This window comes from Myotis daubentonii, chromosome 17 (assembly GCF_963259705.1).
Source record: "Myotis daubentonii chromosome 17, mMyoDau2.1, whole genome shotgun sequence".
Classification (NCBI taxonomy): domain Eukaryota; kingdom Metazoa; phylum Chordata; class Mammalia; order Chiroptera; family Vespertilionidae; genus Myotis; species Myotis daubentonii.
The window spans coordinates 18,779,854-19,068,211 of NC_081856.1; the positions used below are offsets into that span (position 1 = coordinate 18,779,854).

Here is a 288,358-nt window from a genome sequence, read left to right on the forward strand (position 1 = left end):
TGATATTTGGCTCTGTTGACTAATGAGTTTGCCGACCACTGACCTAGGCCGTCTTCCACAAACAGCATTTCTACTCATTCATTCACTGGTTCTGATTGGAAAAGGGGCATTTGTTTGAGACCTCTTCCTTTCTCCTAGTTTCACTCCAATTCATTATGAAATCTGTTCCTTCTGCTACCATAATATACCTCAAATCTATCCACTTTGCTCCACCTCCACTGCCATCACTTAGATACCACTGGGCAATCTAACATTTATGCAAATCGGAAAAAGGACTCCTTCCCCTGGGCACATGCTGGGGCTTGACTTCAGCCTCATCTGCCATCTTTGTGCAGAGCATGATCTCCAGGATCTTGCATGGTGGTCTTGGACCCCCACCCAAGCCATGGCGCACTCACTGTTGTAATCACCTCCTGCCTGTTCTGTCCACATCCACTCTTGTCCCCTTCCAATCCATTCTCCACACAATGGTGGGACTACTCTTACATAACCAGTTTGATCACGTCACTCCCTACTTGGTCCTTCAATAGATTTCTATTGCTATTGGGATAAAATCCCAACCCCCTGAACATGACCCTACAAGATTCTATATGATCTGCTTCCTAGTTCCCTCTTTGCCCTCACTGGCACCATTTCCTCCTGATACCTTTGAGCTACACTGCCTTGTTTTGGGTTCTGAAACTTGCCGAGCTTCCCCCCTAACCCAAGAGACTGCCTGCAGAGTTGTTCCTTGACTTAGTTTGGCTATTTTCTCCTCTTCCTTCAGGGCTCAGTTCAAATGTTCCTTTTTTTAGGGAAGCCATTCCTGAATCCAAAAGTGGATTTCCTCATAGCACTCTTTTCTCTTCTTAAATCATACTTAACACATTTATAATTATATATTCACTCACTAGTGATTTACTTATTTAATGTCATTTCCCCTACTATATAAACTCAACAAGGACGAGAATCATGCCCGACTTAGCCCAATGTCTTTCATTCATCCAAGTTTCTTTTTTTAAAAAAAATATAGTTTTATTGATTTCAGAGAGGAAGGAAGAAGGAGAGAGAGAGAAAAACATCAATGATGAGAGAGAATCATTGATCGGGTGCCTCCTGCACACCCCACACTGGGGATCAAGCCTGCAACCCGGGTATGTGCCCTGACAGGGAATGGAACCATGACCTCCCGGTTCATAGGTCAATGCCTAACCACTGAGCCATGCCAGCTGGGTGATCCAAGTTCCCATTCAAATTTATATCAAAGACCTTCTCTATGCCAGTGACTATACTAGATGCTAGAAGTGAATAGACAAATGATGTCCTTGGTGTTAGGAGGGAAACACATAACCAACCAATAAACAAGTACTCAGACAAGATGATTAGATTGTGATGTGTGCTGTGCAGTAGACTCTGAGCTTTTTCAGTTCAGAAATCTCTGTATTCGTTAACAAATAGCGTGCACTGTTTAGGATAAAGCCAGCTGCTAAATATAACACGAGTTTACTTCATTGTCCAAAAGAAATCTCGTTGGGTAGATGGCTCTCCCCTAAGTGGTAGGACCCAGGCTCCTTCTAACTTGGAGCTTTGCCGTCTTCAGTATGTGGCCACAGAAGGGGAAAGAGCATGGGAAATTGCTTGTGGATTTCTTTTTCCCATGGGCTCAGTAGGGATGGCCATGCTATATACCTGACTGCAAGGGAGACAAAGGAACACAGTGTATCTCTGCACTGAAGAGGAGCAAATAGATTTGATGATCAGCTAGCACCTTCAATAGTACCTGGTACAACACTCACATGAAGAAACAAAGGTAAATTAGAAATGGAGCTTGCCCTCAATAATTTTATTATCTGAGTGTGTCCATAGAAATCATTATGGTTGCTTTAGTAAACTCTAACTTCTGGTAACCTAAAAATAGTCTCTCAAATGAACTTAATGCATTTGTCTCTCAGGACAACGAAATTTAAAAAAAATCTAATTGTTTACTTTAATTGCAGGGTCAGCTGGAAAGTTTCCATTTTTTATTTCCCACGGTTTTTTGGGGTGTTTTTTTTTTTTTTCCTTGTTTCAAATCTTGTCGCTTCACAGCCTCCCCATTCGTGGGTTGGAATGGTTACTTTGGGACAAGTCCACAGTCAGGGCTATGGAATGGATGGGAACAGTGAGAGGCATTCCCTAACAATCTGGAAACGAGTATGGATAGAGCCACACAGCGACTTGGAACTTAAAGGCGTGCACCTAGATGACCAATTCCTTGCATCTATTTTATGGTAGTCTTTATCATTTTTTTCTGCTCTGGATGAAACAGAAATTCAAATTACTCCTTGGTGCCAAGAGCAGACACACGGTCCTCTGTGTGCCTGGGGCAGGCTGTCTGCACGGAAAGCTTTTCCATCCTGAAACTGGTTTTCAGAGCCTGGACGGATTGGTGGTGTGGAGGGCACCCCGACACCGAGCGTCCGCCTGTTCGCTTGAGACGCGGTTCGGAAGGGATCTGAAACCTGGAGTGCACCGACGCATTCCCCAGAGACGAAAAGTGCAGCACCCCCGAATCTCTGCCAAACTGGGCTCAGTTTGCTCTTTCCCAGAGAGAGCCCTTCCTGACAGAGCCGGGGGCGCAGGTCTGGATTCGCAGCTAGTTAGTGCCCTGCGCCGGGGACGCAAAGCAGGGAGCGAGCTGCAGCTGCAGGTGCAGACGGCGCGGAGGAGCCTGGGCCGCGCGGGTGTGTCCCGGACCCGACCCGACCCGACCGGGAGCGGAAGGGCTGCGCTCCCGCCTAGGGGGTCCCCGGCCAGACGGAGAAGGGGGCGCAGCCGAGTCGGGAGTCTAGTTCCCGGGCGACAGAAGGGACCCAGGGCGGCCGCCGCCCCCCTGCCGGCGGCCCAGCGCGCCCCGCTCGCCGCCGCAGGACGCCCGCCACGCGGCACACGCCACGCCCCGCGCCGCCTGCGGAGAACGCGGGAGGCCCCGCCGGGCCGCCGTAGCGCTGCGGCTCCGCGCCGCCTCCGCCCCCTGCCTCCCGGCGCCGGGCGCTCTGGGCGGCAGCGCCAGCGCCAGCCACGGCCGCGCTTCCTCCTCTGCAGCCGTTCGGACGCTGCGTGACGCGTCGTTTCCTCCCAACATGGCGGCCGGGGCAGGCCGGCGGTGATGGAGGCCGGTGCACGGCCGGGGCGGGTGCGCGTCCTCTCGGGAGCCAGGGCAGCCCTGCTCGCGCCGGGCCTCTGAGCCGGCTCGCTCCTCGGCCCCCCGCCGTCGCCGCCCGGGCTGGGCTCCCTCGCCGCCGCCTCCCAGGCCCGAGGGGCGAGTGACGGGGGGTGGTGGTGGCCGGGAAGCGACCCCGGGACCCGGAGGAGCGGAGGTCCCGCCGGGGCGGCCTCGCAGGGTCGGCGGCGAAGCCCTGCGCGCCCCGGGCCCGCACCGCGGCCGGGCCGCCCGCCCCTTCCTGCCCCCGCCGCTGCCCTCCACGCCTCCGCGCCCCCACCTCCACCCCTTTCTCTCGTCTCTTCCTCCCCCTGCTCCTGCGTCCAGCCGCCGGGAGGGAGCCCCGGGCCGCGCCGCCGCCGTCCCCGCGCCCATGTATGAGGGCAAGAAGACCAAGAACATGTTCCTGACGCGGGCGCTGGAGAAGATCCTGGCCGACAAGGAAGTGAAGAAGGCGCATCACTCCCAGCTGCGCAAGGCGTGCGAGGTGGCGCTCGGTGAGCGGGGAGGAGGCCGGGGCGGCGCGAGGGGGTCCGGGCGCCCGGGGGAGCTGCCGCCCGCCCGCCCGCCCGCCCGCAGCTGGGAGTTGACAGTAACTCGGCTGCCTGTGCGGCCGGGGCCGGGGCGGGGGTGGGGGGTGCAGGGGGTGGAGGGCCGCCGCGGGGCTCGGGGAGCGGCGGGGCTCCGCACGCCCGGCGGCCGAGGGGGAGCTTTTGCGGGGGGTCGTGCGGGGCGGCCGGGGCGCCCCCTTTGTGGTGCAGCGGAGGAGGAGCTGCTGCTCCTGAGCTGGGGCGTTCGTCCGGGTGGAGCTGGGTCGGGACTGGGCGTGGGAAGGGCTCGGGCTCCGTCTCCCTCGTGCGTGTCAATAACTTTGTGGTGTGACCGGGCGCTGGGGGGAGACGGGCCGGAGTGGTTCCCTCGGTGACAGTCCCGAGCCGGGGCTTGCAACAGCCTCCGCCACGGGGAAAAGAGGGGAATGCTGGAGCCGCCTGGGCTGACCTGGAAGAATACAACCAGAGGTGAGGGAGGGGGGAGGCCATGAACAAGAGGGGGTGCGGGGAGGACCTTTAGGTCAGCGGGCTTTCCCGACAAGGAAGGGGAGGTTTGAAATGGGGAAGATGAGAAAGACAATGACAGCCCCCCCGCCGCAGGTCCGGACCCCGCAGCTGCTCCCAGGCTTGATGTGTAGGGTGATGGGTATATAGTTCAGGCGGACATCCTCACAGTCCCGACAGCCAGGGCAGGCCGAGGAGGAGTGGTTCCAGGGGAGACGCTGCGATGGGTCTGTTGCACCCATCAAAGACGAAATCGTTGGAGGGCAGGCGGGGACACTTAACACAAAGATGAATTCCTAATGCTTAGGCTTTATTTTATAGCCCTGGAAATAGACTGGATCAAAATGACGAGAAGATTAAGCTTGTTACAGGGGCTTATTTATTTATTTTTTTTAAAAAAGCCTTCTTGAAGGGGAAAAAGCACAGAATAACTTAAATGCATGCTAAGTTAAAGGGTGAAGACAGCCTTTTATTTATTGAATAAATAGAAGATGACTTTTTAACTTCCCTAGTAAGCCACACTGGGTCTTTTGCCCCCTTCCTCTTTGGATCTTTTAAAGTGGTGCGATGGGAAACATCAAAGAAAGGCCGTTTGAAAATTTTGAATCTGCAGTATAGTGGACTTACCTGTAGTTTTTCAGAACTTCCTTGGATTAGAAGTTCACCTTCTGTTGTTCTTGCAGCTAAGGAAAAGCTGAGGTGTATGAGATGACATTGTGCAGTGGTAAAAGTTGAATTTATATCTGGGTCTTGAATAATTACTATATTGGGATGTGGTGAGGGGAGGAGAGGTCTTTAGAATTTTTAAAAGGATTGTTATGTTCAGGTTTGTGAAAAACTTGCAGGATAAAGCATTTGAGATTCAAATTAAAGTGTGTGTGTTTTGAGACCAGATTTTCCGTATTAGAATATATATTTTAATAACATTAAATTGTAAGTATTAGACTGAAGAAACAGAATTCGGTGTGTATATGTATATGTACATATTCATTTATCTATTTCTTTATTTTTTGTCCCATCCTCCAAAATGCTAATATAAGTAAGGGTGTTTTAATGGAGAGCTCACTAGCAGTAGAATCTGGGACCCTGGGTTTCTCCCAGTGATGTTGCGTTTAGAATAGTCAAATCTCTGGGCCTTAACTTGCTTTTCTGTAAAATTAGAGTAGATGTTGAACTTATTGATTATAATATTACATTCCCTCTAATGCACCATGAATGTGGGTGCACTATTCTTTTAACTTGTGCAGTGAGTATTCCTGCTGCTCTTGATTGACATCTCTAGGAGGCTTGTAGTTTGGTCCCTTCCATTTCTAGACATAGGAACTAGTTGGTAGTAAGTGTGCTAGCTTTACCAGGATTATCCAGATTTTGCCAGTTTTTACTTTTTTACCCTTCCATACAGTTGGCAGAAGCTTATTATGAGAACTCTGAGTACCCAGGCAGGGGCTAGGCACCAGAGTACTTTCTTTACTTGAGATGTGTAAGGCTTTTTCTCACATTTCATAACAGTTACATTTAGCCTCCTACAAAACTCATTGAGCAACCTCACAATACTTAATCCCTGGTGAACTTGGTTTCTTCCCTTCTAGTCATCCTTATCACTGAAACATTAATTGATAGGGATAACCCATTTCATCTTTGCAAAAAGTAGACTTTTGCAATAAGGTAACCCGAAATATACTTTGCCCCTGGAACTTATTATAGACCTCCCCTTTTCAGTATTGAGAACTGTACCAGGCTCACTTTGGTCTCTTGATAATCTGTGTGGCCATCAAGCAGAATGGCAAAGTGAACTGGAATGGCCTGGTTTGGTCATCTCTGATCTCTAGGTTGTAAGTAGGTAGGAGTTGGATGGTCGAAGCACAGAGGTGGGTGTTGTTATATCCCTTTTAAATACACCTGCCTGCATTCATCTCTCCTCCTCTCCCAAATGCTATTGAGCACTAGCATGGAGCTGAAGGAAGATGGCCAGTAAACAAGGAAATACATAGTCTGTCGAACTTTTAATCCTCTTGTATTTAAAAAACATTTTATTGGCGTGCGATTAGATTTCAGAGCACTGGTATTCAAAATTAACTTTTTAATATAAAGACCAGTTATAAAAGGTTTTCTCTGAATAATACTCATGAAATTATAGTTCATTGCATATTAAGAAAACTTTTTTTTTGTTAAAGTATAGCTTTTAGGAAATTTTATCTAGATTATGGGAGGTTTTACTCATTAAAACAAAATCCATTCTCAGATACACTAAGTAAAGGAACTTTTATTTTCACAAAAAGAAAAATGATGAAAGTTTCAAAGGCTATGCAAATTATTTAAAAGTTTTATCAAATTTTCTTAAGTTCAGATTTTATTTTAAGGAATAGTTTTTTTAAAAAAAGGAAAGAATGAAACCTTCACACCTACATTGTTGCAATCTGCAGGCCCAAGAACAGCTCCAGGTTGCCCTCTCTTGGTACCTGCCCACTACATCTCTGTAGTGCTCACTGAATGAACTCTGCAGAGTGAGGTCTCCTAGACTGCCCTAGCGTAGCCCGCTCCATTCCTGCTCTCTAGAATCCTGAATTAAAAATAGTCTGGCCATCTGCTGGCAAATGAGACAACAGCTGAGCTATTTTTAGTTTCAAAGAATTTAGGATGTTGGGGGATCTGGCTTGCAGGTAGTATTGTTTGTCTCACGGGGAGGAGGGTACATATGGGTCATATTCCAATTAGGTCTCTAAGTTTTAGGAGTTTCTTTGATGTTAGGGATATGACTAGTTCAACTTTTGCTTCTAACATCATATCTATGAAAATACTCTTCAAATGTTAGGATGAACAAGTTCATGTTTGGAAACTAGCATTGATACAGAATAGGAGTGAAAGGGGTGACCAGAAGAAGGGTTTAGAGACAAGGGAGGCACACCAGGGCAGCAAAAAGGGGCAGATTCCTTGCAGAGATAATGGGAGAATGATAGAGAAAAAGAGGAATTGTTAGGGAAGTAACTTTTTCATCAGAGTGTAAAGTTGTTCTTCATATTATACAGTGACCCTACTGATTTAGTTTTTCTTATATATGAGGATTTACTTCTAATTATAAGTCACCCCCAGAAATGTAAATATAATATTTAGACTAAAAAGTTACAGAAGTTGCTTCCATTTAATCCCACCCTTATTTTAGTTTAGTGGGGATATAAAAGGTATATGGAGGAGAAGAAATTACTTAAGTGCTTGTGGTACCAGTTTTATGCTACTTTTGGTAATTTCATTAATTTTTATCACTCTTCACCATTTAAAATGACTTACTCCCAAATAATACCCTGCAGACTGTGTACAATTTAATTACAACATATCCATTAGCAGGTCTCCTTTTAAACCTTCCTTGGTATCTAAAGTAAAAGGTGTTTTCAGTAAGTCAGGCTGCCAGAATTTTGAGATAGCTAGGAAAGAAGAGTGTTATGAATGAAAGGAAAATTCTACTAAGTTTGAGTTGAGAAAAATTAGTTTTGATTACAGTGTACACCAGGTGTACCGGTTAATAATGCGGATTTTGTAATCAAGGAAAACAGGATAATTTCAAGAGAAACATCACAAGTGCCTTATTCAAAGTAATGTCCATCGCTAGCTACACATTTTCCCCATCTTTCAGGTAATTTGTGGATACCATCCCAATAGAACTTTTCTTGTTTTGAGGCAAACCATTCAGAGACCCAATTTTCCACTTCTTCGTGCGTTTTGAAGTCCTGCTCAGAAAGTGCGTATGCCATTGATTGGGACAAGTGGTAATCTGAAGGAGCGAGGTCTGATGAATACAGCGGGTGGGTTAATACTTCCCAGGCAGGATCTTTTAACATTTCTTTAACTGGTTTTGAAGTGTGTGATGGTGTGTTATCATGAAGCATACTTACTTTGCCGTGTCTTCTGGCTCATTCTGATTTACTTACGATCAAAGCATGGTTCGTATACCATGCTTTCCTGATCCCCCCAAACGCAGAGCATTGTCTTCTTTCTGAAGCGATTTGGCCTTGCAGTCGATGTTGATGGTTGACCTAGATCGGTGGTCATCAAACTGCGGCTCGCGAGCCACATGTGGCTCTTTGGCCCCTTGAGTGTGGCTCTTCCACAAAATACCGGCTTCTGCGCATGGGCCACGAAGTTTCAATTGCACTGTACATGCGAGCCCACACGTGGTATTTTGTGAAAGAGCCACACTCAAGGGGCCAAAGAGCCGCATGTGGCTTGCGAGCCACAGTTTGCCAACCACTGACCTAGATCAACCCATGATTTTGTGCATTCGGGATTTTCAGAATAAATCCACTTTCCATCGCCAGTCACAGTTCGATGCAAAAAAGACTCTCTCTCGTGCCGTTGAAGCAACATTTTACTGATGACTTTTTGGTTTTCCATTTGTCTTTCGTTCAGTTGATGTGGCACCCGTTTTCCTTCCTTTTAAATCTTTCCCACGGCTTTATAAACGATTGGAAATTGTTTGCTGAGCAACGTTTAATCTTTCTGCAAGTTGTTTTTGAGTTTGACACGCATCTTCTACCAATAATGCTTGTAATTGTTGGTCTTCAAACTTTTTCAGTTGACCTGGACGTTCTTTCTTTCACATTGAAATCATCACTTTTAAAGCGTTTAAACCAGCATTCACAAGTCTCTTGAGATGGAGCATGTTCACCATAAGCTTCCTGAAGTATACAATAACTTTCAGCAGCACTTTTCTTCAAAATAAATGAATTAAAACTTCCTGCAAATGCTCTTTTTTGGCATGAAATTTGACATTTTTAAGCGTAAAAATATCTATGATGTTAACACCTTCAGAAAATTTAACATAGGAAGTTTTAAAGCTTGTTGTCAATACAACAAAACAGCATACATATCAAATCGCATATATATATCAACATATGTGTAACTCCATCTATTGAAAAAAATCTGCATTATTAACCGGTACACCTGGTATACTCTCCTTTGTGGAGATTTACAGTGCCCATTAACAATGTTCGGATTCTAAATAGTGTTTTAAGAAAGACGCCTGCTCAATTTTGCTGAATGAAATCTTTCCTAAATTTATTTGACCCTCGCCCTAGCCAGTTTAGGTCAGTGGACAGAGTGTCAGCCTGTGGACTGAAGGGTCTTAGGTTCAATTCTGGTCAAGGACACATGCCCAGGTAGTGGGCTGGGTCCCCAGTAGGGGGCGTGCAGGAGGCAGCCGATCAATGATTCTCTCTCATCATTGATGTTTCTATCTCTCCCTCTCCCTTCCTCTCTGAAATAAAAATATATATTAAAAAAATTTGTTTGACCCTCTTCAGCATCTGTCAGCACCCTCGGAAATACTGTTCCTTGGCATTCACTACAGGACACTGTTCAAGGGAAAGAAAGGCAAAGTAGATACAACAACCCTGACTCCTGATAAGAGGATTCTCTAGAAGAGTTACTGTGTTTGGGGAAAGCAGTGTTGACAGTGTGGGAAAGAGAAGAAAGTCAGAGATAAGGAGCAGTTGGAAAGAGCAGTATCAAGACCAGAGAAGTGTGTAACTTGCTAACTCTTCCTTCCCCATCCCATCTATGGTAGGCAACTGGTTGTCTCTCCTGCTAATGTTTAACTTGTAGAGAAACTTCTGTTGGTAATTGTTTTTTTCAAAGCAGAATAAAAGCATATAATAATTGGGGAAAATATTTATCATTTTCTTTACAAAATGGAGGAGGGGTTATTTGAAAAGGGAAAATACATGAATAAATTACTATAGCCATTCAAAGTTAAGTATATTCTTCATTCAGATATTTGCTGAACTGAATAGTATATGACAGATAACTGCTTCAGTGCTGGGCATATAACAGTGAACCAAATGTGCTTTAATGGAACTTACTTTCTAGTGGGTTGAGGCTGACAATAAAAAACAAACTAATATATATTGTCATTGTTATCATCTGAAGAAATAAACAGTTCAGAAGGGTAAAAGGAGAAGACCTGGAATGCAACTTTAGATAAGGTGGTCAGGAAAGGCTATTCTGTGAGGTGACATTTCAGCAGAGAAGTGACAGAAGAGATTCAGCTTTTCAGATACTTGGATGAAACAGTAGTAGAGGGAGCAGGAAGATGAGGGAGTGCTTGGTCCATTCCAGGATGAAAGGTGGCCTGTGTGGCTGGGGGGGAGAGAGAAGAGCAGTGGTAGGAGAGGAGGCGACTTTGGATTTTACTGTATCTGATGGAAGCCGCACAAGGGAGTGACATAGCAGATTTACATTTTTAAAGGCTTACAGAGGTGGTAGTGATTTAGACTAGGCTGGTGATGGGGATGAGAATTGGTTGCATTTGGAATATATTTTAAAGGAGCCTACAGGTTTGCTGATGGGTTGGTTGTGTGACAACAATCTTGTAAGCTATACAGGGTTGTTGGAGTGGGCATTCACCATGATGATGAACACCAGGAGAGAAACGGTTTTCGGGAAGTAAGTTTATATAGTAAAATATTTTCATCCAACTCTTTACATGTAGTTTTAGAATTATTTAATAGGATGTCCTGATTATGATATGATAGGATATTTTCTATTGATAATACACAAAATAATTTCAAATTTGAGTTGGCAGAGTTTTTTATTGAGTTTTTTCCGCAGAAAACAAACCTTTCACAAAGTTTTAGTTACAATCCACAACTGGCCTGGTCCCTTGTTGGGATAGAATCTTTGCAGATGTAATTACTAAGAATCTCAAGGTGAAATCATTTTGGACTTAGGGTGGGTCCTAATTCCAAAGACTGGTGTCTTTATAAATAGAGGAAGGAACGCAGACACACAAGTGAAGAAGGCCGTGTAAACGTGCAGGCAGAGCTAGAGTTATGCTGCCGTAGCCAAGGAACTCCAAGAGGCCCCCAAGTTAGGAAGAGGCAAGGAAGGATTCTTCTCTGGAGCTCTGGAAGTAGCATGACCCTGCTGACACCTAGAGTTCAGACCCTGGCCCCAGAACTGAGAGAGCGAATTTCTGTTGTTTTAAGCCACCAAGTTTGTAGTTAATTTGTTAAGGCAGCCCTAGAAAACTAGGAGAAGTTCCTTTTATCCTAACTTTTCAGAACCAGTATGGTCTGTTTGAGCTTACATTTAAAGAATACACAATTTTACTGGGCTTTGCTTTATTGTGGTTCGCAAATACTGTGTTGTTTTGTGTGTGTGTGTGTGTGTTATTGTTGTTGTTTTTAACAAATTGAAGGTTTGTGGCAACCCTGCATCAAGTAAGTTAATGTTGCCAAAAAGATTGAGTTGCTGAAGGACCAGGTGAAGGTTAGCGGGTTTTTTTTTAGCAATACAGTATTTTTTAACTAAGGTGTATGCATTGGTTTTTGTTTTGTTTTGTTTTGTTTTAGACATACTGATGTTGATCACTTAATAGATTACAGTACATAAACATAGATTTCATATGCATTGGGAAACCAAAATATTTGTGTGACTCGCTCTATTGAAATAATTCACTTTATGTTGTGGTGGTCTGGAACCAAACCTGTAATAGCTACAAAGTGTGCCTGTATACGTTTAAACAAACAAATGATATCTTTGTCTAGTCTCTGTTTCATAATTCTCAAAGGCTGTTATTCTGAGACTTTAGGGTACATGAGTCTCTTGAAAAACTTCTTTAAAAAAGTGTCCCTGGGTCCAAATATTTGAAAGTTTTGTGTTCTACTTTCGGTATTTTTGTTTTGCTTAGATTTAGACTTGATATAACTACATTAATCTATATAGCCTATGTTATCTTCTCATTCAGAAAAGATTGTAAAAACAGTCTTTAAAATACTGTGATATGAATTAGCTGTAGAAAACTCCATGTGGGACAATTAATTTTTTTCTTTCGACTTTGAAAGTGAAAAGGTATACAGTGAGACCTTACGTAATCAACTGTCAATAACCCTCATCTGTCCTGAACCTTGCTAAGAAATGAAATAATCAATACAAGTATAAGCTGACAAAGAAGATATAATGAAGGCCAAGCACTTTATTCAGAGGAGAGTCCCTATGCCATTGCTCAGTCTATTTGCTTTTTTAAAAAATTGACTTGAGAGAGGGAGAGGGAGACAGACATCAATTTGTTGTTCCACTTTTTTTCAGAACATTTCAAAAGAAAAACTGGGAGAAAGAGATCACCTGTGACACTATACACTTTATTTAAAAAAACACACACACAAAAAAAACTTAATTGAAGTATAATTTACATATTATAAAATCTGCCCATTTAAAATGTAATAATTTTTTAATCCTCTCCTGAGGATATGTTTTTATTGATTTTAGAGAGAGAGAGAAAGAAAGAAACATCATTGTGAGAAACATCGATCGGTTGCCTCCCAAACCTACAACCTAGGTATGTGCCCTGACCAAGAATTGAACCCATAACCTTTTTGTTGTATGGGACAATGCTCCAATCAACTGAACCGTCTGGCTGGGGCTTAAATACAACAATTTTTACTAAATTCATTGAGTTATGCAACTGTCATCATAATCTAGTTTTAGAACATTTCCATCACCCCAGTAACATCCCTAGTGTCTGTTTATAGTTAATCCCTTTGCCACCCCTATTTCTACACATCTAATAATCTCTGTGTCTAGACTGCCTTTTTGTGCACATTTCATATAAGTGCAGTCATATATATGTTGCCTTTTGTGTCTGGCTTCTTTTACTCAGCATAATGTTTTTAAGGTTCATGCGTCAGTATTCCATTTTTTATTGCTAAACTACTGGCTTGGTGCATGAATTCATGCACATTGTAAGGACATTAATTAGAAGAAATATTTGAATATCGCTATTCACCCTGTCTCTATAATAGAAGTGTCAACCAAATTCACGATCGACAATAACAGATTGAAACACGCATGCAATTGGTGCCAGCGAGAGCTTTATATGTATCGCGCATGTGCAAGTCAACTTAGCCTTTTATATATATACTAGAGGCCTGATGCACAAAAATTTGTGCACTGGGGGTGCGGGGGGGGGGGGAAGGACCCCTTGGGGGATGTCCACCTGTCGACTTAGGCCCACTCCCCAGGGGATCAGGCCTAAGCTTACAGTCAGACATCCTTCTGGCAGCCAGGGAGCCCTCGGGGGATGTCTGACTAAAGGCTTAGGCCCCCAAGGGATCGGATTTAAACCATTAGTTGGACATTCTTAGTGCTGCCATGGAGGTGGGAGAGGCTCCTGCCACCACCTGTGCACTGGCCAGCCATGAGCCAGCTATGAGCCAGCTTCTGGCTAAGTGGCACTCCCCATATGGAAGTGCACTGACCACTAGGGGGCAGCTTCTACATTGAGCGTCTGCCCCCTAGTGGCCAGTGCACATCATAGCAACTGGTCATTCTGCCATTCAGTCATTTTGCATATTAGCCTTTTATTATTATATAGGATGTCCCTATTTCCCCCCTTTTGCCCCCTCTACCCAGTTCTTGCCCCCCACTTCTCTCTGGCCATCACCATACTGTTCGTTGTCTGTGTCCATGGGTTGTGCATATATTTTCTTTGGCTAATCCCTTCTTTAAATTCATTTCTTTAAATTTTTATTTTCAGATAATTGCTTATAACTGCACTATTATATACTTTCTATTATATCATTTAGAATTAAGATATCTTTTAATTGAACCCTTATAAATTTTAGCACAATTTAATAAATTATGCTAGAAGCAATTAGATTTTTCATGTAATGCAGATACATTTCCATTAATTTATTAATTTTAATTTTTTAATATTTTAATTTGAAATCTCATACATGTAAAAAAAACTATAAAATACTACAGCATATTATATGTACCCTTCACCCAGTTTCTTAGGTGTTAATAATTTAAACATAACCATTTTACAACTAACAAAATTTGCAATATATTTTTCTTATAATCTCTTTAATGTTACTTAATCCATTTACTTTGTTTTTGTTAATCTTCACCCAACGATATTTTTCCATTGAATTTTAGAGAGAGTGAAGGGAAAGGGAGAGACACATTGATTGGTTGCCTCCTGCACATGCTCTGATAGGGACTGGGGATCAAGCCAGCAACTGAAGTACATGCCCTTGACTGGAATCTAACCTGGGACCCTTCAGTCCACGGGCTAATGCTCTATCCAATGAGCAAAACAGGCTGCAGCTTAATTCACCTACTTTTAATCTATATGTGTCTTTATATTTAAAGTGGGTTTTGTTTTTGATTCACCCTCATAATCTGTCCTTTAATTGGTGCATTTATGCCACTGACTTTCAGAGTGCTTACTGCCATATCAGGTGGCTTCTGGGGCCGGCCTGCGACCGGGATCGGATCCATCACGGGTGGCAGGGAGGCGGCATCTGGGGCTTCTGGGGCTGGCCTGCGACCCGGGATTGGATCCATCACAGGCGGCAGGCAGGCATCTTCTGGGGCCTGCCTTTGGCCTGGGATCGGATCCATCACGGGTGGCAGGGAGGCGGCATCTGGGGCTTCTGGGGCCAGCCTGCGACCCGGGATCAGATCCATCACAGGCGGCAGGCAGGCAGGCGGCATCTGGGGCTTCTGGGGCCGGCCTGCGACCTAGGATCGGATCTATCATGGGTGGAAGCCAGGCATCTTCTGGGGCCCGCCTGCGGCCTGGGATGGATCCGATCACAGGCGGCAGGCAGGCGGCTTCTGGGGTCGCACATGGGGGCCTGGATGGCGGCTCACATTCATGCTGTCCTGCCCTGTCGGCAGTATGCAAATTAGCTGCCATCTTTGTTGGTGGTTAATTTGCATATTGCACTGATTAGCCAATGGGAGGTGTAGTGAAGGTATGGTCAATTACCATGTTTGTCTATTATTAGATAGGATAGAATAAATTTGCTTAATTAGACCTGCTTTCTGATGTAGCTAAAGTTTTTCCAGCACCAACTTCTCTTTCAGATAATTGTCAGCAACACAGCAGTAATATCAACACGAAGCAGATTATTATTGTAGATCACGCAGGGAGAACAAAGGGTAAAATATTTAACTGCAGTAGTGTTTGACTATATTCTGCGCAGTGAGAAAACCTGAAGTCATTTTCAAGGTCCACCATTTCTTCTTTTCAGTCAGGTCAAATTTCTAAGCTTTCTAAATCTCCGTTTTCCGGCTAATGAAAAGAAAAGAGGATTCTACCAAGTCTCTTATCTACATACTCCAGGACTTCTGTGAGGATCAAATGAGATGAGGCACAGGAAAACGCTTCACAGACATTTTGTTAAAGTGTAAAATCTTTGCACATGGCTATAAAGCAAGTCATGTTCTTGGGCTGAAGAAACTGCAAGGAGGCTAGTCGTCGCTAGGGAGAGGAAGCCGGGCGTTGCTATGTGATGTCATCACCTGGTGCCCACAGCGACTGTTTTTGGCCTGGGCTGGGCTGTGGACTGCATTTGGCATCATGGGGTCTCGGCAATGTCAGCCGCAATTTGGTGGGCCATCACTCCAGGGTGGTGGATGGGCCTATGTCCCACTTGGGGGAAGCTGAGTGTCACTTTGTGGGCACCAGTCCATGGCGCCATTTCTCTGTGCACATCACGGCAGCTCCTGCATGTGTAAGTCTTTATGTGGACCTAAATTTTTATCTGTTTTGTATAGACATCTAGGAGTGGAATTTTAAAAAAACTAAGTTGTTTTCCAAAGTGTCTGCACAATTTTACATTCCCACCAGCAATATATTAAGATTTCCCATACCTCCTTCCAGGCAACATTGTTACTGTCTGTCTTTTTTATTCTAGCCATCTTGGTTGATATGCAGTGTTATTTCATCTACCCCCTGGTGATCAGTGCACGTCATAGCAACTGGTGGGACATTTAGCATATTCGCTTTTTATATATATATATATACTAGAGGCCTGTTGGAGGAAGATTCCTGCAAGAGTAGGGCTTCCTGCGGCCGGAGCGAAGCAGAGAAGGGAGCGAAACTCGCCAAGGCAGGCTTCGCTCCCGCCTCCGCCACCCCGCTTGCTTCCCTCCCGTCTCTGCTGCGCGCCCCCCCCCCCCCGCCCTTGCTTCTCTGCAGCTTCGCTCCCTTCTGCAGCACTTGGCTTCCTTCTATGTTGTCTTCAGTCTTTGCTCCGTGCCTGCGAATGCAAATTAACTGCCATCTTTGTGGGTTAATTTGCATACTCATTGGTTGGTGGGCATAGCAGAGTGACACCAATTTGCATGTTTCTCTTTTATTAGTGTAGATACATAGTATTTGGTAAAATGGAGATCCCACATTTTGCTTGTTTATTCACCAGTTGATGGATGTTTGGGCTGAATGAATAATGCTACTATAAATGTTTGTGTGTAAGTCTTTATGTGGACCTAAATTTTTATCTGTTTTGTATAGACACCTAGGAGTGGAATTTTAAAAAAACTAAGTTGTTTTCCAAAGTGGCTGCACAATTTTACATTCCCACCAGCAATATATTAAGATTTCCCATACCTCCTTGCCAGGCAACATTGTTACTGTCTGTCTTTTTTATTTTAGCCATCTTGGTTGATATGAAGTGTTATTTCATTGAGACATTGTTATATTTCTCAGGTATTTTTTTCCAGACTTTATTCTACACACATACACATACACAAACAGATGTATTCTTCAAAAAAAATTGATCTATTTAATTACTAAGCACAATAGTAGAAGGAAGACTATTTCTAGCATTGATTTAGTTTTTACTATATGCCAAGTTCTCCATGCCAGTGAAATACTTTCTTGGCTTTATTTCAATTAGTCCTTAAAACAACCCTGTATACTCAGGTGCTATTATCTGCATTTTGCAAATGAGGAAACTAAGGTTTACAGCTTGTGTTTGGCAGAGTTGGAATATGAACACCTTTTGGCTAACTGCAACCATTCTAACCTGCACCCTTAGTCACAGCACTGTTTACAAGTAACAAATTACAAAATGGGAAAGAAGGGTCTCCATAGACAGAAAAGAGAAAGAGCAGATGATCCAAGATGGTAGTGGAGTAGATACCCGTTTCACTCAGCTCCTCTCAGGACCAAACTGGAATTACAGCTAAAATACAGAGCAGGCTACTTGAATAACCAACTGAAGACTAGCTGAAAAGTCTTATGACCAAGGATTTACAGAAGAGACCACATCGAGACTGGTGGGAAGGGCAGAGACGCATAAAGGGCTGGTCCCACTCTCAAGGAGGTTGACATTGTGGAGAGAGATCTCAGCTGCCTTAAAGGTTCCCCCTGAGAAGCGTGGGGTCTCAAGGCCAAGCCAGGAAGACACACCCACATAACACTGAAAATCAGCAGGGATTCTGTCCTCAGGAAGAGACTGGAGTCTGTTGGAGACACATGCTCCCTCTTAAAGGTCCAAAGCATAAAATCTTGTTTGCAGCCACTCACCCTGGGCTCTGAAGAAAGAGGGTGGATCAGAGTAGAGTCCCCTGAAGAGAGGCTGGGATTATGGCCTGGGGAGCAAGCTGAGGGACAGCTGCCAGGATACCTGTGCTGAGTCACTCTCCCACACCAGATGCCGTCTTTCTTGGGTGGAGCACTCCCTTCCTTGCAGCATCAGCCAGGGGAATGCAATAAATAGCCTCACACTCCGGATTCCCTGTAGCACAGCCCTGCAGAGCTTGTGTTCTGCTGAGGAGTCGGTTGCCTGGGCCAAGCTGTAGAGACCTGGGCAGCCTTAGGGGTGTCTCTGAAGAGTTGTGTGGCTTTGGGGCAGGGTCCATTCACCCACTTACCCATGAACCTGACTGGTGCTCCCCCGGCCCCCATAGGAGATCCACTTGCCCCATTCAACATTGTACTGGAAGTCTTAGCCACAGCAGTCAGACATGAAGAAGAAATAAAAGGCATTTAAATTGGAAAGGAAGGAGTAAAACTCATAATTTGCAGATAATATGATACTGTATATAGAGAACCCTAAGATTCCACCAAAAAACTACAAGAACTGATAATTGAATTCAGCAAAATACAGTAAACCCTCGATTTTTCAGAACTCGATTTAACAACTTCAGATTTAACAGACAAAATTTCCGGTCCGTATGTCATGTGTTAATTAACACCCTGTTAATTTTAAAATACTTCTAACCAAGATTTGCTTATAATTAAGTTATCAGGTTATTTTTTTGTTATTAATTCGCTTATTTTTAACAAATTTTAGTATATGTTTGAAAAAACACTACAGTAAGGCCATGTGTTGGGGGAAAACACTATAGTAATTTTGCCAACATAAATATTACATATTACAATTATAGTCTACAGATTTAAATTCAAGAGTAACCTTTCCTAAACAATGTTCCATGAATGATTAGCATGTGATCACAGGACATCTCGAGGTAATTGGTTCTGTTGTCATGTGGCATGACTTTCTGCAGCAGTTTTAACGCATGTGCTAAGACACGCCCCAGGGATATGCATTTGTTTGCTTGAGGTGACTGGTAAATGCATGCATTTATTAGACCTATTCAGTATAAATTTTAAATTACTATAATACATATAGAAAACTTTTCTGTGAAATTAAACTTTTCATACATACTTAATCTTAATTACACAAATAAAACAGGTAAACTCATTTGTCAGTTTTTTAACATGCATTTGGGAAACCTTTATTATATAATAGATGTTCAGCTTTAATGGACAGCCCCTCACCCGAATTAGTCCATTATATCAAAGTTTTACTGTAGCAGGATATAAAATAAATGTCCAGGAATCAGTTGCGTTTTTTACACCAATAATGAACTATCAGAAAGGGAAACTAAGAAAATAATCCCATTTACAGTTGCATCAAACAAAAAGAAAATACTTAAGAGTAAATTTAACTAAGGATGTAAAAGACCCTGTACTCGGAAAATTATAAGACATTGAAGAAAGAAATCGATGCTGCAAATAAGTGGAAGCATATACCGTGCTTAGGGATAGGAAGAATTAAAATCATTAAAATGTCCATACTATCCAAAGCAATCTATAGATTCAACGCAATTCCTATCAAGATACCAATGGTGTATGTCACAGAACTAGAGCAAACATTCCAAAAATTTATATGGAATCATAAAAGACCCAGAATAGCCACAGAAATCTTGAGAAAAAAGAATGAAGTTGGAGGAATCATGCTAACTGATATCAAACTATACTACAAAGCTATGGTAATCAAAAAGCATGGTATTGACATAAAAACAGACACACAGATTAATGGAACAGAATAGAGAGCCCAGAAATAAACCTACACCTTTATGGTCAATTACTATGTGACAAAGGAGGCAAAAACATACAGTTGGGGTAAAGATAGTCAATTGAATAAATGGTGTTGGGAAAATTGGATAGATGCCACACACACACAAAAAATGAAGCTAGACCACCTTCTTACACCATATGCAAGAATAAACACAAACTAGATTAAAGACTTAAATGTCGGACTTGAAACCATAAAATGCTTAGAAGAAAACATAGGCAGTAAATTCTCAGATGTTTCTTATAGCAATGCTTTTTCTGATATATCTTCTTTGGCAAGGGAAATAAAAGAAAAAATAAGCAAATGTGGCTACATCAAACTAAAAAATTGTTGCACAGCAAAGGAAACCATCAACAAAATGAAAAGACAACCCACTGAATGGGAGAACATATTCGCCAATGACACATCTGATGGGTTAATATCCAAAATTTATAAGAATTTATACAATTCAACACCAAAAACAGCAATCCATTTGAAAAATGGGCAAAGCATTTGAATAGACACTTCTCCAAAGAGGCCAATAGACATATGAAAAGACCCTCAAGGTCACTAATTATCAGAGAAATGCAAATTAAGATCACAATGAGATATCACCTCACACCTATCAGAGTGGCTATCATTAATCTTTTTGCTTACTGCTCCAGGTCAGGGCACTTGCAGGAGGCAACTAATCCACGTGTCTCTCCTTTATCCATGTTTCTCTCCCTCCCTCCCCCTTTCCCTCTCTCTCCCCTCTTTCCCGTCCCCTCTCTTCCTCTCTTCTTCTTCCCCCTTCCACTCTCTGAAAAGCAATGGAAAAAAATACTCTCAGTGAGGATTAACAAAAACAATTTTTTAAAAATAAAGTAAAATTTTAATAATTTAAGCCGTTTGTAAATTCAGCTGCCCTGTAACTTTCCCAAGGAATCTGGATAGGCTGACTTTTATTGTACTTGAATTCCTAACATTTCAAAAATAGCTCCATTACTTGAACATCCCATCCTATGCACAGAAAGGTCGCCTGTACCATTCCAGGTCAGGGCACACACCCCTGTTGTGGGTTTGGTAGTGATCAATGTTTCTCAAATCAGTGTACCTCTCTCTCTCTCTCTCTCTCCCTCATCAATAAAAACATTTAAAAACTCTTGCTTTTTATCTTAATATTTTGTAGCATTTTCAAATCATTTTAAAAATTGAAATAAAAATATCTTATTAAAATGTCATGGGAAATTACAAATAAGACTTATCTGAAAATAGTGGTTGTATATCTCAGTGGCTTTTTAAGTATATACATGTTGTTACTGTGTAATTGTCATAATTTCCAGTTGTATATATAACCTTATCATTATTTCATGTGCATTTTCTATATACCTGTTGTCTTCCTAGCATGTTAATAATTTTTAAATGTGTAATTTGTTTAAATGTTTTTGATTTGTGGAGCATTTATATTTGCTACACAGATTTTCTTGTATTTTTTATCAATCCCTGAAAAATTCATTGAGTGTTTATGTATGCAGAATTATTTTTAAAAAATTTTTAAGATTGAGCTTACTGGATAAGAATATGGTCAGTTATGGCTTTTGTTCCTTAGACAGATTTGCCATAAATATACTCTACCTATGCTGGGTGCAGTGTACAGTAGAGTACTGAGGAAAACATGACAGGGTATTTGCCATCTTTAAATGTATTGGTTTTGATTTGTTTTTAGGTAACCATTCCTTTTCATCTTTCCTTTGCAATTTTTTTTTCTGTTTTAAAAGTAGAAAATAAAAACATAAAACCTCTTCTTTATAGTTAAGACAGGTATACTTTTGTTTTCCATAAATTTTGAGATTTTCATGTTTTTTTCCGTGAGACATTAGGGTATAATATGAGGTATGTATTTAACACTAGAAAGACTGAAACTTAGTATATACCTATATTGCCCAAAAGCAGTCAAAATGACTGCATTGTGAAAGAATAATATTGGAGCACTCTTCACTTATGTTCCTTAGCTTTTCCAATAACTCACTTCTATTCGACATTTCTTTCATGAATTTAGGGCGCAAAAGAAATAAACAACTTATTAGAACAAGTATCACTGCATAAAGATTCGAATAACAAGTACTAGTTTAGCTTATTGAGCAACTGCAACTTATCAAGTATTGACAATTTATCATGTACTTGTATGTTACCATGTGATGGTAATCGAAAAAAAAATGAAAACTGTTATTTCAATACAGAGCCGAACTGGTCACATAAGAAATTTACTCAATTCAATAATAAGAGTCTAAAATTTCCCAAGCAGTCAAAATGACTGCTTTTGGGCAGTATAGGTATAACACATATATATATACCGGAAATGAAGGAGGGGGAAGTAACTACAATTATTAATAAACGCATTTATATGTTGTACAAAAAGTCACAAAATTCTAAGACATTGTGTCCTTATATACATAATTGTTTTTCTAATTGAAATTAAAAAGCAGTCAAAATGACTTCCTTGGGCAATCTAGTGTTAATAAGTTCATTTTCTTCCTTTGAATTGATAGGTGTTGAAAAGCAGTTACTAAGTAAGTTAAAAAGCATTTTGTCACATCTTATTCTGTCATTCTTAATCATAATAGCATAGTGCCAGTATGGTATCTGATAGGATTGATTAGTCCTCATTGCCCCTTATTTGTTTTTTTATAATGTTGCTTGATTTTTTTATCCAAATAATTTTAGTATTTTCTTTTATGTTTTTTAATGCTTACTCTTAGCCTCTTATTAACATAATACTTAATCAGCATTTCTTACCTTTTATTTTTATGTATCAAATAAAAGTGTTATGGTTAGGAAGAAGTTGATTATTTTGTTGGGTCCTCATACTTCTATCCCCTAACTGTTAATTCTTATGTGATAATTGAGAGTGTGTTTAATGCATTGTAATTTCTAATGTGCTTTTATCTTTAGAAGTGAAAATGGAATTACATGTATCTTCTAATAATAGCGAAGAATGGAAATAAGGTGTAGCATGTTTGATAAAAGTTACCTATTAACTTTTAATAGTTAATAGTAATCTCCTAGTTAATAGGTAATAAATAAGCTTTTAAAATATATACACGTGTCCAAAATAGTATTTTATAATGATTAGACATGGGACGCTTAAAGTGAATACTAACTCTGTGTCTACAGCTATTTTGCTGGAAGATACATGTACAGACATTAGACCTACATTATGAGAATGTATTTTTTTCTAAATGCAATGATGAATGATGTGGGTTTACATATATGAAATGAAAGTATTTTTATTCTCTCTGTTCCATTTTTATGGCTATTGGAGAAAACTATTGAAGGCAAATAAGAAGAAAAATTACTTTTGATAGTAATATGTGGTATATGCTGCCCTTAAAAGTTAATGAATCCATCAAAGTATGCTGTCTTAAACTCTGTTCCTCCCTTTCTCCTTTTCAAACTCTCAGAATCTCTATAGCATTGATACATATATGAAGACATTATTGACTCATAAGGACATATTTTAAAGCAATTGAGAGTTTAGTTTAAGATTGCAAGGAAGAGTTTCAGCTTAAGTAAACTTAAGTAATAGGAGTTTGTTTAAAATGATAATGGCAACTCTGCTAATAAACTCAGACATAGTTTTTACATCTTTTTAAAAAAATTTTTGTCATATCCCACCTCTTTCTATTTTCTTTTTCTCTTATTTATTTCTCTGTCTCCTTTGTTTATTCACTCTTTTCTCTCCTTCCCTTTAAATTTCACTCCTAAATAATTGTTAGAAAATAGACATGTTGTGAAGATAAATATGTACACATTTATTCGTTTTCTTTATAATTGTTAAAAGTTGAAAATAACTCAAATCATCAACAATATGAGATTGGTAAAATAAATAGTATGTCAATGCAGTGGAATACTACAAAGTGCTGAGTGGAAAAGCAGATTATATATAGAGCGAGATGATGGGAGAGGAAGGGAGGGAGGGGGGGGGGGATGTACATCAGTGTGAGAGAAACATTGATTGGTTGCCTCCAGCACTCACCTGGATGGAATCCGAGACCTGGATATGTGCCCTGACCCGGAATCGAATCAGCAACCTTTTGGTGCATGGTATGATGCTCAACGAATTGAGCCAAGCCAGTCAGGGCTACAGTAGTATTTTTTTTTTTTTTTAGAACAAATAAGTATAGGTATACATAGAAAAAGTGTTGCAAATACAAGAACATTTTGAAAAATATATTGAGAGAATATTTCATTGTTTAATTATCAGAACTTGATTGTACTATGGGCTTCATTACTTCATTAGCTTGTGACAGTAGGAAAGAAATTGTTTTGTTTTTCAGATATACTCTCATGCTCTTTCTCATTTTGATTCCTCACAATGGGGAGAATAATTAACTGGTCTCAACAAGGCGTTTGAGTAGGAAATATTTATAATTTATGTCTCTGGTAATCTATTTAAGTATTATCTAAAACTTTGAGAGAACCTTAGTGATTGCTATATCTTCCAAAACACAAAGGAAGCCTTAGTTTTCACTTCAAAGGAACCCTAAGCAAATAAATGTATTTAGGTCCAGAAGATTTCATCACCATGTATGTATTCATGTGGTGTGAAAAATTGATTGAAGAATACAGGTTTTCTAGATGTCTATAGAAAGTCCAGTAATGTTAATTGGTATAGACTTAGTCTTACAAATTCTTGGGTCTGCATCCTTTCTAGATTTTGATACCAAGTCTTTTCAATTACATAGAACCTGACATTTAGCAACTTTTTTTTTGTATAATTCATTTGAATCACAAAATAAAATACTGTGAGTTATAGATGTTATTCTCAAAGTGAGCCAAAATTTGTGCCCATTCCATTATAACTTGATTACAGCTTGGTTAATTTTGAATTAGATGAACTGCTTTCCTTACCTTCTTCGATCATTGGGAAATTTCTCCTCAAAAGTCGTCCTTATATTATACCAATTCAATATTTATTTGCATATGTAAATAGGTATTTTAAAATGCAAATAATCTTTGGGAATATTAAACACATTAGTTATTCATATGTTGGTGATTTTTAGAGTGCTTTCTTGCCTTCAACATCTTACCTGAGCTGGGAGCCCTAGGTGTACCACTTTGTGGGCTGTGAGTATAGTCTTGTTGTTGAGACTTGATTGCTGTCATTGGGAGGAATTGGCCTCCAGGCCAACTGGTTGTGAGGACCAGCTGCGACTACAGTGGGAGAGCTGCTGTGCAGGAGACACCCCTATGGAGCACAGGACTTGGTTCAGTGGGGCTTTGGTGCTCACAGAGTCTGCCTCTTGAGTGTGTCGCTTAATGATGTGTAGAGTTGTAATCTGGTATGGTCTCACACTGACCACTGGGTACACTGGCTCTTGGGTCTCCAGGGAGGTGCAAAGTCAGCCACTGCCTGGGGCCACTCAGCAGGAGCCACAGAGAGATCTGCAGATTCCTCCTCTTTGTATTGGGTTTGGAAGTGCCCAGATGAGGCCCAGCTTCTGAAGCAAGGCAGACTGGTGCTGGTGCTGGGTCTTGGGCCTTTTATTGATAGGTTTGGGGGCTCCTTGACCCAGCTGCAGCTTGTTGGAGAGATTTTATCCTGAGCAAGGACAGGCCATTCATATTCAAAAGCCACTGCACACAGCTTGGGTGGAGTTGTAGATTGGATGAGGTGGGATCTTAGGGAATCACCAGGGCGGAGCAAACAGATGGCTACCAGTCATCCCTGGGACTGGGGAGGTCTCAGCATAGGAACAATGATCCCTGCGAGCACCTCCATTTGGGTGAAAGCCACCCCGAGTTCCTGGCCAAGGGTATTTAGACAATCCAGTTCCTTCTCATATGTGTCTGTGTTGCCCGGAGCCTCACCCTGGTGCTGGAGCTCAGAGGAAGCGTGACCTTGTAAGTTGTTTGTGGCGCTGGCCTTTTAAGAGGAATGGCTGGGTCTCCAGCAGCCTCTGTGTCACTGAGCCCCAATCTGAACTTGTTTTTACAGACCGTAGTTCTTACTGCCTGTAGGGACGGACGTCTTTCCCCAGCTCTGGAACCCTGGGCTGGGGGTCTGTTGTGGGGCTGGGACCCCTTGCTCCTCCGGGCGACCTCCACAGAGACAGTCTCTCTCTCAGTTAAGAAAGCAGCACACGTGAGTGCAGGACCAGCCTGTTCCATGCCTCTGCACCTCCTACCAGTCTCAGTGTGGTTTCTTCTTTACTTCTCTAGTTGTAGGACTTCCATTCAGCCAGCTTTCCAACGGTTCTGGATGATGGTTGTTCTTTAGAGTAGTTGTAATTTTGATGTGGTTGTGCGAGGTGGCCAGTACAAGCATTTACCTCTGCCACCATCTTCAAATCTCCTCTAGACTTTTTCTTACAGACAGTAGGGCACTAAGTTAAGGAGTGGAATGATGATGTTGCATTTCAGAAAGATGAAAAAGAACACTGTAGGCAGTAAGATGCTGGATTAATAAACTGTTGCCGTAACCCAGCTTTGAAGAAGCAAGGGCTTGAGAACAAGACCCAAGACAGATTAGATCTCGGTAAATTAAGAGGACTTCATAACTGTTTTGATGTGAGAAATGAGGGAAAGGACGGTATTTTAGGATGATTCTGAGGTTTCTCTAATGGGGTGATTTTAAGCTGTTCATCCATTCACCAAAAATGGTGGTACAAGAAAATGAGCATATTTGAGAGGAATAGAGGAAGGAAATTGAATCAGTTATGTTTAAATTGATTTTGAGGTACATGTGGGACATCTAAGTAAAGATGTTTAGTTCGCAGTTGTTTATAACATGACAAAAGCTTGGGGGGGGGGTGGAGTAGAGAGAACTGAGCTATAAATAAAGGTCTAGGTGTCATCAGCAAAGAGTTACATAGGCCCTTTTGGAGAGAAGGACATGTACATTAAGTGCCCAGTAAATTTACTCTCATTAGTTGCTGTCTTCAAGGAAACCTTTTTAAGTACCTATTTGTTCTGGATTTTATGATAAGCCTGAGGAATATAAAGCTAGAAAGGGTGTCCTTTGCTGTTAAAGAGCAATTGAAAGAAATGATATCATATAATAAGGTGTTATGGTAGTGATAACCAGAAGAGGTTATGGGAATAGAAAAGTGTAATTATCGTAGCCTGGAAGTGTAGGGGAAGACTTCTTGGAAATGACAGCTGTTTATCCCAGAAGGGTATGCGCCAGGAAAAGATGGGTAGGAAGAGTATTCTGGGGAGGGAGGAGCATCATTAGCCAAGGCTAAAAAAACATGAAGTGTGGTAGTTACCCAGAAGATTGACATTTTGAATCTTAAGTGTGAGGCAGGAATGGTAGGAGATGGGCTTTTGGACAGTATTATAGGTGATGGTGAGCCTGGACAAAACCACTAAAAGATTTTTAGTTAAAAGTGACGGAAAATGTTACTGAAGCAGTCTTGAAAAGTACCTGCAAGGCCAGTTGGTGTCAGGGGTGGAATTCCAGCCAGAGGATATACTTTGAACAAAAGCCCACAGGTGTGAAATAGCACATCAGTTTTCTGGATTTAGAGTGCTTTATTATTGGGTATTTTTTGTGTGTGTGTGTGTGTTTGTTTGTTTTCTTAATCAATGGAGTGTGGGGAATGCAAGGAACCAGCATGAAGAGAGATGAAAAAGTGGTAGGGGCCATATCTTGGAGGGTCTCGTACACCTTGCTGAAGAGCTTGAACATTATCCTGTCAAGGCCAGTCTGGGACTAATATAATAGAGCTGAAGAATGGAGATGAGGAGTCAGTAGGCCTGGTGAGATTTGAGATCCTGACCTAAAGAAGTAGCAGAAGAAATGGAGAAATCAAATTGAAGGAGAACAACAGTTCCCATTCTTGGCTGTATACCGAGAGCATCTGTTGAGCATTCTAAAAATGTAGCTAGATGCATCACATTACTGGAGTTTCTGATTCGCTGAGTCTAGGCATGGGCCTGAGCATCTTATTTTGCTTTTTAATTTTATATTTTACATATAATACAATAAAATGGACTTGCCTTTTTTTTTCTTTTTTGGGTGGGCAGTTCCATTAATTTTACCATGTGAAGATTTGTGTGACCTCTACCATAATTGGGAAACAGAACAGTTCTAACACCTTATAAAATTCTCTCTTGATAACTCTTTATAATCTGTTCCTTTTTATTGCTGAGTAGCATTATGTTAGACGGATGTACTGCAGTTTGTTGTTCTCTCACCCTGAAGGACATTTGAGTTTCAGTTTTTGGCAGTATGACTAGAGCTACTGTAAACATTCATGTATAGATTTTTATTTGATTGTCAGTTTTTATTTCTCTAGGGTAAGTGGGATTACTGGGCATATGGTAACTACATATTTAACTTTATAAGAAACATTCAAAGTGGATGTACCCAATAGATGTATGGAAAATGCTTAAGGTCCCTAATCATCAGGGAGATGCAAATTAAAACTACAATGAGGCATCACCTCACACCTGTCAGAATGGCTACTATCAATCAATAAACAAGTGCTGATGAGGATGTGGAGAAAAGGGAGCCCTTGAGCACTGTTGGTGGGAATGCAGACTGGTGCAGCCACTGTGAAAAATCGTGTGGAGTTTACCCCAGAAATTAAAAATGGAGCTGCCTTTTGACCCAGCCACGCCTCTTCTGGGTCTATATCCTAAGAGTCCCGAAACACCTATCAGAAATAATATATGCACCCTCTGTTCATAGCAGCGGTATTTATAATAGCCAAGATCTGGAAACAGCCCAAGTGCCCATCAGTAAATGAGTGGATAAAAAAGCTGTGGCACATTTACACAATGGAATACTAAGTGGCTATAAAAAAAGCAAACAAAAAAAATCCTTACCCTTTGCCAACGGCATGGATGGACCTGGAGATTATTATGCTAAGAGAAATAAGCCAGTCAGAGAAAAACAAATATGATTTCACTAATATGTGGAATCTAATGAACAAAGTAAACTGACAAATAAAATAGAACCAAAGGTATGATACATAGAACAGAGTGACAGATACCAGAGGGGAGGGGAGTGTGGGGGACTGGATAAAGGAATGTGAAGGGATTAGCTAAAAATCATATATGCATAGCCCATGGACACAGACAGTAATGTGGAGTGGACTGGGAGAGGGGGAGAGGGGGCTAGGTGGAGGTGGGCAAAGGGAGTGAGTGGGAGAATGGGGGACATTTGAAGTAGTGTCAACCATAAAAAATTTAGATGAAAAAAATAGTGGCCGTACCATTTTACATTATCACCACCAGTGTCTGAGAGTTCCAGTTGCTCTACATCCTTACCAACTCCTGCTGGTGTTTGTATTTTAACTATTTTTAAACTATTTTAATAGGTGTATAGTGGTATCTCATCATTGTTTCCATTGGCATTTCCTTAGTGGCTAATGGTGTTGAGTACATTTTCAGGTAATTATTTGCCATGCACATATCCTTTTGGTGAAGTGTCTTAAAAGTCTTTTGCTTATTTTTAAATTTGGTTATTTGTTTTCATACTGTTGAGTTTTAAGAATTTTAAAATATACACATTGTACATATTTAAAATATATGTACATAAATTCCTTTGTGAGACATGTGATTTGCAATATCTTCTGTAGCTTATCTCTTCATTTTCTTAACAGTGCCTTTTCCAGAAAAAAAGTGTTTATCTTGATAAAGTCAAATTTAGTAACTTTTTTAAATGTCTCACTGTTCCAACCCCATTTGTTGAAAATATTATCCTTTTTTCCCCCATTGAATTGCCCTTGCACCTTTTGTAAAATATCAGTTGGCTATATTTCTGTGGGTCTGTATGTGAACTCTATTTTGTTTAGTGGTTTCTGTGTCTAGTCTTTCTGTAGTACCACATTGTTTTAATTATTATAACTTTAAAGTCTTAAAATGGGATATTGTGTATCCCACTTTATTCTTTATCATAATTATTTTATCTATTCTAGTTAGGTTGTTTTTCCTTGTAAGTTTTAGAATTCTCTTATCTATATGCAGAAAATTATGCTGGAATTGTGGTTGGCAGTGGGTTAAATTTGAAGATCAATTTAGGGAGAATTGTCATCTTTATTGTATTGAGTCTTCCAATTTATGAACATGACATGTCTCTCCTATTCTTTAATTTTTTTATTTCTTCCAGTATATATCCTGTACATGTTTTATTAGGTTTATACTTAAAAATTTCATTTTGGGAGGAATGAGTATAAAAGTGTTGTTTTTTTAAAGTTTTGTTTCCAGTTATTCATTGATACTGTATAGAAATTTCATTTATTTTTGTGTGTTAAAACCTCATTAAATGCACTTATAAGTTTTAAGAGTTTTTCTTCTAGATTTCATTGGAATTTTTACGTAGACAATCATGTCATCTGTGAATAAGAAAAGTTTTATTTTTTCCTTTCTAGTCTATATGCCTTTTCTATTTCTTGTCTATTGCACTGACTGGGACATTCAGTGCAAAGTTGAATAGAAATGGTGTGAGTAGACATTTGTGCCTTTTTCCAGATCTTGGGGGGAAGCATTGTTTTTCACCATTAAGTTTGGGGTTAACTTAGGTATTTTGTAGCTACTCTTAAATGTTGAAAAAGTTCCTTTCTATTGCTAGATTGCTGAGGATTTTTATCGTGAATGGAAGTTGAATTTTTGTCAGATGCATTTTTTTTCTGCATCAGTTGATACTATCATGTGCCTTTTCTTTTTTAGCCTGTTTACATGGTGAATTACATTGGCTGATTTTTTTAAAATATTGAATTAGCCTTGGATCCTTGAAATAAATCCCAGTTGGTCATGGTGTATGATTCTTTTTATAGATTGCTGGATTCTATTAGCTAATATTCTGTTGAGGATTTTTACATTTATATTCATGAGTGATATTCATCTGTATTTTCTTTTTCTATACTGTCCTTGTTTGTGCAATGCAATTCTGACACTTAAGTACCCAGAGTTAAGTCAGATTTGACTGGTTTAGGGCACAGTCCTCTACAAAATTGTCCTCACTTCAGACACCCCCAAGCTCCAGAGTCCCAGACCACCCACAGTTCTATATAACCAACTTGCTACAAATTCAGGGTTCTCACCCGCTCTTGTTTGCTAGAATAATTCACAGAACTCAGGAAAGTGCTTTACTTAGGATTTCAGTTTTATTATAAAGGATACAAATCAGGACCACCGAAGAGACCCATAGGGCAAGGCCTTGGAGAGTCCAAATGCAAAGCTTTCTTGTCCTAAGGATGCATCACCTTTCCGCCAGATCAATGTATATCACCAACCTAGTAAGCTCACCCCACCTTCGGGTGTCCAGAGTTTTTGTTGTGGTTTCATTACATAGGCATGATTGAATAAATCATTTGCCACACAATTGAATTAAATCAGCAGCCCTCCTCACCTCTCTGGAGGTCAGGCTGAGATCATATGGCTCTAAGCAACATACTTAGTCTTTCTAGCAAGGCTGGCCCCTATCCTGAAATTACCCTGGAGTTCCACCATCAATAACAAAGACAGTCCGATAATTGGGGAAATTCCAAGGGAGTGGCTTCTTCCCAGGACCAGGGACACGACAACAGTCCAATTTTTAATTCATAAAATGAGTTAAAAAGTGCTATGTTCTCTTCCTTTTTTTAGTAGTTTGGAGGTCTTTTATTTTTTTAACACTTATACCATGAATTTATAGGAAATGGGTTCCAGCAGCTTGGGCTCCTTTCCATTGGTTCTCACAAAGTGTGCTTCTCTGGGTGGAGTAGGTGGGTGTTCCAGTTGGACCCAGGTACCTTTCTCTTTGGCTTTATTCTTTTTCTGATCATTTTCCCTTACACGGTTCAGGAAGCTATCTTGGCTGTTAGAGTGCTTAATATGCTCAGTACGTACATTAATTCTCTTGGAAGGAATCTTGCCCTTAACTTGTTTGTTTACCTTGCCCACTGCATGCTGGGTGACACTGTAGACTCCTGTTTTGACATGGTAACATTTGTGAGGCATTTCTCTTTGAACAGTGCCCATTCCCTTGATGTCTACAATATCACCTTTCTTGCAGATTCGCATGTATGTGGCCAAAGGAACAACTCCCTGTTTTCTAAAGACCTAGAGAACATACTGTGTAGTGGGTGCCTCTCCTCTTTTTCTTTGTGCTAGTCATTTTGGAGAATTACTGAAAGATGGTTGGTTCTGTTCTATTGCATTTTTTGAAGGATGTTGTATATAAATGCTGTTAATTTTTCTACAGACATTTGGTAAAATTATCCAGTGAAACCATCTGGTCCTGGAGATTTTCATTGTTTTAAAATTAGGAATTCAGTGTATTTAGTAGTTGGAGAACTATTCAAAATTATTTCTTATTGGGTGAATTGTGGTAGTTTTAAAGGAATAGTTCCATTTCATCTTACTTGTCAAATTTATATGTATATTATTGTTTATATTAGTCCCTTTTAATGTCTGGTGTTTTTAGCAATACCCTATTTTATTTTAGACTAGGGGCCCGGTGCACAAAATTCGTGCACTGGGTGTGTGTGTGTGGGGGGGGGAGTGTCCCTCAGCCCAGCCTGCCCCCTCTCACATACTGGGAGCCCTCAGGCGTTGACCCCCATCACCCTCCAATCGCAGGATCGGCCCCTTGCCCAGGCCTGACGCCTCTGGCCTAGGCGTTCGGCCCGGGCAGCGGGGACCCACAGCTGCAGCGGCCCCGCAATCGTGGGCTTCGCTTTAGGCCCAGGCAAGGGACCCCTAGCTCCCAGGACTGCCAGCTTTGACCGTGCCCAGCTCCCATCGCTGGCTCCACCCCTACTTCCTGCTATCACTGGCCAGGGCGGCAAAGGCGCCTGATTCTCCGATCATGGCTGGGGGGCAGGGCCAAGGCGGCCCCAGGGACGCCTTGGCCCTGCCCCCCAGCTCTTAGCTCCCCCCTGGGTTTCCGATCACTGTCAGTGGCAGGGGGCTTCTTCCTGCTTTCCCTTTCGCCTCCCTGCATTGTGCCTACATATGCAAATTAACCGCCATCTTGTTGGCAGTTAACTGCGAATCTTAGTTGGCAGTTAACTGCCAATCTTAGTTGGCAGTTAATTTGCATATAGCCCTGATTAGCCAATGAAAAGGGTATCGTCGTACACCAATTACCATTTTTCTCTTTTATTAGTGTTGATGAACATGGAAGTACAAATCTCTCTCCAAGATAATGATTTTGTTTCCTTTGAATATATACCCAGAAGTGGAATTGCTAGATCATATATGGTAGTTCAATTTTTAATTTCTTGAGGATGCCTTTCTCTCTCGCTTTCTCTCGCTCTGTCTCGTTCTGTCTCACTTTCCATCTCTCTCCATCTTTCTCCATCTCTCTCAAATCAATAAGCATTCCATTGTGTATGTGTACCACCGTTTTTTAATCCACTCATCTGATAGGCACTTAGGCTGTTTACAGATCTTAGCTATTATAAATTGTGCTGCTGTGAACATAGGGGTGCATATATCCTTTCTGATTGGTGTTTCTGATTTCTTGGGATATATTCCAAGAAGTGGGATTACTGGGTCAAATGGGAGTTCCATTTTTAATTTTTTGAGGAAACTCCATAGTGGCTGCACCAGTCTGCATTCCCACCAGCAGTACATAAGGATTCCTTTTTCTACGCATCCTTATCAGCACTTGTTGTTTGTTGATTTGTTCATAGCCATTCTGACAGGTGTGAGATGGTACCTCATTGTTGTTTTGATTTTTATCTCTCAGATGATTAGTGACTTTGAGCATCCTATCTAATAAAGACATAATATGCAAATTGACCATCACTTTGCAACAAAGATGGTGGCACCCATAAGCACAAGATGGCGGCGCCCAGTCCCCTTGCACCACCGGAGTCCCTCAGTCTTTTAAGCCCCCCCCCCCCCACAGGGGCAAGGGGCAAGCAGCGCCCCAGTCCCCTGCAGTGAGCAGACAGCAGGGCACTGCTTTCCCCTCACCGTGGTGCCAAGGGGCAAGCAGTGTCCCAGTCCCCTGTGGCGAGCACACAACAGTGCCCCAGTCCCCCGGGGCGAGCACACAGCAGGGCGCTGCTTGCCCCTCACCACGGCGCCAAGGGGCAAGCAGGCCCCCGCAGAGAGCAGACTGCAAGGCCTGCGGTGGCGTCGAGCAGGCAGGTCCGCAGAGAGCAGAGAACCACGGGGAGCGGGCCTAAGCTGTCAGTAGGACATCCCCTGAGGGCTCCCAGATTGAAGAGGGTGCAGGTCAGGCTAAGGGACCTCCTAACCCCGTGTACAAATTTCGTGCACCGGGCCTCTAGTGTTTTCATATGTCTCTTGGCCTTCTGTATACGTCCACTTTCAAAAAGTGTCTATTTAGGTCCTTTGCCCATTTTTTAATTGTATTGTTTATCTTCCTTTTGTTAAATTGTATAAGTGCCCTATGAATTTTGGAGATTAAACCCCTGTCGGATATAACATTGTCAAATATGTTCTCCTATTCAGTGGGCTCTCTTGTTTTGTTGATCGTTTCTTTTGCTCTGTAGAAGCTTTTTATTTTGTTGTAGTCCCATTTGTTTATTTTCTCTTTAGTTTCCATTGTCCTAGGAGATGCATCGGTAAAGGTAATGCTACAAGATATGTCTCATATTTTGCTGCCTATGGATTCTTCTAAGATTTTTATGGTTTCCTGTTTTATGCTTAAGTCCTTTTATCCATTTTGAGTTTATTTTTGTGTATGGTGTAAGTTGATGGTTTAGTTTCATTTTTTTGCATGTATCTATCCAATATTCCCAACACCATTTATTGAAGAGACTGTCTTGACTCTATTGTATGCTCTTGTCTCCTTTGTCAAATATTAATTGAGCATAATGACGTGGGTCTATTTCTGGGCTCTCTGTTCTGTTCCATTGGTCTATATGTCTTTCTTGTGCCAGTACCAGGCTGTTTTGAGAACAATGGCTTTGTAATATAGCTAGATATCTGGTATTGTGATCCCTCCAACTTTGTTGTTCTTTCTCAGGATTGCTGTGGCTATTCAGGGTCTTTTTTTATTCCATATAAATTTTTGGAGAGTTTGTTCTAGGTCTGTGAAATATGCTGTTAGTATTTTAATAGGGATTGCATTGAATCTATAGATTGCTTTGAGTAGTATGGACATTTTAATGATGTTGATTCTATCAATCCATGAACACGGTGTATCCTTCCACTTGTTTAGATCTTTATCTCTTTTTTCAACATCCTGTAGTTTTCTGAGTACAGGTCTTTTACCTCCTTAGTTAAGCTTATTCCTAGGTATCTTTTTTTTGTTGTTGCAGTGAAGCACAATACTTCTTAACCATCTTGTTTCTGAAAGGTTAAATTAGGTGCTGCACAGGCAGGCTAAATAGCCATCTCAGACGGTGACTGAAAAAAAAAAGAATTTATTTAAAGAAAAGGAGATGGAAGATGGGGATATCCAAAGGCAAGGGCTACACAGGTTCGGGGGGGTTAGCCCAGGAGTAGCTGCCTGCTGCCCTTTGCTCCCCTGGTTGCAAGTCTCTTGGAGCTCTTTAGAGATTGGGTGATCCATACCTGTGGGGGAATGACACAGGTGTGCTCCTTGGAAGGAGAATGCATACTGGGTTTTTTGTCCTGAGCCTATTTATCTCTCTTACAGGTGGAAATCTTAGGGGAAGTCTCAGGGGAGTCTTAATAGAATAGTCATCAGCTTTCCAGGTGTGCTCTTTAACCTGGAAGGTCCTGGTCTCCAGTGATTCGTCAGTGCCAAGGGGTCATTACTCAGTGTAGCTGGTCCTGAGGCAGCCATGGTGCCATTTCTCTGTTTTTGCTGCTTTTCTGGGCCTGGAGCTGAAATACAGCTGAGGCCTAGATGTTATCTTTAGGGAGGAAAAGGTCAGGGGGCCTAAACCACCTGACCAGCAATATGAAAGATCACAGGTCCAAACCACACGACCAGTGATACGCTAGGGGAGGATAGGTTACCCTGCGGGGAGGTTCTTGTTTTGCCCCTTTCTTTCTGCCCTGGTGACTTTCTGTACCGGGTCCATCGTCCTTGCTCCGGGGCTAACAGTTTCCTTATCCAAGCTCGTAGGGCATGAGACTGACTTTTCATGTTCCTGGCAGTGCTTTTGTGCTTCTCATCTCTCTCCCATTTTCCAGTGCATTATTTCAAACCTCCTCATGCCTCCTTAGCTCTTTCTGTTCCAAGTATTTACTGCTGTGTAATAAGCCACCTAGGAGTTAGTGCTGTAACACAGTGATCATTTATTATGCTCACAGATTCTGTGTCAGGAATTCATATGGGGCATGTTGCTGTTCCAGTGTCTGGGGCCGCAGCTGGAAGACTCAGGTGACTGGAGGAGATGTTAATGTCTAGGAACTGGAATCCTCTGGAGGTTTCTTCATTCACTCACGTATCTGCCTCCTGGCCTGTGATGACTTGAAAGCTGGGTTCAGCTGGGATTGTTGACTGAACCACTTACATGTGGTGTCCATGTGGCTTGGGGCTTCTCACATCAGGGCCATTGGGTTCCAAGAGTGGGTGTCTGGAGACCCAGCATTCTAAGAAATTGAAGCAGGAGCTGCATGGCCTTTTCTGACCCCTTATAAACACTGAAGGGAAATTTTCCCATTAAATTAGATACATGTATTTTGCAGTGTCTTGTATAGTCATAAGTAGAAAAAATGGTTAAATACCATTTGTACATGGCAGGAAGTTGTAGATTTTGCCTGATAATCTCCTTGAAGTCATCACAAGAGCGGTGTATTGAGGTTCTTTTCCCTCACCCAACCTGTGCCTTATATTCTGTGACTTCAATACAGCATACATAATAATCTGTTCTTAATATTAATGCCTCTGGTTCATATAAATAGTTCCTTGACCAAAAAACACTCACAAACACACAAAAAAACTTTGAGAAAAGGAAATGCTTTGGGAATTAAATCTGCAGTTATACCATTCTTATTGTTATTAATGTATATTTTTGCATCGTTTTATAAAATTAATTTGTGTAAACTAATGCATTTAGCTGCAATAGAATTTTATTTGTTTTTTGAATTTGTATGCTTCCCAGTTTGTTACATAAATTAAAAATTGGTTTATATAACCTGTAATGAGATTACTTAATGATTGTTGTTCTGTTGTCAAGTTTTCTAATGTATGCTTTCCCTCTGCCCCCCCCCCCTTTACAGAGGAAATAAAAGTGGAGACTGAAAAACAGAGGTTAGTGGAGTTTCTTTTTTTTTTAGTAAAAATAATTGCAAACTTGTCAGTCTTGGCCAAAATAATAATAAAGTTATCTATATTTTAGTGTGGCAAATTTTTTTCATGTGATCTTTAAAATAAAATCAATTTTTAAAATGGTTTTTAAGAAAAAAATTATAATCATACTTATAAATATATAAGGGAATTTCTGAAATACCATAAGACATGTTTTAAAGTCTTTGCTTAGGCTTTTAGAAAGATTACTAAATATTTAGTAACCTAACTAATTTCTTTATTTAAAGTAAATGATTACTTTCTTGCATTTAGTCACAGCTCTGGCTATTAGTTTTTGATCTGTAGCAAATCATTTAATTTCTGGGTGTGGTGTCCTCGTGAAATAATAAGGGAAGATGAAAACTGCTTTAGCAAGCTTCCTTTTAGAACTGAAATTCTGTGTTTTTATATGAGTTTATCATCCATATGATAAATGTAGCATTCTATTTAGACCCCTCTTTTTCCTGTAGTCCTCCTCATGGAGAAGCAAAAGCTGGATCAAGCACCCTTCCACCAGTGAAATCAAAGGCAAATTTTATTGAAGCAGACAAGTACTTTTTACCCTTTGAATTGGCCTGCCAGTCCAGATGTCCCCGCATAGTTAATACATCTCTAGATTGTTTACAGGTATGTATAAAATGGCTTTAGGTGAAAACCGTCCAACGGGAATGTGTTTCTGAACATTACTCACAATTGATAATTCATACATTTTCCATGATAGCTTTTACTATGCTTCTTGGTAAGAAACCAAATGGTTGCTTATATTCAAGAGAGACAATAATAGTTGCAAAAATGTTTTTAGTTTAAGGTTAACAAAAATCATTAGTTTAGTGAATCACAGAGTCTTTACTAAAGTTATCAATAATGAAAGTGTTGATTTGGTCTGTTTTTCCATCAGTGAAATACAAGAACCATAGTTTGAACCTGCCACTGATGTTACATGCATCATTATTTGCAAATGATTTTACTAAATGCCTGCTAATTTATATAAGACAGTAGGTTAATATTGACAGCTTAGTATTTATATTTTCTGTTGGACTTTAGCTCTGACCTTTATTTATGTCAGGAAAATTTCTTAAATCTTTTATTCTGTTTTACTTATGTGGATTCCCTTACATATTTGTAAGACAAACCTCCAGAGTTAGAGGTCCTACTCTTTTCAGGTGTTTTCACTGTTGGTTCATTTTACCTATTTATACCTATTTAACAATTCAGTCATGTGGAAAAGACAATATTCTTTTGATTTGTTTTTAATGTTAGGTTAAAGATAAGTTTATTTGATTTGTCACCTTGTTGTTCTTGAAAAATTAAAACTAATATCTGAGGCCTTTCTTCAAGGGCTATACTGATAATGTTGAATTAACAAATCAGTGATTTATTGTAGCGAATGTATGGAAATTCGGTTTTCTTCTTCATCACAGATCTAATTTGGAAAGAGATTTTGGGTTATTAAATGAGTGAAGATAGCTTTCACAAAAGCAGTATTAATACTGTTTAGATAGAAAGCATTACGCTATTCTAATTCATCAGAGACAACTACTTCTAAGGCCTGGCTTTCTCAAAATTTCACCTGATGGTTTTGTTATGGTTATTGTTCTGTTTCCATGGTAATTGCAGTGTAAATAATTTCACATGTTTATAGCTAATAAAGCTTTCTTTTTCTTTTTTTAATATATTTTTTATTGATTTCAGAGAGGAAGGGAGAGGAAGGGAGAGGAAGAGATAGATAGAAACATCAGTAATGAGAGAGAATCATTGATTGGCTGCCTCCTGCATGCCCCCTACTGGGAATCGAGATTGCAACCCAGGCATATGCCCTTGACCGGTATCAAACCTGGGACCCTTTAGCCCGCAGGCCTATGCTCTATCCACAGAGCCAAACTGGCTAGGGCCTAATAAAGCTTCTTCATGAAAAGTTGGTATAGCCTTGGCTTTGACTATGCTTTAATAATTTATGTAATAATTTTAATATATATTCAATTATATATTGTAATTTTAATGTATATTTAATTAGTAGACATATTAGCTTAATTAGATTCTTTATTTTCTTTCTCCATTTCAGAAGCTTATTGCTTATGGGCACTTGACTGGCAATGCTCCAGATAGTACAACACCAGGCAAAAAGTTAATTGATAGAATTATAGAAACGATCTGTGGCTGTTTCCAAGGTCCTCAAACAGACGAAGGAGTTCAGTTGCAAATAATAAAGGTAAATAATTATATAAAGTGAATTTATTATTTTTAATCTGTATGTTTAAAAAGCCTTTTACCTTGGAAAATATTTAGAAAGGTCATTTTATGTGCTTTCTCGGTATAATAGAGGTTATTTGGGTGCTTTTTAGATCCTATATCGGGATTTTGTTGTTGAATGCCAAGAGTTCATTAGAAGACTATATTTTCAAATATTTTATTTTTGAGGATCTCAATTTAGGCTTGGGATCCTAGCATCTTTCAGAGAGTTTCCGTTTCTGTCATGTTTACCATACATATTGCATCTTTTGAGCTTTAGGGTTCCATGTGAGGGCCCCATGACCCCTGTAGTTTCTTCTGTACTGCCCGACCCCTTGTAGTCTTCCTTCTAGACCAGGGGTGGGCAAACTTTTTGACTCGAGGGCCAAAATGGGTTCTTAAACTGGACCAGAGGGCCGGAACAAAAGCATGGATGGAGTGTTTGTGTGAACTAATATAAATTCAAAGTAAACATCATGACATAAAAGGGTACGGTCTTTTTTTTCAATAGTTTTATTCATTTCAAACAGGCCGGATCCGGCCCGTGGGCCGTAGTTTGCCCACGGCTGTTCTAGACCCTGCTTCACCAGGTGGACTCCTTACGTACTAGTTTTCCTGATTCCCTTGCACCTATCCATCTGCTGAACCTGCTCAGCTAAACCCTGTCCTGGGTTTATGCTATATTCCTGGCTGATGAAGCTCCTTTAAAGAAAATCACTCAGTTGTGTTTTAGTCTCTTATAAATATTGAATTCTTCTTTTTTTTTTTTTCTTTTTGCTTATCCTCACCTGCGGATATTTTTTCCCATTGCTTTTTTCAGAGAGAGTTGGGGGGAAAAAGAGGAATGGGTGGAGAGAGAAGGGGAGAGAGAGAGACCTTGATGTGAGAGAGACGCATTGATTGGTTGCTTCCCGCACACGCCCCGGAGGGGGAACCCACAACCCAGGTACATGCCCTTGACCGGGAATCGAACCTGAGACCCTTTGCTCTGTTGGCCGACATTCTACCACTGAGTCACACCGGCCAGGGCTAAATATTCAATTCTTAATGTTACCACTAATGGTAGTATGTTTATATATCAATAAAATTGTCCTGTACTAATAGTACTTTTGAAATTGCTTACATGTGTAAAGTGTTCTTTCATGTGTGAATATAGTCCCTTCTGAGTCTTTCAGTTTCATAGCTGTATTTACTTCATGAGTCATATCTTTATTGTAAAAAGCTGTCCAGTCTGTTTGGTCTGTCATTTCAATTTCATGTCAGTCAGTCATGGCTTATCTAGCATATACTCACTGCTGTTGTACAACATAAAAGGACAAAAGAACAAGTTTTGCTTTTGAGAAATTGCAAGTAAACTGATGTAAGACAATTCACATAAAGTTACTTTATTGGATGAATAACTTTAGTATTATTTTAAATTCTTTATCGTAAAACATTTTGTAAACATTGTCAGCAATAACAACAGCACGTTTGAGTCCAGTCTATAAGAAAGATCTCAGAAAAATTTGTAAGTGAACAAGACACATTGTGTATCCTCCAAACCTGATACTCTAAATCAGCAGCTATAATACATGAAGCACGTCTGTGCTTCACGGTGACCGAGTTCTAATGTACATTTTAATCAGCTAAATTATATTGAAGTGAAACTTGGGTTGAAACAAAAAAATTGAATGGCTTTCTAGTGTTTTGGGTTTGGGAAGATTATGTAAGAACTATTTATTGCCAGTATGAGAAAAACATAAAATATTTTAACAGTTGATGATACATTCAAAGTAGGTAGAAATTTTGTTAGTGCATACGAAAAATTCTATCAGTGTATATCTGAAAGTGATAATGGTGCCTGAAAGTTTTAATTTTAACATAAAGATACTCACATTTTTGTGCTGAAACTCAAGATGAAGAAAATTGCTTTAACTTTGTCTTTTTTAAGGCATTACTTACTGCAGTAACATCTCAACACATAGAAATTCATGAAGGAACTGTACTGCAAGCTGTGAGAACATGTTACAATATCTATCTAGCAAGCAAAAATCTCATCAATCAGACAACAGCCAAAGCTACTCTTACTCAGATGCTAAATGTGATCTTTGCACGCATGGAAAACCAAGCAGTAAGTATTTAAAAAAGAGAGAGATTGTATAGAACACCACGAGCATCAAATGCAGAAAAGAGTTTACAGAAATGTATAATGAAATCTTTTGTGTTTGTAGAGAAGAATGACTTTCATTTATAGTCCTACTTACTGGAGATATGTGGTATTGTTTTGTTTTGAGGTTTACTGCCTTGACTTTGGATAAAATATGTTTTTAATTGTTTACAAATAGAATTTGAGTGATAGTGTTTGCCATCATCCGCATGGCAGTGTTTATGAATTGATATTTTTATTGCACTCAAGCTTAGTAAATAGTGAAAGATTTCCATCTCTATTGTTGTGTACCCCCTAAGAAGTGACCACTGTTACTTGTTTTTGTTTTACTATTTTTAATGTTCTTTGTTTCTGATGGACTATAATTTGTAATCAGTGTAACATTATTCCTTCAAAATTGAAACAACATATTTTACAAATATTAGAAATTATTCTATTTCTTCCCAGTTGCAGGAAGCCAAACAAATGGAAAAAGAGAGGCACCGGCATCATCATCATCTGTTGCAGTCTCCAGTAAGCCATCATGAGCCTGAATCACCTCACCTTAGATATCTGCCACCTCAGACTGTTGATCATATATCCCAAGAACATGAAAGAGACCTTGATCCCCATACAAATGATGTGGATAAAAGCCTTCAGGATGACATAGAACCTGAAAATGGATCTGATATTTCCAGTGCAGAAAATGAACAGACTGAAGCTGATCAGGCAACTGCAGCTGAAAGTAATCTTTTAAGAAGGGGTTGTGGTGGGTGGTGCGTGTGTGAAGGGAAGAGTGTAGGAATGCGTTATGCTAAAGAAATGTGGAAAGAGTGTATGTGTTCATAGGTATCAGACACGTGGTGGTAATTGTGGACTTTCTTTATCCTAGGTGGTAAAAGTTAGTTTCACTTCACCCACAAGCTATCTGTTAATGATATTATGCATTTATTAGCATCTCATGAGCAGTATAATTTATAGACTTGTTTTGGAGGAGATAGGTGTTACTAAAGAAGGTTATAAATATCTCTTAGCACGTTATATAGGAACTTCAGTTTTCTTATTAAAATTAGCTTTACAGCAAACAAGAGACCCATTTAGTAAGATTTTCTAGAATGTGACTGAAAGTTTTGGAAATGATTATATTATTTAGAAAATATGGTCAAAAAAGTACTGAAATTAAATATAAAAAGAAAATTTTTGAGTAATCATCTGACATGAAGATTTTTTTTTTGAGATGTTCTCTGACAGTTTTTCTGAGTAAATGTATAAGGTAAAGGTTACAAGATTACAAAATTTATTTATTTTACAAGTTTGTTTCTCTAAAAATAGTCACATGAAGTCATTTCTCTCTCTAAACATTGTCCTCAACTCTAGCTATTCTATAAAACTGCCAGGGAGTGTGCTTGTTCCTTTTGTGCCTCCTTAGGTTGGTATCAGAAAATGATGGAGATTCTGTTCCTCTCCAGTGTGGTGTGTGCAACTAAGAAGGTTAGGGCTCCGTTACAGCTTGTCTGAATCTGTGTTTTTACTTCACCTTGAGGAAAGACTTCCGTAATGTAGTTTAAGCTTTTAATTTTTTTTAACCACATCTTTTCCATAACCTAATAGTGACATGAACATCAGCACTGGCATGAATAGATGTTTTACTATTTTTAATAGTACTTTATTATTTATTTTCAGAGGGATAATTTTGATAAACCAAGCATGCATTCACAGTACCCAAGCTAACAGTGAATCTGTATTGCTTATACAATACACATTTTCCTGCCCTTGTCAAAATTTCCTGAACTTTCACCATGAGCTTATAAAGGGGCTGATTCAAAGGGTTAATCGCTAATAAAGCTGGGGTGTTATATTTTCCTTTATTTTTTATTTATTTATTTATTTATTTTTTATTTTTTTTACTTTTTTTTTTTTTTTATTGCTTAAAGTATTACAAAGGGTATTACATATGTATCCATTTTATCCCCCCGCCCTAGACAGTCCTTTATTTTTTTATCCATGCATTCAGCATGTATTTAGCATACCCTATCATAGGCACTGTGCTAGGACTTGGGGTGAAAAAGCTAATGAAGACACAGCCATTGCTCTTAGGGTGTTCATGGTCTGCCTGGATGATCATGCATATTTAAATGAGACATAATGTGATAAATATCCTGAAAGTAGCATGTATAATGTAATTCTGGTGAGGAGAGTTAGGACATACTTTTATAGAGAAAGTGATGTTTTATTTTTTATTTTAATTTTTTTAAAATATATTTTATTGATTTTTTTTACAGAGAGGAAGGGAGAGAGATAGATAGTTAGAAACATCGATGAGAGAGAAACATCGATCAGCTGCCTCCTGCACATCTCCTACTGGGGATGTGCCCGCAACCCAGGTACATGCCCTTGACCGGAATCGAACCCGGGACCTTCCGGTCCACAGGCCGACACTCTATCCATTGAGCCAAACCGGTTTTGGCGAGAAAGTGATGTTTTAGATGAACCTTGTTATATAGGGATACGTATTGGCTAACTAGAAAATTTAAGAAATTTTCGTCAGAAGAAACAACATGGGCTGAGACCCAAGGAATGAAAGAATCTACTGTACTTACTGTGTGTAAGGTACCTCTGTGGGTACCTTATTGGATATAGAATTATAAATAAGACATAATTCCCCATGGCATAGTCATGATTATTTTGGCTTCCAACCACTGATAAAAATGAAATTTTTTTCTGGGAGCCATTGGTTAAAAATGCATGCTATGGGGTTAGATTACCTGCTTTGACTCACTAGCTGGACGTTATAATCAACTTCTCTCATCATTTCCTACATGTAATAAATGTTACCCACCCTAATATATTTCTGTTAGATGATTTATGTAAGAATTGACTCTTGACTCACTAGTCATTTTGTGCACATTTTAATGACTGTATATTCAATTATGTTGAAACTCGAATTTTCAGACTAGCTAAGTTTAGCCAACTAGTGCTCAGAAATACAAAGCTTAAGGGTGGTAGAACAATTATCTGTCAAGACATTTATATGTTTTTAATCCACACAAGACACTAAATGCTATTGTTATTGGATTTTTTAAAAAATAAAACAAGGTAACTGATTTGACATGCTTATTTACCAACTAGAGGCCCGGTGCACGAAATTTGTGCATGGGTGGGGGTTCCCCTCAGCCCAGCCTGTACCCTCTCCAACCCAGGACCCCTCGGGTGATGTCCCAGGGATCGGGCCTAAACCGGCAGTCGGATATCCCTCTCACAATCCTAGACCACTGGCTCCTAATCACTCACCTGCCTGCCTGCCTGGTCGCCCCTAACTGCCCCTCCAGCCAGCCTGACGCCCTTCACTGCCTCTGCATGCCAGCCTGATTGCCCCTAACTGCCCCCCCTGCCTGCCCAGTCACCCCTAACTGCCCCCCACTGCTGGCCAGGTAGCCCCCAACTGTCCCCTCCCTGCTGGCCTGGTCACTCCGAAATTCCCCCCCCCCCTCCAGCCTGATCACATCTTACTGCCACCCCCCTGCCGGCCTGGTCGGCCCCAGCTGCCCTCCGTTGGCCTGGTTGCCCCTCACGGCCCCCTTGCTGGCCTGGTCGCCCACGCAGCCTGCTGTTCAGTCGTTTGGTCATCCCTTACTAACTCCCCTGCCAGCCTGGTCACCCCACACAGCCTGTTTGTTCAGTCATTTGGTTGTCCCTCACTAACCCCCTTGCCGGCCTGGTCGTAGGCAGCCATCTTGTGAGGGTGTGAGGGTTAATTTGCACATTACCTCTTTATTATATAGGCTTTTCACATTATGGCAGTCAGTATTTTGTAGAATGCAGCAAACAATAATTTCAGATCAGTGAACAATAGGGAGGTGGGCAGGTTTCCGGAAGCCAGAATTATAGATAGTGGTTCTTTATGGAGGTGTGAGGGCGGATGGGGTATATACAGCAGCACTAACAGCTAATATGCAGTCTGAAGCCATTGGTGAATAGCAGTGGCTCCCAGAACCACTGCTCCCCAACCATCCTCAAGTACTAATTGAGCCTTCCTGATATATTTTGAACATTTCAAAAACACCAGTAGAAATTCTGTTTTTATCTACAGTAGTCCATACAAGCGAACCATAATGTTAAGGTTTTCATCAGTTTCTTTTATACTGCTCAGAAGTTCTGGTTGGCAGTTACATGTTTTTAATTAATGTTAAGTTGGAGAATGAGTTCCTTTTTACTTACTAAATTAAATGATACATTGGGCGTGTAAATTTTGTTGGGGAACAAGTAGTAAAGAAGGGCTGGAAATCAGTGGTGGAGGGCAAGATGGCCCTGTCTTTGCTGCTTCAGGAGCTCACTATGATAGAGCACAGTGATGAGCTTGTTATTGGGGAGCCTAATTAATCAAAACAAGCTTTAATGACATTGAATTATGTTATTTGGAAGTGTGGCACATGTTTAAAATGTTTCATTTAAAATACTTTTAAAAGTTTTGGTTCTTAAGGAATAATCTAGAAAATTCACATAGTTGTGCAGTCAATGAATAGTTTGTCAAATGAATCATTGTTGAAACTGACTTGAATTTATATTTTAAATTTTGATTTGGTTACAAATTTTGGTTTAACATGTATTGCTTCTAGTTTCATTTATCTATTTGATTTTTCCTTTTATTAATTTTTAAAAGAAAGCTTTTCATTATGTTTTGTAATAGTTTCTAAAATGAAATAATGTTTTCTTTTTAAAGCATTATCTAAAAATGACATATTATATGATGGAGAAAACCATGACTGTGAGGAAAAGCCACAAGACATTGTACAGAGCATTGTAGAAGAAATGGTGAACATTGTTGTTGGAGGTAGTGTATTCCACTAGGAATTAGTGTATTCTGTCTTATAGTATTTCCTCTGACTGTGAAAATTATTTTTATAATGTGTGGATTAAAAAGGGCAAAAATATAACATCTTCCTCAAATCTGTGTGTGTGTATGTGTGTGTGTGTGTGTGTGTGTGTGTGTGTGTGTAGAAAATGTATTTAAATATCTTTGATTATAGAAGTTCACTAAAACACGTAATTCATGGTATCTTGCACAGGACTAGCATAGTACTTTGCTACATATACTTCTAGAAATAGGATTAAATTATCAGAACCTGTCCTGTTTTCTAGAATTTCCTCATAAGATTTTGGCCCATTGATCATACCCTTCTTAGTTTTCCTGTGCTATTAAAGTTTTTGTCTCTTGTTTATATTTTTCTTAGTAATTTCAGTGGTATTTGTTAAAGGAGAAAGTAAATTAGTGGGATTCATTCAGCACCTTTAAAACAGAAGTTTGCACTTATGTATAGGGGACAGTTAAAGGAGAAAACAGTGGAGAATAATAATATCTAACTCTATTAAGTGATTTTATATGCTTTACTTGCATTTACTCATTTGATCCTTCCAAACACTGGGATGTTTTGATACAATTACTTTTCCCTTTTTTAAATTTTAATTTTTTGAGATTTTATATCTCATTTATATTTTTCTTTATTTTTTTTACCCCAGCACCATTTATCCTCCATATACCCTCTTATACCTCTACCCTCCGTCCCCAGGCACTGTCGTCCCCCCCCCCACACACACACACACAATCAGTATGTTTCCATCATGCTAGCTTATAGTTTTCTTTTAATGGGTAGCATGAAAGAAGCAGTGTCTTGAGATAGCTACTGAGTTATGGCCATAGACACGTATGTGTTCCTTTTAAAAGAAATACACTTCACACCTTAGAGTGGTACTGAAACTTGGTATTATTTGCATTATCTATGTTTGTTTTATCAGAAGTCATTTATTTATGTTTATAGTAATTACAAGTATGATGATTTAGAGTGACATACTGAAAAAAGTTCAGGGGTATAGGCCATTATTTTCACAGTAATGTTCTAAAAAATATGTTATTAGAGGTATTAATAGATATTCTTAAAGGGGGAGAGGGCTCATGGTAAAACAAATTTGAAAATACTGCATATTTTATATCTCTTTTGGAGAGCCCAGTGCATATTAGCAAATTAATATTATAATAAAGAAACCTATTTCCCAGTATTTCCCTCTTACTTGATAATGGGATATTTTTTTGAGAAATTTCTAGTACCATGTTAAGGCATTAGCATTCATTAGAACCCAGTTTAAGAAATGCTGATATGGACTAAAAGTAAGCTGCTTTTTTGACACATTTAAGCCTTTCATCAGCTGTGTTTCATTGCTAGCGCTACTTAAGAATCATATTTGGATGTATTTCAAATGCACATTCACTTACTAGTAAGTATGCTAACCTTTAAATGGTGCCAGTATGTGTTACTTCACATCGTTTTTCTGCCACTATTTAATTTTAAATACTCTATGCTTTTATATCCTTAACTTAAGTCAGGTATGTTTGTATGTTGTTTGTTCTTACCATTGTAGATATGGGAGAAAGGACCATAAATGCAAATGCAGATGGCAACATTGGAACTATAGAGGATGGTAGCGACAGTGAAAATATTCAAGCAAATGGAATTCCAGGAACACCAATTTCTGTTGCATATACACCGTCCTTACCTGATGACAGACTCTCTGTCTCTTCCAATGATACTCAGGTATAAATGGGAGTGGGAAATTCCTGTTAATCTTACACATTTATAGGTCACAGCACCTGCTGGTAAATATATCTAGGTGATAATGCTGACTGATTTCAGTTTGAAGAAATAAAAACTTGGGTGTTTTTTTCCCATTGATATAAATCAAAGCAGTTTATTTCCTTAATAAATTGATAGCTAAATTTTTAATTTTACAGTGTTTGTCATTGGTGTTCACAACTTCCCTAACCCTGCCCCATGGAAATTACTTTTAAAAAGAGGAATTCTTATCACATATTCATAGGATAATTCTAGTATCATAGGAAGGGGAAAAACTTTTAGAAATCTAGGAAACTTCATCTTACCTTTGTTCAGGGCTACAATGAAATCCATACCATGGTAGTTGCAATTCCTCTGTTTTTTATACCCTATATTTTGTGTTTTTATTCTTATCCTCAAGGATAAGGGTATCTTAAATCATTGCTCCATGCATAGGGGGAAGCTTTCTTGGCCTTTTTGACCTTCATTAGCTAACAATTTTTAAACATTGCTAATTAAACAATGTTTAATTTTTTTTTTCTGTATTCCTCCATTCAATCTTGTCTGCCACAATCAGACAGACAGAAAGGGCAAGGATACTTTTCTCTTGCATCTGTACTAGAAACCTTTGCAGCAGACAGTAACTGCTCCAGGTTTGTCAATAGATGCTAATTTTTAAACATTGATAATCTCCATCATCTTATTTTTATCGCACAAAGTGCAAAAACACAAAACACCCAATGGCAGGTAGTGGAAACCATAGTTTAGGCTGTGTATGAAGTATCTTGTCTCAGGGCATAATGTGCTAGTTTTAGTTAGTAATAACATGAACTGGGAAATTGTTGAGGATAGGGTGCAGTGTCAGGGAAACAATGTGACAGATTCCTCATATGGTTTCCCTTCCAATAGAACCTCACCTATTACTGAATTGAACAAAATGTATAAAAGGCTGAAATGACTTTACACTGGCAAATACACTTATTTGCATACTATGTTAACTTGTTTAGGAATCTGGAAATTCTTCAGGACCTTCACCTGGTGCTAAGTTTTCCCACATTTTACAAAAGGATGCCTTTCTAGTATTCAGGTCATTGTGTAAACTGTCAATGAAACCCCTGTCAGATGGACCGCCAGATCCAAAGTAAGTCATTAGCTGTTCTGCCTAACAAATACAATTTTAAAGCTCAAAATGTATTCCAAGATAGTCTTTGGCTTTTCTTTTTTCCACTTGTCCTGTAGGATCCTCAAAGTATATTTATATATATTTAAAAACTGAGTGTTCCAAAACTGTTAGATAACTTAGAGCATACCAAAAGCATAGAATTGTATCTGGTACAGTAAATACTGATTGGTTGAGTGAATTCCTATTTCAATTTGTAAGTAACTTGGGAGCTAATGTAGCTCTGTTACAGGTAGCCTCATGCTAGGCTCTGAAAACTACCAGTTGATTTATTAAGAGAAATAAATCTTAAAAGTCATAATGTAAAAGAAGACATCTGTAATACTTTCAACAACAGAGATTTTTTTAAAGTCATAATATATACTCATTAAGGTCTGAAAAATGTGATGATACCTTTCTTCATGGGGAACAGGAGGTACTTTGCAATAGGAGTCTCATCAGTCATTTAAACTGTAGGAAACTGCCATTTTTTTAAAGTAGTATCTTTCATTTCATCTGATTCAAGTGTAACTAATTTCTGCTTGAGATTGAGTTTGGGAGTTATTAGAGAGGCAGAACTTTTCTGGGGAAAGAACCTTGGAGAAGGCCTGAGTGACTTGGAGAAAGGGATATTGAAATGAGGGAAATGTAAGCAACACTACTTCATTAAAAAACCCCACAGCATTTTGCTTACTTTGTCAACTAAGAAGAAAGACTAAAGACAGTTATTATAAAAACTGAATCTTCTATAATTTTATTTTGTAACATTGTACTGAGTCAGTGGGAAACATCTTTTAGGCCCAGAAGGCTAAAATTCTAAAATCTTTTTTAGGTCCAGCTCCTGAGAGTCAGAAATATAATTTATAGATTCTCCTGTATTTTGAAAATACGAACTCTACAGAGAAAGAATTAAGGTTGCTTAGATTGCAGTATAAACTCAATTATAACCTACATATTTTATAAGAATACTAGAGGTCCAGTGCACGAAATTCATGCACTGGTGGTGGTGGTGGGGGGGGGAGGTGTCCTTCAGCAGGGTCTGTACCCTCTCGCAGTCCAGGAGCCCGCAGGGATGTCCGACTGACAGCTTAGGCCCACTCTCCGGAGTGGATCTAAGCCGTCAGTTGGACATCCTGAGCGCTGCCGCGGAGGCAGGAGAGGCTCCTGCCACTGCTGCAGCACTCCCCCTGTGGGAGCACACTGACCACCAGGAGGCAGCTCCTGCATTGAGCATCTGCCCTCTGGTGGTCAGTGCGAGTCATAGTGACCGGTTGTTCCGCCTTTCAGTCAATTTGCATATTACCTTTTTATTGTATAGGATTTTTAAATTTTTTAAAAAATTTCTTATTCTCATTGAGGAGAGATAACTTTCTTACTCAAAAATTGACAATTTTGAGATCTCGTTCTGAATTGATGAAGACTTACTTTAAGGATGATATAACGTATTAATTTGGTGTTATTGCTGAAGGCCATTTTTACCATGATTTAAAAATGTATTGGCTATAAAAGCTTTAGATGTTTAGTTTTCTCAAATCAAATATAAAAAAATGTTTATTAGAAACAGAAAAGAGGGAATTGTTTAAAATGCTAAGAATTAAAAGAACAAAAGAAAATATATGAATTTTAAGGAATACTATGTGGGGGAGAGTATTTAGTTAGCCCTGAAAAAAAAAGAGTAATCTAGTTTTTGGAGAGCTGCTCTTATGAGGAATATTGTAAATTAATTATCCTTCTACTTAGTGGGCTTAAACCAAATATTAGGAAATATTGTTTGTACATTTAAAAAGACCTTTTTGACCATCAGGATCCAATCATTGGAATTGAATACTGAAAGAGATCACATTTTCACCTCCTAGAAACTGTTGTCTTTCCAAAAGAGAATTTATGGTTTCCTAGCTTGAGTGGTTTTTTTGCCAAAATTAATGAGCTTTTGTATTTATATAATTTTCTTTTTTGTCTTTGCTTCTCTCTATACTTTGTGATCCAGGAAGTGTTCTTTTAAGTTGAATTATAATTTGAAACCATCCCATGAAAAACTGCAGAGCTGAAATTTCCAGGCTCTCTTGCATATCAAAAGTATATGCTACCCAGCCAGTGTTGCTCAGTGGTTGAGCATTGGCCCATGAACCAGGAGGTCACAGTTCGATTCCCAGTCAGGACACATTCTTGGGTTTCAGGCTCAATCCCCAATAGTGGGCGTGCAGAAGGCAGATGATTGATGTTTCCATGTCTCTGTCCCTCTCTCTTCCTCTCTCTAAAATTAATAAAAATAATATAATAAAGTTTATTATTTTAACAAAATAATAGTAATAAAAGTAAATGCTGTTGTGTCATAGGACAATCATTTGGTCACTGCTTCATTCATTAATGCCTAATACATTGTAGATATTTAATATTTGAGTACATAAATAAATCCATGAATTATTTTGAGCACATACTATGTACAAGGCATTTTGTTAGATGCTGGGGGCTACAAAGAGAAAGCATTCTCTCAAAAAAAATTATGTATTGATTGATTTTAGAGAGAGAGGAAAAGAGGGTGAAAAAGAAACATTGATTTATATGTGCCCTGACCAGGGATCGAACCTGCAGCCTTGGTATGTCAGGAGGATGCTCTAACCAACTGAGCTACCTGGCCAGGGCAAGAGAAAACATTCTTATAACAAAAAATCATGTGTTATAACTAGATTGTATTTACTAGTAGAACTGAGCAAAAAGTATGATAAATGTGAGCCAGACTAGGAAATAGTAGTTTATAAACCTTGGAAAGCTTCAATACGAATGGGAGATAACTTGGCCCACTCCATATTTTCCTATAGCTATTCAAAGTTTTAGCTCTAGTTGTTCCTAACTTCATGCATCTGAGCTTTTTTTTTTTTTTTTGTAATACTGAATTTGCTGCATATGTTATTATTACATTCAGAAGCATAGACATCTTGGAAACATGATTGTCATAATGAGCCATGATATTACTGGTTCTGGTTTTATTTCAAAGATGGTAATATTTTTGTGATTCCTATTTATATTAAATTAAATATTCCTTGTTAGAGTTTCTTACTTTTTTTAATCACTTGACACTCCTAACCATGACATTTTTAAGGTAGAAATGAAGATCAGTTAAATTTACTCTATGGTGTAAATGTGACTGAATATAGCATTTGTAATGAAAAAATAAAAGAACCAGCTGCTAGAGCATTTAAGTGTATCCTGCACTTGAGAAGTTGCCCGGGTTAGATCCTCCCTAGTTTGATGAGCTTCAGGGGTCTGTTTCAATGAGAGATAAATTGTATTTGTGAAATCTGATTACTAAAATTCTGGATCGTGATCAGAATTAAAGCATAGTGTACTGATCAGAAAAAAATGTTGTTAAAAATGTGGTTTTTAGTTTTTTACTATAAAAATATTTAGGGTAGCCGAACCGGTTTGGCTCAGTGGATAGAGCGTCGACCTGCGGACTCAAGGGTCCCAGGTTTGATTCCGGTCAAGGGCATATACCTTGGTTGCAGGCACATCCCCACTGGGGGGCGTGCAGGAGGCAGCTGGTCGATGTTTCTCTCTCATCGATGTTTCTGGCTCTATCCCTCTCCCTTCTTCTCTGTAGAAAATCAATAAAATCTATTTAAAAAAATATTAAAAAAAAATATTTAGGGTAAGTTAGTAAGCTATTAAGGGATATAAATGTTCTAAAAGCTTCTTTGTATAGATGTCAAAAAAGAAAATAAAATGGTTCCTTAAAAAATAACCTTGAAGTTGTGCAACCAAAACTTAGTGTTTAAGATTTTTGAATAGTATAACCAGGAAGAAAGTACATTGGATCTATTATATATTAAGGATGGCACATAATCTGAGAAGTTAATTATTATTCCTAAAAAGTGAAGCATGCTTTTGAAAGAAAGGAACAAGTCATAAATCTTGAAATTATTTTTTTGTTCAAGGGAACAATAGGTTGGTGTTAAAAATTAGGAATGATTGTTTTCCCATTTTGGAAGTTTGTGAAATTTTGTGGTACAGGAAAACATCAATGAAACTACCCATTATTAGTGTTTGAGCTTATTCATGTACTGTAGTGTTGTTGTTTTATTATGTTGTAGAATTTTCTGTTCCTCTTTATTTAAAAGTTTGTGAAATTATATGGTACCAGGAAATACCTTAGGAACAACCTATTATTACCATAATGTTAACTTGTCCATACACTATGCCTTCTTTTTTTACATTTTAGGTCTCATGAGTTACGATCCAAGATTCTTTCATTGCAGTTACTTCTATCCATTCTGCAGAATGCAGGACCTGTTTTCAGGACAAATGAGATGTTTATTAATGCTATTAAGCAGTATCTGTGTGTTGCACTCTCAAAAAATGGAGTCTCTTCTGTGCCAGAGGTTTTTGAGCTTTCCCTTTCCATATTTCTTACTTTGTTATCAAACTTCAAGACACACCTAAAGATGCAAATTGAGGTATGTTCTGCATTAAGGCGTTATTGCACTTTCATTTGTTTCATGTTAAGTCAAATGATTAATACACTGGAAAGTTTTTCAGAATGTGAAATATCTGTATATTATGTGTATTTATCTTTTTATTCACTCATTCAACTAACATGTACTTACAAAGTGCTAAGCACTTGGTGAGCACTAAGAATGCAAAATCAAATTAAGACACAGCCCTACTTTCAAGGAATTTGCACTAGTTGTATGAATAATTCTAGTTGTCTGAAATTAACTTGGTCCTCACAATAACTTTGCCATTGTGTATATAGTATGTAATAGTGTTTTTGGTTATCTTAAAAGAAAGCTCAAAATATATACTTTGTGTACATGGTTTTAAGTCATTTAAGTTTTAACAATTTAAAAAGGTGATTGAGAAGGGTTATATTTTTTATTTTAGGACATTTGAAATTTTAACTTTTGCTTTATATATTTTTTCTAATGTGCTTACTGTATTCATACACATTTTTGAAAATAAAATAACTGTTGTGTGGTTCTAAAGTATTTTCAGATGTCCTTGACCTGGGTAGAGTGGCACCTGGTTTGGTGATACTTGTCTTGAATCAGCCAGGAACAGAAAAACTCCTTGTTTATCCCAGCTTGGCTTTAGGTCTGTGCCCATGCCTGGCTCATGCCTTGGACCATGTGGATTACTGAGGAAAATAAGTCAATCATAAAATGAAATATTTCCAGAGATTTACCAAAACTGAATTAGGGAATCTTCCAACAATGTCTGCATGTATCATGCAGGTGTAGAAGTTACTGATCTTTTGTTTTCACCTTCACATAATTCAGTATTTTAAAATAGTACTTTATATTTTGGTGATTTCATGGATACCTTTTCCAGCTTGTCATTTGTTATAATATTGTTTGGGTTGGGACATTGTATATTTTACAAAAACTCACTTTCATGCTGGTCAACTTTCACATTCACTTTATATTTGGTATGACATACAGTTTACATCATAATTTTTAATAATTTTATATTTAATCCTAACTCAAGACTAATAATTCATTTCCTCATAAGAAAGGATAAATTGTTATTTTCCCAGAGTTTGTAGATGGTAAAGATAATCATATCTTTATTAATGTTCTGTAGTATCTATTTAAATTCATTTAGAACATTATGGGAGTGATGCAGAATAAGACCTTGGTAAATTAAGTGAAACGTTGTTCAATTTGGACCATATTTTTGGACAGGGAACAATCTCTGGCCCATACATGGTGTCAAATTTAAGAAATTTGTCATATGTCTACTAAAATAATACAGGCCATTTAACCAAAACAGTTGTTATTTTTACACAGTTTTTTTCTCGTTATCTTTAGGAACTAAAAATAAGAGACTATAAAAAACTTTTGGAACTTTTGCTATATAACCAGCTAAAAGTCTCTCATTTTGATAGAGACATTTAATTGTCATTTCGAAGACTGTGCATTCAGTTACTTAACAGAATTTTGGACAGAGACTCTATTTCATTAAGTACTATTAGTAGACTGTGAAATATAACTTCTTACAGAATCAATATCACAAACACAATTTAAGTTGGGATTACTATTTTTATATAGTAAATTTTATATACAAAGTTTTTGCTAAGGACAAATTTAAAGAGAAATACTTCAAGAAAGTCCCTGTCTGTTCATGGATGGCAGGCTCTTATTACAAAATTATTGTAATGTTTTTTAAAAGAGATCAAGTTTATTTCACTCTGCATTGTCTCTTAAGGGGAGATTATGAGGATAAAAGAAGGTAAGTGTAGCTATGCTTTTGAAAATTCGAAACATTCAAATGCAAGGGAAGCTGTGTTGCTGTTGGAGAAAGCCCAACATCTGAAAACATAAATTGCAAAACAGAATTGAGATGTTAAGTGAAGATTCATTTAATGAGAATATTCACTTCAGAGTTTCTATGATGTGGTTTTTCCATGGGCATTAACTTATGTATCTGTTTCTGAAAATACAGTTTTAAATTATCACAATTACAGACTACTAGAATATATGTGCATATTGGATACTGTACAGCTGCTCAGACCTTGGAATTAAATTGGATGCTGCCACCCTCATAACCATTTCTTTATTGATTTTGATTCAGTACCTGCTTTTTTAAAATATATTTTTATTGATTTCAGAGAGGAAGGGAGAGGGAGAGATAGAAACTTCAAAGATGACAGAGAATCATCGATCGGCTGCCTCCTGCACGCCCCCCACTGGGGATCAAGCCCGCAACCCAGGCATGTGCCCTTGACCAGAATCAAACCAGGAACCCTTCAGTCCGCAGGCCGACGCTCTATCTACTGAGCCATACCGGCCAGGGCTCAGTACCTGCTTTTTATCATAGCAACCACTAAAACCAGGTTTGCAAAAATAATGATGGCTTTGAAAGGAATGTAGTGAGATCTAACTGATCTAATGACACTGAACAATTTTGCAGGTGTCCAACAGATGTATTTCTCTGAATTTTATCTTAAAAATTCTCATGATAACCCTCTGAGTTTGTTGTAGCATTCTGGGGCACATTGGTGCAGTTTGGGAACTGTGGCCATGAATATTTATTGAATGCCTACTATATGCCATGCAGTGTGGACACTGTTGTTGGCAGGAAAGACCTGGCTCCTACCTGCTTAGAGGTTACAGTCTTATAGGAAATATGACATTAGGCAGGTACTAGAAATGTGTTGAGTTTTATGAAAGAAAAGCACATTACAAGGCTACCTTATCCAAATTGGGGAGGCATGTTAATCATTGTTCATTGTAAATGTGAATTTCTAGGTTCATAATACATATCCTATATAATAAAAGCCTAATATGCTAAGTGTCCGGTTGTCCAGTTGTCTGGTTGTCCCTTCAACCAATCAAAGCGTAATATGCTAATGATATGCTAAGGCTGCTCAACTGCTCACTATGATGTGCACTGACTACCAGGGGTAATAAGTCGACTGTTTGACCAGTTGCTATGATGTGCACTGACCACCAGGGGTCAGGCACTCCTACCTGTAGGTTAGCTTGCTGCTGGGTCCAGCCGATCGGGACTGAGTAAGATGGGGCGGACATGCCCTGGAACCCTCCCGCGGTCCCTCCCCGGCTGGCCAACCTCTGGTGTCTCTCCCCAGCCCTGATTGTGCACTGGTGGGGTCCCTCAGCCTGGCCTGCACCCTCTCGCAATCTGGGACCCCTCGGGGGATGTCAGGGAACCGGTTTCGGCCCAATCCCGCAGGCCAGGCTGAGGGACCCCTCTGGTGCATGGGCCTCTATGATCCATAAGTGTTAATATAGTATGTTGTTTTCTGATTTACTTTTTCAGCCATCCCCTCTAAGTCACAGTCACTTTTCCAAAATAAATTTGAATCTGAACATTCTTAGCTCTTAAATTGAAATTTATTTAATTAGGTTAGCTCTTTTGTGCTTGACATTATTTGGCCTAAAAGAATAGTGAAAAATAGTTTGTAGTTTTCAGACAACAGAGATTTCCACTTGTGTGAGTAATGATAAAAATAGTCCATGAGAATTGGATAATTAGATACTTTTTATTTTTAAAAAAATATATTTTATTGATTTTTTACAGGGGAAGGGAAAGGGATATAGAATTAGAAACATCAATGAGAGAAACATCGATCAGCTGCCTCCTGCACACTCCCTATGGGGATGTGCCTGCAATCAAGGTACATGCCCTTGACTGGAATTGAACCTGCGACCCTTGAGTCTGCAGGCCAATGCTCTATCCACTGAGCCAAACCGGTTAGGGCATTAGATAATTTTTATTATGTGGACTACACATTACTTACTTTTAAAACTAGGAACAATTAGGTTTGCCCCGTATTATAATGTTTGAAAAATACAGGGTGGGGCAAAAGTAGGCTTACACTTGTTTGTATGGAAAATAGTACAATAATTAATAAATAATAATACAAGAATAAACTTTGTGTTTCCCATACTCACAACTGTAAACTTGCTTTGGCCCACCCCATCTGACTGATGAACAGAATATGATTTATGCTTTCTGGGGTGTTAAAATGAATTATGAGTTATATTAGTTTTGTAATTATGTTCAGGAAATTATTCAGAGGAACTCCAAATCTTTGTAGACTTCTTTTGTAGTGGCTGTGTGATAGCAAACAAATTAATGTGAAGTACAGTGCTCCTACTGCAAGGGTTTGTTTCACTCACCCACCTAGTGATTTTAGTCCTGATGTTTCAGAGATGGACTCAAAAGAGTTGACTCCAGAGGAACCTGGATCCTAGTCTCTGTTCTGCAACTTTGGAATATTTAAAAAGTGATCACATTTATGAATTATAAGCAATATTTAAAAACAAATGTTTTCCCCTAATCACAGGTGTTCTTTAAAGAAATTTTCCTATATATTTTGGAAACTTCTACCAGCTCGTTTGACCACAAATGGATGGTTATTCAGACATTGACAAGGATTTGTGCAGGTATTTGAAATTATCCATATTATCTCTTTCTTATAATGAGATATTTAAAAGGTTGAATATACTCATATACTAGATGCCCTTTGTTAATTAATATATTGTATTGTTACAGATGCTCAGAGTGTAGTGGATATTTATGTAAACTATGACTGTGATTTAAATGCAGCAAATATATTTGAAAGATTAGTAAATGATCTGTCAAAAATTGCTCAAGGCCGGGGCAGTCAGGAACTTGGTATGAGTAATGTTCAGGTAAGAACTTTAAAAACATTTTCAAATTTAAACTTTGCCAAGGAAGTGCTATGTGTTTTGCTTAAAAGATCTTGTTTGTATTCTTATTCTGAATTATTCTGTAGGAATTAAGCCTGAGGAAAAAAGGTTTAGAGTGCTTAGTGTCGATTTTGAAGTGCATGGTTGAATGGAGTAAGGATCAGTACGTGAACCCCAACTCTCAGACAACTCTTGGTAAGGTGACCTTTTGAGTATAATTCTTCATCATTTTAAGCAAATGATACTTTGGAGGCTAGTTGCAGATGCCATTAAACCAGTTTCATGATGTCTCTATTCATTTAGCTGATGAAGAAGCATTGTCTGTAACTTAAATAATGAGCTTTAAAATAATGAATTTCTTAACTTAGTTATCCAAACTTTACTCTTTCTAGAAGTATTTTGAATCCTATATAATAAAATCCTAATATGCAAGTCATCTGAATGGCACCGGTTGCTATGACGCGCACTGACCACTAGGGGGCAGATGCTCAACACAGGAGCTGCCATCTGGTGGTCAGTGTGCTCCCATGGGGGAGCGCTGCTCAGCCAGAAGCCCGGCTTATGGCTGGTGAGTGCACCGGCAGTGGCAGGAGCCTCTCCTACCTCCACAGCAGCACCAAGGACCTCTCGGGGTTCCAGACTGCTGGATGGTGCAGGCCGGGTTGAGGGATCCTCCCTCCCGCCCAGTGCATGAATATTGTGCACTGGGCCTCTAGTATTATATAAAAGTGAAGCATATTTATGCACTTTGTTAAAGTATAGTTATAAAAGAAATATATAAAAGTAAGTATGTTATAAGAAGATGGAATTGTTTGTGCATGTTTGAGATTTATCCTTACTCAGAGAAAATCTCATAGTTGAAGGGCTACCTGATGTTATCTTAGTCAAGTTTCTATAGGAAAACTGGTGGTCATGAGCTGAGAGCTGAAACCCAGCAGGCACTCAGCACTGTGACTGCAAAAGGAACTCTTTTTAACGGTGTAAATTGTACATGTATACATGGCACCTAATATTTTATTTGTATTAAACAGCTATCTAAGCAGCAGTGAAATATCTTGCCAATATCTTGAATTTTTTTTTACCTTTTTTTTTCTTTGAGTAATTTACTGTAACAGTTTTTCTACTTACAGGTCAGGAAAAACCCTCAGAACAAGAGACAAGTGATATCAAACACCCTGAGACAATAAACAGATACGGAAGTTTAAATTCCCTGGAGTCAACATCATCATCAGGAATAGGCAGCTACAGCACACAGATGTCTGGCACTGATAATCCAGAACAGTTTGAAGTCTTGAAACAACAAAAAGAAATAATAGAACAAGGGATAGATTTGTGAGTGTCTGATTTTAAAGAGAAATTTTCTTGGATATCCCTCTACCTGTACTGTGCCACCATTGCCCTGGGTTTCTCTGAATCTTTGGAATATTTTTATTTTCTTCTTATCACCACCTTCTAATGAGTAAAACAGGGCAAAATCTTGCTGACTTCTGGCTCCTTAACCAGCTCCCCTTTTTCATTGCAGTCTAGCCCAAACAGACTCTGTAATGCAATTTAATTAATTTTGCACCACATTTTATATGCTGTTTTATGCATCTGCAGTTTTGTGTTATTTATTTAGTTCAGTTTTAAAATCCCCCAGTATATTTCCTAAGCAGGTGACAGCTAAAAAAACTTGAAGTATGAAACTAGTTAGTGTTGTTATAGGTTTTATATTTTCTTCACCTGGGTTACAAATGTACTACTTTTGTTATTGATCCATTGTTGTTAATTTCTTTTTTATATGTTCATATGGTGATAATGACCCTTTCCAATCTGGCTACTAAACTGATAGCAACCTGCTTCTGGACTATTTCCCGTCTAAGTACTACCATTCTGCTGTCTCTCCTATTGCCCATCTCTTTTTTCAAAGAGATGCTATAAGGAAAAATGAACTTGTTGGCCTTTTTCCATGAATCTAGCTACTGTAAACTATTAAAAATTCCCAGTTTGTTTAGTCAGCTTGCTCCTTCTGTTTTAAAGCATTTCTTCCTGAACCTTAAGCAATGCCTTTTGATGAATGCCTTTTTTACAGTTATTTGTACCTTTTTTAAAATTGACAAAATGTACACATATTCTTTGTCATAAAATTATAAATCTCACAAAATTGCCTCAAGAAGTTGCCATTAATACTTCATTCTAATTTTTCTGTCATTATTTACAAACTGTCGTGTGTTCCAGACATTATGCAGGGTCCTGGAATAAATGATAAATGAAACATCCCTTACTTATCGGGGCTCAAGATCTAGCAGTGTCAGCAGATACTCGTGCTGAAGTGCGGCTGGTCACTCAGCAAACACGTTGGGTACTTGGGACTATGTGCCAAGAACCATGGAGACTCTGGTCCTTGTGTTCAAGATTACAGTCTAAATCTTGGCAAAACATTCTTTTTAACTGGTACTGTGTAAAGTCCATAAGAGAGTGTTGTACAAAGTACTGCCGAGGTATGATAACTCTCATAAAGTACTTAGCTGTGAGAGGGAGTTGTCATAGGACTTTAAAGTGGAGGTTCCCTGCTGTCAGCCACTAGCCTCTAGCCCTCCTTTCAGCCGTGAGACTCGGTTTCTGCCTCAGACTTCCATGGAGTGCTTTCCTGTGGCTGTGCTCAGTGCACTCTTTCACAGCTGTTCCTTCCATGACACCACTCTGTCCCACCCCTTCTTCCAGTTTGATCATGCCATCTCAGTCTTGGTCTCGGCTGTTTATCTCCTGCATATCTCTTAGCATTTTAAGGGTTCTGTCCCTTAGCCTTTATCTTACTTTGTATCTTCTCCTAGATCAGTGGTTCTCAACCTTCTGGCCCTTTAAATACAGTTCCTCATGTTGTGACCCAACCATAAAATTATTTTCATTGCTACTTCATAACTGTATTATTGCTACTGTTATGAATCGTAATGTAAATATCTGATATGCAGGAAGGTCTTAGGCGACCCCTGTGAAAGGGTCGTTTGACCGCCAAAGGGGTCACGACCCACAGGTTGAGAACCGCTGTCCTAGATGATTGTGTTCTTTTTCATGATTTCAGCAACTATTTACTAACATCTCACTACCAAGTGTTAACGTAAATACCTCCACTGACATGCAGACTCATCTGTAATTGCCTGTTGGGAGTATTGCATAGCTTCTTCCACTCAGCCTGTCCATAATCAAATTTATCAGTCTACATTCTCTCCATAGTCAACTCCCCAATACTCCTACCCAAAACAAAAGACAAACAGAAAACTCACTTTTTCTGTATTTTTTTTATTGAGGATAGTAACCCCAGAACGTTACTAAATTTATAAGCTAAAATTTTGGGAGTTACCTTAGATTTCCCCCTTGGATTTGTCACTAAATAAATAGTATAATCTAATTAGCTCACCTTTGTTTGGTCTTATTTATTCTCTAGTCTTTTCTCACAACTATTCTTTTTGAATGAAAGTCTTAGTTCTGTTTTTCCCCTCTCTTGCTCTTAAAGAATAAGGCCACAACCTGGATCTGCCGAACTCTAAACTTTATCACCTGCCACTCTTTCTCACTTCATTGCCCCATCCATGCTGAACTATTTATTTTGCTGTTTTATGCTTTCATGCATTAGTCTGACCTATTTCACTCTAGGATGTTTTTTCTTACTCTTTATGAAAGATGTGATTATTCCTCAAAGCTCAGTTCCACAGTCACCTTCCCCTGAAAATAAATCATGACCGTCTTTGTAAATTAGTCACTTCTTCTGTGCTATCTTCTTACGAATAATGGACACATTATTTGTTGCACTTTTACTATTGTAATTTTTGAAAATCATGTTTCTTACTTTAGAATAAGAGCTTCTGTAGAGCAAAGACTATGTTTATCTCAGTGAAAATGTTTGATTTTAATTTGTGTACCTGGTGATGGTTGAATTAGGACTTACTAGGAAATCATTAGGAGGACAGAACAGGGAAGGACATTTCAGAGAGAGAATGAGGTATCCAACAGCTCAGAGAAAAAAAGGGAGAACATTTGGGGACTATTGTTAAGCAAAGTGTGTGGGGGGAGGGAAGGTTGTGAGGGGGAAGCATGTAGCAGGAGGTGAGATGAAAGCATTGAGTTGGATCCAGATTACCGAAGGCCTTATTTGCCATGTAAAGGAGTTTTGTCTTGTACCTCCTGGCATTGGCGTACTATTGAAGGATTTTAAGCAGAGAGCAACAGCAGCTGATTTCCTCTTTTGGAAAGATGACTTGCCAGCAGCCTGAAGGATGGATTAGAATGTGAACAAAACAAGAGATAGGGATACCATCTAAGAATGCTTGCAATACCCAGGTGACAGGTGATGAAGTACCAAAGTAATTATTGGTACAATAAAAGTAGAAAGTAAATGATTTGGAAAGAAAGAGGTGACATTTAAATTGGATCTTTAAGCATGAAGGAGAGTTCCCCAGTGAGGGGAGCAGGTGAAGGGCATGCAGAGGAAATGGGCCGCAAATGCATGGTGTTTAGGGAATGAGACAGGGTATGTGGGAGTAGATGAGATGAGGGGATGAAAAATGAATGAGCTATATTAAGAAAGGTTTTATGTGGCAGTCCAATCATCAATTTGGACTTTATTTTGAAAACATTGGGTATCTACAGGTCTTTTTTTAATAAAGGAAATAATGCTGTCAGATTATAGCTTAAAACAGTCACTGAATTCAAGTTCTGTACTTTAAAAGCAGGAAACTTAGAATTAATAGGTGGAAAACTTTTCATAGTATAATATTTTTATATTTTCATGCATAGATTATATTAAATAAGTTTCTATTTTCTCAATGCTATTAGAAAATCAATTTACTAAGGTCTTTTCCAGGAATACAAATGGTTTTCTATTTATGATGTCATTATTAACTTTAATATCATCTAGGTTTAATAAGAAACCAAAGAGAGGAATACAGTACCTCCAAGAACAAGGGATGCTTGGCACTACACCTGAAGATATTGCTCAATTCTTACATCAAGAGGAAAGATTAGACTCTGTAAGAGTACCATTTTAGTTCATTCTAACCTTTTCTATAAAATTTCTTTTTAAGTTAATAATGATATGTATTGTTGCCCTCCCAAGTATGCAAGTAAAACTTAAAGAATAACCATAGGTATTCTTAATTTTGCTTTTCAATTTTTTAAACTCAAAAGTATATCTTGATTTTTTTTATATATAAACACATTCAGTATGTTTAACTTATAGCTTCATGTTTGAAGTAGTTAAACCTATAGTCAAAAACTGTGGGTCTTATGGATTTTTTTGCTTTTTAAATGGCTGTCTGGCAAATGTTCATTAGGAAATCAATTTGTCTTTTGTTCTTTAGACTCAAGTGGGTGAATTCCTGGGAGATAACGACAAGTTTAACAAAGAAGTCATGTATGCATATGTGGACCAACATGACTTTTCAGGAAAGGACTTTGTTTCAGCCCTTCGAATGTTTCTGGAAGGATTCCGTCTTCCAGGGGAAGCTCAGAAAATTGATCGGTTGATGGAAAAATTTGCTGCAAGATATCTAGAATGCAACCAAGGGTAAGCAAGATTCAGATTCTTACTGGTTGCCAACTATCAGGAGATTCATAATCCTCTACCTCCAGGAAACTTAGATTGTCTTTGATCGGGAGGTAATCAGATAGTTCCATTTAAAAATTGTACTGTGAGATAGAACATAAATCCTGAAGAAGTAAATTAAAAGTGCTTTGGGGCCGTAACCGGTTTGGCTCAGTGGATAGAGCGTTGTCCAGCGGACTGAAGGGTCTCAGGTTCGATTCCGGTCAAGGGCATGTACCTTGGTTGCGGGCACATCCCCAGTGGGGGGTGTGCAGGAGGCAGCTGATCGGTGTTACTCTCTCATCGATGTTTCTGGCTCTCTGTCCCTCTCCCTTCCTCTCTGTAAAAAAGCAATAAAATATATTTTTTTAAAAAAGTGCTTTGGGGTTTGAAGTGACTAATTTAATGAAACTGTAAAACAATAAAAGTTTATAACATGATACATTTATTTTTTCAGACAAACCCTGTTTGCTAGCGCAGATACAGCTTATGTTCTGGCTTACTCAATTATTATGCTGACCACAGATCTTCACAGTCCACAGGTATGTTTTCTTCCAAGCCAGTTCTATAATAAATAATACAAATTAAGTACTCTGAGTTCTTTTGATTTTTATAAGTGGTAGTTGAAATTTTAATGTTGTTTAGTCAAATACCCCAGTTTAGTGATTGGTTTAATTTAATGTAGTATACATTTACAAATGCAGTTTCTGGTAGTTATTCTAATTAGACTTTTAGATATCTGTAAGATATATCTATATTTGTCTGTCTCAAGATTAACAGCTGTATAAAGCTTAAGGTAAATTTTAATCTAAGAATGTGATATGGTTCTTCTGCCTATACTTAATTGCAACATGAAAAAACACTACATATAAACTATCTTCTTTTTTTTTTTACATTTTAAACTTAAACATCAGAGTGATTAGTATAGTGATTCTTCCTGTGCCTGTCACCCAGCTTCCACAGTTATCAACTTATGGTCAATTTTGTTCTATTTATATCCCCCTCTCTTTCACAGATCATTTGGAAGCAAATCCCAGGTATCATATCATCTCATCTATATTTATTTCATTATATATCTTTGAAAGAGAAATATTCTATCTAAACATAATCCCAATACCAGTACACAGAAAAATTAGCAATACTTTTAAAATATCAGGTATCCATGCCCTAGTCCAGTGATGGCGAACCTTTTGAGCTCGGTGTGTCAGCACTTTGAAAAACCCTAACTTAACTCTGGTGCCGTGTCACATATAGAAATGTTTTGATATTTGCAACCATAGTAAAACAAAGACTTATATTTTTGATATTTATTTTATATATTTAAATGCCATTTAACAAAGAAAAACCAACCAAAAGAAATGCGTTCGCGTGTCACGTCTGACACACGTGTCATAGGTTCGCCATCACTGCCCTAGTCAGTTTGGCTCAGTGGATAGAGCATCAGCCTGCGGACCAAAGGGTCCCAGGTTCGATTCCAGTCAAAGGCATGTACCTTGGTTGCAGGCTCCTCCCCGGCCCAGGCCATGGTCTGGTCACCTGAAGGAGGCAACCAATCAATGTGTTTCTCTCACATTGATGTTTCTCTCTGCTTCCCCTCTCTCTCTTCCACTCTCTTTAAAAATCAGTGGAAAACAAAAACAAACAAGCAATAAATAAATAAATAAATAATAAAATAACAGGTATTCAGGGAGTATTCAAATTTTATTTTCCTCATAACATTTATAATTCCTTTTTAAATGTTAAGGAATATAACTTGATTTCTGATGTTCATTTGCAAACACTTATTTTAAACATTTTAGGTATTTTATGCTTAGTTTTCAAAAACATGCTTGGGTATCCTTGGGGAAAATTACCTTTATAAATTAATCTATTTCCAGAAATTTATTTGTACTTTTTAGGAATAATGCAGCATATGATATTTACTATTTTTAGGACGTGAAATAAACTATATGCTTTTTCCTAATCTGAGGTGTATTGAAAAATTAAAATCTATTTAGTTTGAGATTAAGCTTGGCAATACAGGGATTGTGTGTGTGTGTGTGTGTGTGTGTGTGTGTGTGTGTGTATTTTGAGATATTTAAAGCAGGGTTGATATGGAAAGTATATACCAAATGTATAATGGGAGAATTACAGAGTTGTGGATACCATACAGAGTTCCTAGTTTTAAACACCAGAATTCAACAACTGTGCATTTACCAGAATTACTTGATTTTATATAGACCTTTATATAAAATTTAAGAGTTTACACGTTTAAATATTCCTTTCTCATATTACTGACAGTGTAGTAAAAGCAGCCCACTTTTAGGGTTTTCATTGTCTAGCACAACACTTTTCCCATGGGTTTATAAGGCAGTCTACATTTAAAGACTTACTTGGATATCTTTTTATTTTTTCTATCATCATTTATGCCCTCCCTCCTCCACCCCTAGACCCCACTATCACTGCATTGTTGTCCATGTTCATAAGTTCTCTCTCTTTTTTTTCTTTTTTGCTAAATCCCTCCACACACCCCCAACATCCTCCACCCACCCCCTTCCACTGTCCCCCAGCTGTCTGCCCGCTCTCTATCTATGACTCTGTCTCTATATATCAGAGTTTCTTACCTGGTTTTTCTGTCTAAACCAAAAGTAGAATTATGTTTTACACTACCTCCCTTTGTTTTTAGAATGTTGTATTTTTAAAGAATTTGGTTCTATAAATGAATTATCAATGTTATGTGCATCTGCGTCATGTCTTCCTATACATATGTACCTTCTCATGAAAGTTATTTTAAAGAAATATTAAAACTGCCTTACATAGTATCAGATTGTTAAAAGTTTCTGGACACATGTCAGTTAGGGAGTGTTAAATCTTGGGAACAGTGTCCTGTCTTGATTGCACTAGTTTCTGTCTGTAGGACATGTGCTGGTCTGGCAGTGGTAGCTTATTGTCATGTGGCTCCTGTCAGACTGCTGGCATCATGTGCTGATATGCAGCATGCCACTGTGCTTATGGGTTCCTACAAAGCTAAGGTGCTGGTTAGAAAATTGAACCCATAATTATGACCCCATATAATATACACTTTAAGACTATATGAACTGTAACAAATGACATCATTTTTAAAGAACACTTTAGCCCTAAGAAGTTTGACTCAGTGGATCCAGCGTCGGCCTGCGTACTGAAGGGTCCCAGGTTCAAGGGCACATGCCTGGGTTGCAGGCTCGATCCCTAATAGGGGGTGTGCAGGAGGCACCCAATGAATGATTGTCTCTCATCATTGATGTTTCTATCTCTTTCCCTCTTCCTTCCTCTCTGAAATCAATAAAAATAAAAAATAAAAAAAGAGAATACTTTAAAAGAATCCCTAAAATGAATTCTTCTCATTCTTAATTGTTTTCAAAGTTAAAATATAGGTGAATTTTAACAAGTCATTTATGTTTCTTTTTCACCTAGAATATTTACAGTTAAATTACCTTTTATATATAGTGTGTCAGCAAATTTTTTTAAAATTTGAGGTATATTTAGAACACATATTTTTGTCTTAATCTTTATCATTAGTAACAACTGGCTTTGATTCATGTGTATATTAGAGCAAGTTGAATTAGCATATGCCAGGATGGGTTTTTTTTCTACATTGCTGTCATTTTCTATGAATTTTTTATTTTAATGTGTGTTTTGTTGAATATTTTTCACTTCTTGCCCTCCAAGTATTTATAAATTCTCTCATAAGAGTATTTAAATTCTTAAAATATGGGTGAAATTTTCATGTTAATTTTTAGGAATTATAATGGCTTTTCATTTCTAGGTTAAAAATAAAATGACAAAGGAACAGTACATTAAGATGAATAGAGGTATCAATGACAGTAAAGACCTTCCTGAAGAGTATCTATCAGCCATCTACAACGAAATAGCTGGCAAAAAGATATCATTGAAAGAAACGAAAGAATTAGCAATCCCTACAAAATCAAGTAAGCAAAGTAGGTATCCAAATCATTTGAATCCTGATTGCTCAGGTGGAAAAATATGGGTACTTGAAAGAGTTCTTCACTTAGGTTTGAGTATTTATTCTAGTGATAGTATTTATATACTAGATAGCATTTGCTGATATGATTGTATTTTTTCTCATTTGCTGAAGAAAGGTAGCTCTGGTCAATGACTAATGGAAAATGCTACATAATATGCATGGATTAGTGTATGTTTAATATACACGTGTCCATTTAGCAGTTAATCTCAGCACAGATTTGGAGGTCAGAGAGATTGGTCAGGAAACCCCAGTAGTCAGACTTCAATTCTTAATCTTTGCTTCTGCCTCCTTATCAGCTACAAGCAGCATATTTATATCTCTTCATATATCATCATAGATAAACAAGCTGAAAGTAGGGGTGATTCAAGGATATGGGGTAGGTTAGGATTGTGAGATAGCTGTGGAGTTGGAAATCACTACTTCAGATGTGCCACAAATTGTATCACTGTAGAGTTCCTAGATCTAACCAGCATTAGGGGCCAGCTGTGGGCCTGGCTGCATTCTAGACTTTCTGTACATGTAGATAATGGTGATGAAATAAGAGCTAAAATTTGATTACAGGAATGAGACCTGTGATGTGGCTTAAGAATATAACAGTAATATGAAAAGAGGACACCTTCCTTTCTGAGCTTTTCCACTTAGAAATGAACTCTCAGGTTTTATTTAACAGAGAGCAAGTTACACTAGCAAAATTCTGTTGACAGAAGAGAGAAGCAAAAAGGCCTATGTGATGTATGTATTTGTAGAAGCTGATGAAGAATTACAAGATAAGAGTTGGGGGCTAGGGAGATGATTTTAAAAGGAAGAGTGGAGCATACTGGCCTAATCTTTTGGAGTAGTATGAGGAATGATCCTAAAGAATTTTAGTAAGTTCATCCTCATTTTATAAATGAGGAAACTAAAGTGCAGAGGTTAAGAAACTTAGAGTTTTAGAATTCATGAGCTGAGTTTGCCTAATGTAAAAAGTTTTATTAAATCGCTACATCTAAAACCCAAATAGTGGCAGAGCCAGAGGTTGTACTAGGCATCCTTGACTCTTATTGCAGCTCAGTACCAAGCAGCAGTTTACTGGGTGTGCTGACTTCAGTTCTGCTTGTAACATTAAGTATATTGATCAAGAGTTCATTTTACACCTGAGTTGATGCCAGTGCTCTGATTGTTTTCTTCCTCAAACCTATTTTAACATCTTCACATCCCTCTTTCTATGGCCTGTTTCGTATGTGGTGGTAGCAAATTAGAGAGCTAGATATGGGAGGGAGATGGTGGTGTTCTGAAATACTAAATTATCCTGGAGTGTCAGGGCCATTGTTTTCTTGTTAACTCAGGAGATACTATTCAAAGATGCCATTTCTTCTTACATCTCTTTTCCTATCCCAGGTTTGTATGTATTCTCTTCCCTCTTCATAGGTTTTCTACTTATCCCTGACTCCTAGTGCAGGATTTTTGTACTTTTCATTATTGGGGTGAAATTCATTTAATATAAAATGAACCATTTTCTCCTGGCTGGTGTGGCTCTGTTGGTTGGAGCATCATCTCGTATACCAAAAGCTGGTGGTGGGTTTGATTCCTAGTCAGGGCACATACCAGGTTGTGGGTTCAGTCATCCAGTTGGGTGACTTGTGTAGGAGGCAGCTGATTCAAGTGTCTCTCTCGCATTGATGTTTCTCTCTTTCCCTCTCTCTCTCTAAAATCAATGTTTTAGAAAAAATGTTTTAAAAAATTAACCATTTTGAAGTGAACACTTCAGTGGCGTTTGGTCCATTCACCTATTGTGCAACCACCACCACTATCTAGCTCTGAAACATTTTCATCACCCCAAAATAAAACCCTGTTCGAATAAGCAGTTACTTCAGGTTCCCTCCCGTTCCTTAGGCCCTGGTTATCCCAGTCTGTTTTCTGTTCCTATGGATTTACCTATTCTGGATATTTCATATGCGTCTAATCATACATTATGTGACCGTTTGTGTCTGACTTCTTAGGACTATTTTTAATTAGTATATTGGTGGTAATTATTGTTTTGTAATAAAACATCAAAATAACATTTTAAATGCTTCCTATTTTAAATGCTAATGGTGGTTGTTTCAGATGTAGCCAATGAAAAACAAAGAAGACTTCTGTATAACTTAGAAATGGAACAGATGGCTAAGACAGCTAAAGCACTCATGGAAGCCGTGAGCCATGTTCAAGCACCTTTTACAAGTGCAACACATTTGGAGCATGTGAGACCCATGTTTAAGGTAAGAGTTACTAGTAACTTTTGGTGGCAGTAGACATTTACATATAATGACATATCCCATTGGTGTAGACATCGAACCAAAAAGCCATGTTATTTAGGACATGGCAAATACAAAATGTATTCTTAAAGAGAATGACAAATGTATGCACTATTAGGAATTAATAGCTGTGTGATTTTAAGAATAGAAAAAGTTCAAAGAATGATCATTAATCCTTTGCCTGGTTTTCTCTAAATAAGTTTTATTTCAAACTTTAGGTAACTTTGGAGTTACCTAAAATTCCAAAGGATCTTCATTGAGCTGCTTGCTCTCTTTCAGTGCTTCTGGCCTAGGAACTAATATAATAGGAGGGTTCTGATATGCCTGGAGCCCAGAAAAAAAGAGTAAGGAATAGAAAGAAGCATTGTTTATTTTTATAGGTTGACCTACTAAGAATGGTACTGGTTCTTTAAAATGTGATTCTCATTCCTTTTTCATTTCCTATTCTTTTTTTTCTACCCTTTCTCCAAATTCTAGAATGAGTAAGCAGTGCATCATAAGGATCGTAGGGAAGTGGAGGGGAGTCTAGTTAAGTTTGGAAAGGGAAAATGGGTAAAGTACATTGCAGTTTGTGTGGTTAAGATGGTCTGTGGAAGCTAAAGATCATAATTTATTTATTTATTTTTTTAATTAAATCTTTATTGTTCAGATTATTACATTTGTTCCTCTTTTTTCCCCCCCATAACTCCCCTCCTCCCAGTTCCTACCCCACCCTCCGCCCTCACTCCCCACCCACTGTCCTCATCCATAGGTGCACGATTTTTGTCCAGTCTCTTCCCGCATCTCCACATCCCTTTCCCCCCCAAGAATAGTCAGTCCATTCCCTTTCTATGTCCCTGATTCTATTATAATCACCAGTTCATTCTGTTCATCAGATTATTTATTCACTTGATTCTTAGATTCACTTGTTGATAGATGCATATTTGTTGTTCATAATTTGTATCTTTACCTTTTTCTTCCTCTTCCTCTTCTTAAAGGATACCTTTCAGCATTTCATATAATCCTGGTTTGGTGGTGATGAACTCCTTTAGCTTTTCCTTTTCTGTGAAGCTCTTTATCTGACCTTCAATTCTGAATGATAGGTTTGCTGGATAAAGTAATCTTGGTTGTAGGTTCTTGGTATTCATCACTTTGAATATTTCTTGCCACTCCCTTCTGGCCTGCAAAGTTTCTGTTGAGAAATCAGCTGACAGTCGTATGGGTATTCCCTTGTAGGTAACTGAGTTTCTTTCTCTTGCTGTTTTTAAGATTCTCTCTTTATCTTTTGCTCTTGGCATTTTAATTATGATGTGTCTTGGTGTGGTCCTCTTTGGATTCCTTTTGTTTGGGGTTCTCCGCGCTTCTTGGACCTGTAAGTCCATTTCTTTCACCAGGTGGGGGAAGTTTTCTGTCATTATTTCTTCAAATAGGTTTCCAATATCTTGCTCTCTCTCATCTTCTGGCACCCCTATAATTCTGATGTTGGTACGCTTGAAGCTGTCCCAGAGGCTCCTTACACTATCCTCGCATTTTTGGATTCTTTTTTCATTTTGCTTTTCCGGTTGGGTGTTTTTTGCTTCCTCGCATTTCAAATCATTGACTTGATTCTTGCGCTCCTCTGGTCTGCTGTCGGGAGTCTGTATAATATTCGTTATTTCAGTCAGTGTATGCTTAATTTCTAGTTGGTTCCCCAATATAACATCGAGGGTCTCATTAGTTTTCTTGTAGATCTCATTAAGTTTATCGGCAGCTTCTAAACAGTTCTTGAGAGACCTTAAAAGTGTGGTTCTGAACTCTATATCTTCCATTGACAATTTTGTCCTGTTTCTTTGTCTCCGCATTTTGTTATGCTTCCTTGGTGCACCCCCTAGTGGTCTTTGTTCGCAGTCTTATAGTTAAACCTTGATTGTTGTAGCTAATACCAGGGAGGGTTTGACCTCCAGGCCAAGTGGCTGTGAGAATCAGCTGTGTCAGCAGTGAGAGAACTTCTGTCCTCTAGGGAGGTGCTAATCTAGCCTTTGCCTGAGGCTATCCAGCAAATGCCTCTGTGCAGGGCTTGGGCAGGGCGGTTGAACAGGATCAACAGGGTGGGCCGGAGAGAGCAGTTATGGCGGCTCTCAGTCCTGTCCCCAGGGGCTCTGCCTCTCTGAGTCCCAGCACCCGCTGCAAAGCTCGGAGAGAAAGCTGCACTCGCTCTGACCGAAGCCAGACAGTCCCGCTTCTCCCGTTTGAGTCTGGGTCCCTAAAGACTCGCCTGTATCTGGAGCTCAGAGTCTGCGACTCCCTCCTGATTGAAAACAACAACCGCGCCCTCCGCCGCCAGCCCGCTCCGCGCACTCCGCACCTCAGAATTTGACTTCAGCACTGCACCTCCTCTGAGTGTCCGTATGTGTTTCTCTTTCCTCCTAGTTGTAGGACTTCCACTCAGCCAGCGTTCCTGTGGTTCTGGGTGATGTCCGTTCCGTCTTTTAGTTTCACTTTTGAAGTAGTTGTTCAAAGCAGCAAACTCCGGCGTTAACCTATGCCGCCATCTTGGTTCTCCTCTAAAGATCATAATTTAAATTCTAATGCAGACTTCACTATACATATGTATGGGTGGTGAAAATGACTACAAGATTTCTGTGCTTCCTTTTAGGTGTAAAATTTTATAATTACTTTTACCCCTATTTCAAGGTCTAAGTGAGAGTGATATTTCTAAAAGTTGATGGAGAATTATAGAATAGGAGGGGGGCTAAGGAGGTAATGTTAAAAGGAATAGTGGTGTATAACTGGCTTTATCTTTTGGAATAATAATAGAAAATCATGTTGAAATGTTATAAACACTTTTTATTTATTATAAAATATATTTTATAAGTCAGCTTTTCTGTTTTGAATAATATTATACCCTTCTTTTGTTTTGTTTTTCAAATGTTTTTGTAAAGGGGGAGGCAGAAAAAAGCAAAATAAGGATATAGCCATAATTCAGCCATTCAGAAAAAACCTTTTGTTAATATACTACTTTTTTATCTTAAACTGTTGTGATCGTATTATGTATAGAATATTTTATCTTGCAGTTTCTCACATAACTATTTCCCTGTATCATTAAGAATTTGTCAATACGTTTTATGATATGGATTAGTTATAGTTTAAACATCCTCTCAGCACTGCCACTGTTCTCTTCAGACACCCTCATTTCTCACTCTCAATACTGTAGTGTCCTTATGTGCACTTCTTACCCATTTACAGAAGCCAGAGTGATCTTTATAAAAGAAAAAATGCAGTTTCACCTTCTTCCTTACGGCTCTTCACTGACTTTGCATGACACTTGATGAAGTTAGCACACTGAGAGGGTCTAGAGACCACCTGCCTTTCCAAACTCATTGCTAGAACTCTTCTGTTTCTTCTGTCTCTTACTGTGCTGCAGTCACACTGGCATTCTTTAGGCTTCTAGAATGTCCTAAATTATTTTCTCTCCAGAGCATTCTTATAAGCTGTGTCCTGTGTCTAGAATGCTCTTTTCTTTGCCTGTGTAGTTTCCACTTATAATGTTACCTTTTCAGAAAGTTTTGCTCTGACCCCTCTAATTCAAATTAGGTCCCTTTTCATAACATGCTGTCCTTTTCCTTCATTGTATTTATAACCATTTGTGTTTGTACATTTATGTTAATATGTGTATTAAAACGTAAGGCTGGTACGCCTCTTGGCTGTACTTTAAGCTCCACAAGGCAAGGACTACATCTGTTCTGTTCACTTTTCCCAGTATCTGGCACAGTTGCTCACTTGTAGCCAGTGCTCAATAATAAGCACTGACTGGGTCAAGGAATAAATGAGAGATTCCTAGAGTGCATTATACTATGAAGGGATACACACATTACTAGGAATCTTTCTACAATTGGCAAGTTGTATTCTGTAAAGGTTTATACAGTTATGAGTGGGCAATTTAATTTCACTGTCCCTGGATATTATTCAATGTGATTTGACTGGAGAAATCATTGTCTTTAATTTCTAATAGAGTTAAACATTTTTTACTGGCTTATGGACCATATACTTCCATAAAATGTTATACAGGGTTTCTAGTGGAATGTGTCATTTGTTACTTCCATGTAGTACTTTGTATTTTAAAAGTTCTGCACTTCATATGCTGCCCAAAGCTTCTCTTCACAGTGATAGACCAGTTATTAAACAGGAGGAAACTGAGTTTCAGAAAGATTAAATAAGTGGCAAAGCTAAGACTTGAAGTTAGGTACTGTGGTTTATGCTATTTGTTAGGGATTATACACTTTATTTCTAAACTTTCTGCTGTTACAAGCAAAGTGTTGTGTTTTCCTTCATAATGCTAAAAACTTTTTAGATCTTTTAAACATTTTAGTTGTCATTTCTATAGCACACTCATATAAACATTTTTTCATCTGTATGGCTATATGGTTTATAGTTTTGCTTCATGACGACTTATTAAAAGCAAATACTCTCACATCAGACATGTCAAAGTCATACACGCACACACTAATCTCTATGTTTTGACATTAGCATGTTCAGCAGTCAAAGGGTAGCTCTTTTTTGTTTCTTTTCCATTAAAAGTAGGTATTCAGTTTTTATAGTAAAATTTAGTGTTTGTTGGCTTTCACTGTCTATAATGAAGAAATATTTTATTGAACTATATTTTTAAAGTATTGTCCAGGGTTATTGCTGACATGTCAATGTAAAGTATTTGACTGGGGAAAAAAAAAGGCTAAATGATGTTCAGAGAGCGTGCTTAAAGTAAAGAAAGTAATAGAATTGCTGCAAGTAGAAAATGCTAAAGGATTTTCTTGGAAATAAAAAGCCCATGATATTGCAAGGGAAAAAGCTTGCAGAGAGAGATGAGTTCTCAAGTCAGGGGTATAAGTGATACCATTTTTGAATATTGATTATCCCATTTTATTGATGTGAATAATTTATAAGTGCTGCACTTAAAATATTCGTAAGGCCTTCTACTGAATTTATGATCTTATTCTTTTATTTATTTAAGACCAGGCCGCATTAAATCAGTTTTTTTCCTTTTGTCTAAGAAAGCTTTCCAAATAGCTATGCTAAGAAATTTATTGCTTTTTTTTTTTCAGAACTTCAAGTTATTTATTGTCTGAAAGCCTTGAGAACTATGAATGTAGTATTATCATAATTTTTAATTAACACTTGATATACATGATATATTTTAAATTTTAATTTTCCTAGTTGGCTTGGACACCTTTTCTGGCTGCATTCAGTGTGGGTCTACAAGACTGTGATGATACTGAAGTAGCTTCTCTTTGCCTGGAAGGTATAAGATGTGCAATCAGAATTGCATGCATTTTCAGCATTCAGGTAATAAAGAAATTTGCCTTTGTGGTCAGTGTACTTATGCCATTTCTATAGTTTAAATTATTTTTTTATGTTTGACTTAGGAGAAACTAATTTCAAGTTTATGATGTAATTTAAATCTTAATATTTAAGAATCTGAGAATCTATGACAGAGTAGTTCTATACTGATGTGCCTAAAATTCATAACAACTTTGGTTTGCAATTCTTCCCCAAGACTTTGAATTCCTATATGTTAATTTCGATATCTTATTTAAATAAATATGTTGCAAGTTCTTATTGAATCACATATATTTTCATATTTTATATACAGATAGTAGGTTTATAATTGTTCATATAGAGAATAATACAATAATTAATAAATAATAATACAAGAATAAACTGTTTCTCATATATATGTGTGTATGTGTGTGTATATGTCTTAACCCTCAGAACAAGTTTAAGAAAACCAGGTATATAGCACATAATTTTCATGAAGATAGCCCCTCCTAGTAATTTATATGCTTTGTCTGATAATAAAGGTAGTTAAATCTTGCTTTCTTTTTTTAAAACTTTTATATTTTATTATGAATGATAGGACTTAAAAAGCACAGTCTACTTGTAATGAAAAAGTGAGCAAGTTTATAAATAAGGTTTCTGCTAGTTCACACAGTACTTGAAACAAATATTCAGTGAATGTTTTTCTACTATGTGAATTTATTAATAAAATCTCATCTTGATTTGACACCTTCACCTTTGTATTTTAGAAATTTTCTGTCTCATTTATCTTAAATAAACACTCTCGTTTGAGGTATTGTATATAAGTTATGATTTGTCAGTTAAAAACTTAGTAAACAAGTAAACAGTTTGTCATTAGGGAATTTAGGATCACTCTGTTGTGTTTACAACCATGTCAAGTGTACTTTTCTCTTTTTTATAGCTGGAAAGAGATGCGTATGTTCAGGCACTAGCAAGATTTACCTTACTCACAGTGAGTTCTGGTATTACTGAAATGAAACAGAAGAACATTGACACAATAAAAACGCTTATCACAGTGGCTCATACAGATGGAAATTATTTAGGAAATTCATGGCATGAGGTATAAGCACTTTCTCTGTTTTTAGTTTTGTAATTTGATTTATAAAATGAGCTAAATATTTTATCACTGACATGCCTAAGTGTTTGGGGAGAAAATTAAGTACATTCGGGGTAGATACAGATAGCTTTTTATAATCTATATGTATAAAAGCCTAAGCAACCAGAAGACCAGGTGACTGGCCAGTAGCTATGACGTGCACTGACCACAGGGGGCAGATGCTTAACACAGGAGATGCCCCCTGAAGGTCAGTGTGCTCTCACAGTGGGAGTGCCGCTCCGCTTGCAGATGGGCACCAGACGCTGGGCTGACAGCTGGGGAGTGCAGCTGTATGATCCTTTCCCATGGACACTACCTCTACACGCACTAGTGGCGGCAGGGTGCCCAGCCCGGGCTCAGGCTCCTCTCTGGCCGCCTACGGCTTTGAGCACTGCTTCATACTGTGCGTGATCAACGAGAACAGCGGCGGGAGCCTGATGACCTGGAGGGTAAGGCCAGGCTGCAGCCGTGCAGGGGTCCACTGGTTCCCGCAGGCGGTGCACCGGCCTCTCGTGATTTATAATGTAGCCTAAGTTTAAATCCATTTAAATATATTTGCAAACATTTTTAACATGGAATTAAGTTTTTTCTTCTTTTTTAAAATTAAGATTCTGAAGTGCATCAGTCAGTTGGAGCTTGCACAACTTATAGGAACTGGAGTGAAACCTCGATACATTTCTGGAACAGTGCGAGGCAGAGAAGGATCTCTTACTGGAACGAAGGATCAGGCTCCTGATGAATTTGTGGGGCTAGGCCTGGGTGAGCATTTTACAAATTATTTCTATGAAGTATCAAAAATTGTTTAACTTGTTCAATCTAAGTAACTTTATTGTAGGAATGAAATACAATTGGAGGGATATGATAAAATGCCCATTGGCTATCGTTCTCAGGAAAAACAAGATGAATGTATAGAGAACTAAGTCTTTTTTGCCTGAAATAGTTTGCAACATTAAATGAGGTTTAGTCTTAATCTCGTAGTTGGGGGTAGAAGAAAGGTAGTTTAAAGTTACTGCTTTTAAGACTAAGTAGGTAACTTAAATGAGTGAAGGCTTGTATAAGATTGTAAATAGTAAGGGCAATTGGAGAAAGCACTCACATTCAGGCTTTTTAAAGGTACTGTGCAGACCTACCTAAATGCTTCTGCTACTATGGAAACTTGCCCATGGTTTCCCATGTGCTTAGTCTGGCCAGGAACTTCCAGATTTAACCAAATAGAAAAAAAGGAAAATATTAATGGATACAGGAGAGCCAGAGGCCATGCATTTTTAGTCATAAATGGAAAAAAGTTTCATCAGGGAAGAGGCAAAGTTTAGACTGTCTTTCACTTTGAATACTATACTTTTGGGTTTGAATTCTGCAAATTTCTTCCTGACTGCGTGCAAGTAACTAATTCTCTGAGCTTTGGTTTCATCTTTTTCAAACTAATGGTAATATCTACTAATAGAGTTGTTAGGATTAAATAAGAATATATATAAATGGATTTGGTATGTAGGCAAATCTATTAATGGTTTCTGGATTATTCTCTGTCCTTATTTCCCACCCCACTTTAACCAAGAAATCTAGAGACATGACTTAGCAAGAAGGAATACACCTGAGATCTAGGAGTATTTACCTTTTAAAGCTTTGTACTGCAACATTATATTTCTGGAAAATTTCTACTTTTATCTTTTAGTGATTTCTCTGTTGTTGCTTGCAGTAGAAATTCTTAGGAAATCCAAAAGAATTTCAAGCTTGAAAAACGATCCATAGGGAAAGAAGTAAAGACCAGGACCATATGTGGCTTCAAGTTGGACTGGGGCAGTTAGTTCCCAGTGGTTATCCAACTGTGTCAGCCAGCAGTGCAGTCTGTACCTCAGTTGTATCTTAGATGCTGTGGTTCTGGGTGATGCAGTTGTAGACCTAATAACTTGGTGACCCAGCAGCAGGATTTAGAACTGCCTGAGCACCTGCATGGTGACTTATATAATCTGGAAGTCTGACTTGGAACATCAGAACTATAATTACTCCAGAAATAGCACAAGATACAGGTGAAAAATGTTTACAGGCAAGTGAAATGAATGTGCAATGATTGATTCAATAGCTTTTGAAAGGCCTTTTTTTTTTTTTTTTTTTTTAAGAACTAAGAAGTGTGGGAAGGCCAAAATAATGACAGGTACAAATTGCCAGGGCTCAGTTTTGCCAAGCAACAGAAGTAGGTTACACTAAAAATAAAATAGCAGTAAAGTTTTTTATCTCCTAAAAGTTTAATCAAACAATAAATAATGCATGCTGATAGCATTTACTATTAGTATATTTGGAAGTGAATTAAAATTAATTTGATCACTGTGCCGTTGTGCCATTTAGGTTGCAAGGATATGAGATGGCCTGCCTTATTCTTTCAGGAGAAGTGCATTTACAGAAAAATACACACTTTTTGGGATCTGGAAGTGAAATAAAAATGTCAGACTTCCAAGCCATTCAAGTAACCAACCATACTCTTCTACCTCTTTCATGCTTTATCTAGGCTTTCTCTTATATTATCTACCTCTTTTAGCCTGCCCCATTTTCCACTCACTCCTGATAGATCAGGTCTCTCATTTTTGCGTCTACATCCAAGAGAGAGCCAGTCTTTTGACTTGGCCTGTTAGGCAGAGCTCGCCTTTCAGGCCATCTCATTGGTTAATCCCCTGTACATCTGTGCCCTGTCACCTATCCAGACAGCAGATGTTTTCTTCAGCAGGGTGCTGTAGTCAGAATTAAGGCTAGATGATGTAGAACAGACAATCAAGTTGGTTTAGTCTGTGTGTGTGTGTGTGTGTGTGTGTGTTTGTTTAAATAAATTAATATCCTTTATTAACAGCATTTAATAATGCATCAAGTATTAGTTTATATACCAAGTATTAATTTTTGCACCAAGTAAGTTATGCACCAATATAAATTATGCACAATTTATTAATGTACTAAGTATTTCATTTTAGCCAAGGTGATAGGGCTGGGTATATATTTATCTGATTGATCCACTTGCACACTTCCAGTACATTATATATGCTGCTCCTTCTACCTGAATTGCTTTTCCTCTTGTCTCCTTTCCCACATGATCATCCTTCTGGGTCCAACTTAAATTAATATTTCATATTTGAAACCTTCCCATGAGTTAACATCCCCATTCTCCTTTATCCCATCAAAATTAAATATATTTAGCAAAACTTGTATTATATATAATTAGTTTGTTTCAGTCATGAAGTAATCATTACATTGTATTAAAGTTGGTTGTAAGTGGTGTCTCTCCTGGTAAATTGTTAACTCTGAGGACAGGACATCTTTTTTACTTTGTTCGGTTGCTAGAATAGAATTGAGTCCAGCTAGTTTAAATAATGTCATCTATTATGTTTCCGTTCTTAAAGGCATTTATTGAGTATCTGGTCAGTCAAGTCAACAGTATTTATTGAGCATCTGCTTTGCACTTAATATTGAGTGAAGTGTAGGGGGGATATAAAAAGAAAATGTTTATGTCTTGGTTCCTAACCTTAGGGATCTTTTTATCTGGCTGAGAAGGCAATATTAACACAACCAAAGTAATTTATATGAAACTATATGGAAGAAATTCTAATTTGAGTAGTACTTCTGTAAGTAAATGCTTAGTTCAGAGGAAGATGAGAGCAGTGGAGAGGAATCCTTCATTGGGAACTCAAACTAGTTAGGGTTTTAGATAGTTGAGGGAATGCCCTGAATAGAGACGCTATATTGTCTAGACTCTAGAGTGTTGAAGGGAACTGCCTTAAGTGCTGTGTTGAAAAGTTTATACTTTATCCTGAAAGTAATAGTAAGCAAAATGAAGCTGGCGATTTAGGAAAGTTAATCTGGCAAGAGAATGAAGGAGAGATTTTAAGAGGGGAGAAATTAGCAGCAAGGAAAGCATTCAGGAAACTTTCAATTATCTGGGCCTGAAATTATAAGCATCTTAACTGAGTAGGAATGAAAATTAATGAATGATATGAAAACAGGTCAAAAGAAAGATTTAGTGACTAGTGGAAAGATCTTGAAGATGATTGTAAGGTTAAGAGTTTGAAAACTTGGGGAAGTTGTTGTTCTGCTGTCTGACATATGGAACCAGTTTTTTGGGAAAAATAAATTCTTTTGAATAAGAGGATGTTAGAACATATAGTTAGAATTTTCAATAAGCATTTATAAATAGGGACTGGAGGTTAAATGACAGGGAAGATCTGATTATGTGGAGTTGGGAGTCATCCTTAGAGGGATCATTGGAACCTGAACTAGTACTGTCTTTCTTAAACACTAAGAGTAATTATGCCTAATGTCATTAATTTGTGCTCTAAATTCTCAGTGGCCCTAATTTGTGTAATTTTTGCAAACACAATTTACATCTTTATAACCATGTCTGTGTACTAATTAGTATAGCTCATTAATCACATTTTGCCTTGATAAAGGTCACTGATGCCAAACGAATTGTTCACCCAAAGCATTCTTTCTTTCATTAGGAAAGTAACTGATTTCAGAAATGTATTTTAGAAATCTAAGTGTGTTCTTCCAGCATTCAGACTTACTTTCAAACTGAAATAACTCTCTTTTATGTGTGGTAGTTGGAGGAAATGTGGACTGGAAGCAGATAGCAAGTATTCAGGAATCCATTGGAGAAACCAGTTCTCAAAGTGTTGTTGTTGCTGTAGATAGGTAAGGTATTCACTTTATTCCCTTTTTAAATGAAAATGGTTTAATTCTGTAGCATTTAGATTTTTTGTGCACAGTAGTAAACAGAAAATTTTATTGCCAAAAAAATTTCGTTAAGTAATGTAAGACTGTATTGTAATATGATGTGATTTAAATGATGAAGCACATACTTTTGCATTTTAGGTTATAGAACAGGGGTGGGCAAACTTTTTGACTTGAGGGCCACCATGGGTTCTTAAACTGGACGGGAGGGCCGGAACAAAAGCATGGATGGAGTGTTTGTGTGAACTAATATAAATTTGAAGTAAACATCATTACATAAAAGGGTACGGTCTTTTTTTTCAATAGTTTTATTCATTTCAAACGGGCCGGATCCGGCCCGTGGGCCATAGTTTGCCCACGGCTGTTATAGAATATAGGAAAGAAACAGTATGATAATGTAAGTTTTAGTAGATATTAGTGGGCATTAGGCAAATAGTAACCTTGATGAAAAAGAACACAAATGTTTGATTTCCTGTATAGAAAATATTCCCCTTATTATCCCTATTGGGAAACAGAGTGTACTTTCTCTTTCTGATAGAGGACTGCATTAGGGGTAAAATGAAGGGATTTGCTGGCAGTTCTCATTATAAGCTTCTTTGGAAAGAACTTGGAAATTGGTATATTATAGACATTACCAGGTGTTCCTCATTTTTAGTTTGTTTTCTAAAAGAAAAACCATACTCTGGTTTATTTTACTATGGGAATATTTAGTTTCAGATTTTTAAAATTTCTAGTATATAGAACATTTAGTGGTGTGGTGTGTTTTTTTTTAATATTAGTTTTTACCAGATGAATGCCCCCCAAATTGAAACTTAACATTTTACAAATCTGACATTTAAATTTTTTTTTCTTTGCCCCTTTTTATGGAAACTTTCAAAAACATAAATGTAATATGTACTGTTTGTTTGTTTTGGTGCTTTGAGACTCATGCTGATCCATTATGTTATTTTGCATCAGATAAAACTTTTTGCTCTAAGTACAGACAGAACTAGAGTGTTCCAGGCTACTGACCCTGGAAGTACTCCCTGGAACTTTTATCCTTGAAAATAGTTCTTAATGTCCACTTGCAATCTTTTTTGTTAGGGGAAGGAGGTTATTTGCATTTTTCTTGGGAAGGATGAAGAAAGATTGTGTATCATCTATACCGGCGGTTCTCAACCTATGGGTCACGACCCCTTTGGGGGTCGAACGACCCTTTCACAGGGGTTGCCTAAGACCATCCGAAAACACATATATAATTACATATTGTTTTTGTGATTAATCACTATACTTTAATTATGTTCAATTTGTAACAATGAAATTGGGGGTCACCACAACATGAGGAACTGTATTAAAGGGTCGCAGCATTAGGAAGGTTGAGAACCACTGATATACCCACTATATAATTAGAAGGTTTACCACATGGTTGGTATATTTCAAAGTGCTTTACCTGTATTATTAGTTTAATCCTTTAAGTAGCCTCATTAGATGAGTATTATTGTCCTCAATTTACAGATAAGGAAACTGAGACGTGGGGAAATTAAATAACTTGCTCATTCCACAACCAGGCTAACTGGGTCTTCATTATTTTGATGACTGTTTCATTCATAGAGAGTTTTGGGGAATGGAGCCAAGACGTACAGTCAAGCAGCATATCTTGAGTGTGCACTCTAAACCTCTCTACCTGCATGTGCAACTTCAGAGCAGTGTAATGTCTGCCTTTCTGCTATCAGGGTAGCTTTTTTTCCAAGTGGTTTTCTTGCTTTCCAGAAAATCACCTTCACTGTCATTATGGGAATCTCTTCAGGCAAGAGTCAACATTTTACCTACTATTTCTGTTTCCATAATATACTTTATATGAGCATTCCTCATTATGATTTATTCAACTATCCATTGTTTGTTATAGGTAGACATGTCACTCATTTGAACAGATAATATGCTTGTCTGTTTTAATAATTTATACTGTTTCACAGGTATCCTAGCAAAAGTACTATTAGTCCTTTGTCCTCTCAAACTCATCATCACCAAAGTCTTCTGCAAACATAAAATTAATGTCCAATTTTATATAAAAACTCAGTATTTAAATTTTAGCTTATAATGAAAACAAAAGCTACATCTTTGATATATTATAAGATTATATTATTCTTGTGTGGTGCATTTCATTTTTTCATTACATTTCTTCTGAATTTCTTCTCAGATATCTGAGGTTATATTCATATGTAATATTTGGACTCTAGTCTATAAGCTAACTGAGATTGCCCTGGAATTCAAGACAGTGGTGAAATATTATCAGGTATCATCCTTGAAAACTACTTATCCAGCAAAAACAGTCATTTTCCTACTCTTAGGCCTATTGTTCTGAAAAATCTCTTCTGACAAGTATAGGAACTAAAAATGAAAATAAAAATAATAATTCTTTGCTTAATTATTTATAGCTTCTGTTTCTTAACAGAAAAATTGCTGATTCTATTAAAAACCTTCAAGTTTTTAATGGTAATATATCCTAATTATCTCTACTTTTCTAGTCTGAGGAATCCGTTAGAATTTAGGAGAATATTGTGCACTTTAATCTGGAGTACCTGATCCTCTAGGATTTGCTAGGGTAGAATTTGCTAGCCATTGCTAAACTAGACCAATTTTATAGGTATCCTAAACTATGCAGGAATGGATTTTTGTCCCAGAATGGTTTATCTCTAAAAGTTAAAAAAAACAAAAAACACAGTTAACTAATACCATGGTTTTTGAAGCACATCAGATCTAGCTTTGTAAAACTGGCTCATCTCATACTTTGAAACATTGTCACTATTCAGAAAATACATACAGCTCATCCCCCACTTCATTTGCTCAAAAATATCTTTCAGGTAGATAAAAGAAAGAAATGTTACCTCAGATATTTCACTGTGAAAACTTTTTACATATATAGTAATTTACTTAGCCTGTGTGTTACATACAGCTTAATGTTTTTTAAATCTTGAATCTGCAAGTTTGGTCAATCTTTTTTTTTTTTTTTGGCATTGCTGTATTACTATCATGATATGGATGAATCAGTAATATATCAAATTTATTTTTCTACTCACACCTCCGGACATGTCTTTTAATATTAGAACACAAGATCCTCATACTACTGCCCTTTGCTTTTCCTACAGGGACTTTAGAATCTATTTCATAGGCTGATTTTGTGAGACAACTTTTTTTCTCCTGCCTTAGTATATTAAGGTTTAATTTTAAATGCCTCCACAGACCACTGTGCTTCTATCTATCACTTATGTTTAGCGAAGCATTACTAGAAATAGGGCACCTCTCAGAGGCTACCAAAGTGAGTAGGCATCTGAATGCGCTTTCCCAGAATGCATGCTTCCACTGCCTTCCATCATCACCTGGGTCTACAGGACCCATCTAATTGCTGCTGCAACCCCTCTGTGGCCTTTGTTCTCCATTATTTCACTGCATTCAGAGTTGCGTATATCCCCTCTAGTTATATATAATCTCCATTTCTGTTTCTATTCTTTACCCCTTCAACTTTTGCCACTTGCCTCTTTCTCGGTTAAACATTTTTTGTTGTTGTTTCATTTGTTTCTCCTATACTATTTAGTTTTGACTCTGATTTTGGTGTGGGTTATTTTGTTTTGTTTTTTTACATTGCTCCTTGGGGATACCTGTAGTTTGATAAATTGGCTAATTGACACATACAATGCATAGTCCAGCAATTTTCATTGTTTGTTCATGTGAAAGCTTTGTAGATGTTAATATCTGGATCCAGTCAAATCACTGAATTCAGTGGGGCCCTATTACTCTTATATTTTCTCCCAGATTGTGTTTTTAGCCAGATCTTTGAATTATTGTTTTGTTCTCTTGAGAAGAGCAGTATGGGAAATCTCAAGGTATTCCTTTAGCAGGAGGTCAGATTCTGAGTTATCGTGTTGTTAGTTTCTAAGTAGTTTTTCCAGTCTTGTTTTTGTTACTCATTGACAAAACACATAGGTAGGCATTCAAGGGCACTAAAATTAAAGCAATATGATATTGTTTTAATCTTAAAAATAATATACTCAGAACATTTATATTATGGATGCAGGAAAAAACTAGAATATATTTAAAATGTTTAAATTACGTTTTGCTCAAGTAAGTGTGGGGCAATGTAGCTCCGTGGTTAAGAAGGTGGCCTCTGGCCCTGACCGGTTTGGCTCAGTGGACAGAGCGTCGGCCTGAGGACTAAAGGGTCCCCAGGTTCGATTCCAGTTAAGGGCATATACTTTGGTTGCGGGTACATCCCCAGCAGGAGGTATGCAGGAGGCGGCTGATCGATGTTTCTCTCTCATCGATGTTTCTAACTCTCTATCCCTCTCTCTTCCTCTCTGTAAAAAAATCAATAAAATATATTTTTTTAAAAAAAGAAGGTGGCCTCTGGAGTCAGGCTGTCCTGTTTTGAATCTTGGCTCTAGCACTTACTAGTTTTGATACTTTTAGGAAATTTCCATAAAATTGAGAGTATAATGGTACCTATTTCCCAGGATATTGGTTATTATTTTGAATGGATATATTAAGCAGTCAGGATAATACCCACCTTGTGATTATTGGTAGCTGTTACTGTTATGATTACTTTTATTTCTAAGTTTAATATTTGACCTGCTCCTGCCTTTAAGTTCTCTTCTTTACCATGCAGATCTTATGGTGTTTATTTTAAATTGAGGAATATCATTTCATTCTGGAAGTCATATTCAAACCCTTGGTTATAAACCCACTGAGTGCATAGATAAAAATGCAGACATTAAAAAAGAAGACTAATATGTTTATGCTGAAGTCTTTTATGAAACTTTGAAACACAGAAACAGAACTCAGTGAAGAAGTCTGGGCAAAGCTGGACAGCACAGCTTAACACTAAGTATTTGAATGCCCTAAGAAAAGTCAGTCAGCTACTTCTTGGTTAAACTGATGGAGACTATATGTAAGGTTCTGTTAAATCGCTTGTAACGTAACATAAATGAATTTTCTAATCAAACATACATTGTAGAAATTAAGTAGAATTTTTCATTTTAAAACTTTGTTAACGTTAATAGATAATCAGGAAAAGATTGAAAAATTTTCTGTTTTATAGTGTACCAATTATTTGTTTTACAAATTAATATTTTTCTTATTCTGAGTCTCATAAGATAACTAGTTTTTGTAAATTTACTAATAAAATTAGAACCATATATTCTTTAATATATTACTGAATGAAAAGGTTAGAGGGAGGAACATCAAATTATAGTTTCTAAAGTTTAGGATAATAAAAATTTTCATTGGACTACCTGATTTCTTTAGTTCCTTTAATACAGATAAAAGTAGCCACGTTTGAATTGATGTAATAATAGATGTGAGACTATACATGTTTTTTTCAGGCTATACATTTTTTAATCATGGGGTTGTTCTGTTCCTTTAGAATATTTACAGGCTCTACAAGGCTAGATGGAAATGCTATTGGTAAGTATGTACATTTATTTCACTTATAAACTCGTTGTTTGGCTAAAAGACTTGAACATTAAGCTAAAAAATTGTAAATCTATTTATATTATAGTGGATTTTGTCCGTTGGCTCTGTGCTGTGTCTATGGATGAATTACTTTCCACTACACATCCAAGAATGTTTAGTCTACAAAAAATAGTAGAAATATCATATTACAACATGGGAAGAATAAGATTGCAATGGTCTCGAATTTGGGAAGTTATTGGAGATCATTTTAATAAGGTATTTAAATAATTATAGGATTTGCTTACATTTATGTTATTTTTCATTGTGTAAAATTTCCTTATGATAATCTAATTGAGAATTTTTCTTTCCAAGCAATTTTTTTAAGATTAAATTTAGAAAACCCTTTGAGTTCTGTTTTCTCTTTAGCTCTAGGTTTTAAGGAGGTTTTAAGGATTTAGTTAAAATAATGTTTTTCTTATTGAGAAATATTATTAGCAATTAGTGCTTTTATAAAGAATCTTAGGATTTACTTACATACACTATTAATGATACACTATTTTTAAAACAAAAATAAAAAATTATATTTTCACCGCTGACATTAGCACCCTGTATTTCTGTTGCCATTGCAGGTTGGCTGTAATCCTAATGAAGACGTAGCTATTTTTGCAGTAGACTCCTTGAGACAATTGTCAATGAAGTTCTTAGAGAAAGGGGAGCTTGCTAATTTCAGATTCCAGAAGGATTTCTTAAGACCTTTTGAACATATAATGAAACGGAACAGGTATTATATTTGTTGAATTGCTTAATATCAAAAAATACTTTATTATTTTTCAGTGCAGGGAGAGAAACAGAAAAAGGGAAAGAAAACTGATGTTTTATCTATATGCTTATTCAAGAAGTTAAATTAATATTTTAGGTCTCCAACCATTCGAGATATGGTTGTGCGATGTATAGCACAGATGGTGAATTCTCAAGCTGCTAACATTCGGTCTGGATGGAAGAACATTTTCTCTGTATTTCATCTAGCTGCATCTGATCAAGATGAAAGCATAGTGGAACTTGCATTCCAAACAACAGGGCACATTGTCAGTGAGTATTTCTTTTAATTGTGTTTAAGTTAAAAGAAAAAAAAAGGAATGAATGAATGAAACTATAATCTGTTCAGAAGATAATTCAAGTATATAAGGTTGTAGGTCTATTATGGTTTTCAAGTTTTGCCTACATAGCAGAGTAAATGATGAATATATTATTATAGTTAACGTTTATTGGACATTTACTATATGGCAAGCCCTGTAAGTACTTTGCATGTATTTTCTTCAGTCTTCACAACTATGAGATAAGTATCTCTAATGTCACCCCTCTTTAATACATAGATTGGGAAACTCGGGCCCAGTGAGGTTAAGTAATTTTCCTAAGGGCACAGAACTAGTGATAGAGCTGATATTCAAAGCTAGGGAGCCTTAAGACAAAGTCTTTGTTTATACCCAGTACACTTTGACTTTGAGGGAGAATAAAATATTAAAAATATAAGTTATACCTATCTGGAAGATTATAATAATGACCAACATCAACATCAAGAATAATGACATTATCATAGTTATTATTTGAGTGCTTATTTGAATTAAGCATTTTTACTTACATTATTTTATTTTAGTGCTTACAACTATCCTGTGGATATTGTAATTCTCATTTTATAGATTAAGAAACTGAGATAAAGAGAGAGTAAACATAATTTTGTATACTCACTCAATAACTGTTGATATAGTACCTGCTGTGTACCAGATTGATGTATTTTTTGATGCAATTCAGAATAAATGACATTATAATTACTTTGATACATTTTTCCCTCTTTTTAGCTCTTGTGTTTGAAAAACACTTTCCAGCGACCATTGATTCCTTCCAGGATGCAGTGAAGTGTTTGTCTGAGTTTGCATGCAATGCAGCTTTCCCAGACACAAGTATGGAAGCAATCCGACTTATTCGCCACTGTGCAAAATACGTGTCTGACAGACCACAGGTGCAGTGTCGTTTTGTAAACAAAATTTTACTGACTATTTATTCCCAGTCTGAGATCTACATTTACCGGAAATTAAGAGGATATGAAGCGTTTATTTTTCAGTAAACCCAAAAATTATCTGAGCTTGATTCTGAGCCATAATGGGCAGTCCTTGATAGCTAACGCTAATTGAAAGTATCAGAGTGTTTCACCCGTATTAACTTGTTTCGTCTTCATAACAATTACAGTCCCATGCAGATAGGAAATCTGCGGCACAGAGAAGTTAAAGAATGTGTCTGTGATTGCAGGGCTAGTTAAGGAGACAGAGTTCGAACTCAAGCCTGTGTTTTTAACCATTCCTGTGCTGCTTTTTGCCTGTTGTGTTTCATCTGCAGTACTGAAGTTGACTGTGGGCTTCAGCACTGGAGTAAAAGGTTGAATTGGCAACCTGCCTTCCAACTTTAACTCACATATTTGAGTCTCTCTTTATAACCACCATAAGGAGAAGTGATACATCATAGATTTAGTAATAAGATTTTTACTGCATATTGACATGGACCTATGGGGTGCTTATACTTTTTACCTAAACATGCATTGACTCATTTGACCTCACATTTCCCCAGTGTGGTTAGTGTGGCTACATGGTGTCATAACCATTCAAATGGTAAAAATGAAAACCTGATTTAACCTGGTTAATAATGCAGAAATCTGGTGTCAGAGTTGAAACTGAAACCAACTTTTGGGTTCTGGTCCAGTGCTCTTTATAGGAAGTTATAATCGCCATCATTTTTATAAATTATTGTGTTTTATCAAATTGTTCGCTTTGATTTGTAAAGCATTTTTTAAAGTTTTAGAGAAATGTGCTTAATATAGGCATTATGTTTTGCTTTTAATAACCCTACCTTTCTTCTTGAAGGCTTTTAAGGAATACACAAGCGACGATATGAATGTGGCGCCTGAAGACAGGGTGTGGGTGAGAGGATGGTTCCCCATCCTCTTTGAGTTATCCTGTATCATCAATAGATGCAAATTAGATGTAAGAACCAGGTAACAATCAGTATTTGTAATTAACATTTTGTAAGGCTTATTGTAACTTAAATTAACTTTCCTTACGTGAACACAAAGTTTAGTAGTGAAAGGCCATAAATCATGTGTTTTATCAAATACTAGAGGCCTGGTGCACGAATTGGGTAGGGTCCCTAGGCTTGGCCGGCGATCAGGATCAATGGGGGCCTTCCAGCTGCTTGCCGGGGTCCCCTGGTGGTCAGCACATGTCATAGCGAGCGAGCGATCTCCAGTCAAACTCCTGAGGAGACACTTTGCATATTAGACTTTTATATATGTAGATAACAATTATTAGATAGGCAGATTTAAAAATATGTTAAGCTATAGCAGTGTTAAAAAATGGAAATATATTGCTTTTCCTTAAAATTTAAATATAGCCTACTAAATTTAAATATAATCTACTTTGTGTTTTAGCTTCTATGTTAATATAATACTTTACACATTCTGTTTTTTTTCATACATTTGTTTCCAATTAAAAATAGAAGTTAGTGGCAAGTTTATTTTATTTCCTAAAGAATGATGGAAGAATTCTCAAATGCGCATCCTTGATGCATTTTAGGTAAAGAACTTTTTCTCTGAAGACTGGTCAGTAATATAGTTTTGAATAACATAGGTCTATTAAAAAAGAATTGAACTCTTTCCAAAGTATATTCTCAATAAAATATCTATATGAGCATATAACAAATTTGTAAAGAAATTATTTTGGATATGATGTAACCAGACAAGCGCTCAGTATACACTTCTCATGTTACAGCTCAGATCAGTCCCATAAGATAATCTTTCTCACTCTGTATTTGTGGCTTTGAAATTGAAATGGCCAACTTGTATTACAGTATCTGTCAAAAGTGCTTGAGTGTATCATGAGTTCAGTTTCATGTTAAAATCCCTCATTGATGCCAAAATCGGTTTGGCTCAGTGGATAGAGCGTCGGCCTGCGGACTGAAGGGTCCCGGGTTCGATTCCGGTCAAGGGCATGTGCCTGGGTTGCGGGCACATCCCCAGTGGGGGGTGTGCAGGAGGCGGCTGATCGATGTTTCTCTCCCATCGATGTTTCTAACTCTCTATCTCTCTCCCTTCCTCTCTGTAAAAAATCAATAAAATATATTTTAAAAAAAAAATCCCTCATTGAATTATGCCATCTTTTTAGGAGAATCATTCGTCATTTGGACAGTTCACTGAACATTTTAAAACCAGAAACATGTTCAGACTTACAATAAATCAATGATAGAAATGTAATGAAAGAATGAATATTTCCTCCCCTTATGCCAGAATACCCCATTGCCACCCCCATCCAAGGTTAAGTTTGATTTATTTCCTAAGAAACTTCACTTTTATAGTATTTGTAATAACAAAATAAAATTATGATATAGGTAAGTTATCCAAAGTAGAACTCAAACTTTGACTCAACCTTGGGAGTTTCTCAGAGTGTAGTAATCACAAGAACAGTGTATAACGTTTTATCTTGACAAGGGACCTGCCTGCTTTCTTAACCTCTTAGCCTGTTCTTGTCTGGGACCACACTGATTTACTTCTCACCATATTTATATTCCGATTACAGATGGGTTCTGGTTATTAAAGGGAAGAGAAAGTATGTGTTCTAGTTAGTAAAAGAGATAAAATATGAGTAAACTCTTCCATGATGGCTTTCATTTTCTTCCCTCACCCTAGGATCTGTAGGGCTGTTATTTAGATTATATGTAAAAATGTAACGCTGTCATTTATTTATTTATTTAATATATTTTATTGATTTTTTTACAGAGAGGAAGGGAGAGGGTTAGAGAGTTAGAAACATTGATGAGAGGGAAACATCGATCAGCTGCCTCCCACACACTCCCCACTGGGGATGTGCCCGCAACTAAGGTACATGCCCTTGACCGGAATCGAACCTGGAACCCTTCAGTCCACAGGCCAACGCTCTGTCCACTGAGCCAAACCAGTCAGGGCCGCTGTTATTTATAACACACTTATCATAAAATACTTTCGCCTGCATTCTCATTTGACTCCCTCAGAATTTTATAGATTTCTGGTTAAATAATTAACCTAGAGCCCCAAATATTCCTTTTCCCTACACTAGCAACTGAAGTATTGTTTTAAAAAAGACCTCTTCGACAGTAAAAAAATTCTTGGAAACCTCTGTAGATCTGTGTTTGCTTTGAGGGCCTAGAAAAAACAGGTTTCCCACATTCCCTTCTCCCCAGACATGGGAGTTAGCATCCAGTTACTTAGCAAGAGAGGAAATGGATTTGGAGCTCAGGGGATGGAGGAAGAGGGAGCCCTTTTCCATTGTGGAGGGAAATGTGGACTAGCTTCTTTACTTCCGCTCATTACACAGTAGGTATCTTATGAATCAGATAAACTTACGAACTTGCTATAAGGCAAACTGTCATAATGTTATTTTTACACATTCATTTAACAAATACTTATTTTGAGCTTAATTTGAAACAGGCATAAACTAGACTTGAGGGAAGCATAGCAACAAATAAGCTAGACTATGTGACGTCTTTATGGAGCCTTTCAAAGAAAATTTTGTTCTGGCTTACCATCAGACTTATTGGAAATATAAACCTTTTTAAATCGAAGGATACCTATATTTTGCTAGAAGAAAGTAACAGAGGAAACATGAAGCTTTTAACAGCTACATGAATGGTTTTTTTGTTTCCTTTTGTTTTTTGTTAACCCTCATCTGAGGATATTTTTCCATTGATTTTTAGAGAGAGAGTGGAAGGAAGAGAGGGAGAGAGGAAGGAGAGAGAGAGAGAAACATCGATGTTGCCTCCCACACTTTCCAACTGGGGCCAGGGAGGGAACCTGCATGCAACACAGGTACGTGCCCTTGACTGGGAATCAGCCCTGTGACCCTTAGGTTCCTGGGATGATGCTCTAACCACTTACCACACCAGTCAGTTTTTTAAATTGAATTTATTGGGGTGACACTGGTTAACAAAATTATATGGGTTTCAGGTGCACAATTCTACAACACATCATCTGTACTCTGTTGTGTGTTCACTACCCCAAGTCTAGTCTCTCCATCAACCTTTACCCGCCGCTCCCCCCCCCCCCCCCCCCCCCCCCGCCCACCGTTCACCCTTCTCTAGTCTTGATGAGGATAATCAGGAAGATAATTTTGAATTTTAGGTTTAACATTTATTCAAAGAAAGTGATACTAAGCACTTTATTTGTTCAACAAGTACTCACCATGTGCCTCCTAGATCAGGGGTGGGCAAACTTTTTGACTCGAGGGCCACAGTGGGTTCTTAAACTGGACCGGAGGGCCGGAACAAAAGCATGGATGGAGTGTTTGTGTGAACTAATATAAATTCAAAGTAAACATCATTACATAAAAGGGTACGGTCTTTTTTTTCAATAGTTTTATTCATTTCAAAAAACGGGCCAGATCCGGCCCGCGGGCCGTAGTTTGCCCACGGCTGTCCAAGATGCTCTGTGCCTGGGATGCAGCAGAAAACAGACCTGCCCAAATGGACATCTTGTGGATTAGCTTTACAAATTCTTTGTTTGAAGATATTATATGAACAATTATAGCATTTTCTAAAAACTCCTATAGCTCTTTGAAAAAGATTTTCTAAAATCTATTTTTTGTTCTTAGACTGTTAATTGATATATTTTCTTCCTTGGTCACAGTGCCACAAACTTAATATTCACTAATAAGATGGTCTGTATACATCTGTAATTTCATTTACTATTTTTAAATGCTGAATGATGGGGTGGGAATGGAGGAAAAGTAAAATAAAGAAAAATTTGAAATGTTTTCCTAAATGCATTCTAAAGAAAGCTGGATGTTTAACAAGGTAAAAACCAGTTTTAAACTTTGTTTTCTGTAGCTTTGTGAACTGTAACAGTTATAGGAGGGAGATTCTGATGTGCAGTGCTTTTTTGGTGTTATAGTTTTACTAATTACATTATATCACTTTAGGGGTTTAACAGTAATGTTTGAAATAATGAAAACTTACGGCCACACTTACGAAAAACACTGGTGGCAGGATTTATTTAGAATTGTGTTCAGAATCTTTGACAACATGAAATTGCCAGAACAGCAGACAGAGGTAAGACATGAAATGTTCATTTAATATAGTTAAATCAAGAGGCTCTTAATATTTTTCTTAATACATTTTAATATTTCATATTAAGCATATTGAACAGAAAAAAATTCCTAGAGAAATTTTCCTTAAGGCATTATAATAAATTGTATGCCTTTATAAACAAGAACACTATTTGGGGATAGAGCCGAGTTAATGAATTGGTGGGATTTTTTGTTGTTTTTTTATGTTTTTGTTGAACTTCAGTTTCTTTTCCTCATTTTAATATTGTCACAACTATAAACACCAGTAGCTTTCTTTAGTATTCATAGTGACTTCTTATTCTGAATTACTAAAGACTACATGGTAATAAATAGACATATGTATGCACTACCACAAAACTATGTTTGAAAACTATCAGTTCAGGTTAGTCCATTATGCATTTGAGAAAAACACGTACTTTATATGGCCCTATTTGTCTTTTATAGTGTTTTTAAATAACTGTACTTCATGAAAGTCAGTTTAATTTAAAAGATATACTGATCCAACTTGGATAAATTCTTACCCTTTTCTTTCTCTTTATTTCTCTTTCAAGTTCGGTCATATGCTGGAGCAAGGCCTGCTGTTTATTTATGCATATTGTTTGAAAAGTCATAATGCTAATAGCAAGAAAATGCAGTGATAGTTCTTCACAAAGAAAACAGTACAAAAAATAGTTAAATTATTTTATACATAGGGGTTATGGGCTAAAGGAGAAAAATAGATAGCAGATATTAAGTGAGGTGAATGTAATGTTCTGGAGGGAAGTAAAAGTCTGAAAGGAACAGGGATAGGCTTACATTTTACACGTGCAAACATATCTCTTTTTTAATTCTAGTAGTTGATGAATGGTCTGACTTTCTCTCCTGCCCCCCCCCCCCCCCCCCCGCAGAAAGCTGAATGGATGACAACGACCTGTAATCATGCTCTTTATGCCATCTGTGACGTGTTCACCCAGTATTTAGAAGTGCTCAGTGATGTGCTTTTGGATGATATTTTTGCCCAGCTGTACTGGTGTGTGCAGCAAGGTATGTCTGTGCCAGATAGTGACACAAAGTGTTCGTTAAATTGGACCCTGGTAATATACAAATGATTTGCTCTTTTCTTTTCTAGACAATGAGCAGTTAGCACGATCTGGTACAAACTGCTTAGAGAATGTTGTTATCCTGAATGGGGAAAAATTTACCCTAGAAATCTGGGATAAAACTTGTAACTGCACACTGGATATCTTCAAAACTACAATCCCACATGCGTAAGATGATTTTATACAACTTTATATTTTGAATGATGGACATAAAAGTTTGATAGTAACTAGTGATTTCTCATAACAGAATCCTTTTTCAAACATCTCATTGTTCCTTGAATTTGTATTTATTACAAATCAAACTCCTATAATCCGTAACAAATACATAAATTAAATTCTTTATAAACCAAAACCTTTAGTCTGATCATCCAAAATTGGGGTCATAATGAAGTGATTCCACTTTTATAAGGGTTTATTTATCCAGACTAAACCAAGCCATGGTCTTGAATTAAAACAACAATAACATATATTTCAATTATTGTAGATTTAATAATCTTAGGAAGATTTATTTGCACCTATCACATTTTACAGTTAATTTTCATCATCTGGCATTGAATTGTAGTGAAGGAGTTTTTATCAACTAAGATAGAGTCTGCCTAGTGACTGATGCCTCCTGGGCGTTTTGCAGGACAGACTTGGAACTTACTTCCCAGTACCTCAGGGCCCTTTGACATGCCCAGATCTTCACCTTACATCTACGATATGTAAATCTACTTAATTAGATGTTTTAAATGTTACCTAAAACATCTTACTAAGTAGATGTATGTGAATGCACTGGCATAAAACTATACACAAAAACTATCAGTCCACGTTTTTAAGCATCATAAACTTTTTCTTGACATGAATTAAATGTGTTTGTACTGGTATGATCTCCTAGTAAATATCCTCATCACTAGGAAATACAAAGTCAAACAAGAGGAACACACCCTTAGGAAAGATCAGGGTAGGATTACACCAAAAGGACACACAGTGATTTCCTTGGCCTATTTATAATTATTTGACAGTTCTTACTTTTTGGTGCACATTTTGCTGGATCAGTGTAACTGACAAATGATAGATTTTTGTCATAGTTTATCTGTGGCCGCTATTGTATGAATTATTGCTTAGCTGTTGTCCCTGTGAAGTCTTTAGAACAACCAGTTTGGGCTGAATTTTTTTTTAAATTTTTAAAATATGTTTTTATTGGTGTGTTTTTTTAAGAGAGAGAGGAAGGGAGAAGGATAGAGAGATAGAAGCATGATGAGAGAGAAACACTGATCGGCTGCCTCCTGCATGCCCCACACAGGGGATCTAGCCTGCAACCCAGACATGTACCCTGACCAGGAATTGAACCAGTGACCTCTTGGTTTACAGGTCGATGCTCAACCACTGAGCACACCAGCCAGGCTGAATTGCTTTTTTAAAGAACTGCTTCTGCTTTAATTCATTGAATGTATACATTCTAGATATAAGAAACATGATCTTAAAGATCATCTAATAAGCATCTCTTACTAGCATGTATCTGTACCAGAGTTCTCTCCATATTGAACTGAAGTGATGTATTTACTGCCTGTCTGCCCCATTTCCCAGGAACTCTTGCTTCTCAAAGAAAAACTTAGGTCTTAATCATCTTTCTGTCCCAAGCAGCTAATCAACTTAGTGTCCTCTTTGGGGCCAAATTTTATTTTATTTATTTTTATACATTAAAAAAATAGAATCTAAAAATGTTTATGAATTTTTTTGAAACAGCTTCAACTTTTTTTTAAATCTCACTTTGAACAATACTTAATGACCCTTAATACTTAGAAAAACTGAGTTTAAAGTTTCTAAAACTGATGACCCGAGTACTCTTAATTATATTAACTGCTAATTGTTTTTCTGGAAGTATATATTTTTAACTTCTCACTAGATTTTTTTTTTTTTTCAGCAAATTGCTCTTAACAGTAGTCAGAGAAGGAATATGTTGTTTTGGTATATTCATGTGACTTTTATGTGCCCATTTCAAAATACGTTGGATGCGACATGTTTTACACTGTGATTGACTGGTGTGATTTTGGTATTTTAAAGGCTTTTGACATGGCGTCCCACTTCCGGAGAAACTGTCCCCCTACCTTCCTCTCCTGTGAGTGAAAAACAGTTGGTAAGTTATAATAAATAAAGCATATTTTAAATTATTTAATTATTTGTGATAAGTAATTTTACTATGGACCAAATTCTTTTGTATGACCCCAGTTCTTTTAAAAAGAAGGCATAAATCTACTGTCCAGATTCTCAGGTTAAATTTCATGATAGTCAATTTCCCAACTAGCTAAAATTTATCTCTGTAAGTACCATGCAGGCAGTATTTTAGATATTTTATAAGATGAGACATAGAGTAAAATGACTTCAAGAGTTGTAAGAGGCAGCCACCAGATAATGCATGGATTTCCATGCCAAGCTGAAGATATTATTGGGTATTGCATTTAAACTTAATTTTGATATAATTTGACCCTAAAGAAAAGTGGCAAAACTGGTACAAAGAATTCTGATATACCCTTCATCCGTATTTATTTGCCTAGGACTGATGTAACGAATTACCACACACTGAAGTGGCTTAAAACAACAAAAATTTATTCTCTCATAGTCCTGGAGGCAAAAAGTCCAAAATCCAGGCATCCACAGAGCCAACTCCCTTCAAAGCCTTTGAGGGAGAATCCTTTTTGCTTCTCTCAGCTTCCATGGGTGCTGGCAACCCTTGGCATTCCTTGGCTTGTATGCACATCACTGCAGTTCTCCCAGCAGCTTTTTGAACCGGGTTTGGTACATGTTATCCCTGCTTCACACTAGTACAGAGCGGGTCATAACGTAAGTCCAAGTTAAAATACTATTGTGATTAGCTCTGTTTCGGGGAACGCAGGCCCCTGTGCTCCTTTCAGAAACCCAGGTGAGGCTGCTTCTGGCTGGGACTGTTAGGACAGAAGGCTCCGCCCTCTTAAGACACAGTCTGACTCGCTGAGGGCATTGTATTGCTGTCACTACATCTATTGTCTGACACTGTACTGGGGCTTTGCACTTATTGTCAAATCCATAGATAATAACAACCCACATGGGAAGTAATCAGAAAACTTGTCTGGGAAGATTCATTGCTTTTTCAACGTTACACTTAGTGACTCTGGGGCGAAATCCGGTATAGCTCTGTTGGACTTGAACGTTCAGCTTCTCTTCATGACACTGCACTCCTACTTGGTCCCCTCCTCACTGACCTCTGGTTGTGGGTTCCTTGGATGACAGAACATCCTTCCCTAAAACTCACCCTTAAAAAGCTTCCCTGAGCTCAGCCTGCACAGAGCTTGCAGGAGTCTGTGTAGATTCCATGACAGTTCGTGGGTCTGGTTGACTACTTTTCCCCCACAGTGAACTTAGCATTTTTATCTCTTGCTTTTGGGTAGTGTCAGGCCTAAGCCTGGCAGTCAGAAGGGAAGCTTTTCGCTTAAAGACTATTGGCTCTGTCAATGGATAGGTAATTTTAAATAATTTTCTCTCATTGCATCTGTAATTGCAATGTGTAGAATGTCATTTTCATAGGGACACAGTCTATTTTTAAAAAAACAAAAACACAGCATAATAGAAACTATTTTTCTTTTCTTTTATTGATTAAGGTATTGCATATGTGTCCTTATCCCTCCATTGCCCCCCACCCAACTCCCGTTCATGCCCTCACCCCCCTGGTGTCTGTGTCCATTGGTTAGGCTTATATGCATGCATACAAGTCCTTTGGTTGACCTCTACCCTTACCCCCACCCTCCCCTACCTTCCTTCTGAGGTTTGAGCATCTGATCGATGCTTCTCTGTCTCTGGATCTGTTTTTGTTCATCAGTTTATGTTGTTCATTATAATCCGCAAATGAGTGAGCTCATGTGATACTTATCTTTCTCTGACTGACTTACTTCACTTAGCATGATGCTCTCCAGCTCCATCCATGCTGTTTTTATCTTAAGCTTTATTCATTGTACTTATAATGAATTTTTTTTTGTTAGGATACAATATCACAGAAATCTGTAGATATCCATGATTCTATTCAACCAAGATCTGCAGATAATAGACAGCAAGCAACATTGGCTTCTGTCTCTACTGTGAATGAAGAAGCCAACAAAATTAAACCTTCAGCAAGTGAGTTATTTATACTCTTAGTAAAACTAAATTGTGTGTTTTGTTTGATGTAGGAAAGGGATGAAATTCGCTTGTACTTTTATTAGTAACAAATACACTGTAACTGATTGTATGGTCACTTCATTACTATGTTCGCTCCAACCTGAACTTCCCAGGATAGACAGGTAGATACTCCCTTGAGTAGGATCAGGAACTCTGCTAACACCTGCCGTACCAGTTAGTGTTTGTGTTGAGCCTATGAGTCTTCCCTCTCATCCCCTTCTTTCATGTCAGCCCCATTTTTTTCCTGCAAAAGTAGGGCCTGATGGGCCCTCTTCTACTCATCTCTGAAGGGAGGTAGTAAGGGCTGAGGGCTTCCAAAGCTGGGGCTCCCGCTCTGAGGAGCAAGCCCTCCTGCGCTCTGCTGCCCCACACCCATGTCATCTTCACTCCTCTCCTCACCTTCTTAGGTCTTCAATTTTTACTAAATAGGTTAAATTTTGTTTCCTGAAGGAAAATTACAACACTGAGGAAAGACTGCCTCCTCCTTAGAGGACAATAGGACAGCTTTAAAAATCGCTTTTTAAAATTGAGAAGAAATTCACGAAACGAAAGTAACCAATTGAAAGTGAACGATTCAGTGGCAGTTAGTAAATTCACAATGGTGTGCAGTTGCTACTTTATCTAGTTCCAAAGCATTTTTTATCATCCCAAAAGACAACCCCACAACCATTATGCTTTTCCTTCCTATTTTCCCAGTCCTCAGCCCTGGCAACCACCATTCTGATTTCTGTGTCTGTGGATTTGCTATTCTGCACATTTCATGTAAATGGAATCATACAGTCTGTGACCTTTTATGTCTGGCTTTTATCTAGCATAATGTTTCAAGGTCCAGCCACATTGTAAAGTAGATCAGTAATTCCTTTTTATGATGGAGTAATTGTCATTTTTGTGGATATGCCACATGTTATCCATTCATCTGTTGATGGGCATTTGAGTTTATTCTACCTTTTGGTTATCATGAACAAGGCTGCTTTGACTGTCTGTTTACAAGTACTGTTTTTAATTCTTTTGGGAATATACCTAGGAGTAGAATTGCTGGGTTATATGATAATTCTGTATTTAACTTTTTGAGGAACCACTGAAATATGTTCCATAGTGGCTGTACCATTTTACATTCCCACCAGCAATTCCAATTTCCCTCATCTTCACCAAAATTACTTTTTTTAGTGTAGCCATCCTAGTGGGTGTGACGTGGTAGCTCATTGTGGATTTTATTTGCATTTCCTTAATGATTGATAATGTTGAGTAGTGTCTTTTCATGTGCTCATTGGCCATTTGTATATCTTTTTTGGAGAAATATCTATTCACGTCCTTGGCTCATTTATAGTTGGGCTGTTTTTTTTAGTTTTTGAATTGTATGAGTTTGTTGCATGCTCTGGATACTACCCCATATCCGATACATGATTTGCATTTTCTCCCATTCTCTAGGTCATTTTTTCACTTCTTTGATAGTGTCTTCTGTTACACAACAGTTTTTAATTTTGATGAAGTCTAGTTTATTTTTTTTTCTTTTGTTGTTCATGTTTTTAGTGTCATAGCTAAGAATCCATTAACAGGTCATTAAGATTTTCCTCAATGTTTTCTTCTAAGAGTTTTATACTTTTTAAACTCGTAAATATAGATCACTGATCCATTTTTAAAAATAGATTTTTATTTATTTTAGAGGAAGGGAGAGGGATAGAGAGAAAAATTGATGAGAGAGAAACAACAATTGGCTGCCTCCTGCACTCCCCCTACTGGGGATCAAGCCTGCAGCCTGGGCATATGGCCTGACCATAAATTGAACTGGTGACCTCTTGGTTCCTGGGTCAACACTCAACCACTGAGCCACACCAGCCAGGCTATTCTTGTATTATTAGTTATTCTTGTATTATGTATTTTCCCATACAAACAAGTATAAACCTACTTTTGCAACTCTTACTAGTAGTATATATTACCATCAGAGGAGGAGGACAAAGGGAAAGCCCACCTAAATGTCTGAGTTACTTTCTGTTTCCTTTCTCATAAAATGCCCTAAAGATATTTAAGTGACTATTTTGCTTTCAAAATATCAGGCAGCAATTGTCAGGCAGAAACCACCATTGCCATGAACCAGGAGGTCAGTGAAATGGAAAATTTCTTTTATGAATATGTGTTAGAAACATTGTCCTGTTGACCAAATTCGTTAGGCTAGAGGGAGGTAGCCATGTTACAGTTCACCTGGGCACTGTGGAAAACACTTGTTACTTCACGATTTGGTTACTTTTGTAGTAACGCACTTAGCATAACTTTTTATAGATTTCTTTGCTTATGGATCCTTTTGAAGATATAAGGTCATTTGAGCTACAACTCCTAACATGGTTCCAAATAAAACATGCACTTTGGTTAATCCACAGTATTGCTCCATTTGTCAAAATTTTTGGCTATCTCTCACTTCCTGTCTTACAAGTCTAGTTTCTGTTGTTTTTCTTTTGGTGTAGGTTTGTATATTACCTATATTCAAAGGCCAAACTTGTGCTTACAGTAAAGGTTTAAGTTTTAGCTTTTAATTCATTGTTACATTTTGTTAAAAAATAACCTGCATTTTATTTAAAAAATGAATTTTTTCTGGGTTTTCTAAATATTGATTAAACTTTTGCTGAGTAGTGCTTATGTGAAAAAGCAGTAAGTATATCCTTCTCACTATGATATGTGCAAGTTACCTTCATACATATTATGTTCCCTTAGCATTGTAATATCGTAGAAATGATAAAGGATTCGAAATAATTTTTGTTTGCATGTGCATTGGGGTGGGTTTCCTCACAGAATATCCAGAACAAAAACTGTTTGCTGCCCTGTTGATTAAATGTGTTGTGCAGCTGGAACTCATCCAGACTATCGACAACATTGTGTTCTTCCCCGCCACCAGCAGGAAGGAGGATGCGGAGAACTTAGCTGCAGCCCAGGTGAGGAGTGGAGACAGTCTGGGATTCAGAGCCGAGGTCGAGCTAGAGATGTAATTTGGGGGTGGGGGTAGGTCTTTATCACATTGATCTCATTTTAAACCATGGGCCTGGATGGCATGACCCAGGTAGAGTGTGGTCAGGGATTGAGCCCTGGAGGCCTCCATGGTTTAGCTGCTGGTGAGGCAATTGGTAAAGAGCCGGAGACCAAGAACAAGGGTGACATGAGGAGACCTGGAAGCCAAGTGCAGAAATGTCTTAGAAGTCCTAAGTTCTGTCCAATTCTCAGTAGGTCAAGTAATTTTCTGTCTGAGAATTGCCCTCTAGCAATTTGGTGGACTTTAGTGACCTTGACATTGTGTTTAATTGTGATATTATTATACTGGGTACAAAAGAAGAGAGTAGTTGAAGACAGCAAATATTGGTAACTCTAGGGGTACAGAGAAATGTGATAATAGCTGGAGGAGAATGAAGGGGTGAAGAAAAGGGTGTCTTTAAGGTGAGCAACATTGCAGCATGTCCTCCGATGAGAGCTCTCCGGGAGAGGGACAGCTGCTGGAGCAGTCTCTTGAGTGACTGCCTGGAGATGGACCCTAGTGCGAAGACCCCGGGGGTTGTCTTGGTTAGAAGCAGACAGCTCATGCATTATAACAGGAATGCAAACAAAGTGAATGGGTTATATGTAAATGTAGGAAGGCGGGTGGGAGTTTGTGGAGATCTGATAGTGCTGGTTTCTCATTTAGATAGGAAGAAAAGCCATTCACCAACTGAGTTTGGGAAGAAAGCTTTAGTTACTTGAGAGAAGGGAAAACAGGAGTTAGTGTCCAGGGAATTGGACGAGGGACGTGCCAGGAGGATTGATGGGCAGCATCCACTGAATTTAAAGATAAATCAGTCCGTTTCTCTCCAGTTAGGATTAGCATGTGGGAGCAGACATGGAAGGCAGCTTTCCAAACAATTACTGTGAGGAGGAGGTGAGGGGCTGTGCAAGGGAATAATTATCATCACATGGACTCCCACCTGGTGAAGAGAAGTGAGGACCTGAGGGGCGAGGAAGAGGGAGGGGCTGGGAGAATGTCTGTAGGGTCTGGTATGAGCAGAGCTCTGGGAGTCAGGAATCAGGAGGATCGTGCTTGGGGACTAGGGTGCATGCAAGGAAGATTCTGGAAATCAGGCAGCAAAAGATGGACCTTTCCCCATCTTCTGTTGAGATAGAACAGATTAGGTTCTGTGGCTGCTTGTAAACCGTCTTTGGGAAGCACTGATGTCTAAAGTCTGTGACTCTGTGTGCGCTCTGGTGGTTTGTCTCCCAAAGAGAGATGCCGTGGACTTGGATGTTCGAGTTGACACTCAGGACCAAGGAATGTACCGCTTTTTAACATCACAACAGCTTTTTAAGCTACTGGACTGCTTATTAGAGTCACATCGATTTGCAAAAGCATTTAATTCCAACAATGAACAGAGGACTGCTCTGTGGAAAGCAGGTAAGCCGCACAGTCCCATATCCAATGTTCACTGTTAATGAATGTGCACCACACACTTCCATTGCTCAGAACTCACTGACTGTCCCGCAGATCTGTGCATGTCACTGTTTAACTTCCACCTTAACAACTATAATAGGAAGGCATTCTGCCAACCAGGTCTTCCTGTCAGGTCTTCAATAAATTAACTGCCTGGGTTTATTTGTTTCCCCTTGTTTAGTCGACTTTTATTTGATTGAGTTGACGAGTCATCTTTCATCTTGTTTCCCAGCGTGGGCCTTCCTATTGACACTGTCAGCAACGGAAATCTGCCCTTTTATGAGAAACAGTGGGCGTGAGGGTCCCGAACACACAATCTGGCATATATTCAAATGACTTCTCCATATAGGCCTGGGCATGACCATATCTCAGAATGAAAGTGAATGGTTAAAAGTGGGAGGTATATTTGTTTTAGAACATGTTGGAATTTCATTTTCTTTAAATCCTTTATTGTTGAAAGTATTACATATGTCTCTTTCCCCCACTGACCTCTCCCCTCCCACTCCTGAATCCCCCCTCTAAGCTTTATAATTTACTGACATTGCCAATTTTTTATTTAAGAACTAGTTACTCAGTGCCTATTTGGTGTAAAACAGTGCTGCCGGGAGTGGGGGCGGCCGAATCTGGCAGGAAAAGGAAGGTGACGTTTACTGCATGTCACCTGGAGAGTGGTTGCTTTACATTTGAGGTTCTATGTCATCTAGAATGTCTAACTGCTGGTGAAGCCCTGGCTCTGTCCGTCCTCTTCTCTTTACCCCCCAACTGCAGGAAAGAGTGGTCTGGCCTTGCTTTTTCCCTTCAGACCATCTTGTTGCCATCGTTCTACTGGGACAGCTCCTGTAAGGTCACCAGGCCCGTTTCCACATGCACTTGGCCCTTCGTACCACGACCTTGAAAACAGTCCCTGTGGTCTGCTCTGTTCCACGGGAGCCCTGCTGTGCTGCACGGGGCTTCCAGGTGCATTTTCATTGGGAGAGTTCCCCTTTCCCAGCCAAGTGTGGTCTTATATCTCCTACCCCCAGCTTGAGAGGGAAAGAAATTGTAAACATAGTAATGACCTTCACATCGGGCGCCTTCAGCCAGACTTGGTCTCCACCTTCTCAGTGTGACTTCTGTCCGTGGGCCACCTCGAGGGCGCAAGGCTCTGGGCGCCGCTGCTGTGACTTAGGTAGCAGATGTGATGGCTGCACACACAGAATGTGCTGCCATCCAGGCTGCAGTACCTTTATGTAAGACACTTTCCCAAATTCATCCCAAAACTCCCCTCTCTGCAGGCTTCAAAGGCAAATCCAAACCCAACCTTCTGAAGCAGGAGACGAGCAGCCTGGCCTGTGGGCTGCGCATTCTCTTCCGGATGTACATGGACGAGAGCCGGGTTAGCGCCTGGGAGGAGGTCCAGCAGAGGCTTTTAAAGTAAGACTCTTGGCTGAGTTTCTACCTCTCACCTGTGTGGCTGCATGGTACAGGGCAGGGCAGGGCCACCAGATTCGCACGTGGGCGGAGTCCGCAGCCAACCCCACGGCCAGGAGCTGCGGGACCACCCAGATAACACGGGGCCAAGGCAGAGATTGTGATAATTAAATGCAGTCTTAGAGGAGTGTGCTTTTGCACAGTTGGTGACATATGAATGCGTCCTGCCTGTTCCTGTTACAGGACAAAGGAGAAAGTTTTCTCTCAAAGTTTTTACAACTTTATATTCTAGTTTTTAGGCTTTTTTGTGCCAGAGAGCTCATTTTTTTCAAACCAATCATTTGTGAAAGGGAAAACCTGCCTGCACTTCATTTGAAAAAATATTTGGAGGTGTTTTTTTTTTTCGTGTTACATTTTTGCATTCTATTTTTATTTAATGACAACTTAATATTGTCTTTAAACATTTCAATTCACATTAAGGCTAAAACATCCTGAAAGACTACCATCATCTGAATAGTATTTTTGTGTGTTCTTGGGGAACAGAAAGTCTCAGCAACCAGTTAAAGACTTTTCCAAACTATATAAAAAGGTCCTAATAGTCAAATATTCGCTATCCTCCATGTCTTAGTAGTTCTTGCTCGGTGAGTGTGCCAGCAGGTGTACGAGCACGTGTAAGAGTGAACCTTTTCTGTTGCAGTGTGTGCAGTGAAGCACTGAGTTACTTCCTTACTCTGACATCAGAGAGTCATCGGGAGGCCTGGACTAACTTACTGCTTTTGTTTCTAACAAAAGTTCTGAAGATAAGTGACAACAGGGTAAGTGTGAGACTGCGTACCCAGCCCAGCACTTCTGGCTCGATAGAGTCAAACTCTGAATATGGGATGTATCATCTTTGCCTGGAGACTGTATAGTTTATATTGCAATGTTAGGTAGAATTTCCCCAGAAAATTAAATTTTTATTTAACAAAAGATGGTTTCAATAACTGATACGTAGCTTATAAAAAAACCGTGGTTCCTGCTGGGCCTCCTTTTCTTACCTGGAAAAAAACAATGATAAATACTAAAAGTTTGTCAAATTTATCAAAATAAGATAGAAACTAAGTGACTATTTGTATGAAGTGAGTCTTGAAAACCTCTGGTCTTTCAGTTCCATAGTCAGCACATCAGTGCTTCACGCAGACACCTGTGTCCATGGTCAGTGCTCGGCCCAGTGATTTGTCTCCAAAGGGAGTTTTAGTCTACGGGCATACCACCCTGAACGCGCCCGATCTCGTCTAAAGGGAGTTTTAGGTGGTGGTTTCGAATGCAAGCACTACTAATGGAGAAATTCATTTTTCCCTCCCAGTTCAAAGCTCACGCGTCATTCTACTACCCTCTCTTATGTGAAATTATGCAATTTGACTTGATTCCTGAACTTCGTGCTGTTCTTAGAAGATTTTTTCTGCGAATTGGAGTGGTTTTTCAGATATCACAACCACCTGAACAGGAACTTGGACTGAACAAGCAGTGATGGGGACTTAGCGTTTTTCGCTTGGCGTTTACATCCCTCTGATCTTTAAAAGGACCCTGGAGCTGAGATTTCCTACCTGAAAAATGGTTTCTCTGAATTTCAGTGTCTAAGGGTTACTGACTGGTAAAGTGCTTAGAACTAGAACTCAGTCTTGCAACGCTCCAGCCCTCTCCGTGATGGATCCTGTGTCATGTTGAGCAGAAAGCCCATTTCCAGTGTCAGCTCTGCTCACAGGTCCTTGCCTGGCCTCAGAGGCAGGGAGAGCCCCACATACTTTTGGCAGGTGTGGAAGTGAAACTTACCCAAAGAACTATAGATGTAAAGATTTGAACTTCTGTAGGAAGTACAACTCAGGAGAGCTGTATTTTGAAGGATAAAATGTTTATAATTGGGGAGTGGGGGGAGAAGAAATTATTGTTCATGGTAAAAGATATTTAGCAACTATGGTATTCTTATTCTGAAATTTTTGCACACTCAGGCTACCTGAGATACTGGTAATCATCCTTCTGTGAAAAATGTACAGAGACGACGCAGGTCTGTAATATAAAAATCTTAAACATGATATAGTTCTTGCACTGTTTTCTTTATTTTCTTATTCATTTGCTAAATACCTATACTATTTTGTCAAATGCACTAAAAATTTGGGTTTAACTTTTTGTCTTTTTATTTTGTGGGGATTTTTGTTTTGCCCTTTTCGGGGGGGTTGATAACTTTGAAGGATTAACATGCCCAGAAGCTGTTGTGGCTGATACTTGTCATGATCAACAACAACAACAACAAAAAAGGGTAGAAAATATCCCTACTGACATAACTACCTGTAATATACTTCTCTTAGGGCTTTTAAAGATGAGCCATTAAAATAGAATGATCCTTCATGGACTGAACTTGAATCACTGCAAAATGAATCTAGGCTGCTGTCACTTTTTCTTTTGGGTGGCGGGGCTTGATGTAGATTTTATTCTGTGTACAGAACTTAATGTTGAATATATTAAAATAACTCTGGCATGGTTTGGGGAGGTTAGATTTACTGGAAATGTATTCATACTGTGAATTGTGCTCTGATGGTTAAAAATTACAAGATTGTCAAGCATTCCGTATTAACAGTGGATGTAGAAATTTTTTCAGATGGATAAAATGTATATGGTACAGATGTAAAGTTTTCTATGTAAAAAATTCTGTACAACTTTCTGTACAATATTGATTCTCATCTGGCATATTCTAATCAGGTTATAGGTCAATAAAGTTTTTGGATTATTTCATCAGTGCAATCAAACCTGTGTAATCCACAGCCCCATGTTTCATTGTTTTGTTGTTTTTTGTTTTTTTTTTATTCAAAAGCAAATAACTAGGAAAAAGCTACTTTCTGCCAGAACTACAAATTCAATATTTAGTTCTGAAGTTTTCTTTCTAGCTTCTGGCATTAGATTCTCCCCCACACCCTGCTTTCTCAACCATAGGATATTAATAATTTAATATTTTGTATATTTATTGATTACCCAGAATAATGCTACACTATTTTAGTGAAAAGACGCAGTAAAGTTTCTGTTGGGGCAGTTGTGTGGTACAGCGGTGCATTATCAAGAAAAATGTAATGTGTCAAGAAGATCATTTATTTCTAAGCTTGTGCTAAAAAACAGGTAAGTGTTCAACCTTTGCTCTCACACCTCTCTTAGACAGCGAGTAGTCACTGAACTATGTATTTGTAAGTCAGCAATATGTATTACCCCGAAGATGGAGCCCTGTTCCAGCTGAGCTGGACACTGCAGCTGGGAGCCACCATGACCTTCCGCCTCTTTGACAGGTAAGTGTTTCAAGTAACCTGGCAGTTTATTATTTCATGGTGTAAAGTATCAAGCTTCTCCCTAGAGGAGACAGAGGCCTTCATCTAACTTTCAGATGAAGAAATAAGAAGAAAAAATATTTATAGTAAAATAAACAGTGGTTAGATTACAAATCAAGATTTACATGCAGCTAAATTTCAAAGTTTAAGAAATTTCACACGAGGTAAACGTATCTGATCTTGCCTGCCATTGTGTCAGTGGAAGGAAGTGTGAAGCAGCAGTGACTGCACTGTTCTCTGCTGTGTGGTAAAGACGCTAAATCATTGTTTCTCAGAATTTAAATCTTTTTTAGAGGTACCTCTCATGAAGTGATTAGAAAGACGGAGTCACTTATTCAGGGTTCATAGTGGCACAGCGAGGATTCCAGTCCATCTTTCATCCAGGGTGCTCCTGCCTCTCTCCACCTTCTAGAACACCTTGTCTAGAAACCTCAATTCCAGTTAAGAAATGGACATTGGTAATAAAAATAATTTATTTCTATCAAGAAGTAGTTAAATCAGTAAACTTAATCCCTTAATTGGCACAAAAATAGAGGCAGAAGGATGTAACATTTAGTGCATGGCTCAGGAATAAAATCAATTATGACTCCCACCATTTATACTGAACCAGTAGCTATAAACAACATGGAAATCTGATTCTGTCATTACGTAGCAACTGGAATAGTGACCGCTACAGCTAATGTATTTACTAATGAATTATTTCAATAACAAGTGCACATATAACAAGTTATATGTACATTGTTAATACACTTGTTTTATTCATTCTACTTTACAATAATGCACATATGGTAGTTGAGTTCATTACCACCCTGACTTATGGCAAAAATAATTCTATATAACTCTACATTATATATAAATTAATCATGGCCTTTTATTTCTGTACATAATATACATTATATACATTACCTTATACACAGATAACATAAGTAACTTCCAGGTAGGGGTCAAAGTAGCACATATTATTAAAGGTTCAGAGTTAACATCCCTTTTACCTTAGAAGGCACTGCTGGGTCCAACACAGGTTTATTTTAACCATGTGCAGTAGACAGGCCCTGCCAAGTGAAAGCGCCTGGTTTTCCAGGAACTTGCTGGTGCTCTCGGTCCAGTTGTTCTGCCATGAACTGCTTCAGCGTTTCTGAGGTGCCCGGGCGAAGCCAGGGTTCAGTTGCTACAGAGTTTGATCCATCGTCACCCACATGCTTCATGAAGTCATCAGGGTCAATTAGTGAACTCTCGTCATCTAGAGGAAGCAAGAGAAACGTTACTCAGGTGGGTGCCAGGCAGGTGATGTGAACACAAATCTATACAGCTCTGCATTTCTCCACAATGTTAGGTTCTAAGCTTAGTTTTGTCCAGATACCCCTCACTTTAGAGGTAGGAAAGCAAACCCAGGGAGGGACCCAATTTTATGAAACAGAAAATGCAACTGAAAGTGACTCCATGGTACCAGCACCATCCCAAGCTCAGCAGCAGGGGCCGCAGCCACGTTAATTTGGCATAGGAGTGTGGGCCATCTTACTTGGTGTCACCTTCAACTAACTTTTTTATTTATAAGGTTTAGGAAGTTAAGTCATTTCAGGAAAGCACTAGACGGGATTGAAATGACTTCCATTCCACTCCTCTGAGACAGAGCTCTTAATTTGTTTCATTCTTTAATTGCATTGATAGGACTCAACTTCCACATCTACATTTTACTTACAAATATAACAACAGGAAAATCTGTCTTCCTACCCTCTGATGTTAATTTCCTTTTTTTTTTTTTTAATTACATCTCCTGGTCAGTGAAGGAGTAGCCCAGCAAAGGGACCTGTGCAATTTAATCCACATCGTACCAAAAAGCTCCTGTTTGAAAGGACAATGTTAAAAGTTTAGCAGTGGAATACCTTCGTAAAGAGTAAATTCTAAAAATGCTGTCTTCTCAATTTAAAAATATCCTTGTTAAATATTCAACTTATTGCTTCTAAAAGAAATTGAGGCATAAGAAACTCACAATACAGTTAAAAGAAAATGCTTTTTAGCTAAAAAGAAAGCATTGCTTTCCCACTGTTCCATGTTTTTCCAGGTATGATATGAATACTCCATCAGTTTGCCATGTTTGCTGATGTTTGTTACGGAGTTACCGTCAGAACACATGACACCCTGACTGCTAGACAGAGTGTATGAGTAGTTTTAAATTAACACAGTATTAAAGGTAAGATCTAAAAATATCTTAAGACGTTAAGTGCCAAGCGTGTTTTGTCTTCCTTTCCATTGAGTCCGTGATATCTGATTTCACCGATAAGCTGGCGGCACCAGTGACTGACCGGCCCGGACGGGAAGGATAGTGTCAGTCACCGGTGACTGACATGGCGCTTAACACCTTAAGAAAATTGCTAAAGGACAATTATTGTAATGTAGCTTCACAGACTAAAGAAAATTGTCCGAATAGATCACTATCTGCTAAAGCTAATAATCCAGCAGGTCTTGTGTGCTATAAAATCGTCCCATTATCCTAATGACTAACATCAGCATTGAAAAGGTGGTCCAGGCTGGCAGAGGAGCATGCCAGTTGCCTAAGGAACTGTCTGTCCTGCCTGCCTGGCACCAAAGCCCAACATAATGAGAAGACTAAGCTTTGATGGGTCAAAAGGAAATAATTAACAAGGCTACTTTGTGTCCAAAATACTGAAAGCCAAGTAAAAAGGTAAAATCGTTTTCTTTGTAATACTACCAATTTATAATGTATGTGTAATCTAAAAAAACTAAATGTTTTAAGTTAATTTCTGATATTCTCTCACTTCAGTAAGGAAGCATTTTCCCTTCTGAAAGCAAAGCCTGCGCATCTTTATAAGCAAAAGCTTTGTTTAGAACCCACTCAGAAAAGGGTACCCCTAATCTGATGCAAAATTAATCCCGAGTCCCGGTTTTGCAGGATGTGTGATAGAGGCCCCTTGATTTCAAACTCATTCCCTCAGTTCCCCAGCCATAAGGGAAAGCTGCCATGTAAGCCTGTTAGACTCCTTACAGAATCTGCTATACGCCATTAAAACTGGCCACTTACCTGTATTAATAGGTTTATTCTGGAGTTCATTCAATCTTCGCATTCGTTCTTCATTTCTCATTCTAATCTGATCAATATTTATACTGGATACAGATTTTAAAGAGAGATCATCTGGTGGTATATTAGGAAGACCGTTATCCTGCAGTGAGAAAACAGAACTTCAGAAATGAAATGATCATTAACATGAAACATGTTCAAAATTAACAGGTGAATCAAAACATGTTTTTGCCCTTGATAAGTACACAGTGTGATGAACAAAATAAAACAAACGAAAACCTAACATTTACATTCTAACTCTTGGTGTTTATCCATGCAGGCTCAGATGAAAGTACTGTGTTTGTGATAACAGAGACACTGCCACACTGGACAAAGGTGGACCATAGTTACCATGTAACCCAACAACTCTATTCCTAGGCATACACACACGAGAGGTGAGAATATCAAAAAACTTGTACACAGATATTAAAAGCAGTATTCATAACAGACAGAAGTGGAAACAACCTAAATGTCTATCAGGTGTTGATTAAAAAATGTAGACTATCCATAAATGAAATATTACTCAATAAAAGGAATTAAGTCCTGACAAGCTATAACTTAAATGACCTTTGAAAGGAAAAAAGCCAGTCACAAATGATCATATATTGTATGCTTTCATTTGTGTGTCCAGAAAAGGCAAATCTGTAGACAGAAAGTAGATTAGTGGTTGATAGGAAAACAAGTCTTGCCACGTGGTAAAGCTGTGCATACATATGATCTAGTAACAGCATTTGTCATTTGGTCAGGGTCGTCTGCATGTTTTATGTGACCTTGGAATGTTATCTATATAACAGGTTTTCCAATAAATGGTATCACTTGCCTCCTGTGCCTTCTCAGAATTCCATATATTCTGCAGGTGCAAGGAAGGAAACTAGGGTAAGGAATTATTTATAGGGCAGAGATCCTGTGCCAAGTACCAGGCTTATACTTATAGCCACCCTAGGAGATAGGAAAATATTACTTCAAAGAAGCCAAGGCAATGAGTTCAATGACTTGCTCAAGGTCATCCAGCTATTTGGTGGTAGAGCCTAGATTCAGATCCATGTCCATATTACAGAGCAAGTACCTTTATTTATTGGACCATGCCAATTTAGGATGGGCCAGAACCCAGACCTCCTAAACGGAAAAAAGAAAAGGGTATTCCATACATACAGAGGCCAGTCCTTTCCATTTGCTCCTCCTGCGCTCCCTTGCAGAGGGCAGCTGTGGGGGTGGAAGGAGGGTGTCCTCTTCAAAGGCAGGATATGTCTCACCATACGCACCTAGAAGGACCACACAGGGAGAAGTCCATTTCAAATCTTTTCACTCATCTAAACCCAGACTGGTTCTTACTGGCTTTAAGATGTTATTTACATATAACAAAACCCACCGACTATAAATGTACGTAGTTCCATGATTTTTACAGAATTGTGCAGATGTCATTATCTAGTTTTAAAACATTTGTCACCTCAGAAAGTTCCTTTGTGCTCGCTGGCAATCCCTTCCCACTCCTGCCTGCCCAGCTTTCACTCTTTCCCGGGACTCCACGCGAGTGTAATTATACAATGTAATAGTTGCCTTCCACTTGGCATGTGTTTGAGGTTCATCTATGTTGTATCAGTAGCTGATTCTTTTTCATTGTTGAATTGTAAATACTCTTATCACATGGATATGTCACATTTTATCAATGTATTCACCAGCTGATGGACATTTGAATTGTATCTAGTTGGCAATTATTAATAAGGCTATTATGATCATTCATGTACATATCTTTTTTGTGGTCATTTTTTCATTTCTTTGGAGTATTTTCCCAGGAGTGAAACTACTGGGTAACTTTACATTTAGCCTTTTTCAAGGAACTGCCAAACCATTTTCTAAAGTTGTTCCACCCATTTTACATTATAAGAAAGTCATAGTTTCCCACATCTTCACCAACGTTTGGTATTGTCAGTCTTTTTTCTTTTTTTCCAATTACAGTTGGCATTCAATATTATATTAATTTCAAGTGTACAGCACAGTGATTAGATATTTATCACAAGGAATGTGACTGCTAGATGGTATGGTAAGAGTACATTTAGTTTTGTACAAAACCACCACACTGTCTTGCAAAGTGTCTGTACCATTGTGCATTCCCACCATCAACGAGCGAGAATTCCTGTTCCTCCACATCCTTGCCAGCATTTGGTGGTGTCCATTTTGGCCGTTCTAACAGGTAGGTAGCGGTACCTCATTGTTGTGTTAATTTGCATTTCCCTGATGACATGATGTAGCGCATCTATTTATATGCTTATTTAACGAAGTGTCTGTTTGGATCTCTTGCCCATCTTTTAACTGGGTTATCATTATCCTTATTGATGAGCTTTAAGAGTGATTACGTATTTTGGATAGCACTCTTATCTTTTCCAAATATTGCTTCCCAGTCTGTGGGTGGTCTTCTCATTCTCTTGACACTTCGACAGAACATGAATTTTTAATGAAGCCTAGTTACCTCTTTCATGAATTGTACTGTTGTACCTAAAAAGTCATTGCTAGACCCAAGTTCTTGTTAGTTTTCTCCTGTTATCTTCTTGGAGTTCTTGTAAGGCCCATTTTAGTTTTGTGAAGTGTGTAAAGTCTGCATTTAGATTCTTTCTTTGCATGTACTGTGGTTCTAGGCACCAATTGTTGAAAAGACTGTCTTTCCTCAGCTACACTGCCTTTGCTCTTTTGTCAAAGATCAGTGGACTATACTTGTGTGGGTCTGTTCCACTGATCTATTTGTCTATGATTCTTTTGCCAGTACCACACTGTCTTGACCACTGTATCTTTATAGGCAGTCCTGAAGTCCGGTAGTGTTAGCCAAACACTTCTGATCTTCAGCGTTGTATTGGCTCTTTTCAGTGTACAGGTCTTTCGCCTTCTCTGTTACATTTATGTCTAGGTATTTTATTCTTTTTGTTGCGATTGTAAATGGAATTTTCATTTCTTTTTCTCATAATTCACTGCCTATAGAGAAACAGACTTCTGTATACTCATTTTTTGTGTCCTGCAACTTATTTATGGTTGATTCTAGTTTCATACCATCATGCTTCAAGGAGATGCTTGGTATGATTTCAGTCTTAAATTTATTGAGGCTCACGTGTCTCAACATCTGGTCCTATCCTTGAGAATATTGCATGTGCACTTGAGAAGAATGTGTATTATGTTTTTGGATGAAAAGTTTTATAAGTAGCATTTAGTAAGCTGATAGTCAGAGGTCTCTCTTTTGCATTCAGTAAAGAGTGCTATAGCATACAATTTTGATTTATTTTACATGCTCTACCGTGTGCAGGGTCTGAGCTCATGCAGAAGTCTCTTTATGGGAGCTCTGGTGCCAGACAAGTCTGCCCTTCAGGTGTATCATTGTGGAGCTGGTTGGATGGTCTGGAGTCTTAGGAGGGGGCTCTGCAGAAAGCCATGTTCAGCCACCATTTGTGCCTGGCTTGGGGCCTATGGTGGGAGCTACCAAATGATCTGCCATTAGTTGCTACTTGTGCTGGGATTGGAGGTGCTTGGGAGAGGCTATGCTGTGAATCAAGGCTGGCTGGCACTAGGCTGGCGACCCTTTGGTCGGCACCATGATGTGAGTTGAGGCCAGCTACCATGGTGTCAGTCCTGTAGCTGCTTAGTTTAAGCTACATTACAAGCTTGCTGCAACTTATTCCAATTTTGGGGCCACTTAGCAAAAAGTACAGGGCACAGAGGCTAGCTGCTGCACTCCTGGGGTTTTGTGTACCTTAAGGGATTTTAGGAGAATTCACAGTGAAAGCTGAGAGAGGTCACTTATGTGGAGCAGCTACTGTTAAAGGCTTCAGCAGTACAAGCATGTTGGGTGGGGCGAACAGTACTCCCAGGTTAATGGAGAGCTTAGGTTGGTGCCTGCCCGCTAGGTTGGAGGAACACTCAACAAAGGAACAATGTGCTTGCCCATACTTCCTTTCCCAGGCAGAGCTGCCTTAACCCCTATCCCTTCTGCCCTCATCCTAAAGCGAGCAAATTCAAAATGTGGGAGGAGGCAAGCATGGCCTTTACCTACTTAACCATTTTGACTAGAAGTCCTTCCTATGACTTCTAAAATTAATTTTGATTATTCTGATTTGGAAAGCATTGTAAATCACGTTTGATGATTACTTACTAAGAGTGAAATATTAATTTTGTAAATATTTTTGAAAATATTTAAAGGAAATATAAATGTTTAATATTTTAATATAGTTTGATAAAGTAAATATACTCACCAATAAAAGCACTATCAGATTCCAACAATGAATTTTTTAAGAAATCATCAGGGTTATCTCTGGGCTAAAAGAAACATCATATATTAATTAGTCCCATGTGAAGAAAACATTTTGTACTAAGAGGCATAAGTGTCCGCAAAATAAGATAGGGAAAGGTAGGACTAGCTGCTTTCCTCCTATACTACATTCCAATGCTCAGAAAATACTCTGAGGGGAGGAGGGGGGCTTTTATTAAGGGTTATATTACTGCTGATGAAAATAGAGTATAAGGCAATGACCCCAATTAAACATTATACATCTTTAAACCATTGCTGAGATTCTGTATTACGCACAATTTCCTCCATGCTAGGAAGTGGAGATGCAAAAATGAGTAAGAGTTTCTGCTCTGGAGTAGGTCTATCATAGTCCTCGATAATGACAGCACTGTACGACAGCGGTTTCCAGAGGGACATAGAACAGGGTAAAAAAAGGAACACAAGGGTTCGGCTTGTAATGAGCTCTCAATGTGAGCGGTGACTTCACCTCCTCACCAGATTTCCAGGATGTGCTGGTTCACTCCCATGAAGAGCTGTCACTTTTATAAGGAGAAACATTCCACTGAATTCAAATCTCCTTTTTAACACCCATTGACTCTGACTGCTTTCTAGTTGGATAATAATTGATAATAACAGCATCCAACATTTAACACATGTTCTGCCCCAGCTGTTCTTAGCATGCACACATATTATCCAACCCCTCTTGCATCGCAGCCCTCCCATAATGAACAGAGTGCGACAGGCTACTAAGCCCTATCTTCTCCATGACCATCTTCTCCAGATTCATCCTGTATTTTTCATATAATCCAGTTTCTAGGAAAATGAAGATCTGAAAATTTGAGCTTTTTTGTAAAAAGCCAAGATTGAACTTCGGCTTATGCTGAGTTTCTACTCAACAAAATATGGTATTGTCATTTTAACCAAAGTTCTAAATGTTAAATTTCAGTATCTTTTCACTGAGAAATGTGGTTACCTCTTATAGAGAAACCACCAGACCTGCAGAGTATCCAGGAATCAGTATCGATACGTTTCAGGCCACACAGCATTGGGAAAAGGAGCTCTCTAAGCTATTACAATATACTTTCTCTACTAATGAATCTCTAGCTACCCAATGCACTGATGAGACAAGATTTTAAATCCTTAATTCAATTTTCCTGAAAGTTCAAAATTGGAATACTCATATTACTAAAAATATATTTTATCCCCCAAAAAATAGCTTGAAAAATTAGAACTGGTTTCTTACCATTCTGTGATTTTGTACTTGAACGCTTGGGACGGCATCCAAGTCCACTGTAGCCAATGGGGAAGAAAATTAAATTAAAAGGTTAGAAAGCATCTCAAAAGTAAAATAAATTTTAGAATATCTTTTGTGACTATCTCTGTACTGGAAATTACTTGTCAAGATATTATCACCCTGTCTGGTTTGGCTCAGTGGATAGAGCATCCGCCTGCAGACTGAAAGGTCCCGGGTTCGATTCCAGTCAAGGGCACATGCCCGGGTTGTGTGCTCGATCCCCAGTAGGGGGTGTGCAGAAGGCAGCCAATCAATGATTCTCTCTCATCATTGGTGTTTCTATCTCTCTCTCTTCCTCTCCCTTCCTCTCTGAAATCAATAAAAATATATTTAAAAAAAAGATATTACTTATCAATAAATGTAGCCCAACATTCATTCTAGTTAGGTAAAATTCTCCCATTCCCAATAAATATGAAAAGCAAAATCATTGTGTACTTGAAGCTGATAACTACAGGAAAAGAAAACAATGCAGGATTCTTCACCATCTTCCCATAATTCTACAATCTGTAGAAATTTGTTGAGTGGACTTCCTCACGTGCAATTGAAGGAAGCTAACCCGGTTCCAGGGGGAAGATTTTGGATCAGTATCCTAAAAGCCCCTCTCCAATTTAACCAGCAATCCTATGTGTCTCTCAATAGTATTTGTCAGAAGCTGGGGGTGGTTACTGTGGGGATGGAGACCTCCAGTACCAAAATGCACCCGTATCTACCTGGGGACTACTTTTGAGTCTCCTAAAGAAAAATTCCACTAAAATGGATATAAAACTTGAAATATGTACTTGCTTCTCTCTTCTCTGAGAACTGGCCCACTATTTATCATAGAATTTGGGTTATTCTGCTATCAACAGATGGTAGCATAAGACCCTGAAATTGAAACCACTTTAAAATTCTGTATCAGATGGAGGAGAAACTACCCCTAGATCAACTGTTACCCAAGTCCTGACCGGTGACATGAGCCTAAAGGGTGGTACCTCATACTCCTGTGAGTCTATCTCACATGGTCAAGACAGGTTCCTCAGATGTGCAGGCCACACCAGCCTGCCACAGTAGGGTCTAAAGTTTTCCTAAATACAACTGATAGGACCATCTCCTCCTGTTCTTGTTACCTGGATGCTGCACTTTTATAACTCATTTTCCATGGCCACCCTCAAAGGCCTGAAGGCTGGTGAAATATGTGCAGGGGGTCATACAGTCATCCATCCCGTCAACAGGAACCATCGATGCTTTGAAGCAACTAGCTCCACTCTGCCTCCAAGTGACTGACCAACACCACCCCGTTACACTCCAAGGGACCCCAGATTTCTCCTTTGCAGCATTCATCATCCTTACACTTTTTAGCATCTATTTCTCCAACAGTATAAGCCATTGCTTGACCAACTTAATACCATATCAAACCTTAAAACAGACACACACAATAGAGAAATGCCCCATAGGGAAGGCACTGATGTGTTTGCCCAGCATTCCTCCCCTTGGATCCTAGTCTCTGGTGTCACAGGGCCTCGTCCAGGCACTCAGTCCTTCTAGGGCGTGGCTAGGCCCTGCTCATGCATGAATGGATGAACACCTGACCCCAACCAAGCCAAACAGACGCTTTTCTGGATCCAAAGGCTGAAAGGGTCTGTGATCATGGATTTGCCAGTAGGAGGAGCCTGCCTTGGACAAAATCAACACAAAAGATGGAGAAAGAAAGCCATTAATAAAACACGCTGATCCTATTGGAAGCAGCATTGATTATCTCTTACCTTCAGCACCTTCCTGCACTTTTATTCTATTCAGTCTCTTCTGCTGCGCTCTCAGCAGGGCTTGCTGCTGAATCTCTAAGGTGTACTGATCTCTTGGAGGATCTGGGTACATAAGTTTCAGATCCACTCGTGTTTCTGAATCTGGTCCAAAAAAATAAGTTACAAAACTATGTTAAAAACCTTTACTGTGACATAGTAGCCTTAATTTCAAAATGAAGGAACAGTATAAATAGTGGGACATAATTAAAGTCAAAGGACATTAAAATCATCATGAAGCTAAAGAACACAAAATTAGTATATACAGGCCCCCATCCAAGGAACAGCAGCCTCGTGATCACCACACCCTCTGTCTGAGGAAGAGCAGCTGTGTGTGAAGCCTCCCCCCACCAGCCAGAGGAGCCACCACAGCTGTGAACAGCACCCACAAGAGGAGCTGCTGCCAACTGAGGAGCAGCTGCTACCACAACTGCCCGAGGAGCAACCGTAGCCCAAGGAGCCACTGCCACCCAAGGAGCAGCCACTGAACGACTCAACATCTAGATATGTTGGTGAGATCAAACATGGGCAGACAGAGAAACCTCCAAAGGAAAGAAAAGGAGGCCTTGCCAGAAAAGCAGCTAAGTGATACAGAGGCATGCAACATGACAGAAAAAGAATTCAGATTAAGGGTCCTAGAGTGCGTAAACCGGATGGAGGAAAAAATCAACAACTTATGCAAGAATCAAGAAGAAATGGATGAAAAAATCAATAACTTGGGTAAGAATCAAGAAGAAATGAAGAGTGATATAGCTGTAATAAAAAATAGCATTGAAAGTTTCAACAGTAGACTAGGAGAAGCGGAGGACCAAATTGGTGAATTAGAAGACAGGGAAGTAAAACACACCCAAACTGAACTGCAATTGGAGAAAAAAATTAACATAGGAGGAGAGCCTAAGGGAGCTATGGGACAACATTAAATGAAACAACATACGAATAATAGGGGTGCCAGAACAACAGAAAGAGGAACAAGGGTTAGAAAACCTATTTGAAGAAATAATATCACAAAACTTCCCTGAGGTGGGGAAGAAAAAAGTCACACAAGCACAGAGAGTCCCACACAAGGTGAACCCGAAAAGACCCACACCAAGACACATCATAATTACCATGGCAAATGTTCAGGACAAAGAGAGAATCTTACAGGCTGCAAGAGAGAGATGGAAAGTTACATACAAGGGATCTCCCATTAGATTATCAAATGATTTCTCAACAGAAACACATCAGGCCAGAAAAGAATGGATGGAAATTTACAAAGTGATGCAAAGCAAAGGACTGAATCCAAGAATACTCTATCCAGCAAGGCTATCATTCAAAATTGAAGGGGAAATAAGAAGCTTCACAGACAAAAAAAGGCTAAGGGAGTTTATCACCACCAAGCCGGCAATGCAAGAAATGCTAAAGGAACTGGTGTAAAAAGAATAAAAAGCTAAGAAAGAAAACAGGCACAAAAAATAGAAATGGCTACAAACAAGTACCTTTCAATCATAACTTTAATTTAAATGGACTAAATGCTCCAATCAAAAGACATTGAGTGGCTGAATGGATAAAAAACATGAACCATATATTTGCTGTCTACGAGAGACCCACTTCAGAATAAGGGACTCACACAGACTGAGAGTGAAGGGGTGGAAAAATATCTTTCAGGCAAATGGAAATGAAAAAAAAAGCTTGGGTAGCAATACTTATATCTGAAAAAATAGACCTCAAAGTGAAGGCCATAACAAGAGATAAGGAAGGCCACTTCAAAATAGTAAAAGGATCAATACAACAAGAAGATATAACCCTGATAAACATATATGCACCCAATGCAGGAGCACCTAAATACATAAAAAAACTCCTGGAAGATATCAAAGGAGAGATAGAGATAGCCAGTTAGCCTGGAGGTCAAGTCACCCCCGGTATTGCCGACAACAATCAAGGCTTAACTACAAAAGACTGCGCACAAAGACCAGTAGGGGGTGCGCCAGAAAGCATAAAAAATGCGGAGACAAAGAAACAGGACAAAACTGTCAATGGAGGATATTGAGTTCAGAACCACACTTTTAAGGTCTCTTAAGAACTGTCCAGAAGCCGCCAATAAATGTAGTGAGATCCTCAAGAAATCTAATGAGACCCTCGATGTTATGATAAAGAACCAACTAGAAATTGAGCATACACGGACTGAAATAACGAATACTATACAGACTCCCAACAGCAGACCAGAGGAGCGCAAGAATCAAGGCAGAGATTTGAAATGCGAAGAAGCAAAAAACACCCAACCGGAAAAGCAAAATGAAAAAAGAATCCGAAAATATGAAGATAGTGTAAGGAGCCTCTGGGACAGCTTCAAGCATACCAACATCAGAATTATAGGGGTGCCAGAAGATGAAAGAGAGCAAGATATTGAAAACCTATTTGAAGAAATAATGACAGAAAACTTCCCCCACCTGGTGAAAGAAATAGACTTACAGGTCCAGGAAGCGCAGAGAACCCCAAACAAAAGGAATCCAAAGAGGACCACACCAAGACACATCATAATTAAAATGCCAAGAGCAAAAGATAAAGAGAGAATCTTAAAAGCAGCAAGAGAAAGAAACTCAGTTACCTACAAGGGAGTACCCATACGACTGTCAGCTGATTTCTCAACAGAAACTTTGCAGGCCAGAAGGGAGTGGCAAGAAATATTCAAAGTGATGAATACCAAGAACCTACAACCAAGATTACTTTATCCAGCAAAGCTATCATTCAGAAGTGAAGGTCAGATAAAGAGCTTCACAGATAAGGAAAAGCTAAAGGAGTTCATCACCACCAAACCAGGATTATATGAAATGCTGAAAGGTATCCTTTAAGAAAGAGGAAGAAGAAGAAAAAGGTAAAGATACAAATTATGAACAACAAACATGCATCTATCAACAAGTGAATCTAAAAATCAAGTGAATAAATAATCTGGCGATCATAATAGAATCAGGGACATAGAAAGGGAATGGACTGACTATTCTTGGGGGGGGAAAGGGGTGTGGGAGATGCGGGAAGAGAATGGACAAAAATCGTGCACCTATGGATGAGGACAGTGGGTGGGGAGTGAGGGCGGAGGGTGGGGCGGGAACTGGGAGGAGGGGAGTTATGGGGGGGAAAAAGAGGAACAAATGTAATAATCTGAACAATAAAGATTTAATTAAAAAAAAAAAAAAGGAGAGATCGACAACAATACAATCATAGTAGGGGATTTTAATACACCACTGACATCACTGGATAAATCCTCTAGACAAAAAATCAGCAAAGAAGCAGCAATCCTAAATGACTCACTAGATCAGATGGACTTAATTGACATCTTCAGAACATTTCACCCCAAAGCCACGGAATACACGTTCTTCTCAAGTGCTCATGGGACATTTTCAAAAATAGACCACATATTGGGTCACAAAGTCTCCCCAAATTCAAGAAGATTGAAATCATACCAAGCATCTTCTCAGACCACAATGACATATTAGAAATAAACTACAATAAAAACAACCCAAAATACTAAAAAAAAAAAATAAATTAGTATATACATATAAAAGTCTAAGTGACCGAACAACCGGTCACTATGATGCGCACTGACCACCAGGGGGCAGATGCTCAAGGCATATGGTCAGTGCGCTCCCACAGCAGAGTGCCACTCAGCCGACTGATGGACACCAGACACAGGGCTCATGCTGGCAAGTGACAGGCGCAGTGTGAGTCAGGATGAGCGGGAGCGGCACGGCGCCCAGCCCCGGTTTGGGCTTCTCCCCAACCACCTGCTGCTTCATGCACTACTACATCCCAGGCCTGTGGGGATCAGGCCAAAACTGGCAGTCCAACATCCCCTGAGGGGTCCCAGATTGTGAGAGGGCACAGGCCAGACTGAGGGACCCCAACAGTGCATGAATCCATGCACCGGCATCTAGTTCTTTAAATAAATGCCTTTTCACAAACCTAGCAACATTATAAGGGAGCCCCCCAGAACAAGCAGCAGCTTATTGATGTATTCATTCCCTATTCCTACCACCCCACTCCCTCCAGATGCCCAAAACAGATTGCAGGGCAACTGCAAAGATACATCCCACAGTGAGTCATCGGCTGAAACTCAGGCAGCCATGAGGCAATGTAATCACAGCTGATCCCTGTAATACACTGGGAAAATGAAAATATATTATTGGCCAATTAACATTTTAGCCCTTGCAAATAAAATGCAAAAAGCAAACTGGCTAGAAATTTAGGAGGGATGTCATTACTGGAGGAAATAACAGTCTAAGAATTTACCTTTGCCACAAATTCAAGAGTATCAATTTTTATCATAATGAAAATGTTAAACATTAATTTTTTAAATCTTGAGAATAAAAATAGTTCATACATTTTAAAAGCCTTTAAAATATTCCCTTTGATCTACTAAATAATACCACTGGGATATAATTTAAAGAAATAATCCTAAACATATAAAAAGCTTTGTGATCAGAAATTGTCAAAATAATAGTGAAAAATGGAAAGCACACTGAATATTTAAGAATTTAAAATGGTTAAGAGCAAAGTTAACAGAAGAGACCCTGGAGACACATACTCGGTTGGATTGGACCCTGACTTCACCACCTCCAGACTTGGTTTCCTCTCTAAAAATGAGATAACAAGCCACATAAGAACTGGGTGTAGTAATATAGGGAAATAACTGGCTGTTTTATGGTTTAAACCTTTTTGATCTCAAGACCTCTTTATACTCTTAAAAATTGAGGACCCAATGTCTGTCTGTCTCTCAGACATACACACACACACAGACACCATCTTAGAAATTAACACTAAGAAGTTTTTACATGGGTAAACACAAGCGCACATTCTGTTAGCTTCAGAGCAATGAAGTCATCGCATGCCATTAACTCTGGAAAACCTATACACATGTGAGAGAATAAAAGTGAAATAGACAAATAATATTTGTTTTAATAAAAGTAGTTTTGACCTCCCAAGTTCCCTGACCAAACTGTGAGACCCACTGGATGACACAATCCTGGAATATCGTAAGTAAGCAGTAAATGGTAACATGCTAAATAACTATGGTATATGTAATTTATGACACTGTAAATCTAAGAAAAAAAAAAAGAATGTATTTTTTAATGTATTTTTATTGATTTCAGAGAGGAAGGGAGAGATAGAAACATTAATGATGAGAGAGAATCACTGATTGGGTGCCTCCTGCACGATCCCTATTGGAGATCGAGCCGGCAACTCAGGCATGTGTCCTTGACCAGAATTTAACCCAGGACCCTTCAGTCCACAGGTGGATGCTCCACTGAGTCAAATCAGCTAGGCCAATTATATCTTGTTTTTATTTAACTTTTTACTTTTAGGCTCTGAAAAAAAGATTAGAAAACCTCTGTAGCCCTAACCGGTTTGGCTCAGTGGATAGAGTGTCGGCCTGTGAACTGAAAGGTCCCAGGTTCAATTCCAGTCAAGGGCATGTACCTTGGTTGCGGACACATCCCCAGTGGGAGGTGTGCAGGAGGCAGCTGATTGATGTTTCTCTCTCATAAATGTTTCTGACTCTCTATCCCTCTCCCTTCCTCTCTGTAAAAAATCAATAAAATATATTTAAAAAAAAAGAAAACCTCTGTAAAGTGATTTTCCCTTCTTTTATCTTTCTGTATTCAAATTTTTCTATAATAGATATTACTTTTAAAAATAAGAAAAGGTTTAAATTCTGGTTTATCAGAACACACATCCAATGGTTTGTCTCCTCGACTCAAACACTCTGTTGAATGCGCCTAAAGAAATCACATATAACATATTTTGGTTCCTCTACACATCTTTAGTCCCCAGGCCTCTATGTACCTTGGCCATTCTACTTCCCTAATAAGCTTTCTCTCCTCCTACTCCTACATCAAGCCTTCTCTACCCTCTTCCTCTAAACATCCTACATTTCCTCCTGTGCACTCAGGGACCCTGCTCTCCAACAACCACTCAATCCCTCTCCTGCTTCTGAACCCCTTCCTCCTATAACAGCTCTAGACCCTACTTCCTCCTTCCCAGCCAAGCTTCCTCCAGGGCCTGTTTTATGCTAATTGTTTCCAACACTTTGCCTCCTATTCAGTCCTCACCCCGAAGCTGGCTGGCATCCACAGAAAAAATCTAGCTGAAGTCACCAATGGCCTTTGATCCAACTGGCACTTTCCAATATTCATCATAGGCAGTGCCTTCTCTGATATACTCTTTCCTAAGCTCATCTTGCTCTGCCCACCCTCCACGAACACCTAAGAGCCATTCCTCACCCTTAGGTGTGGTCTGATCCACTGCCGAGGCTCTGCCAGCTCCGTTAGGCCAAGGCAAAGCTTCAGCCTGGTAAAATGGAGCACCAAGGCACATAGAAGTATTACTCACTTAAAATAGATGATGGATACAAACGTGTTTAAAGATCCATGAAGATGGGCAGACCACTCTTGCTGTATCTTTAAAATACAGCATTCTACTCACCTCTGTCTTTCAGCTCATTGAAGTCCCGAATATTCTGCAAAGTAGCCGAGTCCCAGCCCTTCGGCGACTGTCTTCTGACAGGAGCCTGCACCCGATGCCGCGCCATATCAAATATGTCCATGGGGCTCCTTTCTCTTTTCCTGTAAGTGACAAACTATGATAAACGTGTGTTTTATGGGAAGAAAATCTGAGTTCGCATTTCATTCAAGAACTGTGGCATCTTTCACCAGAGTTGATTATAAACATTCTAATATCTCTTACTTCAGTCTCTCATTAAAACATAGGGTATTTATAAAGTCATTGTTTATAATTTTTCAAAATACTCAGATGCAAAGTACTTTATTCTAAGAATAAAATGATTTAGTTTTACCTTAAAATGTTCCCGTAGCATAAAAATCAGTCTTTGAGATCCGAGAAACCAAGATTCAAAGACCTGCTCTGCTATTTGTTAGCAGTTTGACCTTGATTTCAGCATCTATAAGATGCAGATAGTATCTACCCCTTTTAGTCTTAAGAGTATGAGAATTAAGCCCTAGCCAGTTTGGCTCAGTGGATAGAGCGTCGGCCTGCAGACTCAAGGGTCCCAGGTTTGATTCCGGTCAAGGGCATGTACCTTGGTTGCAGGCACATCCCCAGTAGGAAGTGTGCAGGAGGCAGCTGATCAATGTTTCTCTCTCATCGATGTTTCTGACTATCTCTCTCCCTTCCTCTCTGTAAAAAATCAATAAAATATATTTAAAAAAAAAAAAAAGAGTATGAGAATTAAGTGAAATTATATCCTGTAAAGTACCCAGCATAGTACTTGACATGAATTAGGTACACAATAAATGTAAACTTTCCCCCAGCCTAAAGTAGAAATTATACAGAAAAAGATGGTATTAATATGCTGCCCATTATAACAGTTTATTATCCACAGTCCCCAGCACAAATTTTACAATAGGCTTTCAGGAAACCTGGTACCTAGTTAGTTACTTAATACTCTATTTCTAGGAGTTAGTATAAAGTAGGGAGCTCAGGAAGGGAGTTTCCCACTATGGCTGTGGGGGGTGGGGAGGGCTGACATTAGAGAGGACAGGGATGAGGGGCGGCACTCCAGCCCTGCTGCTTCCCTCAGCACCAGGCAGGCCTCTCTAGTTCTGAAAATGCAGCTCTAAGCTACTGGTGTAAGAACTGGCCAGACTCCTGTCTTCATTTCTTGATGCACTAAGTCTCCCCTGGGCCCAGGCAGGGAAATAGTGGGACCCCCACAGGCGCAGTGCCTCTGCTGTTTCAGGGGATGGACTCACAGGGCCACAAACTACTTGGTCAAGGTGACACAGACCTCTAGTAGTGAACTACCCAGAGTGTCAAGAACTGCAGTGGAGGCTCATTAAAATGTAAAACAAAAATAAGTACTAAATCTAGAAGGCCATTAAATTTAAATACCTAAGTCCTGTCCTGGCCGATTTGGCTCAGTGGTTACGGCACTGGCCCACAGACCAAACGGCCTCGGGTTCAATTCCCAGGCAAGGGCATGTAACTCGGTTGCAGGTTCCATCCCCAGCCCTGGGGGCGTGTGAGGGAAGCAACAAATCAATGTGTGTCTCTCACATCAATGTTTCTTTCTCCCTTGCCTCCCTCCTTTCCACCCTAAAAATCAATGGAAAAAATATCCTCAGTGAGGATTAAAAAAAAAGGTGTACAGAAGTTCTATCTAATTATATTAACACTAGGGGCTCGGTGCACAAAATTCGTGCACTGGGTGTGTGTGGGGGGGGGGGGGAGTGTCCCTCAGCCCAGCCTGCCCCCTCTCACATACTGGGAGCCCTCAGGCGTTGACCCCCATCACCCTCCAATCGCAGGATCGGCCCCTTGCCCAGGCCTGACGCCTCTGGCTGAGGCGTCCGGCCCGGGCAGAGGGGACCCACAGCTGCAACGGCCCCGCAATCGTGGGCTTCGCTTTAGGCCCAGGCAAGGGGCCCCTAGCTCCTGGGACTGCCAGCTTCGACAGTGCCCAGCTCCCATCGCTGGCTCTACCCCTACTTCCTGCTATCACTGGCTAGGGCTGCAAAGGCGCCTGATTCTCTGATCATGGCTGGGGGGCAGGGCAAAGGCGACCCCAGGGCCGCCTTTGCCCTGCCCCCCAGCTCTTAGCAACCCCCTGGGTTTCCGATCACTGTCAGTGTCAGGGGGCTTCTTCCTGCTTTCCCTTTCGCCTCCCTGCATTGTGCCTACATATGCAAATTAACCACCATCTCGTTGGCAGTTAACTGCCAATCTTAGTTGGCAGTTAATTTGCATATAGCCCTGATTAGCCAATGAAAAGGGTAGCTCGTACGCCAATTACCATTTTTCTCTTTTATTAGTGTTGATTAATAGTTAAATAGGCTGTTAACCCTATTAAACAGTTCATGGTTAGGGATAGTATTTCTGGTTTTCCTTCAAGAAATGCTACTTCTTTCTTCTTTTTCTTTCCTTTCTTCCTCCTTCCCTCAACTCCTATGTCAATACCACCACCAAAAATGTTATTGGCAGTACAACAGGACAGTTACAAAGCTCAATTTAAATATTTTTATATACAGTTAAGTATCTATTAAATAGCCTGTATTTTCTCAATGAATAAAGTCAATAATTGTGGATAAAAATTTATGGATGCAACTTTACATAAGATTGAAAAAAGTATATCAAAAGCATATTAATTTTAAAAAGACCTATTTTGTCAAAAGAAAAGAGAGAAAACCTACTATACACTGCAAACACCAATAGACTAAAAAATCATACCCTGTTTTTGCTAGTTGCACTGAATCCCTCCACTAGAATATCATTATTTATCTAGATTTCTTATGGGAAAAAAGGCTAGTTTAGTCTTTTAAGTTTCACTAATAATCTTAAAAACTTTCAAACATACAAACTATCCATTCTAATAAAGAGTGTTTTACAGTAAAAATTAACCCCGTTCCAAAACTAAAATTACTGAATAGGTTCTGACATATGATTCTTCATCCTGAACACAAAAAAATTCAGAAACAAATAAAAATGCAACTTGAAACTTGCCTCATGTGAATTTCCTCATCACTGTCCAAGTGTAGCAACCGCCCCTGGAGACGCCGCTCTTCACTACGAAGCTGTTTTCTCATTTCTGATAATTCCATAATTACATTTCTTTTCTCCTCTGCAAAGTCCCATCGATAAGTAAAAAGAACAAAAGATTAAGCTTTAAAATATAGTCTGGCCTATCATAAAGCTAAAATGTTGAGAGACATTGTCACGAAAGTTATTTTTAATGTTTTAAATAACAGATCACATTCATGAATATCATCTTAAGACTCACAAACACATTTCTGATAATACAGAAATTTCAAAAGTTAAGTAAAGTTTTGGGGGTGGAGGAGAATGTCACCATAAAGGGGCAGCACAAGGAATTCCTTTGTGGTGATAGAACAGTTCTGCGCCTTGACAGGTGGTCACACAAATTATACAAGGTAAAGTGCAGGGCGCTACACACAACACAATGAGCACATGTGAAACTGGTGAAGGTCTGTAGAATACACCAGTGTCCACTTCCTGGTGGTGATACTGTACTAGGTAAGATGTTACCACGGGGAAGCTGGGAAGGTATCCAGGCCCTCTCTACCTCTATAGCAGTGGTTCTCAACCTTCCTAATGCCGTGACCCTTTAACACAGTTCCTCATGTTGTGGTGACCCCCAATGTCATTGTTACAAATTGAACATAATTAAAGCATAGTGATTAATCACAAAAACAATATGTAATTATATATGTGTTTTCCGATGGTCTTAGGTGACCCCTGTGAAAGGGTCATTCGACCCCCAAAGGAGTCGCGACCCTCAGGTTGAGAACCGCTGCTCTATAGCGTTTTGCAATGTTCTATGAGTCTGTAAAAAAATGTCCTAGATTACAGGTTTAATAGGTAACTCTACCTTCTGCACGAAGTTGATTTTTCCTGGCAGGTACCGGAGGAGACTGTGCCCTGGACACGGAACGTTCCTGTTCAACAATCATGACAGACAGACTCAGTGTGTCTTCCCTACTCAGAGCTTGAAGAGAATACTTTCTTAACGTAACTATATGTAGAAGAAGCCAAACTCCCCACTCTCCTACCTATAAACTTACCTGCATCCACTTTTCCTTCCCACCACAATGGTGGAGTCCTTGCCCCATCCACAGAGAACTCCTTCCCATGTACTCTGGAGCTGATAAGTGACTCCCACTTCCTCCACCAATTAGTACCTTTTCTCCGCCCTTTTCCTCTCCTTAATCTCAACTATGCCTCAAAATCTCTCCCTTCTTTAAAAAAAATTATCTCACCCTTCACTCTCTTATCCATTTCCTCCTTCCCTTCAGAGCCTTGCTTCTTTGAAGAATAGTAAATGCAGCACGTATGGTGTCTATGTCTTTGTTCCCACTCACGCTCCACTGCATAGCAAATGCCCGCCTTTGCTCTGCAGCCCATCACTCCACTGACCTGACTCACCAAAGTCACCAAGTGATCCCAGTGATACACTCAATAGCCAGCAGCAACTGACATCATTGCCACTCTGTCACTTTTTCCATCTCCATGTCCTTACTCTGCTTCTGAAATGTGGGTAATTCCGTAGTATTCCACCTTCAGCTGTTTACTGTCCCCAAGCCCATCCTAGACTATTGTACTCACTTGACAAACAACAGTGCCCATGACTTCTACAATGACAGATCCAGTCCAGACCACCTTCTCAGCCACAACCTCTATTTCCAACTGCCTGGTCCATGGAACCCTCGCCAGAAACCTGATGGCTGTCACTGACTCCTCTGTACCACCATCTGTGTTTCTTAACGTATCTTGATGCTGTCACCCTTCTCTGTTCTACTGTCACTGCCTTTCTTTTAGATAAAGTCTCACATCTGGACTTCTACAAAAGTATCCTGGCCTCCAAAATGTATCTCCACACCACAGCCTAAGAACACATCATCTACCACAGACCTACTGAGTCCAAATCTCAGAGGGTGAGATCCAAGAAGATGTACTTGTAATGTCTATCTGTTACGGCAATTAACCTGTTTGGTAGCCACGCATCTATGGAATAAAGTCAAACCCCTCACCCTACACACAAGACCCTGCATGTGTTCCGACCTCCACCTCCTCAGCACTTGCTCAGGCTTTGCCAGGCCCAGACCAAGCCCCTGTGTTCTCCACGTGCGCTGCGCGGCGTACACGTCCCTCCAAGGCCTGGGACGTGCTGCAAGCCCCTCATCTTCCTTGTTTTTATGGAAAATCCCTTCAAGAGTCAACTTAAGAAACAACCTTTTTGGAACATTTTCCCAACTTTCTTTTGATTGTAGCTCAGTCTAAAGTTTAAGGCACATCACTAGCATAACTACAGCTAGCTAGAAGATACATTATCAAAGAAAAGGCCTTCTGGAGGGTCAGAACAAGAACTATGTGCTAAATTATTAAATTTAAACTTTAGGGCACCATGTTACAACCAAAGCAGCAAACAAACTACTGTAGACATTATCTCTATTTCAGATCTTAAAAAATTTAAATCTCATCCAATCCCTCAACCCAAAATAACTTAGCTAAGATTAGCCAATCAGAAGAAAAAGTACATACTTGAATAAAGGCACTTATAATGCTGTCAGCTGAAGGAGGTCTTTGGAGTTTGCCGGCAATTTTGTTCTGTAAAGCAGGAACCACAGGGGAAGGCTGTTTCAAGCGCTAGAAAAAGAATGGGGCAATAAGGACACATATATAATACCTTAATCAAAGAAATTTTTAAAAAATAAATATGTATACATACCCACATCAATAAATGTAGGTGTACAAACATACATGGATACATGTGTGTATGCACATACATACACCCTTAATACTTGACCATCTAAGTTAAGAATGTTACTAATCTTATTTAATAAATTACTTTTACCAAAAAGTCAGGAAAAAAATACAACTAAAAGACAAAACGAACATCATCCAGAACCACAGGAAGGCTGGCTGAGTAGAAATTCTACAACTAGAAGGAAAGAGAAAAGCACACTGAGACTCAGAGGAGGTACGGAAGTCAAGTGCAGAGGTACGGAAGCGCACACGGAAAGAGATGGCAGCTGAGGGCGCGGCGCACGCGGAAAGGGCTGGCAGCAGAGGCTTTTGCATATGAAAGGCCTGGCCCTTTGCGATCTGAAAATTACCTAACAAACTGCAGCTGGGCCAGACAGACCCAGAACTTCCAAAAGAAGGCCCAAGGCCCCAGGGCAGCTTGCATTGCTTCACAGCTGGTCTCGTGCTGGGTAACCTCAGGCAGAGGCTAAATTAGGACCTGCTTAGAGATCCAAGAGCCAGTGTACCCAGTGGTCAGAGTGAGACCATCCAGATTACAACTCCTCAGATCCATAAGGGACACATTCAGGGGGCAGACTCAGTGAGCACTAAAGCCCCACTGAAGCAAGTCTTGCCCCAGAAGGGTGTCTCCAGCACAGAAGTTCTCCCACTGCAGACACAGCTGATTGGCCTGGAGGTCAATTCCTCCCAGTGATACCTACAACAATCAAGGCTTAACTACAACAAGACTGTGCACACAGCCCACAAAGGGGTGCACCAAGAGTGTCCACCTCAGGTAATTGGAGAGGCTGAGCCACTGGGCCCTATAGGACACCTAGCACACAAAGCCACTCTACCAACACAGGGAAGCATAAAAAATGAGGAGACAAAGAAACAGATCACAAATGACAGAAATGCAGGAAAGCAAACTACTGGATATGGAGTTCAAAACCACACTTTTAAGGTTTTTCAAGAATTCTCTAGAAACTGCTGATAAATTGAGTGAGACCCTCAAGAAATCTAGTGAGACCCTCGAGGCTATGAAAAAGGACCAACTAGAAATTAAGCATACACTGACTGAAATAAAGAATATTATACAGAGATCCAACAGTAGACTAGAGGATTGCAAGAATCAAGTCAAAGATTTGAAATACGAAGAAGTAAAAAACACCCAACAGGAAAAACAAAAAGAAAAAAGAATCCAAAAATATGAAGATAGTGTAAGGAGCCTCTGGGACAACTTCAAGCGTACCAACATCCGAATTATGGGGGTGCCAGAAGAAGAGAGAGAGCAAGATATTGAAAACCTATTTGAAGAAATAATGACAGAAAATTTCCCCTACCTGGTGAAAGAAATAGACTTACAAGTCCAGGAAGCACAGAGAACCCCAAACAAAAGGATTCCAAAGAGGACCACACCAAGACACATCATAATTAAAATGCCAAGAGCAAAAGACAGAGAGAATCTTAAAAGCAGCAAGAGAAAGAAACTCACTTACCTACAAGGGAGTACCCATACGACTGTCAGCTGATTTCTCAACAGAAACTATGCAGGCCAGAAGGGAGTGGCAAGAAATATTCAAAGTGATGAATGCCAAGAACCTACAACCAAGATTACTTTATCCAGCAAAACTATCATTCAGAATTGAAGGTCAGACAAAGTGCTTCACAGATAAGAAAAAGCTAAAGGAGTTCATCACCACCAAACCAGTATTATATGAAATGCTGAAAGGTATCCTTTAAGAAGAGGAAGAAGAAGAAAAAGGTAAAGATACAAATTATGAACAACAAATATGCATCTATCAACAAGTGAATCTAAAAATCAAGTGAATAAATAATCTGATGAACAGAATGAACTGGTGATTATAATAGAATCAGGGGCATAGAAAGGAATGGATTGACTATTCTTGGGGAGGAAAGGGGTGTTGGGGATGCGGGAAGAGACTGGACAAAAATCGTGCACCTATGGATGAGGACAGTGGGGCGGGGGGGGGGGGGGCAGTAAGGACAGAGAGTGGGGTGGGAACCGGGTGGAGGGGAGCTATGGGGGGAAAAAAGAGGAACAACTGTAATAATCTGAACAATAAAGATTTAATTAAAAAAATAATAAAACAATTTAAAAATGTCAGAAAAACAATGTATCAGTTATGATAAACATGAACAGGTTTGATATCCTTATTTTAAAAATATGACTCCCTCATCATGGAGGAGGGATTTTCCAGATCATGTTAGGATTCTATGTCTCCACATAAAAATAAAACAGGATTTCAGTTTACGGTGTAATAAAGCTAACAGTTCCCACTTCACATTAAAATCAAAATGCTGAAAACATAAACTCCCAACAGAATAAAATGCAATTGTAATTTGGGTAAAAACACCTCTCCAGATCAGAGCTCATATATATATGTGCAGATGTTAAATTGTTCACTTTGCACAACAGAAAATCAAATACTACATTCATTGGTGACTTTGATAAAACTTCCAAGTGACCAAAAGCAGAATCATAAGTACAATATAATCTGTAGAGAATGAAGTAAACAAAACATAGTTCACATAATAAGGAAATAAGTAACTACCAAGGAAGCAAAACAAAAAGTTAGGAATTCCATTAATATGATTAAATATACTGATTATGATAAACATAAATAGATTTAGACATCCTATCTAAAAGATTTAACTCTCAGATGAGGGTTTAAAAAAATTTAGGGTTTAAATAAATATACAAGCTAAAAAAAATGGTGACAAAAACTAAAAGAGTATACAGCCTGGCTGGTGTGGCTCAGTGGTTGAGCATCAACATATGAACCAGGAGGTCACAGTTCAATTCCCGATCAAGGCACATGCCCAGGTTGTGGGTTCGAACCCCACTGTGGGACATGCCAGAAGCCACCGATCAATGATTCTACCTCTCCCCTCCTCTCTGAAATCAATAAAAATATATATATATTTTTAAAGTGTGGTCTACAAGCCAACTGCATCTGAACCCCTAAGGATGCTTATAAAATGCAGATTCCTGGGCTAGCCTCAGACTCAGTAAATCAGATACTTTATAGATGAGACCCAAGAATATACATTTTTACAAGTCCCCCGTGATATCTATGCATAAAGGATTTTAAATACAGCTTTGCAATATGAGCACAGGTTTACTAGTAAACTAGATCCTCTAAGGGGCAAGTGGCTTTCTAGGAAGAAAACCGGTCTAATAACTTTGATTCATGTACCTAACTGTGAACTACAACCCTCCTCTGCCTTAGAATACCGACTTCAAACCAGTCTGTGGTGAGCCTCCAGGTTTTCTCCTTCAATTTCCAATCCATTGTGGACAAATGTGCCAACAGAGTCAGAACGCATTACTAGATAAATGAAATTTTTAAAATGATATGACACAATTTAAGCCCAACTCTGTATTAGTAGATTCAACAGACATTAAATTACTTTGACAAATTGATACATAAGTTTCCAAACACTTATTTGCAATTTCTGTACTTGTCATGAACGGTTTGGAGGGTGCTGGTCCACAGACAATAGAAACAAGACCACGAGCTCAGTAAACCTATTACACTCACTGGGGGAAACAGCAACAGAGCTCAATGATATCACCGGTTCCCAGGAGCTCAGTTTGGGCACCCGTAGGCCACTGAACAATAGAAGGGGGGCCGATGCCCCTCCTCCACGCTCCCCTTTATTATAACAATTCTACAACACTCACACTCAAGGTGGGGTAACCTGCAGGCTTGACATTTTTGTCTGACGCTTACCTTTGTTTCTTTCCCAATTATATTTTCTCTTTCATAGTAGTGCTGAAGTTGTTGGTTATGTTTTTCTTCTTCTTCTTTCTTCTTTTTTTCTGCTTCTTTTCGTCTTTTTTCAGCTAACCGAATAAGCTCTTCATTTTTTAGTCTTTGCTTTAAAATAAAGAGAAAAACATATACACTCCATACATATATTCTTATAGTCCATTAAAAAATGTGCTGCCTTATTTGTCTGAAATAGAGATATAAAACTGAAGATATAAATGAAATAGTGTTCTTCATTTTTTTTAAATTAAATCATTATTGTTCAGATTATTACAGTTGTTCCTCTTTTTACCCCATAGTGAAATAGTGTTCTTTTACATCAAGACATTGTTTGCTTAATAATAAAGTATTAGGCATCTATATATATAAAAGCCAAGCCACCGGAACAACTGGAACAACCAATCGCTATGACACACATTGCCTCCGATTGGCCCCCCAACCGCCACGGCCCCTCCCCACAGCTGCCCCCGCCCCCAATCGGCCTCCTCACCCCGACTGGGGGTGGGCAGGCCAGCCAACCTCCTGCGCCCTCTGCCCCCGGCTGACCCAGCCCCAATTGGCCCCCCCTTCCCCTCCCCGCCACTGGCCTGGCCCGATCAGCCCCCATTGGTGCAAGCAGACCGAACCTCACCCATGCATGAACTTGTGCACCAGGCCTCTAGTCTTATAACCTCCTTAGTCAGCCTAAACTATTTTTTGGCTTAAAATGTCATCATTTATCTCTCCTTTACCTAGTCTTTCAACTTTAATAGAATAATATCCAATGAGTGGATATTGATCTGGAATTTTCTAAATGTGCCCCAGGACTGGTCTCCTCTGTAAGTAATATATATCTTCTCAAGTCAGAATAAAAATTCCACTTCAGACTAACAGAAAACTGGAGTAGCAAAAAAATGCACCTCCTCCTCTTTCTCCCGCTTCTTCTCCTGTTCCTCTTCATACTCTTGCTGGATCCGTGCCCTCTGTTCTGCGAGCCGTTTTTCTTCTTTTTCTTCTTCAATCCTCAGTCTCTCGCGCTCAGCTTCCTCTCTTTGCTTCTTCTCCGCAATCTAAAGAATTAAGCCTAGTTATTTCTTTGTAAACTACTACAAAGTTGGAATACCACTTGTTTTCTCCTAGTAGCCTATGAATTCAACATTTGTATCTTCTTTCCGCAAGTTAAAATAACTTCCTAAATTTTTCATCTCTTGTATTTTATTAGGAAGGCTACATAATGTAATGTTAAAAGCTATGAGTAACATTCCAGCTCCACCAAATACTTACAAACTGTGAGACCTTAAGAAACTTTCTTGTTCAATTTTCTCCTCTTGTAAAAAGATATTAATGTCTACATCTCAAAGGAGTGCTCAAAGAATGGATGTAAAGAAAATGTAATGTGAAAAATGTGAAAGTGCCTCCTCTATAGAAGGTACTAAGTAATTCATGTTTATGTTATTCTATAGCAACTGATACAAGATGTCTCAGCTCCCTGGCTTGATTAGGATCCTGAAACAGCAAATCAGTGTTTCAGCATCCAACCATTCCTTATGCAAGTACCCCTCCCTCAGAACATCCTTCCTTCTGTCTTATCTACTGGTTAGTTGTAAGGTGAGGAGGACTTCAGCCACCAGGCAGGACTCAGTGCAACTAGTACAATTTCATCTTGAATGTCCCGGTGGCGTGCAGTGCTGAATATCTGGGGGGACATTCTAAGGCAGAGTCCAAGTCCTGGCAGAAGGGACCATCAGAGAGTCTGCATCCTCCAAGGGTAAAGTAGGGAAGGAAGCGTGCATACTGGGTACTCAATAGGTTTCAATTACTCTTAAGTAGATATTGATTACAGCCACTTGTATTATTTCACTGCTCCTATCTGCACTGCCTCTAGCTTCAACATTGTTATATCTAGCTCTGTCGATCTTTTGAGCTGTAAGAACTTTAATCTTCATGCATGTCCCATGATTGCATATGCTAGGGTTTTTTCCAACTCTTCTTTCTCAAAAACCATTAAATATGCACAATCCTAACACTTAGTACTAAGCAGTGTGCTCGTAATCATTTCTCCAAGTATCATATACCGAGAGAAAACATCATTTATTATCTATATGGCAAAACATCACATCTAACACTCAGTTCCCCACTTCTTCCCACTCTGTGAAAAAAAATCACAATCAGGGTCCCTTCTCCACTAAGGGTCACAATTATAAATGAGTCACACACCTCATGAGTCCATAGAAATGTCGTTCCAACAAAAATGCTACACGGTCCTTACCCGAAAGAGGACAGCTAGCTTCTAGGTGAGTGGTTTTCAAACTGTATAGTACAAAAATGCTTCAAAGGTTCTACAAATAGTTTATTAAATGTTTTACTTTTAAAGTTCTAATTAAAAATGGTACCTAAACACTCACATGTGTTGTTTACCAAATTCTAGCCACGTGAGGACTTCTGCTGCGTAACTTACATTTCTGGTGCAGACAAGGAGCCAAGGCCATCTTTGTGCACAGACCTGAACACTTTGCAGCATCTCTTCTAACACTTCAGTTTGGAGTTATATCTGTCTGACACTATACTACTGTTGATGGTAATAATAAATATCATTTAACTAGTTCTGGGTTAGACTTTGAGGGTGAAAAATGGGGATGGTTAAGAGGCTGGTAAAAGAAAATATGTAAACCACCATTTGACACTGAGGGTTTACAAGTGGGAGAACTGAAAGCTGGACTTACTCTGAAATTAACATAGTCAAAGCGCCCCCATTATTAGATTTTCCCAGAGGGAAAAATTTCCTAGAACTGTAAGTTCTGTACCTACTGATGTGATGCTGAAATGAGACTTGGGTTCCAGCAGAGGCTCTACCACCATAGATGAGCCTCTCTGCCTGTATTTTAATTGCATATCATAAAATAAAATACCTTTCTCAGAGAGTTTTGAGGTTTAATAAGATACTATATGTAAAAGTACCCTATAAACAATAACAAGCTATACATTTTGCAATATTTTGTTTTTCCTGAATTCTACCCTCGACCGTGCAACACTTGCTAAGTACAATAGAAGCTACTTGAACTCTGACTTGCTGTCATTATAGGCAACATACCACAGGATCTTTTAAGTTCAACCAGTAACTCTGTATCCCTCAAAATGCTGCTGCCTGACTTGAGTGGCCAATGTCCCTGGGGCCTCTGATTCCACTTTCTGATATTCAATAACTCTATTCATTCTGTCATTCATGAGAAAGGCCTTTCCATCATTTCCACAGTCACCACTCTAGTAAAATACCCCTGCTTCCAATGTTTTAAACCTCCCAATAATATACCCTTCAACACTGATGCCAGAGCATCCTTAAGGCTGCATCTATTATGTCATTCCCTTAGGTAAGAGGCCACAAAGTAAGAATTAGAAAGGTAACATCTTTGAGTAGAATCTCTTTTAGAGGAAGTTAAGAGCCTGGGATTAGATTGGATAGCCTTAAATGTCGGGCTAAGGAATTTGGAAATTCCTATAGAAAAGCAAAGCTACTACCAGGTTTTAAGTAAAAAAAGAGTAACATGTGAAGCCCTATGAAAGGAAGATTAAACAGATCCCAGAATTAATCTGACACTGGAATGTCAGAGTGGGTGGAGAAGGGGTGATGGGAAGGGAGAAGAAACTGTGAGTCTCTCACGGGCAGGTCTCTTGTTCATCTCAGGTGCTCTCCATAGTATTCAGCACAACGGTGGGCACAGTATGGGAGAAGTCTGTTTGCTTAATAAACACTGGATGCATAAGTGCCTTCCTTTGGGCATTTCTAATATTTTAAATGCTATCTGTTTATATACATAAATGCAGCAAATAAATGCAATTATGATTACATCATATTTTAATTTATTTACAGTCTATACTACTGAGTCAAGAATATCAAATCTTTTGGGGGGAAATTATTGACATTCTACTAATACATAAGCATCTAGAAAGAGTAATTCTATACCTAAAAGGTGAATATTTTATTACCTTCAGTTTTAGAAATTTCAGCACTCTTTAACAATTAGTGATTTAATAAAGTTTAGAAAAGATTAAGTCAACTGGTACACCCGTCTCCTTATTCTTTTTTTCAAATCAAGTGACATAATTTTAGTACTATCTATATCTGATATATATTAGAAATTGTAGAAAACTGCATGGCACCTTAAAATTTATTCAGCATGTGGATAAAATCTTTGCAAGTTCAGTTCATTAAAACTTTTATGAAACTTGAAACTATGATCAAATAAACATTTCACCTGAAACCGAAGAAAATTCTTGTATGATTCTTGCTGTCTAATCTGAAGTTCAGTTGGGGGCTCACCAAATACATTTCCCCGAGCAAAAGGAGAGCTCTGTGTTTGTATATGACCTTGAAAGAGAAATTTGCCAAAACATACCATTAGGCAATGCTTAGAAAAAGTAAACAGGAATGAAGAATTAGCTATTAAATTCGTATTTTGATAAAATGTGCTAAATATGGAAATCCAGAGATTACAGTCAAAAAGGAAGACTGAGATTAGAATCTGAAGACCAAGTGAAAAGTAATGCGACATAGAAAAATGGTGAAACTAAAATAAAATTAATAGTTGAAAAATCATAATATATCTGTACCTTAAAGACACCAAGAAAACATAAAAGGTACTCCATAATAGCTAATCAACTCTGATTACAGCAAAGGCTTTAAAGTAAAATTTATGGAGAGAAAAAAAATACATAAAGTTCTCATGTATGTAAATATCCTGTTAAGAAACTGCTTAATTATATATTAAATGTATTATGTACATATATGTAAAAAATATCTAAGTTGTTTAAAAAAATCAGTAATTCCAAGTCTTCTATCTATGATTAAAACAATAAACAAGAAAGTAAGATCTAAAATCTTTTTTTAAAAATATATTTTATTGATTTTTTACAGAGAGGAAGGGAGAGGGACAGAGAGTCAGAAACATCGATGAGAAAGAAACATCAATCAGCTGCCTCCTGCACACCCCCCCCACTGGGGATGTGCCTGCAACCAAGGTACATGCCTTTGACCGGAATCGAACCTGGGACCTTTCAGTCCACAGGCCGATGCTCTATCCACTGAGCCAAACCGGTTACGGCGATCTAAAATCTTTTTAAAATTAAAATGACTCTTTTAATCATTACAATTTTTATTTAAAAATTCTATCTAATTAATGGGACATAAACATGAATAATAAAAATGTTATCTATTACCTATAAGTAGTATTACACATTCTGGGAAAGGAAAATATTTCATAAAAGCAAGTTGAAAAATAATTAATACCTCAGGAGTCTCTACGAATGCAGAAAGAAAAAAATAGTATTGAAATTTAAGCTTCATATAACTTTTTGTGTACTGACTCTTTCTTTGTACCATCAATCTAAAACATTTACTTTCTCTCACTCATATAGTTTGTGTAGGCCGACTATTTGAGAGTTGAGCTGCTATTTAGGTCTCTTTGCTCTTTGCTTTAAATTTATTAATACTTATTTGAATAGATCAGCAGACAGCCAAATCAATATCTATGCTATGGTATAAAAGCTGGTAGCAAAAGAAAATTGAATGGTATTTTTTGCTTCAATGATCACTCAAATTCTAAGCCTTTGGGGCAATTAGAGAAGAAATATCAAAAACAAGGACAAATTCTTCTAGACATTTATAATAAATTATAAAAATAAAATCACAGGGAAACACTGTTCTACACAAAGTAAATGGAAATATATCTAGGGATCATGGTAAGCCACAAAATAAATTTAAGCCAAATTAGTATGGACTTCATAAATATGGTTCTTCACCCAAGAACCATAAAGGTGGGGGAAATGAACATTAGGAAGACCTCAAAACAAATAGAACATTAGAGTATAATGAACCTTAAGCACACATTATAACGTTCAATTTTCTTTCTTTTTTAAAAAAATATATTTTATTGATTTTTTACAGAGAGGAAGGGAGAGGGATGGAGAGTTAGAAACATTGATGAGAGAGAAACACCAATCAGCTACCTCCTGCACACCTCCTACTGGGGATGTACCCGCAACCAAGGTACATGCCCTTGACTGGAATCGAACCTGGGACCCTTCAGTCCAGAGGTCGTCGACGCTCTATCCACTAAGCCAAACCGGTCAGGGCTATAACATTCAATTTTCAGTTGTATTTAAGTTCCCTAAGGCCTTTAAATATTAATGCCACATATGTGTATGTACACACATGTATAAATACACAAACATTTACACATATGTGTATACATACACAGACACTCATACACATATATTATGGAACAGCAACAAATTAGGTGACTTTGGATAAATCTTGCATTCAGAAAGTCTATTAGGGAATGAAAATTGAGAAAATTTCAACTCACAAAAAATGAGGGAAACCCTGGTGGTATGCAGAAAGGCTATGGACAAGAAATTCTGCTGAGCATATTCAATCATCATGCTTGTGTTGTTTCCTGGGAAGGGGTCATGGAAACTTTATTTTTCCAGGATTTGCTGGTAAGCGGAGCTAAGTGATTGTTAGTTACTACGACAGAAAGTACGAGGCTGAAACAGAACTACAAACAATGCAGAAGAACTACAAACTGGATGCGGAAGAAACGGGCAGAGAATGGGGTCTGTAGCACAGAGATCTCAATATAGACTATGAGAAGAAGAGGCAAATGAAGAGAAAAATAACGATAATCAGAAAGAAGCCAAAATTCTCTTAGCAGCAATAATAGGAATAGGTATTTTGATGCTCCTACTGCACACTGAATTATTATAGACACAGAGTGATAATCAAATCAATAATTTAATCAAAATAAAAGTTTCAATTTTAGTGCTCCCAAAATCAAAAGTGGATCTACGGGGCAAAATCTATTGTGGGTCAAAGTAAGAAAGCATTTCTGGTAATTAGGGATCAAATAGCGGTGCCCACGGAAACAACGAACACTCCACCTCCTGAGCGTGAAGAAAGGCTGCACAGAGTAGCGCTACCCTGGACTGAAAGATGCAAGGCCAGTGATTCTAATCAGTTTGGTCAATAAGTCATAAGGGTTAAAAATAAAATAAAAAATTTTAGTCCAAGTTATTTTAAAAGGATTTCCTAATGTAAAGTTCTTTCCTAGTCTAACATCGAAACTTTTGTGAAAGTAGAAGAGCAGAATTTGTAGCAAATAATTGGTTACTTTATAGGCATCAACTTTCTTTGAGAAAAATATGATGCCAATTTTTCCTGGCAAGTCATAAAGAAAAATGATGAGTAATTTTCAATTTCTAGAACTTTTAATTGATGGATGTTGCTTAACAGCAAACCAAAGATATTTGCTTAAAAAAGGGGAGATGTGACTCGATATAAAATTAAACTTTTAATTATTCATTTCTTTGTACATTGTGGTTTTACAAGGGAGAACAAACAATTATTATAAAACAAGCAAAAAATTAATTTTATTGTACAATTTGTACATCTGATACCTCTCACCAATTCAAATAGTTATGGGTATAAAAACAAACTATGTGTAAAAAGACTAGTTGATTTTGAGCAATGCCCTTCTACTAGCAAAATAAAAATGTTAGCAGCTAAAACATGCATAAGCAAATTACAAAGCTGAGAACAGTATTAATTAAGAAGCAAACTATGTTTCTTTATTCACTTTTTTCAAAATACCTATGAAGAAAAGGTATTATAAAAAGCACAAATAACATGTTATGCTTCCTGACTCAGAGTAACCAAATTCTCAATATAGTAAGACTTCATCAGAGAACAGAAATGTTACTGAACAATTTTAGAAATGTAAAAGAAAAGATAGAATGTGATTAAACACCTGAGTTTTTATCTGCAGAATCTTCTAGGCTCTCAGCATTTGAAGTGGCTAAATTTTGGTCTAGAGATACAACAGCCCTTTTATCTTCATATGGTCTTGCATCTGGATTATGGTAGGCATCTATATTTTGTCTGTGCATCTTATTCAAATCAGCTGAGAGGGGAAAAATAAGCCATTTATTTCAATAAATACATTTTTATAATTGGTATGCTTAATACATTTTCTCAAAGCAGGGAATGTGAAACAACAACACCAGGACAGAGCTGGAATAATTCAATGATATCTTGGTGCCCTGAAAACTTAAAAGATTTTTAGAAAATAATGTTACAAAACAAACTCAAAATCTTTGACAACCCATAAAAACCATATTTATCTCTTGTTACTTCAGGACCTGGATTCTCTTTAATACAGAAAATACAGCAACAATTCAAGTAAGTCATCGTGAATTTTACCCAAGATCATTAGCATTCCTAATGGAAAAATATAATCTGTGCAGTTTTAAAACATATCCACAAATCCTTTGACAAATTCTCCCTTCAAGATGGAGCTCAATTCCCTCCCCTCAAGTGTGGGCCATTGTTCATAACTCACTCTTATAAACAGGATATTGCAGAATGAAGGTATATGACTTCTAGGGCTCTTTCATAAAAAGACATAATGGTTTCCACGTTGTTTGATCTACTGCCTCACTCACTCTGAAGAACGCCAGCTACTGTATCACCAGAACACTGAAGGAGCCATAGGGAGAGGCCCATGCGACCTGAAACTGAGGCCTTCGGAGCCATGTGAGGAGCCAGATTGGAAACAGACTTTCCAGACCAGTCAAGCCTTCAGACGACTACAGCTCCACCTTCTGACATCTTGGACTGCAACTTGTGAGGAACCCTGAGACAAACCATCCAGCTAACCCACTCACAAATTACTGATCCACAGAACGACAAGATAATAAATGTTTGTTACTTTAAAACGCTACATGTTGGGGTGATTTGTTACACAGCAACAGGTAGCATGGCAAAAATCTGACAATGTAGGACTGGCTCAAACAACCAGAAAACAGATCTGAATGACTGAAGAACTCAAAAGCTTTAACAAATAAAAAGTAGTTCTCCACACACAATTTGAACAGTACTGCAACAATGAAAGCAAACTGAAAACTGGATGTAAAAAGTATTTAGCAGGAGGCCTGTTATGTTCAAGGACGTGTTTTGAACATGAATCACAATTAGAATACCATACAGAACATGGTAAATAACATGTGAATGTTACCAAAGAGAAGGAGAGTTCAGAATCAGGAAAGTTCAGATCCTGTTCAACATTTAGGACAGGATGGACTGAGAGTTCCATAAGTAAAGGTGGGTGGGAAAGTCTAATAGAGAAAGTGTGAGAAACAGTTCCAAGGGGGTAAACATGAAGTATTCCAACAACATTAAAGTACTCCAACTTGACTAGAGCACCAAACACATGCAGAAGAGCAATGACAATAGGAAAATACAGGCTGGATGCCTATTCTGAAGTACTCTGAAACACAAACTGAAGATTCTCAATTCTGTTCTGCAGAAGCACATGCGAGTAGAGACAGTTTTGGTGGTTATAAAAGTAGTACTAATAATAATGGCAGCTAACATTTAATAATCACTATATTTATATTCTATATAACTTATATGACCTGGTACTATTACTTTCACCCCAGTATTACAAATGAGAAAACTAAATTAATGTGCCCAAAGATCACAAAGCCAGTAAATAGCACAGCAAGAATACAAACTCAGCCAGTGAGATTCCAGAATCCTCAGTGGTTTTTGAGTATAGAGTAATATGATTGGGTATACTTTTGATACATATAGCTTGGATGTGAAAAACAAAGTAGAATGAAGTAGTTACAAAGAAATGGCAAAAGCCCAAGCAGGGCATTATAAAGCTCAATTATGGTGGTAAAATAAAAATGAAGAGAATTCAAAGAACACTGGAGAGGCAGAACTTATAGATTAGTCTTATTAACTAACGGACTGGATATGAGAAGTCAAAAAAAACAACTCAGCATTTTTCAGTTTGAATGATCAGAATTATGATGCATTTACAGGAAAAGGCAACAATGAGCTGGATTTACAAAGTGAAGTTTGGTTTTGCATACCAGGTGTACATAATTCACCAAGCCTCAGGTGCAAAGATTCAGAAGACAGGTTGAAAGTGAAGAAGAGAATTTTAGAAGTGGTCAGGGGCAAAGAAAGAGCTATATGAGGATCATTCACGGAGTAGACGTAAAGAGAAACATCGCAGTAAAAGAGATGAGGTGGGAGACAGCGGATGGAGAAAGAACATATCTAACTCAAGAAAAACACAGTATCAGAAGACAGTCCTAGAACAAAGATCATGTTCACAGACCTACAAGCATTTAACCTGTTCATAAAATGCATCTAAATGAATACGTCAACTGAACAGAGGACAGCGTCTGGGAGGGTGCACAGGATATAAAGGAAGGAAGGAAGGAACTGTCAACACAGTTCAAAGAGAAGGAGGACCAATAATGGTTAAAACCATCAACTGGAAATCAGGACCAGTTAATTCTGAAATGTAGCATCAGTAGAGCGGTGGGAGCTAGAAGTCATAATATGGAATATGAACCAGTAACAGGCAAGACTGGCAGCAACAAGCACAGACTACTTTTTGAAAGTGCTTTATATAAGGGAAGTATAACAAGGTCAAGAGTTTTGTGTTTAAGAATACAAGTAACCTAAGTATGTTTAGAAATGGAAGGGAAGAAATGAGTGGAATAACTGAAAATGTAAGGAGGAGGAACTGGGTGAAAGCACAGAGAAAAGCTGATTACCAGAAAATTACCACGTGCCAAAGACTGGTAAAACGAGAATTAGCTAGGTGCTCCTGAAATCACCATCAAATCCTGAGCTCTATCTGGATATGGAGGAAAATGAAAGTAGAAAGATGACGGGAAAATTGAGTTCCCTAAAAAAAGTCACCAAAATGGTATAAATTTAAATGGGAAATCAAATCTCATTGTCATCCAATTCACTAGAACAGCATAAGACCAATCTACATAAATGAGAAGTCACAATGAATAATAATACACGTAGTATTCTATTTTCTATTACAAGATGCAATATATCAAGCTCACTCCTTCCAATAATACTCACAGCCATGTCTATTACCTACTAGTGAGTGCTTAGGGACTGTAACCTTATTTTGACATTCACCCACACAAACCACAAATTAAGAAATAAATAACCTATAAGTAACAAACACTAAGTTTCAAAATCAGTAACATGTTATAATTTACTGTTGTGATTACACATGATCCTCTCAATCAGAATAATCAATGTATTTATATAAAAATAAAATTAGTTTCAGCAGAGTACAAAATTAGTTCTTAAAGATTTAAAACTATCAGATTTAGCAATCAAAACAAATCTATATTTTTACTGGAAAAAAATGATTAGTCAATCAATTGTCACTGCTTGTCTATCCTCTGTGAGATAATGGAAATTTTGAATTCAGCTGAAAAATGAAAATGAAAACGGCACATCTGTCAAGAGTGTAATTTGCTAACAGCAAAGATGTCATTGAAAAGGGGCCTTTATTTCAAATGTAAATCTTATCATTTAACATAAAATTGCTAGCATTACAAGAATAATTCTGCAACAAAGAGAATAACAAAAGAAAATGTCACAGATTCACAATTCTACTCCCTGAACAATTTCTTAGACCACGGCTAAAGTATATGATACCTACAGGTAAATAATATATAAATAGTACTTAAACTTTTTCATTCATTTTTTATATGATTTAAATACAGCATCCCTTGCACCCTATTCCAGATCACTTATTTTAAAGATATCTTACTAGTTTGTTTGTTGTTTTTTAAAAAACAACAACAACCACCTTGAAATAAGGGTTTTATTACTTTTACTAGGAAATTTTTTAAAATCCTAACTAGTTTAGGTAAATATTTGCCAACTAACATGAGCTTTTCTCTGCAACTGAGTTATCATCAGAGACAATTTATAGCAGAAATAAATGAATAGTACTCTGAAGAAGAAAGGCTTTCTGAGGTGTTGTTATACAGATATTATCAAAATACCTTTTTTGCATTAAGCTGCATAAAAAGAGACCTTGCCTTGCAGGCTATGACTGCCACTACTGTCTGCTCATCAATCTTTTCAAAAGTTAAAAATAATTGTTTCTAATACCATAAAACCAAAACCAATCAAAACTTTTAATTTATCTCATCCAAATGTCCGATAGTAAAGCTGTTCTAATTTACAATTCCATAAAAATGAGGGCCTTGAAAAAATGAAATGGCATTAAATGGAATCTCTGCCAATGTTATGGGTCAAAAATTTTCTCTTAGATAATTTCAATTGATGTAATTGGTACTGCTTTGCTCATGAGGCTGAGACATGTTTATTCTCTTATGAATTATCTCAATATATATATTTGTCCATTTTCTATTGGCCTTTCTATCTTATTATTTAACAGTGTTAAATCAATATATATTGAAAGTATTATTTTTTGTCTGTCAATACTGAAAGTGGTTTTTTCTTAGATGGTTTTTAATTTTAATTGTGTTTAAGGTAATTATTTTTAATACAGAAGCTTTAAAACCTAAAAAAATAAATAAATAATTGTTTCTTTTAAAAACAACAAATCAATGGAAACAACATACTTATCAGGTTTCCCTCTGTGTCCCTGAGAGGAGCACCACCTCCACCTTTCCCCCAGGGGTTGTAACTTCTCATTTCAGCCTCTAGCTTCGCTTCATAGTCTTCCTTTTCTTCACGTTCTTTCTTCCTTCTCTGTTCTCTTTCCCGAATCTTGACAACATAAGAAATATTCACAGTAAGTGCTTACAAGTAAAGTACTCTGACACAAAAAGTTAGTTATAAAAACACATCTTTCTTACTAGAGAAAAATTGGAGATTTGTTTCAGTATGCTTCACTATAAAATTTAAAATCGCAAGTATAGATAATAACCAATTTTAAAACACTTTGCTGGTTGGAATACATAGCTGATGCTGCCTCACATCATGCCACTAGAGTCCTTTCCAACCACCGATGCCATGTGGGCCAAGCCACCTCCTTCATCCCACCCGCAAAGTCTACCTGAGCCATACTCCCCATCCCTCGCCCCCTGACCTCACCAGTTCATGGTGTCCAATAGGGCCTCCCTACTTTCTTTTTCATCCACCCTTTCATGGAACCTGGCCAGCCAGAAACTACTCCCTCCACTTCACCAGATCCACTCTACCCTGGGCAAACTCCATTCCAGAATTCAAAAAGGTTGAAAGTGCAAAGCTTTTTGGGGAATACAGTCTTATCATCATAATGACAGTCTTGTTCTCTGGAGAGATATGGACAGGCAACCAACAAGTATCTACATTTTGGAAACTTACTTTTAAAATTATAACCACATGCATGAAAAATGTAAGCAACCACTCCAGTAAGGCCAGTGAAGTCATCACATACATAAAATAAAATTCTAGAGTTTGAAAATCTAGTTTTGTCGGTGGTGTTTTTAATATGCTCATTTGAAAACAGAAGATAAATTCAGTTTTTTATTTTGTAGAATCCTAACATACAAAAAAATAATGTTGGTAATTCTATAACTTAAAAAATCTATTTTTTAAGGAGGTTGCTCATGTAAAAACTGAACAAAAGGAGCTTTAGAGAAACCCAAGTGGAACTTTACAGAAAAGTACCTTAGGTTGACATATGCCTACCAAGAGTCCCAGGGTCCTCTGAGAGATAAAGGGTATTCCCCCCAAAACCCATACATTTGATACTCTTCAGTAAACTCTGTTCAAACATTACAAACTGCAACAGAACCCTTTACGCTCCTCCCTAAAAGTGTCCTACCTCTTTTTTCCCTATCTTAGTTTATTGTCTCATTATTCTCCTAGATTCCAACACTCAGTATCACCATCACACCCTCTGTTCTTCTCACTCCCTGTACCTAAGTCCTATCACTGAAACCCCCAAATTGTCTCTTGGATGTCTTCCCCTTCTCCCCCATAGTGTTTAGGGTTTCCTTACCTCCTGGATGGACTACCTCAGTAATTCACTAAAAGGTTTCTCTGCCACACCTCTTTCACAGTCATCCACATCACAACCAGGTATCTTTCTAAAAGCCAATTCTGCTCTCATCAACTACTCCTTTTACTCTGTGGCTTAAAACATCCTCCCTTTTGCTATTCTTAACAGAAAAAAATTGAAAACCCCGTATAGCTAGTCCTTCACAATCCAGTACAACCTAACACTCCAGCCCTTTCTCCCAAATCCATTCCATTCCCTTGAATATACCAGAAACTTCAAATCTATTCAATGTATAAATGCAACTCAAGTATCAACAACCTTGTGAGGCCCTTCTAACTGCCCAGGCAATTACCTTTCCTTATCCTATGCTTCCAACAGCACTCCTGGCTATCTACATCTAAACTCATCGTTGTGAATTATAAATAACTGTCATCTTTTTTTCTCCTCTGTCACACTCTGAGCTCCAAGGGTCCATTGTGCTAACACATAAAATGTTCAACATTAAATGAATGAATGAATCAACAGATGAATACCTGCTGCTGCAAAGCTTCTTGGTAAGACTGAAGTGTCTGCTTTGGAGGCTTTGGCTTATCTTCAAAAATTAATCCTGAATTAATAGTACTATCACTTGTGATCTTCAATTCGTTCTGTCCAACTGTGTTCCTACATCAAATACACAATCATTTGAATCTATTTATGATCAAGCAAGAAAATGCAACACTACTTTGAAACAGCATGGTAGTACATTTAAAAATAGGTCAAAGAGGAATCCTTAAGTAAATGACCCCTTCCTAAGCAATTCCCCAGTCTCCGCTTTCACAAGTCATGAAACTTTCAAATTTACTGGACCTATTTCTTGACCTAGGGATAGTTACATGGGGGTGAAAACACTGTGATAATTCATCAAGCAGTATACATATGGCTTATGCACTTTGCTGGATGCATAATAATAATAATAATAATAATAATAATAATAATACAGTGGAAGTCACTCAAATTTTATATCTAATAATTTACTTAATATATGCCAATATAAAATAACTTCCTAGACACTTCAAGAATAAAACGATACAATTACAGTAAAGAGTCTGACTGTCCCAAATAAAATAAAATATTTTAAAAGGCATCAAAAAGAAAAATTTAAGACATGACACTTTTATAAATCTCAAGCAATATAATGCTACTGCCTTAAATACAACACATGTTAAAGTACAGGAATGCAGCCACTTTCAAGAAAACTATACATTTAAAAAATCTGAATTATAAAAGGTAAATTAATTTTAGAATGTTTCCATAACCAAAAATATCCCTCATACCATATGCAACCAATCCCTGCACCCACCCCCATCACAGGCAATCACTAAGAGTGGCCTGCTCTCTGTCTTTATAGGTTTGTTCTTTCTGGACAGTTCTTATAAGTGGAAACATACAATATATATGGATTCTTTCACTTGTAATATTTTTGAGTTATGCTGTAGCACACATCAGTAGTTCATTCCTTTGTATTGCTGAATAGTATTTCACTGTATGGATATAACACCTTTTGTTTACCATTTACTAGTGAATGAATACCTGAATTGTTTATACTTTTTGGTTATCATGAATAATACTGTTATGAACATTCACATACAAGTCTTTGTGTGTATATTTTCATTTCTCTTAAATATGTGCCTAGCAGTGGAATTACAGTGTTGCATAAGTATATGTTAAACTTTATAAAAAACAACTATTTCCTGCAACTGCTTTTTACATACTAATTTTGTATTCAGCAATTCTGCTACAACTCCTATTAATTCTAATATTTTAACTCCACATCCTTTGCCAATGACATCAGTTCTTTCTCTTCCTTTCTAATCCTTGTACCTATCTTCATTCCTCTCTCTCTCTCTCTCTCTCTCTCTTTTAATTTTGCCCTTTTTTAATTCTTGACCTTGGTGCAATTATTGGGCCCCAAAAGAAAGTGGTGATAAGAATAGTAGTCATACTGTCAATCTCAAAAAGAATGTTTTAAGCATATCACCACTGTGGTGTGGCGAGTCCTGGCAGCTGACTGCCCTGGGGGTAAATCTCCTCCTCCCATTGACATGCCAAGAGCAATCAAGGCTCAACTACAACAGGAGAATACACACAGCCCACAGGAGGGACACACTTGGAGCATCCAGCGTGGGTGACGAGTGAGGCTGTGCCACTGGGCCCTACAGGACACCAATTACATAAGGTCACTCTACCAAAATCGGGTAGCAGCTCTACATAATGCATAGAAACAAATACAGGGAGGCAGCCAAAACGGGAGAGAAACAAACATGTCCCAAAGTTTTGAACAAATCTCCAAAAAAAAGAAATAAACAACATAGAAACAAGCAATCTACCAGATACAGAGTTCAAAACACTAGTTATAGGGATGCTCAATGAACTTAGGGGAAAAGTAGATCAACTTAGAAGTCCAATAAAGAGATAGGAAACATTAAATGGATATAGGAAATATGAAAAATAACTACTCAGAAATGAAGGATACACTAACTAAAATGAAGAATACATTACAGGGAATCAACAGTAGAGTACATGAAGCTGAGAATCAAATCAGCAATTTGGAAGATAGAGAAGCAGAAAACACCCAATTAGAGCAGCAAAAAGAAAAAGGAATTAAAAAAAAATGAGGATAGTGTAAGAAGCCTCTGGGACAACTTCAAACATATCAACATTCGCATCATGGGGCTGCCAGAAAGAGAAGGGAAAGAGCAAGAAACTGAACACCTATTTGAAGAAATAATAATGAAAACTTCCCTAACTTGGTGAAAGAAACAGACATACAAGTCCAGAAAGTGCAGAGTCCCAAATAAGATGAACCCAAAGAGACATCATAATTAAAATGCCAAAAGTTAAAGACAGAAAATCTTAAAAGCAGCAAGAGAAAAGCAGTTAGTTACCTACAAGGAAATGCCCATACAACTGTCAGCTGATTTCTCAATAGAAACTTTGCGGGTAAGATGGGATTGCCATGAATTATTCAAAGTGATGAAAAGCAAAGACCTACACACCAACATAACTCTACCAGGCAAAGCTATAATTTAGAATCAAAAGACAGATAAAGAGCTTCCCAGACAAGAAAAAGCTAAAGGAGTTAATCGTCATCAAACCAGTATCACAAGAAATATTAAGCCCTGACAGGTTTGGCTTAGTGGATAGAGCATCGGCCTGCGGACTGAAGGGTCCCAGGTTCAATTCCAGTCAAGGGCATGTACCTTGGTTGCGGGCACATTCCAGTAGGGGGTGTGCAGGAGGCAGCTGGTCAATGTTTCTCTCTCATCAATGTTTCTAACTCTCTATCCCTCTCCCTTCCTCTCTGTAAAAAAATCAATAAAAAATATATATAAAAGAAATGTTAAAGGGTTTTATTTCAAAAGATGAAGATAAAAAATATGACTAATAGCAATAAATACATATCTATCAACAATTACTTTAAATACAATGGATTAAATGTTCCAATCGAATGACATAGTGGTTGAATGGATAACAGAACAAGACTCTTATATATGCTTCTACAAGAGACCCACCTGAAATTGAAAGATACACAACAACTGAAAGTAATGGAAAAAGGTATTTCATGAAGATGGAAATTTAAAAAGAAATCACTTCTCAGCCTTCTGGCTAAGATCAAGTGTTGGGGAAAAAAGCTGAGGTAGCAATACTTATTTATCAATAATATGCATGCATGACTTTTATAATGAGAGAAGTGGAGTTATCTTAATTATAAAATGTGCTTTCTATGAAACACTGATATACAAGCAATACTTTGAACATACTGATTATACAATAATTAGAAATTAAAGTAAGTTTTATCTGTTTTGAAGGGAAAAAAAAGAATAAGTTAAATAGTACAGGTTTTATGGAAGACAAATTAATCCTGAAATTACTGTTTGGACAATGACTTACATAATGGGCTGTTCTGGCCAGTGGGCAAAAGGAGCAGTAACATGAACTGCAGGCTGCGCTCCCATCATTCCTGAGCCATCTTAAAAAAAACACAAAAACACATTTATTCCAGAGTACCTGTTTAATAACACTTTATCTCTAAAAGAAAAGTCACATACTGAAAATGTTACCTAAGAAAAAAATCCGTATTTCCTTCTGGGTTAGGAATTATCAAAGCACAATGCAAGAAAACACAACATGTAATTTCTGAATTCTAGATAAAAGGAAAATAACTATAAATCAATATATTATATATTTTATTTGCATTAAGTAAAGTTGTGCTTTTCTCATTTACATATTTTTGCTTGCACAAAAATCAATTTTCCTGACTGATCCAGTGGAAAAAAATGTTTAGACTATAGATAACTTACAATAAGCAAGACTAGGATCCATAGTATTCCTGGCTCCATAAAAATAGTACGCATCATCATAAGGAGTTCTATAGTTAGTAGCCAAAGGTGGTAGTAGGGGAGGTGGAGGCAGAGGTGCAATCCTATATCAAAAGAAAATTGGAAAATTCTTCTCATATTACGTTGTAATATTTTTTAAATCAAGATCTCATTGTTTTGCAAAAATGTTACTGAAAATCTGATTGCTGCTTTAGAAAAAGCTTCAAAGTTATGTAAGACAAAAACTTCATATTTTATTCAAACAATATCTAATTAGTCACTATATGCCAGTATTGAAAAAACATGGTCCCTGTCCCTCAGAAATAAACAGACAATTACAGCAAAGTGTAGTAAATGAAGCCATACAAGCAGACGAGGGTGCAACAGGAACCCGGTGCAGGGACATTGAAATCATCTAGGCAACAGTAGGGAAGCATGAGGAAGGCTCTCTAGAAAAGGCAATGCTTCAGCCAGGCTGCTAGAGTGAGCGAGTCCGAGCGAGGAAGAAAAGGCAGAGGCACAAAGAGGGATTAAAAATGGTCCCATTAGACTGGAGGAAGAGGTGCATTTTTAACTATAAAAATGTCTTGTTCTCAAAAGAAGTTAACAATAATGTATAACAGACTCCACTTACATATCAACAGTCAAGTCTTGACACAATTTTTAGTATTTCATAAAGTTAAAACTTCTACATCAGCACTTCACTCTTGACTAGGAAATGTGGCTGTATTTTCCCCAGGGGAACCTTTCCCAGTAGTAAAAATGGAAAAGGCAAACCCTTCACGTGAACAGAAAGAGAAGGGGGACTTCCTAGAATGTCTGCATTTTAAGTTTTTCCTAATATGTTCTCCTTGCTGTATACTGCAAAATAATTCTGAAGAGCTAACAAGGCATTTACAGTTCTCTTCAGGCATGCATATTTTTCACATTTACTAGTCACTCTGTGTGTCTAACCTTACTATCCTCAAGTCCATAGCTGCATCAACAAAACAGTTGGAAAACTGCAATAAAAGCCTGTCAGCATCATTCAATCTTACATTTTTATATAAATTTATTTCAGATTTAATCCTCACAACTCTGTATTTGTAGACAAGGAAAAAAAAATACTACTATTGCACTTTTACAAATGAGAACACTGAAGTTCAATAAACATGTGGTTTGCCCAAAAGGCATACAGTGAAGCTGACCACTGTAACCTGTCACCCAATGCTGAGACCATCATACCATGCTTTCTAATTCCAATCCCACCTAGTTTTTTCAGAAAGGAAGGCAGTAGATGAAACAAAACACCTGATAAATACAGTAAACACAACCCTACAACTTGTTAGTATTAAATAAAAGTCCTACTGAAAGAAAGTACAGCCCAGAAAATATTGCTGTGAACAAAGAAAAACACCTGATTAAACACATCACTATAATACATTAATAATAAGCCAGAAAACAGTTCAAGTCCTCCTAAGCGAAGAAAGTATAGCCCAGAAAATATCAATGTGAACAGAATTTTCTGTATGTACAGTCTAGTATAGCATGATGCCTTTTACCAACATAAATCATATTTTTCCATAATACCTAAATTACAGGTTTTATAATCTCAACAGTTTTCATTTCAGGTATTTGAGTTGCATAGCCCGTAAGTAATCACAGAGAAAAAGTTGAATGAAATAGAAGTTAAAATAAAGTAATATATATATATATATATATATATATATATATATATATATATTAGATTAGAAGTCACTTTTCTGTATAAACTGAAGGAAGTATTCAATATTTGCCAAATGGAATTACAAAACTGAAGAAAATGTATGTTTATATGTTTAAAGATATTTAAAATATTCAAAAATATGATCTAAAACTAAATACTAAATGCACTTATGCATTCTAAAAATTCTAAAGCATCTTTCAACAATAAAAGCATGTTATAAGAATTTTCCTTGCTTTTATCATAACAGAGGAAAGTCCAACAATGAAAACATTTTGAGAGAAATTATTTGACAAAAGTTGTTAATTACACAAAACTCTCTAATGGTTAATGTTATCTGCTTCAGAAAACCCTTCTGAATATAAAATATGACACCTGCCCCAATTCCCAAACATAAAGCATTTTAAACAAGCACCTGGGAGGCACCATTTCACCAAGGGTGCTGCCGAGTCCACTGTACAGATCTTCACTCTGTGGTGGGATGGAGTGAGCTGGTGGGCAGGAGGGGGCATGGGGGGCAGATAAAGGAGGGAGAGGGGTCTGGAAAGCTACTCTGGGTCTTTCAGGTGGGATCGTCTCTTCGTAGTATCTTGGTGCCACACTAAACTGCTTTAGTCTATCGGGCTAAAATAAAGAAAAGATATCTGTTTGTTATATACAATCCTTACTTGAAAGGTGGAAGAGACCTCAAAAGACCCTCTGTCCCAGACTGCCAGCTGACACTAAGTTACTCAGAGAATAACACAATTTTACAGCTAAAAGATTTTGCAAATCTAATCCCTATTTTATAAATGGGGTAACTGAGATCCCCGTGAAAGTACACAAACACCTAATGTCTCACTGTTAATAAATAACCAAGCGAAGACCAGAGCCAGATATTAATTCTAAATACAAAACTCTATTATACCACTTCTCTACCAGATTACCATTTCTGACATCAAAGTATTCTCCAGTCAGCAAACATTTTCTGTGAAGAGCCAGATAGTGTGTGTGTGTGTGTGTCGATCAGGCTCTATTCATCCCAAAACAATATCCTTTTCCCCCTCCATGTTTATCTTCCCTAGGAATGATTTGACAGATTAATCTAAAAGTTTTATTCTAGCCCTGACCAGTTTGGCTCAGTGGATAGAGCGTCGGCCTGCAGAATGAAGGGTCCCAGGTTCGATTCTGGTCAAAGGCATGTACCTTGGTTGCGGGCACAACCCCAGTAGGGAATGTGCAAGAGGCAGCTGAATCGATGTTTCTCTCTCATTGATGTTTCTAACTCTCTATCACTCTCCTTCTCCCGTCCTCTCTGTAAAAAATCAATAAAATATATTTTTAAAAAAAGTTTTATTCTATGAGCAGTCAAAAAGTACACTGGGAATGAGTGGTGCTGATGAGATAATAACTTTTTTAAACAGATAAACCCCCCAGGATCTACATAATTAGCATAAGTAAAAAAGTAAATCAAGCCCTAACCGGTTTGGCTCAGTGGATAGAGCATCGGCCTGCGGACTCAAGGGTCCCAGGTTCGATTCTGGTCAAAGGCATGTACCTTGGTTGCGGGCACATACCCATTAGGGAATGTGCCGGAGGCAGCTGATCGATGTTTCTCTCTCATCAACGTTTCTAACTCTCTATCCCTCTCCTTTCCTCTCTGTAAAAAATCAATAAAATATATTTTTTTAAAAAAGTAAATCAAAAGTTGCCTACAGCTGAATAATTTTAAGTTGCTGTATTCTTTAAGAATGAACTTTTTAGTAAAATTAAAGTTTCTTAATTATTATTCAAAGATGAAACTAAAACTTGCCTTTGCAAGTAAATTCTACCTATCCAACTACAGAAAAAGTATACTGTGAGAAGAACAATACATTATTACCTTCTTAACTGCAATGATGTAATTCATTCCACTTAATGATGAGAATTACAAGATTAAAGTAAAAATAAAGTCATCTCTCTAGTTTTACATTAAGTAAAAATTACTAAAATGCTTACAGTCTAGAATTAAAGATTTCAGTTTCTTTGGAAATCACTCGAATATAAGAAGAGTGATCAAGATATCCTCAAGAACAATATTAACATCTAATGTAAATTAAACTGAAATAACTCTCCCATGGAACAGTACAGGTAAACAAAATACAAAGGACCAATTTGAAACAAACTGAAAGAAGAAGGGATATATGAAAAAGTAAAAATTAGCTTAGTGAAATAAACAAGTTTAGTTTATTAGTATTCAACTTGATCTACTCTGACACTTCCCCCAATATCTTCTGTCTATCTCCACCTGCTGGCACATTTTAAGCTTATTTGACTGAATGATTAAACATTAAAAGATGCCAGGAATCCTCACCGATTTCTCGGGGTCTTGGGCTCCAGAAGCTGCAACTCTGAGTTCCAAATCTTTTTCTCTAAACAAAATTATAGTTTTATATATTAAAAAATTATAGTAAACACAAACAAAATCATAATCATTACTGAAACAAACATATATACAAAGTCCATGCAACAACATCTCCAAATACAAATAATTCATTTAACTGACGGTAAGTCCTTAACTGATGCTGAAAACTAAATTTTTCTTATTTGGTGTAAAGTAAACTAGGATTCACATGTAAACTGAGTTGAACAAGTATCTCTAAACCAGTGCCTAGCGTACTTTAAAACCTAAGCAATTTACACAGAATAAAGTACAGAAGTAAAACAAAATCTTTATTTCTTTTAGGGTCCATGTATATTTTCAGTTCACACAAAAAAAGGGTAAAAAAGTAAAAATTTATACCATACTTTTTAATAGGAGGTTTTTTTTTTAAATGTTTACAATGGTTAGTATCAGACAGTAGATACTGGCTTCCTCTAAGATAGGAGACAAATGACAAAACTAAAAAATAACAGATCTCTCCCTGGCTGGTGTGGCTCAGTTGGTTGGGCATTGTCCCATGCACTGAAAGGTTGCCAGTTCAATTCCTGGTCAGGGCACATGCCTTGGGTGCAGGCTCAATCCCCAGTGCAGGGAGCAGCCAATAGAACCATCACAACGATCTCTCTCTCTCTCTCTCTCTCTCTCTCTCTCTCTCTCTTTCTCTCTCTCTCTCTCTCTCTCAAAATCAATAAAATTATTTTTTTAAATATAAGAAGTCTCAAATTCTCTAGAACTAACATATCTAGTCCAAATTTTAAACTGTAATTAATATTTCACATGTGCTTCTACAAGAAAAATTACAAACACTGAAACTTGTACACAATATAAAAATCTGTGGATTTATCAATGATATTTTTGTTTTTTGCATTTCACCTTTTATTTATTTTTCAATGATTGTTTTTATACTATATATATTTACATTGTTAGAAGATAAAATACTTTTCTTTTATATTTCTTATTATATTTGGAGAATATAAGTGGGCATGCAGATAACATTAAATGTTATCCTAAATCAATAATTGAAGAAATTAATTCAGGTATGTAAAAGGCCTGTTATACTATATACATAGTCTCATTTGTTACCTATGACAAAGAAAATAAACACTGAGAGCATGTATTACCTTGCTGATTTACAATGTGCAGACTGAAATTAAAGTGATTTACAAATAAAAAGCACAACAGGAAAAGTATCCTCCTATTTTACTATGTAATAGTTATTTACCACCATCTCATTTTACACAAATGCATTTTAAATTCAAATCCTCTCTTTTAAATGCAAACCTTTCATTACCGTCTCTTGTTCTCCTTTTGTTCAGCCATTTGTTCCAACAGTTCTTGTCTATATTTTTCTTTTCTTTTCTGAATAAGTTCTCGATCTTCACCTCCTAGAAAGCGTTAAGAAAAAAATGCAATCTTAACTCTTGAGCACATATGCAACTAGAAATCTGAATTTTTTAAAACCTCCATTTTTAATTACTGGATCAAGAAGTAATCACTATACAAGCTGGAAAGGAAAATATTTATCATACGAAGTTCTCATATGATCAATAATTAATTTCATAATGAATATCTACTATGTATCAAAGACACATTAACCCTTTCTTTTCGTTGAAAACCTTCTCGGATAAGAGAATACTCTAATTCCCATCCTCATCTTTCCACTAATTGGGAATAATAACTCCACTAATATCTTCCACAAGCCCCTTAAATTTAACAAGTGTGTCCAAACTGAACACCTCAAAAGCAACTGCCCCTCTTTTTCTTCTGTTAACGGCCTGAAAACCAAACCCCAAAACTACATTGTAACTTTGTTCATCCTTTCTTATTCACTCCATATAAGGACCTTCTTTTCTATTCTCATATGAGATCCCATTAATTTTAGATAGGACCTCTCCACATTTCACCTGGATTGCAGCAATAATCTCCTAACCCCGTGGTCGGCAAACTGCGGCTCGCGAGCCACATGCGGCTCTTTGGCCCCTTGAGTGTGGCTCTTCCTAACCCTTAGGAGTACCCTAATTAAGTTAATAACAATGTACCTACCTATATAGTTTAAGTTTAAAAAACTTGGCTCTCAAAAGAAATTTCAATCGTTGTACTGTTGATATTTGGCTCTGTTGACTAATGAGTTTGCCGATCACTGTCCTAACCAGTCTCCCAAACTCCCCCTCTCCCTGCTTCAGTCCATCCAGCACACTTAGGTAAGATCAATTATCTTAAAATAAAACACTAATCACACTGCGCCCTGCTAAAAAACATCAATGGTTACCTTGATTCTACAGAAAAAAACTGTAAGCCTCACCCTGCTATCACTTATGCAAAAATCCAGTTGTGCAAACATTTTGGATCCACCAAGGATTATTATTACTGCATATGTTAATGACACAAAATCACCTCTTAATCAAGATATGCATGATAAGAGCACAACAAAAATCACAGGACATCAAAAGCACAACTGAACCAGCAAGTCCTCTACTACCTTAATTATTAGCCTTCCAATTAATAATTAAGTGGACATACAGCATCTGAGTCTGTCCATTAAGCACAGATGTCAGCAACAGTGGAGCTCCCACAGGGAAACATAAATTATGTTAAGGTTAATAATAGTGTTTTATAATCAAATATCCATTCTGCTTCTGATCATGATGACAAGCACAGAACTTAACCTCCTACCATAAAACTAGGCAAAACATATGACACTGGACACCAGGCAGCAGAGGACTGTAATACCTGAGGGGAGAAAAATAAATGAGGTGAGCCCTTTAAGCACCCCTATTTCTGCCTAAATGCAAGTTCCAGGCTGCAGGTATGGGAGACAGAACAAAGCAAGCTGGAAACTGAGCTGAATTAAGCAGATAAAGATCAAAATTCAGGAAATCTATCATGGCTGGAAGTTTAGGGCAGAGATCCAAAGAGAAGCATAAAAAGAGCTTCAGAAATCCTTCCAACTTTCTGTGCACTAGCTGTGCGTGCTCAGAGTGAAAGTCCATTAGGCTGGGCAAAGAAACTATGGAGGACACAGTAACTGAACAATCCTCAGACCTGGAAGTAAAGAGAAATTCAAGCTCTAGCCAGCTAGAGTGAAGTCCTTGGGGATCCCCTGCGTCTTCAGGGAAGAACCCAGAAAGGTCACCCTGTCGTAGTACGGCTGAACTACCCCTGGATAAAGGCTACCCTAAATGTCCCTAGCTACGCCCTAGTCGGTTTGGCTGAGTGGATAGAGCGTTGGCCTAGAGACCAAAGGGTCCTGGGTTCAATTCCAGTCAAGGGCACGTACCTCGGTTGCAGGCTCCTCCCCCACCCCGCCCCAGGCCCTGGTCAGGGCTCGTGGAGGAGGCAACCAATCGATGTGTTTCACATAGATATTTCTCTCTTTCCCACTCTCTTCCACTCTCTCTAAAAATCAATAGAAAAATATTCTCGGGTGAGAATTAAAAAAATTAAATTAAAATAAGGCCTCAAAAAGATGGTCCTTAAGTAACAGGAAAACATGACTACGGTAGGCAAAATTCTAAGACAGATCCTATGTTCCCTGCCTTCAGGTGATGACTCCCTGTATAAACCACTCCCCTTAAGTGGGGACACGACTTCCTTTTAGCCAATAATATGTAGCAAAAGTGAAAGGAATTGGCAGGTGTAATTAAAGTAGCAAATCCTCCTATATAATAAAGAGCTAATATGCAAATGGCCATCACGCCCTCACGCCATAATGGCTCAGACACTCAACAATGGGGAGGGAGGAATGGGAACCAGCCAGGCACAAATGAGCTAGCGAGAGAGGAATGGGGACCAGCCAGGCTGTGGCCTGGGAGAGGGACAAGCAGCCTGCCCTGCGGTCCCAGGCGCCTGCGGCTGTGGCCCAGGCGAAGCCACACGCCCACGGTTCCCTGTGGCTGCAGCCGTCCTGGGCTAAGCCAGCCTGGGCCGTGGGTGCCTGCGGCCGGCCAGAGGGAGGGAAGGAAACCCGGGTCCTGGGTGCCTGCAACCAGCCGGAGGAGGGAATCCTGGGTCCCAGGTGCAGAGCGATGCAGAAGCAGTTAGGGGCGATCAGGACAGCAGGGGAGCAATTAGGGGTGATCAGGCCAGTAGGTGAGCAGTTAGGAGTGATCAGGCAGGCAGGCAGAGGGGTTAGGGGCGATCAGGCAGGCAGGCAGGCAAGTGATTAGGAGCCAGCAGTCCTGGATTGCAAGAGGCAGTCGGACATCCCCTGAGGGGTCCCGGATTGGAGAGGGTGCAGGCCGGGCTGGAGACTCCCCCCCACCCCCCGCCACCCCTGTGCACGAATTTCGTGCACCAGACCTCTAGTCCAGGGGTGGGCAAACTTTTTGACTCGAGGGCCACAATGGGTTCTTAAACTGGACTCAGAAGAAGGAGCTGCGGCCGTGTTTCCCGACGTTGCCATGTTAACACTGCTGCTGCTGAAGGAGCGTAGGGGAGAGCAAGAGAACCCTCCGCTCTTTCGGCTCCACGGGCTGGATAGAACAGCCGAATGGGCCGTAGTTTGCCCACGGCTGCTCTAGTCAATTCTGAATTTACCAAAAGGGAGATTTATCTTGGGTGGGCCAGAGCTAATCAGGTAAAATCCCTCCCTAAGTTTAGAAAGCTCCTTGCTTGCATGATAAAGTGAACAGCCAGGGTGAGGAAGGAAGCCCATGTTGCAAAAAACAATGGAAGTCACTAGGAACTGTGGGTGATCTCCAGCTGACATCCAGTAGGAAGCCAGGCCCCTTAGTGATACAGCCACAAGGAAATTAACTCTGCCAGCATTCCAACTGGGCGTGGAACCTGGCTGAAACCTGGATTTTAGCCTTGTAAGACCCTGAGCAGAGGACCAACTAAATTCCTAACACACAGAAACTGCAAGATAATGTGGCATGTTTTGAGCCACTAAATTTATGCTAATCTGTGATGTAGCAATAGAAAATTAACAGTGACCCATAACCATTAGAAAAGTTAGTCAACACAAAAAAGTACATAAACAAAGATGATGGAACAATAAATAAGGAAGTTAAAACAGCTCCCATAACTAAGTATTTAAGTGAAAACAGTAACACTATGAGGAGGAAATGGAAGATATTATAAAGAACTAAATGAAGAGTTCTATTTCTATTTAGAAAGTAAAAGGCCACACATTGCTCAGACCCCACAATGCGAAAAGCTCAATCATCTACAAACTCAGAAATTTTTAAAAAGCCCATCAGAGAGCTGTTGTTACAAGCAGTTAAACTGAATTTCAAAGGGTATAAAAACCAGTCCAGACATGGAACAATACAAGTGTTTTACATTTACCAGAACATGGAGAAATAGGAGGCAGCCTTACAAACAGGTAAGAAAAAAATAGCTGAACTATTAATGAATTCTTAAAGGCGCTGTGTGGGCTGCAAGACAATGTAGATTCCTGGAAGCCCACTCAGAAGAGGACTCTGCACCCAGCACTCCTCTCCCGCAGAATGATCACAAGAGAGACTGGACATGGGGCAACACAGGAGATCTGAAGACACCCTTCCAAATAAAAATAAATAAAAAAAATAAAGAACACAAACCAACCACTGCATTTTCCAGACTCTTCGCAACCTGCTCAGACCCAGCATTCTGCACATACAAAACGAAGACCGGTTGCAGTGAGGGGAAGGGCAGAAAATTCTCATGAAAGACCCTCCAAGACATCAAGGAGAGTTTGGCTGGCTACCACTGTGGGAGGGGCAAACAACTCATTTCTGAGAATCACACGCATGGGGACAGCCTTCCACCAAGGAACAAGCCACAAGAATCTAAGCTGAGAAAGGAGAGAGAAGTACGGAGAGAGAGAGCGTCTCTGTCAAGGGCATTAAGGCCTAGCTGAAAACTGATGAAGGGGAAGGAACACAGAAAATCCCTTCAGCCACCAGGCCTCACACAAAGAGTAAGGCAGTCAGGTAAGAATTTAAGGATGTGCAAGACATGAACATTACTATAAACCACTACTCTCAACAAACACACATTGCACATTCTTTCAAGAACACACTGAACATGCACCAAGGTCGACTATATCCTGAGCCATTAAAAAATGTATTAATATACAATTTGTATAATTTCAAATTCGAATTTATACAAATTATTTTCTCAGACTACAGGGGAATTAAACAAGCAGTCAATAACAAAAAGACAGCAGGAAAACCCCCAAATATTTGCAAATGTAAAAACATACTTCTAAATAACCCATGATTCTGTTGTAAGCCCCACAATATATTATTTTTGCTCTAAGCAGTCAATTGCCTTATTTTTAAAATAAAACAAAGGGCTCTAAATGAAGTCACTAGGGCAAAATTACAGGAAGACAAATTTCAATTCAATGGAAATGAGAATTTTATAACAATCAGAGCCACCTAAAGATGGAATGTGCTGCCCTGGAAGACAGTAAATTCCCTGTGGAATATACACATATAAGCTGGAAATATACACTGAGTAGCCAGATTATTACAACCACCTGACATTTGTAGGCAAATTAGCTATAATTTCGTGCTGAAGTTGCTAGAGGGCCAGACCATTATAAATAGGGAAGCAGGTTTTTTACCATGACAGAAGTGATTTTTTTCCTTAAGATATAGGTAAACAACGCGATTTAACAGCCTTTGAACGTAGAATACACACACACACTGAGTGGCCAGATTATTATGACCACCCCATCAGTACTTCGTTGGGCCACCTTCTGCCTTCAATACTGTGGCGATTCTTCTTGGCACTGACTCCACAAGATGTTGAAATGTGATGCGAGGTATCTGACACCAAGCCTGATGAATAGCACTGTCCAGTTCTGTGAGATTTGATGGTTGTGGAACCAGCTGCCTGATGGCTCTTTAACTTCAACCCACAAATGCTCAATTGGATTGAGATCTGGTGATTGTGGGGGCCACCTAAGTAAAGTCAAGTCTCCTTCATGTTCTTGAAACCGCTCCTGCACAATACAAACATGGTGCATTGTCTTGGAAGAAGCCATCTCCATTGGGATATGCCATCAACATGATAGAATGAACTTGATCAGCAACGATACTTAGGTATGTTGTGCTATTCAGACGTTGTTCCACATAAATTAAAGGGCCCAAATCACACCAGGAAAACATGCCCCAAACCATAACACTGCCCCCACCAGCTTGAAAGGTTGTACTCATGCATGTGGGGTGCATGTTTTCATGCTGTTTCCGCCAAATTCTCACTCTGCGATCTGCATGATGCAACTGGAAACATGATTCATCGGACCACATGACTTTTTTCCAAAGCTCAACTGTCCAATCCTTGTGTTCCTGTGCGAATTGGAGACGTTTTATCTTGGTAACTGCAGACAGCAAAAGTGTTCGAACAGGCCTTCGGTTTCCATATCCCATACGATGCAGTGTACAGCTAATTTGCCTATAAACGTCAGGTGGTCATAATAATCTGGCCACTTAGTGTGTGCGTGTGTGTGTGTGTGTGTGTGTGTGTGTGTGTCCATCCCACGTTCAAAAGCTGTTAAATTGCGTTGTTTACCCATATCTTCAGAAAAAAATCACTTCTACTGTCGTGGAAAACAACCTGCTTCCCTATTTATAATGGTCTGGCCCTCTAGCAACTTCAGCACGAAACTACAGCTAATTTGCCTACAAACGTCAGGTGGTCATAATAATCTAGCCACTCAGTGTATATATGAAGCCATGAGATAAATCATTGGATTAAATGACTTGAATGGTTTGTTGCAAACATTAGAGTCTATTATCTCACTGAATATTAATCCATGATTCTTAGATTGCATTAAAGATAAGTTCATGCCATTCATCTTTAAAATTTCCAAATAATGATTCCATTATTTGTCAGTGGGCCATCAAAGAAAGTCATTTTTCCAATTTTTATCATGTTACAACATACATCATAAGAATAAAGCCTTCTTATCTATCTATAAAGTAAAACTGGTCAATTTCACTTAATAACATTACAGTAGAATAAAACATTACAGTAGAGCCGTGACTGGTTTGGCTCAGTGGATAGAGCGTCGGCCTGCGGACTGAAGGGTCCCAGGTTCGATTTTGGTCAAGGGCATGTACCTTGATTGCGGGCACATACCCAGTAGGGAGTGTGCAGGAGGCAGCTGATCGATGTTTCTCTCTCATCGATGTTTCTAACTCTCTATCCCTCTCCCTTCCTCTCTGTAAAAAATCAATAAAATATATTTTTTAAAAAAAACAAAAAAAAACATTACAGTAGAATAAAACTTCAGGTGCTATGCGATTTTTCTCATTTCAAAGAAATATTATGCAATTACATTATCTCTAAACCAAGATTTAAATTACTGATGGTTCTCAGATGAACCTAAACTGTTGATCCTATTTTTTTCATATACTGAAACCAAATTTCAAGTAATTTTTCTAGTAATTTTTACAAAGAACAGAGTTCATTTCTAGTTAAAGTTACACACAGGAGCCCAGTTGTGTGACTCAGGGTTTAGCATCAACCTATGAACCAGGAGGTCACAGTTCGATTCCCAGTCAGGGTACATGCCTGGGTTGCAGGCTCGATCCCCAGTAGGGTGTGTCCAGGAGGCAGCCAATCAATGATTCTCTATCATCATTGATGTTTCTATCTCTCTCTCCTCTGCCTTCCTCTTTGAAATCAATTAAAAAAATATTTTTTAAAAATTTTTTAAATAAAATAAAAAATAAACTTACACACAGGAGACCTGGTCAATTTGTTCAGTGGTTGGAGCTTTGGCCCATGGCCCAAAGGGTTGCAGGTTCGATTTTCAGTCAAAGCACATACCTGGGTTGCAGTTTCAATCCCTGGCCCTGGTCAGGCTCAATCACAACCAACTGATGTGTCTCTAACACAGCCGTGGGCAAACTACGGCCTGTGTTTGAAATGAATAAAACTATTGAAAAAAAAGACCGTACCCTTTTATGTAATGATGTTTACTTTGAATTTATATTAGTTCACACAAACACTCCATCCATGCTTTTGTTCCGGCCCTCCGGTCCAGTTTAAGAACCCACTGTGGCCCTCGAGTCAAAAAGTTTGCCCACCCCTGCTCTAACATCAATGTTTCTCTCTCCCCCTCTCTCATTCTCTTATTCTTTCTTTCTCTCACCCTCTCTCCCTCCCTTCTTCCCTCCCTCCCTCCTTACTTCCCTCTCTTCCACCTGCTCTAAAATCAATGGAAAAAATTTCCTTGGGTGAGGATTAAAAAAACAAAAAAAGAAAGTTGCACACAGGAAATAAGGCTCTTTTTATTGTGACAAGTTAACATAGCAAATCAACATACTTATGTTAAGCTATGTCCTTCATGTCTATAAAGAGAAAGTGTGGATTAGAACAAAGCACCTGCCCAGAAATTACATGGAAAGAACATGGGGAAGGGTGTCTATCAAAAAAAATAAAAAGAGCTTTTATGAAACACTCTACAAATCTAATCAACTGAAGTTTGCACATACCAAAGAGCATCCCCGCAAAAGGACTACAGATTTCTCGGGTAGATTTGGATGCTTCATTGTCTCGAGCACTAAAACAAAAACAAAAAGAATTAAAACCTAAGTAATTTTCAGGAAACAAAAATTAGAGTAAAAAGTCGTTGTGTGTTATTGGCCTTTAAAATACTATAGATGCTATGAGAGTTACATATTTTTAAAGTTAGGATAAAATCATGGCGTTTATCTCTTTATATAGTGGGCCCCAATGTATTCGGGCCCCCTTTTCTTCAGCCTTCTTCACTGGCTCTATAGATTCCTAATAAAACCTTTTTTTAAAAAAAAATAAGAAGTTACCCCAGTGACGAAAATGAATATAAGTAGACATAAATCTTTTTTTAAAAGGAAAATGGTGATACCTATACACATACTTGGAAATGATCTTCCCTAAATGACTCCTTCCTAGAAAGTTAATTCCCTCACAGAACCTTCATTAACTAGACCCAAACAACAAAAATCTCTTCTCTTAAACACTTTTTAAAATATATTTTTTTAATTAATTTCAGAGAGGAAGGGGGAGAGAAAAACATCAATGATGAGAAAATACCACTGATTGGCTGCCTCCTGCATGCTCCCTACAGGGAATTGAGGGAACTGTGACTTGCTGGTTCATAAATCAACACTCAACCACTGAGCCACACCGGCCAGACTATCCCTAGCACTTTTATGAATTACTTTGTTTTAAAGAAAATAGATACTGTTCCTGATACATGACAATATTATCTTCATTATACACTAAAGATTCAGAAGCACTTATCCTTATTTATGATACAAGAAAGCCAACAAAATGATAAACTATAAATAGAAAGAGAACATGAATATAAAATGCATATCATTTCCTTTCTTTTCAAACATGAATTATATATGAACACCCATTTTACAATGTAAGCATAAAATCATCTACTCAATAAGCTGAAAATAAATAACAAAGTTTTGAAAGGAAAACTCATTGTGGAATATTTTCAATTTATTTCCAGTTAAGTTATACCACCCACTTAACTCCAAGATATTTTAAATTGATTTTTAGTCCTTGTAATGTATGTTTATTTCTCCTTTCTTTACTTAAAATATATACACTTTAAAGTGACAGGGACTTATTAAGAACACCTTGGCACACTCTATCATCAAAACTTGCTCTTCAAAAGAATGCTGTAAAGTACTCTAATTTTTCATTTAACACAACTTTCCCCTTCCGAACCTATTCTTCCAAATCCTTCCTAATAAGGAAGGCTGTTAAAATACTATCTTTCCACTTTTCAATAAGCCGATTTTAGCAGGTGCTGTTTCGCGGTGTAGGTAATGACTGAAAGGCAGAATTTACATTACATACTATACCTTTTATTTCCAGCAGATGAAATTCGTATGTTTGACTGTCCTGTGACATCGCCACCATACTCCACAGGAGGCACATTCCCTCGTCTGTTCCCGTATATCCTTAAAAACACATTAGCTTATAGAGCTTGTCCCACATATAGTGGACCTATGTCTTGGTGTTTGTGCATTTGATGTTGGAAATATTAAAGGGAACAAAGTGTTATAGTGAAATTTTACTGTAAACATGTTTTAAAATTAATGTGAATAGATTTGATTCAAATATGAACGGCTGGTTAGTAAGAGACACTAAGAGTTTGGATTTCGTCGTCTTTAAAACAAAAGAAGGTCATTATAAATTATTTCATTATAACATCTAGAAATGTTTAACTTGAAAACTATGCATGTACTATACTTTTTCTCACTCCTCTATTCAAATAGTATTTATTGAGCATCTACTAAATGCCAAGTTCAATTCTAGGCACAGGGTATATGGACATGGTCCTTGCCCTCAGGAAGATCATAGTCAAATTGCAAAATGAGATCATTTTCTTAATCAAAATTCATAGATTCTGGGAATTATTTCGCTGCATATACAAACCTTTATAACTTAAAAGCATAGCCGTAGATTTACCATTTAATCAAATCAAATGTAACAAGCCACAACGTTTGTTAATAGTGTAAATCACATGAAAGAATAATTATTAACAACAGGTGCATAGAAAACATCAAAAACGGACTGATGCATGGCTAGAAAATGATTAGTTTACTTACTAGGTCATAACAATAAAAAAAGATTAAAAAATAATTTTTAATGCTCTTCAATTTATGGTTTTTTTCCATTTGGCAAACATTGATTTCTTTAGTTTAATTTCTCATACCAGAAAAACATGATTATTTACATCAACATTTATAGGCATCCATGAAAATCACCATTTCCTAAGTCACAGTTCTTTACATGGCAGTTAAACTACATTGTCTCTCAAGAGGACGACTAGAAAAAAAAATATGGCTGTTAAAGTATTGTTCAATATTTTAGGTGAATTTCATTATCACATTAAGAAAAATGGCAATTTTCAGAAGAAAAGGAACTTCTCATTCTCCACAGAGCCAGCATATAAAATTCTTTATTTGTTTCCATCACATGAGCCACTGTCAATATCACCTGTGGGGAAAAGACTCTACAGGATTATAACCTTACTAATGTATGACCTGGCATGACATCAATGCCTCCCATTTTTTATCCATACCTAAAGCAACAGAACCCTCCACAGGCCCTTGCAAAAAAGAATTTCAAATTTATTTCAATTCATCAAACACGGCTGGTCTTATATCTAAAGTTTGGGTACTTGAATCTTTTAAAATGACACATAAGTTTAGTGTTATTCTGTACTTCTACTGCTTAAAGAACAGGTAAGTATAAACTCAAATTCAAATTTGCAATTAAAACAACGCCAAGCAACCAGATTTAGTTATACTGGATCTATATAACACACATGTGCAGAAAAGGGGTTAACAGAGAGGCCTGAGCTGCCTATCTGTAGAAAGGTCTAGTAGCAAGGCTGGCCCTTGGCTGGCACCTGGAACACAGATTTAGGGAGGGGTCCCACCATTCCTAGAGCTGAAAAGAATGGCTCACTGTGCCTACACCAGCGGTGGGGAACCTTTTTTCTGCCAAGGGCCATTTGGATATTTTTAACATCATTCGAGGGCCAAACAAAATTATCAACTTAAAAATTAGCCTGCTACATTTAGTCAAACATTTAATTAACTCACCCTAATGCCTTGGCTGGGCCAGACCAACTGATTTCTCGGGCCTTATATGGCCCATGGGCCAAAAGTTCCCCACCCCTGGCCTAAACTGCTTGTACAAGCAATATAGTTTATACTACATCTGCTTTCCTCCAGAAAGTCTGGGATTTTGGTACAAATAGGAAAAGGATGCCTATGTAACCAGCCCCCAGCAAAAACACTGGGACTGAGTCTATAATGAGCTTTCACGGTAGACAACATTTCACCCATGTTGTCACAAATGGATGCTGGAAGAATTAAACGTGTCGTGTGCGACTCCACTGGGAGAAAGCTCTTGGACGCTTGGCCTGGTTGCCTCTGGACTTTGTCCCATGCACCCTTTTTTTCCTTTCCTGATTTTATTTTATATCCTTTCAACTATAATAACTCATAGTCAGGAATATAACTGTATACACGAAGTCCTGTGAGTCCTCCTTAGGAATCCCTGAACCTGGGGGTGGTCTTGCAAACCCGCAATACAACAGACAAAAGTAAACTTGTTGATGTGGTACAGAGGTGCCTAGAGTACGTTTAAAGATATAGAAAAATTTAAAGTTACGAATTTTTAAAAACATCACGTGGGATTAAATCAAAATTAACCAGAACTGAAGGCTACTTATATATACAAAAATTCTTTCTAAAATCTATCAAAGAGTTGTGGTTTCCTGCACTTTCAGCTAAGTTTGAACTTGCGTGTCTAGCTTATTTTTATAAGCTATACCCAAGTACAATATCTAAAGCACCTACACAAAACATGTTCAATAAGTTCTTTGGTATATATAGACACCTTAACAAAGCAAACACTATAAATTACAGAAAGTTAAATGATTTTATTTATGTGTAAGGTCAAGAACTCTGATAAATTCTACAGTAAAATTACGAAGATTTCCTAATGGACAGGGCATATAAAAGATAGTGGAAGGTGGGCTCCTTCACTAAAGAAAAACATTTGTTAATGAAATTATAAAAGTCCCCCTGTCTCTGATCATTATAATAAAGTCAAAACTGGAGAAATATTTAAGAATCCAAAAATGAGCAGAGATATGTATTTCACTAAAAAGGACAAAATAAAATCTTAAGGTATCCTATTCAATTTTATGAAATGATTGGCATAAATCATAAGTTATTAATATAAGACATAAAATAAGAAAACTAAAAAGGAACCTAACAAGCTGTAACGGCAAATTATAGACACTTTTCGAAAGAGGACATACAGAAGGCTGAAAGACATATGAAAACATGCTCAAAGTCACTGATTATACGAGAGATGCAAATCAAAACGACAATGCGTTATCATCTCACACCTGTCAGAATGGCTATCATCAACAAATCAACAAACAACAAGTGTTGGAGAGGATGTGGAGAAAAAGGTACCCTTCTGCACTGCTGGTGGGAATGCAGACTGGTGCAGCCACTGTGGAGAACAGTATGGAGCTACCTCAAAAAACTGAAAATGGAACTCCCATTTGATCCAGTGATCCTACTACTAGGAATATATCCCAAGAAACCAGAAACGCCAATCAGAAAGGATATATGCATCCCTATGTTCATAGCAGCACAATTCACCATAGCTAAGATCTGGAAACAGCCTAAGTGCCCATCAGTAGATGAATGGATTAGAAAACTGTGGTACATATACACAATGGAATACTATGCTGCGGTAAAAAAAAAGGAACTCTTGCCTTTTGCAACAGCATGGATGGAACTGGAGAGCATTATGCTAAGTGAAATAAGCCAGTCAGAGAAAGATAAATACCACATGATCTCACTCATTTGTGGATTATAGAGAACAACATAGACCAGCCGTGGGCAAACTACGGCCCGCGGGCCGGATCCAGCCCGTTTGAAATGAATAAAACTATTGAAATAAAAGACCGTACCCTTTTATGTAATGATGTTTACTTTGAATTTATATTAGTTCACACAAACACTCCATCCACGCTTTTGTTCCGGCCCTCCGGTCCAGTTTAAGAACCCATTGTGGCCCTCGAGTCAAAAAGTTTGCCCACCCCTGACATAGACTGATGAAAAGGGCCAGATCCAAAGACTGAGAAACAGCGATCAGGGTATCCATCCCCAGAAGGAAAGTAGGGGAGGGCGGGGGTAAGGGGAAGAGATCAACCGAAGGACTTGTATACATGTATATAAGCCAAACCAATGGACATGGACAACGGGGGATGGGAGCATGAGTGTGCGGGGGAGCGGGGGTGTAAATGGGGGGGATGAGGACACATTTGTAATACCTTAATAAAAAAAAATTATAGTTTGAAAAGTTAGTCACCTTACTATCTATTAAAATCCGATATTATAAAATGGTAATATGCAAATCGACCAAACAGTGTAACAACCGGATACTTTGATGCACACTGACCACCAGGGGGCAGACGCTTAAAACAGGAGCTGCCCCCTGGTGGTCAGTGCACTCCCACAGGGGGAGCGCCACTCAGCCACAAGCCAGGCTAAGGATGTCTGACTGCAGCTTAGGCAGGCCGGGCTGAGGGACCCACCTACCCCACCCCCACCCCTACCCCCAGTGCACGAATGTTGTGCACCAGGCCTCTAGTATCTGTATAACTGTAATGGGATTTCCTTCATTTATTAAAGTTTCTTTTATATTTTTAATAAACTTAACATTTAATCACTCTTAATTATCCCTGTTAGCTCACTTTAACAGCTTTTATGGTGGTCTTACAATTTATTTTAGAAACTTTTACAGAAGCAAATGAAGTCCTCTCTGCAGAGAAAAAAGTTTGACCACTGCTTTCTCTCTTCAATCCTTTCAACACTGAGGATGAATGACACATGGTGATCTCCAGAAGCAATGAACTCAGTAGCTAAGAATAGCCTGATTCTAGTCAGAGTACAAGAGTTCAGTTTAGGTCCAGTTTGTCCCTGAGAATTCCTTTCAGTTTAGCTATGGCGTTAGAGCCAGTCCCAGAATAAAATGATCCCTGTGACCCAGAACTACCTAACTAGCCTATGATTTTAAATCGACAGGTTCATTTATCACACCTCAACCCATTCAGTTTTGTCAGCAAGGGACAGACCTCACAAAAGAAAAAAGTTTGCTTACTTTGACACAGAAAATCAGATTTGCGTGAGGGAATAAATGTAAAATAGTTTCACCATCCTACTATCAAAAAAAAGACACAAAAAGTTAAAGATTATGTTAAATGGAAAAAGTTGTGTTCTCTATTTCCTTGAATTAGGTTCAAATCTCAATGCCCAAAGAAACCAGGTACTATAGGTACTTGAATCTTTTAGAGGCCAAGATTAGTCCAAAAATTAACACGTTGATCTTATTTTTAAAAATTAGTCTCTTACAAAAGAAAAGCAAATTGTTTGAAACCCAGGTATTTTCAGCTAACTTACATGTAAATGAACAACTCCGAAATGATAATAACTTAAACTACTGCAGAAATAAATTTACAATGCTTTTTGCTATGGAGAATAACACATCATAGAAATAAAATATTTACCATCTGTTGGTCCTACATTAATACAGTTGATAGGCAGGAAGAATCAAATGTCTCCTTACTTAAAATAAATCACCTAATTCATAATAATGGTTACATCACCTTGTTTCATATCAAGAATTTCTCTAATGTGAATGAATTCTACTACTAAGGGTGCACAAAAGTTAAAAAAAATATATAAAGCTATAACTATATTTTTCTCATTGTTTTCAGTTGTTTCCCAGTTTTTACATTTACTTTAATTCCATAACAGTGTTTTTCAAATATCAATCCTATCTTTAAAGTGGGGAAAATAATTAAAATGTTCCTTCCAAAGATAAATGAAAATAAATTACTATAAGAAAAAAAGTAATACCAAATTAAATAATTCATATTCTAATAAGCCATTCCTCCTCATTTATGTCTTCGTATTAAGCATGCACACTTCTTAGAATGTCCTACACTAAAAACATATGTGGTTAATGCACAGATTCTAATTTCAGATGGAATATTACCTCAGAATTTTATTAAATGACTTAAAATTACAAACTATCAAATATTAAGAGTTAAACTGAAATGCAAACTACATTGATCATATAAAAACTAAAAAAAAAACAACCCAGCAGCATTTTTAATGCTAAAAATGTCCTTTACTCATTAACTCTGGTTATAGAGTAAAACATAAGATGGCAATATATTAACTTCTATAACTCAAGTTAATAAATAAGAAGACTAGGATGACTATATTTGAAAAGTACCTATAAATTTCTAAGTATTATAAGACACTACTACATTCAAATTCAGAAAGCTCTAAAAACATAAATTTTAATTAAATTGGTAAATATGTATGAATAAATAATACACACACACAGAATTCAACTGTCAAGCAAAGTTAACCACCTTGTTAACTATTAAACACTGCCAGTAATTATTAGTTTAGGAAAATAAAATCATTTCTGGGCTCTAGTTTTCTTTCCCATATTTAACATGGGGAAATAGATCATTAATAAATACATGTAGTATATGAAAAGTTTATAGGGCAATTAGAAGAGAACTAAGACCACCCAGCCAGTGTGGGTCAGTGGTTGAGCGTAGACCCATACACCAAGAGGTCGCCAGTTCTATTCCCAATCAAGGAACATGCCCTGATTGTGGGCTCAATCCTCAGTGGGGGCTGTGTAGGAGGCAGCCAATTGAAGTTGCTCTCTCATCAATGTTTCTCTCTTTCTCCCTTCCTATTACTCTAAAAACCAATAAAAACATCTTTTTAAAGAAAAGAACACAACTAAGACCAAAAATATAAATTAGAAAGTATTAAAAATCTTAACTAGAATTTATCACATGCTGTCTTTTGGAAGGAAAAAGAGAAGGGAAACTTAGAACGAAGGAAAATTAATTTTGTATTTCTCACAATCAGTTACAATTTTTTTTTTTTTTTTGTCAAGAACTTCTGGTTAAGATTATAGTAGAGGCCTGGTGCACAACATCATGCATGAGTGAGGTCCCTCGGCCTGGCTGGAGATCGGGGCCAATCAGCCCGATCAGGGGGCTGGCTGGCCGGGAGGAGGGACTGCAGGAGGTTGGCCGGCTGGCCATTGGGAGGGACTGCGGGAGGTTGGCTGGCCGGCCATGGGGAGAAACTGCGGGAGGTTGGCCGGCCAGCTCCCACATCAGGGCCAATGGGGGGGGGGGGGCGGCGGCGGAGGCGGGGGCAACCAGCCAGGAGGAGGGACCGTGGGAGGTTGATCAGTTGCAGGAGGTTGGCTGTGGGAGCGCACTGACCACCAGGGGGCAGCTGAGTTGAGCATCTGCCCCCTGGTGGTCAGTGCACGTCATAGCGACCAGTCGACTGGTTGTTCGGTTGTCCAGTCGCTTAGGCTTTTATATAAAGAATAAATGGTTAGAACAAGAGACCAAATGCAGTTACACATTCCTTTAGTTTCAAAAATTTCACTAACAAATAGTCATTTTCCTGTCTACCACTTTGCCTGTTAAATAAAACCTACTGAAAGATCAATGTGATATATATATTTTTTTTGCTGGAAATAAGAAATCCACAAATCTGAAATACAGAAAAACAATTTTAACCTCAACTGCCATGCAGATATATGTGACAAACCTTACACTAGAAATATATGCATTAACAAACCAGAAGTAACATATAATAATAATTACATTTTGAAGAAATACTTTTAGAAACTTTGAAATGTGTAACAGGAATTATTCTCACTCATTCTCATTTAAACTAATCCGAAAATACTACTTGAAAAAGATAATACAGGAAAAGTTCATTTATGGGATACATAAGAAAAAAAGATAGTGCTCAAATAATTAGTCTGAAATTCATTTGTTAGCTCATGTATAAAATCATTACAGGGTATAATTACAAATAGCATAGATTAAAATATATAAAGAACAAAGCAACAACCTTATAGTAAGTTTCTTGAAATCCCAAACTTAAAAGGTATGCATTACATTACATTCCAAAGGTAAACAAACACGATAAGGAAAAAAGTTCTCATGTACAAAGATGGCAGCACCACGAGTCCAAGATTACCTGCAGTTCCCCAGTTGATCATTTTTTTAGATTTGGCTGCCTTTGAATACCTTCTGATATAAACAATTTCAAATATAAATATAATAATTATAGGATTTGGGGCATTTTCTAAAGTACAAACAATTGGGTTCAAATCAGAGATCACTAGAGTTGGCATTACAACATTCTAGTCCTTCATTCAAATTACTTAAATTGAGGGGAATATTAAAAAGATTAATGAGCAGAACATAATAGCTACAGAATAAAGAGAAGACCCAACACTGTAAAGGCTTTGTATTATTGATTAGAATACTGAATGTTCAGCATTATGTCTCGGAAAATTTCCTAAGATACTAAAAAAAGTAATCTCAGTGGTTCTCAAACCTTCCTAATGCCACGACCCTTTAATACAGCTCCTCATGTTGTGGTGACCCCCAACCATAAAATTATTTTCGTTGCTACTTCATAACTGTAATTTTGCTACTGTTATGAATCGTAATGTAAATATCTGATATGCAGGATATATTTTCATTGCTACAAATTGAACATAATTAAAGCATAGTGATTAATCACAAAAACAACATGTAATTATATATGTGTTTTCCGATGGTCAAAGGGGTCGGGACCCACAGGTTGAGAACCGCTGAGTAATCTATTTGGACAAATAAATTAAACAGGTCCCCTTAAATGCTCCAAATTTAGATTTAACCCTTTCACGTTAACAAGCCAATGACAAATATGGGACCCTGCCATATTTCTATCTCTAATTTAAAAGTTAGGTTGAAGTATAGCAAGTTTTAAGTGTTAAGACAAATGACTAAAAAATAAGAAATTACAAATAGCATTACAAAAACAATCATCCAAAGAAACTGAAAAGCACGTGAAAAATCTGATTAAAAAAAATTACTGCCATTTCACTTAAATAAATGTTCAATAAGTAACTTAAAGACAAAGAAATATATTGATAAAAGGATTTAGAACATAGGAACATTAAAGGAATAAGCTGTATTTCATCTATTTTAAGGTGTTCTTTTTGTCCCACATTCTAATATCTGAAATTAGCCATCAACCTAGTTTTATGTCAAGTTCTTGCAGAGAGGAGTTAATGTCCTGCCAGTCACCTAGGGGCACTGTGAACTTGAGACAACTCTGAATCTCAGACTGCAAACCTAAGTCAGTATTGGCTGACCATTCAATTCTCAAGAAAGTTGCTTTTTACTCCCTCTACTCAGTGCCAAGTTTGAGGCATGGAAGTTTTTCTGTCCATTTCTGTGGGAAAGTTTATTTCCCATTTAATTTTACATAAAGGTTGTAATTTTTCAGTGTTCCAGCTTTATGACAGGGTCCTTTTCTCCCCATCTTGGGTGTTTTCTTTGTTACCTCAGTGGCACATAAAATAATGGTGTAACTTAAAGCTGACAGCATCTTAGAATTAAATATGTAAATCAAATGAAACTGATTCTACCTAATATGATGATAAAAAGTAACATCAATAATGAGCAAGTAAAGAAAATAAAAATGAAGTTGTAAATACCTGTCATTTGTATACACTCTCAAAGGTCTTCTATCAAAATCACTTTCATATCTAAACCTCTCGTCCATTTCTTCACTTACTTCAGGATCTTGGTCTGGTATATAATACTGTTTGTCCAAGGCACGATCTTCATCAAACCTGCTAAATCTTCTATCTGGAATGTCAACCTTGCTGGCAAACCTCTGATGTTTTTTATTGGAAATGTCCACTTCTTCATTCGTTTTTTTAATGATTCTTCTATTCCTTAATTCAATTTCATCATCTAGTTGTCGATATCTGTCCTCCTCTAGTCGTCTTTGGTTTAGAAGTTCTTCATATGCCTCTGAAGGAGTTAAGACATCTCTCCTGGGACTCTCTGAATTTTGGCAAGATGTTTTTATTTGTGAAAGTAAATCAGGTTTAACTTGACCAATAGGTTTTTTATTTCTTTGACTTTTATGCTGGTCAATTTAAAAAAAAAAAAAAAAAAAAAAGCTTTTAATGAGATGCTGTTTCTTATAAGGTAATTAAACCCTCAAATGATCCTTAGTCTATTAATCATCTCAACTCTGAGGATTAATCCCCCATAGGAGATACCTTATCTTTAGGAAAAAAACTTCAGAAAATATATCATTTAATAATACTTAATAAATGTCGAATATACAGATGACAGTAATATGGATAAAGTGTATATAAAAAGAAAAGATAAACAAAATGCAAATTCCTATCCCAGAAGATATTAAGCATACTTTGGCAGGTAAATATTGCTTCAAAATATTTTGAATTAAATTCTTTCTTAACACAAAGAATACAGGTAGTAAATTTTTTGGCTCTCGTTACATCAACAACCCTTAAATTTGGGGGGGGGACGTGTCCCATGCACCAAAAGGTCACCAGTTTGATTCCCGGTCAGGGCACATGCCCAGATTATGGGCTCGTTCCCCAGAGTACGGGGCATGCAAGAGGCAGCTGATCAATGTTTCTCTCTCACATTGATGTTTCTCTCTCTCCTTCTACCTTCCTTTCTCTATCTCTCAAAAAAATCAACAAAAACATATTTTAAAAATAAATACACAAAAATCACATACAACCAAATCTCTAAAATTAATGAAATTAAAAAGTAGGTTAAGTTATTCACCTAAATGTAGGTTAAGTCAGTTTTATGAGATAAAACCATTTGCAAATGTTTGGGTTTGATCTGGCTTTTTTAAAAACATGACATTAACAAACCAGGTGACACTGGGGGCTTGCCCGAGGTGGGAATGGCTGGGGGGGTGGGGGTCAACTGGGGAAAAAGGAGACATATGTAAAACTTTAGACAATAAAAGAAAAAAAAAGTGAAATGTCTAACATAAAAATATTTCAAGTACAAAATATTTATCTGTAGCATTAAAGATTTACTTTAAAAGCAACACCTACCTCAGTACTCTTTTCTACTTGTCTGAACTTTTCAGTGGATTCTTCCTTACCCTTGAGAAATTGATTGTATTCTTTGTTGCGTTCAAGTTTCAACCTTTCCTTAAAATAGACACCAAAAGGCAATGTTAACTTCTGCTTCAGGAAAAAGTACCTTAATGTTAAATCAGACACACAAATCAGTGATCTTGCCCAGAATTAAGTTTTACTAATTTCAAGGACAGTAGTTGCAAGGCACAGGAGAAGCAGGAGGTTACAGACCATTAGTGCAACTCCCCTTTTTTATCATGTTAAAATACCTAAGCATTACAACATGCTTTAGCCATGCCCCATAAATCCATCGATTCTAGGTTTATCAACAGCAATCCTAGATAATCCAGGTGCACTATGTCAAAATTATCATAAATAAATCTTTCCCACTAGTAAATGTACAATGTGTTTGCCAGGAAGTCTGTCATTAGCATGTTCCCAAGGAGATCCAACCACATTACTTTCCTTCTTTCCTTTCCAGGGCTATCTCCTGCTCCAACTCCCACCCCCTCCCAAAGGCCTGCTGCTAAACATTTTAAATATAGAAAAGTTAAAATTATCATAGACAACAAAATATTATAATGTAAATGTTCTGTTGAAACTTCTAGCAGTGGTTCTCAACCTTCCTAATGCCACAACCCTTTAATACAGTTCCTCATGTTGTGGTTGTCCCCAATCATAAAATTATTTTCGTTGCTACTTCATAACTGTAATTTTGTTACTGTTATGAATCGTAACGTAAATATCTGATATGCAGGATGTCTTTTCATAGTTCGCGACCCACAGGTTGAGAACCGCTGCGAGTCTAAAGAGTATGTACATGTATTTATGGCGTGACTGAAATTGACATTTAAATCGCCCCACACCCTCACCCTACATAAAAGCTCAGTATATTCTGCCATCCATTCATTTCACTGTGTTACAGAGCATAGACTTTACAGCTCAGGAACCAATGGTGGAAAATGTAAATTATAAATATTCAATTGGTCAACATAGTAAAGAAATATGTCACATTACATAGTTATAAATGTAATGTTCAAAAAAAAATTTTAAACAGCACAACTAAAGACTCTTCAGACTTTCGGAAAAATACATATACTCAAGTACAGAAAATGATGGAATCTGTTTGCATTTAAATCCAGAATGTTTTTTCATGATTTTCATCCCTCATAAAACTGCTACCCACCACCTACCATCCACCTACCTTGGCAGATAATCTGTCACCAATAGGAAGAGAAACTCCCAGAGTAGATGGATCTGTTTCACTCGTGGATAGAAAATTTTTCTGTGCATATACACATAAAAAAACATATTATCTAGTTGCCTTTATAAAAGATTTCATAAATGTGTCTTTAAGTTAGATATTCTAAGCTATTACATTATGCAGAGCAAAAGAATGAAATGGAGATGAAGACAGAAACTACAAATCTATAGAAATCATAATTAAGAAAAAGAGAAATTTCTTCCAATCGACAACTCCTTGAAGAGGAGTCAAATCTTAATTTTCCTTTGCTTTATATATATAGCTATTGATTCAGAGTGATTTTATAAAGCATGAGAAAAAAAGAAACTGTTTCTTAATTCATATTCCTCTTCACTCTCGATGCCCTACTATTCTTTTGTTAAGGAAAATTACACTTCCTCACAAATATCCTATGCATGCTGCAATAATGTTATTTTTCCTGCAATTATGAGTGGCTATCTACTAAAATGTCAAAAGATATAAACTATGAAGACTGTTTCTTTATGTGTCCTTCCATTTTTGTTCAGTAAACATTTAGGTAACGCAGTGTAGTAGACAGAGCATTAGACTAGGAGTCAAAAGACCTAGGTTCTAGAAGTAGCCCCAACACTTTTCCGTTGTGCTACATTAAGAAAATCACTTTACCTCCCTGACGTATACTTTCTTCTTCTATCAAATGAGAATGGTTTCTGCTCTAACTACCAAAGCTGGTATTTGGGATCAAGGAAGATAAAAAATGTAATATCTCTTTGAATACTATAAAGCAAACACAAGAGACTAGTAAAAAATGTATACGATCCCCAATTTGCTGAAACTTCTGCTTAGTAGTATATAATCTGGACTTTTTTAACCTCTATGCCTCAGTTTCTTTGTCTGTAAAACAGGGGTGTCATCTATATGAGTAGGTTATGAGGATTAAATAATCAAGTTATTAACCTGTCCAGCTCCATGCCTCTGATTTATTCATTAAACAAGCAAGTATTGATCATGTAATATATTTCAGTTACTTTTTTTAGGTGGTTGGGAGACAAAAATAAGCGTATGTTCCCTATAATCAAGAGATTTACAATTCAGTTGGGTAAACAAACACGTAAACAACAAACTACAATACAATGTACTACTACAATAGAGTTGTATTCAAAATATGATGGAAACAGACTAATACAACTAAAATATTAATAAGCTTCATTAAATCTAAATTTATTAATAATTTAATATGTGCTACAAAAGCTAATCTGAAAGTTGGCAGAACTCTAAATTTATTTGTCAAGGGAAATAATCTGACTCATGAGTCACATTATTCAACCCCGTATATATCAAGGCAAACAATAAACATAATCATTTGTAGAGTTATACATGTACAACAGAACACACTCCTGTTCCAATCCTGGGAAGAGAGAGATAAAGCACCTTACACCTTCACTGAGCAATTCCCCACTCCCAATCCAGGTCCGGGATGATATGTGAAATTTAATATAATGAAAAAAATAAACAATAAGGCCAATACAATGAGTATTGCAAAAAACAGAATTTTAACCATTCACTCGTTCATTCAATAAATATTGAGTGCCTACTATGTTCCAAATTGTTTGATACATTTGAGACTCATCAGTGAAGAGAACAGACACCCTGCCTTCCTAAAGCATACATTCAACAGGGGAAACTGACAAAAAAGAATAAACATAATGTACATTAGAAGGTGATTAAGTGCTAAGACAGGAAGAAACCAAGATGGCGGCATAGGTAAACACCGGAGATTGCTGCCTCGCACAACCACTTCAAAAATACAACTAAAAGACGGAACAGACATCACCCAGAACCACAGGAAAGCTGGCTGAGGGGAAATTCTACAACTAGAAGGAAAGAGAACAGCATACCGAGACTCAGAGGAGACGCAGTGCGGAAAATACAAAGGTGCGGAGGTGCGTGCAGAGCGGGCTGGCGGCTGAGAGTGCGGTTGTCTGTTTCAATCCGGAGGGGGTCTCAGGCTCTGAGCTCCAGTTCCGGGCGAGTCTCTGGGGACCCAGACTCAAACGGGAGAAGCGGGACTGTCTGGCATCGGTTGGAACTCGAGGGCAGCTTTCTCTCCAAGGTTTGCTGCGGTTGCTGGGACTCTGAGAGGCAGAGCCTCTGGGGACAGGACTGAGAGCAGCCATAACTGCTCGCTCGGCCCGCCCTGTTGATCCCCTGGGACCCGCCCTGCCCAAGCCCTGCACAGAGGCATTTGTGGGATAGCCTCAGGCAAAGGCTAGATTAGCACCTCCCTAGAGGACAGAAGTTCTCCCACTGCAGACACAGCTGATTCTCACAGCCAGTTGGCCTGGAGGTCAAATCCCCCCAGTGTTACCTACAACAATCAAGGCTTAACTACAACAAGACTGCGCACAAAGACCACAAGGGGGTGCACCAAGAAAGCATAAAAAATGCGGAGACAAAGAAACAGGACACAACTGACAGAAATGGAGGATATAGAGTTCAAAACCACACTTTTAAGGTCTCTCAAGAACTGTCTAGAAGTTGCCGATAAACTTAGTAAGGCCCTCGAAAAGACTGGTGAGACCGCCAATAAATATAGTGAGATCCTCAAAAAATCTAATGAGACCCTCGATGTTGTGATAAAGAACCAACTAGAAATTAAGCATACACTGACTGAAATAAAGAATATTATACAGTCCCCCAACAGCAGACCAGAGGAGCGCAAGAATCAAGGCAAAGATTTGAAATGCGAAGAAGCAAAAAACACCCAACCGGAAAAGCAAAATGAAAAAAGAATCCAAAAATACGAAGATAGTGTAAGGAGCCTCTGGGACAGCTTCAAGCGTACCAACATCAGAATTATAGGGGTGCCAGAAGATGAGAGAGAGCAAGCTATTGAAAACCTATTTAAAGAAATAATGACAGAAAACTTCCCCCACCTGGTGAAAGAAATGGACTTACAAGTCCAGAAAGCGCAGAGAATCCCAAACAAAAGGAATCCAAAGAGGACCACACCAAGACACATCATAATTAAAATGCCAAGAGCAAAAGATAAAGAGAGAATCTTAAAAGCAGCAAGAGAAAAACAGTTACCTACAAGGGAATACCCATACGACTGTCAGCTGATTTCTCAACAGAAACTTTGCAAGCCAGAAGGGAGTGGCAAGAAATATTCAAAGTGATGAATACCAAGAACCTACAACCAAGATTACTTTATCCAGCAAAGGTATCATTCAGAATTGAAGGTCAGATAAAGAGCTTCACAGATAAGAAAAAGCTAAAGGAGTTCATCACCACCAACCCAGTATGATATGAAATGCTGAAAGGTATCCTTTAAGAAGAGGAAGAAGAAGAAAAAGGTAAAGATACAAATTATGAACAACAAATACGCATCTATCAACAAGTGAATCTAAGAATCAAGTGAATAAATAACCTGATGAACAGAATGAACTGGTGATTTTAATAGAATCAGGGACATAGAAAGGGAATGGACTGACTATTCTTGGGGGGGAAAAGGGGTGTGGGAGATTCGGGAAGAGAATGGACAAAAATCGTGCACCTATGGATGAGGACAGTGGGTGGGGAGTGAGGGCGGAGGGTGGGGTAGGAACTGGGAGGAGGGGAGTTATGGGGGTAAAAAAGAGGAACCAATATAATAATCTGAACAATAAAGATTTAATTTAAAAAAAAAAAACACTAAAAGGCAAGAAGAAAAAAATTGCTAAGACAAAATAAATATATAAAAAGAACTGCCTACAGGTAGCCCAAGTTTCTAGGAAATAGGATTGGGAAAAACAGAAATCTGGAATTCCCTTTTAGACATGTTCAACATAAGATACTCATTAGATTTCAACTGAAAATGACAAACAGCCAGCCAAATACAAAAATCTGAGGTTCAGTAGAGAGGCCTGGGCTAAAATTATAAATTTACTGATTCAATTTAACAACTGTTCTTCTGAGAATATGTTGTCCTTGCTGCGTTTTCAATGATCAAGTGTCTTTTATTCTAAAAACAGGAAAGAAGATGGTAGAGATCGTAACTGTTTAATGGTTCTTATTAACAAAGTTTAAAGATTTGATTTTTGTTAAAGATTCATGCTGTCTACAAGCCTGGCTTCCCAAAGCCACAAGAAATAAAGAAAGAATGGGACTTGGAAAAGTGTACATAATCCAAGGGCCAAGGAAGCCACTGCAGCTACATCCCCATATCCTATGTCATTTCCTTTTTCCTTTGCTTTCCTTTCTACTCTCAATTTCTCAGATATCAACCAAAACTGTATTTTTCATGTTAAGGAACTACTGTTCCTCTACAACTACATTCTTGATGATCCAACATCAAAAACTTCACAGTCCTTTGAATTTAAACATTTGTACTCCTTGATCTCTTTCCCTTTACTAAAGGCAATTTCTTCTTATGCCTCCCACCATAATTTGTCTTTGTTTAAAATCATGTATCTATGAAATAATATAAAATCCACAAGTGAAAATGATAGCTATCCGAGGAAAACCCCACCCAATAAAGGGGGTTTGGGGAGGATAATGAGGTGCAAGGCCAGGGAGGCAAGCTGGATCATGAAAGACCTCACATGCCATCCTACAAGATTCAAATTTTTATCCTGAAGACAGTGAGTGAAAAGACACTGAAGTATTTAAATCGGTAAAAGGCAGGATCATTCTAGAAAGCAGCATGGAGAATGATCTAAGAATTAATGGAAGGAGATCAGTTAAAAATCTGTGGTATTAATTTAGGACAATAATAAGAGTCTCTAACATGTACAACTGTCCTAAAACAGTTACAAAGCTCCTCATAGGCTGCTTAAGCAGGTACAATATATCACCACTGCCTATTATACACCAAGTTAAAAATGTACTGCCTTCTGCCCTGACCGGTTTGGCTCAGTGGATAGAGCTTCGGCCTGAGGACCAAAGAGTCCCGGGTTCGATTCCGGTCAAGGGCATGTACCTTGGTTGCGGGCTCATCCCCAGTAGGATGTGCAGGAGGCAGCTGATCGATGTTTCTAACTCTCTATCCCTCTCCCTTCCTCTCTGTAAAAAATATATTAAAAAAAATTTTACTGCCTTCTAACCAGAACCTAACCTCTCTAGCTACATGATTACTTCTTACTACTCTCAAAAAGAATCTAACTCAGCCAGGCTGGTAAACCTAATATGCCTCATTCATATAAAGCTAAAGTCTACCCCTCAAGCCCTCCTTTATTCTAAACTCTCCATCTGAAAAGCTTCCCCTCCTCCCTGGATTGCCCTCTAGAACATCCAAATTCTATCTTATCATGCCTTACAAAATAACACTGAGGCCTTTTCTAATCATACTATCCTTCTCATTTAGAGTTATCACTTTTGTATGAATATTATCTCTACAGCTAGATTCTAATCTCATTGAAGACAGGATTCATACCTGATTCATCTTCATGGTAAGTGTTTAAAAAGTGTTGGTTGAATGATAAATGGATGTAAGAGATTATTTTTAAAAATAGTTCTATAAGACTATTTGTCTTTGTTTTCCAATATACATTTACAAACGCAATCTACATGTGTGGATGCAAAAATATCTAGTCATCCAAATCTTGACAATACACAGTTCAAAAACATTTTAGAGCATCTTGAATATCCTATTTTATTAATCTTTATGTGATTATAACATAATTTGAAGAACAAAACTAGTATGATGAAAACAAATGAACTTATAGATGCAGAATATTTCTAAAGGATGCATAAGAAAACAACAAAAACAAATGCAAAGCCGAAATCAAAAATAATGCTTAACTGAATTAATGGAAAATTATGTCATCTTGCTAAAAGCAAAATTATAAAATGGTGCCATTCAAAAGTCTCAGATCACAAATGAAGCTATTTTTCCCATGAGAGAGCAGCAACATTATAGATGCCAATGATTGCAAGCTACTAGATCTAAAAAAAAAAAAAAAAAAAAATCTAAAGGAGAACATTCCGCAGGCAACCCTACCTTTCTCTTTGCTTCTGTAATACCCTAAAGTCAAGGGAAACAAACGATTGATGAAATGTATTCAAAGTCCTTTCTCTCCATGTGCAAATCAGAATAAATAAGAGAGCATTTATAAATTTGAAACAACAGTTACAAAGTAGTTAAAAAACTAAGACTATCTTAGGATGATTATAAACATCATGCTTGTTTAAAATAACCTTATAACCTAAAAAGCAAATTGGATTTTAAAACTTAAAGTCTGGCCGGTGTGGCTCACTAGTTGAGTGTTGATCCATGAACCAAGAGGTCACTGGTTCGATTCCTGTTAACTGCACATACTGGGGTTGCAGGCTCAATGACTTCTGAAGCCTAAGACTCAACTAATTAACAGAACTCTTTACCTGAGTAAGATAGCGTCTGTAATCTTGCCGCAATTCTTCTTTTAGTTTATGTTTCTTCCGTTCATAGTCTTCCCCAAGTGGTAAACTCAATCCATAATCAAGTCCTAGAAAGAAAACAACTTCTTAAAGTAATGTAGCTTATTTTCAAACCAATCTTAATTTCAATACAATCTCCTGTAACAAAGCACAGTATAAGAAGAAACATAGTCATGCTGATTCTGAGACTAGGATCAGGATAATAAAATTTTTATTTAAAATGTTTTAATAGGTAATAATCCATATGTTGGAAAATATCACTTCTTCTGACTCCTTCCAGAAACTGTTTATGCATCTATTAACAGCTACTATATGTTATCATGTGTGCATGTGTGTTCTTTTACTAATTCCCCCTTTATATAATGGTTTTGCATTGTTTGGCATTGATTTTTCAAGGACAAAAAAAATAAAGCAAAGAAAAGCTTTACTTCTTCAGTTAATTCGACTGAAATTTCTATAAAAATACTTACAACATGCTAATGTCTGCTTTCAACTTGAAAATTAATAACAAGATTGTTAACCTATAAGAATATCCTTGCTATCACGTTTGAGAAAAATTAGGTCCAATGTGTTGCTCAGACTGAAATTTCCAAAAGTTTTAAAGTTTAGCTACTAATTCTGATTACACATAAATGGATATTAATTTTTATTGTGCAAAAATATATATATTATAAAATTTACCATTTTCACAATTCAGTGCCATTAAGTCCATTCAAAATGTGCAACCATCACCACTATCAAAAATTTTTCATCATCCCAAACCAAAACTCAGTAAAAGGATAATTTTTAAAGAAAAATTTCAATTTTGAAAAGGGTTTTTATTTTCATAGAGTTCAAAAATAAAATTACATTTTGGGTAATGACAATATTAATGGCTGCACAACTTAAAAATACAATAAAAACCAACAAACTATACAATTTAAAGGGTAAACTTTATGCTATGTCAATAATACCTCAATAAAGCTGTTATCACATTAAATACTTTTTAAATATTTTAAATACTAAAACACTATGTCAAGACATACAGATATCAGATAAGGATTTGATTTTTAAAGCCCCCTACCTTTTTTAGTCCTATTACGTAATACTATAGTATAAAAAAATTATCACTTCTAAAAAAATAAAGTTTCCTTAGAATCAGCGACAACCAATATAGATGAAGTAAATGATTGCTGTATGAACTGATGATCACCATTTGAGTGCCTTATTCTTCACAATGCACCTAAATGATGGGAACTTATCATGGAAGTGTCATATCACTGCTTTATTACATCATTGAGCTATTTCAGGGGCAAACAGGCCAAAGTAGTATAAATATAAATGAGTATTTCTTGATTTTTCTGCAATACTAAATTCCACTTTCCACTATAAACACTGTGGCATTCTCTTTAGAAACACTTCTGGCCTATTTAACTCCTGATGAATGAGGGAATAGATTCCTTAGGACACCTTGCACTCAGGCTCCCAGGTCTCTTTCCAAAAGAATCTAAAGCATTCCATATGCCTGGAATTTTAACTCATCCTCGAAAGGCATTCTTCCTCACAAAGGAATCTAAACCTTATTTTTAAAGATACAGAATTTAAGCCTAGAGAAAGTTTGAATTCTTACAATAAGAACGGAGTAGCACAAAAGAAACTAAACTATAAACTGGCTGGTTTGGCTCAGTGGGTGGGGCATCAGCCTACGGACTGAAGGGTCCTGGGTTTGATTCCAATCAGGAGCACATGCCCCGGTTGTGGGCTTGGTCCACGGTGGGAGGTGGCCAATTGATGGTTCTCTCTCATCATAGAGTTTCTATCTCTATCTCCCTCTCCCTTCCTCCAAAATCAATAAAAATGTATTTTTTAAATCCATTAAAGCCAAGTCCATGCTTTATTCAATTTTATAATACCTGGCACACAAATTGTACCCCAGAAATGTTCACTGAATTAAGGTGTGAATGAATAAATAAATGAAATGTCTGAGTATAAGGAAAGAGAAAGGAAGGACACACTATTCTTAACATTTCCTTTTTGCTTTTCATCTGATTGCATAGAGAGAGGAAGCATAATTACTGGTAACCAGAGTTACCCACCTGTAGTTACGTAGTCACAAAGGATGCTCTACTGTGTCAAAGAAAGATAACAGGCAGCAAGAATGATGCCTCCCAACATGCTGAGCTTTCCTCTCAGGGAACAAGTAAGTTACAGCTTTCTGAAAAGTCATGTGTTTAAGGTGGCTGTTACTACTGTTTTTTGATTTTTTTAAATGTTTTTACTGATTTTAGGAAGGGAGAGGGATAGAGAGAAATGACATCGATGAGAGAGAAACACTGATCAGCTGCCTCCTGTATGCCCCCTACTGGGAATCAAGCCTGCAACCCAGGCACTTGGAATCAATGGGTCGATGCTCAACCACTGAGCCACCCCTCCTGAGCTGTTTTTCAATTTTGCTTGGTGACTTATGTGATAGAAAAAAGATGTGATTCATTTCCATTTGTAAAATACTGTTCATACTGTTTACTTTTATTTATCAGGAGTAGTTGCTTTTTACCATTGATGCAAATAATATAATAATTGTCTTTTAAAAAGTAATATATGTCTTCTGAATTATTTAAAATTTTATTAATTTAACATTTAGTCAACAGAAATTACTAACTTTTTAATTCTTATTTTTGTCATCTAGCACTATCATTTTATGGCATTAAAGGTAGGTCATAGAAACAAAATTAAGAATTATATAGAACAATTTAAATATTCACCTAAAGTTATGTATTAACAATGGCATCTCAGTGGACTTAATGAGCTAAGAAACATGGTGAGACTTACTTATTCAGAGCAGCTTTCTTCTGGTGGTTCTGGTGCCAAGTAAGGCCTTAGTGTCATCTTAGAGTAATGTGAAGTGATGTCACTTCACCAAGTACAACAGAAATGACTCTAAGATAGTTAACATTATGCTTCAAAACTACACCAATTACATGTATTTGGTTTCTACAGTATTTGTGAGTTATATATAATATTTAAAACTAAAGTATATAATCTTTTTAAAAATCAATATACCTTCAAGATAGCACTCATAATAAACACTTTATAAAACAATTACCATGAACACTTAGTTTCCTCTTTTCATTATTATATTACCATGAGAAAGCATTATATATGAATAATAACAGGCCTTTCCCTAAGCAGGTGACATAACAAAGATATGAATTTATCAACTGAGTAGAACATTGTACTCAAACTTCAAGTATAAAGATATTATTACAGCCGAACCGGTTTGGCTCAGTGGATAGAGCGTCGGCCTGCGGACTGGGGGGTCCCGGGGTTCAATTCCAGTCAGGGGCATGTACCTTGGTTGCGGGCACATCCCCAGTGGGGGCTGTGCAGGAGGCAGCTGATCGATCTCTCTCATCGATGTTTCTAACTCTCTGTCCCTCTCCCTTCCTCTCTGTAAAAAATCAATAAAATCTATTTTTTTTAAAAAAGATATTATTACAAATCACCCACTTGTACAAATTAAACAAAAGAGGTAGAATGTCTGGGATTTAGTTTATAATAAGAGAAACTGCCCTGGCCAGTGTGACTCAATGATTAGGTCAGCCCTCACACCAAAGAATCTCGAGTTCCATTTCCAGTCAAGGGCACATACCTGGATTTCAAGTTTGCTCCCCACCCCGGGTCAGGGTGCTTGCGGAAAGCAACCAGTCAATGTATAACTCACATCAATGTTTCTCTCTCTCCTCCCCTCCCTCCCTCGCTTCCACCCTCTAAAAACAATGGAAAAAAATATCCTCAGGTGAGCATTAACAAAAAAGAGAGAGAGAGAGACCTAAGATTACATATGCTAAAAAAAAAAGATAATTAAAAAGTGCAACTAAAAATTAGTAAACAAAATCAACTATTTCCTTTTGTCTACTTTCAAAAGTCTCCACATTTTTCAGCTTAGTCTAAACTCTAGAACTTTTCTGCAATGTAAAATTCTGCTATTGCATGCTTTCTGATATTTTTTAATATATTTTTATTGATTTCAGAGAGGAAGGGAGAGGGAGAGATAGAAACATCAACAATGAGAGAATCACTGATCAGCTGCTTCCTGCACGCCCCCTACTGGGGAGCATCTGACAACCCAGGCATGTGCACTGACCAGGAATCAAACCACGACCTCCTGGTTCATAGTTTGATGCTAAACCACAACCTCCTGGTTCATAGTTTGATGCTCAACCACTGAGCACACCAGCCGAGCTCTGATGTTATTTTTAAATTACAATGTAATTTTTTCTTCTTTATAATTCTTTCCATATTTCCTTGAACTTAACTGTATTTAAAATGAATTTTTAAAAATCATGTCAAATAATTTCTAGTAATAGAGTAAAATCTCTTATCTTATTTTAATAATCTGTAATCTTTTTACAAATTTCCAAAATGACTTCACAGCATGACAGACAAAATAAATCCAGTGCATTTTGGAGCCTGAAATGCTGAACAATGGCATTCTGATATAAAAGTGAGAAATACTGCCCAGAAACAGTGAAAAAAACGCCTAGGGACTGCAGACACTGAAAACAAATTCTTGGAGTACCCAAAGTTTAGAGGTGAGAGTGCTAAAAAGGAACCAGAAAAGACTGAAAAGGAGAGTGTTGGGAGTCCTCAAAAACCACCCCCAGGTTTGGGGATTCACAAGAAAGACTCAAAGTATGCAGAAGTCATTATACTCACATTTCCAGTTTATTACAGTGAAAGGGTCCAAAGCAAGATTAACCAAGGAAAATGGTACATGGGGCAAAGCCCAGAGGAAACTAAATGCAAACTTCCAAGAGTTCTTCCCTGTGGAATCAACTAGGACACTCTTAATTCCTCCAACAAGTTGTGGCCACCCATGTGAAATGTTGCCGTCCAGGGAAGCTCATTACAGACTTAGTGCCCTAAGCGTCTATTGTGAGATGGTCATATAGCACCCTCTTGACTAGCACTACCAGACTCCCCAAAAGGAAAGCAGCCGTTTCTGCATAAATCACATGGCTTATACAAACAGTTTAGGGACAATGAACTACTCTTATCGGTTAGGGAAAGTTTTGTATCATTATAGAAAACCGTTTACTAGCTAAGTTGCAGACATTAGCCTTACAGACAGGCCTGTCTAATAGGCAAGCTCTGTTAAGAAGCGTAAGTGCTAGCCCAAAGGCACAGAATCTAGACCAGAAACAAGGAGGCTAATACTTTCAATATAACACAGTGCTATTTGACACCTTCCATAATCACTCCAAGTACCAATCAGTTTGGTACATAATTAATTTTCCTTTCACTCAGGGATAAGGTGGATTATTAACAGTTTTACACCAGACTAGGCTAATTTTTTTAACTCAAATTTCAGATTCTTTTTGGGGGAAAAAGACCACGGGTTTTTCTTTGTTTCCACATTATTTCTGAGTTGGCAAAATTCTCTCTCCATGTTTCATTCCTCTGTCACCATTTTTCCTCCTGTATTCCCCCATTCAATCTTGTCTGCCACAATCAGACAGACAGAAAGGGCAAGGATATTTTTCTCTTGCATCTGTACTGGAAACCTTTGCAGCAGACAGTAACTGCTCCAGGTTTGTCAATAGATGCATTAGGTTGCTTCTTATTCTCCAGAGGTCATGGCCATATCCTTATACTATTAATCACAAAAGTACTACCTTCAAATGCAAAACAGGATATATGCTACCCTAGATAGAAAAAGAAGACAGTCTAGTTATGAATTTTTATACAAAATACTGCTTTAACAAGACTCAAGGACAGGATTGGGAAGCTGATAGGTAATAGAAAATATTTAGATTGGTCTCTACCCCCAGTTCTGGCACAGAGCACCTAAAACCCTTCTAATTTCCTAAGTGATAAGAACACTGGGAGCATTTCTTCTAATATCTGTCTTTGACCCCATTCCTGACACAGGGCTCCTAAAGCCCTTGTAAATTCCTAAGTGATTACCGCACTAGGATGGTCAAGATAGTAAAGTAGGTAAACACTGTGTTCACCTCCTCCCACAACAGTAGTCAAAATTCAAACTAAATTATAGAACCAAACTATCACCTTTGAGAAGTACCTGAAAACTAGCTAAACATAATTCACAGAAGCCACAATGAGACAGGTGGAAGGCAGAAATGCGGAATGGGCAGGCCTGCACCCACAATGCAATGATTAAGAATCAGAAGGGCCCTGACCAGTTTGTAGATGGGATCTCAATACCAGATATCAAGTTGTATTACAAAGCCATTGTTCTCAAAACTGCCTGGTACTGGCACAAGAACAGACATACAGATCAATGAAATAGAACAGAGAGCCCAGAAATCGGCCCGAACCAATATGCTCAATTAATATTTGACAAAGGAGGCAAGAACATACAATGGAGCCAAGATAGCCTCTTCAATAAATGGTGTTGGGAAAATTGGACAGATATATGCAAGAAAATGAAACTAGACCACCAACTTACACCATACACAAGAATAAACTCAAAATGGATAAAGGACTTAAATGTATGACGGGAAACCATAAAAATTCTAGAAGAATCCAAAGACAACAAAATCTCAGACATATGCCCAAGCAATTTCTTCACCGATACAGCTCCTAGGGCACTTGAAACTAAAGAGAAAATGAACAAATGGGACTACATCAAAATAAAAAGCTTCTGCACAGCAAAAGAAACCATCAACAAAACAACGAGAAAGTCCACTGCTCGGGAAAACATATTTGCCAACGTCATATCTGATAAGGACCTAATCTCCAAAATTTATAGGGAACTCATACAACTTAACAAAAAGAAGATAAACAATCCAATCAAAAAATGGGCAAAGGACCTAAATAGACACCTTTCAAAAGAGGACATCCAGAAAGCCAAGAGACATATGAAAACATGCTCCAAGTCACTAATCATCCGAGAGATGCAAATCAAAACAGCAATGAGGTACCATCTCACACCTGTCAGACTGGCTATCATCAACAAATCAACAAACGACAAGTGCTGGAGAGGATGTGGAGAAAAAGGAACACTCGTGCACTGCTGGTGGGAATGCAGACTGGTGCAGCCACTGTGGAGAACAGTATGGAGCTACCTCAAAAAACTGAAAATGGAACTCCCATTTGACCCTGTGATCCCACTTCTAGGAATATATCCCAAGAAACCAGAAACACCAGTCAGAACAGATATGTGCACCCATATGTTCATAGCAGCACAATTCACCATAGCTAAGATCTGGAAACAGCCTAAGTGCCCATCAGTAGATGAATGGATTAGAAAACTGTGGTACATCTACACGATGGAATACTATGCTGCTGTAAAAAAGAAGGAACTCTTACCATTTGCAACAGCATGGATGGAACTGGAGAGCATTACACTAAGTGAAATAAGCCAGTCAATGAAGGAAAAATACCACATGATCTCACTCATTCAGGGATAATAAAGACCATTATAAACTTATGAACAATAATAGATACAGAGGCAGAGCTGCCTCAAACTGATTGTCAAACTGCAGCGGGAAGGCCAGGGAGGGTTGGGGGGCAGGAAGGAGGGGGGTAAGAGATCAACTGAAGGACTTGTATGCATGCATATAAGCATAACCAATGGACATAAGACACTGGGGGGTATGGGAGGCCAGGGGATTGTCAAGGGCGGGGAGAAAAAAGGAGACATATGTAATACCCTTTGTAATACTTTAAGCAATAAAACAACAAAAAATAATAATAATTTAAAAAAAAGAAGGGCCCTGACCGGTTTGGCTCAGTGGCTAGAGCGTCGACCTGCGGACTGAAGGGTCCCAGGTTCGATTCCAGTCAAGGGCATGTACCTTGGTTGTGGGCACATCCCCAGTGGGGGGTGTGCAGGAGGCAGCTGGTCGATGTTCCTCTCTCATCGAGGTTTCTAACTCTCTATCCCTCTCCCTTCCTCTCTGTAAAAAATCATTAAAATGTATTAAAAAAACAAATCAGAAGGGATATCTCAGTTTCAGAAGTACCCTCCCAAAGGGCGAGGAGTCCCAGCTTCACACTGGGCTTCCAGTTCAGGGTAAAATAGCCAAGGAGTCCCCATAACATCTGCCCCTGAAAACTCGCATGGCTTATGTCCAAGTGAGATAGAGGGTTGCTGGAGTCCCAGCTGTTCCTCTTGAGGGGCCTGCACTTGGACTCACTCTGGACTCGTGTTGGCAGCAGGTCAAAAATCGGCCTCAATTTGCAGCACAGCCTCTCCCAAGTCCCTCCAAGCCCGGCACAAGTGACAGTCAACTGCAGATCATTGTGTAGCTCCTGCTATGTGGCCCAAAGCTGGGCACAAATGGCAGTGGACCTTGGGAGGTAGCTTCAAATCTTTGGAATTTTTCAAGTGATAGAAAGGTCTTTGTGGTAGATCCCCATGACCATACCTGATAGTTTATACAAATAAGGTGACTCATGGTGAGCCCCTAGGTAGTTTGTGCTAAAGAGATGGCACAGATGGGAACTGGTCACACCAGAAAAGACCAATCATGTGATAGGACCATTCGACCTTTGAGCCATCTGACATCAGCCTGACCTCAAAGTAAGGGATCTATAGATTGAGCCATGTGGGCAATGATTCAATCAATCACGACTACACTATGAAACTCCATAAAAACGCTGGACATCAAAGCTCAGATAGCATCCCAGTTGACAACAGTCTTTACACTGTCACATATTGATATGCTGAGAGAATGACGCATCCCCGAGGCTGACGGAAGCTTCATGTTTGGACTTTCTCGGACCATTCCCTATGCGTCTATCCCTTTGGCAGGTTCTGATTTATATTTTTTTGCTCTGACAACACTATAATAGTAAGTATACCACTTTCCTGAGTTCTGTGAGTCATTCTAGTGAATTATCAAACTTGAGGGGTAGTGTAAACCCCCCCATATTTGTAGCCGGCTGGATAGAAGTGAGGATGGCCTGCGGACCCCTGAACTTGCATCTGGTGCTTTAGGTAAGAGAAGTCTTGAGGAGGACTGTGCCCTTAATCTGTGAAGTTTAGACTTTGGGTAGTTGATGTCAGAGGTCATTGTAATGCTCCTCAAATCCTTTTGTGAGAGGTATAATGGTGAAAGAATGAGCCACATAGATAAGCCTTACCCATGAATATCATCAATATCTAACACAACAAGTTACAAAATCATAAAAACATACTGTTGCATGAGAGTTGAACTGAGTTATCAAGAGATTGCTTTCATTAGCTAAAATGAATATTGCCCATTTATATATTTCTAATAGCTACTATGCTTAATTACTCAAAGTATGGTATCACAGTTTTAATTCAATATATAGTTTCCAAAACTAATCTTTATTTCCAGTTTGTTTTATAATTCTTAGATAAGACCTTCTAAGGAAAACTACTGCCAAATTATATTTTTCCCATTATCAAAAATTACATATTTAACCTAATTTTAAGGTCACAGTTATTCAGGCAAGAGGTCAGTAACTGAATGCTGACAAGGTATAAAATTAGTCTAATTACATATTCTTCTTTAATAAAACTCAATGAACATCAAAAATAATTACTGCTTCAGTTGGCAATAAAAGAAAACATTCCATGAAAAGTAAATCCCACACATCCAAGAGAACTATTTATTTTTGCAATGGAGAACTTCACTCCTTCATTCAAAATATCTTCTCTAAGTACCGCACTGTGCTAGGCAGTGAATGTACACTGTCAGGCAAGCTGGCAGCCAATAGACTGTGCAACAAGTTCAAAACTGTTCTTCAAGGGAAAAACCAATGCTATAGGAGCACAAGGCAAAAATGACCAACACAATGTGGTAAAAGTAATAAAAGGGTAACATCATCATACAGGAAACAAGCAGCCACTGAAAGGTTTGAAGCAGAGATTTGGTTTTCGGAAGGATATCAATGGGCAGTGAAGGGACTGAGTAGAGAGTGTAGACTGTAAAACAAAAGAACACTAGGAAGAAAAAATCTAAGTGAGAGACAACAGAGGCCCACGTAAAATAACATCTATGGAATTAGAGAAAAGTAAATATTGAGGTTTAGGCGTTAGAATCAATTCGACGTGTGGAATTATTGCTTCGACTCTAAAGGAAAGAGAGGAGTCACGGAAGACTAGGCAACCAGCTCCCCAGAGCACCGACAGTTTGACAGGAACAAAATCAATGTTGCACATGTTGATTTTGAGGTCATGGCATCCAAGTAAAGATGTCCAATAGGAAATTAGATATATAGATCTGCAGTTCATAAAAGAAATTGGGAACGAGATAGAGTTTTATGAGTCATGAATACACTTACAGTAAATAAAACCAGAATGTATGAAATGAAAAGAGGGACTAGGACAGAGCCCCAAGGAATGGGCAGAGGTCACTGTATCTTCAATTTTAAACTCACCATCATTTGTGAATGTAATAATAAAAGAGTCATTCTTAATATAATTCTCAAAAGTCAAAAACCAACTTTTAAAAAGATGTAAAAGAGGTCGGGAAAAAAATATTTATTGTCCACCAATTATGTGCAGTCATCTTTTCATATGTATTCAACTAGAGACCTAGCGCACGAAATTCGTGAATGGGTAGAGTCCCTGGGGGCTGCTGGCTGCTGGTCAGGGCCTTCTTTTGTTCCGCACCACCCACTGGTGGTTAGCACACGTCATAGCGAATGATTGAATTCCCAAACTCCCAAGGGGACACTTTGCATATTAGGAATATATATGTATGTGTACACACACACACACACACACACACACACACATACATAATAGAGGCCCGGTACACGAAATTCATGCATGGAGGAGGGGGGTCCCTCAGCCTGGCCTGCACCCTCTCCAATCCGGGACCCCTTGGAGGATGTCCGACTACCGGTTTAGGCCCGATCCCTGCAGGCATCCCTCTCGCAATCCAGGACCACTGGCTCCTAATCACTCACCTGCCTGCCTGCCTGATCACCCCTAACCCCTCTGCCAGCCTGATTGCCCCTAACCACCCTCCCCTGCCAGCCTGGTCACCCCTAAATGCCTCTGCCTTGGCCCCCACCACTGTGGCTTTGCCCAGAAGAAGGACCGGATGACCGGAAGATGTCCAGTCGACCCGGTCTAATTAGCATATTGCCCTTTTATTAGTATAGATAGATTATTGCCACAGTAGCCTTTTAAGTTAAATGCCAATTCTTAAGATGAGGAAACAGATTAAATAACATGTGCTAGGTCACAAGGCCATGACAGCCACAGCCCAAAGCAACATGCAACCCCAGAATTTCAAAGTAATTCTATCTGACCTTAGTGCTTGAGAAAACCTGCCATTATACTTTTAAAATATTATATTTAGAATCAAACTTTTGATTCAGAAAAATTTAGGACTAAAAGATCATCCAACTCCTTTATGTTACAGATAAAAAAAACTGAGGGCCTTAGAGATTAAGGAACTTAACCAAAATATGTATTATACTTAAGTTCACTAAAGCTGTATACTAGCCAATAATTTTTTAAGAAAATCAGAGTTGAAAGTGTTATCTATTTACTGAGGTCCACTTTGAGCTGGTTTTCTAGTAGAGACAAAGAGCCCACTAACTATTCAATCTCTTGGCCAACATCCCCTTATAATCAACAAATTTTTTTATTAAAAAAAATGGTAAAAAGTTTACAAATATTGTCATACCAAACCATAATCAAAGAATTAGTACAGCTGCAGAATTAATTTCTTAACAACTCTAATATATAGTCATTAACAATTAAAATGGTCTTTCAAAAAATTAAAAAATGATAAAATGGTCTTTCACTAAACAGCATTTTGTATCCATTAAGCATATTTTTTTGATTTTTAAATAAAGGCAAGTCCATTTCTGTTCAATAATTAACTCTCTCACTCTCAATCTCTCTCTCATAAACACACACTCACACTCAAATGTTTCAATTAATTTTTTATTAGTTATACTTACTGCTATAATCCCATAAATATAATCAACCCAATAGCATTTTTAAAAAGGTACAGGGTTCTCAGTATATATTATTATTTCACATGTAAGATTTCAGAAAGGAAAGAGTTACCATGATTCTAAAAATACCTTTAATTTCTTACAAGACAAAGCTCTTTCACAACAGCCTGTTTAGAATATCTTAAAAACAATTTAGCACACCTAATGACATACCTAAGGAACCCTTGGTCTGTTGTCTGTTTGGTGGTATGTTTTCCTTAGCCATGGAGATTAATATTTTACTGTTTTCAGAAAGCTTCTCTGATGCCTTTCCCTGAAAGAGATAATATTTATAAAAGCAGAGGGGGGAAAAAACCCTACAAAATATACTATTAATCTCAGTACTTTTATTAAACAACTTGACAAAATTACATGGTACACTGTAGAAGAAATTTAAGTATCAAGTTTAGGGAATTAAACAAAAGCAGTTAATACTATAATAAAAGTCCTAATATTTAGCTCATTCACTTATCAAAAGTCACTGAGTTCCTGCCAGCCAGTGTCCCAGGCAACGGAAATACATGAGTGAAAAAAAACAAGTAAGAATCTGTGCCTCCCTGGAGCTTATAAACCATTGGGGACACAAACAATAAATATAATACATAATTAGCCTATGTAATAGGTAGAGAGTGGTAGGGAGGAACTATGGGAAACAATACAGCAGGGTATGGAGGCCCAAACATGTTGGGGCCAGACTGCAAGGCCTCACTGAACAGGTGATACCTGAACTAAGACTTAAAACATTATTATTTATGTACTATTTAATATTGGAAATTATAATAAAGCTGTATTTAAAGCTATGTAATAACTCTTGCCAAACACTGTAAACTAGTCCTAAGTACTAGAGCAGTGATGGCGAACCTATGACACGCGTGTCAGAGGTGACACGCGAACTCATTTTTTTGGTTGATTTTTCTTTGTTAAATGGCATTTAAATATATAAAATAAATATCAAAAATATAAGTCTTTGTTTTACTATGGTTGCAAATATCAAAAAATTTCTATATGTGACACGGCACCAGGGTTAAGTTAGGGTTTTTCAAAATGCTGACACGTCGAGCTCAAAAGGTTCGCCATCACTGTACTAGAGAGTGGTTAAGAGCATGGACTTTGGAGCTGGATACATGAAGATTCAGATCCTGAATCCACCTCTTACGTACCTGGACAAATTATTTAACCCCTTTAAGCCAAATTTTCTTGATCTGTAAAACAAATACAAAAAATTCCATCTACTTCACAGGGATATTATGATTAAATGTGATAATACATCTAAAGTCCTTCCTATCATTCCTTGTAAGAGGCAGGTATTATGGCAGAAAGACAACCTACCGTGGTGGTTAAGAGAACAAGCATAGGATTCAGGTTGCCAGTAATCAAAGCCAAGTTCTGCTATCACTTTAGTCACATTACAGTACTTAATTTCTCCATGCCACAGTTTATTCATTTGGAAAATGATAATAACAGTACTTATCTCATAGACTCATGTGAAATATCAATGTAACCTCATAAGACTTTGCCTTATTCATGTTTTGCATACAATAAATGTTAAGTTCCATTATAATCAGGATGTCCATATTATTTATCATTTCAACCAGGATACCTTTGTCCAGGACAGATGATAAATCAGATGAGACACTGGAACAACAGGTAAACCAGGACTATCTTGGGCAAACCAATATACAGTATGTGGTTACCTTCATTATGAAGGACCATATGGCACAGATTAATCCACACCCTGTATCTTATTACATATACTGAGCCCATGAGAGGAGGTGCCACATCTAGATTAGTGCTGTATTGTCAGAGCCTAGGACAGTACCCTAGCACAATCTCAGTAAGTATTTGCTAAAATGGATGAATCACTTTCAACAAAAATTAGGAAAGTTTAAGAAAGCTTTTGCAGACACTGTTTTCAGAAACATTTTAATAAATTTACATTCTGAAAATAAAGTATACAAAATAACTATTCTAATAAATTCACTGTAGGCTTCAAAAAATTGTTAAGCTAATGATTCATTAAAATATTAACTTTTCCCACAGAGAATGAGAACTTGCTTTCATATCTATTATGTTTCTATTCTGAAAGTTCCCTATATTAGAGTTAGCCCCCTATTCATTTTATGAAGCACATAAAGTATTCATTAAAGCTCTACAGAGGAGAAACTGTGAGATATAAAATACCACAAATAAAAAACTGCATTTGAAATCTTGTTGAGTCAGGCTCTCACAGCACAGCCAAACTACAGTACAGAACTAAAGATTCTGACTCAGAGAAGAGGATGTTTGCATTTACACAGGGCTAATCTTCAGAAACCATTTTTAATGAAACATATTTGAAGGAAACGATCAACTTTACCTTCATTTCCATGTAAGGCGGATCACTTTCCAATTCTGCTTTTTCTTGGGCCAATTTGGCTTTGCGCTCTTCAATAAATTTTTCCAAATTATCAGCCATTTTTCAGAATCTATAAAAAGAAAAAAAAGAAAAACAACACTGCAATGAGCACAGCTCAACTCTACCCGAGTATTTTTAGGCTAATAACATGCAGGCTTAGTCTACATTTACTTTTCAATCTCACTTATCAAATTGAAAACTTCAAACAAGCTTGACTAAAAGATGCCTGCCTGCTTTCTCTCGAAACTCCCTCAAACACCGACAACATACTTTAAAATATCTAAAAAGAGCTTGGCTGGTGTGGATCAGTGGGAGTGTCAATCTATGAACCAAGAAGTCACTGGTTCAATTCCCAGTCAGGGTACATGCCTGGGTTGTAGGCTCGATCCCCAGTGGGGGTTGTGTAGGTGGCAGCCCATCCATGATGTTTCCATCTCTCCCTCTCCCTTCCTCTCTGAAATCAATAATATATGTATATTAAAATATCTGAAAAAGAAATAAAAAAGAAGATGAACAGCCACTACCATCCCCACTACACACCCGCAGTCTGTGGATGGTTTTTAAGTTTTCTTGTCATGTGGTTTTTTTTAAGACTATTTTTTTAGAGCAGTTTTGAATTCACGGAAAAACTGAGCAGAAGATACAGATTTACCACATATCCTACACCACTCATGCATAGCCTAATCTGTTATCAACATCCCCCACCAGAGTGGTACATTTGTTACAATCAATGAACCCACATTGGCACATCCAGTTTACATTAGAGTTCATTCGTGGTGGTGTGTATTCTATGGGTTTGGAGACATGTATGACATGTCTCCACCATTGTAGAATCATACAGAGTAGTTTTACTGCCCTAAAAGTCCTCTGTGCTCCAGCTATTCAACCCTCCCTCCACTGTAATCCCTGCCAACCACTGATCTTTTTACAGTCTCCATAGTTTTGTCTTTTCCAGAATGTCATGTAGTTATACAGTATTGGCTTCACTGACTAGCATGCATTGCTAAGGCTTCTAATTGTCATGGCTTGCTCGCTCATTTCTTTTTAGTGCTGAATAATATTCCATTGTCTTAATGTACCAGTTTATTTACCTAAAAAAGGACATCCTGGTTGCTTCCAGGTTTGGGAAATTATAAATAGAGCTGCTATAAACATCTGTGCAATATCCAAAAGTTTTTTTAATTTTTGAAATCCAATGTATTTATATATCACCAACTTTTAATCAACTGTTTTTATGACATATGTAAGAAATTTTTTCTTAGCCCAAGATCACATTTTCTTCTGTTTTCTTTTAGAAGTTATATAGTTTTCTCTCTTACACCTAAATCTATTATCTGTTCTGAGTTAATTTTTGCAAATAGTGTAATAGTGTAAGGTTCAGTTTTTTGGTTGGTTTGGGTTTTTTTGTGTGTGTTTTTTTGTTGTTGTTGTTTTTGTGTGTGTGTGGTTTTTGTTTTGTTTTGTGTTTTTTGTTGGGTTGTGTTTGTTTTTTTTTTGAATGGATATAAAACGATTCCAGTCCTATTTTTTGAAAAAACTATCCTTTCCTCATTGAACCTAGTACTTTTTTAAATACACATTTTTCAAAAACCCATGAAACTTAGTGACTAACTGGATAGGTGGCAGGAAAGGAGCCACTGAGGACCAAAATTTTAAGTCCTAGAAACTAAATATGGATAGAATCCTAGACAGAAATAGGTCAGAAGAAGCTAGCTGATTTGCAAAGGTTTGGCTTAGATGTGTTAAGCTGGAGCTAGTAAGACATGCTAATGGAAATTTCCAGCTGTTGGTTAGAAATTCAAGACTCAAATTCAAGGATATGGACCACATTGGATGCTTATTTAAGAGTTAACTATTTTAGCCCTAGCCAGTGGGTTCAGTGGTTAGAGCAGTGGTTCTCAACCTTCCTAATGCCGCGACCCTTTAATACAGTTCCTCATGTTGTGGTGACCCCCAACCATAAAATTATTTTCGTTGCTACTTCATAACTGTAATTTTGCTACTGTTATGAATCGTAATGTAAATATCTGATATGCAGGATGTATTTAGGTGACCCCTGTGAAAGGGTCGTTTGACCCCCAAAGGGGGCGCGACCTACAGGTTGAGAACCCCTGGGTTAGAGCGTCAGCCCAAAGTCTCAGGTTCAATTCCCAGTCAAGGGCATGTACCTGGGTCACAGCTTCAATGCCCAGTCTTGATCAGGAGGCAACCAATTGATGAGTCTCTCTCACAGAAATGTATGTATGTATATGTGTGTTTGTGTGTGTGTGTTTCTCCCTCCCTCTCTTCCACTCTCTCTAAATATCAATGAAAAAAATGTCCTCTGATGAGGATTAACAACAATAAAAAAAGTAATGAAAACTGATTTGAAGCCAGTAAGAGAACCTTGAAGAAAGAGTTAACTATTTTAAAGATAACAGTTGAAGCTGTAGTAAATGAGCACAGGCGGGGGCGGGGGGGTAAGAAATGGGACAGAAGTACATTCTGGGCAATGTTCCTTTGAGCGGGTGACAAAAGAATTGAACAAGAAAAAAAAAAAGGAGTAGTAATTAAAAGAAGGATAATAAAGAAAGTAAGTCAACATAATTTGGCGAGAAAAAGAAATATAAGAACCAGTCAGCAATATCAAAAGTAAGGGAGTTTTTAAAAAGCACCCACTGAATTTAATGTTTGAGGGATAATATGTAAAAATGCAGACAAGCTTTACCCTAAACAAATATGTTGAAACTTATATTAGTAGTACATAATATGAACTTCATTCTATTATTTACTACCAAAAAGAACAGTTTTTAAAAATGGCTATAGCAAATATATCTCAAGCCAACAAGTTAATATATTTAGCCATTTTTAACTTGCTATTTGTCACAAAAGATTTTTCCTGGTGACAATTCAAAACAGCTCAACAGTAAATAGTACTTTTCATGCTGAAAAAAAAAAATCACTCAAAATCCCCAAATTTTCCTAAATATTTGGTCTGGTAGAAAAAATAATAATGTTTGGATTATATGTATGTATACACATATACTTTGCTACAGGACTTTATACATAATTTAAGCAGAAATGCCATTAATCTAAAAAAAGTTAACAAGCCTCTTTTGACTCTGAAGTAAGGCCTCCACACAATTCTGTTAACAATTATTAATATAACATGTTCATTGATTTAACCAGACTTGAAAGTTCTCTCTCTTGAATTTATACATAAATTTCCTTTTAATATAATACTTTAACATCTATTATAAATGCTAGAATTGATTTTATACAACAGTAACCATAGTAATAAAATACATTTTTAAACAATGGTAGTGAGTATAATATATGCAATAGCTAAAACATGAGATTTATTGGATATAAGTTTATGTTTAACCATTTCTAATTTTGTTCTACTCTCTAATCTGATTCGAGTATATCTCTACTATTAAACTAAAAAGTCAAAGATAGTGCTAGCTTTCTCCTGGCAATGCCCTCCAGACAAAGAACACAGGAACACTACTGTAGTTAAACTATTTGGGTTTATTACTCATTGCATGGAGAGATGCGTCCTTATTTTATTAAGAGGGTGTTAGAAAAGACTTACAGGACTCGGGATTGTGGTAGGTGATTTGGAGGAGGATTTAAGGAAGTGGAGCTTTGCTCTGGATTTAATGCTGTCAGGAAGTGGGGTAACTATGACTGGACATCTTAGTAAAGTCTTATCTGCAGGCTGAGGCCAAAGCTTTAACTGGTAGAGGCAGCAGTCACTCCTATTAGGTGGGAGAAGAGCTGTCTGGCATTTTGTGGCTTGGACGGCATTCATGTTTTGTCTGTGTTTGGATGTGATTATGGAGTAGTGGTGTTTTTGTCTTGGTCCATCAGAGACACACAAAGCAGCCTCAGTCTGATGTTGATGTTCCGTCCAACTGTTTATCTTCAACAGAACACCACCAAGCCTAAGCAGTACTGTCAGGCCAGTTCCTAGCAACACTAAAGCCTTGGTGATAACAGGGCCAGTTTCTAGCAGTCATGACTACTTTCTCTTTCTTATTTCCTAAAGCATGTGACAACTTACATAAAACAATTTCAACTACAAAATTATTCAAGAATTACTTAATAATTCAGAGAGACTGAGTCAATGTGTACAGCCTAAGTATAAAATAGAATAAGAATTTTAAAATTGTTACCAGAAAGAAACCTAAATGGGATTCTTTATCTTCTTTCACTATACAATGTAAAATTACTCACAACATTTTTCAAGATAGTACCAGGTTTATTTTTTCCCAGTACCTGTGTACACAGTATGTATATGATAAACAGTTTTCAGGACAATAGTTTAGCTAAAAGACCTGGATTTGAAACCCCTTTCAATCACTAATTAACTGTATGTGACTGACCTCAAATACATTCCTTAACCTCTCTATCATTCAGTTTCCCCTTCTGAAAAATAGAAATATCTATTCCAGAGTTGTTCTGAAGGAAAAACAAAATGATGCATATAAAATGTATGGCACACCTGACACTTAGAAATCAATAAATCACAGCTGTTTTATTGATTCTTATTATAGTTTCATAGTCTTTGTATACATCAATGTGTTAGCGGCTGTTAATAATAAATCATTAATGATGACCAAGGACAGATACATAAATTAGATGGCCTTTGGGTAATGCAAAATTGCCAAAACACTTGCTCAAACACCTTTGTCTTACACTCAGGAAAGCAGTCAGAATGATGTTAAAAGTATGCCTTTATTTTAAAAGCCTCAAAGTACACTGAGATTTAAATCACCAGTAACTGATACTTATCATAATCCAAATCAACATCTATAAATCTTAAATTTAGACCCTTTATGCTTATCATACAGGTAGAAATACAGACAAATCAGAACATATTCAATCTGCTAAATTTAGGCAAACAGGGAGGATCCAGAAATAACTGAGCATGTCCAATTCCTCCTTCCAGTTTCATCAATCACAAAGAAAGAGGGAAATGTTCCTCCCATCCTTTTCCCTCGAGTCAAGTGCAAATTTCCTCCCCTCTAAGACAGCATGAGGGACGGAAAATAATGTCCCTCCCAAAGGAGGGCTTTAAGGTTCTATCTAGATGCTAGGAGATGAGAAGTACAAGATATGATCCTTGGCCTCCAATTTGAACAAGATAAAATGCCACCTGTCACAGTGGCTCACAGTCTAGCGGCCTAGCCAGATGAGAGTTTAGGGATTCAATGTGAGGTACCCATAAGAGATCCAGTGGACGTATCAAGGGAAGGATTTGAATATGTCTGGAATTCAGAATAGAGCCCAGGCTAAAAGATGTACAGTTTTTAAAATAGCCATTAAAACTATAGAAGAAGAGGGTGCCTGGAAAAAGAGAGCCTAGCGTGGGAGAACAGGACTGAGGACAGAATAGCAGGGAGTGAGAACATATGGGTGTGGGGTCCGGGGAGGAGTCTATGAAAGCCTCAGAAGAAAGAGGGGGAGGGATAAGGTGATCTAAGACAGTGTTTCTCACCCCACCCCCAATCAAGAGATCTTTTCACCAAACGAAAGGTGAATCTCTTTCTCCTGGCAGATGCACAACTTACTTGCATGGGCACACCCAAACTTTGACAAATCCCCCTAAATGTTACTAAGAAGTAAACACCATGTTGCTGGGACAAAGGGAGGTTCAGGGTCAGGGTACAAAGAGAGTGAATACAGGCATACCTAGTTGTACTGTGCTTCTAGCTTTACTGCACTCCACAGATGTTGCGTTTTTTACAAATTGAAGGCAAGACCTTCCACCTGCAAAAGGGATTAGGACTAGCTTTGCTGTGGTGGTCTGGAACCGAACCTACAGTATCTCCAAGGTATGCCTCTTCATCAGCGGTTCTCAACCTGTGGGTCGCGACCCCTTTGGCGGGCAAACAACCCTTTCACAGGGGTCACCTAAGACCATCCTGCATATCAGATGTTTACATTATGATTCACAACAGTAGCAACATGACAGTTATGAAGTAGCAACGAAAATAATTTTATGGTTGGGTCACAACATGAGGAACTGTATTTAAAGGGCCAGAAGGTTGAGAACCACTGCCTATTTAAAAGCAATATTGGGTCTGTTAGCTGCTAAGAATAAATCACTAATGATGACCAAGGACAGATAGGTAAATTAGATGGCCTTTGGGTAATGCAAAATTGCCAAAACACTTGGCACCTGTGTCTCACACTCAGGCAAGCAGTCAGAATGATGTTAAAAAGGTAAGCCGAAATGTTCCCAAAGTTTATAAAAGTTACATCACATTTGTCTGAAAACTTGAGAAAAACTGTACTGAAAGCTTACTGTTTCGTTTCCCCCAAATAGCACCTGCTCCCTTCCAGGTCACCTGTACCAGGAGACCCAAAATGTCATCCCTGGGGAGCATTTTGGCAGATATTTAACCACCAGAAAGTCAGTGTCCTTCTAAGGAGAACGATACGCAAGGTAAAATACCAGCATCTTACTGGTTTCCATGGGATCCCTTTTAAGCTTGTCAACATGACAAGCCAGTCTTTCGTTTCACACAGGGCCTCTCTGAGGATAACTTGTCCTTTTACAAACTCTTGGTGGTTGCTATTTGGCTCTTGCATTCCGAGGTGTTTGTAATCTAGGTATTGCACTTTAGAACTTAGTCTTCTCGGAAGTCCAAGCTAAACTTCTTAACCCTGTAGTTTTGAGAACCAGCCTCTCTCGAAAGATGAGTCCGGTGGCTACCACTGAAAAGTGGATTCCAATCCCAGATAACAATCCTAAAATCAAGGCAGCTGGAAGAGGTTCAAACTCAAGGAGCCAGGTGAGTCGAGGACCGTGACAGCACCGACCTCGCAGGGCGGTGATTAAATTTTACTTGCAGAGCAACGCTCAGGGAGCGGCGCCGGGCGCGCAAGGACTCCATGCCCGTTAACATTTAACCAGCACCGGGGGAGCGGGAAGGCGCTGGGCCGGCTCAGCGGAACGGTGGGCCCGCCTGGAGGGCACGGATAGCGGTCGCCCGGGAGCCACCGCACAGCCTCGCTCTGGGCGCCGTGGGTGGCGGCCGCCTCAGGAAGCGTCAGCGCGTTGTCAGGCAACCAGGTCTCCAAGGCACCGCCGGCGCCAGTAGCGGCCCCGCGAGTCCTGACCGCGGAACCAGGGCGCCGCCCCGGCTCCCCACCCACAGGGACCCCCACCCACAGGGAACCCCTAACCCGGGAGCCAGGCCCTAACTCCGGCCCTGCGGCGAGACCCCGAACCCATAACTCGCCCACCGGCCCTAGCCCGGTGGCCCCACACCCACCCCCGTAGGGAACCCGGCCCACCAACCCCGTGACCCCGACACCGCCGCCAGCCTGGCCCCCGCGAGACCTCGGTCCCCGGGAGCTCCCGTCCGGGGACACCCCTCCCGCCAGACCCCGCAGGCCCGTTCCCGCCCGCGGCCGGCTTACTCGGGAGAGCGGGATCGCGTCCGGGGCGACGCACAGCGCTGCGGCGAGGACCTTCGCGATAGGAGGTGGCGGCGACCGCCCGGCGCGGGCTCCGCCTCTCAGACCGAGCCCTCCGCCCGCCTTTGGCCAACCGCCGAGCGCGGCCCCGCCCCCACGGGGGGCGCGGGAGGAAGGCACGTGGCTGCGGGCGCCCCCCACCGGCCCGGAGGCCGCACAGCTGCCCGGCGGTTCCAGGGCGGTCCCACACCTGGGCCGGTGCGCGGCCTCGGCCTGGGGGCGTTAAACCGCGGGAGCCATTTCCCCGGCTACAGCGGTCCCAGCCCCTCCAAACCCCCCGAGTCCCAGCTGGCCTGGGGACAGAGGCAGCAAAGCCTGGTAAGAAAAAAGGACACGGGTGGCAGTGAGAGCAAAATGGTTGGCAGACCTCTCCGGGGCATTCATTACTCTTCTCCCCGGAGTTTGGTCGACGTTTCGTCCTGGGGCTTTTACTACCAATTTCAACATATTTAGTTCACCCCTATACCGAGTGGCCATATGCTGCCGCTAGAAAAGATCTCTCTCTCTCTCTCGCTTCCTAGAAAAGCAGAACTAAGAGTCCTTTATCCTACCCTACTTTGTAACAGGGTTTTAAAGGCAAATTTTCTTTAATTCGAAGTTTATCAAAGCCGCAGGCGGGGTGCGAATTCGATCATTTCAATGTTTATATGCCACACACTATTCGGAGTGGAGTGTCCTGCCCTCTGAAACTTGGAAGTAAGCAATACATTACGATGCAATGTAGCAGTTACAGAAGCACCTAGACCAGCGGTTCTCAACCTTGGCTGCACATTGGAATCACCTGGGAATCCTTTTAAAATCCTGATTTCTGGGCCTCATCCTCTGGAAATTCTGTTTCTTTGTTATGGGGTGAGGCCACAACATTAGTAACAAACAGAATTTCTGGAGGAGGAAGCCCAGAAATCAGGATTTTAAAAAGATTCCCAGGTGATTCAAATGTGTAGCCAACGTTGAGAACCACTGACCTAGACACTGGAGGAAGGAAGACCGCGGTAGAGATCTCTGAGCTGCCTTTTTAAAGAGTAATAGGCGCTCCCAGGTAGGAAAGTCAGGGGCGTGCATTTTAGGCAAATGTTAACCGTGTCTGCAAAATTTCAAGGGTGACGGAAGGAAGACGAAGCTGGAGAGGTGGACTATGTATGGCGTTATCCTCCTCCCTCCTCTCCCCCAGCAAAAATATCTCTCCAACATCTCGATGTTAGGGATAAAAGAAGGAACACAAGCCTAGTGGCCTGTGATGTAGGACTCAGAGTCCAGTGCGGAGTGGGGAAGAGGAGGGGAGGGAAGGATACGTCAAACAAGCAAAAAAATATGTAAACACCGTATTAACTGTTGGAAGAAAATGGGCTGCCGTTGAGATTACTTCGGCCTCGGGGACAGGTGGTTTCACGGAGCAATGCTGAGAATTACACTGTAAGCGACTATAAGAACCGGACACTGGGCATTTTCACAACACTAATACGTCATATACGTGTGAGCCCGTCCACGAGCGTCCGGGGCCTCGTGGGAAAGCTGGGGAGACGCGGCGCCGCTCCCCCGCGAGCCCCTAGGCGTGACGCCTGTGCAGCCATTCGCCACTGGAAGTAAGTTAGGGAGGATGCCATGTTTCTCTTTCAGCCGGCCTCCGGGACTACTCACATGCCCGTTCTCCCGCAGACATCCTTAATTTTTAGTCTTTCCGCAAACGTACTTCATGTAAGGTTGCCTACCCCCACATAAATAAAAACAACAGTTTTTTCCCTCCGCCCCAGCTAGAGGACCTGGCGGGGTTAAGACGGCGGAGGCCGCGCCTGCGCAGTACGAACAAAGGAGTCCAATCCCGAGTTGGGCATCACGCGAAGCCTGCCCTTCTTCCTGCGCGGAAGGCTGTACCATTCTCAGACCTAATCATTGTTTGTCCTAATTCACACGCGTGATTTTTCCAAGGTAACGTGTGCTTCCCTCAGCCACGGGAAGGTTCCTCTGCCCCTTAGCTATTGTGTAAGTGCTGTTTAGATCGTCGCGTCCCCGCAGGCCCTCCCGCCACCCCCGAATGGTCTGCTCCAACCTCACTTCCGGTTCTAGGTGTCATGGCTGCCCCGAGAGGCTAGGACGAGTTTGCGCCGGTTGTGCGGGGTCCGAAGCCCACGCCTGGGAAACCCCGCGAGGTAAAGCTGTGCCTTACTTGCGGAGGCGACAGCGTCTCGCGTGCCTGGAGATGGCGGCGTCCGGGAGCGGTATGGCCCAGAAAACCTGGGAATTGGTCAACAACATGCAGGAAGCCCAGAGCATCGACGAAATCTACAAATACGACAAGAAACAGCAGCAAGAAATCCTGGCGGCGAAGCCCTGGACTAAGGAGTGAGGAGGTCCCTGGCGAGACGCAGGGGAGGGGGGCGGGGGGCGGGCGCCTGGGAGACGCAGCGAGAGGTGGGGCTGACGGGGGGCGGGGGGGGCGGGGGAGAGCGATTGTGCACCTTTCATACCCGCAAGTAGAGCCTCAGCCCCTCCGCCGGGGCTTTCTTCGTCCCCCCTTTCTGCTGCTTTAACATGTTTGCCTCTGGAGGGCGGAAAAGGAAAACAAATGGTGATTCGGGGTGTCCCTTCTCAACATCCCTGTTGTGCTACATGCCACACACGCTGCCTTGAACCTGATGTCGATATGCAGCTTGTGGGGCCCTTCGCTTGACCCCGGGCTGGATCCTGCAGCTGCCGGCAGGAGTGGAGCCGGCCCCGGGGGCTCAGGAGCCGCTTGTTAGGGTTCTGCCATTGCTGATAGTGATTTCAGAAACACACGAGACCTACCCAGGCCACTGTTACTCCATCGGTCCACATGCACTAGACAGGAGCTCGATGGAGCGAAAGGCCCCCGTGTCCCTGGGAATGGTGGCAAGTTGAGGATTCTCTACCTGAGAGCAGAATTGGTTCGGAAGGGAGTGAAAAGCAGTCTCTCTAACGGAGAGGTAAAAGGGAGAGCCGTGGTCAACAACAGAAACCATACTTGATCTGCCTCGCAGTTTTTTACAACTCAGTATTCAAATCCAGCACCGTTCATTGAGTACTGAATAGGGGCTGAGAAATGAGCTAAAAACCTCATGTGTCATTTAATCCTCATGACAACCCAGGCAAATACAGTAACTTATTTCAATAACTTGTTGATTTTTCTTGTTCCCAGTAAATGCAGGAGCCCAGATTGTAATTCATGTCTTGACTCCCAAGACCAGGTCTCCATGTCTTCCATTTCTGATTGAAATCTGTGGGCAGACGTCTTAAAAAGGCTTCTCAGAGACATTGACTGACCATTCTCTACAGACTGGTTAGTTTGCCAGGTGGTCTGCCTGCTTCTATAGCAGGCTATGCATTTTAGGTTGATGCAGCCCATTAAATATTTGGAAACTCTCATCTTGCCTCACTGCCTGATTGTGGCTCTCATTGTATTCATCTTAGCTGTCTTGGGCTACATCAGTGAGATGGCAAATGTAATTTTATTCAAGAGTACAGTGGGGCCTTGACTTACGAGATTAATTCCTTCGGAGACCGAGCTCGTTAAGGAGCTGTTAACTCAAATTACTCTGTCAACCCAATGCAAAAAATCGGTGGAGAGACAGCTGATATCTCAAAAAACTCGTTAGTCGGGACACTCGTAAGTCAAGGCCCCACTGTAGTTTAGTCATATCCATAGATGATAAAGTCTGAAATAATGATTATTGAAGAACTCAAGGTATTAGGGCTACATTTTTTATTTTGAGGCTGATACCACAGAGACAAGTTTAGTATGTGTCAGGCACTAAGCCACTAAACTACGCACTTTATATACATTATTTCATTTAGTTTATTTCCTCCTAACAACTCTATGAAATATCCCTATTTACAGATGAGGAAACTGAGGCACCGATATTAAGTGGTTTCAGGGCCACAGTTAGAACTTGGCAGTGCAAGGATTCAACCCTAAGTAAACGGATGTCAGAGCCCACATTCCTAACCACGAGGCCAGCGGTTAGGCCTGAGAATAGTTAGGCACAACCATCCAACTAGAATCACAGTCAGAGACTTGTTGATCCCAGAATTAATGGGGGAAAAGGTCTTTTGAACTGGTCATGTAGTTACTGACCTCTTTTCTGTTTGAGTAATGTATTCTAAAAAACTATTTCATACCTTTCCCTTGCCCCAAGAGGAAATATTTGTCCGGATTGTGACATGTTTATCATTTCCATCCCCCTGCAGAAAAACTCTGTCCTTTTCTACTTCTTTTTTCTTTCCCACATTTTACACTTTTTCCCCTTCCATCACTGTAAATTTCTTCAATACTTACTCAATATCTTCAAACAAAACTCTTTTGAAATTGTACTTTACGTAAGAAAGTTAATTACACTGTGCTTTTGTTTTGCAGTCACCATTACTTTAAGTACTGCAAAATCTCAGCATTGGCTCTACTGAAAATGGTGATGCACGCCAGATCAGGAGGTAACTTGGAAGTGATGGGCTTGATGCTGGGAAAGGTGGATGGTGAAACGATGATCATTACGGACAGTTTCGCTTTGCCTGTAGAGGGCACTGAAACCCGAGTAAATGCTCAGGCTGCTGCGTATGAGTACATGGCCGCATATATCGAAAATGCCAAGCAGGTAAAAATGTTGTTCCTTCAAGTGCAGTTACTGCAAGTTAAAGAGTCTCATGGTGACTTTCGGCTTTCTAAACTTAAAGCTGTCCTCTTTAAAGTTTATATTTTAAGTTATTTCAACAATTTCTATGTAAAATGTATATGAGATTAGCATTAATTTTTTAAAAAATAATTCCTCACACCCGAGAGAGTAGATCTTAAAAGTTCTTATCACAAGAAAAAAATTGTAACTGTGTGGTGATGGCTGTTAATTAACACTTATTGTGATCATTTGTAGTATATACATATTGAATCATTACGATGTACACCTGAACTAATATAATATAGTGTTATATGTCAATTATATCTCAATAAAAACATTTTTTTTAATTCTCACATTCATTATCAGATGTGTGTTTAAAACCAAAGCCTTAGTAATAACCTAAATGTTGCTGAGTAGAAAACTGATTAAATAAATTATGGTATAGTCATAAAATGAACTGCTAACCAGCCTTTAAAAAAAATAAAAATAAAAAAGTAGTTATATATTTACTGATTTGAAACAAACCCCAGAATATTTTAAGTGCAAAAGCAAAGTGTAGAACACTGTATGTGGTATATGCCATCGTGTGTGTTTCTATTAATCTACATGTATACAAAGAATATCTCAGGGAGATAGGTATGTAAGCAGTTGGGTATAGTAGTAACATCTGGGCTGAGAAACTGGATAGTTGAGGAGAAGGAGGTAGGAAGAAGACTGAATAACCTTTGTATCTTATTAATTTTTTTGTTTTGGTATGTATTATCCAAAACATTTTTTTTACTTGAAAGCAGCATATTCTATGAACTAATCTGCACATTATTATTTTACTATAATGCTATTTAAACAGACAAATAAGTTTCTCTAAGATTAAACAGGAACCTCAAGCTCCCTTGCCCACTTCATTTGTTAGGTTGGCCGCCTTGAAAATGCAATTGGCTGGTATCATAGCCACCCTGGCTATGGCTGCTGGCTTTCTGGGATTGATGTTAGTACTCAGATGCTCAATCAGCAGTTCCAGGAGCCGTTTGTAGCAGTGGTGGTAAGTATTTTTACAACCCATTTTAATTAAGTTCCTTACGAATATTACTAGAGCAAGTATACCGAGAAATAAAACTAGTGTAGTAAGAGCAAGGTTCTGGTGTCAATCTGTCTAGGTTTGAACCTGAATTCTACCTCTTAGAAACTGGGACTTTGAACAAGTTGCTTTATCTCTCTGTGTCCCTTCCCCCTCTCAGATGAGGGTGATCCCAGCACCTGTGTCTCAGTGTTGATTGAAATGAGTACATCAGGAATTGCTAGAGTAGCTCTTGCTATGTTTAGCGTTCTAGATGCAATCCAGACTACTATGAGGAAGGCAGGAATTATTCATCGAAAAGAAAAAAAACAATTTTAAAAAAGAGAAGCAAATCTTCAAATAATATTCTTAAATAATATACTAATTATATCTAATTTCTAAATTAGCTATAAGACATTTCTATACTTACCACTTCATTGAACTTTTATGTTCAATAGATTTTTAGTTTGTTATTTTTTTCCTGTTATTTGATTATTTTAATTAGTGTGTATGTGTGTATAGTGTTACATGTAGATATATATTTCTAGGTTTAAAGTGTTTAAACCAGCCATGGGCAAACTACGGCCCGCGGGCCAAATCCAGCCCGTTTGAAATAAAACTAAAAAAAAAAAAAAAAGACCGTACCCTTTTATGTAATGATGTTTACTTTGAATTTATATTAGTTCACACAAACACTCCATCCATGCTTTTGTTCCGGCCCTCCGGTCCAGCTTAAGAACCCATTGTGGCCCTCGAGTCAAAAAGTTTGCCCACCCCTGGTTTAAACGAATGCAAGTATCTAATGATTTTATAATTGGCAGATATTAAATATATCCTTCTTGTAGATTGATCCAACAAGAACAATATCTGCAGGGAAAGTGAATCTTGGAGCCTTCAGGACATACCCAAAGGTAATTTTAAAAATTACAAGTCAGTATAACTTTTTTTTTAATTAAATCTTTATTGTTCAGATTATTACAGTTCCTCTTTTTTCCCCCCATAGCTCCCCTCCACCCGGTTCCCACCCCACCCTCCGCCCTCACCCCCCCACCCACTGTCCTCATCCATAGGTGCACGATTTTTGTTGTCTCTTCCCGCATCCCCCACACCCCTTCCCCCCCCCCCCAGAATAGTCAGTCCACTCCCTTTCTATGTCCCTGATTCTATTATAATCACCAGTTCATTCTGTTCATCAGATTATTTATTCACTTGATTTTTAGATTTACTTGTTAATAGAAGTGTATTTGTTGTTCACAATTTGTATCTTTACCTTTTTCTTCTTCCGCTTCTTAAAGGATACCTTTCAGCATTTCATATAATACTGGTTTGGTGGTGATGAACTCCTTTAGCTTCTTCTTATCTGTGAAGCTCTTTATCTGACCTTCAATTCTGAATGATACCTTTGCTGGATAAAGTAATCTTGGTTGTAGGTTCTTGGTATTCATCACTTTGAATATTTCTTGCCACTCCCTTCTGGCCTGCAAAGCTTCTGTTGAGAAATCAGCTGACAGTCATATGGGTACTCCCTTGTAGGTAACTGACTGTTTTTCTCTTGCTGCTTTTAAGATTCTCTCTTTGTCTTTTGCTCTTGGCATTTTAATTATGATGTGTCTTGGTGTGGTCCTCTTTGGATTCCTTTTGTTTGGGGTTCTTTGCGCTTCCTGGACTTGTAAGTCTATTTCTTTCACCAGGTAGGGGAAGTTTTCTGTCATTTCTTTAAATAGGTTTTCAATATCTTGCTCTCTCTCTTCTTCTGGCAGCCCCATAATTCAGATGTTGGTACGCTTGAAGCTGTCCCAGAGGCTTCTTACACTATCTTCGTATTTTTGTATTCTTTTTTCATTTTGCTTTTCTGGTTGGGTGTTTTTTGCTTCTTCGTATTTCAAATCGTTGACTTGATTCTTGCAATCCTCTAGTCTGCTTTTGGGAGTCTGTATAATACTCTTTATTTCAGTCAGTGTATACTTAATTTCTAGTTGGTCCTTTATCACAACCTCGACGGTCTCATTAGATTTCTTGAGGGTCTCATTAAGTTTATTGGCGGTTTCTAGAAAATTCTTGAGAGACCTTAAAAGTGTGGTTTTGAACTCTATATCCATTAGTTTGCTTTCCTCCATTTCTGTCATTTGTGACCTGTTTCTTTGTCTCTGCATTTTTTATGCTTCCCTGTGTTGGTAGAGTGGCTTTGTGTGCTAGGTGTCCTATAGGGCCCAGTGACTCAGCCTCCCCAATTACCTGAGGTAGACACTCTTGGTGCACCCCTTTGTGGGCTTTGTGCACAGTCTTGTTGTAGTTAAGCCTTGATTGTTGTAGGTAACACTGGGAGGGATTGACCTCCAGACCAATTGGCTGTGAGAATCAGCTGTGTCTGCAGTGGGAGAACTTCTGTGCTGGAGACACCCCTCCGGGGCAAGACTTGTTTCAATGGGGCTTTGGTGGTCACTGAGTCTGCCCCCTGAGTGTGTCCTTAATGGATCTGAGGAGCTGCAATATGGATGGTCCCACTCTGACCACTGGGCACACTGGCTCCTGGATCTCTAAGGAGGTGCTAATCTAGCCTCTGCCTGGGGCTACCCAGCAGGAGCCAGCTGTGACTCAATGCAAGTTGCCCTGGGGCCTTGGGCCAGCTGCAGTTTGTTAGGTAATTATCAGATTGCAAAGGGCCAGGCCTTTCATATGCAAAAGCCTCCGTGCACGGCTTGGGCGGCTGGGGCGGGGGCAGGGTCCCAGGGGATCAACAGGGCGGAGCGAGCAGTTATGGCTGCTCTCAGTCCTGCCCTCAGAGGCCCTGCTTCTCAGTGTCCCAGCAATCGCTGCAAGCACCTCTGAGAGAAAGCTGCTCTAGAGTTCCGACTGATGCCAGACAGTCCAGTTTCTCCCGTATGACCCTGGGACCCCAGAGACTCGCCCGGAACTGGAGCTCAGAGCTTGAGACTCCCTCCCGATTGAAAAAGACTGTCGTGTCCTCAGCCGCCAGCCCTCGCCGCATGCGCCTCTGTACCTCTGTACTTTACTCCCGCACCGCACCTCCTCTGAGTCTCGGTATTCTTTTCTCTCTCCTTTTAGTTGTAGAATTTCCACTCAGCCAGCCTTCCTGTGGTTCTGGATGATGTCCGTTCCGTCTTTTAGTTGTATTTTTGAAGTTGTTGTGGGAGGCAGCAATTTCCGGTGTTTACCTATGCCTCCATCTTGGTTTCTCCGATCAGTATAACTTTTTAAATGCCGAATATTTGACTTATTTTTAAAGATATGTTATGGTTAGTATCTTGTTTTGTCCTAAAACAATTTAATAATATTTACAAAATAGCGGTCAACTTTTCCTTAGAACTAATTGTTCTTAACAGAAGACAATACATTTGTGCTTTATATAGTTAATTTTATATAGAAAAGCAGTCTTCATTTATTAGTGTTTGTGTACCCATGGTATCCTGACAGGCACTAGAGAAACAAGAGAAGTACACCTATTTCCTTCCCTGCAATCTAAAATAGATATTAGCACAAGTATACATCACTAAAGAATAAAAAAAAAAATGAATGTAAGGCAAATCCAGTCTTCAGCCACCAAACAGGGTTGAGGGAGGGTATAAGCAATACACATTTTTATTGCTAGAATGTTTATGTTCAATATTTGGCTCCCCAAAATTAATGCTTCTATAAATAGAAAGCTGCATATGAAAATGTTTTTCCGCCCTAACCAGTTTGGCTCAGGAGATAGAGTGTCAGCCTGCGGACTGAAAGGTCTCAGGTTCGAATCCGGTCAAGGGCATGTACCTTGGTTGCGGGCACATCCCCAGTTGGGGGTGTGCAGGAGGCAGCTGATGGATGTTTCTCTCTCATCAATGTTTCTAACTCTCTATCCCTCTTCCTTCCTCTCTGTAAAAAATCAATAAAATATATTTTAAAAAAATGTTTTTCCTCTGGTTTGATTTTTTTTTTTACCTTTTATTTTCTTCATTTTTGTTTAGGGATACAAACCTCCTGATGAAGGCCCTTCTGAGTACCAGACTATCCCACTGAATAAAATAGAAGATTTTGGTGTACACTGCAAACAGTAAGTAATTTTAAAATGTATCTGATGCCAGAGACCTTATAAGAAACCTTAGCGATCGTACAGTCCAAGCCCCTTAAAGATGAGAATAAAGGTTCAGACAAAATGCATTTCATAATATCTTTTAAAATAATAGTAAGAATGTACAAATTTAGGATCATATTTGAATTTTTTATTAATAATTGTTTTAGTCTAACATTATTTGTCTTTCACACAACCATAAACATTTTATCAGTGTATAAGATACTTGGTCTGTTAATGAAATTAACAGTTAAAAGAAGTTATATTCAGGGCCAAGCTGACACGTCTGCAACTTCAAAGTACCCAGGTTCCATCTAGCAAAAATTCTTGCTACATCTTCACTCCAAAAGTTAAAGAAGCCATACTAGAAACCACTGAATTGTATACTTCTTTAAAATAGTGAATCTTAAGGTATGTGAGTTACATCTCAATTTCAGAAGCCTTAAAGAGACCAAGAGGACAGTTTTCTCCACCTTCTAAATGTACCTTGCCACCTCTCTCGCTGTCATCTTGCCCCAAGCTGTGTGGAGCCTGAACCAAAGCACTGGCCTTCTCACTAGTCTTCCTCCTTCTGCCCTTCATCCCTTAAAGGTCTTTTATCCCCCAACTTATTCTGTTAAAATCCAAGTCAAATCATTTTCCGCCTCAGAATGACTTCCCTTCTCACCAAGAATACAATCCATATTCCTCACCATGGCACTCACAGCCCTGGTGGTCTGGCCCCTGCAATCTCTCTGAGCTCATCTCCTCTCGCTGAACCTTTGCTCTCTCCAGTCCAGGAACAGTGGCCTCTTTATGTTATGTCAGACATGCCAAGCAGGCTCCTGCCTAGGGCCTTTGCACTTGTGTCCTCTGCCTGGAACATTCTTCCTTTTTTCCATGAGGCTCACTAACTACTTCACTCACTGAGTATCTGATTAAGGGTTACCTTAACAGAGAATGTTCATTGGTCACCCTATCTAAAATAGCACCTTCCTGTCGCTGTTTTCCCTTTCCTGCATTATTTTTCTTAGCACTTGACACCATCTGATATGTTTTGCTTCCTTGTTACCGACCTCATTAGAATGTGAAATTCATGGAAGTATATGTTTTCTCAGACATTTAAGCAAATTTTCTTTGCTATCCCTGATTATAAATTAGGTACCTTTGGCAGCAATAGTAATTCTTTTAGGTGCTTTAAGGACCTGCTTTATAGTTTACTTTCCAAACAGCAGTAGGTCCTACTTAGGGGATATGAATGGGAAGAATGGGGAATCCACAAGTCATTTTCAGTATTTTTAAAAGCCTAACAAAAATTATACCTGACCCTAGACAGGCAATTCATTAAGCTTATGTGCTATTGTCTGGAACTATATCATAATCATGATATATTTATTCAATATCATGAATAAATATATGTCACTCTTGAAATTCTGATTGGTTGTTGATAACTTCTTGGGAATTTCTGAGCTCTACAGAAAGAAAAAATATAACACAAGAAAGTTTATTAAGCAGAAGATTTTGAAACCATGCCCCTGAAGAGTAAAGAAACCATGATTATCTGATGTTCTATTGGACTAAAAACTAAAACATTACTATTTGGATATAAAATATAATTCACTTAAATTTGGTTATAACTTTTATATGATACCAGAGGCCAGTGGGGTCCCTCGGCTTAGCCTGCACCCTCTCTTAATCTGGAACCCCTCAGGGGATGTCGGAGAGCTGGTTTCAGCCCAATCCCCACAGGCCAGGCCAAGGGACCCCACTGGTGCATCCTCCCATATAGGATCTTTGATTAATCTCTTCCTGTCCTTCCTGTCCTCCGGCCACCACCCCCCCCTCCCACCCCCCCCCCCCCCCCCCCCCGTCCCTCTGAGATTCATCAGTCTGTTCCATGTTTCCATGCCTGTGGTTTCTGCTCCTGCCTTGAGCGTCTGCCCCCTGGTGGTCATTGCATGTCATAGCTACCGGACAGTCAGCCAGTCAGCTTGTCACTTAGGCATTTATATATATAGATGGTTGAGGTGTTTGTTTCTTTCTTACTAAATTTGTGCTTTTGTTTCATAGATATTATGCCTTAGAAGTTTCATATTTCAAGTCCTCCTTGGATCGCAAATTGCTTGAGCTTTTGTGGAATAAATACTGGGTGAATACGCTGAGTTCCTCTAGCTTGCTTACCGTAAGTACTATAATTTGAAGGGACGGGTTTGAATTTTATCTAGGCTACATAAGATGCTTAATACCTGAAACTCTTTTTCATGGAGTAGCTACACCTGACTTGGCCAAGACAGCAGGGCTGGGGTCAGATTCTGCATGACCAGAGTTGGATTAGGATAATAGTCCAAGCAAAGGTCTGTGTCATGTACTATTAAGACTAAGTCTAAATGGTAAATACAGTACCCAGATGAGGATCAGATCTGCCCCTACCATAAAGAGACATAGAAAAAAAGACAAATACTATTTTTTTTATTGTGTTGGGTATTTCAGGTAGGACTCAAGTTACAAGTGACAGAAGACCCAGCCAAACTAGCCTAAACAAAAAAGAGAATCACGTGAGCTGCAAAGTTGAGGAGTAAGGCATAGTTCAGCTTCAGCTAAGTTTGCATTCAAACAGTATTATGAGATCTTGGTCCTTCTCTCTCGGCTTTGATTTCATGTCAGTTTGCTTCAGTTTCAGGCTTCATGTGAAAGCAAGATGGCAGCATTAGCCTCAGACCTTCTAGCCTCTCAGTTTTATGTTAAAAAGAGAAGATCAAGATATATACACACTCTCCCGCTCCTTCCTCCTTTCTCCCAATGTCCCTCTCTGTCTCTCTCCCTCTCTTCCCCAGGGCTGTGTGTCTGGGCTTTGCTTAAGTCACATGTCCATGTGACAGATCTGGGCCAAGTGATTTACTAGTGGGCTGGGGTAGAAGAGACTGTTCTGGGAGCACATGGACTAAGAATGAGGAAAGGGTTGTCCCAGAAGGAAATCAGAATATCATTACCTTAAAGCAGCAGATGTTAGGCGAAAAAGTTGCTGAATATTTTTCAATATTATCATTAAAACCTAATATACTTAGAAGGATATTTATTTTATTTTTTTCCTCAAATATGTTTTTATTGATTTTAGAGAGGAAGGGTGAGGGATAGAGAGAGAGAAACATCAATGATAAGAGAGAATTATTGATCAGCTGCCTCCTGCATGCCCCCCACTGGAGATCGAGCCTGCAACCCAGGCATGTACCCTTGGCCGGAATTGAACCTGGGACCCTTCAGTCCGCAGGCCGACGCTCTGTCCACTGAGCCAAACCGGCTAGGGCAAGAAGGATATTTATTTAACAAGCTTCTAACTATGCTATCTATAGCTTAGCCAGGAACAGTTTATTTTTTGTTTTATTTTGTTTTTTACTTAAAAGAAAAAAAAGATGGCCACTTCATATAGTACAATTTAGAACCACAAAATTTAGAATAAAATTAACTCAGTTCAAACAACTCTGCCACTTTACTAGCAATGTTTAACCTTCAGAAAGTTATTTAATGTGACTTAGCCTTTCTTGGGTTCAATGATATTAGTACCCACATCATTAAGTACATTGAGAATTAAATACTTTTTATAAAGCAGTTAGCAAAGTGTCTTACATATAATAAAGCCTCAGTAAGTTATTTTTGTTGTTATTGTTTGGTTCATTGTATTCAGAGGAAAAGACCCCACTTGAGCATATTTACTATAACTTTAAACACAATTCTGGCAAGTTTTCTGTTCTTATTTTTTATCCTCCACAGTCAGAAGTAGCATATTAGAAGAAAGGAGAGTGACCATAACAGCACACTCTTATTAAGAGCTTCCTATACGCTAAACACTGCTAAATGCTTTATGTGTGTTGTTTCCTTAGAGGCAAGTGTACTCACAGCAGCCTGAAGTGACACATGGTAACAAGGGAGAAAACATTAAGACCATAGCAGCCTGAACCTTTGTATGAAGGCAGACTTACTTATTCAGGCTTTGGCGTCCCTGTATTACAGCACTACATATATTGAGGACATTAATAAGCAAGAAACGGTTTAATTATATTTCTTCCTTCCTTGTAGTTTTATATAAAGTACATTGCAGCATTTTTAAGAAAAAAATCTACACTAATAAAAGAGAAACATGGTAATTGGTGTACGACCGCTACCCTTCCCATTGGCTAATGAGGGCAATATGCAAATTAACTGTCAGCCAAGATGGCGGCCAGCAGCCAGGCAGCTTGAAACTAACATGAGGCTTGCTTGCTTCAGTGACAGAGGATTCCAACGTTCCCCGCCTGCCGCTGCAGGCCTCTGAGCCTGCAGTTTCAAACATTGTAACAAATATAGACGCTAAAAAAAAAACCCAGAAACCAGCTTTCAGAGAGCTGGGATCTCAGAGCTGGAGTTATACATTGTTTCGATTACCTGCTTTCAGCAGCGGAGGCCTAAGAGCTGGAGCCTCAGAGCTAAAGCTGGCCCAGAATTTAAAAAAAAAAAAAAAAAAGGAGCGGTTGGGAGCTTCCATCACCCGCCAGCCTGAAAACAGCCCTCAGCCCCTCACCTAGACTGGCCAGGCACCCCAGTGGGGACCCCCACCCTGACCCAGAACACCCTTCAGGGCAAACCAGCCAGCCCCACCCATGCACCAGGCCTCTATCCTATATAGTTAAAGGGTAATATGCCTCCCAGCACCGGGATCAGCAGAGCCGAGAGGCCTCCTGGCACCGGGATCAGCGTGACGGGGCAGCGCCCAAACCCCCTGATCGCCCTGCGGCTCTGTGTGACAGGGGGTGGGGCCACAACCTCCCTATCCGCCCTGCTCTGTTCCCCACAGGGGAAGGCGCCCCAACCTCCAGATCAGCCCTGCTCTGTGTCTGATACCGGGGAGCTCCCCAACCTCTGATTGCCCTGCGGCTCTGTGTGTGACGGTGCAGCGCTCCAACCCGCTGATCGGCCCTGCTCTGTGTGTGACAGGGTGCGGCGCCCCAACCCCACCTCCCCCATGGGCCCTGCTCTGTGTGTGACAGGGTAGAGCCATAACCTCCCCATCGGCCCTGCCCTGAGTGTGAGAGTGGCGGCGCCCCAACCCCCTGATCGGCCCTGCTCTGTGGGTGATAGAGGGCAGCGCCACAACCCCCACCCTCCCACAGGCCCTGCTCTGTGTGTGATGGGGTAGAGCCATAACCTCCCCATCGGCCCTGCCCTGAGTGTGAGAGTGGTGGCATCCCAACCCCCTGAAAGGCCGTGCTCTGTGGGTGATAGAGGGCGGCACCCCAACCCCCTGATCCGCCCTGCTCTGTGTGACGGGGTGGTCCCCCAACTCCCCTATCGGCCCTACTCTCTGACGGGGGAGCTCCTCAACCCCCTGATGGGCCCTGCTCTGTGTGTGACAGGGGGCAGCGTCCCAACCCCCGGATTGGCCCTGCCCTGTGCGTGACGGGGGGTGGCGCCGCAACCTCCCCATCGACCCTGCCTTGAGTGTGACAGGGGGCGGTGCCCCAACCCCCCAATCGGCCCTACCCTGAGCGTGACTGGGGGTGGCATCACAACCTCCCGATCCGCCCTGCTCTGTGCATGACAGGGGCGGTGCCCCAACTCCCCAATCGGCCCTGCTCTGAGCCCGACCAGGGGCTGCACCTAGGGATTGGGCCTGCCCTCTGCCACCCAGGAGCAGGCCTAAGCCAGCAGGGTGTTATCTCCCGAGGGGTCCCAGACTGCTAGAGGGCACAGGCCGGGCTGAGGGACCACCCCCCTTCCCCCTGAGTGCACAAATTTTTGTGCACCGGGCCTCTAGTATATAAATATATGTTCAACTCGTCTGTTTCCCCAGCTAAAGCATGTAATCTAAAAACTACCAGAAAAAAATAATTTTCTGATTTAAGAAATTAGTCCTCTATGAAATTATTCTGTGTGTCTGAAATGTAATTGATGTCATTTTATTTCATTTTAACACTATAACTATTTCTGCCTTCCTACATTTTCATGGCTTGAATTAATCTTCCAAATATGAAGTGGTCATAAACTTGAGGGTTTTCTCCAAACTTGAGGCAGGGGACGGTGGTGGTGGTTGTGGTGGTGGTGTCCTAAACCATTTAGATCCAGACAAAGTGAATATAATTGCTTCCTTAAAAATATAAGTTTGTAAAATTGAATTACTGGTAGCATTTTAAAGGGCCTTCTGTAGTAACTATGATGGCAGCAAATAACTTTTCGTGTTTGGTTTTTGAACTGTATTTTCTGTACATTGTCTTGTAAACTGAGCAGTCAGGATAACACATCAGTTGTTGCCAAGTTTATTAAATCTTCATGCTCTTCTATTGAAAATATAGGAAAGAAATGGACTATATACTTCTTAACTCATCTTCATGAAAGCTTTTTTTTTTATTTTAGACACATTTTCAAAAAGATGTGCCTAAAAATCTTTTAAAATATTTCAGTTACGCATATATATGTAACTATAAATTTTTTTCTTTTTGAAAAGTGTGAAATTGGACAAAGTGGTTTATATAGGGGTGGGCAAAGCAAAGTAGGTTTATGGTTGTGCAAACACAGTTTATTTGCTGTTGTTATAATCATAACCTGCAATTCTTTTAACATACGAACAATTGCAAACCTACTCTGCCCCACCCTGTATATATTCCAGCTTACCAAATATAGCTGTGCATTGTGAAAATATAGCAATACTCTAAAACAGCGGTCACCAACCGGTGGTCCGTGAGGTCCGAAAGGTTGGCGACCACTGGTTTAAGGAAACCTTTGGAGCAGTGGTCACCAACTGGTGGGCCGTGGACTACTGGTGTTCCGTGAGGTCCGAAAGGTTGGCGACCGCTGCTCTAAAATATAACTCTGGGTAGAGCAAGGTGGAGGGAGTATATGTGTTTCTTTTCTTCTTTATATTGCTCTACATTTTCTGCAAAGCTGTTCATTTTATTATCAGGAAAGCTAGAACAATGTTCTTTAAATATTGTCATAATACTAATTCTGGAAGTTGAACAAGAACAAATAACAAAATTAGCTAACAGTTATTAAAGCTTGGCCAGGTACCATAGACCATCCTAAGATGAAGAGTTAAAGGCATAGAAAAGTAAAGGCACTCTCTCAAGGCCTCCTAACTAATCTGCAGCAGAACCAGAACCTGGGCTCAGATCTGTGAAAGCCTCTTATTATAACAAATAATTCACTGACTGTCCACTTAGATTTTCATAGTGGAATTCTTTGTTTTTGTTTTTCACTAGAGAAGATTTATTTGGACAAGCAAAGAGAAAGTACACTCCAAGAGAAACTTCCAGCAGGCTGCTCAGAGAGCTGCCTCATAGTGGAATTCTTTGTAAATGAAGTGTTCTATATTGAAGAAAATTATTTTATGTTAAAATTATCTAATGGCAGACTTGTATCACATACTGCAACAATATCATTTTCCCCACAGAATGCAGACTATACCACCGGCCAGGTCTTTGATTTGTCTGAAAAATTAGAACAGTCAGAAGCTCAGCTGGGACGAGGGAGTTTCATGTTGGGTTTAGAAACACACGACCGAAAGTCAGAAGACAAACTTGCCAAAGCTACTCGAGACAGGTAAGAGCAAATCTATTCCTGTCCCTCTTTTGGTTTCCAGATTTGCAAATAATAATAGGATTCAAATTCCTTATGGTTTAACTTACTTATAATTTAGAATTAGTGGCTGAATATTAACTTCTCAGGACCTTTAAGAATGTTGAAGGCAGAGTTTAACTTTGAAAATTTAGGAGACATTAGATAAGAACGTTAAAAGCTTAAAGGTCTAGGTAATGTTATGAAACACTCCCAGTCACACCTTTCCTAGGTTCAGCTAGAAAGTAACCAAAGAAACCAATCAATCATCACTGAATCTGGTTTTTTTTTAATGAAGCATCTGTACTGATGTTTTTTCTATAGTTCATTGTGAGATTTCTTTCCTTTTTTAAAATATTTTTTTATTGATTTCAGAGAGGAAGGGAGAGGGAGAGAGAGAAACATCAATGATGACAGAGAATCATTGATCAGCTGCCTCCTGCACACCCCCTACTAGGGATAGAGCTGGCAACCGGGGTATGTGCCCTTGATTGGAATCTAGCCCAGGACCCTTCAGTCCACAGGCCAACACTCTATCCACTGAGCCAAACCAGCTAGGGCTAATCATTGAATCTTTTTTTTTTTTTAAGCTTTTGCAAAAGTATGTCTTAATCCATTTTAACCTAGTTATTTTCTAGGAATCAAAGTAAGATTTATTAAATTTCAAATTTTTATAAAGTTTTAAACCCTAAGTAGCACAGTAATGCTTATATCTCCCTTGTTATTCTCCTGAAATAATCTTTTGTTTAGTATCCCAAATTTTACTACCAAGATTTGTTAGAAACAAACTTGGGATATGCTCCCTGATACCTTAGGAAATAATTATGTGGCCCTGCAGATGCATACAGGATTGGAAAGACTACCTAAATAACATTTACTTTCACAAAATTTTGAATTTTAATATGATAATTAGGAGCAGAAAGGAAGGGAAAAGCATGTTGACATCTGTATAAACCGAAACCTTGGTATCCCTTTTAAGAAAAACTGGACTGCTGGGTGGAAAGGAGAAAGGAGAAGGGAAGACAATGTGTATTTAGGAGCAGAAGCCCCATTGGGTTAGAATTACCTCATTCCTTTCTTTTCCATGGGTTTTCAGCAGGTATAGATAGAGCTAATGGCCTAGAAAAGAATTACGTTTTCCTTTGACATTAGGTCTCAGTTTTGGTATTTGCTCTAAGTGTGTACTAGTATTTTCCTCATCTGTCTCTATAAGTCTGTGATTTGTAATTTTAACTACATTTACATCTCAATTTCTTATGAACCATATTACTTTTATTATTATAGATAAATTCTAAAATCTGAGTCCTTTACCCACTGAACTAACTTTGACTTTTAATTCTTTGAAGGATGTTTGTGTTTATTTCAGGAAAAAGGCATAGGATACTTTAAAATCATTTTTTAAATTATTCTAAGTAAAAAACGACAAGGAAAGGAATGATAGATTTTAATATAATATTGGAATCAATATAATTATGAATTATATATGTTAGTCACCTTCTAAAACAAAACTTTTCCCAAAGCTGCTGACACAATAAAATTAACTGTTATGAATTCTATCAAATTTCACTTTGTTATTCCTTGTGAAGGTGCTCATAAGTAGTGAAATGGTCAAAAGACATGCAGGAGGCTAAAAATAACGAGAGTAAACTATTAATTGGTATGTTTAAGGGAGTATGAATAGAACTGAAGACCATTATTGGGGGCTCAGCAGTGGAAAGGAGGGGGCTTATATAGTTGCACCACTTTTCGGGTCTTGTGACATTATGTAATGTGTTTTTTCTTTCCAGCTGTAAAACGACCATAGAAGCTATCCATGGATTGATGTCTCAGGTTATTAAGGATAAACTGTTTAATCAAATTAACGTCTCTTAATCACTAAGTAGTACTTTTGCCTGAAAGCCAGTGTGAGAAAAATACTCAAGTAACACTTTAAAAACAGTTACCAAAAATCTGATTAGAAGTATAAGGTGCTCTGAAGTGTCCTGAATATATTAACATACTGTAATAAAAGTCCTTAAAGTGAAATTGTTCCTTCATTGTTTTGTGGGAGGGGTTACAACATTTTTCTAGTATTCTTTAATATTCTAGAATTGAGGAAAAGAAATATTAGAATTTCTCTTTTTCTAATATGCTTTTGGGGTTTTTTTTGAGAGAGGGAGAGAGAGAAACATTGATTGGGTACCTCCAGACACACCCCAACCCGGGATTGAACCCGCAACCTGGGTATGTGCCCTGACCAGGAACCAAACCTATGACCTTGCGGTGCATGGGACGACACTCAACAACTGAGCCACACCGGCCAGGGCAGAACCTTTCTATTTTTTAAAGTCTTGCCTTTGTAAATTAAAGAATTTCAGCATTTCACTTGCCATACTGATTATCAGAGCTATTTTCAACTTGCCTATACACTAAGTCCTTATTGAAGGTCCTTAGAACTACAGGGAAACCAATGAAACCAATTTTACGACAGGATAATTGATATAAACAAGAGTTAAGTTCCTAGAGCATCTCATCAACATTAAAATGAAATAGCGTTGAATAAAGCAGTGTTATTTGAGGACCTCCTTTTGATAGCCCACTAGTAAAAACACAATTTAATACAGTGTTTTTCAGGAAAATCAAATAACTTACTTGAGACAGAGTCTAGCACAGGATATATAGTCTTTCAAAAATTCGCCAAGTGCCCTTACTGAACCAGGCCCAGTTTTACTCTCTGGAGATATTCTGAGCAAGAGAGACATGACCACTGTCCTTGCAGAACTTAGTTAACAAGAACCAAAGCATATTGCTGTGAAAGGAGAAATAAAGTGAGCTGGGGAACTCAAGAAAAACACTTACCCCAGAGTGGAGTTACCCAGGTAAGTTTACTGAAGGTATTGCCTGACATTAGGCTGGAATTTTAATGGAGGACTAACCAGAAAAAGCATAATGGGGAAGCAATTACTTCTACTGGCAGAGACTACAGCAATGTGTGGCAGGCCAGAGGCAGAGAGCAAGAACTTTAGAACCTTCAAGAACTGAGATTCGGTTAGGCTTGAGTGTCGAATAGAATGTGGGGAGTGGCAAGAGATGACTAATAGGTAAGATGAGGGTAGACCCTTGCAGGAGCCTTTTGGATCATCCTAACGCAGTGATGGCAAACTTGCGACACGCGTGTCAGGTAACACGAGAACTCATTTTTTTGGTTGATTTTTCTTTGTTAAATGGCATTTAAATATATAAAATAAATATCAAAATATAAGTCTTTGTTTTACTATGGTTGCAAATATCAAAAAATTTCTATATGTGACACGGTACCAGAGTTAAGGTTTTTCAAAATGCTGACACGCCGAGCTCAAAAGGTTTGCCATCACTGTCCTAACGACAATGGGGAGTTAAATGCCTTAAACAGCAGAAATGTTGAAGTGTTTGATTGAGGTTTCTAAGTGGATTCTGTTAAGAGATTTGGGAGTAATGGCTGGGTGGAAGCAGATGAGATGACCTGTGGCGAATGAAGAGTGAGCAGAAGACCCAAGACAAATCAAGAAAACATCAAATTTTAAAATGGCAGAGGAAGAAGAGATCACTGAATGAAGCACAGAAGTAAAACTCTCGGAAGTAATTTGCCTTCACATGCTGCCAAGAAGTCAAGGAAAGCAAAGCCTAAAAGTTTTCCATTAGATTTAGCAATGAGATGGTCTTTGGCAAGATGAGGAAGCCAGGTACCATTAGTAACCAAATACTTTCTCAGTTAATGATACTAGTGTTTTGGTCTCACTTTATATCCCTTTAAGTAAAAGCAGCCACCCCAGTTGGAGATAGCTCAAGCTGACCTCCATTTCTGTGCCCTTTTAAAAAAATCTGCCCCTAACAAGCAGCCAAAATTGGTATTGACTGCCACAGCCTTCAGCGACAGCCAACACCATACCAAGTCACTCAGGGACATGCACAAGCTTGTTGAGGTTTCTCTGACAGACATGACTGAAGAGTTAAGGTTCTGACATGAAAGAGGAGTAATTGAAGTCACTGTGAAAACATATTGGCATTTTTCATTCCAAGACTAGAATATAATTATCCATATTTGACATTTGTAACCTAGTCAATTAAGACATCTTGGTGTGAAAACAAAGGGGACATCTATAATACTTTCTACAATAAAGATAAATTTTTTAAAAGACATCTGGTGTGATGGAAAATGCCTATAAAAAAACAAAAGTAACACAACCAGTTGCTTAAACAATAAGAATTTTTGGCTCACCTAACTCCAGAGTCCAGAATCAAATTTGGCTTAGGCACAGTTGGATTAGTTTTCTTCTCAGCTCTGCCCTACACATGTTGACTAAACCTAAAGCAGATTCTGCCAGACTGGCTGCACACCACACCATGCAGTGAGGGGGACATAGCTGCTCATGATGGTCAAAATAAGGTTCCCACTTCACTCTGACTAGCCTAACTTGAGTAATGAGCACATCCCTTGGATTATATATAGTGACTGCATTAGACCAATTAACGGCCACCCCTGGAGCTGGGAGTAGGGTCAATACCCAAATAACTACCACACATTGAGAGGTTAAATGGATATTACAGGGACATCAATGTACCTCTACTCATTGTCTCAGCCCACGCGAAAATAGCAGAAAGGAGCATTGCTTTTTTTTTACTGATTTTTTTTTGGGGGGGGGCGGGAGGAGAATCATCAATCAGCTGCCTCCTGCATGCCCCCTACTGGGGATTTAGCCTGCAACCTGAGCTTGCACCCTGATGGAATCAATGGACAACTCCAGTGCACAGGAAGTGGCCCAAATAACTGAGTCACACAGGCCAGGGCACATTTGTATTGTATTGTAAATATAGCTACTTTATTAAAAAGCAAGATCCTTTACAAATAATTTTAAAGTATCTCTAAATTTTAATGTACTGTTACGACCACTTTTGGTATAAGTACTCCAATTTATATTAGTGAGATTTTAGGAAATCAAGCTTCAATTTGCAGCCATTATTCAGAAACTAATGAATTGGGGTTACCTTTCCCTGCAAAGTATTATCTTACAGCCTTGAGCTATTCAGGAGCTGAATAGGCCATTTTCTAAGCGAAGTCTGTTTTTTGTACACTTTCAACTTGTTTCAGAGATAATTTCTCAAGCTCCTTGGAGATAATATACAGGAAATGTCAATCGTTATCAAAAACTTAATCCCAATGTCCGCGTAATAAAACTAGAGCCAGAAACATGGGCTGGAGAAGAGATGGAGAGAGAAATCAGTTGCAAACAATTCAACATTAACTTATATTGTTGAGAATAGATGCATTTAGTACCATTTTTAGGTTACATGAGCACTTCATTCTACATGTTTTATTTATTGGTTAACAAGAAGACACCACGCAAGTATCAGTAGTCCTACCAAAAACAAAAGGCCAACAGAAAGACGCGCTGTTTGTGCTCCATTGTTTCTGAATGTGGATAAGCTCTGAAACTAAACATCACACACTCCACTTGAGGGATGTAGGCTGAAGATTGTTGTCATAAATTAGTATGACTACCTAGTTAGTATTCAGGATTTTGAAAAATCACTGCATTGCACAATAGAATAATAAACTACCCAATAGTGCAGCCACTTGAAAATAAACACAGAGGGGCAGGAGCATAGTAACTTTACAATGAATCAGAGAAACTGGGAGTTGGAGTGCTACATACTGCAGAGGCTCAGAGTTTCCAAAAACTTCTGTGAGTGATGAGGTACAGATGCATAAGTCATGCATGCAGAGAAGACTTCATTTATATTGCTAAGTCTGCACTGTATCCACACGTAGCTGAATAAACTGAACTGAACACAGACTGTTGAGTTCCAAGGTTTCTTTCTATATTTCTGGATTGTTTTAACTATGAATTCCAAAGACACATGCATTGTTGAGCAATGCGGGGCGGGGGTGGGGGGGTGGGGGGGGGGACAGGGTTCGTTGTGAAAGGGTGATTTTTGAAGATAGGAAAATATACTACACAGAATGATGGCTCTTATTTTTACTCATCCTTATGGTATAAGTAAAAGATGATTATGTTAAAATTATGGTGAGGTAATTATTTCATTCACTGCTTAATGACTGAAGTGGCTATGTCATTGTATTTGCAAAATATTAGAAAATTTAAAATCTGTGTGTTCTCTTGTTTTGGCCTATTTTCAACACAAGTTCCTACAGCAAATAGATTTATCTTTTTGGGACCAAAATGCTAGTTTAAGGACTTCAAATAACTTCTTCTAAGGTAATCAATCTGTAAGTTTCTAAAGGTCACTAAACCTTTTACCCAAATATTAGTGAGATTAATACCATTCATCTTTGTAAATATCAAGTTATGATCTACTTATTTTAGAAAACTAATTAACACAAAACTCAGGTCAACTGTAACCAGACTGGCATACTTAAACTTTTGATCTCTGAAGTCAGAATATTACAAAATGAAATAAGGAACTCTGTCATTTCGGGTCAATTTGGGGAGGAAACAGCTAAAATCATAACTTGATAACTAACACCAATGATTAATTGCTTTTTCAACATGTGGATTATCTTGGTGCCAAAAATTTTGGAACAATTGCCTAACAAATTGGAGAGTCCCTGATGTCAGTACTCATATTTTCTTTGGATTATGCTAAGCAATTATGCTAAACTTTCTAATGACTGAGTAAAATGGTATTGTGCCTTGGGGCACATTTTGATGAACTACAGGTGTACTTTTTATAACCTAAGAGGCATATGCAAAAAGAAGTATATTGTCTAGAATAGAGCTCTGTGACCATTATGTTAGATTTTAGAGGATTACAAATATCTGTCACGTAACTACAAATATGTTTACCATTAATAGTCATTACTTTAAGCTACTTACCTTCCTGAAAAATTAACTGGCATAAGTGCATCTCCAAATACATGTTTAATTTAAATGATTTCTTTTTCTTCCTAGAATTTGCTACTTTATATTCTGACCTCATATTCAATTCAATTCATAATTTTTATTATTGATGATATTAAATAAGTCCCTTAAAACATATATGTGTTTAGCTTTAATCTTTTACTTCAATTCCTATGTAATCCATCTATCATTTCTTGCATGTGTTGCCAGTATACTTAAGGCTGAAGATTCTGGGCTTAAATAAAGTAACAAAAATTAGACTAAAAAAGAAATTAACTTATGTTCTTATATATGAGGACATACCATATTGAGTAATTACAACCATCTGAAATGTTCTATAGCTTCAGAGATGTTAATGTGATATGACCACTGATGTCAGAATTACACATGAATGCTACTTTTTAGAGGAGGTTATTTTTAAACTTTCTAACTAGTCTTAATAGTTAAGGTAAAATATGTTATCACTTAAAAGTAAGGAAGCATGAACTATTGAAATGGTAATTTATTTAGACAGACATTAATACTATGGACTTTTAATTATCTCAAGGTCTAAAAATAATTTATTAACAAGCCTTTTACCTATTTCAGTAAAGAGCAAAACTGAAAAAGAGTTATGTTAAATATGAGATTTTGAAGCACAAGTAGAAATTATATTTTCTAATTCTTATGCTCCAGCTACCAGATTTCTAAGTGCATCTTTGAAAATACTATATTCATCACAATAATATAACATTACAAGAACATTACATTTAATCAAAAAAATTTTTTAAATATATTTTTTTATTGATTTTTTACAGAGAGGAAGGGAGAGAGATAGAGTTAGAAACATCGATGAGAGAGAAACATCGATCAGCTGCCTCCTGCACATCTCCTACTGGGGATGTGCCCGCAACCCAGGTACATGCCCCTGACCGGAATCGAACCTGGGACCCTTCAATCCACAGGCCGACGCTCTATTCACTGAGCCAAACCGGTTTCGGCAAAAAAAAATTTTTAATATATTTTTATTGATTTCAGAGAGAAAGGGAGCAGGAATCCAGATTTCTCACTGTGGCCTAAGGGCTGATCCGGCTCTAACTTGCCTCTCATTCTATTCTCCCCCTCCTCACTTTGCTTCTCCCCACTGTCATCTCGGTCCTTATGCTCATCCAGTTCTGTCCTTTCTCCAAGCCCTCAGACTGGCCACTTCCTGGGCCTGGCACACTTCCTCACGGGCTTGCACCAGCCTGGCTCATTCTTCAAGTCTCAGCTCATATTCTGCTCCTCACAGAGGCGTTGCCTGTCTTCCTCATCTCAAGGAAACACCTTTCCTTCCTTCCTTCCCACTTCTACACCCAGTTTCACTCTATTTTCTTCATAGAATGTACCGTAATCAGAAATTATCTTGGCCATTGATATATTTACTTTTTCACTGTCTCCTTATACTAGAACTTAAGCTCCATATGGGGTGGGCCCTTAGTCTAATTTCTGCATTCCCCAGCACTTTATTAGGCATACTAGGCACTTGGTAAATGTTTACTCGATGAACAATAAATGCAATGGGCATTTATTCTATTTGTTTTGGGGGACGGGGGGTTTGTTTGTTTAATATATTTTTATTGATTTCAGAGAAGAAGGGAGAGGGAGATAGAAACATCAATGATGAAAGAGAATCGTTGATCAGCTGCCTCCTGCATGCCCCACTGGGGATTAATCCCACAACCCAGGTATGTGCCCTGATGGGAAATCGAACTCTGGTTTATAGGTTGATGCTCAACCACTGAGCAACACCAGCCTGGCTCTATTTGTTTATAAGAAACATTAACAATATGTGTTTTTAGAATGACATGATTAAATGTGTTCATGCCTTTTCATAGGAAACTGGCTTTTCTTGTACTGTAAGATCATTATAAAATGAATATCTATTCCTAAACTTAATAGATTCAAAAGAAGAGTGAAGAAAGGTTTTTATCCTTTTTTTTTCAATCACAGATCACTATTGCAGAAATATGCAAAAGACCACACAATAATAAAAAAGCACCAGCCATTTTCAAAAACAAGTTTGGAGTGAAACTCTTTTCAAACAAGCTGACCAAAAAAAAAAAAGCTGACAAGAGCCAAAAAAAATAAAGCAATTAAATACAGGTATACAGATATACAAGATGTTTTCACTGATTTTAACAAGTTATTTGAAAGATGTGAGAATAGAGTATATTACATTGCTGAGTTTCACTCTCTGCTTCAATCCATCACCAACTAATTAAACTTTTGCTGAACTTATTATTGGCCTGATAAACTTAAGCAAAATCTTGGATTTTTCTTAGACAGAGGTTCCCCACCCCTGGTTCCTAAGACAATTAAACAATGAATTGTTCCTGAAACCTAATCTAAACTTTTTCTGAAATTATAAGTCCCTTTCTTGCAAATGCTCCATGAAAAACTCAAACCCAAATTAAAGTGTTAGACTCTATTGACAATAGATGTTTCAGAAATAAAGATTAAAACATTATTTAAATTAGAAATCAGTGACAATGTTTGTAAAAATACTTTTCAGAAAACATTTTTACTCTAAAATATATTAACTGTATAATATAAATATGACTTTAAGGTAATGAAACTAATTTTCAGCTTAGATCCCATAATTTACAGTCACATCTCATACATGTTATATTTACTACAATTTTATTCCCTAGTGGAAGGTGGAAGTGAACCATTTTGGGAAAAAGTTTATGTATATTAAACATAATAGAATTTTTAAAATAGAACTTGAAAAAGTTTGGACATTAAAGTTAACAAAACATTAAAAAATAGAACTTGACAAAGTCCTTCACATCCATTCTTAGGTAGTGAAGGGGGCAGTAGAGGGACAGCTAGATTGCAACGTTTCTGAGGTTAAGTGGACTTGAGTTGGTGACTGAATGGGGGTACTAGTAAATGAGAGAGTACTGGAGATGGATTTTGGGCTCTGCTTTGGGTAGTGGATGAACTGTGAGAAAGACAGAAACTAAAGAAGGCAGATCAGATTTGTGCAGTATAGAAATGAGTTGAGTTTTTGACAGGTTCACTTTCTATTGCTTCTATAAATTCATATCCAGATGGAATGAATGTCTAGCAGCTAGCTGGATGGATATGTCTGGAACTCAGGAGAAATACTTTGTTTTGTTTTATATATAACCTATGTAATAACATTTTTGTATTTAAAAATGACCTAAATTAGTTAATAAGTTAATTTTTTCAAAAATTATTTATTATTGGTGTACACCATGGCATTAGAAGGCCATGAAGCTCTCAATTAAATGATCACCCCCAAGTTACAGAAATCAAGATTAATACCTTGAAAGGAAACTTGCTCCTCCTAAGTCAAAGAACATCCTTTGTACTGTTGCTACAGCTTACAGCTTCTAAAAATGGACACTTGTTAAGAAATCATTCACTTGTTTTCCAAATTTTTAAGTAAACCTTCCCTTCTTAAATAAATTTTTCAGTGCTCCCTGTAAAATATATATATAGTCAATAGTTCAGAGAGGAAGGGAGAGGGAGAGGGAGATAGAAACATCAATGAGGAGAGAGAATCATTGATCAGCTGCTTCCTGCATGTCCCATTGGGGATCAAGCCTGCAACCCAGGTATGTGCCCTGACCGGGAATCTAACCATGACCTCCTGGTTCATAGGTCAATGCTCAACCACTGAGCCATGCCGGCCAGGCTATTTATTGCTGTATAACAAATTATCCCCAAAACGTAGTGGCTTAAAACAACACATTGATTATTTCACAGATTTTGTGGGCCAGGTATTTGGGTCCTCTGCTTCAGGGTCTCTCATAAAGCTGCAATCAAGATGTTGGCCAGGAATGAGGTCTCATCTGAAAGTTCAACTGAGGATGGATCAACTTCCAAGATTAAACAATAGTTTTTGGCATTTAGTTTCTTGTGGGACTGAGGCTCTCAGTTCCTCATTACGTGTTGGCTGGAGACCATCCTCAGTTCCTTGCCAAGCGATACTCTCCTAAATGACAGCTTGCTCTATCTGAAAGGTGCACCGCCCGCCTCTCCGGACGGTGCGGGAGGAGGAGTCCAGCCGCTGAGCTCTGGAACCCCTCCGCGCCGGCCGTACGGCCTGGCCTCCCCGGAGCCAGTCCAAGTGTCCGGACTGGCTGCACGGCCGGCGGCGGGCAGAGGGGTGGGGCCGAGCAGCGACCAACCGGGGAGGTCGTGGGACCGGAAGGCCTCGCCGCCTGGCTCTTTCTTCCCTTCCCCCGTGGTCGGCTCCCCTCTTGCCCACACTGGGGCCAGGGGTCCATGGAGCCCTCGGGGCCCAGTCGGAGGGGCCGGGGCCTGCGTGGGCCGGCCGCCGGGCCCCATGAGGCACAACCTGGCCGCGCTGCTGGCAGCCTCGGGCATCGACTCCCCGGCCAACAGCGGGAGCCCAGTGCAGGCCGCCACCCACCCGCTGCCCCTGGACCGGACCCACGCGGCAGCGGCGGCGGCGGAGCGGGGCGTGTGCCCTAGCCCAAGGAGACGGAGGAGGAGGCGATCGCCGGCGCCCCCGGGGACCAGACAGAGGACGTGGACTTCCTGTCTGGGCTGGAACTGGTCGATCTGCTGGACCCCCGGTGATCGGACTAACCCCTGGAGCCCGGACGAGGACTGCACCCTCCATCTTGCCTTGGGTCCTCCATTTTTGGACAGAGCCATGTGCTTCTTCCCAGAAGAAGCCTCTGCTAGCCACACCCAGGATTTCTCTGGACTAGCCAATAATAATCAAGGGAAGTGCACGCCATCACTATGACCACATCCTGTGTAATGAGACACTGACTCGCGCCTGGCCAATCGGCGGGGCCCACAGTCCTCTCTCCTGCCCTTACTCCACCCCCCTATAAAACCCCCTGTCCCATCAGGCCTCGCTCTCTCGGCCACTGGGCTTGCCGTTGTGTCAGTGAGTCTGGTGAATGGGGAGCGCAAGCTAGCTTGAATTAAAGGACTCTTTGCTTTTGCATCGGACTGGCTGGCTCCCTGGGCTCTTGGGAATCTTGAAATCTGGGCACAACAATTGGGGGCTCGCCCAGGATTCCCAATACCATCGAGGGACCCCCAATCCGAAGAGTCCGACTGACCGCAGTAGGTGTGTTCTGTTCTGTGTGAGCTCGTTTCTGGAATCTGTAATTGCCTGAGGGGTCTAGGCGGACGCGCCCAAGACCACAGGCGGGGGAGAGTTGGAAGACGTTCTTCCCCCCCCCAGGAGGGATGGATATGCCTCTTACGAGGGATGGGTATGCCCCTCGCAGATTTGAGATGAGGCGGGTCGCTCCCGCCTACCCCAGGGGTTCAAAAACTCGCCCACCATCTTCGACAAGGCGCTGCACGAGGACCTGGGTGAGTACAGAAGGAAACACCCCAACCTCACCCTCCTCCAGTACGTAGATGACATCCTGATTGCTGCCGACACAGCCAAGGACTGTGAGCGGGGGACCCAAGATCTATTGGCCACCCTGGGGGCCTTAGGGTACCGGGCATCCACGAGGAAGGCTCAGTTATGCCGAGAAAGGGTGAGTTACCTGGGATACATCCTAGAGGGCGGGCAGCGGCGGTTATCGGATGCCAGAAAAGAGACTGTTTTGAAAATCCCTACTCCCACCTCTCGAAGAGAAGTAAGGGAATTCCTAGGATCGGCCGGCTACTACCGCCTCTGGATACCGGGTTTTGCCGAAATCGCCAGGCCCCTATATGAAGCTACCAAAGAGGGAAGGGTGTTTGACTGGACTGAGAAAGATGAAGCTGCCTTTAGGCAGTTAAAGAAGGCCCTTCTAGGTGCTCCAGCCCTGGGCCTGCCAGATATTATGAAGCCCTTTCACCTCTTTGTAGATGAACACATAGGGATAGCGAAAGGGGTCTTGACTCAAGCTTTAGGCCCCTGGAGCCGCCCAGTGGCTTATTTGTCCAAGAAGTTAGATCCTGTAGCTGCCAGCTGGCCACCGTGCTTGAGAATTATCACGGCAACAGCGCTCTTAGTCAAAGACACTGACAAACTGACCCTGGGGCAGGAAATCTGGATTACAACCCCACATGCCATTGAGGGAGTCCTGAAGCAGCCTCCTGACAGATGGATGAGTAACGCACGTATAACCCATTACCAGAGCCTCCTACTCAACCCTCCAAGAGCGCGGTTCCAGCCCAGTGCAGCCCTCAATCCTGCTACTTTGCTGCCCGACCCTGACTTAGACGCCCCACTACACGACTGTGCGGGAATCCCAGAGCAAGTACATGGACTCCAGAAGTATTTGACCGACCAGCCCCTCCCTGATGCAGAGGCCACCTGGTTCACGGATGGGAGCAGCTTCGTGCGGGATGGGTGCAGGTATGTGGGTGGGTCACTGACACGGACACTGTGTGGGCGGAGGCCCTGCCCTCCGGGACGTCAGCCCAGCGAACAGAACTCATCGCCCTTACTAAGGCACTGACACTGGGGGCTGGGAAGCGGCTTAACGTTTACGCAGACAGCCGTTATGCATTTGCTACAGCTCATGTCCACGGGGCAATCTATCAGGAGAGAGGGCTGCTGACAGCAGAGGGACGGACAATAAAAAATAAGCAGGAAATTCTCGATCTGCTTGTGGCCTTATGGCTTCCTGCCAAGTTAGCCATAATCCACTGCCAGGGGCACCAGAAAGCCGATGACCCGGTAGCAAGAGGTAACCAAAAGGCTGACCAGGCTGCGAAGGCAGTAGCCCTTACCTCGGTCCCTACCATGGCCTTACAACTCCCAGACCCAGGAGACCCAGTCTTACCAAACCAGCCCAAGTACTCCCAGGAAGAATTGCAACATATCAGAAAGCTCCCCAGAGCCCAGGAAATAAAGGGATGGTGGCATACACAAGAAGGGGAACTTATACTGCCAGACCAACTCGGGGACACGGTATTAGAACATATGCACCGGTCCACTCACCTGGGAACCCGGAAAATAAAGGACTTAATCCGACATGCCGGGATCAAGATTCACCAGCAGAATACCAAGATAAATCAGGTTGTGTCTGCCTGCAAGACCTGTCAACTCACAAACACAAGAGTCGGATCAAATGAAAAAGGGACCAGGCTCAGAGGCACCAAACCGGGAGCACAATGGGAGGTCGACTTCACTGAAATTAAACCAGGGAAGTATGGTTATAAATATCTTTTAGTATTTATAGATACCTTCTCTGGCTGGGTAGAGGCATACCCAACCAAGCATGAAACGGCTCAGACGGTGGCCAAGAAGCTGCTGGAAGACATCTTACCCAGGTATGGTTTTCCTGCTATGATAGGGTCCGACAACGGGCCAGCCTTTATTTCACAGGTAACACAGGTAGTAACCAGGGTTATTGGGGCAAATTGGAAATTACATTGTGCTTATAGACCCCAGAGTTCAGGTCAGGTAGAAAGAATGAACAGAACTCTAAAAGAGACCCTTACCAAATTAACCATGGAGACTGGCGGGGACTGGGTGGCTCTCCTACCGTATGCCCTTTACCGGGTAAGGAACTCCCCATACACCCTGGGCTTTACTCCCTATGAAATCATGTTTGGCAGGCCACCCCCTATCATTCCTAACCTTAAAGCTGACCTTCTCGCTGAATTTGAAAATCAAGAACTATCTCTTTCCTTGAGAGGGCTTCAGAAGGCACATGAGGACATTTGGCCACGCCTCTGCGCCATCTACGAGGCCAGCCCAACCCCAACTCCTCATCAGCACAGACCAGGAGATTGGGTCTACGTCAGAAGGCACCGCCAGGAGACCCTAGAACCACGTTGGAAGGGTCCCTACACTGTGGTGCTGACGACCCCCACCGCTCTCAAGGTAGACGGCATCGCAACCTGGGTCCATCACACTCACGTCCGGTCAGCGGATCCATCCATGACCCGGAAAGACTTCATCACCAAATGGAGCATCGATCAAGATCAACGCAACCAGCTCAAGCTCAAGCTATGGCATGCTCGACTTGCCTGATGCTGGTAACATGACTCGCGATCACTCCTGTCACCAGGAGCCCCCACAATACTGTGTAATACACTTAGATAATGCCTGCATCTTCATGGACATGGCTCCAAAGAGACAAGGACAATTTATGGGATGACATGTTTAGTAGCAGAAGATTTGGCTGCCTGAAGCAGCCATGATGTTTCATTGTATTGATATGTTATATTAACCTTTGATTCTTTTGCAGGTTTGAATGTATGTTGGCTGTCCTGGAAGGGAGCTGTGTGGGGTGACCCCCAAAAGTAAAGGGTGTCTAGCTGCCAAGAGGGCAGGTGCCCAACTGGGCAGGAAAGGGTGCCCATCAGGTTTTGGTCTCTGTTGAGAGACAGCTAACAGTTGGCAGCCTGTAATACTGTCTTGCAGGCCTGAGTCACCATGCCCATGTCAGGGGTAGTAAAGCTGGAAAAAGCCTGTTTAGAATAGAAGGTCTGAGGCATGGTTATGCATAGAAAGAAGGTTTTATGCCAACAGTTACTGTTTTGTTTTAAATCCATGAAAAGGAATTAGCAAGGAAAGTCAGAAAATCTTAGAGTAGATCAGTATGTTCTTCTCCTTATGTAATTCCTCCGGAATCTGGCAATACATGAAGGGATTTATTCCCTCCTGGGAAGGCACTTAAGCATTCTGTATTGCCAAGAGGATCCCAATTGTCTACAGCTGTTGTCTGAGCTCTCCGTTCAAGCTGGGTTTATGAAAAGCTGGTACCATGGATCTGTCTCTTGCCCAATGGCGTAAGCTGGGCCCTCTCTGGAGAAGAAACCTGGGTTTCCCAAGAGATGTGATCAATGCCGGGGCCCCGCCAGCAGGCAAGGGGAACCCAAGGCAGGTGCTGGGTGTGGAGGCCATAGGGGCATAGGCTAACAAGGAGACAGAACTAAACCTCACATCACCCTACTTGGCCCAGAGATGGTTGGTAGTCAAAGACGGGTAAGACCCCACAGGGTGGGGCGACCTAAGACAGGCACAGCCGGGGGCCAGTAGGAGAGAACTTGGGGTTCAACAGAGGTGGGGCACAGATCCTCACCCCCCCCCCCAGTGGTGCAGGGGCTTGAACACTCGCCCCTTCTGAGGAAGGTCTCCTGTCCCCATGGCTGCTTCTTGCTTCCCATGCCCAGCCCAGACCAGGAACCAAATAACAGAAGAGACTTGGTCCAGCTGAAAATGGTACCCAGAAAAACGAAGGCTTAGTTCAACAGACTCTAAATTTAAACCTAGCATAACAAACAGGAATGCTTGAGCCTCCTATTAAATCTTGATTTGTTTTTTTTGATAACCATGGAGGAATTCTAAGAAGAAAAATCCTATTTCAATAGAAGTTGTTAAATCTAAAATAGTTTCTTTCACTTCCACCGGACCATTTGTTAAGCTTATAGGGATAGTTCAGTTGATAGTTTTGGTGGAATAGAAATGCAGTCCGTCTCATGATTGAGCCGGAAGTTCCAAGACAAGGGGGGAATGAAAGGCACGCCGCACGCCTCTCTGGGCGGTGCGGGAGGAGGAGTCCGGCCGCTGTGAGAGAAACACATTGATTGGTTGCCTCCTGTACACACCCTGACCAGGGCCTCGGCCAGGGAGGAGCCTGCAATCAAGGTACATGCCCTTAACCAGAATTGAACCCGGAACCTTTCAGTCTGCAGGCTGACTCTCTATTCACTGAGCCAAACCAGCTAGGGCTCATTTAGACCATTTTAAAAGTCTGCCTACCGAATCGGGAGCAGGAGTCAGTCGGAGATGGGTCTGAAGAAACGCCAGCCTCCTCGCGGGACCTGTGCCCTTTTCGCTGTCTCCTCTTAACACACAGCCAGCCCACAGCTGCACCCAGGCTTGCATGGTCCTCTAGGCAACCTGTTCTAGGCCAAAGAAGACTCAGAACCTCCAAAGGCTTCTTCTAGCTTTAAGATGGCAAACGTGGCATCATCTTCCCAGCCAAAAAGAGTGAGTCCTAAGCTGGAACTTAGTCCACAGCAGATACAGGAGCTACGCCAAGCTTTTGATCTCTTCGATACTGATGCAACTGGGACCATTGATGTTAAAGAGCTCAAGGTGGTGATGAGAGCAATGGGCTTTGAACCAAAGAAAGAAGAGATTATGATGATAAGTGAAATTGATCCAGAAGGTGCCGGAAGCCGGTCCATCCTTGCTGCTTGACACAGTCGCTGCAGGGAAGAAACATCTGCACAGCATATGTTTCAAGGGACCTGGCGTATATGGCATACTGTTCTTAATATGTTTGCTCCCCTTCTTAGCACTATGTGTTTTAACCGAGGTCACCTCTCCGAGAAAGGTTGTTTCCCCAGGTGGGGATTTTTCCCTGGAGTTAGGGATTAACAGGACTAAGGAAGGGAATAAATCAGTAAAACCCCTTAACTAAGTGCCAGGCAGGTAGTTAATCACTTTAACTACGAACAATCACACTTAAGCTACATAATCTTTACTTAGGATAATCTCCTTCAGTTACTTCCTTGTAGCTTAACAGAACAATAGAGTAGTGACCCTGGAATGGAGATAACAAATGCCCTAACCTTTGGAATAGAATGGATAGGATTAAAATCAAATGGTATAAATACAGATGTAACAGGAGAATAAAGAGAGAACCTGGCTGGAGAACCTGGCTAGGCTGCTGATCAACTGAACGCTGTCTCCATGTCATTCCTTCTTTGCCGACTCCGTCCACACCTTTGGGAACCCCTGGACCTGCTGGGTTTGGACCCCAACAAGAAGGGACAGGAAAAATGAATTTCAATGACTTCTTGACTGTGATGACTCAAAAAATGTGGGAGAAAGATTCCAAAGAAGACATCCTGAAAGCTTTCAAGCTCTTCGATGATGATGAAACTGGGACCATATCATTCGACAATCTCAAATGTGTATCCAATGAGTTGGGTGAGAACATCACTGATGAGGAGCTGAAGGAAATGATTGATGAAGCTGATCGAGATGGAGACAGGGAAGTCGATGAGGAAGATTTCCTGCATATCATGAAAAAGACCAGCCTTTATTAAGAGTATTCTCTCCTGTTGCAAGCACACACAACTAGTTTTAGTGCCTGTTATTGTGTGAAACCTGGTTTTTGAGAACACAAGTGTTTTTTCCCCACTAACCTCCCTGTATACCTTTAGCAACAACCTTACATCCATTTTCAATTTTTGTAAGTGTTCTTTGACAATATAGTTCAGTGATGGCGAACCTATGACACGCGTGTGAGAGGTGACACACGAACTCATTTTTTTGGTTGATTTTTCTTTGTTAAATGGCATTTAAATATATAAAATAAATATCAAAAATATAAATCTTTGTTTTACTATGGTTGCAAATATCAAAAAATTTCTATATGTGACACGGCACCAGAGTTAAGTTAGGGTTTTTCAAAATGCTGACACCCCGAGCTCAAAAGGTTCGCCATCACTGATATAGTTCTTTGTGATGTGACCTGCTGCTTCCTTTAATTCTCCAAAACAGAACAAGAGCACATTAGTGCATTTACCCACTTGTCATTCTACCTTGTATTGCTTCACTCTTGTCATGCAGTCCCACATTTATGCCACCATAGAAAGACTTCTCAGGCAAACACATGTTGTAACTTTGTCACCACAAACAGCAGGCATCTCTACAATGGTTCTGGTTTTAACTGACACCTAAGTGCAGCTTTCTCTTTTAAAAAGTACAGTGAACTCTCTCACATTTGGATGTCTTTTTCCTGTTTGTTTTGTCTTACAATAAAGCTTTTCTTAGTTTGAAAAAAAAAAAGTCTGCCTACCATACTCACTTATATTTTATCAATCTACAACAGTGATGGCGAACCTTTTGAGCTCGGCATGTCAGCATTTTGAAAAACCCTAACTTAACTCTGGTGCCGTGTCACATATAGAAATTTTTTGATATTTGCAACCATAGTAAAACAAAGACTTATATTTTTGATATTTATTTTATATATTTAAATGCCATTTAACAAAAATCAACCAAAAAAATGAGTTCACGTGTCACCTCTGACACGCATCATAGGTTCACCATCACTGATCTACAAGGTCAACACAAAAAGAGGAGTTAACGCCAATAAAAGCTAATTTTTCTGTATAGAGTTATATGATGATATACTTGTCTGGCCTCTTTAAAATGTTGATTTCTCAATGAAAATAACTAATCATTAAAGTATTTGCTTAGTGCTGTAGAGGTCAAGAAATACAAAAAATATACAAAAATATATAGAACAATTTTTAAAATAAAAAGTTTGTTTCTGTCTAAAGTTACTTGGAAACTCAAGTGGAGACTTTTTTAAATGTGCTTTTTAGAGCAATTCTTCCAAGACTGCCTTTTAAAATGATTGTCAAGACTCCATTTTTTTTTTTTTTTTTACAAATACAAATTTCCCAACATCTGTCAAAGTGTAACTCTTAGAATACTTTACACTGAACTTACAAATGTTGCACTGAAAACAAGTATTTCTTGTAGTCTGCCAAATTTCTGCCACATTGGAAAATATGCAGATGATTGTTTAACACTGTGTGCCACTAGACAGGAATTATATTTCACATCTTAATGAGAAAATACTTTCTCTTAAAATTAATTAGTAATTCAACCATTTTAAACTATTTTAAATACCAACAGTCACAAAGAGGCTTTCAATTCCACAAAGAGCAGAATCTAAAAATGGATTTTCAAAAAAATAAAAATAAAAAAATAATAATAAAAATGGATTTTCAGAATATAATTTTATCATTTTTTTAAAAAATGTGATTACTAAATTAAGAGACATAAACAAGCATAATCCCAAGAAATAACCACTATTAAATATTTTGGTATATAGTATAGGTATGGATGTAAATAACTATCTAAATCTATACTATTAGACATAAATATATATTTTAGACATTTAAATGTGTGTATAGTTTTACCACAAATGAGATCATATTCCTTTTTATTATTTATAAAATCATTACAAAACAGATTTAACAGAGCAACTAATTTTTAATAAGGCATTGCTAAACATGTTTCTAGCAAAGTAATGTTAGAAGCAGGTTCAGTGAGTGCTACAAACAGCAGTGAGGCAGCCCTGCATACATTACTAAAGCTGTTGTTCCCAAAGGAATGATCTACAAAACAGGTAAGAAGGGCGTCTGATCTGTGTCACAGTGTTTTAGGCATATTATTTTGATCATACTTTCACTTCTTCATATCCTTCTGTAGCTTTTTACTCTGTTAAGTAACTGCCTCCTTAAATTCTTCCCAGTGTCTGAATCTAAATTATATGTTTCTCAATCACAGAATTACTATTTGTTCTCAGAACATATCTCACTTCTCATGAATCTTTCTCTGACACCTTAACCAGCTTTGCTTCCCTCTTCCATCAAAACTAGTTGGCATAGATACTGATTTGCTATATTTCTCTTTTCCCTACTTCCTCCCTCACTACTATCTTGGCCTTCTGGGTTCAATGATTAGTTTTATTCTGGAAACCATTAAACCTATCTCATCTCATATATGTGCAAAACAAACTCATCTACTTCCCCTCAAGTTACCTGCCACCTTTCCTTTTTCTCCAGTATTGTTTCTTTATCCTCACAAACAATTATCTTCTCCCTCCCTTTCTCCTCTCTCTCTATTAAATCCTGCTTCAAAATGCCTCCTAAATTTGTTCATTTCTTGCCACTCTCTTTGCCTTCACGCTAATCCAGGCCAAAACTGCCTACAACTGGACTTACCAACAATGTCCTGAATGGGTTAGGGGTCGCCTGTCCCCATTCCTCTGTCCCTCTATCTAGGCACTCTTACTGTGACAGTCAGTGAGATAGAAGGAAAGAGGACCTGAGTTTGGAATCAGGAGCCCAAGGGTAAGTTCCCTCTCTGCCACCTAAGTTGTGACCTTCAGCCTATTTCTTTCCTATCTCTAGGCCTGGGAGTTTCCTTATCTGCAAAATGGCAAATTGGACTGTCCACATGGGCTCCAAGCTGCCTTTAACTCTAACAATCTCCTCTGGCCCTTCTTTCTACAGGAACAGCAATGACACCTCTTCCAGCATGCCCCCACCTCCTTAGATCACAGCTGCCAACCACTGTTATACAGCTTTCACGGTCCTTACATCCAGATTGCTCACTTTACCATATCCCTAATGAGTCCCAGTCTTTCCACTATAAATGTCAGTTCCTTCTTCTATTGTCCTTAGTCTCCTTCACGTGTAAATTATTTAACAAACACTTATGGAGTGGCTGCTAATCTAGAAAGCACTTTGCCAAGTCCCAGGAATAGCGAGATAAAAGACACAATCCTTGGAAAAAAAAAAAAAAGACACAATCCTTGCTCTAGAAGAATTTACCATTTTATTAAAGATATGGGTAAGTAACAAACATACAGTAGTGTGGTAAGTACTGTGCTAAAGAATTTAATATATCCTAGTTGTTTGGGGGGCAGAAAGCAATAATTACTTCACAAGACCCAGCACCTAGAAAGAAAGGCTTCAGAAAGGATGTGCGCTCATCCCAAGCCGAGTCCTTCCGTCTTAAAAGGGAAAATAAGAATTAAGGAGGGGAATAAGTGTGTTCTATTTGCTACCTTGAGGCGAGGAGAGGAGAGGGTGACGTTTATTAGGACAAGACATATTGTGCCAAGTACCAGATCGGAATACTCAAGTCTGGAGGGCAAGAGGCAAGCAGTGAGGCTGGCCATGATGAACGGACTGCAATGTCACCCTAACGAATTTGGATTTTGTTGAGTAAAGGGCTTTACTTGGATTTAAACAATCTATTTCCTGGGCTGTTATTGGGGAAAGGTGGTGAGTTGGGGGCACTGAAAGTTCAAAACTGATGGCAAGGAAAATCCAGGAGAGGGAAATGACCTGCCAAAAACTGTTCCGGCAGGAAGGCTGGCCACCAACAGCCCAGTGTGAGCGATCCTTGCCGCCTCATCCAGCTACCTGCCTGCGCTCAGACCCCGTCCAGAGCCACCACCCCCACCCCGCCCGGCGTCACCGGGAGCAGGACCCCGCCACGCCACAGAGGAGGGCGCTTCCAGGAACCTCGCGAGATCTCTCCCGAGCCGCGGACAGAGTCTGGTCGCCTGGCAACCACAGGTGGGCAGCCAGGGAACCTGGCACTGGCGAGAGTTACCAAACCGGAGTTACTCCCGGCTCATCCAGGACCGGTGAGGGGCGTTCGGGGAAGAACCGTGGGGACCGAGGAAACCCTCCGCCAGGTTTCTCAAACTTGCCTGCCAGTAAGACTTGCCCGGGGCACTTGCTGAAATGCAGATCCCTGAGCCTCTCTCTAGACATCTAGAATTTCTAGAGAAAGTGTGGAAGTCTGTGTTTTAAACAAATGGCTATCATCAGGCAAGATCGGGAAACAGCTCTGGAGGAGGGAGGCGGGTGGAGGGGTGGCCGCGGAGCCGCGGGAGCGGGATCTCTGGTGCGGACCTGAGTTTGCAAAGGGGAAAGTCTGGGCGATTGAGAGCATCTGGACGCCAGTGAGCCTGGGGCTGGCTAAGGGAAATACACCACGGTCTCGATCTGAACCGTCCACCGCATCTACCCACAAGGCGCTGAAAGCCAAGGGCCTGTAAAGCAGCTCCAAGTGCCCGCCCTGGCCATCTGGAGAGAGATTCTGGCAAGTGGAGCCCCGAGATCACAGAGATATCTACTATGGAAAAAATATGAAACGCAGTTTCTCACCCTAGTCGGTTTTGCTCAATGGCTAGAGCCTAGGCCTGCGGACTGAAGGGTCCCCGTTTGATTCCCAGTAGGGGGCGTTCAGGAGGCAGCCAACCAACGATTTTATCTCATCATTGATGTTTCTCTCTCTCTCTCTCTCACTCTCAATCTCCCCCCTCCCCCCCCCCATCAATAAAAATAACTTTCAAGCCAAAGCCGGTTTGGCTCAGTGGATAGAGCGTCGGCCTGCGGACTGAAGGGTCCCAGGTTCGATTCCGGTCAAGGGCATGTACCTGGATTGCGGGCACATCTCCAGTAGGTAGGAGATGTGCCAGGAGGCGGCTGATTGATGTTTCTCTCTCATCGATGTTTCTAACTCTCTATCTCTCTCCCTTCCTCTCTGTAAAAAATTAATAAAATATATTAAAAAAAATAACTTTCAAAACAAAACACAGTTTCTTAGACTTTGGAAAATAAGGAACCTTTTTTAAAAGAAAACCAGGGACATCCCACAAGTGTTGACATAATTATTATTATTTATTTTTTTAATATTTTATTGAGTTTTTAGAGAGAGGAAGGGAGAGGGATAGAGAGTTAGAAACATTGATGAGAGAGAAACACCGATCAGCTGCCTCCTGCACGCCCCCCACTGGGGATGTGCCCACAACCAAGGTACATGCCCTTGACCGGAATCGAACCCGGGACCCTTCAGTCCGCAGGCCGACACTCTATCCACTGAGCAAAACCGGTTAGGCAACATAATTAGTTTTATTATAATGTTCTAAAACGTATCCAAATCCAACCTAAGTTTAGTTTAACTCCTGAAGCTTATACTTTCTCTAAAACAAACTACAATGCCAATGAAGTTTAAAATTATTACATGAAATTTAAACATGATAAATTGTGGTGTTTGGGTGAAACAATTCTCTTGTGGTTCTGACTGTTGCAATGCAGGTTCTTTTGATTAACAGCCTCTATTATTGTATGTTATGGGTTGATTCAGTTCTCTCCCTTTCCACATTCAAGCCTCTGGAAAGTTTTCCTATAGTTTGCTGAGGAGGTCCATTGGCCTTCTCTTGGTTTAATAAACAAGTCATGTATATATTATGTTTGCCTCTTTCATTTTCTAATTATCTGAGAAAATTACATTTATTTCTATACAAATACCAATTAGTGCAATGAAACCTAGAGACAAAATCCACTTATAGCATGGTCATTCATGAGACTTCACATGATCCAAAATGTTTCTTTTGGCCTAGGTTAGAAAGCAGAGCCTGAAGCAAAAACTCTGTGGTAACAGTTTCTGGGGGTTATCACAGGGAAACAGGAGACAAAGGGAAATAAAAAAAATGAGACAGAGATGGAGAGAGCAAAAAGTTCTAAACGTGATTTCAGAGGGACATTCTGAAATGGTTGTGCCTCCTAAAAGTCCATGGGGGAAAGAGGGCATCACATCCTTCCTAGTACAGGGTTGCTCCTGCATGGCCACTTGGACAGCGGTCTCCTGCCTCAGCTGTAAGGGAGAAACCCTGTTGTGTATAACCTCTTTAAGATCTGCATTTCACCACAGTTATCAGTGTTAAAAAGATATTTTAAATTTCCAGAAAAAGTTCTAAAAATTTTAAATAGTAGCCAAAGAAATCATATCTTCAATACATGCAACCCTGAAGTGGCCATCAGTAGTTTTAAACCCTACAAAAGCTCTTACAAATGTGCTAAGATGACACGTACATATACAAGAATCATAAGAGCAACAGTGTAAAAGCAAAAAAATTAAAACACCCAAAGATCTATCATCAGGCTAAATTTCGTACAATGGAATATTATACAGCAGTGTAAGTATTTTAGAGCCACTTTAGGCTTTTCAACCCTGAAAAGTCTCACAAACAAAAAATTAAGCAAAGAAGAAAACTAGAATCAGAATAATGTCATTTATGACAGATAAAAAACAATAGTATATGTTGTTTAGATATTCATACATATGTAGTAAAAGAAAAGTATAAAGACAGAGGAATGTCTAAAGTTATGATAAACTAAATTTAAAAGAATGGAGAGGGAGAAAAGTATAGATCTGGGTTCCAAATATACTTGTAATGTTTTATATTTCAAGCTGATCTGTGGTCCATGGGTGTGGTGTTATTCTTTATACTTTTATTATGATGTACTTTAAGCAAGATTAAGAAAAGTTATCTTAATTAGTAACGTTGTTCAAATATTGTCATGATTGAAATTTGATCTGTAAACAACAATCTTTCATGCCCAGAATACCACACAAATTGAGGTGTTTTGTTGGTGAAATCCCAGATACATCCTATATAATAAAAGCCTAATATGCTAAGTGTCCTGTCAGCCAGTTGGCTGTTCAACCAATCAAAGCATTATATGCTAATGATATGCTAAGGTGGCTCAACTGCTCGCCATGACGTGCACTGACCACCAGGGGGCAGACAGTCGGCCGGTCAACTAGTTGCTATGATGTGCACTGACCACCAGGGGGTAGATGCTCCAACTGGTAGGTTAGCTTGCTGCTGGGGTCTGGCCAACCAGTACTGAGTGAGATGGGCTGGACACACCCTGGAACCCTCCCGTGGTTCCTCTGCAGTGGTCCCTCCCCAGCCCCGATCATGCACCTGTGGGGTCCCTTGGCCTGGCCTGTGCCCTCTCGCAATCCGGGACCCCTCAGGGGATGTCGGAGAGCTGGTTTTGGCCCAATCCCACAGGCCAAGCCAAGGGACCCCACTGGTGCACAAATTCATGCACCGGGCCTCTATTTGGGATAATAATGCTCAATTTTAAATTGTATTTTTGCTTACATTTTTTTAAGAGAATATAAAGCAAAATTGGAGAAACTGGAATATGTATCACTTAAAATGACTACAAAAAATGGGTTATCTCAAACTATGGACCACATATGCATATCTTACATAGAGCAATATTTGATTAATAGCATGTTCCCCTTTATTTAACAAGCCTAATATAGTTGTTAAATGTTACACACTTTGTTGTTGTTTTTCTTTTGGTTTTTTGTTTGATGTTTATAATAACTTTGTTCATAGTTGCCATAACTTGGATACACTCTGAATGATTATAAAGTCAGTGTTTATTGACATATAGTTCATTTTCAAAATTTTAAAGAATCAACTAAAATGAATATATATATATATTTTTTGTCAATGCCTGTTTTCAAACTGATGACCATTCTGGTGGTCTAGGCACTGCTGATAATGCAAAGCAATGGAATCGCAAACATCAAGAATCACTTGGCTTGGTATTTGTGTGCCCTCAATTCGTCAACTATTGCTGGTTTTGTACTGTTAACTTTATCTTTTATGTATCCCTATAAAAACAGTCTAGCGAATAAATTTTCTTTGTTCAAAGCTTATTCTAGCTTCACCCATTATTTTGAATCAGGTAAACCTGAAAAGGTGTGAAAATTGAATTATCAACTGTTAAAGTATGTACACATTTTTTGTGTCCCCCCCCAAAATGTATACACACTTTGAATAATTATAAAGGCAGTGTTTGTACTTCGACTGTGTTTTCAAACTTCCAGTGGCATTTTAGGATGAATTTCCTTTGTTCAAAGCTTAGTCTGGCTAAAAAGAAAGAAACATCAATTGAGCTATCAGCTGTTAAAGTGTGTATACATGTTTTGGGGACACGCTGTATTCCAGATGAAATAGTGAAGTGAATAGTGTTTGCCTTATCTGTGAACAAAATAATAGAATAATGATGATGATGACAAACATTTATTGGCCTATGTATGAGGCACTGTGTAGAATACTCTATACATGATTATCTCATGTAATCCTCATACTATTCCTTGGATATTGGCCTAATTTTATAAGAAATTGAGGTAACATGCCCAAGATTGCCCAACTGGTGAGCAGTGGAGTGAAAGTTTGAAACTAGGCTGTCTGGATTGAGAAACATTGCATTGTTACCTCTTTATGGATTACTAGAGGCCTGATGCACAAAATTTGTGCAAGGGGCTCGGCCCTCGCAGCCCCGGCTTCGTCCAGAAGGTCGTCCGGAAGGTCATTCAGTTGTCGGGCCTAATTAGCATATTATGCTTTTATTATTATAGATAGTTGTAGTAGCATAACAAAATTTCAAAGCCAGCCCCATTTTCAAGTATTTTGCACCACTGTCCTATGTATATATTCAAAGTTCTCACACCATTTGTTCTGATTTGGGGATTTAGTAAATATGATCACAACAGATATTATGGAAAAAGGAGCCAGGAGATCTGATCTCATTCTTACATTCCACTTGCTTGAGTAGTTTCAGACAAATCTTTGAACCTTAGTTTCTTCACATGACAGACAACACTTAGATGATAATCCTTGAGAATACTTTTCTACTCCAAGAGAGAAAAATGGTATTTTAACAGATGCCCACAATAAAAATTCAATACTATGGAGAGGAAAAGACTTAAAAGTAAATGAGCCTTGTGTATTTAACTAATTTTGGTGTTTTTTAATTTTTTAATAAAAGAATTTGGTATATAAACTTAGAAAATACCTAAATGTCCCTGAAAATGTCTATGAACTAGCTAATCAAATAGTTTTATATAAGAAACTTAAAACGTCAATATGGTTTTTTCTAAATATTCCTTTTTTTCTTTAATTTTTAGAAAGTTGGGCATAAAGCAATACCTAAACCTGCTTCTTGGCATGGCATCAGAACAGAGCTGAAATACTAATTTGATTAAGACAGAAATCATGGTTCGTCTGACCTTGGATCTAATTGCCAAAAACAGCAACTTTAAACCCAGAAAAGAAGAAACCACCTTACAATACCTGAAGAAAATAACTCATATAAATTTTTCAGACAGAAATATAGATGCAATTGTAAGAACTCTGAAATTATTTCTAATTTTTATATAATTAGCCTTGTAAAGTTTACAAATTGTCAGGGTATACCTTCTTATTAACTATATTTTGATTATAGTTATTAACTATATTTTCATTAGTCAGCTTTATATTGTGTTATTTAATTTCCTGCTTATGTTAAACTTTTTAAAATTAACTTTCTATAAAATATAACATTGTGATTGTTAAATATATATGTTCCCATAAAATACTCTATGCCCTAACCGGTTTGGCTCAGTGGATAGAGCATCGGCCTGCGGACTGAAAGGTCCCAAGTTCGATTCTGGTCAAGAGTATGTACCTTGGTTGCAGGCACATCCCCAGTTTGGGGTGTGCAGGAAGCAGCTGATCAATGTTTTTCTCTCATCGATGTTTCTAACTCTCTATCCCTTTCCCTTCCTCTCTGTAAAAAATCAATAAAATATATTTTTAAAAAATTACTATATAGCAAACTAGATTTAAAAGCACATGTTGGAAAAGAATTTCAAAGGTAAGTACTCATATGTAATTCCCTAACCTTGAAATATTAATTTTAACACATAAAAAAGTAAGAATTAACTGTGTGACTACCATATTTCAAAACTTTAACAGGGAAATCTTTTTCCCACATATTTTAATGGTTATATACATGTAGATTATACTCTTTCAGTTACATCTGACAAGATTATGTTCGCTTGGATATACTCTGAAATTACATTTTCTCTGTGTTAAGACAGTTCTTGACTTTAATTTGGGAAACTTTAAAGACAACAATAACCCATTTAGGCCATTTGTATTGGTATCTATTATCTATATATATATATATATACAAGCCTAAACAACCTTTACAACTGAATGACCAGAACCACCGGTCGACCAGGACCTGCCCCCTGGTGGTGAGCGAGCTCCCATAGCCAACCTCCTGCTGCCAGCCAACCTCCTGCGGTCCCTCCTCCGTCCCTCCCCCCAGCCAGCAGGCTCCAATCGGCCTGGCCCCAATTGGGACTGAGCGAGACAGCTCGGATGGGCCCTGATCGCTGGCCAGGCCTAGGGACCCCACCTGTGCATGAATTTGTGCACCAGGCCTCTAATCTACAATAAAATGCTAAAGACTATAAATGAGAGGAAATTTCTTGGAAACATATAACCCACGTGAGGGCAGGGACTATGTCTATTTTCTTCACATCACTCTAAATTCCCTATTTAATACTGTGCCTGTCTCATTATAAGTGCTTAATAAATATTTACTGAATGAATGAATGAATGAATTTTAAAAACACCAAAGCCCCAGGCAATATTGTCAATTAAGATAATGGAAGTTTTGTTTGTTTGTTTGTTTGTTTGTTTGTTTTTTCAGAGACCCTACCCAGTCCCATTCTATATCTTTTTCCATTTTTCTGGTGATCCTTCTCTCATGAATCCAATGGCCCAAATCTCATGTTTCTCTTTTGTTGCCCAAAACTCTCTACCTCACCATACAATATATAGGCTGCTTTTTCCAGCGCCTCCCTTTAAAGTTTTTTGGCCCCTCACAATCAATGCTCCTTCAGTGTGGATGTTAGGAGGAAAGCAAACTGATGTAAGGTCATTTACACTAAGAATAACTTGTAAACTTAAAGTCCCCAAGATGTGTTTGTATTTTAAAAGATCATAATAAAAGCTGAAATATTTTTGAGCAAAACCTTACTCGTATCTCTTGCCTACTCAGTCTAGGCTGACTCTACCAGCACACAAGAAATGACAGCCTTTTAAAATACCTTTAATTATTTTTCTTATGTCAAATGTAATTGGTGTTCATTTGTATATAATACATATAAAAAGAAAGAAACTGACTTTTAATTTTACCATGTAGAGAAAACCACTATTAACACATTGCGGGTAGTTTTTATCGCGCGCTAACAGGTGGCGCAGGCCATTTTTGCTAATTTTTTGCGCAAATGGCAACGTTCAGTAAAATTACGATAACTTTGGTTTATGTATTTATACGTTACCCGCATTCTACCGCTAGTCTATAAAAAACGTATTAATACGTGTCCCGCGCTCTACTACACTGGTAGAACGTATACATACGTAAAACGTGTAAACACGTTTCCCGCATACAATGTGTTAACATTTAGGGAATGTCCTTCCAGTCTTTTTTCTAGGCATACATTCATATAATTTTACAATAGTGGTTCACTGAATGTACTGCTCTCATTTTATTTTATTTTTTTAAACATATTTTATTGATTTTTTACAGAGAGGAAGGGAGAGGGATACAGAGTTAGAAACATAGATGAGAGAGAAACATCAATCAGCTGCCTCTTGGACGCCCCCTACTGGGGATGTGCCTGCAACCCAGGTACATGCCCTTGCCCGAAATCGAACCTGGGACCTTTCAGTCCACAAGCCAACCCTCTATCCACTGAGCCAAACCGGTTAGGGCTGTTCTCATTTTATTATGAAATCTATAAGATATTACTAAAGAAACTAAAGGAAATTTAATGGCTATATGGTATTTCCTTCAATGGCATTATCATAGTTTATCAATTCATTGTTCTTGAATATCTATCTGACATCCAATTTTCAGTATTATAAATCACAACAATTACTTCCAATCCTACAGAAAGACTAAGAAGACTTGATTTATAATGTTGGAGCAATAATTTTTTAAATGCTTCAACTTCCAGAGAAGCCTAATTGCTTCCAAGAAAAATTGGTTGCACTGGGAAAATATTTCTTAACAAATATAATTTTATAGATATAGTTACAGAATACTAAAACCTAGAACTAATTTTGTACTTATTCTAGTCTTGTTTTGACTGTGCTAAGAAGAGATATTGTTCTTTTATATTAAACTTAAGAATATTACGAATGATTTAAGTGAATGAAAAACTATCTTAAAAACAAACAAGTTTTCAAGAAAAATTAAGTATGACCTGTTTTTTGTTTTTCTTTTAGGATGACCTCTCTCTTTGTAAAAATCTTAGTGTTTTATATTTGTATGATAACCGTATTAGTCAAATAACTAACTTGAATTTTGCCACAAATCTGACCCACCTGTACCTACAAAACAATTGTATTTCATGTATAGAGAACCTCAGTTCGTTGAAGAACCTGGAAAAACTGTAAGTGCTTTTATTTAATTGTCATCATTACAGTAATATTCTTGCATGCAGGTATTTCCGTTATCTGTTGTTTTGTGGAACAGGCCACAATTTTTATTCTCTTTTAGTAGTATTAATACAAAATAAATTGTTTCAAATGTAGTATCAAACAATTTGTGTTTTATTAAGCCTGATATACTTTTCTTTTGCAGGAGGTTGTCTTTAAGGCTTATAGGAAAACCTAAAAACATCCTTATGTAGGCTCAAATAGTGAGAAAAGTGTCCATGGAACTCAAGTTTTGTGCCTTTCAGAATCACATATCTGAAAAGGGCAGGGTCATAAAATTAATGTTGATGTAGACTTGATTATAAAAAAGGCATTTACTGTGCCTATAATGATTTTAATTAAACAATGAAGACTGGTGGATCCAATTTCCCCAGACTAAAAGAACTATCAGTGCTTCTCAAAAAGTGGGCCAGAGGCCTTAGAATGGGGAGAGGACAGTGGGGTGGGAAATGCTGGGTTCTTTAGATAGTCAAGTCAGAATCTCTGTGGGTTAAGCCCAGAAATCTTCATTTTTAACCTACAACCCTAGGTGATTCTTCTGCACTCTATATATGAGGAGTATGGGTAAATAGTTTAATAAGGACTATTCCCATTCTCTCACTTAAAAAGAAAAACAAACTTCTTAGACTAAATTACATGTAAAAATCATATAAACTTTTCATTAATTCAATATAAAAAGAACATTTTGTATGTATAATTTTCACACAGTTCAATGATTTTGTTACGTTTTTATCATGTTTAAAGACCATGATGTTCATAGAATGTCTACTTAAAATTGTGTCTTCTATTCTGCAGGTATCTTGGAGGCAATTACATTGCTGTCGTAGAGGGTCTAGAAGGATTAGAAGGACTGAGAGAGCTTCATGTTGAAAGTCAGAGACTTCCCCTTGGAGAAAAGCTTCTGTTTGATCCAAGAAGTCTTCAATCTCTGGCAGTAAGGCTACATTTGAGTGTTCTAACAGAGAATGTTGTGATGAACAGTTATGGACCAGGAAGGTTTATTTGGACATGTAGATTCTCTGAATACTTATAGGCCAACTGAGAGTTTATTTGAGGGCTAAAACTAATTTTTCCCACATAATTCCTCAGAGACTCAGCAGCTATAAAGTGGGGATAGTATCTGCTTCTAGGGCTACTGGAAGAATCAAAAGAAGGATATTAAAAGACTATGTAAAGTATGAAGTTCTAACAATGTTAATTCACTCATAATTTTAACCTTGGTGATTATCATAACTCAAAAAGCCTAAGGAAAGATGAGTGCACATTTGGAAAATTTTAAACAACCTAGAGAATCTTTACAATAAGTCATTTTTTTTGCTGGATTCTGATTTGATTGTAGATTGTGTTACATATGGCTATGACTCATCAGAAGCAGACAGATCTGGGAGCACTGGATTTGATGCTTCAGCTGTCACCTGACATCACATGGAGGTGTCACAATGAGTTGAGCTACCAGAGGGCACCACAGAGGCTTTTGCTAATCCTCAAATAGGATTTGTTAGAGGAAAGCTACCTTCAGTTCTGGGCAATGAAATATGGTTGTTATATTTACAGATTTTGTTGATTTTATTTCAGAGGGCCAAGAAATGGAGGACAGTACTAGTATAAGGTTTTTGAACCAAACATATAACAATGAAAGGATAGTGCTTTAAACAGGAAAAGAAAGAGGTGACTTGGTTTCTATCCTACCCTTTCTACCCTCCCCACAGAATCAACTGTGTCTGAGCTCAACCTCAATTGATCCAAGTAGACTGGCACCACTGTGGGAATGGATAGTTTTATTACAAAACACCGTGGAAAATATTTTTGCGTACTCAATTTTTGCATATATTCAAGCAGATTCTGAAATTCTAAATATAAGGCATAATTTTTAAATCTATATTTCAGGTCTTAAAAAGTGTCAAGAAATATCTTCTCTATGTTAGCTTTGTGTGGATGTGATCTTTGTAGAGAATCCTGGCCCTTAGATCTTAAGATGGCTTTTATTTAGTGTTGCTGTATAGTATATTTATGTCCTCATTAACAGCTGATGTTGAAATTCTTGTTAATTAGTTAATTATTATTCTAAGTAGCTTCTGAACATATGGATTGTTAAGAGAAAACTACATAGAGAGATAAAATTCTTTAACAGTGCTTTCTTGAATTCTTTAATTCTTGGTCAGTGTTTTCTACTTAGAAAAACTGACAAAAACAATTTCTTCCTATGTGAGTACAAATTTTAGTGACTTTTAACACAAAATAATAACTTGCTAAGCATGTTTTCTACATTGTTATCATTTGTTCATTGGGACACCTTTTTTTCTTTCTTTGCTTCTTGATTCTTAGCTTCTTTTTTCTATAAATTTCTCTTATGCCTTGATTAAACTGTTAAAATACTAGAGGCCTGGTGCACAAAATTGTGCACTTGGTGTGTGTGGGGGGAGGGGTCCCTCAGCCCGGGAGCCCTCAGGGGATGTCTGACAGTGGGCGTAAGCTGGCTATAGCGGAGGCAGGAGAGGCTCCCGCCACTGCCACTGCACTCACCAGCTGTGAGCCCGGCTTCTGGCTAGCCTCGCTCCCCCTGTGGGAGTACACTGACCACCAGGGGGCAGCTCCTGCATTGAGTGTCTTTCCCCCTGGTGATCAGTGCACATCACAGCGACCAGTCATTCTGCTGTTCAGTCAATTTGCATATTAGCCTTTTATTATATAGGCGAGGTAAGTTATATCACAATTATGTCACAATTACTATAGTTCTAAACATTCCATATGAATAAATATATAACATAGGAACAAAATCTTCATGGGTTTTTATTTTCTTGCCTAAAGAGCAAAATAGACTGAACTGAACCATCTTAAAATTTTCACAGATTAGGATTTCTGGTTCCTATATATAGCACTTAATTAGGTTGTTTACTAATACTAATTTAATTATTTTCTTACAGAAATCCCTCTCTATATTGAATATCAGCAATAATAATATTGATGACATAAAAGACTTAGAAATACTGGAAAATCTTCATCAACTCATAGCAGTTGACAATCAACTTCTGCATGTGAAGGTAGTATAAAGAAAAATTAATTTAAAAATACTTACTTGAAATTGCTATAAAATGTATTATTTTAAAAACTATTCTGGATTTGTTCTAAAAACTAGCTTATTAATCTTTACTTCTTAATATACTTATTTGCATAATTCTGTCCTCTTACCTGATTTTCTCTTCTATATCCAATGCTTCCCATACTCACCAACAGAAAAAAAGTTTCTCTGAGTAGGAAGTTATGCTTTTCCCTCTGTTTTATTTTCCATCGAATATTCCCCTCTAGAGACTAGATTTCTTGCCCCTTACCTCTGATCTCCCAATGAATGAGTTTCTAGTAACTATGACTCGACCTGAACTTTCTACTCCTTGGGGAAACCATCTCCCTTGTGTAGCTTTTTCTGAACCTCCCCATCAAAGTCATCTATTCAAAATTATATATATATGAGTGTGTGTCCCAGGTTCTGTTTTAGACCCTTGGGGAAACATTTTCTAGGCACTGGGGATACAAATGATAAATAAGACAAGTTCTCTCCCTTCAAGGAGCTTACATTACAGTGTGACAGGGAAGGGGACCAGGAAAATATAAGCAGAGAAGATTGTGAAAAGCACTCTGAAATAATTAGGTAGAATGGCAGGCCCTGACTGGTTTGTCTCAGTGGATAGAGCATCGGCCTGCGGACTGAAGGGTCCCAGGTTCGATTCCAGTCAAGGTCATGTACCTTGGCTGTGGGCACATCCCCAGTGGGGGGTGTACAGGAGGCAGCTGATCGATGTTTCTCTCTCATTGATGTTTCTAACTCTCTATTCTTCTCCCTTCCTCTCTGTAAAAAAAATAAAACAAATATATATATTTTTTAAAAAAAAGAAAAAGAATGACAGTAAAGTGACCAGATGGGAGACTACCATAGAGGTTAAATATGAGAAGATGGTTGCTTGGAGATGAAAAGGAGTGAATGGATTACAGGTAACTTTTTAGGTTGAACCCACAGAACTTGCTTATGAGTAGGATGTGTAGTAATTTAAAAAAGAAGAATCAAGGATGACTCCTAGCTTCTGTGTGAAGAACTGGGGAGATAGTGGTAGCCTGATATTTAGAACCATGCAACTGGGTAAAAGACAGAGATAAAGAATGAGGCCAATATTAAGCACAGAAATACTCCAATACTTTAGATGAGAAGGCACCAGGAGTCAATGATGCAAGAGAAGACAAGAGGAAAAAGAACTTCAAGAAAGTTCTTGCACTGAATGCTATTGAATGGTTGACATGAGGGCAGATAAGATGTTAATAGAAATGCATTAGATTTAACAACAGACTATGTTGGGTCAAGTATCATATATTACTCATGTTTCAGAACAGAGTGCCTTGGCAAGGGTTTGCCAAGGTTTTCTTCTACCCAATGCCACAGAAACATATTAGAAACTTTCTTCCTTGTTATGGTTTGAGAAACTATAGGCTTTTCATGAAATATTTCCCATACCTGAAATTTCTGCATATAAACTAAAAAATAAGAGAAAGGAAAATTAAAAGACTATGTGGATAATAATACCTTAAAAAGAAAACATTCAGCAAGTCCAGAGGTTGGTATATGCCAAAAGTTGCTTTTCCCTCCCATTAGAGAAGATATATAAGGAGTGAGGATAAAATCTCAAGTTCTTTTACTTTCAGTTAGAAGACACAGCAATTAAAAATGCCTTGCTGAAACTGGTTTGGCTCAGTGGATAGAGCGTCGGCCTGCGGACTAAAGGGTCCCAGGTTCGATTCCGGTCAAGGGCATGTACCTGGGTTGCGGGCACATCCCCAGTAGATGTGCAGGAGGCAGCTGATCGGTGTTTCTCTCTCATCGATGTTTCTAGCTCTCTATCTCTCTCCCTTCCTCTCTGTGGAAAATCAATAAAATATATTTTTTAAAAAAATGCCTAGCCACAGCTTCGTGGAAGTCTGAATATAATCTTGCATGGGGTTTACTTGAAATGTGCTTTTGTGGTCCATTAAACATCATCCTCTGAAGTCTTAATCAAAGGACATGTTGAATTTTAGCATCATAATATTAACCTATTTCTCTGTATGTATTCCTGAGGCCAGATCTCCATTTTTTGGGGGGGCTTTAATTTTTCCATTACTTGCGCTCATTGATTGAAATTACCCAGAAGCTGCTGACATCAAACCCTATGCCATGGGAAAGAAAGCTCAACATGCCATACATTAGGTCACTGACATCCATCCTAAGAGACTTCAGCAACAGACAGCTTTGTGCCACTGGGAAAAAGAAGTGGACATCATTAGAGAATCCTCACAAAACCACTATAATTACCCAAGGTTTTTAGCATTGGAACAGCTGCTTTGATATGAACAACCATAGGTTCCTCAAATGCATTGACAGAAAATACATGAAATAAGATAAATGAAAAAATAATGGTCCCTTGGATGGTTAAATAACTTTGAATCTTCCAATCAAGATTATGGTTTGAGCAGTGAGGAAGACATTTAAGAAAAATTAAAAAGAACACAAATAACAAGGAAAAGCACTGCCATGACAACTGAAATACTAGAGCTCTGTGAAAGGAATAAGAAAAAGAGAGAAATGGGTCAATGGGAAACACAGACATTCCAAAACAATATCCATGCCCTAGCCTAGAGCTACGTTAGAGGTGGAAGAACAGGATAAGGACCTGGAAAAAGTTGGGTGGCCAAGTGGCTTCGGTCCTTCCTGCTGTTTTCGGTTTCATCCCCTTACCTCTCACTTCTACAGACCCACAGATGTCAAGGACTTCCCCCAAGATCTTCTAACCTTACCCTCATCTCTCCTATTCACTAATCCAAAGCTGGTCTCACACAGAGAATTGGGGCAGCAGAAGGGCAAGTGAGGACAGTGGAGAAGTAGAGGAGGAAATGAAAGAGAGGATTAATCTAGTCTTTCTCTTTCCATGTATGTAGCCCTCTAAGCAAATATTTCAAAATGGTTCCATATAATTTCTCCTTTACAATTCCTGTCCTGCTCCTAACCCCAGATACATTCATCCATGCATTCATTCATTTCTTCTTATCCATCCATTCAAAACACCTATCATGTGGCAACACTTAATTAGACAATTGGGGAGACAATAGTGAGCAAAAACAGATATAATCTTTCAGAAGAGCTCTCAGCATTGAGAGGAAGAGAAACATTAAGCAAATAATCAGGCAAAAACAAATGTAAAAATGCACCCATGGCGAGTAGTACAAAGTGGAAGTATGTGGCTCTGAGAGCCTATAATAGGGGGATTTGCCTTAGGGAACTCGGGACAGCTTCGCTTAGGAAGGGATTGCTGAGCTGCTCTCTGAGAGAAGTAAAGGGTTTACCAGGTAAACAGAATAGCATGTGCAAAGGCCCCGAGGCAGGTGAAAGCATGGCAAAAATGAGAAACAGGAAGCAGAGTGAAGGTGAACCATAGTGCAAATAAACTGGTGGGTAAACATTGCATAGGTGATAACAGAGGTTTGTCTTCATCCTAAGAACAATGGGGAGACACTAATGGTGTTTAAGCCAGGAGTAAAGTAATTAGCATTTTGAAAAGATCAGTATGGCTACAGTGTAGACCAAGCATGTCAAACTCACGGCCCGCGGGCCATATGCGGCCCACAACAAATATTTTTGCAGCCCAGCCAATGTAACGGTATGTAAGAAACAATAAAATTTTCGTAATTTTTACAATGTCCTGTTATACATAATTATTAATAACAAACCACAATGTTCTCTAATGACTGATTACTACTAGTATAATCATGTTGCATTCATTTCCCTTACGCCCCTTACATGCAGGCGCACCATTTCTCTCCACTAATACTAGCAGCGAACTGCCACATCATTAGTCTTGGACTGACTTGTTTGGTGTGTGCAACAAAAATATTTCGCTTTTGGAGAATGAGAAAGATAGGTTTATTTGCATTATGCTTATTAATTTGTGCAGTTATTCAGTGTCTGGTAAGTTAATGTTCAAGAAAAATATTAATTTTTATTAAAATGTTCTATTTTTTTATGTTAACGATTACTCATTTATTTCAGCCCTTTGTATTCAGCGTGTCTCTATCAAAAAAATAAACCTACATTTCTATGAAAATTGAAGCTTTTGTTTTTTTTGCGGCCCACATAAACTTAAACCTGTTTATTTGGCCCGTGTTACTCTTTGAGTTTGACATGCTTGGTGTAGAGAATAGATTGGAAGAAGTCTGGCTAGTTAGAAAGTGAGAGATGGTGAAAACTTGAATAGGGTTGGGATAAAAATGATGTGAATGAACATATTTGAAAGCTGTTTAGGAAGTAAAGTAGACAGGATTTGGTGGTGATATAAGGAATGTAGCAGAAGGAAGTCAAGAATCAGGTTTTTGCCTTGCACCATGGAAAATAGAGAACTCAAGAGTTAGGTTTGGGGAAAAGGGAGAAGATCATGAATTTTGATCATTTTGAGGTGCCTTTAAAACGTTCCATAGAAAATATCAGGCCCTGACTAGTTTGGCTCAGTGGATAGAGTGTCGGCCTGTGGACTGAAAGGTCCCAGGTTCGATTCCGGTCAAGGACATGTACCTGGGTTGCAGGCATATCCCCAGTAGGAGATGTGCAGGAGGCAGCTGATCGATGTTTCTCTCTCATCGATGTTTCTAACTCTCTATCTCTCTCGCTTCCTCTCTGTAAAAAATCAATAAAATATATTTAAAAAAAAAAAAAAAACAGGGGAGAAGGAGACAATGAAAATAGAAATGAAAGAGAAGATTCCAAGAAGAGGAGGCTGTGGAAGAGGGGAAGGGATGGAGAGAACTAATTAATTTAGAAAATGAGGTGGGACTCTTGGTTGAGAAAAATGTGAAAGAAGAAAGGAAGTATGAGACCCAGGGCAGATAAATGAGAAAACTCTAGGCGGAGGACCCAATTATTCCCAATAAAACTGGTGGCCAAGTCAGTCCTCGAGGAGAAGGGGAAAGAGAGGTTAGGCCAAACAATGCTCCATAGTTTAGAAACTCCTTTCTCTCACTCACAGTGCTCTTATTTAAATGACATTCACTTTTGGTTAAAATTTCTTTGCACTTTTTTCTATAGCTCCTTAAATAGGTATGCATCAATGTATTAAAATATTAAATACTTTAATGACCATTTACAATAAAACTTTTGCATATCTCCAAGTAGTTGGATGAGCCATGAACTTCAATAGGGCCAACATTATATAGCTTACTGACACTATTAAGTCAAATAAATATTATGGTTACAAAAATTTATAAAACGTGAAAAAATAAAAAAAAATTTAATTTATACCTAAAGTTTTTATGTCTGCAAAATTTTCTAAATAAATAAAATATCTGAAAAGCTCATCTCACAGTCAGATATATTAGTGATTTACTTCATTAGTTTCCTAATGACCATTTATCATGAGGTAAAGTATCTTCGAGTAAATGGTGGAAATAAAAATTTTGATGTGTTTGCCTCTTATATAAACTAAATATTTGATTTATAAGACACCAACGAATGAACAAACCAATATGGCCTGTCATGTTTTTCCAGTTTCTAATTTATTCAGCCTCTGCTCAGTATTGATCCTGACAAGCAGAGTAACCCGAAGATAAATTTATTTACTCCACAGTTTAGTCAGAAACAAGCCCAAAATTATAGATTTTCCCAAGCAGATGATGACAGGCAGTCAGGGGGATGACAAATTGCTGTCTTTAGATTTAGTTAAGACAGTTGGGCCAGACGTTTCCGATAAAAATTGGAGCATGCTGGTCAAATACAGGTTCGTCCGTGGCCATCATTAATTGTAGAGGGAGCACTGCCAGTGCTGCCGGCGCCCATACAGGAGCTCAGCGCCAGCCCTGCATGGGAAACAGAGCTGGCTCCTCAGGACTTTGCAGCACTCCTCTAAGTGATAGCATGACATGATCATTTATCAAACAGAGACTGTCCAGAAAAGTGTCTGCTCCCTTTAGTAACTTATTGAAGAATAGGAAAGTGAAAGCATTTTATTAAAGACAGGAAGGCAATGAACAACCAGAGCGTATCCAAAGGGTAATCATATTTCAGCACAGGATTAGTTTAGTCTTAAATAAACATGCACTGGAGGGAGTATGTCGAGGGTCATTTATCAAGTGAGGGTCAATTAACAAAACTCCACAGGACTCTTTTATCTATATAGATGTAAAGTTCTCATTGTTATTATTACTGAACTTTTGGATGATGGGACATTGTATTCAACACTAAAAAATGCAATGCACAATTCCTTCCTTAGAGGTTTTTAGACTAAGAGAAATAGAGAAACTCTCACATAAAATAATTATGGCTGTATCAAACACTGTCAAACAAATGCTATAGAGAGGAGGAGGAGGGAGAGGGAGAGAGAGAGAAACATCAATGATAAGAGAATTATCAATTGGCTGCTTCTTGCATGCCCCCCACTGGGGATCAAGGCCACGACCTGGTATGTGTCCTGACCAGGAATTGAACTGTGACCTCCTCGTTCATAGGTTGATGCTCAGCTACTGAGCCACTCCAGCCAGGCTAATTTTAATTCTCTTAATTTTGGTCAACAGAGAAGCTTCTGATGCACTGTCATGTAGCTCTCTTCAAAAGTTATAACTTCATCCTTCAGTCCTGAGCCCTAGATTATGCTCTCCACAGAATTATCAACATTTATTTTATTAGCAGCAAAATATTTGCTTTAAAGTAATGTTTTGTCCTATTAAAGGTAGTTTTCCTTTATTTTTTGCCTTTGGCTATTGAATTTTTTAAAATCAATTCAAGGCTATAGAGTAGAAAAACAGTCTCTGCATTGCTTGTTTGAAGTAATTCATACAGACTAAATTTATCTGATTTCAAAAATTAAAAACAGAACTTTATGACACATATAAGAAATAGTCCAAGTATATTTCACTTCCACTAAATATCTAAAATAAAATATACATATTAAAAATGAGGAAGGAGAGAAAGCAAGGAAAGGGACAAAAAACAAGGCATTGAACAAAAGGATTGTGACAATGGAAAAAGAAACCCAAATTGGGAGAAAGAGGGCAAACTAAGATAGCAGGTTCTTAAATGCTATTAATCTGTTTTTCTGACATTCATTTGGATTGTAGACCATGGAATAACTTAACTACTCCTTGAAATATCAATTAGATGATTTTCTTGTAACTATAAAAACACACAAATGTTTATGATATACATAAAAACAAAACTGTACCCACATGACAATTAAAAAAGAAATCCCTATGCTTAAAAAAAGAAGGCCAGAAGGATATATGACAACATATTAAAAATGATCTTTGGATGAGAGGCATGCAAGTGATTTTTTTCTCATATTTTCCCCTTGACCTTTTTACAGATTTTTAAAATAAATATGTATTCTTTTATAAAATAAAAAGCAAATATTGTTTGCAATGCCAATGGACTGCTTACTCACTGCTCCTTAATTGCCTTAATCTGGACACTTCCATAAATTCCACTAAGAATAGAGCATCTTCTGCAGGATGGATGGCCAGAGGGGCAAAAGTTTTTTCTGAACTGGGTCCCTTTAAGGGACTATGACAAAGAATAGTTCCATGGCCCCCAACTCAGGACCTAATTTTCTGCCTTCTCTTTAGCCCCCTTCCATTATTATTATAGACCATTATATCCAAAAATGATTTATCATACACCTTCTAAGTAGCTGGCACTGAGCTAGAACTCCACATAAAGCAGTAATTACCTTTATAAACAATTAACTGAATGAAAATATATTGAAAATTATGACATATTTTGTCTTTTTCTTCTATAATTATAGGATTTGGAATTTTTACTGAGCAAATTGATGAAACTGTGGAAAATGGATCTAAAAGGAAATCCTGTTTGTCTCAAACCAAAATACAGAGACAGATTGATACTGGTCTCCAAATCACTGGGTACACATTTATATTAATATTATTTTCTTCAAAAAAGAGACCTGGTTCACTTTTTAGTTAACAGCAAGCCTTCAGAAATATAATATGTCATCTGGATCAACTTTATGGGGGGAGGTAAAAGAGGGCATAGGGAGGTTGAGTGTTGACTTAGGGTGGTGAGCACACAATATACCGATGATGTATTATAGAATTCTACATCTGAAACCTACATAATTTTATTAACCAATGTCACCTAATAAATTCCATTTAAAAAGACAGTTTTTAAAAGGTCAACTTTAAATTCTATGTATTTTTAATAACAGCAAAGGTTAAAATTGAGAAATAAAGCATAAAATATCTGCTGTTCAGAAATAATTAATCGAGGCACCAGATACTCTTTCTTTAAAAAAAAAAAAAAAATAGAAAATGTGGCTGTTACTAACAAAAATGGTTAGTCATAAATGTGTAGAATTTGCTCACCTTTTGCCAAATTCTCTTAGGCACAAATCCTCTGAAGATCATGAGCCTCTTTAGCTTGGTTCTGCGGACCAAGGTTTTCACTTCTGACACTTGCCAAACGGTACCCTAAAAACATACAGGAGTTCCTTTCATTTGATTGAACGTGCAGCAGGATGGGGAGTCCTCTATGAGACCCTTACAATCATAACATTCCTCAATATGCACTATATCGGGGACATGGACCAGTAAGGGACCAAGTTATATAGCATCGGAGAGACAAGCCTGGCCTCTCCCAAAGGAGATTCATGAGCCAATTTCCTATATCGGAATTTCAGTGACATGGGTATAAAAACTATGGCAAAACTCTTTCAAAGCTCATAGCTGTAGGAAACCTTGATTAATCATAATGCTAGTGTAGTGATTCTCTTGGGGGAGGAAGGGACTGACACGAGGGCATGTCAGAAATATCCAAGAGGGTTTTTCACAATATTCTGCCCACCCCTTACCCCACCAGCCAAGGGTAGGGAACAGAGAACAGTCATGTGTAATTTTTAAAGCTCTATAGATGATTCTGCCATGCACCACCCCCAACTGTCTATCTCCTCTTCTCTCTCCCCAGTGCACACAATTATATTAGTCTACTTTCCTTAGGAAGCAGAGTAATAAAGTAAATACAATTAATGTTTGATAATTAAGAATCTTCCAATGTTCATGAACCATTTCTGAAAACATTTCTCATGATACAGTACCATAGGCAATGCTGTAACAGATAGGGAGACAAGGGTATTAATTTCCAAGTAAAGAGAATTTATTCAAAGTTTAAAAAATAAATCTTCTATAACATATTTTATGATGATAAAATTTAATACATATTCTAGAAAATATAGAAAATAAATATTATTCATAATCCTGCAAAATCTATTTAGACTTTGGTATGTGTCCTTACAGTCTTTTTCTTCTATGTATATATACATATATAACAAATTCTCTTTGATTTAGCTCATTTAATTTCCTTGTTTTTCCTAAATACAAAACCAAAAAAAAAACAAACCCCAAAACCCCACAAAGTTAATTGAAGGCCTGATTTTATATGTCCCAGTAAAAAGAACTAAATGGAGCCATTTTCTGTTTGTAAGTAACCCGGCCTTATCAAATAAGTACTTGTTTACTTAATATGATGGAAGCAGATTTTGTGTTGAAAGCAGCTCATTAAAACAGATCTCATGGGCCTCTCATCTTGGGTCCATTACCTGGCTTCCCCTTTTGAACCACCTGTACACCTAATAACCTCAAATGAGATCATCTGCTAAAAGTGAGATAGAATCAGACTTACTGAGGCATAATCTAGTCATTCCTCAGCTTTGTCTGAAACATTAGCATAAGGAAGTGGGATTATGGTAAAAGATTTAGGTTTTTCATTCCTTATCCTCATAATAGATGTTTTAAAAATATGTACTGACTTACACATAACACATCCAAAAATATACTAATAAATTATACAATTAATAAAGACATATCTGGCAAAGATATCAATATATACCAGTACAAGTGGTTGGGAAAACTGAGTGTAAAAGAATGACCTTTAATAATAAGTTATAAGTACTAAGATGTATAATGATAAAATATTTTGCCAATTTCTTACATTATAATTTGGAAAGTGCTATTATTCAGTTAAAATAAGTACAAGAGACAAGCTATGGAAACAATTATACTTCTAGAGTTTATGGTTCTAGTTTATATTTCCAGTTTCATCACTTGATTTGGAATATAACAATATTATAGATCATATTAAGTGGCAATGTTAATATTTTCAGTAGTACAATTAATATTTTATCAGGATATTATCATTTTCCCTTATAAGAATATGACCCAAAAAATGTTTCTACATCCTTTCTACATTCTGGAATCTAGCAGAAGACATTACATGATGATGAGAGAAAATATACTTAATTTTTTAAACTGCTATATAAGGAAATTTTGCTAGAAAAGATAACATTTTATCTTAATGTTAACTGAAGGTCACCTATATTCATGTGATTAAAGTCACATAAAATATCCTATAATTCTATAGTACAGTATATGATATACAATAGAATACTGTCAAAAATTATTAAAAATTGAATTTAAAGAAAAACACAGCCCTAACTGGTTTGGGTCATTGGATAGAGCGTCGGCCTGCAGACTGAAAGGTCCCAGGTTCAATTCCGGTCAAGGGCATGTACCTTGGTTGTGGGTACATCCCCAGTAGGAGGTGTGCAGGAGGCAGCTGGTCGATGTTTCTCTCTCATCAATGCTTCTAACTCTCTCTCCCTCTTCTTTCCTCTCTGAAATCAATAAAAATATATTAAAAAATAAATTGTTATCAGTGATTTTTAGTCATTATTTCTGGTGAAATACAGGCAATGTTAATTTTGTTGTATTTTCCAAATGTCTTACAACATACAAAAATTATTCGTCTAATTTAAGATGCTTAATTTTCAAAAAAATTTTTAAAGGAACAAAATGTAAAGATAACTGAAATCTCTCTTTAGAGAACCAAGAGCGCAGCTATGTGGGTTGTTCCTATTATATAGCCTATGTCCTAGGATATAATAAGCATTATTAATATATGTGTTTTTAAAATATTGTGTTACATACATAAATCCTCTTAGTCACTTTAAGATAAAGATATTTTGCTTTTTCCTAAGAATAGCCATAATATTATTTAAATAATTATAGATGATATTTTTGTTAGGTATGACATTTTTGCTTTTTAAAATAATAATATAATTTAAATATGATCTTAGAAGGGTGACCACACATCAAATTCTGTTTACAATGATTAGCTTTGCCAGTGATGGGAAGGAGACGTATGCATAGTAATTACATCCATGTTTTTATGTTTTTCCCCCATCATGTTTCAGTTACTTTTAATAAGCACATATTTTTTTTTTTATTGCTTAAAGTATTACAAAGGGTATTACATATGTGTCCATTGTTTCCCCCGCCCTAGACAGTCAAGCACATATTCTTGTTGAAATTAAAAATAAATAAAATCTAGACAAAAATACAGATTGTGTAAATAAGTATTTTAAAAAGAAATTTATTTCAGCATATAGAGTAACAAGTTTGTGTGGCCCTGAACAAGAAATATATATATCTTACATATATAATGTCATATCTATATTGTATTTCAACATATATATTTTTATCTAGACTGTCTTGATGGAAAAGAAATTAAAAACATGGAAAGACAATTTCTAATAAATTGGAAAGCATCAAAAGATGCCAAGAAAATCAGTAAGAAAAGGAACAGTAAAAAGGAGGATGACAGTATCTCTTATATAAGTAAGTAGACTGCCATTCATTACTAGCAAAGGGAATATTCTCCTCAACAAAAAAATGTGCCATGAAATGAGCAAGTTTTGTTTAGATTTTGTTTAAAGTTTTTGATTTTTTAACTTATTTACAACTAGAGACCTGGTGCACGAAATTCATGCACTCGTGGGGGATGGGAGGTCCCTCAGCCTGGCCTGTGCCCTCTCGCAGTCCAGGAACCTTAGGGGGATGTCCGACTGATGGCTTAGGCCCACTCCCCCCACATCAGCTGGACATCCTTAGTGCTGCTATGGAGGTGGGAGAGGCTCCCGCCACTGCCACTGTGTTCGCCAACCATGAGCCAGCTTCTGGCTGAGGGGTGCTCCCCCTGTGAGTGCGCACTGACCACCAGGGGGCAGCTCTTGTGTTGAGCATCTGCCCCCTGGAGGTCAATGTGCATCATAGTGACCGGTCATTCCACCTTTCAGTCAATTTGTATATTAGCCTTCTATTATATAGGATGCTTAGGAAATTTAACCTGTAATGTTTATATCTGAATATGATAGCCACTATCAGCTAAACTTGTGTTTCGTTCCTACTATGTAAACAGAGCCATAAGGGGGTGGGGAAAAATGTGTACTTTTCCATCTGACCAGAGTGCACAGTACTAGTTATGTAAATGGTGAAACAGCACCAGCTAGTAAAGTGTGAAACCTAAGTCACTAGTACTAGTATATTCGTTTAGCAACAGTGCAAAAATTACATTTTTCATCAGGATAGAAAATAAAAACGCATCACAACCACTTCTGTGGCCTATACTCTGTGGCATGTCTCCTTTCTTATGTACACGTCCCAACACTTGCATATTTTGATTATAATATGCCTAAGGTTGTTTTACAAAGGACATGCCAACCTCCCTTGCCTAAGTAATGAAACTAAATGTAGCTAAGTGTAATGGGTAACAATTATCTTTATCATCTTGGGGAGCATCCTAGAATTCACTCTTCCCAGATTCTGTAGTACACATTGGAATGAGCCCCTTCCTCCACTGCCATCTCTATCCATATGATGATACAGTTCTGAGCTGCTCAAACTTAAAAACAGTGACAACACTCAATACATGTATATAGCTCTATCCTTAGGTATGTGGCCAATAGCTAACGCTATAGTCTTTATGCAAAGACTGTCATTACTGCTCAAGAGAAACAGAAAGCAGGAATTAAAGTCTAAAAGATACATTTTAAAATCTACAATATCTAAACTTTCAGATGTTTAGAAGAGCTAAAAATTAACCTTTTGAAGACAACTCAGTATAACCAAGTGCATCATAAATGAACAGAAATTCTTAGAGAGTAATTTTTGTACTCCGACCTTTTACATACTTTTGATAGCCTTGTAAATTTGGAGTTCCATATTAGAGATACATGCTAAGGTTATAAGGACTATGACCTCCAACTTCAAAGATTTTACAATAAAAATCTTGTCCTAAATAGAATCACATAAATGTATCACTCAAAATTGAAAACAAAATCACTTTAACAAAATCCAAAATATATGCATATCTTTTAGTATTTATTTTTGTAGTGATTAGATGGAAACATTAATTTATTCATTTGATGAATGTTTACTGAGTACCTTGGATATGTCCCAGACTATGCTAGCCCCCGGGAATTAAAACTGATGAAGGCAGACCTCACTTACAGGGAAATCACTGCTAGAAAGGGAGAGAGACCTGTAACGATATGGAATGTTAAGTGCCAAAATAAAGGCATGAACATATTCCAAACACTATATGTGACTAATCTACTCCCTAAAGTAAACACCATAAAAAAATGAGCTCAGAAAAGCAAAATACAAGGGCAGGTTATATATAATGTTGGTGTACCCATTTTGTCTATGAGCATTGACTATAAATTTTCCTGTGTAGGTTTTTATGTATGAAAGCCTATGATATTTTATCTTGGATATTAATTTTTTATTGGTTTTACCATGGTTCTATTTAACTTTACTTAATTCCATTTCATAAAACATAATTTTAGATAGTCTACTGCTATGCCTACAATTTAATTATTAGTTTCAAAGCAGAATGCTTTTAATTCTTTGTATGCAGGTACCTTTGAAGCAATGCATCACATAGTTCCTGTTTATTACCCACAAGTGGGTAAGCCAAAATTAGTCTTTCTCTCTGATGCACAAAGACACATTGCCAATGAAAATGCACCTCCAGAAAGCTCCCAAGATAATAAGCCTAAAGTTATTGAAGAGACCAGGTATGTTCTGTCAAATATTTGTGCGATTTGCCTTTTTGGGGGGAAATGGGACACACTCACTGTCAACACCACAGAGGAAGAGAGGCCCTTCATCCGTCTCTCATAATTCACTGTTTTTAATTCTTCTTGGCCAAGCACTGCCCGTCCCCCCGCCCCCCGCCCCCAAAAAAGAGTTAACTGTTGCTTTGCCCAAACAGTCACAAAGTTGAGGTGGAAGAGTTAGTTCAAGAACCTAAGGTTTTGGTTTGAAAAGGCACGTACCTGGGTTGCAGGCTCCTGAGTTGGGGTGAGTGTGGGAGGCAACCAAATGGTCGGTCTCTCTCTCTCTCTCTCTCTCTCTCTCTCTCTCTCTCTCTCTCTCCCCTCCCTCCCTCCCTCTTTTCTTTTCCTCCTACCTCCCTCCCTTCCACTCTCTGTAAAAATCAATGGAAAAAATATCTCCCAGTAAGGATTAACAATAAAAAAAAAAAGAGCTAGGAGTCACGACTAGACACTGAGGTAGGCAGGTAACTCAGGAAAGTCCCAGAAGCAGCAGGAAGAGATGTCTGAACAAGCAGGGATTATATCAAAGGTGCTGAAGGCCCAGTTGATGACGGGCAGTCCACTGAGTGGATGACTACAGCAAGGGTAGCTGGTAGCAGGAAGTACGGGAGAGGCTGGCTACTTTCACCACTTCTCCAAACCAAATGTTCTTAACTGGTGTCCCTGGAGGAGACACAAGTCACAGGGGCTTATTATCCAAAAAAACAGTTTAAAAATCACTGTAATCAGAGGCAGTGGACATACTTTGGAATAGATTTCCTTTTTCAAGAACTCTGCTGAAGGTCAGGGGGGTCTGTCATGCGAACCTCTTTGCAGGGTCCAATCATGGGGTGATGACTTAGCATTCCTTAATGCGGCCACATGCAGAAGGCCCGTGAACAACAGTGCTGCACTGTCCAACCACCATTCCCTGAAGACTGGCTGGGGCTGACCAAGATGGAGGCTTAGGGGAGGGAGGGTACTGTGAGTCTGGGAAATGCTTTATCTGGGAAGAGGAAAAAGAAGCCCTAATTCGGGTGTCTTGCCTCCTCTCCATTCACACACGCATATGCACAAAAACTGGAAGCTGCATGAAAATTTTCTTTACTGCTTATGCACATTGTAATTACCATCAAAATGTTAGCCGGTTTGTCCACAGTACCCCAGTCATTTTTTAAAGATTTACACAACCTCGATCACCTGCCTCCTGCACACTCCCTACTGGGTATGTGCCCGCAACCAAGGTACATGCCCTTGACCGGAATCGAACCTGGGACCCTTCAGTCCACAGGCCGACGCTCTATCCACTGAGCCAAACCCGTTAGGGCCTAAATGCATTTTTAACTACTACATATGCTAAGACAGGCTACCCTAAAGAAGCCAGCAGAATACAGGAGTTCCTGTGGGAAGAACATAAAGAATGTCCTACTATCAGTGAGGCTGATTATGTTCAGTCCTGAGTCTTCAGTTTTATAATGTGAAAAAATATTAAATATTTTAAATGTTTATTTCCTCAGGTGACATTTTTACTGAGGACATACCAAAATATTGTTTTGTTATTGCAAAATATTTGTCTTTTTAAGTGGGAATATCAATTCTACCTCTTTTTGATATAAAAGGTGACCAAATATATGATGGAATTTCATTAAGCTAGATTTTTAGGGTGTGCCTACTGCTAACATTTTACTAATTTAGTGAAGAGCTAAGAGATGAGAATAAAGCTAGAATATCGGTAAAATGTTAAAAACAAAATACCCAAAAAGAGAAAAAGAAAAAAAATGACCAGCCCAAACACAAAGAATAGATTTCAGTTTCTAAAAAGTTGATTAAAGTTACTCCTTCCCTTAATTACGTTAAAGGGGAGAATGGGCAGACAAGTGGCCGACGGTCTACATTTAATATTCCAGGTGGGAGCCTACTCAGAGGTGGGAAGGAGCTTAGAGCTCTTCTTTCAAAATGCTGAGAGTATGTGACCCACACTCCTTTAAGGTTCCGCACGGTGGGAGCTGTGCCTGTACCCTTGTGGAACCCAGTGAAGCAACATCTGTGCAATGACAGGGGAATGTTTTCCACCTCCTCTATAAATGCGTGCAGTCTGTGCTCATGTATATTTACACAAGCCTGCTTTCCCTACAGGGAGGAAAAAGTCAGACTCATTGACGTTGTTTTTGACCCTCAAACTGAACTTGATACTATCAATGTACACTTTAATTAAAGATTAGTTCAAAACTATTTTTTTATTTAAAGGCTGATTCTGAACCAATGTCTTCACGGTTCATTTAAAAATAATATATGCTATTAAACAAAAAAATGTACACATTGCTTCTTTCTGTGTTTGTCACAGATGTTTCCTCTCTTTTCAAACATGTTAGGAGGTGCTTGAGCCTTAGTAATTTTAAAATAGACATTAAATGCATTTATGTATTGTAAATAAGATCAACTGAGACTACTGTACAGCACAATGCAATGAAAAAAGCAAATTGGTACTTGATTATTTAACTATCAAGTCTAAGCAATGTCAATAGAGTCAAATCATCTCTTTTGCTAATGCAAAAATAATAACTTTCTAGCCGGGTTAAATACCCTTACTTAATTCAGATACCTTGAAGGAATGTGAATCTCTGGGGCCCATAATTTGCAGGAAATGTTAACTGAATGTTATTTAACTATCAATAAAGTACCTACTACCCTTAGTTAGAATATAGAAGCTTTAAATTTCTTTGTGTTAAAAATGAACTTTAAAACAGTAAAAATCGTTTGCTTTCATCACTACTAAGGTTATATTCAAACAGTTGTAACAACAGATCTCCTATGTGCTTCAAGAAGAATCTTTAAAACTTAGAAAATATTTCTAATCAGAAAATTCTGTGATGATCTTATCTAAATGCTTTTAATTTTGCTGTGTTAAAACCTCAGCCTAATTAATTTTACAGGCAAAATAAACTTAGATGTATCAGTAATGTAGGTATAATATTAAGATTTTGATTTGCAGTCTTCAAAGAACCCTTTTGAAATTAGGATACAACCTCCCTTTTTGAAAAAAACAATTCTGGTGAGCAACCAAGTTTTTAAAAGCAATGTAAGGTAGCTTTTGTGACTTCTAGTCTCAACTCTGTCAGTGGCTTACTCTGTGAACTAGAGTTATGCAAGATCTAATTTATGAGATTTGTATCAGTTATTTTCCATTCTAATATGTCTATTTTGAAAGCTGAATCTTCATTACCTAAAAGTTTTAAAAATCAGTAGAACCCTGTGAGATGAGAACACTATCAGCCCCATTTTATAGGTGGTGAAGCCAGTCAGAGGAGCTACGAGTCACATTATTGCCATGAGGCAGAGCTAGGACCTGAACCCATAACATTGACTCCAAAAGCCAAGCTCTCAGCTACTCTGCAAGGGGGTCTCAAAAACACCCTCAGGTGTAGGCAGATAAAGGAAGTGAGGGAAGTGAGTGAGCTGTGATTGAGGTGAATTGGAGAGCACATGTCCAACTAAAGGCAGCTGCAGGTCCTTGGCTCCAAAGCAATGTAGCCAAGCCTATATGCTCAACTTGAGATATCTAGCTGTCAAGCAAGATATCTAGATTGTGAAATCATCTAATTTTAAAATACTGCATCATTTTTTCCTTTAAAATATCTATTAAAATAGATAAAAAGAAAAAATATGGTAATACCAGCGAGGATATGGGACAACTGGAACTCTCAGGCATTACTGGTGGGGATGCAAAAATAGTACAGCCACTCCGGAAAATAGTTTGACATATTCTTATAAAGTTAAACATTTACTTACCATATCCAGCAGTCCTACTCCTAGATATTTTCCGAAGTGAAATGGACCTATACTCACACAAGAAACCAGACTTAAAGGCTACAGACTGTATAACTCTTAAGACATTCTGGCAAAGGCAAAACCATAGAGACATAAAACAGATGAGTAGTTGCCAAGGCTAGGGGTAAGCACCAGGGAATTTGACGGGGAGGAATATTGCAAATCTTTATTGTAGTAGTGATTATATGACTATACATGTTTATCAAAACTTGTTAAACTATATAGTCAAAATAATGAATTTTACTATGTAAATTATATCTTAAATAATGAGGGAAAGAGTTGAAAGGTGAAAAGAAGTACCAATTATATGAAACCTTTTGTGATATAACATATATATATATATACATATATATATATAATTAAGCAATATATCATCTTCACTGCTGTGTGATTATTTTACATTATAAAAACAGTGAGTTAAGATTGCAAGTAATTTGACATATTTAGAAAAAAGACAAGTATAATTTCAAGACCTACATCACCTTCTGTGAAAATTTATAGCACTCTAAAGCCGTGTACTTTCTGGGAACCTAGACAAGAATTTCAGAGAATGATATACTATGAAAATAGTATCTGGATTATTAATGAGTCAAGTTAAAGTATGCCCTTTATTGAGATAATAGATCCAAAAGTGTTTTGCAGATTATGAAGAACTCTACAAATATCAAATAGAATAGTATGGTAAAAAGCACAAGCATTAGGGCCAATCAGCTTGACTTAAATCCTGTCTCTGCCACTTACTAGTTGTGTGACCTTGGACAAATTACTTACAGCGGTTCTCAACCTGTGGATCGCGAACAATGAAAATACATCCTGCATATCAGATATTTACATTACGATTCATAACAGCAAAATTACAGTTATGAAGTAGCAATGAAAATAATTTTTTAAAAATTTTTTTTTCCAAATATATTTTATTGATTTTTTACAGAGAGGAAGGGAGAGAGATAGAGAGTTAGAAACATCGATGAGAGAGAAACATCGATTAGCTGCCTCCTGCACATCTCCTACTGGGGATGTGCCCGCAACCCAGGTACATGCCCTTGACCGGACCTTTCAGTCTGCAGGCTGACACTCTATCCACTGAGCCAAACCAGATTCGGCAATGAAAATAATTTTATGGTTGGGAGTCACCACAACATGAGGAACTGTATTAAAAGTGTCAGGGCATTAGGAAGGTTGAGAACCACTGAATCCCTGAGCTTTATTTTCTCAACTGTAAAATGTAAAATTCTCAAAGCATTTTTGTAAAGACCAAATGGAAAATATAGTACTTTTTTAAAAATTACTTTTATTGATTTCAGAGAGGAAGGGAGAGGGAGAGAGAAACAGAACATCAATGATGACAGAATCATTGATTGGCTGCCTCCTACACGCCCCCCACTGGGGACGGAACCTGCAACCTGGGCATGTGCCCTTGACCAGAATCAAACCTGGGACCCTTCAGTCCACAGGCCAACGCTCTATCCACTGAACCAAACCAGCAAGGGCAAAATAGTACTTTTGGTAAAACACAGCATATATAGCGTTAAATAAGTTATTTACCAATTTATGTAATGCTGAAAATTTGAACACTTTCATCTTTTTAAAATATTTTTCCTTTTCCCCATCTATTTTTAATTTAACTGAAAACTCTGGTTTTTTGCAGGAATTGGACTAATTTAGAATCATCAGAGGATTTAGAGAGCCTACTTAGAGTGGCAGCAGCTAGGACAGGGGGTGGCTGGCAGTGACTGTACTTTTTACATCAGTCCTTTCTTTGGGCCAGCCATTGTTAGCCGCCATGGTGCCCCCTCCATTCCACCTCACAGGGTGGGCTAGGGTGAGGATTCGAGATGCCAAGGGTGCAAAATTTGAGTCCCAGGCACCTCATTTGCCTCACCCTAATCTTGGCCTTCCCTCCAATATTCCATTTTCACACCTCTCCCAACTCAGATTTTCCTATTCTTCCCTATCCTGGCAATGAAGCAGGGGAGGGGATGAGTGGGAATCTTTAAATTCTGAAAAGATTTACATATTTTGGCGATAATCATTAGCCTTTACTATTGCTATTGTGTCCTAGATTCTATGTTTGCTACCTGTTTTGAATAACTTTCATTTTTGAAATAATTTAACACTAGGTTTCCCCCTCTCTATTAACAGGAATCTCTGAAGGAATCTGAAAAGTTGTGACAAGAAGTGATGAACATGAACCTCACCATCTGTATAATCCAAAAGTAAAAGAAAATTTGTTTGTAAAAAAAAACCAACTCAATTCAGCCTTAAGAGGTCTGAAACGTTTTTGGTGGGCTTTTTTTTTTTTTCACTTTTATATATAGAACTAGGTAACATCAACTTTTGTGGCTGTATCTTTATGATATATTATTATATGAGAAAAATCTTTAAGTTCCTGTTTGATTTGCTTCTTTATTGAATCGGAAACATTGCTTTCCAGTTGCTTTATTCCTCACGACATACCATATACTGGCTTTCTCACTCATTAGGGACGGAATCCTTTTTTGAACCAAAGGTGTTTTGGTGTGCTTCTGTCCAAAGTAAATCTGATCACAGTGAGTGAATGACATACAAGCCTGAGAATTATCCTGATTCACGAATATACTCCAGCGTGGAACCATGTACTCAAAGGCCACCGTTACTATGCAGTGCTTGGTTCTTCCAATGTGCAAAGCTGTTGTCCAGTATGAAACCGCGTCGCGTGTACTAGACCAGTTTCATGACTGGTGTCATAAATTGGTTATTCCGTCTTGACCCCCAAAAAGATTTTTATTTTTTCAAAAAAGATTTTTCACTGCCCTGCTCTTCGGATTGCCGGCACTGTTTCCAGGATGTACTGCTTAGCCGCTAGAAAAAGTGCGTCCACTCTGACTCCGCCTGGGAAGCGCTGAGGGCAGGGGCGCCGGGGCCGGGGCCGGGGCCGGGGCCGGGGCCGGCGCTCCCGGCGGGTCCCCGAGGGCCAGACACCGCAGCGAGCTCCCCGCGCGGGACGGGCCAGGACGGGTTTTACGTCCAAATAAGACACGAGCGGCGCCCCCGGGGGCATCGGCCGGCCGGCGAAGGGTCTGCCCCCGGGGGAGAAGCGACCGCCACCCCAGGGCCGCGGCAGGTTTGGGGGAGCGTTCGGGGGAAGCGCGGTTCATCCCCCCGCGGCTCACGAACGGTCACGGGGTGCGGAGGTGGGGGCGCGCGCGGGCTTCAGGTACTCGGGACAACGGGACACATTTACCTGCTGGGAAATGAAAGGCCGGCGCAGCGAGGCGGCACCCCGCACGGCCTCACGGAAATTAAAGGGCCGCTCCAGGAAACGTCAGCGTTCCGCCTCGGCTCGGGGCCCGCCTGGAAGGCGCCCGGACGCCCACCGGTGACCCGCGAAGCCGCGCTGGGGCCCCAAAGCCCAGACGCCGGCCCCGGAGGCCCGGCCTCCCACCCCGCAGGCACGGAACGTGGAGCGCCCCGCGAGCCCGGACGTGTGGGGCGGGGCCAGCAGGAAGCCCCGCCTCCTCTGGCCCCGCCCCGCCCCGCCGGCGGCTTGATTAATGGCTCTCCCACGGCTGAGAAGGTGGCTCTGCCCCGACACAGCCCCTCCCGGACAGCCCCTCCGGTGGGCGCGGACCGCGGCGGGTCGCGCCGTCGTGGGCTGACACCAGCTGGGCCAGCACGCACGCCTGGCCTCGGGACGCCCGCAGAGAGGCGCTCCCGCCCGGGGCTGTCAGTGGCCGTCGACTCCGGCCGGGCGAGGATGGAGTGACGAGCGCGGCCCTGTCCACGCTGACCCGGCTCGACGCTCTGCGCCCGCTCGCGCAGCGGAGCAAAGCCCCGCACGGCCGCTCCAGGAAAGGTGAGGCCCCGGTCCGACCCCCGCCGCGCCGCGCATCGCATCCCCGGGCCCGGAGGGTAGCGGATGCCAAAGTCCGAGGTGAGGCCAGGGGCCCTCCACTCCTCCTGCAGAGATTACCGGGGCTTCCGCCGTCGCCCCCGGGCTCCGTGCCTCGGGAGAGAATGGCACGAGGGCGGCGGCCGTGGGTACCGCTCTCCGCGAAAGCGATCAGCACTATCTTTGCTGCGGGGCCGGCAGGATAACAGTCCTGGAGCGCGAACAAGTGCCGAGCCCGAGCTTCCCTCCGCGGCAGAGTAGCACTTTCGCTTAACTTGTCCCTGAAAAGCCAAGCCCGCCCTGCGCCCCTCCTCGGCCTCCTAAGGCGCCCAGGAATCTCAGGCCCCCAAGTCTCCCCAGACGCAGGGACAGACGCGCTGCAATCAAAGCAGCCTCCTCGCTAAGAAGGTCCCGAGGACTTTGGGGGGCCGGGCGGCCGCGCGCGCAGGGATGGCGAGAGGGCTGCTCCTCCCCGGGTTTAGCCCCATCGGGGCCCCAGCTGCTCACTGCGCCCTCCGTCCTTTGCAGGGCGCGCGACGCGGAACGTCGCCATGGACCGCGGCGGCCCCGCAGGCAGCCCCCTGATCTCCAGCAACGAGCCCGCGCTCCCTGCCGCCTCCACTCGAGACTCCATCCCCGGGCTGACCGGGCCAGGGTCGGCGGGCGGCGGTGGGCGCTCGGGAGGTGGGCGGCCGGCGGCGGCGAACGCCGCGCGGGAGCGCAGCCGGGTGCAGACTCTGCGGCACGCCTTCCTGGAGCTGCAGCGCACGCTGCCGTCCGTGCCGCCGGACACCAAGCTGTCCAAGCTGGACGTGCTGCTGCTGGCCACCACCTACATCGCTCACCTCACCCGCAGCCTGCAGGACGACGCCGAGGCGCCGGCGGACCCCGGGCTGGGCGCCCTGCGTGGCGACGGCTACCTGCACCCTGTCAAGGTAGGAGGGCAAGGCACACTGCGGAGCTGGGGGCGGGCAGCAGGGCACCTGGACTTGCCGGGTCTGCCAGCACCTGGGCAGCTGCCTCCGAGCCCTCACCCAAAGAGGCGGAGGACAGATCGGCCGCGGGAACTTGACCCTCGAGGTCCCCGCTGCTTAACTGTTCGCAGCTTTAAACCGAGGTTGCTGGGTAGGGAGTCTCATGCCCATAGGGCAACCCACAGGATGCCCTTTCCTGGTGAGAGGTTTCTCGGGGTGCCTGATGAGGCGCTTGGTTGCGCGTTCTGGTAATTTTTACAATCAGAGTTATATTTATGAGCCTTTTTGGTTTTAAGTGTTTTAATTTACATAGTCACATTTCCATTGTCGTTTTACCAGCTGTTTGAAAAGTTTCATGAATTAAGTGTTTATGAACTATGGGGTAATGGAGTTATCTGTCCGTTGGTACTCTTAGGAAACCAGTGTTGAAAATATTTTGTAAAACTGGCAAGAACAAAATGAGACCGTTTTGTATCCCCACAAAGTATATTTCAGTACGTTTTAATAAAGGTTAACGATCATAGACTAGACAGCCACCAAGAGTGTTAGAAAAACTAAAATGTGTTTATGTAATCTGTATAATAAATTGGTATATTCATTGAGTGATTTTATTAAATACTATATTCAAATTCTGTAATGGACAAAGTTAGCCAAGAAAATCCGTTTTGTATAATTTTTTTACATTACATATAGGTAGGTTGCTCAGTATTTAGACTGCATTGTCCTTTTCTCCTGGACTTGATTTTTTTGAAATTCTACATTCATCTGGCTTTCTGTGTAAATTTGAAATTGTCCTTATATTTCCTAAGCCTCAACTTTCAAATTTTTGGTTCCACCATTCTGAAGTATTTGGCCACACACACACACACACATACACAATTATGAGTTAGTCTTAAATATATCACTGTTCAATAAATTATTGAATAATCATTATTGAAATGTTTAAAAAGTACACCCTCTAATATTAACTGAACTTTAAATGCTGTGGTGAGGTGTAACAAAATTTACTTTGCAAATATAATTAACCTGATTATAGGCTAACACTATTTTAAATATTAAATATAAAAATTTTAAATATCATTTATTTATAATTGTGAAAGTTCCTATTCCATTCATGTGTTATATACAGTGTAGAGCAAAAGTAGGTTCACAGTTGTTCAAATGGAAAATAAATAATAAATAATAATACAAGAATAAACTGTTAGGCATACTCAACTGTAAGCCTACTTTTGCCCCACCCTGTTTAACAATCTCAGCTGAAAAGTCTTTTTTTTTTTCTAAATAATAAAATCTCCTCCATGTTTTATTGGACTTCAAAGAGTCTTATGAAAGAACACAGAACAACCCACGTGAGGGTGTCCAGAGGTTACAAGGCAGTCTGCAACCTACCCCCCTCCTAAGATAGGATCCCAGAGTAAAGGCATGTTAAGGAGTGAGGCAGAGGGAAAATACCTTTATAGCCATAACAAAAAATAGGTAGAGAAGAGAGTTGTCTAGAGGGTGGGAAGGGTGGGAGGACGTGGTCACACAGCCACCTTCACCTACACCATCTTCCTTAGTCACCCCCTTCCCTAAATCGGCTGTGTCTGAAGAGTCATTTCTTATTAAGGGGTTTGTATTACGGTGTGCATTAGATTGCTTTCAAATATATATTAATAATAGATTTTTTAACTTGACATTTAAATATTAAGTAGACTTTATTACAAAAAGCATCTGTTAAATGCCTCTTTGTGAGAGGTGTAATTCAGATGATAAATCAAGTTGTTTTTCACCTTAGTTTCTTGCAGTGCTTTTTTGAATAATGTTAGAACCATAATTTTCAGGTAACAATAAGCTTAACAAGAGGTGGGGTTTTTTGTTTTTTTTTGCACTTGATTCATGTACCAAATGTTTTTGTAGTACTGTAACTCCTTTAGGAAAAACTAAATCTCATTGGCCCTCTGGATTATTTTGATTTTAAAAGACGACTCTAGGGATTATGAAACAAGGTCAAAGATTACCTCTTAATGAAATTGATGGTGGTTGAACAAGTGACTAGACTGTTTTAAAATCATTTACTGAGTGCCTACTATGTGCAAAGAAAGCACTGTGTTAGCAGAGTGAATACAGTTAAGGGTAAGGCTCAATCCCTGCCCTGAATGAATAGAGAGACAAAGATGTAAGGGAGAATGCTGTATGTGCCATAAGAGAGCTATAATCATATGCTGTGGAGGTTCAGAGGAAAGAGGTTTTACATACATAATTGAAACCATAACACATTATTTTACAGGCACTACTAAAAATGCTTAACAATTAAATCTATCTTTGATTAATCAAATGCAAATAAAAATGGTCTGTTTATTGCACTTTTTGGTTAACTAAAGGTATTTTAACCCTTAGTATTCCAAGGACCTTAGAACTAAACTGATTATATGACACCACCCTCCCAAAAGGAAAGGTCCATTCTGAGAGGGCTACTTATGTAATATGGTTTTCCATTACCATGCCTATTTGGTAATCAATTATATTGTTTGAGAGGTTGTTCATTTTAAAGGTGAATTTAGAAAAAGTCACAAATTAGAATACAATGTGATGATTACTGAAAGATTAGAGCTGTGTGACTAGAGCCAATATATCCAGACATTTAATCTGGATGTTCTGTCTCATTCTAATATTTGTAACTTCCAGATATTACTTTTAGCTAGATAAAATGTTTAGATAGTTGAATTAGTCACCTTTCACTGTAGTTCTTTGACAAGGAGAGACAGATAATACTTACCATGGATAACATTTTTTTTTTAAAATAGGGAATGTTTCATGAATTTGGAACCATGCTAATCTTCTCTGTATCATTCCAATTTTAGTATATCTGCTGCAGAAGAGAGCACTTAACCATGTATAACTTTTAAAAATATCTTTAAAGCCAAGGATCTTGTTTTAGGCTTAGTTTGAAATTAAACATTGTGGGTAAATTTTCCTACAGTTATTATATTCATTCTCCATGATTTCTTGCCCACGTGTACACATACTATTTTATATAATTACAATCAAAGTCTGGGTATATTTTATTTTCATTGTTAGCATTAATAAATATTTTTTTCATGTTATACCTTAGACTTCATAATTACACTTGTTACTAGCTATAACTATATAAGATTGCATTTGCATTGAAGTATTTGGAATTATTATTATTACAGATTATAACTGCCATAAATACTAACTTTTAGATTCTTGCTTAAACATTCTTTTTCAGAAATGGCCCATGCGATCAAGATTATACATCGGTGCTACTGGTCAGTTTCTGAAGCATTCTGTCTCTGGAGAAAAAGCAAATCATGGCAATATGCCAGCAGACTCACAGCCTTAGGCTGTCCCCTGATGGGTGCTGAAAGAGAGTGGTGTCTATTGTTTTAAATAGTATGAAATAATTCTGTATTTATTACATCAGACATAACAAACATCATTTCTGAAAGTTTACATATGAATCCATAGTTGAGTTTTCAGATTTATCTGTCTAATCTAAATAAATGAGAAATGAAATGGTCTTGTATAAAACACAGCTTATCTATTCAGTCTGAGACGTAGTCACTACTATATAATGCAGGAGAAACTACTGGAAAAAAGGAAAGACACACAAAAGCAAAAAACTGTATATATATCCATAGAATGCATACACTCTGTAGTGTATTTATTACAAGTTGAAAAGCTGGTATCTATTGATAGTCTTTCTAGTTTACAAAAATAAAAGCTGTATTTGTAATATACCAGTATTTCATTTTTGTGGAAACCAGTCCATGCTTAAAGTTGATCTAAGAAGCTATTTCAGTTGGAAGGTGTGACATCATTTATTCAGTTTCAGCTGAGAAAAGACTGCTGAGGTAAGATGATGATGCAGTAACTTCTATATCTAGCTATTGTTCCCTCTTAGAAAACTTGTTAGGAATATTAAAAATTGTTTGCTTCAAACAAATAGAAAAAAAATAATTGTTTGCTTCATAGGACAGGGCTTGCCCACCATCCTAGAGGATTACTAAATATCTAATTACTAGAGGCCTGTAGGCCTTCCTTGCCCCGGCTGCCGGCACTGGCACCGGCTTCCCTCTCGCATCTGGGACCTGGGCTTCCCTCGCCCCCAGCTTCATCCGGATCGTCCGGTCTAATTAGCATGTTACCCTTTTATTATTATAGATATTTCCAAATTGTAGAAGGTTTGGAAATCCCTGCAGCGCAGATGGGTGTCACTGGGCAGCAGGGCTCACTCCCCTCCTCCCTGGTCACTCCATATCCACCCTCCTCTCTTTCAGGTCCTGGACTAGCTGAGAAGGTGTGGTTGCAGCCACCCTAGAGATTGAGCCCCCATGACCCCCAGTCACAGCTTTGGCCAGGCTCCTTCTCCCCTTGTCAACTTCGGTTCACAGTCTACCTATTTGGCCATTATGACATGGGAGACATCCTGTCTGATTTGGGAATTCTGGCACTGACCTGTGCCTCGCGGGGGTCTGAGGACCACCCTGAGATACATCAGGCCAGAGCAGGCCCTCCTGAACCCGCCCCAGGAGAACCTACAGCCTGGGAAGGCCCTCTGCTCTGGGCCTCTCCTACCACACTGCACATCAGGTGCCATGAAGTAGAGATAATGGTCAGGGAACACACTGAATCTTTAAACACCTGAAAAAAAATCTCCAATCTCTTTTGTCATGTTTCTGCTGACTTATTTCCTTTTATTTCCCTTGTTTTTTACTCAGTCTTCTATTATTCCACTTTCCAAATGTAAAGTTCATGTATTTTTCCGTGACCCTGTTTTAAAGTTGCTGAATTTGATCCAAGATTAGCAAACAGAAAGGCATATTAAGGGGCTTAGTTGAATTAATATTGCAGTTGAATCACCACCTTATTTTCTCCTCAGTTTTCTTTAAGGTTTTGGCAGTGAAATGAAAGACTATTTAAGGCAAAAAAAATGTTTTGCCTCCTATCTGATAGTTTGTAACTTTCATTATTTTAATGTGAATATCTCCTTGTAATGTGATGGAAGTGTGTCTTTAAAAGAAAATGTATTAATCAAAACTCTGTACATATTAATATTTAGCAAGATGTTTGTATATTTAAACATTTGTGAATATATTTCCTCACTCATGTAACATTGAAAGGGATAAAAAGTAAAATGAGTTATGGATTCAGCCATTCACTATTTAAAAAAATACTAAGAAAAAAAGTGCTAAGAATAATCTTTTATCTTAAGGAATGAAATCAAAACTTCTTTAAACACTACATTTGAAAATGAACTATAAACACTACATTTGATGGGAGGAATTTCAGAAAAATGGCTCTCTTGCTAATCTATTTGGCTACAGTGCTTACTTAAAGCATTTAATTGGGGGAAATTTATGCCTTGTTGATTATCAGACTTTTTGAAATAATTGTTAGATACTTTGCCTTTTATAGTATCACTTTTTATTTCTTCTTGTCCAGTTATATAAATGTTTTAATGCCAAAGAAGTATATTTCTGTCATGGGTTTTCATAACTTTTTAGTAAATTGCTAAATATGCTAACAGATTTTGGTGGGTTGGAAAATATCAGAGAGAAATTGCATGTTTTCACCCAAAGGTTCAAAGGAGAATGCTGTTTTCATTAATGGTGCATGGTCAGGATGAAGAATACTACTAAAATAAAGAACTAATTGAAAATTAATTTAGTCTGTTAAATTTGCATCTGTCTGTGTCTATTTAACAAATGCTGAAGGTACATTTGAAAATCTTTCTAGTAGATATCTACTTGGCTTTAGCTTCATTATATATTTTTTTAATAAAGTATATATTAAGACTGGAGAGGGGGTATATTTGGATCACAATATTCTATAACCTGCAAGGTAAATTTCTGTCAGTTCACTCAGCTTTCTCAGTGATATGAGATACATTTAAATTCCTTTATAATGATAATTTGGGGGGAGAAGGAAATGCCTTTTTAGAGGCATGAATTCCAACAGACTTTAAAAATATTTTAATTTTTCTGATTATAAAAACAAGGCAGTTTATTGTACACCAATTATACATCAATAAGCTATTTTAAAAGTATATAGTATATACCCCTTTTAAAAAATAAAATTAATAATAAAAGGAATGAAGTGGAAAATAAAAGTCCTACAGTGGAGGTGGGTGTTTGGGGTAAAGTTGGAGATATCTGTTCACATGTTACTTGGTAATAAAAAGAGTAGTTCTGCAATATCTATAGTTTCCCAAATAATTTACAGTTAGTAGTTATACTATTGGTGTCTTTCTCCATGGTACACACTTTAAAATTTTTATTTTTTTAAAATATATTTTATTGAATTTTACAGAGAGGAAGGGAGAGGGAAAGAGAGTTAGAAACATCAATGAGAGAGAAGCATCAATCAGCTGCCTCCTGCACATCCCCTACCGGGGATGTGCCTGCAACCAAGGTACATGCCCTTGACTGGAATCAAACCCAGGACCCTTCAGTCCGCAGGCTGACGCTCTATCCACTGAGCCAAACCAGTCAGGGCCACACTTTAAAATTTTTAGTTTTGTTTTTGTTGTACCTATAACTTATAAAATATCTGAAATAAGATTCCTAGTTTTTTAAAGGAGCACTAGGGAAATATTATAAAATTGTATATTTCAAATAAATTAATGTGTACTTTTATTACATACTGGTAGGTGGTGGTCTTATATATGACTGTTTCACTGAAAAAAAAAAATTAATGCCCTTTAAGTTCTATAGATTTGCTTCCTGTGAACTTGGAGTACGGCCCAGATGGTACTGCAGCACATTTGGGAATGAGGGACATTAAGTATTCTTGCCTAACTACATAAACCTGGGAAGGGCTTCCCTCCCTATGTTTACACAAGTCTTAGTTTCAACTCATAAGAGAAACCAGCTCAGTGAAATATACCTCAATCACTCAAACTCTTTCATTATAAATTATACCACAGCATTTAGCTGTCAGAAGCTTTTAAATTACAAACTGAAGAATAATCTTAACTATTAGGCTTAAAGATTATGTCAATAGTCATTTCCTGTGCATATGAATGTTACTGAAGAAATTCATGCGTTCCTGCCCTCCTGCCCTCTCAGGACCAAGAAGTAGGTCCATGGGGAGCTCTGGGGATTGGACTTAAATCACTTGTGTCCATTTTGATGGCCATTGGAAAATGGGGGCCATTTAAAACAATGTGAGGTCTAAATAAGAATTTATTTTAAACATTCTTTTTTTCAAATAAGTTCTGAAGTTACTCAAAAAATTTTAAATGTGTGCCATTGTAAGACATTTTAATACTTTACATAGATGGGTATATCGTGTGGGTCAAAATTTTTAAAAAATTAGTTATATTTTTAAAAAGAATAAAAAAGGCCTGTGCAAGATTGTTTCTACGTATTCTGGAGGCAGCACATCTTTGCCTCTTGCTAACTGTAGAGCCTAGAGCAGAGCCATTTTGAAAGGTAGGCTATCACC

At 38.9% G+C, this 288,358-nt stretch overlaps 6 protein-coding genes, 2 long non-coding RNA genes, 3 other non-coding genes and 1 pseudogene across 25 annotated transcripts; 7 read left to right on the top strand and 5 right to left on the bottom strand.

Moving 5' to 3' along the window:
- Positions 1–3,104: 3,104 nt before the first annotated feature.
- ARFGEF1 (ADP ribosylation factor guanine nucleotide exchange factor 1) lies at positions 3,105–107,200 on the top strand. Of its 3 annotated transcripts, XM_059672969.1 has the most exons (40): positions 3,105–3,678; positions 36,456–36,486; positions 36,993–37,149; positions 38,585–38,731; positions 40,682–40,861; positions 41,345–41,621; positions 45,597–45,707; positions 47,291–47,463; positions 48,489–48,622; positions 52,860–53,094; positions 57,450–57,549; positions 57,659–57,798; positions 57,903–58,011; positions 58,947–59,148; positions 62,711–62,822; positions 63,153–63,358; positions 63,834–63,918; positions 67,161–67,332; positions 69,465–69,616; positions 74,822–74,950; positions 75,864–76,022; positions 76,667–76,817; positions 80,639–80,729; positions 86,164–86,204; positions 86,299–86,468; positions 86,822–86,973; positions 87,109–87,281; positions 88,049–88,209; positions 89,105–89,235; positions 93,185–93,314; positions 94,219–94,354; positions 94,440–94,578; positions 96,457–96,529; positions 98,406–98,538; positions 101,365–101,504; positions 102,817–102,985; positions 103,790–103,978; positions 104,296–104,434; positions 105,129–105,246; positions 105,777–107,200. In XM_059672969.1, exons 1-40 carry the CDS (start codon positions 3,555–3,557, stop codon positions 105,939–105,941), a joined length of 5,736 nt encoding a protein of 1,911 aa, XP_059528952.1. In that variant the 5' UTR covers positions 3,105–3,554; the 3' UTR covers positions 105,942–107,200. The 3 variants fall into 3 exon arrangements, 2 of the variants coding, with proteins under 2 accessions (XP_059528952.1, XP_059528951.1); XR_009449669.1 differs by lacking the exon at positions 103,790–103,978 and having other exon boundaries at positions 3,107–3,678; positions 104,296–104,396; positions 105,777–105,916; XM_059672968.1 differs by lacking the exon at positions 103,790–103,978 and having other exon boundaries at positions 3,108–3,678.
- Positions 14,715–19,483, top strand: LOC132220049 (uncharacterized). Its single transcript, XR_009449671.1, has 2 exons — positions 14,715–15,692; positions 16,577–19,483. It is a non-coding gene; the product is annotated as an uncharacterized LOC132220049 (long non-coding RNA).
- On the bottom strand, positions 48,020–48,152 carry LOC132220189 (small nucleolar RNA SNORA31). The gene has a single exon (XR_009449707.1). It is a non-coding gene; the product is annotated as a small nucleolar RNA SNORA31 (small nucleolar RNA).
- On the top strand, positions 53,634–53,769 carry LOC132220198 (small nucleolar RNA SNORA48). The gene has a single exon (XR_009449715.1). It is a non-coding gene; the product is annotated as a small nucleolar RNA SNORA48 (small nucleolar RNA).
- Positions 107,201–108,236: 1,036 nt separating the features above from the next.
- Positions 108,237–209,123, bottom strand: CSPP1 (centrosome and spindle pole associated protein 1). Of its 12 annotated transcripts, XM_059672971.1 has the most exons (32): positions 207,409–207,488; positions 205,672–205,749; positions 199,957–200,065; positions 197,775–197,874; positions 185,634–185,737; positions 185,254–185,277; positions 179,256–179,336; positions 178,025–178,123; positions 176,627–177,066; positions 167,335–167,433; positions 165,967–166,034; positions 157,824–157,917; positions 156,464–156,521; positions 154,547–154,755; positions 152,412–152,533; positions 152,002–152,080; positions 148,602–148,731; positions 146,702–146,849; positions 142,024–142,176; positions 138,475–138,587; positions 135,142–135,291; positions 134,204–134,350; positions 130,242–130,346; positions 128,572–128,638; positions 127,686–127,803; positions 124,653–124,792; positions 118,161–118,301; positions 116,368–116,414; positions 115,090–115,153; positions 112,010–112,119; positions 110,822–110,960; positions 108,237–109,021 (listed from the first exon to the last, which is right to left on the bottom strand). In XM_059672971.1, the coding sequence occupies exons 3-32, from the start codon at positions 200,053–200,055 to the stop codon at positions 108,810–108,812; spliced, it is 3,660 nt and encodes a 1,219-aa protein (XP_059528954.1). In that variant the 5' UTR covers positions 200,056–200,065; positions 205,672–205,749; positions 207,409–207,488; the 3' UTR covers positions 108,237–108,809. The 12 variants fall into 12 exon arrangements, with proteins under 12 accessions (XP_059528954.1, XP_059528955.1, XP_059528953.1 ...); XM_059672972.1 differs by lacking the exons at positions 205,672–205,749; positions 207,409–207,488 and adding an exon at positions 209,104–209,123; XM_059672970.1 differs by lacking the exon at positions 205,672–205,749 and having other exon boundaries at positions 207,409–207,560.
- LOC132220188 (small nucleolar RNA SNORA31) lies at positions 191,125–191,257 on the bottom strand. Its single transcript, XR_009449706.1, has one exon. It is a non-coding gene; the product is annotated as a small nucleolar RNA SNORA31 (small nucleolar RNA).
- COPS5 (COP9 signalosome subunit 5) lies at positions 207,631–226,798 on the top strand. Of its 2 annotated transcripts, XM_059672983.1 has the most exons (9): positions 207,631–207,783; positions 209,530–209,805; positions 211,835–212,069; positions 212,998–213,126; positions 213,987–214,052; positions 217,107–217,192; positions 219,260–219,371; positions 224,610–224,758; positions 226,561–226,798. In XM_059672983.1, the coding sequence occupies exons 2-9, from the start codon at positions 209,663–209,665 to the stop codon at positions 226,643–226,645; spliced, it is 1,005 nt and encodes a 334-aa protein (XP_059528966.1). In that variant the 5' UTR covers positions 207,631–207,783; positions 209,530–209,662; the 3' UTR covers positions 226,646–226,798. The 2 variants fall into 2 exon arrangements, with proteins under 2 accessions (XP_059528966.1, XP_059528968.1); XM_059672985.1 differs by lacking the exon at positions 207,631–207,783 and having other exon boundaries at positions 209,674–209,813.
- Positions 226,799–241,300: 14,502 nt separating this feature from the next.
- LOC132220045 (centrin-2-like) lies at positions 241,301–243,388 on the top strand. Its single transcript, XM_059672987.1, has 2 exons — positions 241,301–241,757; positions 242,363–243,388. Exons 1-2 carry the CDS (start codon positions 241,541–241,543, stop codon positions 242,641–242,643), a joined length of 498 nt encoding a protein of 165 aa, XP_059528970.1. The 5' UTR covers positions 241,301–241,540; the 3' UTR covers positions 242,644–243,388.
- A 7,885-nt stretch (positions 243,389–251,273) lies between these two features.
- Positions 251,274–279,532, bottom strand: LOC132220048 (uncharacterized). The gene is made up of 3 exons (XR_009449670.1): positions 279,285–279,532; positions 266,667–266,771; positions 251,274–251,336 (listed from the first exon to the last, which is right to left on the bottom strand). It is a non-coding gene; the product is annotated as an uncharacterized LOC132220048 (long non-coding RNA).
- PPP1R42 (protein phosphatase 1 regulatory subunit 42) lies at positions 251,927–266,224 on the top strand. The gene is made up of 5 exons (XM_059672988.1): positions 251,927–252,134; positions 255,075–255,241; positions 256,083–256,221; positions 258,212–258,328; positions 266,090–266,224. The coding sequence occupies exons 1-5, from the start codon at positions 252,006–252,008 to the stop codon at positions 266,222–266,224; spliced, it is 687 nt and encodes a 228-aa protein (XP_059528971.1). The 5' UTR covers positions 251,927–252,005.
- A 34-nt stretch (positions 279,533–279,566) lies between the features above and the next one.
- On the top strand, positions 279,567–285,834 carry TCF24 (transcription factor 24). Its single transcript, XM_059672986.1, has 3 exons — positions 279,567–279,896; positions 280,461–280,867; positions 284,139–285,834. The coding sequence occupies exons 2-3, from the start codon at positions 280,484–280,486 to the stop codon at positions 284,250–284,252; spliced, it is 498 nt and encodes a 165-aa protein (XP_059528969.1). The 5' UTR covers positions 279,567–279,896; positions 280,461–280,483; the 3' UTR covers positions 284,253–285,834.
- LOC132220244 (U6 spliceosomal RNA) lies at positions 283,685–283,773 on the bottom strand (annotated as a pseudogene).
- Positions 285,835–288,358: the final 2,524 nt, after the last annotated feature.

Bases quoted from the DNA above. Each gene is read 5' to 3' on its own strand.
- PPP1R42 (XM_059672988.1), top strand. From the start codon at position 252,006: ATGGTTCGTCTGACCTTGGATCTAATTGCCAAAAACAGCAACTTTAAA. The intron at 252,135-255,074 runs GTAAGAACTCTG...TTTTTCTTTTAG, and splicing joins ACAGAAATATAGATGCAATT to GATGACCTCTCTCTTTGTAA. The intron at 255,242-256,082 runs GTAAGTGCTTTT...TCTATTCTGCAG, and splicing joins TTGAAGAACCTGGAAAAACT to GTATCTTGGAGGCAATTACA.
- LOC132220045 (XM_059672987.1), top strand. From the start codon at position 241,541: ATGGCAAACGTGGCATCATCTTCCCAGCCAAAAAGAGTGAGTCCTAAG. The intron at 241,758-242,362 runs GTGCCGGAAGCC...CCCAACAAGAAG, and splicing joins AAGTGAAATTGATCCAGAAG to GGACAGGAAAAATGAATTTC.
- CSPP1 (XM_059672972.1), bottom strand. From the start codon at position 200,055: ATGGCTGATAATTTGGAAAAATTTATTGAAGAGCGCAAAGCCAAATTG. The intron at 148,732-152,001 runs GTAAGTCATTGT...TATTTGATGTAG, and splicing joins TGGCCAGAACAGCCCATTAT to GAACACAGTTGGACAGAACG. The intron at 115,154-116,367 runs GTAAGAAACCAG...TGTTTCTTTTAG, and splicing joins AAGTACAAAATCACAGAATG to CCCAGAGATAACCCTGATGA.
- COPS5 (XM_059672983.1), top strand. From the start codon at position 209,663: ATGGCGGCGTCCGGGAGCGGTATGGCCCAGAAAACCTGGGAATTGGTC. The intron at 209,806-211,834 runs GTGAGGAGGTCC...TTTGTTTTGCAG, and splicing joins GCGAAGCCCTGGACTAAGGA to TCACCATTACTTTAAGTACT. The intron at 217,193-219,259 runs GTAAGTAATTTT...TTTGTTTCATAG, and splicing joins TTTGGTGTACACTGCAAACA to ATATTATGCCTTAGAAGTTT.
- TCF24 (XM_059672986.1), top strand. From the start codon at position 280,484: ATGGACCGCGGCGGCCCCGCAGGCAGCCCCCTGATCTCCAGCAACGAG. The intron at 280,868-284,138 runs GTAGGAGGGCAA...ATTCTTTTTCAG, and splicing joins GCTACCTGCACCCTGTCAAG to AAATGGCCCATGCGATCAAG.
- ARFGEF1 (XM_059672969.1), top strand. From the start codon at position 3,555: ATGTATGAGGGCAAGAAGACCAAGAACATGTTCCTGACGCGGGCGCTG. The intron at 36,487-36,992 runs GTTAGTGGAGTT...TTTTTCCTGTAG, and splicing joins GTGGAGACTGAAAAACAGAG to TCCTCCTCATGGAGAAGCAA. The intron at 63,359-63,833 runs GTAAGCAAGATT...TTATTTTTTCAG, and splicing joins TATCTAGAATGCAACCAAGG to ACAAACCCTGTTTGCTAGCG.